Raw genomic sequence first — 281,557 nt, forward strand, 5'->3', positions numbered from 1 at the left:
TACCACATTTGTGATAGCCAAGCTCTCATGCACAAATTTCAACAAAGAACAGTTACATCACCTATGATTGCAAGTAAAGACCTTATTCTGTGTATGCATTATCAATGGTTCCAACACAGTGGTTGTGTATAAACTTACCTCAGAAAGTAAAAGTACATGACCCTGGAACAGGTTGCTTAACCTTTAGTCGTACATTAACTCTACATGCACTTTTGTTGCAGATTTCTCTTGCTATCCACATAATTGCACGTACAATCGCAGGCATTTGTGGCCTTTCCTGGTTCCCCAGACAAAGGGTTGGATTTGTTTAAAAGCTGTTTTGTAAATACTGCATAATGCACTACCTTCTGAAACCTTCCTGTACCCTTCGTTCTCATGTCTTGAGAAACACCAGTTTTAGTCAGAACTGCTGAATCTGCACTCTTCATATTAAACATGCTGTACATAGGAGTAAAGAGTAGAGGATATTTGGAAGTTAAATGTATGAGCGGTGGAGAGCAAAGTGCACATCTCCTGTACTTGAGATACCCCAGTTTAAATGTTACTCCATTACTTGTAGAAGTAAAAAATCCTATCCTAGCTCTAATGTTAACATTTTTTGTAATTAACAAATTTGTTAGTTCACATTATTCTGAGCAGTCAAGGGACACAAGGGAAACATGGGGGCTGTAAAATAGAAGGATCTGAGTTAGGTTTATTAAGATTTATGTTATACTTAAGATAGTACCTAATTAAAACCTAACAAAACACCATGTAGATGGTGAAATGACACACGTGTGTGTGCCAGTGTTTACAGGGCAGAGCTATTTGTGCATGGACACTACACTAGAAAAAGGACTGTTATATAAAGACAGGGTCTGTGGTTTGTAGATTTCCTACGTAAAGTGCTTAAAAATGAAAACATATACGTCACGTAAGAAGAAAATAGTAAGTACTATAGCAGAATAGTTTGACTTGGTAACTCATACAGAATAACTAATGTGTGCTGGACAGGCCTGTGTCCTGGGAATCTGGAGATTTAAACAAATGACAAGCACTGATCTAATCAGATTCACTGCAGTATTGTGCAGTAATCTTATCCTGCTTTACATAAAAAAACAACTGAAATGTACTTGGTGACTGGTCAAATATCAGCAATAAACGTTGAGTTATTGTGTTACTGGGCTGCTGTATAACATCAGTAACATTAATATAGACTATTGCTCAAGAGGTAGCTGATTACGTTAGCTTACTTAGCTAACTAAAGTGTAACTAATCATGCACAACATAATTAAGACAATGACAGATTTATTTACATACACAATAAAATCCTTCATTGTTGCAAGCCAACTTTAGATAACTATAGATAACTTCAAATTAAGGAAAACTGTCATTATGATTAACACAAGACGTGCTCATATCTACATGTTAGCTCAAATACGATTCTTGAAAGCCGAAATTGTATGTTACAGCGGCAGAGCAGGTCAGGTATCTGAATATAAAAGATATATATATATATATATTATATTTATATAGATAGATAGATAGATAGATAGATAGATAGATAGATAGATAGATCTCCTCTGAATATTAAAGTACAAAATTAGTCTAATTAGTATCATAATGCTGGTACTAAAAACGTAGATAACAAAGATGTTTTGTATCAGCAAAGTCTTTCTAATAAAAAGAGCACTAATTTTCTAATTTTCACTTAGAAATCTATCAGAAACTTGGCTCCTGGCTTGCTGGTTTATCAGTGAAGGAGCCTAAACATGTTTAGTGAACTTGTTCCAGAGATATTACATTCGAAGAGGGATGGATTTTGGCTTTCCTTTAGACAACTGGTACTCCTGTTGCTTGATGATTGTTAAACATTTCCCCAGCACCTAATAACAAAAACAGTCAAAATTTTAGTCTTAAATAAGAAAGCAATTATATACACTATATGGCCAAAGTTTGCTTACACCTGACCAGCACACTCTTATGTGCTTCTTCCCCAAACTGTCACAAAATATGGAAGCAATCAGCTGTACAGGATGTCATTGTATGCTGTAGCATTACAATTTCCCTTCACTGCAAATGTGGAGCCCAAATGTGTTCCAGCATGACAATGACCCTGTTTACAAAGCAAAGTCCATGAAGACATGGTTTTCCTGTTTTGGAGTGGAAGAACTTGAGTGTCCTACACAGAGCCCTGACCTCAACTCCATTGAAGACCTTTGGGATGAAATGGAATGCCGACTGCACCCCAGGCCTCCTCACATGACATCAGTGCCTGGCTTCACTAATATTCTTACAGCTGAATGAGCAAATTCTTATAGCCATGTTCGAAAATCTAGCGGAAGGCCTACCCAGAACACTGGAGGTTAATATAACAGCAAATGGAGAATACATCTGGAATGGGATGTTCATAAAGCATATGCATGTAATGTTCAGGTGTCTACAAACCTTTGGCCAAAAAGCAAATATGCCAGTTATACATGAACTGAACTAAAAGAAGTGGCTTTATTGGTTAAAAATCCTTGGAATTGATATGACCTGTAAATCCTTGGAATTGATATGACCTGTAAATACTTTGGAATTGATATGACCCGCATATGAAGTCATATAACATCTTACAAAAGAAAGTATGAAATATTAACAGATGATTAACAGATCCAATTACGAAAAACATGGAAGTGAATTTATAGTATATTTTACCTTCCTTGTGTCTTGTGGAAGAATCACACCATCGTCCCATAGTCTGCCTGATGAGAAGAATGCAGAGCTCTCTTCTTTCAGCCTTCACATTAGAGATGAAAAACAATAATCACTTATTAATATTTTTTTTTTATCTTATTACTATGCAACATATATAGCAACATTGTGAAAGTTCTACAACTCCTGTTTCGGTACCTTTGCAAAGTAAAACAGAGTTCACAATTAACATGCGTGTTACTTTCAATTAAATAAATAAATCTGGTTACTCCAAAAATCCCTTTTTGAAAAATAAACCAAGAGGGATGGATCATTACACAATATAACTATGGAGTGAGGAAGTTAAGTGCAGGAGTGTGTCTCACTGCTTATTAATGTGCATGGCCTCCTCTTCATCCTGCACCAAACCATCAGCGTGGCCTGGAGCTAAAATTGACACTCGAGCATTGGGCCAGAGAAACAGGAAGTTCGGGTCAAAAGCCCGTCCACACTGAAAACATTAAGGTAGAGAAATTAATATTTTTTCTGTGCATTTAAAAGGTTATATGTAGTGTTTTATATGAGTGCCGTCACACACATTATACACTAAAATCACTATTTTGTGTTACTGACCATGACATAGCTGTCACCACCATGGCAGCCTCCGATGACAACTGTGATCTTAGGAATAGATGCACAGGCCACAGCAGACATCATGGATCCATGAGCTTTGAGTATCTTCGTGTTGGACTCCGCCTGGGAGACAGAAACATAGAATCTGCACCTTATGGCCAAAATATGTGGACACCTGACTATCGTACCCATATGTAGGTCTATAAGCTGTAGAATTTAATTTCCTTTCATTGGAACTAACAGGACCAAACCTGTTCCAGCAGGACAATGACCCTGAACCCTAAACAAGGTTTATAGAGACATGGTTATGGTGATCTGGAATTTACATGGCCTGCACAGAGCACTGACCAAAACCTTATTGTTCAGTCATTTGGATGAACTGGAACAGTGATTGCATGCCAGGCCTTCTCCCCTGACATCAGTGTCCGACCCAATAATGCTGCTGCAGCTGAATGAGCACAAATCCCCACAGCCACATTCCAAAATCTAGTGGAAAGCCTTTCCAGAAAAGTAGAGGTTATTATAACAGTAAAGAGGGACTAAATCTGAAATGCAATTTACAACAAGAATTATGGGTGTGATGGTCAGGTGTCCACAAACCTTTGACCATATGGTGTACATGTTAAAATGTGACTTTGTGTTTTCAAATGTATTACATGCCAATCAGTACAGAATTTACTAAATGTTAGTGCTACAAAACAATTATTATAATACAGACCAATCCTGTCTGAGTATCTGAGTGGTCTTTTTATTTACAGTGTCAATAGTTTCATCACAAGAACTTAATGCTGAACAGGAATTTCTTTTATTGCTATTGCAACTGTACCTTGTCTTGGGAGAGAGTGTACAAAGGCTCTGGGGCTGTGTTCTGGAGGAAGATGAGAGGGATGTCTCTCTGATTACAGAGCTGAACAAAATGGCTTCCTTTCAGACAGGCTTCATATGTTAGCTTGCCATTATTGGCGACAATGCCAACCAAATGCCTAAAAAAACAGAAATAAAAAGCATGGTGTTCATAGAATTCACTGAAAAAGATTCCTCTACCACATCAGGACTTCAGTGGTAGGTTTATATAATGACTGCTATGATAAATAAGCCCATAATTACACAAATAGTTATTTTAGAAATCTATAATTCTTACCCTTCAATTTTGGCAAATCCAGTCACTAGAGTGGTACCGTAGCGAGACTTAAACTCCTGAAAACGACTGCCATCAGTCAGCCGACTCACAATCTAAAAATGTAAAAACAACAGAAAAACTAATTTTTGTGCCACACTTTTTTCCTGTAATGTTGATTTGTGTATATTTGAATATGTGAAAACCTCACCAGTTTAACATCCATGCTGAAATTGTAGCTTCTTGGTGCGAGGCCCATAAGGTCCTCAGGATTATACAGGGGCTGCTCAATCTCAGTACTGTCCTCCACTGGGAGCTTGAAGTTTAGAGTGGAGATGATGTTCCTGGCACACTCATATGCCTCACTCTCCATAGCAGCAAAATAATCCACGCAGCCACTCACCCTGGCACAAGAGTAAATTAATGAATGAGAAACTACAGCAGCCTTTTCATATCAAACAAGATTTAAGTCTTGCTTTTATTAAATCTAACAGTAATGACAAACACGGTATAAAATGACTGTTTTTGTATAGTGGTGATGAAAATAACGCAGTCATGTATCGAGGCGAATCCCAATACTTATAAATAGCTATTGTTTCAATGTTTTAGGGCAATAATTATCAAAATAAAGTAAAATAATATCACCCTGGCTCTAAGTTAAGTTGCCTTTATTTGTCACATATACATTACTGCACAATGAAACTCTTTCTTTGCATATCCCATCCTTAGCGGTTTTGGGGTCAGAGCACAGGGTCAGCCATTATACAGTGCCCCTGGAGCAGGGTGGTTTGGGGGCCTTGCTCAAGAGCCCAACAGCGGCAGATTGGCAGTGCTGGGGCTTGAACCCTGATCTTCCGGTCAGCAACCCAGGGCCTTAACTACCTCACCACGTGGGGCTCAAACCTGGATCTCCGTGGGAACCAAGTGCACCCGCACACCATGGAAAGTCAGACCCATGCTCTATGCTACACATTGGTCATTTAACTGGTATCACCTCCTATCCAAGTTGTTATAGATTATTACTGTAGTTATTATAGTTATACCTTGTTAAAACTCAATCACACACAAATATTATATAAAAGACATAAAAGAAAAAATAATAAGTTATTTTTTATATATTGCCAGAAAACATGTTTAAAGTTAACTACACAGATATTAAGGAGAGATGCATTAAATTAACGAAACCCACAGCTTTAGTAATTCACTCACTCTGAGTGTAACTTTGCCCCTCCAAGATCCTCAGGAGTCACTTCTTCACCTGTAGCAGCTTTAACAAGCGGAGGGCCACCTAAAAATATGGTACCTATCCTGTGCACAATGATCGCTTCCTCTGCCATAGTGGGGATGTAGGCACCACCAGCAGTGCATGACCCACAGACCACTGCCACCTGCAGGCACAAAAATAACACAATGACTGCACCCTATGACTTCATTTTGCCTTTGAGGATCACCAAGTTCTGAAAAAAGCTATTTAAAAGCCTTCATATTACATTTAATAATGTTGTGATGGCTATAAACCTGCATAAAAAACAATTTGAAAAAGGGTCATACCTGTGGAATCTTCATTGCTGACATTATAGCTTCGTTGTAAAAAGCACGTCCACCTTGATTCTTATCAGGAAATATATCTGACTGTTAAAAAAAAAAAGTTCAGAACTGTTATCACAACCACAGTGGCTTCATATTGACAGAAGAGCTTTGAATTTTTACAGTGCAGCTTACCTGAAGAGGTAAAAATGCACCCCCACTGTCAACCAAGTACACACAGGGGAGCCGATTCTGTATGGCCACTTCCTGGGCCCGAAGCTGTTTCTTTACTGTAATAGGGTAAGCTGTACCTCCTTTCACCGTGGCATCATTAGCGTTAAACACACACCACAGCCCATTTATTTTACCAATACCTGTCATACACAAAAACATTATGGTATAATGAGAGAAGGGGGGGGGCAAAGTACAGTAAATAGAAGGATGATCAAATCATGTGTATTTCTACATTTCCACTACTTGTAGTAACTTTTAGACTGGGCAAACTAAAGTTCAGATTTATTTTAAAACACAAATTGTTATAAAGTGAATATGCTAGAATAAAGATAGAAAAAGTGCTCCACAACAAAGCTAGTTATGTTTGGCAAAAATCTTCATGCTTGGTGGTTCACCTGGCAGAGGACTTCACCTGGTCACTCAACACCAGCCACATCACCAAGAAAGCCCAGCAGCGGCTCTACTTCCTGCGAAAGCTGAGGAAGGCTCATCTTCCACCTCCCATCCTGACCACCTTCTACAAAGGGACCATCGAGAGCATCCTGAGCAGTTGCATCACTGCCTCAGACCTCAAGACCCTTCAGCGTATAGTGAGGACAGCTGAGAAGATCATCAGAGTCTCCCTTCCCTCTATTATGTACATTTACTCCACACACTGTATCCACAAAGCTAACAGCGTTGTGGATGATCCCACACACCCCTCACACACACTCTTCACTCTTCTGCCATCTGGAAAGAAGTACCGAAGCATTCAGACCAACACAACCAGACTGTTAAACAGTTTCTTCCCTCAGGCAATCAGGCATCTCAACAGAGAACTGAGCTGAACTGGACACACACACACACACACGTACAACCAAGATGTGATCTCAGAGGAGAACTGAACTGTGCTGGACATAGTCAGACACACACACACACACACACACACACACACTAAATTGTCCTGTCGGCACACACATGCCACTTTACATTTATATATATTTATATTAATCCTGTTTACATGTGTCGCTTTAATATCTGCAATCACTGTATACACTGTTCTTTGCACATTGTCTTGTTCATTGCACAAAGTCAGCCTATATGTTGTTTGTCTGCACTGTCTTGTCGTCTTCCTGTGCCCTTCTGTTGTATGTCTAGTTCTTAAAGACTGCACCTTAAGTATAGTTTAATTTTAATTTTTAAATTATAGTTAAATTTTTTTTTATCTTTATGTCATAGATCTATGTTTGTCTGCATCACTGTACTTTGTCCTTTGTACCTCTGGTCTACGAGGAACGTTGTTTCACTTCACTGTGTACTGCATCTGCTGTATATGGTTGAAGTGACAATAAAGCTTCTTTGACTTTGGTGCAGTAAAGTACCTGTGAGACAGCCAGCAGATGGGATGTCCCCATAGGGTAAACCCAGTCCAGCAAAGGGAGATAGTTCTAGGAAATCATCATCATCCAGCAGCATGTGCAGCCTGTCTCTGACAAGAACCTTCTTGTTTCTTTGTGTATGTCGGGCAATGGCGTTTTCTCCACCTGCCTTTAACACTTTCTCCTTAAGCTCTAAATACCTAAACAAAAAAAATCTCACTTGAATCATGTGTTTATTCGCTCTTGAATTATTTATTCAAATGTGTAAAACTCTGAAATCCCTGAGCCTTAAAACATTTACTGTATAAGAACAATTTTATACATAGTTGTTATAAATTAGAGATGACACAATTAGTTAGAAATCTCTTACTATACTAATGACTATACAGCAGAAGTGTAATTAGGGTGAATTTTATTTCAAATTGCTTGACGATAAATCATACTTTTACTACCACCAAAAATGCATGAGTCTTTTACACTTATAATTGTATAGATCACATACTGACTTTATTTAGCACATTTCCTCATCCATCCTGACATTCATGGTTTTGTGACTGCTACATACTGACAGTGAGAAAACACTCACGTGGCTGTGCAGCTGGAACAGGGTGGTAGAAACAAAAATAAAAGGTAAATAAATAGGTTGTTTAGTGCAAATAACTTCATACCTTTGCTGACATGCCTGGCTGTTCTGTAAATTTGCTTCAAATACATGTCTGTGAATAAGCTGAAATGCACCATCTACTACTGGAAAGGCACATGGCAAACTTTTTCTGCGTACACTTGAGCTCATGCACCGGTGTAAGCCTGCCAGATGTGTGCAGATGGGCTGCAGACTGTGTCCCTGGTATTTCAGTGGCATGGCTGAGCTGAAATGAGTGCATTGATACACAAAGCAGTTATTTCCTATGGTCCATGACAGTCTTCTGGTCCATGATTGGTTTGTGAAGCATATCCTTCCATTTACTCGAAAGAAGCTGGCAAAAATAAAAAACACACAAAGTTATTTACATTACAGCAACTTCTGCAATATTTTCTGACTTTTCTTCTGAACTGTCATGTGGATTCATTGAAGGTTATTAACACCGGTAATCAAATAACACTAATAACACTAAGCTAAACCTCGGTTTATATTATGCAAGTGTCAAGGTCAACTTATCTTTTTTGCAAAAAAAAAAAAGAGAAAATAAATTTAGATTAAACGGTTCGTACACAAAACACATAATTTATCCGCCTTACCTTGATATGCAACGATTCATGGCTCTAAAAGTCCAGTTATTTTATATCTACACCGTGATACATTCAAACGTGTCCGGAGGGAAACAAAATATCACCCTGATCGTTCCGGATCAAGGTAGAATAAATGGATGTTTCTGGACATGACCAATAGAGAGCAGTGTATCATTGTTAAGGGAATCACAGCTCAACTAACATAAGAGTGGCATTTGGGTGTCGCTCCTACTCTAACTAACAACCACCGCTTCCCAGAACGTTTGTTTTTGCTTTCTGAAACATTCTCAGAATAGATGTTTTTGATTTTTCAGATATTTTTTTGTTTAATATTTGCATTACGCCCTAGAGAACCTTCTCCTAACGTTTCCATAACTTTTATATAATCCGCGATGGGTCAAAGAACAGTCCAGGTTTAATTATTTTTCAGCCGCTGGTGAGTATGTCCAGTTAATCTATGTCCAGTTATACTGTAAACGCATGACACACCTTTTACAGCGTGACGTAACACCTCTCGATTTTGCTCCTCCCACTCAACCTCTGGTTGGTTTAAGTGCAAAGATGGCGTCCATCATGGAGGGGCCGTTGAGCAAATGGACTAATCTTATGAAGGGCTGGCAGTATCGTTGGTTCGTTTTGGACTATAACGCTGGACTGCTGTCATACTACACTGTAAGTATGATCCCAGTAAACGCACTACATTAGTCGGGACGGTAATTTGGTCTTAGGGAGGGGTACAAATCGAGAACGGAAAGAACACTTGAGTTGGGAATCTCAGCTGGTTGGGGCGGGGTTTTTTGAGTGACAAGGACAAGGAGCCAATCCCAGATTTTACTACGGGACAAGTTAGCCAATAAGCAGTCAGAACGATAGATGTTCTGCCCTAGAATTTTAGCGAGGCTTACGACGCATTTAATATGTTATGGCTAGGTACTGTTAGTTGGAGGAATGTAAGGGTGGTGGTCTCGGCGTCATGTGACACTTTTTGTCTGCTATGGACGGCTAACAGATGACGAAACAAAATACATTTCCCAGCCTCCAAACATGACACAGTTACAATTTTTAATACATGTCAGTATCTGACGTTAATAAAATGCCTTAATGTTAAGTTGCTGGCTAATAGAGCAAGCTAGCTATAAAAGTGATGAAGTCTCGCTAGCTGGCTCCAGGCTCAGTGCTCTGTCTTTTGTTTCTTCATGTCTATCATGTTGTTATCACATCTGTGCGCATTGCTATTTCAGATAGGACACGATATACCTGAAACTCTTGGAAATGCTTGTAGAGTGAACTGTCACTTGTTTTCAGAACACGGGTCCTTAAATGATTTGTTTAAACTTTGTGAATAACAAAAGCACTGGGAGACTGAGCATCATGCTTAATAATGCCTGTGCTGGAATACCTGATTCACCTTTAATGGGAAAGTCATTCAGGGTTAGATAGATATAATAGTAGATGAAACGAGTATGGATGACTAAACAGAATCCAAATAAAAGCTGCTGTAAGGTTTAATACACAGATCTGTCAGTGGATAAGTCACACAGGTATGCCTTCTATGTATATATCTGTTGCTATGCCCAATTTTCTGTCCCTAGTATAATAGAAAGAGGCCATCTTAAGGCCTCTGCTCTCCATTTATTGTTTTTTTTTGTGGTTGATCTTTGTCAGCAGTGACTCTTAGGTGTTCGGTTAGTTTAATCAAGTTGTCTAGTTTGTTAATTAATCTTATAAGTGTACAGGTAGTGGCTACAGCTTGTTGTTTTTATGCACTGTTTGTAGTAATGATCCTTTAGCCCTTCATTCCTGTCAGTTTCTAAGCAGATCAGTGGACTTGGTGAATTCAGCAGTGATAATGAGATGATCAACACACTGCTGCTTCTGTAACAGCACAACACCCTGGTAGACGTATCTATCCTGTCTGTTTCATTGCTCATTGCTGTGGATGGGCCACAGTGCCTTCAGTAGGTCAGTTAGTAGAGGTGCTAAAGTGGCCATCCAAATCCACTCTTGGGTAGTGGTGACTCAGAGGTTTAGGCTCAAGGTTACTGCTCAGAGGGTCAAGGTTTCAAGGCCCACACCACCAAGCTGTCTCTTGAGCAAGGCTGTGTCATGGCTGACCCTGTACTGTCACCCCTACTTACAGTAAGCTGACGAGAAGAATTTCAGCGTACTGTAATATAAGTAATAGCTTTCTTCTTCTGGTCAGAAAGATAGCCCCTTTGCAGGAATGAACCGGGTGGTGCTAGTAGATAAAGCAGATATCAGAATTTACCAATGAATGTCATGGATGAAAAATGAAACAGAAAAACAGCCTTGAGTGCATTTTGCCGTCTAGCTGTCTCTGACACTGTACTTGGATTGAAGATGGTTCTGCCTCAGTTGGTGTTTTTGATGAAAATGGTGGACCATTTAAAACTTCACTCAAAAATGTCCCATAGGTGTTTGAATGGATTGAGATTTGGTGACTGAAAATATGATATACATAATTTTCCCACTCATCGAACTATTCAGTTAGCTTTCTGGCCCTTTGGATTTCATCTTGAAGCAAGCTGGAAATGTCTCATAATAAAGGGTGGGTGGTCAAAATATATTTATTTTGCAGTAACCTTCCCTCTGACTGGACCCAAATCAGACCACTAAAATGCCCCATAGCATAAAAGACAAAACAGTTTTGTAGAAGGAAGGAAGTGGCATTTTTTTTTTAGTTGCGCCATTCAGTTGCAAAGCAAAACTCTATCAGATCCAGAGGTCCTTATGAATAATGTGGTGGCTGTAATTTCAGGTTTAATCTTATTTTCAAGCTCTGTTCCAGTATGCAGTATGCACTTATAGTTCATTATTTTAGGACTCGCAAAATATTAGGATGGATAACCAAATATCCCTGGCAGTTTGCAGCCATTTTCCTTTCTGTGTCATCTGAGCTGTTTGAGGGATAATGATTATGACGGCCTAATGCCCATGTGCAAAGGAGTGCGGGGCTGATGAAATTAGACATGCATCCATCATTTGACTAGAATGTAATTAATTGATCTATATTTTCAAGCATATATAATTGGAGCTGACATGCCGCTCTTCATTTTGGAAATATAGGTTGTGTTACAAAGATCATTATGGATTTAACAGTGATTTTAATAACTTTTGCTCAAATGAGCATCAACTTAAATATAAAGATTGTGTTAATCACAGTGTTGCATTTGACTGATATGAAAAATAAATTCCCTAATGTTCTTTTGTCCTTGGTTTTTATTACATAGTCAAAAGACAAGATGATGCGTGGCTCCAGAAGAGGCTGTGTCAGACTCAGGGTAAGCAATCGGTTTTTATCATAATTTGCACTAAATCTGATTTTTAAAATATATATATTTTTGCGTTTTGAACCTGCATGTTTTTGCACTTTCGTGACATAATTATAGGGCTAATACTAGCACTTATTTTTTTGTTTTTCACCTAGATATGAGTTTGTTGTGTAGTTGATGATCAGCCTGAAAGATTTAAAATGCACCAGGTTTATTGAGAAGTGAACAAGTATTTTCTAGGCCGCTTATGGTGTAATGAATCTTGACCACTAGGTGGCATATTTGGGGTCAGTAATATAGTAAAACACTTTTACAGCCAACAAAGAGACGTTTTCTTTTATTTACAGAGCATATCTATCCTCACATCAGGTGTCAAACATCATGTTAACTGACTGGTTTTAGGTGGAATATGGAATACATGTGATAATTGACTTATAATTTCTTATCTAAAGTTTTTATCTTTGTAGATTTTTTAAAAGTGGTTTCAGGAAGGTGTTTTGTGTCTCTGATCCCCATCCCGTTAAAACTTGTTTTGACGATTGAGTAATTTCAAAATGTCAGCGTACACTGTTTGTCTCATAAGAGTGAGTGCAGCAGTTTCAGGTTTGAGCGTTCAGGTCTGGCCCTGTGGCCTCACCTGATGCAAAACAGCACAGATGAGTGCGTTTCCAAATGAAGTGGATTTTCAAATTAAGACCACAGGGAGGAGAGGCTTAGATCAGCGAGACGAAGGGTGATATCGAGGAACTTCTGCTTGTGTCGTGTATTTTGGCTCTGTGTTCTTTTTAAAGATACTTAACTTAAGGCTGTTGTGCTTTCCAGTCCAACATGTTCACTGCTACTATCTTCCTCTTTTAAACCTGATGAAACGTTGCTTTATGTTACTAAATACATTTGCAGCTTCGCAACTGGGTTTACATGTGTGTGTGTGTGTGTGTGTGTGTGTGCACACTCTCTAAAAGACCTTCTTTAAACAAACTTCCTCTTAGGAGAGATAAGTGTCACAATTTTTCCTGTTGTTTTCAGGCATGTTCCAGCATATCTTTTCCAGCTCATGTTTTTGCTGTCAGTAAACTGTTGGCACAGCGTCAGTTTCTTTAAATGTCTCATGCAGACCATTTTCTAATCATAATAATTCTGTATGATATGATCTTTGGTGTGCTAATGAAAGAGTTGCAAGTGTGTACAGTTCTGCATATTCCCAGCTTCCCCAGCCACTTTTCAGCCTTTCCTTTCCATCCTTTATGTACTTCCCCCTCCCTGTTCCTTGTCCCTACATCCCATGCTCCACCCATTCTCCCCCTCCTCTGTGTGTATGTGTGTGTGTGTGTGTGTGTGTGTGTGTGTGTGTATGTGTGTGTGTGTGTGTGTGTGTGTGCGCGTGTGTGTGGGTCTGTGAGGGAGCAGAGCAGAAAAAGCGAGAGAGAATGACGTGGCCCTCTGTCTGACAGTCTCTCCCTACGTTTTGCTTGGTCAGGGAGCGGTGATTGGAATCGATGACGAAGACGATAGCACTTTCACCATCACTGTAGACCAAAAGACTTTCCATTTTCAAGGTAAGCCCTCCTCTTGCCTTTTTTTCCCTCTTATATCTTTCTCGCAGTCTCTTCCTCCCTTTAAAGCTTCTTCCAGGCTGTTGGCTTCTGCTGTTTTTGTTGAAGCAATCACGTGCTCTCAAACGTCGTCTCCATTGCTCCCACTCTCTTTTTCACTCGGTTATGTGTTTAGAGCTGATCATGCCCTCAGCACATCTGCAGCCTGTACTCTCACGCTGTCACGCTCTCTCTCTCTCTCTCTCACTCTCACACACACACACACACACATTTGCATTGCTCTCGCACACATCCGACACATTGCGGCTGGTGCGATTAGTCAGCGTATTCCAGTGTTTTGGAAGTGCGGCTCTCTCGCAGCACTGGAGGAAAAATAGCACAGGCGTTACTTTCCTCCCCCTTACTGCAGCGTGCCTTTCACATTTGGTAATGGCAGCATCGTAAGACCACCCGATGCACATTCTAGGGCATAGCTGAGTAGTCTTTAGGCTTTGGTTTAGCAGATGAAGAAGCGTGCTTCTCGCCACTAGGCGCTCACATGCTCTACCTCTTTCATCTTCTTCAGACCTCCTCCTCTTTCCTATTACCCCTCCCTTCGTCCGGTGGCACTGGGCCGGGCAAGCTGGCAAGAAAAGGGCGCTAAGATCCAGGTCTTTAGCTTTTAGCCTCCACCCCCTATCTTTTTGTCCATTTTCACTCCACACCCTTCCCTCGGGGGCCCTCTCGCCCTCCCCATGCCCTCATCCATTGCCATGTTTCGGCACTGTCTGCTGTGGCTGTACAGTAGGAAGGGTAAGGTGATGCATGTCTGCATGCTTGACTGGAGCTGGTAAGAATGTTGCTTTTGCAGTCATAGTTTTGCGCTCACTGTTTGCACTACTGAGCAATAGCTGAGTCATTCATTTATCATTATTAATGAGACTCTGTATGTGTCTGTTGCTTGTGCTCGAGTCCAGAAATGTGCCTGATGTAATGTTTCAGTTCTCAGAATGCTGCTGCTTTTATTGATTGTTAGAAGCGCAGCAAGTAGAAGTATGGAGGTTGTTTTCGTTGCGTAAACATAGCACACGGACCATCCCAGCGTTAGAATACAAGTTATCTGCTTGTTTATCATGGCCAGTGTATAGAAAGCCTTTTTACAAACTCATAGATGGTTGTGGCTTTTTGTTTTTATGTCGTATCTGCTGATGTTTATGTAAGTCATTCAACTTCTTGAAGTCATTTGAAACCTTTGCTGTTCGTGCATGCATCCCTTATTTTACACGGATTTAAGGTCCTCCCTGTGAACTGGACCAAATGCAGACAATGATGATAAATCGCATACAAAAGTAATCCTTTGAAAGTGTGTAGCATCACCCGAGCCCCTCTCTCTGCATCTTTCAATTCCCCCGAGTCTGCAGCTGAGGTTTGGCTTTCAGCGAGCAGTCAAAGGGACTTGTTCTCTCGGTTTCTCTATAACTCCGGTTGTAAGCATGCCCCCCTCAGGGACCTGTCTCTCCTCCATCATTTCTTAAAAAGGTATTATTTGCTGCACCCAGAACTGCTGTCTCATTGATGTATATCAGTTTGGACACGGTGAGAGTAGGATGTTTGTGTAAGACCGAATGTGGGATCGTCAAGCTCAGCAGAGACATGTGTGTCTCTAATAGGGATTTCTAAGTGCTGAACAGCATTGAGCAGGTGTGGAACTGGTGTGATGACAGGATGCGAAGCTACCTGTAATTAGGTGAAGCAGCCATCCAGCACTAATAACTTCAGCTGAGAATGATTGAAGGGATGTGCAAAGTGGATGCAGTATACAGGACTTTGGTAATGACTGTGAATGCAATTTTTCTTATAATAATGAGGAAAAAAAGATTTCATACAGCTAGCTGACTGTGCCTCTCAAATGTGATTTTTTTTTCCCAGTAGTTGCAGCAAAGGCATCTCTAAAGAAGTGTGTTTGCTATTTACAGGACCATCTATAATTCATTAGGCTCTTACAGGCACTGATATTGGCCTGCCTGAAAGCTCCTTTATTTCAGCAGTCTGGGCTAAGCAGTAAGGCCTCCCTCATGCTACCGAGAAGCTGCTTGATTCATGGAAACCGGCTAGTGAGCTCAATGGGCTTGCCGCAAAGATCCTTTAATAATGCCCTTGTTATTGAGAAAATAGTTAACAAGGGAGACTCTCACTCTTCCCAAGAGGGTGTGAAATAGAGAGTGAATGAGAGAAGGAGAGAGATGAATGGATGGATGGACAAAGACGCATGGATATGGTGTAGAGGATAAAGCATAGACGTTCTGGGTTATTTATCAGTGACCTTTAATGCACAAGACCAAGGCATTTGGAAGACAAGGCTGGGATTGTCGCATACGCAGTCCCGAAATCCTGTCAGTCCTTTTATTCTAGAAAATACTGTTACAATATTAAAGTCAAGTTACTGCATAGAAAAAAAGAACTGCATTCAGGACACCCTTCAGTGTCATCATATTATTCTTAACATTTATTCAGGCACAATTCTACATTCTTAGCATAAATTAAAACATGTTAAATTTGGAAACAGGAAGTCCAGATTAACAGATGAACAGAATTACATCATTATTGAGCAACAAATTATGAGTTTATGATGGAGTTACGTTCTCAAAGTGGTTATGGTCAATGTTATAGATGTAAATATCTATGTCTATGCAGATTGATTAAATAAGTAGATATTATTATAAACTCATTTCAAAGTGGCGATGTGGGGATTTATTTCTCCATGATTCCATGAGCAACCATGTTGACATGATGTCATATTAGAGTCTGAGAAGCAGGAGGGGTTTTCTTTGAATTGAACCTTCTTCATAATAAACATCCACCACATACCAGCCTGAGTTATGAGCTAACCTGAAAATGTCTTTATTCTAAGAAGACAGAAGTAAGGCTTGGCGAAAATTGTTAGATACATGACCGAATGCCTGCCCAATAGTTTTCCTCCCCAGATGTTCCTGAAACTGTGTGCACCTTTTTTCCATTGAACACAATTATCTTTGCCCTTGTGGAGAATATATGCGATGATTGGCACAAATTTCAAATTTGTCCAAATCATTATTTTTCCCATCAGTTGTCATCATATTAATAGATGTATAGGACGGTGTGTTAAATACAAAATGCATATTGCGCTCTTCCTCATCCCTTTCATTATCCCTTATCATCAGTTGGGTACATTGTGCTCCATGCCCTTATTTATCCATTCCATTATCCTCTTTCTCTGTCTGTCTTTGTCCATTAGACATGCTGTGTTGTTGTGATAAGAAAAAGGAGAGGTCCAATTTTACCTTTTAGATATAGTTTATGAAACCGGCCTTACCTGCTGCTTACTTACAATATCAAAGGTGCAGCCTTTGTACTGTTGAGTCTTCGTCTAGAATTTTCCACCAGAATCTTGTATTGCGCTATTGTGGTCTCAGGTCAATGCTCCAGCTCAGATTTCATTTGCATTCATTCAGTGAAGCTGTGCTGTTATTGATTTATTACATATATGAGGATTATAGCATGTTCTTTTGTGCTGAGAGGCTTGCAAAATAATCTAAATCAGTTTTTTAAACATTGTAGTAGAGAAGCTGATCAGACAGCCTGTAAACAGTCGAGGCAGTTAATGCAGGAATGTGCGTGTTTGTTCTGGACTGTAAATACCACAGGGTTCTAGGAGATGTTGGTTATTGATAGGATACATAGGGAAGCTTAAATAAAGTGAAATGTAGCACTGTTTTCAAGCACTGGATAGAATAAAGCATTTATTTAATCAGTGCTTTGTCTTGTGACAGTAAATTCTTTCCATAATGACTCATTCTAGCGGATCGTCGTTCAATTTTTGTACCGATCATGTCTGGATGTAGTGTTATGAAAGATGCACAGGATGAAGCTGAGAGGCCGTTTCCTTTTAATGTAGAACCGGATCTATAGATTTTCCCCTGAGGAGCTGAACGTGTGTGTGTATGTGTGTGTGTGCGCATACGAGGGGGTTGTATTTGGCATGCGTGGATCTGGTTAATGCCTTTAAAAGCTTTGAGCTGTTTTTGCTGAGCTCAGTGTCAGCTATATTTCACATCTTATTTACTAGGTTTCTCTGCCTTCCTTGAGAAAATACTGTTGTGAACAGGGAGAAAAAAAAATAATGGCAACTTTCAAATTTATACTGTTCCAGTGGCTATTGTCTTTTTTTTTTTTTTTTTTTTTTACATAACTCATATCTCAGTCTGTCATTATTTAGTGTTTTTCTGATTAGCTGATGACTTCTGTTCTGCAGTTAAAACAAATACATCACACCTGAAGATGGATCATGAGGCAATATTGAATAGATAGTGTTATGATATTTACCAGCTAAATTCAGTACATCCAATTGCAGGTAAAAGGACAGTTTACTATACTGTCCTTTACCATCCTTTTCAAGGATGCTCGCCACCATGTTCCCTTAAGATACAGAGAAATACACTAATACTGCTGTACCAACTAACTCATTCTTCTAACTGTTCTGTAAATGAGTTTTAGCTTGATGGAACTTGAGTATATATTTCTGATGGAGACTAACAGAGAAATTCTATTAGTTGGTCTAGAAGGGGTGTCTGTCTAATGCTATAAATCTAAACATATAATAATACAGTGAGAAAAATAATACTTCTATTATATCCCTGTAACTTTTAGTATCATTCATTTATCCATCTTCATTAACTGCTATATCGTGCTTTCAAAGCTTATACCGGAAACTTATAAGGATATGAGGTGCAATTACACCCTGAGTGGGATGTAAATCCACCACAAACTATTATAATATTTATATATATATATATATATATATATATATATATATATATATATATATATATATATATATATATATATACATATATGCACACATTCTATAAAGGAATTTATAAATATGTAAATAAATAAATATTATATATATATATATATATATATATATATATATATATATATATATATATATATATATATATATATATATATATAATATTTATTTATTTACATATTTATAAATTCCTTTATAGAATACACAAATGAAGTGATGGGGAAAGAAAAGTTGAAAATGGCTGAAGATTTGAAAACATAAATATTAAATAGACACAAACTGTATATAGTGCAACATATGTGAGATCATAAGCGCACTTAAAGTATTTACTTCTTCTTTTCTATAGCAGTCAAACTATAAAAGGGCCCATCGTTTCACTGCATTACTGTACTTTTGAAAACTGGCAAGTTTTAAGAAAGGTGCTAGTTCTTGGGAAAGGGTTAGTCATTTTGTTTTCCTGTGTGTGTGTGTGGGGGGGGTTCAGCCCTCAGTTCTCTCACTGTGTTTTCTTGAAAGCAAACAGAGCACAGCCGATCCTTGGTCATCTATCACCTTTACAGCTATATTAAGCTGTGCTGCTGTTGGCCTCGTTCACTGCTGTCCCTTGTCCTACCTTCTACCCCTCCTTCTCTTATTTCCTGTGTGTGTTCTGTCTCTAATGGATCGTCTTTTGGATGTTCTGCCCCGGCAGCCCGAGACGCAGATGAGAGGGAGAAGTGGATCCACGCGTTAGAGGGGACGATTCTGCGCCACGCTCTCCAGCTACGGGTAAGAGTTCAGGCTGCTTTCTTTTTGTGTGGAACGTTTCTAAAGAATGCTTTTGAAGAAACAAAGTTACTCATCAGGCTTAACCATTAATGGAAGGTTTCTGATAATCCAGCCAAGAATTGCTGCATATTCCCATTTTGCTAGTGTTGGAGATAATTATATTACCCTTGCCGCTATATTTATCATATTTATCATATCTGTTAAATTTTAACATACTAAACACTTGTGATGTTTTTATTAGGCTGTAGCCTTGCCTTTTTTTAGGAACTCGTCCTTCAGTGGAAGGCCTGGTTAATACTGCTACATTAACATGTATTTGTTTTGTGACGCAAAGAGGAATTTTTATTTATTTAATGTTTTTTTAAAAAAGCTTTCAACACTTTACAGAATAGTAACAGACACACACACACACTGTCTGATATACAATGAAAGGGAATACAAAAGCAAAAATATACATAAGATGACACACAGAGCACCTTATCATAGATCAGACTGGACAACTGAATGAATAAAGACTGGGGAGAAGCAAAGAAGAAGATTATGGGATATACACTAGCTCTTGTCCCTCCATAGAGCTAGCTATACATTGCACATGTCTAGGCTTCTCTGCATCTTCCACTCTTGAGCTGAACAGTGATTGTTTGGTGGAAAGGGGTTTGTCTATTTACGTACACAGAAATTAAATTCAGTATATTATTGTTCAGTTCAGAGTAGAGTGGTTCCACATACATCTCAAATTTGAACAATAACATACAATACATTCTGTCTTCTGTAGACATGCTCGTGCTCCTCAGGCTTTTTCTGAAAGTGTAGTCCATTAAACAGTTTGCTACAGAAATGGTAGGAAATCTGTTTAAACATACCCTCTCTGAGTAATATTTTACTGAAAAAGTAATATATTAAACTGATATATCAGCTTCTCAAGGAGTGTCTTTAGTAATATTTGACCTCTATGATAAAACTCTCACAGAACAGCTAGTATTAATGCTTAGTTTTTATCTGTTCAAGATTTTCATGTTTATTGTAAACACAGTGATCGCAATGTTGCACAATGGCTTCATTTTCCGAAAAACTACAATCCTGATATTGTATTAAATGCAAATGCATATGCAAAGCATATGAAGCTAAAGCAAAACAACATAAAAGCAATAAAAACTGAAGCATTATCATTCTGTGATTGTCATTTGCTAGAATTGTGAACAGCTTTGATATAAGAACTGCTTGAGACGAGTGAAAACACTACAGAAATCTTTTCAGTGAGCATCGACTCGGTTTATAATAGATCATGCAAGGTTTCTTTTTTTTCTCTAGCATTTTACAAAGCAAAGTTATGCTTGCCTTATCTTCTGTTTCTTATTTATTCAGTGAAACACAGACCTTCAGATGTGCTGTTTCTTTATCTATTAATTTTGTAAATTTTAATGTGGTTTATGTGACTTCGCCCCCTAGTGGACATGTTCATAATGCATGCAAATATAAAGACTTCACCCTACACTAGTATACACACACAGGACGCTGTGATGTGCTTGTAGAAGCATGCTTAAATCAGCCTGAAAGAGTGATGGTGAGCGTATACTGAATGCATTGTGAGTGAGTGAATATAGAATATGTGCGTCATGGAATCCAGGAAAGCAGAGCTCCCACTTATATACCCCCACACAACATCTTGGTTCTTTTCACTCCTTTCTTAAAGTGATTTGAATTGATCTGATCGCTCTGCCTCTCCTCTCCTCCTTTCCTCTACTTGTCTTCTGTCCTCCATATGAATAATTCTGCTGACTGACTGATGCATGAATCTACTTGCCTGGCAGAATGAAGCCTTACAGTCACATGATCCTAAAACCTCTAATGAGCCAATCCCAGCTCTGCACACTTGGCCAGTCTCTCATTTGCAGCAGATGGCTATCCAATCAGAGCAGCTGTTCGTAGTTGTTTGACCCCCTTTGGGGAGTTTCTTTTCTTTTTCTTTTTTTTTTTCCTTCAAATTGCGGAAGTCTGTACTTCCTGTCATGAGTTTCTTGAAGCGCTGTGTTTTTCATGTAGTAGTTGAGTAAAAAAAAATTCTGTGACTGCATTTTAGCTGCTGTTGTCCTGGAGTTGGGTTTAGAGGTTTCCAGTGGTGGAAAATCTGACTCGGCCTGACAGCTAGGGAGTAATTTTTTTAGGTGGGACCAAGACGAGAAACTTCTGGCCTCTCTAATGTCCCAGTTCAGCAGAGGCAGGATTCATGTGAGTATCTGAGTTGTTGGAGATTCAGTGTAAATATGTCATATAGAATCGTGGGTTTGTGTGTTTTGGGTAGTGAAGTTCGGGATATTGTTCCTGACATGTGTTTAAAACTTCATGCGACACACTGTACTTTCTGTTTTGTTTGAGAATGGGTGTGTATATTTTTGTTCTTGTGTGTCCACGTGTGTTTATATATGTATGCCACTGCCCACACGTTGCATATTGATTAGATTCAGGTTAAGAGTGGGGTTTGGCTCAGGAAACATCTTGAAGTGAGCTCTTGTTTTAACATGCTAAGTAGACTAAATTCAACAAGCTTCATTGTTAGCACACGTCCATGTTTGATTTGTGATGTTGACTCAGGCTTGACTGTGACTCAGACTTCTTACGGTTAGGTGTCAAGGCCATTCCCTGTTTTGTCTTAAGTAACCCTTAAAATGCAGGTGTTTAAAATGGTTAGTCACTAACATCCTGTCAGCACGTGTTTTTTGTACTCTGGGTAAAGCATGTTTATTTTAAAAAAGGAAAAAAAAAAAAAGTATAATGAAGTTTAGACATGCCACAGACTGACTGTATTTGTGTTTGTGGAAAAGATTATGAATCATTTGATATTTTACTTTTACTATTATTTGGTCATGTTTAAATTGGTTGAAGTATTGTCTCTCTCGGATATAGTAATCAACTTAATTTTAGTGTTTTTTACAATTTCGTTAGTCTGTGTGTGTTTGAGAGACTTATGAAGCGGGGTGTGGTTATAACTGTTCAGGAAAAAACACATTAAACATTTCATGTATTCATTCATATTCAGTAGCTAATGTATCCTGGAGCCCATCCCAAGCCCACGCTGGGAGAATTTACTCTGGATGGGATCATGGACACACACATTCGCAGCAAGAAACAATTTTAGCATAGCCTGTCTATCTACCTGTATGTGGAAGAATACCAGGGAACCCACATAAACATGGGAGAATATGTGAAATTCCAGACAGACAGAAACCTGAGCTGTGAGGTGGGAAAACTAACCCTTGCACCACCATGCTGCCTGTTTTTACACTTTAAACTTTTTTTGGTTGGATGGACTGTGGGATGTCCATCACACTAACAAGGTTTAGTGTACAATATTCTCCAGAACTTGAGTAAGGATACAGAAGAGGCAGATGGTAAAAATTGTTATTAAAGCCTGCATTTATTGTCTTGTTTCTGAACAATTAGCAGTAGAAGTTGAGTAAATGTACTATACTCATATATAATGTGTGCATTTTGTTATTTTCAACTGCAATCCCATACCTGTTCTTGGATGTCAGGCAAATATGAAATGCATAGCAACTTTTCTGTGGTCACAAGCTCTTTTTTTTTTCCCCCACTGTTCAGTAAATCACACTTGCTTGACATTTTGCTGTGTTGAAATGATTTAAAACTGTTAACAACCCAAGCAGATGGATTAAAAAGATGTTGCCTGGACACAGTCTTCTTGTTGTTATGGTTGTTAATGTTGACACTAAACCACTCCACACATGCGCGTCAGTGTCTTGGTGAGCAAACAAAATAATCTTGTGTGTTTGCTGACGATCTTAGACAAATAAAAGTATACAGTTGGTCATCTACCATCTCGGTCAAATGCCTTATTTCTTACATTTAATGTCAAAAGTACCAGATGTCTGGCTCATTGCCCCTATGTTTTACAATAGAAATTTTTCCTGATCCTAACCCCAGCATTAGCTCAGCTCTCTTTTGCTCCTAGTGGAGACTCGTGTACTCATACAACAGAGAAGACTTTGACCCTTAATATACTGTTTTCAGCTTTTATTGGAAGTGCAGTAAAATGGCAGGAAGGTGTCAATGGCTTTCCTTCATGTCCCTGTGATGAGGTCCCATACGGCTAATTCCAGCTCTGGAGGTCAACGTAAAGTTGCTCGGGTCCCTCAGCGGAGGACAGAGTCCAGATTGGGGAGTACCTTATATTTTACTATTAATATTTAACCAAGTTGTTGCAACGACGCTATCTATTTATTATTTGCTAATATATTGGTCTATTTAGCTGAATCTCTGAAACTATGCATTCTGTAGTGTATTATTAGAGCAGACAATGACTTAATGACAGACATTTGACACACTTTGAACCTGGTTTTAATGCTTTTGAAAAGTCCACTGTTTATGGCTATACTGTAGTGAATGGGTTTGCTATACAGTGAGCTAGAATGTAAGTATGAAGAAGTTGTGTATAAACAGTCTGTTTGTACCTGAGCTCAAATAGAAATGAATACTGTTGGTGCACAATTTGAACATTGCCAGCTCCCACCAGGATAGAGGCTTTAAAATGGTTATAGAAAGTCTATACACCCCTGATAAAATACCAGGGGTTTCATGTAAATAAATGAAACCCAGATAAAATCATGTTAGAATCACCCACAATGTGAAATTACAGTGTAGAAAAATTAAGAGGAAAAAAGAATCAGAAATGTTTTAAGGAAAAGCACTTCTTGACTTGACAATATTTTCCCAAGGGCATTTTCTGTTTCAGTTCACTCCACAGATTTTTAGTTGGATTCAGGTCAGTGGGCTGGCTAGTTCATTCAAAAACATTGATCTTCTTTTGGTTAAGTCATTCCTTTGTTGATTTAATTGTGTACTTTGGGTCATTGTCATGCTGAAAGGCAAAATTCCTTTTCATGGTCAGCTTGCTAGCAGACATCTGAGGTTTTTGCAGTAAGATCAACTGCTATTTGAAGCTGTTCATGATTCCCTCCACCTTGAAAAAGACCCCAGTTGTAGCTGAAGAAAAGCAGCCCTAAGCATGATACTGCGACCACCATGTTGCACCATGGGAACATACCTTTTTAGAATTATGGAAATATTATACCTTTTTGACCAGTTAGCCTTTACAATGTTCCTAATCTAATGTTTTGGAATTTGGAAAGTAAGATAACATACAAGCTCTTTGCAGACACACCATACCATACTGTTATACAAAATAATGCACGCCTTAGGGGTGGGAGGTGACAGGAGATAGAAACTAAGTGCAGCTACCTCTCAAAGTGCATTATGTGCGTATAATAGGAGAGTCTGGAGTGTGTTCATCTGCAAATACCACAATTTGGCCGTGATTCCACTGTTTAATTCATTATTGAACCACACATTTAATGTTTTAACAGTTTAGATTTATTGTTTCGGAAAGTCCAAGGGACAAGTTCTCACACGTTAAGGCTTCCATAAACAGTGGCTCCCTCACCTCACTCTTTCTCTCACACTCACATACACACACACACAGACACACACACACATGTATACACACATACACAAACCACAGCCTGTCATTTTACTGAGAAAGCAATGGAAACCGTAAGCAGTACAGAGACTGAGAGTGCTTACACCCAAAGACACTTTCCATAAATGAGAAATGAACATCTAACGAAAAACCTGACCACGTTTATGATCATAAAACTTGCTTTGTTCACTATACATGTTTTGTACCTGTTAATACAGAAACAATAACCTTATCAGAATGAGTGCATTAAAGAGTACCTTCTTTTGACGGAATTGTATTTGTCATACTTGCTCCTACACGAAATGTGTAATGATCTAGAAAATACGTAATATAACTGAAGTAAACATCAATGGGTACTGTGGAAGCATAATATTGTCTAGAGATGATAAAATCAATCATTTACCTATTGTAAATGTACTCTCTTCCAATGATTCCATGAAGCTGTGAGGGAACGCTCAGTTTGGTTTCCTCTTGCCGAGTATCCAACCTCAATAGTCTACTGCTGTAATTATTTTAGCCCCATTCTACCTTTGACATCATTCGTCCTAAAAGTGAACCTATTTATTTATTTTGTTTAATGAATTACAGCGTTTTATTCTGTGTATAAGCCTCGGTTGTACAGTTTTGTACAGAAGCGGTGGCCTCTCCTCAGTTTGGATGCTATTCTCACTGTAATTAAGCTAATCTCATTAGAGTGTAAAACGCAACAGGTTAGGGTCAGTACTGCTGGCTCCACTGGCCTTTTCTTGAAAGTGGAAAGCAGAACATGGCAAAGGGAAGCACAGCATGGAGGTGTTTCACGCTAGTGCGGTGACTCAAAACAGTCTCTCTTCAATTCCAGGAGGCGGAGACAGCGTTTGTTCCCAGCGTTCAAGACTTTGACAAAAAGCTTGCTGAAGCAGATGCGTATTTACAGATTCTGATTGACCAGCTAAAGGTAAGCTAATTTCGAAGGAGGGTTGTAAAATTATTATTACACGTCATTATTATTATGACGTGTGTTTTATGAAAAAATACATTGGTAGCATACTGTTATTGGGTTTTCTTTTTCATCATTCAACTTGTGCTATTTTGTTTCTGCTCTCCATCCTGTAGCTCTTTGATGAGAAGATAAAAGACTGCAAAGATGACGAGTCACGCAGAGTAAGTCGTTATTATCTCTCCTGAGACATCGGTGACATGTTTATTTTGTACACAGAGTGTTTTTCTCTACAAACCTGTGTGTGAGTATAACTGATATCTCATAGAAGTGTGTGGCCAGTGTTTAGCTAAATACAGTTTAAGGGTGATCTTGTAACAGTATGCTGTCTTTTTATATTGCAAAACAGCTTTAACATTTAGAGGAGCAAGCAAAGTTTCAGTAATCTGGGAATCACACGACTTTCCGCTCTGTACCTTCACCTTTTCACTTCCCTTTTCATGTGTATTATACATGGTTCCTTTATAAGTAAAGGCGTTGGTATTGAAACAGATTTAGACTATTTGTCCTGACCCTGACCACCCCCCCCCTCCCTTTTTTTTTCTTTAAAGAAAATCGAGAACCTGAAAGAAACAACTTGTGTAAGTATGTTCTAGTGTATTCTCCCATGTATGTTCTTGAGCTTCTAGAGATTTAGTGACAAATTGTCTCATGTATTGTTTTCTTCGTATTTATGCTTTGTTTTTTAGAGTATGGTAGAATCTATCAAGCACTGTATAGTACTGCTTCAAATTGCCAAGGTAAAACTTTTATTTTCCTAGTTTTGTTATGAATGAGTAGCTCTGTGTGATAGTAAAAATGTCTGTGTAATTCTTTGTCAATTAGAGATGGCACAATACAACTTCATATATTTCAGACCACGAAACGAGTACCTGATGCCGATGTCGATCTGATTGGCTTCATGTTTAATGAATGAATCAGGGATTTCTATTTCTGAATTAAAGCGAATTAAAATCTTCCCTTACGTTTGGCCATCATATTACACTACTGGTTGAAAAATCTCAATATTAACTTAAACTGCACTTCTTTAATTAAAATAAGTGCTTTCAAACAAGCAAAAAAAGTGCAAATGTGTGCGAAATAAGACCAATTAACACTGCAGTTCCAATATACCGATTATTTAGGTCAAATATAATATTCGGTTCAGTTAGAAATGGAAATTGCACTATATGGCCCAAGGATGTGGACACTTGACCATAACACTGTGCTTTTATGAAAATCCCATTTCAGATTTAGTCCTCTTTTTGCTGTTTACATAACCTCCACTCTTTTGAGAAGGCTTTCCATTTGATTTTGGAGTGTGGGATTTTTGCCATTCAGCCACAAGAGCGTTAGTAATGTCAGTCAGTGTTAGAGGTCATGAGGTGTTCAGTGTGGTTGAGGTCATAGCTTTGTGCAGGCCACTAAATTTCTTCTACTCCAGACTTTGCAAACCATGTCTTCATGCTGGAACATGTTTGTGCCTCTTAGTACCTGTGAAGGGAAATTGTAATGCAAATGCAACACAAGACATCCTAAAGACATTTCCAACTTTGTTGCAAGAGTATGGGTGTGATGGCCAGGTGTCCACATACATTTGGCTGGGTAGTGTAAATGTCGAACATATATCTAGTCTATATATGACTTTAACATGAAAATATATAGCACATTATAAGAGCATATTAGCTTGTGACTAATTTGGACTGTATTTGTTCTATTCTTTCTCCGATATCCAGTTTGTTTCTATTATCAAGCCAACCCTGATACTAGATGTTTTATTGGTGCTATCTCTAATGACAGTAGTAGTTTTCCACTTGCCTGTGATCTCAAAGATTAGTTTGCTACATTCCTAGAGATTCCATTGTAATGGTTTGGAGAGGTGCTTCTCACAAACGCCAAGAGTCTAAAATATTTAGGCTTCACTGTTATTTTAAAAAAAATATTTCTATTGTTATATTGTAGCATGCTGGTATCACCGTAACAGAACCATCTTTATGATTATTTATTACTTGCATTTCAGGGGGTAGAGTTATGGAATAAGTTGTTGCACAATGCTTGAGTTGGTTCACCCCTGTGACTGAGCTGCACATTCCTCAATTCATGTTTTCTTTTCAAAATTTTAAGGATCAAAGTAATGAACAGCAACACGCAAACGGACTGATAGTAAGTTGTGACTTTCCTCAACCATGGATCAATCTAATTCGACCAATCTTCTGTCTCTTTGCTCTGGAAATTCTTTTTCATATTGGGAAAATTTTACTTGGCAACAGGTGCATGCTTTTCACTTTTGGAAATTGGCTCTGCCACATCTTTCTGTCGCTCTCACTTTCATCACTCTGTCAAAAGTGATAGCATTTTTTTTTTTTAAATATTCTGTGGAGTGAGATGTTGCAAGCATCTGTGATGATCTATGACTGAGCCAATTCTGTTCCAGACTGTCTCCACTGATTATATGACCTCTACATGCACATTAACAACACATAAAAATGGCTATCGATCCTTGCTTCACCCTATTTGCTTACTCAGCCATCTCAGGACTAATTGATCAGAGACTATTTAGTGGCTGTCCAACCTGAACCACAAATCATGTAACTGTTAATTTGGTCCTGGAGAGACCCTGCATTAAGATTTGATTTAACACCGATCAGGAATCTTTGGCATTGTACTCAGTTTTGGCTTTAATTAAAAAAAACAAGAAGCCATTGTCATTCAGGAATATATCTCTTGATTCCTTAAACCTATAGTTTATTCATTTATTCATTTTATGTAACTGCTTTATCCTGGTCAGGGTCTTGGGGGGGATTTAGAATTTTAGGTGAAGGACACCATGGATGGGATGCCAGTCCATTGCAGAGCACTACATACACTCCCTCTTACACACACACACTTTTATATTCACATCTAGGAGCAGTTTAGCATATCCATCTACCAGCATGGTTTTGGGAGGTTGGAGGAACCCAGAGAACATGGAGGAAACTTGCACAGACCCAAGGAGAACATGCAAAACTTCACACAGACCATAGCCCAAGCTCAGTATTGAACCAGGAAGCCATGGTTTATTCTGGTTATAGTAGTTCTCCCTGGTTCAAGTTATGTGCGAAATGCTATAGTGTAAAGATTATATTTGTAACGTTACACTGTTCTGACTAATGTAGTTAAAATCCTCTAGAACAAGCTACTGTATTAAACCAGTACATTTACACCATCCTTAAGCAGCCTCTCTCTGCCCTGCATGTCACCTCACCTGTTGATTTAATCCAATCTCACCTGTCTCCCAGCACCATGGGTCTAATTTTTCTAATTGGCTTGTCATTAAGCACAACAGGCTAGGGTTAGGTCATTCGCCATATGGGGAAGCAAGAGACTGTTCCAACTGCAAAGAAATAATCAGGATCGAATCCTTTGAACGTCCTAGAAGAGAAAAACCTCTCCAAATCTCATTCATGTTGATGGCTGCCATCATATCCCTGCGTCAGTAAATAGCCAGGTTTCACTCCATGCTAAATTCCCTTCCATTTTCCTGCTGTTGCATGTTTTCCCATTTTCCTTCATTTCTGGCTGGGGTCTGCTCAATGGATACAGCAGGAAGGTATTTACCTGCATGATATGTGCAGTCACAGTATTGAGGTCTGCGCTTGTCACCATGGAAGCTAAGCTTAACAGCCGTTATCCGAGTCTGCTTGTGTGTGTGTGCGAGTGTATTGGGGCGTTACAAATGTAGAGTTGTGCTGCAGTGATTGTTGTATAATTAGATTCAGTGTGTCTAGTGCCATGACCCTGCAAGGCCAAACTGCAGCTTTATAAATGACCATTGATGTGACACTCGGCAGAATGCAGAATAATTATTGCAGATGCATCTCTTGATTATCTCAGTGATAAGTCATTTGTGAAATGTGATGTTAATTTTATTTTTTCCCCCAAATGTAATAAACTCTTTAACTGTATAGAATAGAATACTATGCTAACATTCTTCTGAATAGAATCTGCCGCCTTACATATGCAAGCCAAAATCTTAACATAGAAACCTATCAGCCCCAGAGGAAGTGAAGTCCTCCCAAATGTGAAGTAACAAAGTAGCAGAGATGTCCTCTGAGTGTTTGTTTGTGTTTGTGTGTGTGTGTGTGTGTGTGTGTGTGGTATCTGTGCTAACCTGCAGAGCACCATAAACCCAGTGGATGGAGTTCACCAGCCCAGCCCCCTGGACGCCTCTGTAGTCAGTGCCGTTGCCATGCCAACACAGACCACCCTCCCCACAGGTATGCAAGGTTTCCTTATTCTTTCTCACTTTCCCTTTTTTTTGCACACTTTTACTTCCTTTCATTCTTTGCCTTGCTGTAAACAAGCAGTTTATACACTTTAATCCAAAACATGTACAAATGCCCAATTATTCTCCATTAAGTTATAGTCTTATAGTGTAACAAATAACAAATATGGTGTTTTGGCCACATTTATTTTCAATAAATTTATGACTTTTTGCTGCACTCTAGGAAGTCTTAGTGCTTTCAAGTTATAGGATTGTGTTTGATTATTACATGTTGTGTGTGTGCTTGACTGTATAGATGGGGCTCAGGTGTGTAAAGCAGAACAGAGGCCTTCTTCTCTTCCCATGGGTCCCGTCGTCACGGTGATGGGCAGCCTTCAGACGCCCACTCCCAACAGCACAGGTACAGATGGCAATTCCGAGATGTTATGTAAGGGAAAAGTGCAGACATGAGATGTGATTAGATTGCTCTCCTGGCAACATACTGTAAAAGAGAGTGTGAACTAAAGCCATTGCTTAGCTACCTGACTGAGGAAGGGGAAAAAATGTTTCAGAAAAATAAATGATTATAAGACTCATGTTTCCTGTTCTATTCACTGCTTAGCAATGGATGTCCCACAGCACATGACTTTAGTTCAGTGTAGGAAAACCTACTATATATATTTAGAACTCAATATATAGACAAAAATATCACCATGAACAGGGTGTCATGTATATTTGGGTAATGATTTTCAAACGAAGCACATAATGTTTCATGTTTCAAAACATTAATTTTTCTCCTTATTGTAAAAAATATATAAAATTAATTGTTCATTTAAACCCTAATGGACAATAATAACCAGGTATCATTTACAAACTCAGCCTGGCTGTCATTATATGACTAGCTGTTATGACTTGCATGAGTTTCTGAATTTTTAATAAATTTTAAAATTTCTATTTTTGTTTCTAGTTTACTTTTAAGTGTCAGTATTACTTTATTCGATCAGTACCTTGCTTTTGCACTTTCCGTGCCATACAAGTATTCGTTTTTGTATCAGGTGTAATATGAGTATGTAGCACCTCTCTGCAGTGAGTCTAGAAGTCAGTACTGCAGGCTGAGGCACATTCCCTGTACTTCTGCTGAGGTGGTGCAAGAAATGATGAGCTTGATAGAAAGTGCAGCTCAGCAGCTCTCAATGCAGCCTGAGAAACTGCAAAGTAAACAAGAGGAAGAGACGAGTGTTCCCTGGGTATGCATTAAGTAGATAGGTAGAATAGATAGATTGAAGTAGGTGTAGTCTGTATAGTAAGTAATAGATTATGATGGCTGGTTTTTATTTATGTTATTTATTTATTTATTTTGCCAGAATACACTTCATCTATGTGGCTGTTGTATGAAAAGAATGTGGGTAGTACCGCTGATAAGCCAAAGTGAACCTGTAATTAACACTGCAGTACTATACAATTATTAATGGCTCATCAGTTAAGGTTCTAAATAATTGTTGGACCGAGTGGGGATCTTAATTGCTCAGGGCATTACTAATTTGGATGAAAATGTTAAACATGATGCATTGAATGTAATATATTCCATTCCTTTTCATTTCTGCTGTATAGGGAGTGGTCCTTCTGCACCCAGTAGCAGTGTCACTTCCCCCAGTCACATGAATGTGCCGGCCCATGCTGTCCCAGATTTCTCCTACTCTAGCAGTGAGGACGAGTTTTACGACGCTGATGAATTTTACCAGAGCAGTGCCTCACCGAAGCACTGCATCGAGTGAGTTAATATGTGCGCATACACATCCACACATCCCCAGCTGTTACCAAAATAGTGCATGGAGATAATTACACATTAATCCCACACAAGATATTCCACAAATAATATGATGAATCCAATTACTAACCACAGACCTCCCTAATTATGCTATGATATTATGCACATTCTTGTTTCACACCATATGGCTTTGCAGACACACACTGCGTAGGCAGCAGAGTCTAGTATTGCTTTACATTTGTTGTTTTTGGCTACAGCCCCTCCAGAACCCCTGGTGTTAACAGTGAAGGAAATGCAGCTCTCAAAAGGCCCAACACCACCGACTCCCTCAATTCCTCTATGTCCAACGGCACAACTGATGCAGGTATTCAAACATTTACACACACACCCACAGCTAAAAGAAAATCAGTTTTCAGTACCACTAGTGATAGTAGGCACACAAAATACATGAAACAGTCCAGGGGGTGGAGCTGGATCAGATCTCGGCTATAAACTCTACCCCAGACAATGTTGTACAGCATGAAACACATTCTACACTCTTATCCAGCATCACGCACGCACGCACACACACACACACACCACCTCCTGGACTTTTTTGCCTTACTCTATCCCAACTCCTGGACTGACTCCACCCCATAGACTTTTTTGTTTTAAGGGTACTTGAAAACACCATACATGGATGCACACTTAAACACACACAATGACAATGAGTGCCCAATAAGCAATAAGATGGACATATTGAAAATGTTTGCATTCATACACTAGACATTCACACTCCTCTTCATGTCTAAGTACACATGGTCAGTGAATACAAAAAGTGCTGAAGACAATATATACATTTTACACTGATGTCATTTTTTAATCAATAGAAATTAACCCTCTGATTAATTAATCATACACATTCAAGCAGCATAAATCTGCACACAGCTGCTTCAGCACAGTATATTTACAAAAAAATCTGCTGGTTAGTTTAGATGATAAAAACAGGAAATGCATGGTTTCACGTGAGCTAAAGATCTGTTAAAAACCATTAACCAGAAATGGGTGTAACTGCAGATTAATAACTATTACAAATATGTATGATTGATGCAATATCCCACACTTTCAAGCTCCATGTTTAACCAAACTGCTGCACGAGCATTATTGTTAATGTGTAAAGTGTAATGCTGCATACAGTCAAATGTTCATGATAAATATGTTTGTTATGATTGACACACAGCTGTCAAATACCTCATCTACTCCCTCATGAATACTGACATGCATTTATCATAAGGTCAAATACGAGGAGAAATATTAAGGAGATTTGTAACGTTTGACGGCTGACAAAAATGCCATTGAGAATTGTAAAGTAATATAATAATTTCACCTTTGTTCTGTTCAGTAATAAAGAGTTAATTTTCAGGCTTAAAGTCTGTATAGTATCCAGTCCCTCAAGCATGTCTGAGACTTTTTTTGGCTTTATTTTTTAGCCACCATGCGTGCTTGTGAATACCTGAAAGCACTCGGGTTAGGGTTAGGGTTAGGGGTTTCACTTTCACATTTCACTTTCATTTATTGTGTAATCGGATCCCACATAATAGCATTTTCCATAGTATCATTTGACTTCCCTTGTATGTCATATGATACCATGGAAAATGTATGTGCGCACACACTTCTATTCCTGAATCGTCACAAATGACTTCTTTACCTGCTTTATATCCAGTAAGATCTCAAACACACACACACACACACCTACTTCTGAATCATCACAAATGACTTCATTAACTGCCTTATATCCCGTAACACACACATACATGAAACCTTCAATATGTAGCGCACATGTTTATGGGCTCAATGTTGTTTGCTCAGCAGTGTGCTTTGTCTTGATCAGATCAGTATGACAGTCATGATGAGAGGGATGACGATGGTGAGGGAGAGTCAGTGGAGGAACACAAGAGCGTCATTATGCATCTGCTTTCACAAGTCCGATTGGGAATGGACCTCACCAAGGTAACTCTTGACTCAACTTCCATCTTCTTACTGCTCTCTTTCCTTTTCTGTACTCTCTCTATAAAGATGTTACTTGTCTTTTCTAGGTGGTTTTACCTACGTTCATCTTGGAAAGAAGGTCGCTGTTGGAGATGTATGCAGACTTCTTTGCACATCCTGATTTGTTCGTCAGGTAAAGTGTTTTGCTGTGCATTACAGCAAATGTACACACCTGGAGATACAGACAATGTTGAAATAAATTTCTAAAATATGCTGGGAAAAAGATTAGATCTCTGATGTGGAGCAAAGATGTTGCTATATATATATTTACAGATATATAGCAATATCTTTGATCTACATGAGAGATCTCTTTTACCCAGAATATTTTAGATAAGGGGTTCTCAACTTTATTTCAGTACATTATTTAAATATGGTATAAGCAGTGATGTTGCTTTCAATTCCTATCCAGAGGCAATGCATTTAATTAAACTTGTTCCTTCGACTAGGAAAAAACAAATAAAACACCCCATCAACTCAAAACACACACACAATCACAGAGCCCTATGCTTAAATGAATCTTATGTTTTGTTCTATCTATGCTCAGCATTGCCGAGCAGGCAGAGCCTCGGGAACGCATGGTGCAGGTGGTGAGGTGGTATCTCTCAGCCTTTCACGCTGGCCGGAAAGGATCCGTGGCTAAGAAGCCGTACAACCCCATCTTGGGAGAGGTATTCTATTGCCACTGGGACCTTCCTTCAGAAACAGAGGAGCCTGCTTCTGGGGTATGTGTGAGATGATGTGAAAAACGTTTTTAAAAAGGCAGCATTTATGCTGGTTAATTCTATCTAGCAGACATTTTACGAAAGATTATTGTGCTATTACAAATGGAACTTGGTCAGAGATTGAATTTTCTCAACCTAAGAAAATTATTATTATATGTGTGTGTTTTTTTTTCTCTTCTGGAATTGAAACTCATGTGATTTTAGAGGATTTAGCATGCTTTGTTCTATACAGCAAATGCATAAAAGTTGCAGGAATATAACATTATAGACATGAAAGATGCACCTGTTTCCATTTGATTACCTTTGTGTTTCTGGGTAAATTAACACCCAAGGGTGTATATGCCTCCATGGGAATTCAGAGATCAGGATTATACAGTGTTGTACTGTAAATTAAAGCTATAGCCTGCCAAATCACCATAGCAACATTTATCGGTTCAGCTTAGCAGCAATAACCTGTTGCGCTACCTCTAACCAACATGTGAACGCAGCATGACACTTTAAATAGTGGCTTTTCTCAAACAGACATGTGTGGTTTTTGGACAGGAGCCTGTGTCAGAAGGGCCAGTGCCATATTGTAGCCGGGGCAGTGTGTCATTCGTAGCAGAGCAGGTTTCTCACCACCCACCAAGTAAGTGCTACATATTTACACCCACAAACCCACTTAATAAAAACAAACAAGCTAGGAAACCACTGAATTATAAACTGCTATGAGAATTAACTGGATGCAAAAAAAATGTTTTTAAATATGTGTATATTTTGTCCAATGTGTACAAAAATGTTACATTAAATATTGATATAATCCTTACCACACGAATGCATGTTTTATAATAATAATAATAATAAAAATAAAAACAAGAATAAAAGAATTGGTTAAGAGAAAGCATTAAGTATTAATGCCCTGCTCATTACATGACTTTAAGCATATTGATAATTGGGTGTTCAGTGTGTTGTGTGAATAAAACATTGATATTGAAATGGAAGGATCAGTTTTATGAGGATAGTCAGTCCTACACTAGGTTAATTGTGTTGTTTAGGTTTAGTGACTGTAAATCATTCGTATCAAAGTATATCACAAGATTAGGTGTTTTGTCTCTTGAATTTTTGTTTTATCCTCTAAAGTTATTTCTTGCTCAACTGTTACAGTATCTGCCTTCTACGCTGAGTGTATAAGCAAGAAAATCCAGTTCAATGCACACATTTGGACCAAATCTAAGTTCCTTGGAATGTCCATTGGTGTACACAATATTGGCCAAGGTAGGCAAAGACATACACAGTGTGTATCAGTGTTCAGGTATAACAGTGATGTGTCTTATACTGCTCTTTTCTTGTGTGCTGCAGGCTGTGTGTCTTGTCTAGAGCATGATGAACACTACATTCTGACTTTCCCCAATGGCTATGGCAGGTGAGGTTAATCCTTTTTGTCTTTTTCGTCCTCTCCTCACATGAAGCGATGTCCGGTGTTTTGTGTCTCAGTGGGATGTTGTCTTTCATTATCCTGCATGTGTCCTTGCAGGTCGATCCTGACCGTTCCATGGGTGGAATTAGGTGGAGAGTGCAATATTTCCTGCTCCAAAACTGGCTACAGTGCCAACATAGTGTTCCACACCAAACCCTTTTACGGGGGAAAAAAGCACAGGATAACCGCAGACATTTTGTGAGTCAATATTAGAGGATGCATTAATTGAAGAATGTGCTTAAAATGATTCTTTATCGTTGTGATCATGGTACAAAATGTATTTTATTTTTACTGTATGACATTCACTTCCTTGCAGTGGTCCCAATGATAAGAAATCATTCTGCTCCGTTGAAGGGGAATGGAATGGAGTGATGTATGCAAAATTAGCTTCTGGGGTAAGTCTGATGTCCGAGTAACACCACTGAGTAAATACAAGTAAAACTTCTGACTGTAAAATTGAAAGAATTTTTTGAATGTTTCAGAAACTGCTGGTCTCCTGGGATTTTCACACACAACAGGATATAGAATTTACATAAAAACAAAACTGTGTGTTAAGGGTTGCAGAGGGTGGTCTGCGGGCCGAAACATCTTGTTGATGAAGGAGATCAGAGGAGAATGAACTGAGGCTATCAGTGATACAGACTCACCCAAACTGGACAGTTAAATAATAAAAAACAAAAATCGGAATTTTTTTAACAGTTGTCCATTTTGGTGGTGTCTTTGCTCATGATAAATTCAGATTCTTGTTCTTGGCTTACAGGAGTGGAACCTGATGTGGTGTTTTGTTATTGTAGCCCATCCACCTCAAGGTTCCATGTTTTTTGTATGCTGAGATTCTTTTCAGCTCACCATGATTGTGAAGAATTTGAGTTCTTATATCCTTCCTGGCAGCTGGTATTATACTGGCCATTTTCCTCTGACCTCTCTTATCAATAAGGCATTTCCACCCACAGAACTGTGACTCACTCATTGTCTGACCAGTCTGTGTAAACTCTGGAACCTGTTGTATGTGTGAAAATCCCAGGTGCTCAGCAGTTTGTGAAATACTCAAACCAACCACCATCTCACAGATAAAGGTCCAGAGATCATGCTTTTTCCCCATTGTGATGTTTGATGTGATCATTACCAGAAGCTCTAGACCTGTATCTGCATGTTTTTATCCACTGTCCTGCTGCTCCATTAATGTATGATAAATGCATATTTGCTTTTTGTGTCTTAGGAAAACTCGGTGTTTATTGACACAAGGAAACTCAGCATTATTAAAAAGAAGGTGCGGAAGTTGGAGGATCAGTTAGAATATGAATCAAGGCAGTGAGTATCTTCCCTAAGGCACAGCGGCAGCATTATTATTTCTGCTGTAATATTCTCTGCCCAGTCCTATTTTATTTGTAGAGATGTTTATCTATTTGTACCAAACAAATCATTTGCCAATTCCCACCCACTAATTTGTGTATTGCATCACAGTACAGACACTCAGGGTATGTTCTGTTATTTGCATGTTCTGTGTACATGACTTCACAAAAGCCCATGCTTTGCTAGTGTCACTCTGACAGCAGAGAAAGTAACCCCATCTCTCTCACACAGAGACCACAGACAGTTATGCTCTCTAAGATCCTCCCCACAAGCCTATTTTGGACAATTTCACTTTTGTTTAAACTATTTGTACACTTCATGATATATACTGAGAAAATAAGCTGATAATATGCCTTCTTCTCTTCTGATTATCTGTAATGCCTGCCGTTTTTCTTTTGACCGGTCAGGCTGTGGAAGGACGTGACGTTGAACCTGAAACTCAAAGACATTGATGCCGCCACAGAGGCAAAGCACCGTCTGGAGGAGAAACAGCGGGCCGAGGCCAGGGAGAGGAAGGAGAAGGAGGTTCAGTGGGAGACTAGAGTGAGTTTGCTTTCGGTTTGCATTATGTTCTAGTTGTTTGTCCCGCATGTAATATCCCCTTTTAAGGGAGTGTTTCTGAAGAAAAACACTGTGTACTTGAAGTTCGTCTGATGTTAGATTGTTTTCCTCTGTTGTAGTTGTTTCATGAGGATGGCGAGTGCTGGGTTTATGATGAACCTCTTCTGAAGAGAATGGCCTCACTACGACACTAGTACAGCCTCTCTGAAGCAACCGAGTCTAAGAAAAGAACTCTTTTACAATTCACCTTTCATGTGAAGCCTTGGAATGACTGATGAATGAACAATTAAACAGCTTTGCATTTTGGAAATGAATGATAAGAACTAGACTCTATACAAGTAACTATCAAATAAAAAAATACTCCTTTCTCGCCAACTGCACCACTTCCACGCTCCACTGCTCCTTTAAGATGGAAAAATCCCACACCACAGAAATATACTGAGGTAGTTAATGGCTCCTTAACAAGCCAAATGAACGCTCTGGTTATGACAGGGTGGGTCATTCCCACAGGCATGTTGCCTCCCATTGCGGGGCAAAAGGGGTTGTAATCGAACAAACTGAAAGCAGCGTTCTGTATCTCAGGGAATCAGGTGACTGAGGAATGAAGGCTGTATCTCCTGATGTTTTAAAAGCCTTAGGTGGAACTACAACATGGAAGAACTTGACTCGCCTACAGCTAGCTACAGATATTTATATATACATATATAGAACTTACAATTATATATTATATAATGTCCTTTTTTGCCTTTTTGTTCATCTGCAATAGTAATGGTTTGAAAGTATGAACTTGAAAATGTCAGCATAACAACCATTCCATTTACTTCCTCTTTGTCAATCATTAAATAGAAGAAAACACCATGCTCTTCTTCTTTTGAAAGGTTTTGCGTTACATCATGTGTAGCTGCGAATCAGGACCATTTAAGGAAACAAAAAATGAGAAACAGGTTGCACCTGAAGGAACTCAGTTTGATAGACGATCATGCTGAAAGTCCATTTCAATTCAAGTACTCTTTGTTTTAAATGTATTAGTTAGTTGTTTTAAAATTAGCACTGTCTAATGGAAGTATGAACGCATAATTATGCAACATATGCAGGGTATGCCATGTAAGTCAAAAGTCATCTTTTAATGCCCTTTATGAACATCTTTAATTCTCTCTCTCTCACACACACACACACACACACACCTTCACCCTCCTCTAGATTTGCCTTTTTTTTAATTCTCTATATTATAATTAAAACAGATGTTATCAAATGGCTAAAATATATTGAATACCTAAAAAGGCCTAATAGTAATGTTATGGAAATGTTTGAAATTGAATTTATTGTCATCAGAAGGATTCCATGGGTGTAATGTGAGTCTAAAAGTAAAGCTATGCTGTAGTTAAAACTATTAGGATCCACATTTTTGACTGAGATTATTTAGAACTTTGCACTGTTGGTGATTTCATGGGCAGAATGGTGTTGAAGGATTCATCGTTTTCAACCAGTTTAGTGAATCAAGGTGGGCAAGAAATGGATTATTAAAAGAACATTTTCTTATGTTTGTAAATTTGAAATCGAGGCCTTGCCATATCCATACATTTCACTGTCATGCAGTGTTGCTTTGCAAAAGCAATCTAAACTGTTTTCCTCTCATTTGACATAGCCACTGATTGTACCAGATTTTCATGTTTAATGATGCAAAATATTAAATCTCAATGAGACCAGCTTGAGTCATGAATTTTTTTCCCCATGTATACGTTCAATCTAAAGCTGCTTAGAACATATAAAACCGACTTGTATGTTAGCTATAAAACTTAAAGGGCAGCAGCTTGATATTAACTGATAGAACTGCTCATGTTCTAATGTGGTTTCGTTGAAAGAATCGACTCATTGATTCGGCTCGCCTATCTGAACCGCCGTTATGTATGAATATATTCCAAGTTTGTGTGTGACTGAGTACAGCACACCATGAGGCAGTGAACATCAGGATAGTCTTCCAAAATGAATTTTATTTTGAATAAATAGCAGGCAAAGCAGCACAATATTATTGGTACAGAAATCCGTAGTGCATTTGGAAAAGCCTATGTATCACCTTAATGATTTTACACTGCTAGTATAAAACGCTAGTTTGTTGATTTTGTAATAGTGAATAAAATAAATTACAATAATTTTCATAAAAACTGGCAAACAGTCGTTGGCAGCTATAAGAATCGACTCATTGTTGAGTTGAATCACTTGGTCCGATTCACACTGAAAAGCTGAAAATGGTTCAGCACTGCTCTCTAGTGTCTGTAGCTTGTACTGCTAAAGCTAAAGCGCCATCTTGAAACTTCCCACAAATCATTGCGGCGTGTAGTATAAATGCTCGCGTGCCCTTTTTCTCGGCCTCATTCTCTCATGGTGTGTGATGGAAGGTGTGTATTATTTTTTGTCTAAATACACATGTCTACTAATGATCTTTTTGCTTTTCTTGAATTCTGTATTTAAGTATATATACAGTTGATTTTTTCTGAAATAGTGTTTTGTACAAATGCTTTTTTTTTTAATTATTATTATTATTATTTTGTTAAGCACTCGTGATTTTCCTAACCGGTTAGCTTAGCCTTTAGCTGCACGTGAGCTTAGCACTTAAATATTTTCTGTCGTTAAGTCATAAGAATGTGCTGTAATTATTACATTAGCATACATATATATATATATTTGTATGCATGTATGCTTATGCAGGTTTTTTTGCTTTTTGATTTTAAACTAACCCAGTGATTATACTTCTTGACTTTTTCAGATAGCTAGCTAGCACCCTCGATAGCTTACTTTGTGTGCCCCTATTAGGTTTAAAGCAAGCTGTGTCTTTGTTCTTTGTGTGCATATGATGAAAATTATGTTGGTAGGGACATCTGAGAAAATCTGATGAATGCCAACATTTCTGATACGTCTTTATTGGACTTTTCTCTGTTCACTTCCTGTATCCCACGTGGTAGCCATGCAGCTCTGATTAACCTTTTATGTCTTTCTTCTGCAGAGGTTGCTGCATCCAGCATTCCGTCTGGGCCGTGCCTGCTACTGGTAAGTAAATCCCTGAAAGGGTTAAAAGCAATGCACAATCACTCCCCAAGCCTGTGATGAAGAACAATGAGTAAGAGTAGTGGACAGAAGTGGTTTCTGAAAAATACATTTCTGAGGCTTATGTTTGATTTGCTTAGTGATGCTCTGCATGTTGCTACGATTAATCGGTGTATTTCCTTATTGTAGCATGCAGAAAGAATGGGCTGCTGTAAATTAAGGTATGTACTTTTTTAAAGATTCACTTCCACTTAGGCCATGTCTATGCTAATCTGGATAAATTTGAAAACTGCATTTTCATCTAAGAACGTTCTGCATCCACGTTATTGTTTTCAATCATTTGCCAAAAGTTGGTCATTCACACCGAGAGGTCTGAAAATGCTTTCGTCCCTGTACTGCACATGAGAAACGTTTTCATTGACTAAAAATGCCGCTTCAGTGTGGATGGACGCCCAGAACGGATAGAAAAATATGCGTCTTTAAATGAAACGTATTAGTGTGGACATGGCCTTATTGCCTGTGATGAGTAAATTGAATAAGAGTAGTGGACAGAAGTGATTTCTGAGAACTTGAATCTGAGGCAACTTTCTCATTTTTCTCTTTTGATAACATGGCCAGGGAAGATTAATCTGGTTCTTTTTTTTCTTGCAGTGGCAGATGGACGTTTGTACACTGTATTTGTGTCCAGGTATGTGTTGCGTCTTAATGCTTTACTTCTAATGTGTGCCCAATGATGACCCTATTTGCTACTCTTGATCCAAGACTGATGAAATTGCAACCACCAAATACTTAATCTGAGGCACTGTTTCTATACTGGAGTTTTCTTGATGTATTTCTTCAAGTAATTTTTTTTTTTTTTTTTCTTTTTTCTTTCCTAGACTTGACCATTTCCCTTAGGATGTTACCAGAAATGGACGAGGTAAGCTTTCGTGAATGTGATTAAAATGCTGCAACGGTGTCTACCATCTGCTGTTTATGATGATTGTTTAATACAATGGGAATCTCTCTGAATAAGAGTGAAAGACACATTTGTACTGAAACAGTAGCATGTCACAATATTGTCACTCATCTTTAGTAGGCACATTGTAATATGTGTTCTCTCTCAAGGGCTCCTACTGTATGCCAAGTCCATGATGTCAGCCAGTGAAGTTGGCATAATGGTAATTTTCTTTTAAGTTTCCTTTATTCTGGAATGTAATTTTGGTGCAAATGATGAATGCATAGTTCAGCAGAATCTCCATGTAGAACCATATGCAATGTCTTTCGCTCCTAGCTGATGCATCAGTTCTTTCTTAACAGTTTAATGTAATGGAACTGCGCTGTTTAACTCTTTCATTATTTTTGCAGTGATAAAGCTGCTAAGGAACCTATGATAAGGTGAGTTTAGATGTTTTAAAATTTCAGTTGCATAACATGATACAAATGATGACTGCATAGTTCAGCAGAATCTCCATGTAGAACCATATGCAATGTCTTTCGCTCCTAGCTGATGTATCGGGTAAAGACAGGGTGTGTGATCCACTGCCTTTACTTGCTGTTAACAAAAAAATCTCTATTTGCAGCCTCTAGATGGTGACCATGCTTTTTGAATGCCTCATGCCAGGTATGTGATCATTTAGTTGTATGATCTTTTAGCTGTGATCTGGAGAGGATGATCATGAATCAGGTCTCTGATCTTTTTGAGGACTTCAAATCTTTTAAATGACTGATCCAGATTTAAATGTCTCAGTATTCCACAGCTGCAGTGGTGTTGCTCTAATCATGTTTCATCCGTCTCCTAGGGTGGCTGTGACTACATGATGAATTGGTGAGTTTTAATACAGATTGGGTATTTATTAGCACACTTGACCAGTGGGATGATTTAATGTCCATTGACTTTCCCATGGAGATTGGATATTAGCTCTGTCTGATATGGTCCTTTTTAGGTAGCCTTTAGACCTCATGGTCATATTTTCTGTTCTAACAGGAGTCTACTCATTGACAGGTGAACATTTGCTTGCATCCTTAAGGACCCTTTTGAAGCATGCTTCTGTCTCACCAGGTTTGTATACTTATTTAATTACTAGCCCACAATTGGGGTTCAGTGATGTTTTACAAATGTCTGACCTGAACACAAATGTGGACAGTCTCTTGCTGATGAACCCATGTTTCTATTTCTCTGTAAGCTGTTCTAATTTACCCTGACTAACTGTAAACATCTATTACAGAATGACTTGGAGTCCACTGGATAAGTTGACAGACTGGCAGTGTTCAGGTGAGGAGTGCTGTGATGGCTTGTAAATTCTTAACCTGCAACCTGTGATGAAGAGATTCTGCCAAATGAATCTGCTGATTATACCCCTTACCGTTCCATTTATTTCTGAGGTTGCTGTGACTTACCTTGCTGTTTGTGCTAGTCCTACATTTTCTTGATTGCTTATTTTTTGCCCTCCCCCCAGCTGTTGGCCCTCAACCCAAGCTTCAGTGTGATTGCATGAACATCAAGACCTGGAGGACATGATGGCCAATACATGCAGACTCTTGAAGGGAGAAACAAAACATTAATAACTGTTAATGTGTGTAAATAAACTTTTGAAATGAAAGTGCTGTTTCCTTTTTTGGGGGGGGGGGGAATTGTTAAACATGTCAAGGGTCCCTTAAATATGGTTTATAAACCTGTTAATATGCAGTACTGGTCAATGGGTTCATTTTTGTGTGAATGCACACGGACTGTACTGATGTAATATGGCGCTATTTATAATTAATCAAGGTGGGAGTTGAACAAAAGTCTAATTTTGGTTAGAAACGGTGTTAAATTTAAGGCCTAAGTTTGGTATGTAGGATTTGCTTTGTAAATGCCTTGGATGGATGCCGTTTTTGTTCTTTCTGAGGACATTATTTTTCAATGTAAAACGTGAAAAGTGGTACTGGGTGATATTTGGCAAACGGGAGCTTTAACTTTTGACGTTGATGCAGTAAAAAAAAAATAGAGGGGAATAAATAATTTCTAATTATATGTAGATGATGAAATGAGACTTGGTTTGTTTAAACGAGGGGTGTCCAATCTTATCCGCAAAGGGCCGGTGTGGGGGCAGGTTTTCATTCCAACTGAGCAGAAGCCACACCTGAGTCCACTGAAAGCCAAGATCTGGCTTCTGCTTGGGTTGAATGAAAGCCTGCACCCACACCGGCCCTTTCTGGATAAGATTGGACACCCCTGGTCTATATGGTAGCAGCCTACGGGAAACCCGAGGCTTGTCATAGTTACCGGGACTACCGGAAATGACGTCACTGTTCCGCGGCAACCTGCCCTTTGGGTAAATATTGATGGTACGTTTTTACGTCCCTGGGTAGACTGTCAGGAGATCTGAATGGACACAAAACGGAGGGGTAATTCCAGTTCACTGTACAGACGGCATTCCTATCGGACCTGATGATCGTTTTAGCCTTTTTATCCGCGCTTGTGGCGGTGCCCGTTAAAGCGGATTTGTTTCACTTTGATAGCATCTCAAATGTCTCAACCTATTACTTCAACTACCTCTACTGCCATGTTTGGGAAGGGGAATGTCAACCGAACCAGGACGATGCGACCCAGCAAGGTATGGAAAGAGGGTCTCTGAAAGGCCGTGTTTTAGTCCGGGTTTTGTTGTTTTCAGTCTAAATGCGGATGTGCCGAATCCATTGGTTTCGTTTAAGGAGCGCACTGTGCTGTCGGAAGCTGGACGTTTTATTTGTAGAATAATCTGCTCATCAAAACTCATTCAGGCCTGAAATATGAGTTTGCCATGTTTTCTGCTCAGTGCCTACAGGAAGTATGTGGTCGTGGCTTTCTCAGGATTATAAAGGCATGCTGACCAATTGGTACTGCAGCATTGGGCAATGCTGTGATTCAGGAGACTGCCGAATTACCAACAACATCACAGGTATAATGTTCAACAGCACTTCATAGATTTTTTTTTTAGACATTGTATATGAAGGCTCATTAATTTTCAGTTAAATGTATGTGTTTCAGATATATATTGAAATATACGCTGATCAGGCATAACATTATGACCACCTGCCTAATATTTTGTTGGTCCCCCTTTCGCTGCCAAAACACAACAAACTGTGATGCACTGTGTATTCTGACACCTTTCTGTCACAACCAGCATTAACTTCTTCAGTAATCTGAGCAACAGTAGCTCATCTGATGGATCGGATGACATGAGCCAGCTTTCTCCCCCCATGTGCATCAATAAGCCTTGGCTGCCCACGATCCACTGTTACTACCTTGGACCACTTTTGATAGATACTGACCACTGCAGACCGGGAACACCCCACAAGAGCTGCAGTTTTGGAGATGCTCTGATCCAGTCGTCTAGTCATCACAATTTGGCCCTTGTCAAACTCGCTCAAATCCTTACACTTGCCCATTTTTCCTGCTTCTAACACATCAACTTTGAGGACAAAATGTTCACTTGCTGCCTAATATATCCCACCCACTAACAGGTGCCATGATGAGGAGATCATCAGTGTTATTCACTTCACCTGTCACTGCTTATAATGTTATGCCTGATAGTATATATATATATATATGTATGTATATGTATATATATATATATATATATATACCAATGTAAAATAATGCAAAACTAGGATAAATTATGATGTCCTGACCCTCAGTGTGAAACAAAACAATTTACAAAAATTAAGTGAAAAACAAGCAGAAGCATTTTAGGGGAATAGAGACATTAAAAATGTTTCCATAGCCTGATTGCATACATATGCACACCCCTAATCCAATACTTTCTTGAAGCACCTTTTGATTTTTTTTTTTACACTGCTCAGTTTTTTGGGGGGTAAGAGTTTATCATCATGACACATCTTGACTGGACAATATGTTCTTTCAAAAACATTCTAAATTGTAAGGGCATCTACTGTGTCAGCCAGCTTCAGGTTACCACTACAGATTTTTTGGATTCAGGTCTGGTGTCTGGTCAGGTTATACTTCAGGTTACTGTTATACTGAAAAATAAAGATGTGAAGAAAATCCCACAGAAACAGCTGATCTTTATTTGGGGTTTGGGGATAGTCAGAATAAAAATTCATGACAGCTCTATGATAATTACTTTTGTACATGAGATTGTAAGATTTGTTCATCCAGAACAGTTATAATGCTCTGGGATATTGATTGGAAGATCAGGGTTCAAGCCAGCACCACCAAGCTCCACTGTTGGGCAATTGAGCAAGGCCCTTAACCCTCTCTGCTCCAGGGGTGCTGTATTATAGCTGTGCCTGTGCTCTGACCCCAACGTCCACAGCTAAGAGATGCAAAGAAAAGAATTCCACTGTGCTGTAATGTGTGTGTGGTGATAATAAAGGCTTTGTGCCCTCACTTCTTCTTCTTATTGTAACTTTATCTTAAAATTTATCTTGGTTTTGTATTTTTACATTACAAAAACCTATCATTTAAACAGTTTTTTTTTCCTTCCTGTTAATCTGCAATTAGGTCTAGAGCGGGATCTACAGCTAAAACTTCATGGGCAGCACCTGGCCCAGTCGGTGGTCCTCAAGGCAATTCAAGGCTTCATTAATAACCCTGATTCCAACAAGCCCCTGACTCTGTCGTTCCACGGTTGGTCAGGCACAGGCAAAAACTTTGTGGCCCGGTTGGTGGCAGATAACCTGTACCGTGACGGAGTGAAGAGTGAGTGTGTGCGTCTATTCATCGCTCCATTCCACTTCCCACATGCGAGACTGGTGGATGTCTACAAGGTGAGCCATTCTCACAATGTCTTTATGCAAACTTTACAGTACTGTATACTTTTGGTTAATCTACCTTCCCAGACTGTGCGAACTGCATAGGTATTAGGGAGTTCTGTTCAGTAGCTGTAATATGTATGAGGAAGGCATGTAGTGTAAAACCCCATGTTCTGTACTGTAGGGTTTACACTTTTGATTGCACTTCTGTCAAAGATTGAAGCGATCATGCTAATGCAAGCAGTAACATGGCCCAGTGTTCTGCAGATGGGCTCCAGATCCCTTGTAAACCTGACTAGGATAATGAGATGAAATCATGAAAGAAAGAAGTACGTTAGTTGCAGATAATCACACATAAAGACATAATTAAAATTTATTTTGACTTGTAGCATTTCTGTTATGCTTCTAGTGTATATGGTTTTTGAAAAAATTTTTAAATATATATCTTGTGCATTATGTATTTTAACAACTGTGTTGCTACATTATAAAAACTGTTATTCATTTTAGTACATGTGATTTTAGGGCCAGCTGAGGGAGGCTATTAGAGACATGGTCCTCCGTTGTCCACAAACACTCTTCATTTTTGACGAGGCAGAGAAACTGCACCCTGGGCTTATTGATGCCATTAAGCCCTATATGGACCACTATGATAATGTGGATGGTGTTAGCTACAGAAGAGCTATATTCCTGTTCCTCAGGTTGGTGTGTCCTCATTAAGTTTCAACTTTATCAAGCTAATACAGCATATGATTTATATTAGAGTCTCCAGTGGGATATTTTATAGAGAGATTTCACTAGTGCTGCTTATATGCAATCAGTGTTGAGCAATATGTGTAAAGGCTGAAGCTGACATCAGTGTTTGAGAAAAATACTAGTCAAATAGGCTGAAAGTGCAAACTACTACCAAGCACTATCAGGGAATGTTTGCATCCTTCTTGGTTTATGGGTGAAAAAATGTAAATTACTTTTCTAAGGGTAGTGCTTAATTCTGCGAGCATCTATGGTCTAGTTCAGTGCTTCCCAAACTGTGGGCCGAGGGCCCCTGGTGGGCCGTAGAATATAAAAAGCTTCTTTTCCACACTTTGATTCAATATAATTGTAAATAGTATGCAGACAGTATGTAGTGTTAAGGATTTAAATATATTTGTAAAGAATGTTTACATCATCTTATTTTCACCAGCATATAAAAATATTACATTTTATGCTAGTTCTCATAATTCACATGAAATTCTTACAAACTGGTTAATAAATGTTGATAATTTTGTGCAAAGAGACAATCTGCTTAGATTAAATATATCTAATATACAAATATATGTATAAATATATCTTTATACTATTAATCAATATATTGTATTTTTTAAACAAAGAGGTTGGGAGGGGTGGTGGTGGAGCTTTTGCTATGTATTTGGGGGGCCTTACCCCTCTGAAGTTTGGGAAGCTCTGGTCTAGTTAATTCTCTGAGCAAGTTTGTTGTTTTAAAGCATATGATAAAGAAACGTTAACTTCTTCTAATGTGCCTCATTAAGGTGTATACTTACTAGTTTTATTAATTGCAAGGAAAGAGTTATAATCGTGTAAACCTAAAGAAGAGTATAAAAATAGTTAGTCCCACTAGATTACTATTATAGCCAAACAAACAATTCAGAACTGGAAGAAACAGATACCTAAAAACACAACCAAAAATTAAGGGTGTACATCTTTTTTTACATTCAATTCCATTAAAAATGTTTTATTCTGTTTCTTTAGTAATATTGGTGGCGCAGCTATTAATGATGTAGCATTGGACTTTTGGCATTCGGGGCAGAACCGGGAAGATATTGGTATGGAAGATCTGGAACATCGACTGCGAGCAGAATCTATGGAGGCTGAAGGCAAGTGCTCTTGCAAGTAATATATATAAATAGGTTTCTGGAAGCCTCAACTGAAATTATGAATTATTAGCATAAAATATAATGTGTTCTCTCTCTCTTTCTCTCTCTCTCTCTCTCTCTCTCTCTCCAGGAGGATTTGCCCAGAGTGAGCTAATGTCAGGGCACCTGATTGACTTCTTTGTGCCATTCTTGCCTCTTGAATATCGCCATGTTAAACTGTGCGCTCGGGACGCGTTCGTTATCCGTGGTGTGGAGCCTGATGAGGCAACTCTGGACGAGGTGGCTAAAGCCATGCTGTATGTACCCAAAGAAGAGAAACTCTTTTCTGCACAGGGTTGCAAATCCATCCCACAACGAATCAACTTCTTTTTACCTTAATATTAATACAATAACACAATCCCACTGAGCCTACATGAACTAGTTAATGCATACGTAACAGCAAAGCTAAAATATGACTGTTATCAGATTTTTACATGCCACTTCACAGGTCCAGGATTCCCAGGCTGATCCTGAGCTTGGGTTACTATCTATGTGGAGGTTCTCACATTCTCAGGATGTCCATGTAGATTTCTTCCCTCCATCTGAAGACCCGCTGGGAGTTTGATTGGCTATGATCAATTGCTTGTTAGCGTGGACCACTGGTGTCCCCATCCATGACATACAGTATTCCCTCCTCATGTCCAGTGTTCCCAGGATAGGCTCCAGATCCACCAAGACCCTGACCAAAATAAAGCTGTTACTGCAGGTGAAAGTTTCAGTGAACATGTAACATGAAGATATTTCAAACCAGAGCTTATGCTGAGTTAAAAAAATGGAGATCTGTTACTTGACCCCACCGAGACCATTTTTTTTTCGTATTTATATCAGTCTAATAGAGCTTTTCCACTGAACAGTGCTATATAGTTAATATTTGGAACTCTGGTCAGGTAGCTGTGCCCACACAAATTTGATCTTAAAATTGTTGCAAATAAAATAAAATAAATAAAAGCAAGAATGTCACATGAAAATGTTTACAATATGACATACTTATTTTTTCCTAGTGGCATGGCAGAAGTCTCCAGTAATTAGAGTGTGTGATTCGGAAGAAGTGTGAACTGTGATTTATTTATTTATTTATTTATTTATTTATTTATCTATCTATCTATCTATCTATCTATCTATCTATCTATCTATCTATCTATCTATCTATCTATCTATCTATCTATCTGTCTGTCTATCTATCTATCTATCTATCTATCGGTAGTAGGCGTAATGTTTTCATTGCCACAACAAATTGAAGGTTGTGAAAAAGCTATAAATAATTTAAATACAGTTGCTTTAAAAGTATGCCTAAACTATATATTTGTAAAGGTAAATTAAAGGATGGTAAGGTGAGTCAGTTATTATGAAATCAAAGTTTAAATCTCAGTAAAGTTCATTGTACTCAGTATCCGAACATTAAAATAGGACATTATTGGGGCTTATACCACTAATTACATTGTGCCTGATATTAAAGGTTAGACTCTGACTCAGGCAGACTTTGTCCTACCCCCAGTGGTTTGTATGTTGGTTCTGTTTGCAGCAATCAGAGTCCATCGATTACCCCAGCTTTACTGCCATGCAACATATTTTGTTTAGAATGTAACACTACTGCTAAAACGTCCAAAAAGAAATGTCTGCTCTTGAGTACACTTCTGTTCAAGAACAGCATTTTCATACTCACTAAAAATTCTTCTTCTTTGTTGCCTTATGAGTCGGTTTTATCTGTGTGAGCCTCACTTTTGAGAAAACCTGTTATGAAAATTGGTTCTTGTGTGGTCAGTTCAATGATATTGATTTATAAATGACCACACAGCATTGTGGCCATATATTCACCCAGGTTTTCCATTCAATCTTATATTTACAACCACTGATTTCTGTGATTCTATACAGTTTTTACAAGTGACATGACACCTGGAAGACTTTCCACCATGACAAAGGGGGTTACCAAATTTATTACAGCCACTTATGCACAGTAACTTAACAGGAAATGTTACATTTCAGATTCTGTTTTCATAACCTGACTTCCCTTAGAAAACTTCATAAATATATAGGTTAAGTGTGGCTTTTTTTTTTTTTAAAAAAACAAAACATTTTGTTATGTAATGATTTCATTTAAATGTGTTGTGTATGAATGCCTTAAATGGGATCATTTGGGGTTTTGTCACTTTACATGGATGTAGTATTTTAATGTTACGAGACGTTAACGAGAAAGTAAAGGAAAGCAGTTGAAATTGTAGGGCAAACCATCATTTGTTAGCATTACTGTTGTTTCTGTTGCAACAAAAGTCTATTTTTCTAGAGAAAATACCAGATTATGACAGCAATAAGATCAGTGAATAGTCTGGGGTTGGTGTGTACCCCTTGGACCTCTAACCTCTGAATTGTTTTTCGATTAACTTGGAATTGCACGGTAGTGTTTACATCATTGATGGGTTTAAGAGGAATATGCTGAAGTGGAAGAATCTAACTTTAATGTTGTAGATGATAGTGCATTACCATATTTATTCATTTTGTCTGAGATGAAGTTACCTTGTGTCAAAAATATTCCAAATATTGTAAACGTACATTTTTATTCTGGTTTGCTATAATAGTAAGCTTTCAACGCTTTATATTTAAGAACTTCGAAATTGTCATTATTACGTATATTTTGAACACTTTATAACACTGTATTTAGCTTTTGTGTCAGTACCATTTTCCCTTCAAAGTCACCAGCTTAAAGTTCTAAACCTTTTGTGAAAATTTTTAATTTTAGCTATTACACATAAAATGTTTGCGACTGGAACCAGTATTGTGTCCTTTCTTCTGACTATTCTATTGCTCCAAAACATTACATTTTCACATATATGAAATTAGAAAAGCATGAACCCTTTTCACCAGTACACTGGCATTCCATATACCTGACAGAATGGAAATCGTCTCATCAGATATTTTCAATCAGTATAAACAAATAAATTTTATCGTCGCAAATCAGATATAAAATTAGTCAGGACACTGTTGGTTTTCCTTGTGAGATGTTTTTACCGCTGTTGGGATAACTTTACACAGAATTTAAGTGGTTGAAGATAACCCCTTCAAATTGTAGATGCTTATAAACACTTGGGGCATCTCATAGAGCAGAAATGGGTTTGATATCACCTTTTTGAAGATGTAAACATTTATGTATTTTTACATTTTTGGAACTTTTCTCTAAATATACTGCTCAAAAGAAATTAAAGGGACACTTTTTAATCAGAGTATAGCATCAAGTCAATTAAACTCCGGGGATATTGATCTGGCCAGTTAAGTAGCAGAGGGGGTTGTTAATCAGTTTCAACTGCGGTTTTTCACTAGTTTTGTATTTGGCTAGGGTCAGTGTCACTACTGGTAGCATGAGGTGATACCTGGACCCTAGAGAGGTTGCACAGGCATCCTCCAGGATGGCACATCAATATATGCCATTGCCAGAAGGTTTGCTGTGTCTCCCAGCATGATCTCAAGACCATGGAGGATATTCAAGGAGACAGGCAGTAGGAGAGCTGGACAGGGCCGTAGAAGGTTCTTAGGTCAGCAGGACCGGTATCTGCTCCTTTGTACAAGGAGGAACAGGATGAGCACTGCCAGAGCCTGATCTGGCACCATTACATACAGGATATTTTTGACATATACTGACCACTGCAGACCGGGAACACCTCACAAGAGCTTCAGTTTTGGAGATTCTCTGATCCAGTCGTCTAGCCATCACAATTTGGTCCTTGTTAAATTCGCTCAAATCCTTACGCTTGCCCATTTTTCCTGCTTGTAAAACATCAACTTTGAGGACAAAATGTTCCCTTACTGCCTAATATATCCCACCCACTAACAGGTGCCATGATAAGGAGATAATCAGTGTTATTCACTTCATCTCTCACTGCTCATAATGTTATGCCTGATCGGTGTATTTTATACAATTTTCTATTTATTAGGTTCGTACTTTATTGCCTTACCCATAATTTAATGAAGTACTATAAATACTACAGGTAGTACTACAAGAAGTACTACAGCTTTTGTCAATTAACCACAATGTTGCCATTAACATTTAAAATAATATGTTAGAAGGAAAAAACGGGTATGAATGAAGTCATAGAAGAACTATTGGATAAATACAACTGACAGGAGCAAGTGGGAAATAATCTTTACATTCCCATCTGGAAAAGCACGAGCTTGTGTGGTTCTCCATCTCAAAATCATTAGCTCATGTCCTCCTCTTTGGATAGCTAGTTAACTACATGGGTCCACTGAATTGGCCAAAGTTTGCTGTCCATCATTGATGTACTCATGATCTGATTGGTTGAAATCTTTAACCCTGCCTGTCCCTGCTCTGGACCAATCAGAGCAGGCCATCTGTTCTGAGCCAAGAGGAGAGCCTGGCAAAGCGAAGAGGTGCTCATTGATTTAGAGAAGCACGCTGCTGTGGTATCGCCGGTATTAATGCGTGCTTGGGTGGCGTTATAACCGTTTTCAAGCTAATTTACATATTGTGTAGTAGTCTGTTGAGAGCTTTTTCGTTTTTGCAAAAATGACAACGCTTTGTTTGGTTTTCATAAGCTTATCCTTAGCCTTAATAACTGCAGAGCCGACCGTTTATTTCAGAGAGCAGTTTGAAGACGCGGGTAACGTGTTTATTCTTATATTTACACTATGTTAAACCGACTATATGCATAGGCGATGATTTGATAACCTTATGTGTTTCTTTCTTTCAAACAATTGATCTAAAGTTAAACGTCGTGTTTTTTATTAGAATGTACCGACATTTCTCTTAGCTGTTCATAATAAACATCTTCCCCAGTGGTTTATAGGTGTAGTCTTTCTCCTGTGTAAACATGCAGGCTGAAACACTGGACATCTCAATATGAAGGAAGATCTGCATTAAAGCTGTATTTTAATGTTAAAGAGGAAAAAAACGCAATTCCCATCAGTGAATGAACACGCCAGGGCGTCACACTTTCCTCCCCAGACATTAGGTAACCCTCGCAGATGCTTTTCATTAAGTAAACATTTTGTGTTTATTTTCTGTTTGTGTAGATGCTTGGAAAAGCCGATGGCTGGAATCCGCCCACAAATCCGACTATGGCAAGTTTGTGCTATCGGCCGGCACATTTTATGGCGATGCAGAGAAAGACAAGGGTGAGATTGTCCTTTTCTCTTGACTGCTGACATCCTCATGTTCTGGCTTTCATGCACTTTGTTTGTCAACAATCTCTAAATGATGCGTTTTGTACTGCAATAAGATGCGCCAATTCTAGTGGGGGAAAAAACGCATGATTTGGGTGCCATTCTCATTATATTTAGAAATGATTATGTAAAGGTGAAACACATTTGTTGTGTTCAGGGTAAAAAAAAAATAAGCCGTTAGTACTTTAATTTGACTTTTAGTGCTTGGGTCACTTTGGGTCATTTCTCTCTACCGAACGTACAAAACAACAAATTTACTTCTGGTGCATCTGCTTCACCCCTTTAGTTAATCAACATGCTTCTTATAAAAATGAATTCAATTCAGATTTTTATGTATACATACTCAAGCATACACAGACTTTCTGTGACAAAGTAGAATTTATATAAACTATTATTTCAACAATACCGTTACCTTCATGTCTGGTTTGCACTCACTCGTCATCTGCAGGTAGGAGTAATCCCCAGGAAGGCAAAGTGTTTGTGTCCATACTGTTGATTTTAACCATTGATTTATTCAAGGTTGATCAGTTCAACTTGTATTTTCTGTCTCAGGTGTTTGACCCGTTGCTAAGTAACCAAAAAACCCCGCAAAGCATAAACATACATCTAAAACATACAGAACCTGGAAAGTAGCATTTTTGCTATAATTTATCCTGAAATCATTAGAATACTTATTACTAGAACATGATCACTATTTATTAACATATTTGTTCTCATATTCAAGAGAAAGTCGCACTTCAGTTCTCTCCTTTGGTATTTGTTTGGTATTTATTTTTCAATATATTGGTATATTGATTGATGTGGCAATTAAAAAGTTGTCGCACAAATTATAACTTAAATGATTAAAAAAAAGTAATCTTGCTACTTTCTTATTAAGTAATAGTATTAGTTATTAAACAGAAAACCGCATATTGTTTAAAAAGATGGAAGGATTGCTGCCTGAAATGGGCTGACATTTTTATTGAATTGTAAGATCATTTTAAATTCACTGTGAAAAATGATTTTTAAGCATTAAAAGGACTAAATGCTACCACAATCATGGACCCTTATGTACATTGTAGAGTGTCAAACTCCATTTTATTTCGAGTGCATATAGTGTCTAGATTAACTGTTTTGAAGCAGTGAACCCAAGGCTTAAAGCAAAATGCAGGACTGCATAAACTATTTGGCCAAACTGGTGAAGTTAGAATAGTGATTTGTAAATTAAGTACTCCATTAAATATTGAAAATGTGCAATTTTTAAGATACTTTGGTGCTCTTTTTGTGCTGTTAGTAATAATCTTTCTTTCTCTATCCTTTTCTCTTTTTTTAGTATGGATAAACCAAATCAAGGAATGAGTTGTATTCAGGCTTTAGAGTTCATGTTGTAAAATGTGTTCAATGTGCATACACTTTGAAAACTTGGAACTGCTATCGAATATCACTGAGCTAGATATTTTCATGTCCCACAGGTCTTCAGACCAGCCAGGATGCTCACTTCTATGCCATCTCGTCACGGTTTGAGGACTTCAGCAATAAGGACCAGCCACTGGTTGTGCAGTTCACAGTGAAACATGAGCAGAGCATAGACTGTGGAGGAGGCTACATTAAGCTTTTCCCATCAAGCCTCAAGCAGGAGGAAATGCATGGAGAGTCCACATACAATATAATGTTTGGTGAGAAAATGTACTTTAAAAAAACAAAACAAAACTTGGTATCTAATACTTTAAACCAGGAATAAGGAATAGAGGATATTTAATAAAGATGTGCTCTCTTTAAGGTCCTGATATCTGTGGCCCTGGCACTAAAAAGGTTCATGTCATCTTCAATTATAAGGGCAAGAATCATTTGATCAATAAAGACATCAGGTGCAAGGTAAAATCAGTTCTACTTGGTATTCCCAGTGTTTTTTGATGAGCTGTTGGAAAAATGAACCTGCTAACCCTGTGATGTTAATAACTAGGATGATGAATACACCCACCTGTACACGCTCATTGTTAACCCAGACAACACCTATGAGGTGAAGCTCGACAATAAAAAGGTAGAGTCTGGATCTCTCGAGGACGATTGGGACTTTTTGCCCCCAAAGAAGATCAAGGATCCAGATGCAAAGAAGCCTGAAGACTGGGACGAGCGGGAGAAGATTGATGACCCTGACGATAAAAAACCTGAGGTGAAGAATAAAGAATAAGAATTAAGTTTTTAGAATTTAAGAATACGTTTTAGTTAAATGGCACATACAAAACCCACACCTTAGGAAGTAATTTGATTAAATTCCTCCTAAAGAATTGGTAATATTGTATATTAGCTCCTCTTGCATGGCTGATTCCGATGATGTACTGTAGTTTGGAGGAAATTTGTTAATGCACTTAACAATGCAGTGTTTCTCCTGTTTCTTCTCACACAAAGGAATAGATACCTGTCATGATGCTGGGTGGTTGTTGTTCTATGGCCCTGTCCAGTTCTCATTGTCTTCCAATATATCTGCCATGCTCTTGAACCTGTGGCAGGAGATGCAGTAAACCTCCATGCAATGGCATGTATGGATATGCCATCCTGATGGAGCTGGACAACTTTTGCAAGCATATTGGGTTGTAGCTAGTGTTTCATGCTACAAGTAGTGACAAAGATCATAACAAAATACAAAACTAGAGACAAATCATTCAGAAACTATAGGGAGTGGGCAAATGTCCGTAACCACCACCTGCAAAACCATTCCCTTTTCAGGGGTTGTCTTGCTGATTATCTTTTTGTTACCTGTAACTGTAAATCAGTTTCACAAATTAAAGTGACAACAATCACTTAGGCTTCCTAACTGGACAGATTGACACTCATTAAGTTTAATTTACTGGGTCTTATACTGTTATGATTAAGTGTTCCTTGCATATTTTTTTTTTTTTTGAGCAGTGTATTTTTAAAACCTCAACATACAATTAAATGATTTCCCATTAAATGATATCAGTCTTGGCTTTCTACAGGACTGGGACAAGCCTGAAACAATCCCTGATCCTGATGCCAAAAAGCCTGATGACTGGGATGAAGAGATGGATGGAGAATGGGAGCCTCCCATGGTTACCAACCCTGACTACAAGGTAGACAAAGCTCTCTTTAAGTGAAATATAGGCAATCACCTATTTTAATTTTCAAAGGGCATTGTACAGAAATGGAATATATAAACAAACATGAGGAAGGTATGTTAGTACAGTAGTTCTGGACTTCTGGTAGATATCTAAGTGTAAAAGTTTAATTAGAAAAAGTACAATCTGTGTTCAATTTTTGAACTGATCTTTTTTTTTTGTTACTGTATATAAAGATGACAGTGAATGAATCTGGAATTTCCATAAACAAATGTCATAAGTGCATGCTGCCTTCAGTGCATTATTGAGTGTAGCATTTCAGACAGTTAACAGATGTAGCAAAGAAAAATTATAATCTTTCCACTTTCAACAAATATGTGTTATCTGTAACAAATTAGAGTATGGTGTATCATTGCATTTTAACAAGGCTCTATCATTGTATAACAGCTGTTATTTGTATAACGTTTCATAAAATGGGGTTCCCTCTTTCTTAGGGTGAATGGAAGCCAAAACAGATCGACAATCCTGCCTACAAAGGTAAATGGGTTCACCCTGAAATCGACAACCCCGAATACACTCCCGATTCTGAGATCTACAAATACAGCAGCACTGGCGTGATTGGCCTGGACCTGTGGCAGGTATGAATCCTGTTACTGCTGGTTATCATATTTGTTTAATGCTTCAAAAGATGGATCAAGATGGTCATATTATATTATTGTTATACAATATACACTGCACAATGTCATATATCTCTTGAAGGAGAAGAGTTCCTTTGACATTTACTAATCCAAACGCTTTCTCTGTATTGGAACAGGTGAAGTCTGGAACAATTTTTGACAACTTTCTCATTACCAATGACCCAAAACTGGCTGAGAAGATTGGTGATGAGACTTGGGGTGCCACAAAGGTAAATTTATACATGGGTCCAACAATTTAAGCATATATTTAATTTGAAGTAAATACAGGAGTGGAGCATTCAAAATGACATGGTGACATGGTGCCTTTCGCACAACCTTGTTTGAATTTTATATGCACAGTAAAAGCCAGATTTTTGTTGCAAACATTGACCCCTTTAAAGCAGAATCTAAAACAGACATTGCTCTGGTGGCTGTAAGCGTTTAACATTTAATAAAGATATATAATCACTCCATTTAATGCCCTTTATCTCATATATATGAAGCATGACTCCTGAATACTAATAAATCTATTCTACACCTATTTTTCATTGTGATGTATAATTAGTAATTAGTGATAACATCATTATCTGGGTTGTGAAGTGTGTCAGGGTGTCTTCTTTTTTTTTTTTAATGAAAGATAACGCTATCTGTTCTCCTTAATAGGATGCTGAAAAAAAGATGAAAGACAGTCAAGAGGAGGAAGAGAGAAAGAAACGTGAGGAAGAGGACAAGAAAAGAAGTGAAGAGGCAAAGGATGAAGCTGACGAGGAAGACAAAGATGAGGAGGAGGAGGAGGAAGAGGAGGAGGAGGAAGAAGAAGAAGAAGATGATGAGGAAGGAACAGACTCTAAACTTAAGGATGAGTTGTAAACTTGAAATGAAACTTCTGCCATGTCTCCTATTCTGATCGGAGGAAAGTGGCAAAGACCTGGACTGTGTTGGACATTCCTTTGTTTTTCAGCTCAGACATTTTAACATTTTCAGTTCTGGTGCTGCAAACATATTTATAACTAAACCATTCTGCATTGAGCTTCTTCAGCATAACCAAGTGGTGTTCAGAGGAAATGAAATAAGAGGAATTGTCAACCTTTTGTAATGAATACAGTGATCATGATGGTTTGGGGAAATTATGCAACATAGTTAAAGGTCTGCAAAGAAAATGATGGTCCACAATATCTCTATGAACCACTACTGTCACTGTTTAGTTCTTCGTTTTTTTTCGTTACTCTATTATCTAAACATTTAGGAGCCTGGAATTCCAACAGATTGCTGTTCATTTTCCATCCATAGTGCAATATGTTCAAACTAAGTATGAGTGTGTGTGTGTGTGAGAGAGAGAGAGAATGAGAATCCTTGTAGTTTTTTTGTTTGTTTAATTCCAAATCTAACCTCAAACAGAAGATAAAATTGTATTGTTAATATTTGAAATAATTCCATGCCCCTGAAACTTGTGTGATTTTTCTTTTTTGTTTGTTTGTTCTTATGAAGAAACTTTATAGCTCATGTGGAAATGCAGTGCTTTTCTGCAGACCAGATGGAAATAAGTGATTTATTGGGTTCAGAAGATTTAAGAAAGAAAACTAGCCGTGGTTTTGATATGGTTCTTTGTATGATTTGTCTCAAACCTGCTTGAAATTTAAGATGGCTTAATTTGCAGTACTGATTTGGTTTCAATTATAACCTTTTCTTCCAGGAAACATGTTTGACCCATGAGCAAGCAATAGTTAAATTATAGATTTATACAAATGTAGTTAATCAGTGAAGACATCTGTGGCCTTTTTAGTGTTCACTAGAGCTGAAAGTGCTAAATAGATAAGGAAGCTTATAGCCTTCATTTTAACACCACAAACTTCTGCACAGTCATCTTGCATCACTTGAACTGCATCACATTGTTCCTTATTCACTCTTGCACCGATCAGGTTTCTGACACCTTACACTGTACTCTATAAAAATAGATTTAAGTATTATGATGTATTTCAATTTGGCTTGGATTTCATTTTATTTTATTTTTATGTTTGGAGCCTTGTAACACCAGTGCAAAACTGAAACGAACTTTTGTTCAAATGTACCTTGGCTGGTTGATTATATATAGGGTGAGGGAACAAATTGTTTTAGGGCAAATTGTCAATTTTTGATTATATATGCAATTTCTTTATTTTTGAACACTAGAAAATTCAGATATGAAAATGGGTCTAGTGTATACTAACACAAAACATTCAACTTCATCAGAAGTAATTTGAACAAATAAGCCAATCTAGTTAAGGGACCTTGCTATTACTACAGCATTTTAAGTACACCAAACTAGTATAATTCATTTGTATAATGATTCTTTGATTGGTAGAGGTTCTTAACTTCTTATCAAAAGTGTTCAATTTGCAGCCCTTGAATGGTCAACACCTGCATTGTTGGGTGCTACTTCCAGGGTGATAAATGCAAGAACGCTTCAGGGTTGTAGGTTTAATGCTACACATCATCAGTCATACCGCATTGGACTGTTAAATGATTTCAGATTTACAAAGTACACATTTTCCTACATTCAGTTAGTAAGGCTTCTATTTCCCCAGCAGGGGTCTCCCTGCTTTCATGTAGCCACATATTTAAATATGACATAAAGATAATCTATTAGATGAAATATAAAATTTAAATGCATTGTGCTTTCAGGCTATATGCTAGAATCCTGAATTGAATTTCCCCTAAATTATAATTCAAATAATAAACTCAAACTAATAATCTTTTTTTTTTTTTTATAACTTACTGATTTCTTTCTTTTTTGTGTGGGTTAGTGTCAATTCAAGTATTAAGAAAGTTTTAGCACCTTATTCAATAGTTACCATATTTTTCATATAGCATTGTTTTAACAACATTTCCTGGATGAACCTATGCCTCGCCAATTTTACAGTATTCTGGCCCTGGCAATGATCTATGGTAGCTTTTCATATGTAACATCTTGGACTTACTAACTGCTAGCTCCCAAAACACAGACTGAGCCTGTCAAACCTGTATTTTTGCCAGCTGGTAAGTGCTGGTAGACAGGAAACTTTCTGAAGTTAATGAATTAATGCAACTTATGCTACATCGTAGACGTGTTATTTAAGTAAGGTAAGGATAATTTGATAATTGTAGTCTAGTAATAAGTAAGCTCCCATTTCTGTGTGCATGGGCTCCTTCTGGGTTCTCCAGTTTCCTCCAACTTCACAAAAATCATGCCAGTAAGAGGATGGGCCATGATTGTGTGTGTGTGACATAGAGAGAGGAGAGAGTCATGGTCCAGTGGTAGATCATTTTATTCAATGGTGTGATGCTTCATTTTTACACATTAATGCATCTAAAGCAAAAGAGATGTTCATTGACTTCTGTAAGAAGAACTTTGTACCTGTGCTGCCTGAAGTGGTCAAGGAGTACAAATATTTAGGTATTCGATGATAAATAAAAAATTTGAGCCAAACACTGATATTAGAGGGAAAGCTCTTCAAACGTATGTATTTTCTGAGGAAACTTCGAACTTATATGGATGTTTATTTTATGAAGATGTTTTACATGTGTTTTATTGAATCTATCATATGTTTTTCCATTATTTGTTGGTATGGCAACTTGAATATATGGAATAGGGGTAAGTTGAACAGTATAGTTAAGATGTGCAGCAAGATAGTGGGGGCCCGATTTATGGACTATCACACAAATTTACGAACATAAGGTGAGTAAGAAGGGCCACCCTTTCTGATGCCACCCATTCATTGTGTACTGAATTTCAACTGCTTCCTTCTGACCAAATAGATATAAGAATTCCTTTGTACCTGCTGCAATCATGTTTTTAAATGACTTATTATAAATGTGTGTTGTGTTGCTGCTGTATGTATGTGTACTGCTGTCTGCCTAAAGAACTGCCTTTAAGGACAATGAAGGAAAGGAAAGTATAAGAGAGAGAAGGGTGCCCCTGATGGATAGGCGGCCAGTGTTTATTCTCATCTCGTGCCCAGGACAGATCCAATTACTGCAGATGAATGAATGAAAATAGCTTGTCAGTTGGCAAATATTATCTCTACCCCTTTGTCTAACTTGGCTTGTGTTTGGGCTAATGGTAATTAGAACAAGCTGCATTCTTCCACAAGTTTACAAATAGCAAAATCCGTCAGTGCCTGATAAATCGTAAAACGTTACGGTTTAATGCCTGCCTATAGCTGTTTCTCAAAGCAGCAAACCTGAATCCAGATCCCGGGCTAATCCAGTATAGTACAGAACTCCAGTTCCGGGTTTTCTGTGTACCTTCATTGGCCTCATCGCCTATCGCAGAGCGCAGGATGGACTAGTGGGAACAGAAACATTATGGCTGCCAGTCTTTCCTTGACTCAGGTAACCATGGTTTTGCTTTCAAATCTAACATTTCTCTTCCTATTTTTTTCTTTTTTTACTTAAATATGTCTTCACGCTGTTGGGCGCAAATAAGTTTTTAAGTTAAACGCTGTCATGCTTTGTGTGTTTTGAAGCTGTGTACAGCCAGGGCTTGGGGAAAAAGTTTCTAGCCTAGCCTTCTGTCTAATTTTAGGGACTACGAAAAGGGCGTAGCTAGTTTGTGTCACTTTTAAAATGGGTTACAAGTGTTCGCCTTGCCCTTCTTTATACGATCGTGTAGTATTACTTAATTTGTTATTTACGTGTAAAAGTCTTCATTCTAAAATATCGCGGATTGTGACGGAAAAGGACGTTGTTTCATCGTGGTTAAAAGTGTGTAACGTTAGCAGCAGCAGATTGGCTTTATGTCCACCAGAACTGCGAAGCAGCTGGCTAGCACAAGGGTTAAACCCAAATGAAATGTTTGCAAAGTGTGAATAATTAGGAAAAGGTTTAACCCTTTGCTTAAGAAGAGTATTAGTTGGTAAATAAGCAGTCAGTGCTGTCAACTCTGGTGGAAACGTCTCCTCAAGATGTCTTGATCACAGGATTTTAAATGTGGAGCCAAGAGGAAGTGCTGCTCTAAGCTGTGGCTTGCTTTCTAGCTAGTTCGCTTTCTAGTGTCGAAAAAATAATAATAAATCTTTCATGGGATATGGCAAAACTTGATTAAAATGTGTCCTTTTGTGTTCTGTTGACTGTTTGAGATCTTTTGATATCACTTAACAACTTTAACTGAGGTTTTCCCAGTTGTTCAACCGACTAGCAAGCTAGCGCTTTTACTGTAAGATGCTAGTCAACTCATGCTAACCTGTATCATCTAATTAGTATTTTTAAGATGGCTAACTAAACAAGTTAAGTGCAGATATCACAATTTTCTAGTAAATGGATAACTCTTACATATTTCTAATTTTAAGTTATGCAAAGTCATAACTTACTCACTTGAAGTTAGTATGCTAATTAGAAGTATAACTTGCCTTCAGGGAACTGAATACATAATTGAAGCGCATTCATTTCAATGGACTGATATACAGACAGGTGACACATTAAAGGGAAAACAGCTTAAAGTGTTTGGTAAGGGCCATCACAAGCCACTAGAACAACTTCAGTGCTTCATGGCAAGTGTTGTACAGGTCTATAAACACTATCCTTCCAAAAGATGTTCCCCTGATTAGTGTTTTGGTGGAGGTGGCAAAGAGTGCTGTCTAACACTTTACTCCATAATCTATCATAAGTGTTTAATTAAAAACCATGGCATATGATGTACATCTTTTTTTTTTGCTCAGTCATATCATGCTGTTTGAATCCTCTGCCGGATCATTTATTTATTCATGTTTTTCATTTAAAATGGCAACTGTGTATATATGTCATGCTTAGGCAAAGGTCAGGAATAGACTGGAAGAGATGTTGAAGTCAAAGGCTTTTTTTGTGTGCAAATATGTACGTTACATTATAGCTACATCTGAAGAGAATTGTGTCTGTGTTACATATACCGATCAGGCCATAACATTATGAGCACTGACAGGGGACACTGATTATCTCCTCATCATGGCATCTGTTAGTGTGTGGGATATATTAGGCATTGATGTGTTAGAAGCAGCAAAATTGGGCAGTCGTATGGATTTGAGCGAGTTTGACGAAGGGCCAAATTGTGATGGCTAGACAACTGGATCAAGTGGTCCAAGGAAGGAACAGTGGTGAACCGGCGACAGGGTCATGGGCGGCCAAGGCTCATTGATGAACGTGGGGAGTGAAGGCTGGCCCGTGTGTTCCGATCCAACAGACGAGCTACTGTTGCTCACATTGCTGAAGAAGTTAATGCTGGTTCTGATATTCTGTATTCACAAATTATGTATATAATATATGTGTTATATATAATCTTTATATGATATGAACAGTAGTAGCAGGTGCATCTGCACTGATCAGATCTGTAAAGTTTTCTTGAAAGTTCTGCTGTGTATTCAGCATGAAAAGGAAATTGGTAGTTCTCATTGCAAAATATTGGCTGCCAGAAACACTTAAGCATGCATCAGTAAACTCTTGAAGGGAGACAGAGCTTCCGGGCTGAAATCAACAGCTGGGAGTTTGTTGAGATGTCAGTCAGCGAGGCTTGCTGTAAGAAAGCGATGCAGTGCAGAATGTTCAGCTGTCACACTGTCTACTGTTTATGTGCAGACCTACCACATCCAACTGTGCAATTATTAGACTGTACTCACTAATAGTATGTGTGGTGGCCTGAGAAAACCTCTCACCTGCTCATGTTTTGGCATTTAATATTTACAGTTTTGACCTCTAATATTTACAGGGCTAGTTATAAACACGGCAGGCTTTTCTTAACTGAAATGGGTGTCTTATGTCTTAGCTCATCGATGATTGCTTACATTTGTTATTATAATAGTTAGTAATGACCCTAGTGAGTTTTGTTCCTCCATTTTCTTTGATTAGCATTCAGATAACAATTTCATCAGCTGCCATCTTTACTGTACGTCGATCATAGATGTTTTGACAGATTGTGTATGTTTCAATTACCAACTCGGTCTTATAAACTTACCCAGACATCACATCCTTTATTTGAAAAACACTCTTGAGTAGCAAGTTAGCAATTAAAACATCATCTTGGCAGGCTGAGTGTTTTTACAGCCGTATTTGTTAGACTGGCTCTTTATTTACCTCTGTAGTCAGTAAGCTTATACAAGATTGTGAAATAAACAAAACAGTTTAGCTGAAATCTAACTGTTGTCTTAATGTAGAAGTGTCTGTATATCTCAAAGGCTGTTTTCTGTCATTCAGACTCATTCAGAGTGTTATCCAGGAGGTTTTCCCCAGACCAACCCACCTGTTTCATGCTAATATATACTAAATGATGTATTAATAGTAAGCTGAAGTGCAGACAGGCTTTTGGAAAAAGAAATTCTTTCACTTTCATTAAAGGTTGTCGGTCAATTAAAGTGCTATTTAAGCTGAATTTGTTTTGCCTGAGAAGCTACAGTAATGTCATTTGTAATGGATTTGACTGGTAGATTTGTATAGGATAAAATACGTCATAGAGTAGATGTACCAGGTTTATTCAGGACTGCTGTTACTGATGGGGCTTTCAGTTCAACAAAATACAGAATACAGAATTGTGACAGTAATGTTACAGATATTGCTAATATTATAATTTGGAAATGATTGATCTTGTTGATAATCACTAATCATCACCCTTGATTAAACCCAGAAAGTAGTAAAAATGTCAGCAATCACAAATTATACACCGATCTGGCATAACATTATGAACAGTGACGGGTGAAGAGAATAACACTGAGTATCTCTTCATCATGGCACCCGTTAGTGGGTGGGATATATTAGGCAGCAAGTGAACATTTTTCCTCAAAATTGATGTTAGAAGCAGGAAAAATGGGCAAGCGTAAGGATTTGAGCGAGTTTGATAAGGGCCAAATTGTGATTGCTAGACGACTGGATCAGAGCATCTCCAAACTGCAGCTCTTGTGGGGTGTTCCCGGTCTGCAGTGGTCAGTATCTATCAAAAGTGGTCCAAGGAATGTGGTGAACCAGCGACAGGGTCATGGGCGTCCAAGGCTCATTGATGCACATGGGGAGAGAAGGCTGGCCCGTGTGATCCAATCCAGTAGAGGAGCTACTGTTGCTCAAATTTCTGAAGAAGTTAATGCTGGTTCTGATAGAAATGTGTCAGAATACACAGTACATGACGGGTCAGGGCTGTTTTGGCAGCAAAACGGGGAATATTAGTCGGGTGGTCATAATGTTATGCCTGGTCGGTGTATACTAATATAATTGTATGCTTAAGTTCAAGTAGGCTAAATTATTTTATTTTCTATTCCAAACTGTTGAATCATTTCATTTAAATGCAAATTTCTAATTAGTTTGTAATACATTAATATATTTTATTATTAGTCTGTGATGTTGACTTTCACTTTCTGCTTTTGAAGGTTCTACAGTGAGGCATTTGTCAGTGTGAGGCCTTTTCAAACGGCTTTAAACGTTCACACCCAAAAATTCTCATCTGGTGGCCAGATGGCCTTTCTGTTTTATCCTGTGTTTCCTGATAAAGTTGCGGTCCTTCTGACAGACACGCACATCAAAATGATGTAGTAAATGATCTGCATTACATCTCAGGATTATCCCTAAGAAGCCAAATTTTTATTGCCTTAGACTAATAACCTTTTTCTTTTCTTTTTTTTTTTTAAATACAGCTTTCGAGTGGGAACCCTTTGTACGACAAGTACTATCGACAAGTAAGCAGAGTCCTCTTTTTACTCACATTGGGCCACATTTATCATGCTGAATTTGAACAGATTTATGCGTAAATCTTTTGTAAGAGTGTTATAAAAGCAGTTTGGTATTTATGATAAATCCTGTAAATTCGGATAAACATTTGTGTCCTACTCCTGAGTGCATGTGAATTCACACATAAGAAGACTAATGAACATTTTATTTCAGCTTGCATAAGTGCTTTATCGTCTCAAACAAAAACACATTCTCATGCTAGTTCAGTTAGTCAGGGACTAAAAAAATACTGTCGAGAACGTTTTATGAACAAGTTGTTTTGTATTGTTGTTATGAATTAATAAATACCAAAAAATCGTATTTATTTATTTATTATTTACTCGCATTTATAAAAATGCTAATGCTGGCATATATAAGGACCATGGACCACTCTGTATAGACATAATATAATACATATATAATATATAATATAATACAGACATAATACATGCCTCAGGAAGATTTAGCACTCACTTTTCATTATGACAATCATACACTGTTAAATATTTTCGTTGGTATAGAAGCGAGTCAAATTAACTTCCGCTTGTGCTCACTTGAACTTTTATGACATTTTACAGGGATAACTGCATGCAAATTAGCTGAAGCAGGAACATGCCTTGCACTTTATAGCTGCTCAGTACACACACGCAAGAACAATGAAATTACGAAATCTGCCAGAAAATGTTCATTTGCACACAGCTTTATTCAAAGATTGATAAATGAGGCCTCATTTTTCTGTATCGTTTTGAAATGAACTATGTCGGGTGTGTTTGTACAATGTTTTACAACAAAGGAATAAGAGAGCTGTAGTAAGAGATCTGCGGATTCAGTCAACAGCTCTATGAACCTATCCTTTCTGTAACATAGTCTCTGTAATAAGAGGCCTCATCGAATTAATAATTCATTTGATAAATGATGACCTGTGGTCATGTTATGGTTCAGACTGCTGAGTGAGAATGAGACAGCAGTGAGCATGGCCTCTAAATCATCCTGGCAAAGAGTTCCCATAACGCATCTCTGCATCCCATCAGAACTGATTTGTTTTCACGCAAATGCTATTATCATCCTGCACACACAAAAAAAAAGATAGACAATCAGATAGATAAGACTATACCCTGACTCTGAATTGAATACTTGCGCACTTCACACACATGCCAGTCTCAACACACCCATTTTCACTGCTGAGGAAATTAGCTGTTAAATTGATTTGGGTGTGTTGAAGTATTTTACCAATGTAAAATGTGAAGCATGCATAGAGAGAGAGAGAGAGTGAGAGAGAGCTGAAATATTGTTCCATTTCTCTGTAAGAGTTTGACTAAATAACCTATGCTTGTAAACATGTTGTACACATACAGCAATGCTTAAGTCACTATTGAGGGTTTTTTGTCAATTATTTAAAGTTGCATAATGATGGAGGGTCATATACATCCATGTTTTATTATTTTCCTGCCTCTAACTTTGATAGCAATGTACTAAAGAATTAGCACAGTGAGTGTCTTATGTAATGTAGTTTTAAAAACCTTTTAAGCTGCGGTATTATCATTCGGTGCTTCTGCATAGTTTGTTTATTTCAGATTTGCTTTTCATTGTTCTAGACCAAAAAATAGCTTAATGGAACATAAACCTTTAGGACCATATATGTACTTTCAACTGAGGGTGTGAGGTTGATGAGGTTATCTCCTGAATGTTCTAGCACTGACTCACCACTATATGAGAGGAAAATACAGTATGAGAGGACATCTGTGTCAGTTCTGTGTCTGTTTGTGTGCAGGTCGATCCATCTGGCAGTGGGCGAGTAGCAGCAACTGACGCAGCCTTGTTCTTGAAAAGGTCTGGTCTTTCAGACCTGGTGCTTGGCAAGGTAATATCGGATATACTATACATATATAACCATTTCAAGCATTCAGTAAAGTCCTGTGGGATGTGAAGGTCGATATATTGACGCAAATGTGCCTAGATATAGCAGGACCTTTACTCTAAGGACACTTCATTGAGTTTACATGATTATTTTGTATTTATAGCTGGATGCATTTACAAAAGCAATAATGAACTCGTCAGCTTTTCTCTTTGTAATTTGTTTCCTATATAGTCATGGGGAGTAATAAAGTACACCCTCCATCGATTCTATGTGTTTTTTGGTTTGGTTTTGATTTTTGTTTTTTTGTTTTTTCAAATATGGGCCTAATTAACAATGGTGTGTTTCTCCCCAACTTCACCACATTCAGGTGGTGGAAAAAAAATAAGTACACCCTTCCTACTTTCAAAACCATTAAGAAAGCATTTCAGCAGCCAGGCGTTACTAATGAAATGCACAAGATTATTTAATCATTAAGAAGTGTGAGTACGCTCTATAAAAGCAGAACCTTTGGGCAGTTCTGGAGCACTCAGGTGTGTGTCTAGGTCATGCCAGGAAGGACATCAGCCATGACCTCAGAGAAGCACGTTTTTCTGCTCATCAAGTTGAAAGGAGTTATAAGACCATCTCCATTTCTCAATTTGAAATTCATCATTGTACATATGAGAAGGATTTTTTTTTTTACAAATGGAAGGCCTTCAAGACATTTTCTAGTCTTCCCAAAGACATTTAGACATGTAGACATGTAGATGTTTTTTTTCTACATCATTTCACTTTATCTATTTTATTTCACTTACATTCCAGTACATGTTTTTTTTACATTTCCTTTCAGCGCTAAGTGTCCTGTGTTCTTTTGTGTTGTCTTTATTGTATTTATTGTCTTTTTTGCACTGTCTTGTCTATGCTCTGTTTGCACCTAGCTGCACACTGTGCACTTTACGTGGCTAAGACAAACTTCTGTCCTAGCTCTGTGGTGTTTTGTATTGTACTAGTAGTTGTATGTTTATGTAGCACCAGGTCCTGGAGAAACGTTGTTTCATTTCACTATGTACTGCGCCAGCTGTATGTGGTTGAAATGACAATAAAAGCTTCTTGAATTGAATTGAATTGAATCTTGAGACAATTCAGTTCATGGTCATACATTCTAATGCTCAAAGACTTAAACGCTTAAACGAAAACCCAAGAGCTACATCATGTGACTTCTAGACCTCTGTAAGCACATTAAAGGTTTCTGTTTGACAGCACAATCAGAAAAAGACTAAACAAGTATGGCTTCTATGGAAGAGTGACGGAAAAAATCCCTTCTCTCCATGAGGAATATGGCTGCATGGATGATGTTTGGTCATCATACATAGCAACATATTTGGCAAAAACTGAACACCGTGTATCACCACAAACAAATCATCAACTGTCAAGCATGATGGCTGTTCTGCAGTCACAGATCCTGGGAAACTTGCAGTCACTGAGACAATGATAAACTTTATAGTAATTAAAACATGGAATTTGAAGGCGGGTGTACTTTCTTTTTCTTGTGACTGTATGTCTATTATATTACACTTTATATTGCTGTGGGCAGTGATATTTATTCTTGCATTGTTATCTGCATTATATTCATGAAATTATGGTCTTTTTGTCATTCTATCTTCATAAAAATAACAATAAAAAAAAAAAACCTGCAGACTGCATTCATGGATACATTAAAGCTTTTGGTTATCTCAGACACATGATTGTGTATTTTTTCTGTTTTAGATATGGGACTTGTCAGATTCGGAATGCAAAGGCTTTCTGAACAAACAGGTGTCTATTTTTGTTATATAGTTAAAATGCCGTTAAAGACTTTTAACAATGAGTAAACTAATGTATGTTGTCTTTCTAGCAATTTTTTGTTGCGTTACGATTGGTGGCCTGTGCACAGAATGGACTTGAGGTTGGCCACAAAAGCCTCAGCGTGGCTGTGCCTCCGCCAAAGTTTGTAAGTCAAAATTTTGTTTTGCCCTTTGAATCTGCGTCTAATTGTGTTGAAACCCTGATTAATGATGGGGGGAAAAAATGCTACAGGAACAATTTTGCTGACATTGCAGAAATTATATCCGTTTTAACAGGAATGCAGCATGTAATATGTGAGGTAATATTTCCTCCCTCTGTTTTCTTTGGCTAGCATGACACAACCAGTCCTCTCCTCCCGGCGGGCGTGCCCATTGACAGTCCATGGATGGTCAAGGTTAGAGACTTTTATATAATCAACTTTTTAGTTCTACTCCCTTTTTTCTTGTCTGGTGTGAGAATTAATTATGTCCCTGTGGGTATTTATGTGAATGTTTGCTTATAGCCAGAGGAGAAGGTGAAATTCGATGCCATCTTCGATAGTCTCTCGCCCGTGGGTGGTATGCTCACAGGCGACAAGGTCAAACCAGTGCTGCTGAACTCCAAGCTCCCTGTAGATGTGCTGGGCCGGGTAAGACACAATAGTTTACTGAATTCATGGTGGTGTTTTTGTTTTGGTAAAGCCCACACAAGCATACACTTTCCCCTCTGAATGTGAAACATATATGTGGAGCTTTAACCTCCAGGTGGCAGTATTCACCGCTCCTGATTTTTAAATATTACTTGAGCTTGCTTGGTTTATGTTTTAAATGCTCAGGGCTGAACTATGACGATGAACTAACTTAAACCTCTCTTACAGGTTTGGGAGCTTAGTGATATAGACAGAGATGGCATGCTGGATAAAGATGAGTTTGCAGTGGTGGGTCTTGTGTTAACTGATTCATTACACTCTTAAACACTCAAAACAAACTTCTTACTCGTAGTTGAACACAGTGAACATCCACAAAGTCTGTGGTGGTGTGGTTCATAGTCTAGTACAAGTATATGAGCTGTTTGAGAATTGCTTTCTATTTGATTTATATAACGGTTATGTTTAATGCTTTAATTGTGCTTTGTTTTGTAGGCAATGTATTTGGTGTATAGAGCTCTTGAAAACGAGCCTGTGCCTATGGTTCTGCCCCCTGCACTGATTCCACCATCGAAAAGGAAAAAAGTGAATTCTCCTCATGTCATGCCACTCCTCCCTTCACCACCATCACTCAGAGAAAGGAGTTCCTCCCAGTCTGGTTCTCAAACTTTGCCAGCTAAACCCACACCTCCACAGGTCAGCAGTCATTTAATAATTTACAGCTTAAACACTGAGAAACTAAACACTAATTAAAATAGGTCTAGGGTGTTGTGACAAGTCAGCAGATAGCATAAGTGCCAGATAAGATAGCATAGCTTTGTGTTATGGCCTGTGTGGGGATGTATTACTTGGATATTACAATTACGTAAAGAATTTTGATATCTGTTGTAAAACATTTTACCTTAGACTGCTTACAGTGTTGCTTGTTTTCAGCCCCCAATAAACCTGCACCAGATATTCAGTTTTCTTTAATGCTTGGACAGGCATATTGCAAGACACCTCAGGAAGACCAGTTTGGAAATATTTGCTCTTTATTTTTCTGTCTCACTGCCCTTTTTGTGTAATTCCAGTGGGTTGTGTCTCCTGGCGATAAAGCTAAGTATGATGAGTTGTTCACGAAGACTGACAGTGATATGGATGGATTGGTGTCTGGGCCGGAGGTGAGGGACATCTTCCTAAAGACAGGACTGCCCTCTGCTACACTTGCTCGCATATGGTGAGGCAACTGACACAAACAGCAATTATCTGTGCTATATTAAATAAGACTGGCATGTGGTTTATGAAATCTCAGCATATGGGCTGATCCAGACATGATTAGCACTTTTAGCAGAAGTGTACAGATTCATTGCTAATTATCTGATGGACATACAGAAAACATTGCTTATTGAAAAATTTCCAAGTTGAACCCTATATATATATATATATACACACATACATACATACATACAGTGAGGGGAAAAAAGTATTTGATATATATATATATATATATATATATATATATATATATATATATATACACACATACATACATACATACATACACACATACATACATACAGTGAGGGGAAAAAAGTATTTGATCCCCTGCTGATTTTGTACGTTTGCCCACTGACAAAGAAATGATCAGTCTGTAATTTTAATGGTAGGTTTATCTGAACAGTGAGAGACAGAATAACAACAAAAAAATCCAGAAAAACACATTTCAGAAAAGTTATACATTGATTTGCATTTTATTGAGTGAAATAAGTATTTGACCCCTTTGCAAAGATGACTTAGTACTTGGTGGCAAAACCTCACAGACGTCAGACATTTCTTGTAGTTGGCCACCAGGTTTGCACACATCTCAAGGAATTTGGGCCCACTCCTCTTTGCATCCACGACCCATTTTCAATGCCCTGGCTGAGGGAAGGAGGTTCTCACTCAAGATTTGATGGTACATGGCTCCGTCCATCGTCCCTTTGATGCGGTGCGGTTGTCCTGTCCCCTTAGCAGAAAAACACCCCCAAAGCATAATGTTTCCACCTCCATGTTTGACGGTGGGGATGGTCTTCTTGGAGTTATAGGCAGCATTCCTCCTCCTCCAAACAGGGCGAGTTGAGTTGATGCCAAAGAACTGGATTTTGCTCTCATTTGACCACATGACCTCTGAATCATTCAGATGTTAACTTCAGATGAGCCTGTACATGTGCTTTCTTTAGCAGGGGGACCTTGCACGCACTACTGGATTTCAGTCTTTCACAGCGTAGTGTGTTACCAATTGTTTTCTTGGTGACTATGGTCCCAGCTGCCTTGAGATCATTGACAAAATCCTCCAGTGTAATTCTGGGCTGATTCCTCGCCGTTCTCATGATCATTGAAAGTCCATGAGGTGAGATCTTGCATGGAGCCCCAGACCGAGGAAGATTGGCAGTCCTTTTGTGTTTCTTCCATTTGGGAATAATCGCACCAACTGTTGTCACCTTCTCACCAAGCTGCTAGGCGATGGTCTTGTAGCTCATTCTAGCCTTGTGTAGGTCTACAATCTTGTCCCTGACATCCATGGACAGCTCTTTGGTCTTGGCCATGATGGAGAGTTTGGAATCTGATTGATTGCTTCCTTCTGTGGACAGGTGTCTTTCATACAGTTAATGAGCTGAGATTAAGAGCACTCCCCGAGAGTGCTCCTACTGTAATCTCAGCTCCTTACCTGTATAAAAGACACCTGGGAGCCAGAAATCTTTCTGATTGATAGGGGATCAAATTTCAAATTCTCATTAAAATGCAAATCAATGTAGAACTTTTCTGAAATGCGTTTTTCTGGATTTTTTTGTTGTTATTCTGTCTCTCACTGTTCAAATACACCTACCATTAAAATTACAGACTGATCATTTCTTTATCAGTGGGCAAACGTACAAAATCAGCAGGGGATCAAATACTTTTTTCCCCTCACTGTATATATGTATATGTGGTGAGAAACATTTCTGAAGTGCATTATATGTATCAGTAAAGAACAGTTAATACAGTTCTGTCAAAAACAAGATGTCACCTTGAACACTTGCTGAGCAAAAATGTGTGAAACTGAATTAAACTTTCCTCATCAGAAAAATAAAAATATTGTGCAAATGTGGGTAATATTACATCACGATTCATATCCATTCCCATCTCCTATAGTTGTACAGATATACATTTACGTATTATAATTTTTCCTATAAACAGTTACAATGCTTGCTCTTTATGTTGAACAGGGAGCTTTGTGACATTGGAGACATTGGAAAACTGACCAGAGAGCAGTTTGCATTGGCTCTCTATTTAATCAATCAGAAGCTTTCCAGAGGTATTGACCCACCCCAAACACTCTCTCCGGAGATGATCCCTCCCTCTGATAGGCTATCACGGCAGGTAAGACACATCCCATTCATATACTTTAAATATTTAATTGTTTTTTATTATTTAATACTGTAAATAAATGATAAAGAATCAAGACAGGTTTGTAGGACTGTATAAAGAGACACGTAAAAATAATAAAAATGTAACGTTAAATCTTTCTTACTACTAATCATGCATTTCCTTTCTATGTGCGTTTTTTTTTTTCCCCTAGCTTTCTGCTGTCTCTCTGTTTGCCTGTCTGTGTGAGTCTGTTAACACTCACTCTCTCTCTCCGTCTATCATTAATCCTGTCTGTTGGACCATGTTTTGTTTTGCTTTCTCAAAAACCTTTACAGATTTGACTTATCATACGTTCCTATTTCATTAGATCGACCTTGTGTTAGATTGTTAGTGTTAGCCACATATACTTTTACATTTTTCCTGTCTCTTTCCTTCGTCTCCTTCTACTTTACACCTAGGGTGTGTATGTGAAACATTTTGCATTGCAAAGCTCTTGTTTTCTGGAAGATGTTCTTCTCTTTAGCTAACTGGCTTATAATAATGTGTTCAAAATGCTTACGCTATACTTGAAGTATATGTGAGCTTTATGAGCTTAAATGAGTCTTTTAGTCTCTTCTCTCCTTCTTTCGCTCACTACTTTTTTTTGTTTTTCTTTTTTTTTTTTTTTACCTGTGCAGAATAATGCCTTGTCATGTCAGGCTGCAGACTTTTCTGCCATTAAAGAGTTGGATTCGCTCAGTAATGAGATTATGGACCTACAGAGGTGAGGAATTCATGTTTTACTGATTGTTTATTGAAAGCTGGAATTGGGTTGTTATTGTAACTGTTTTTGAATCAGTTGATGGAGGATTTTATTTCACTCTTAGGGACAAGCCATTTTTGCTTAAGTGTGTGATAGATGGATCATTCTGGCTGTAACCAGTATTATCTTTATTTTTACTGCTTGATTTATTATTCAAATTGTTCCAACTACTAATTATTAAAGAAGCCGGTTTGTTGTTCAAGTTTTAAATTAGAAATGCATCCATGTGCCATTCATATAACTGCTTGGAGAAAAGAGAAAATGGCTCTTTGGCTGTTTTTTCCAAACCTCTTTAGGGTGGGGTTTATGAGTGTTGTCATCCTACTTTGAATAGACATTAGAATAACACAGACTCGTGTGAAATGCTGATCTCTGGCTGTGTGTGAAAGGAATAAACAGAGTTGAGATGGTATGTGTGTTGTGCTGAAGGTAAGATAGATTGTGAGGTCTGGAGCACAGAATTTCAGGGTGTTGACGCTGTGTTCTAGGGAGCAACAAGTCTCCTGAGGGTCACGTACCACATGAGGGCCAGCGTCGAAGAGGAACATAAGGGGAGGGACGCTCACAAACAAGCTCTCTCTTTGAGAAAGAGCAGGCCCTGACGCTGATTACTAAAGCTTCCACAGACTCACTGTGGTGGGGTGGGTCAGGTAAAGCAGGATTACTTTCTCCACTTCTCTTGTCCGAGACTGCAAGGAGTGAAAGAGCAAGGTACCAAGGGAATTGGAGAACAGAGTGAAAAGTACTTTTGTTAGGGCAGGTGAGAAAGACAGGTGAATAATTTGTGGAAGGAGAAGGGATTCAGGATTCTTGAGCATGGACCCAAGCAACTAAAATGATGCATGTTGTTTGGGATTGCCTCACTTGTTCACGGCAGCAGAGCACCCCCGGGGAAAGGTAAGCAGCTCCTCCTCCTTCTCCATGGATGAGGCCTCGCATGAAGGAGGTGGGAAACAAACATAGTCTGCCTTTGCGAATGTAACACTGCACTGTTTTAACAAAGTAGGTGGGTGGATGAGGGCTTATTTTATAACAAGATCATGACTATTTCTGACTTGTTTGTGTACCTCTTCATGCCTCTCTCTCTCCCTCTCTGTATCGTACACAGAGAAACGTACAAAGAGTCTGACCAACTCATCCTGTGTGTGTATGAAAGATAGAGAGGCTGACTTATATTAATAGAATTGTAAGCTTTTTAGTTTTACCTTTCTTTCAGGTGAGCTCCAGGAGTACAGTTGTTGAGATTTTTCTGACAAGATGTTTGGCTTTAATTTCTCATAAAAGTAATGGCCCAAGAGTAAACAAATAAAAGATATAAAACAAGCTATTCAAGCTATCTTGAGTAAATGTTTGTCACTGCATTTGGAAATGGAAGTCAGTCATGGAACTACTAAATCTCTACCCATGAGTCACCATCTCTCTCGCTCTCACACACTCTCTCACACTCTCTCACACACACACACACACACACACACACACGCTCTCTCACTCTGCACTGTTAGTGTGCAGTACCCCGTTATTGTTTAAATCCCTTGAGGAACTACCTGATTTCTAGTTATTTTTAAACAATAAGAGAATGCGAGAAGACAAAAGAGAGAGCACCCACTCCCCTCGCTCCCTCTCGCTCTCATTCTCTCCTTCTCTCTCCCCCTCTCCTCTCTCTCTCTTTCTTGTTCTCTCTCTCTCCCTCTCCCCATCCTCTCACTTTTCCTCTTACTCTGTCAGCCCCAGACAGCTATCTGCCCATGTGCAGTTCTGGCACCTCTCCCATCCAACCCTTATTATAAGCGCACTCGCACAGACTCTCTCATTGACTTTCGTCTGCAGATTCAGACATGGTGCTAGAGGAAGAGGCAGTCCAGACGGTGGCCACCTGGCTACCAGTACCATCTCTTGCTGCAGTACTGAAATACTCTTGCTTTTGTTGGTCTTTCAGGGAGAAAAGCTCTGTGGAACAGGAGATCAAGGAAAAGGAAGAAAGCGTTAGGCAGAGGACCAACGAGGTGCAGGTAAGTGGTGTGTTTTCTTAGATAGATGTAAGAAGATATAAGATGTAAATTCATCCGTAATTTTATTTTCTCTTTTGTGAAAACCTTGTTTGTAGATTTGTGTTCTTCTTGTTAACTGCAGAATGAGTACTGCTTCATTTCACTTTGTGTGTGTGTGTGTGTGTCTCCTCTTGTCTGAAAAGGTGTGGGTTTCAAATAACAGTCAAAGAATGTGTGAGGGTGTTCTGTTGTTCAATAGAGTATCAATGAGATTCTCTGTCCTGAGCTCCAGCAATTCCTTTCCCCTTCTTTTTTCCCTCTTATAGAAATTGCATTGTTTTAAGAAACACAATTTCTCAATGCATTTACTTGCGTTTTTATGAGGATTCTGAGATCTTCAATGCCATGCAGCCATGTTGGTGGAATATGGTTTCAGTAGAGCTCTGTGTGTGTGTGCAAAGAAAACAATACAATCGGTACAAAAAAAACACAACCAAATATGTGCTGGTTACAAAAACATAGATGTGGTTGTATGATTTGTAATGAGTGTAGAGATGTAGGATAATCCATGCAATCAAACATTTATCATCTTAAAATTTAAACTGATTCCTTGATCCTACCTCCTCCAGCTTTCAATCGAAAGTCTACCATCCTTTAGGAAATACCAATACATAACATCCACCCAGAGGAATCAACGAACAAGGAAAGTAGTGGGTTTTGGATCAGGCAAACACACACACACACACACACATGTTTTTGTGCTCATCTCTCCAACAAAACTCACTGTAATAAATGATACAATAATGATGAGTAGATTATTGTGTAAAATTTACATTTAAATGTGGCCATTCCTTACTTCCAGAGAGGGAGGGGATTGGAAACGAAGAAAGGAGCTAAGGCAGCGTAATTAGAGAAATTCCCATTGTATTAGTGGAGAAATAAATCTTTCCACTAAATGTAGTGAGATTGTGTTTCCATACTAGAGGCAAAGACACAATTCTGCATCATATTGTATATTACTTCTTGAAATAATGAGGTAGGCAGGAAGGCAACAATATAACTCTGTTCTGTGTAGCCATATTGATGCTACAGAAACTCTTTTTTAGGGTTCTCCTTAAAACAGATTTGGTATAGACAATCTAAACAGACTTATTTTGGAATTTGAAGAGGAATCAAATAAGAACTCGGTTGAAACCAAAACTGATCACTCTGACTTCCTGTTTCAGAAGAAAATACATCAACACACAGACAGGAACTAAAATGTAATTTCATGGGGATTTGGCTAAATACAGGAAGTATGCATGCAAGGGAGAAAAGTGAACTGCCTGCCTGCAGTGTTTTTTAATTAATCTGCCGATCTTGCTAGGTTTTGTACAAATGTTTCAATATATATATATATATATATAATGTATGTATCAATATATATATATAATGTATGTATCAAATATATATATATATATAATGTATGTATCAATATATATGTATGTATGTATCTAATATATATATATATATATATATATATATATATATATATATATATATATATATATATATATATATATATCTATATATATATATAAAACAGTTGCACCTTGGAAGAAATCTTAATACATGACATTCAAGCTCAAGGCTAATAGCCATTTTTAATTGCCCCATGTCACTGTGCTTATTCAGTCTTTGTAAGGAAGACAAGGACATTTTCTCTGGAAGAGTGTGAGATCATCTTTTTTTTTTTGTCAGTAACTTGTACACACTCACTGCGCTTTGCTCTTTGGATTCTCTTCTTTTTCTTTGGATGAAATTCTAGTTTCCTTGTGCATCAGTGACAAATCAAAATGAATATGTAAAATGTATAGTTTTCTTTTGCGTACCTCTCAGTCAGTAATGCAAAGTTATGTTTCATATGTATGTATGCATGTAGTTCATTGATTGATGATGATCTGGTTGTTTAGTTTAGCACTAGGTCTTTCCTATGATGCAAAATCGTAATGTAATTACTGATTAAATATAGGTAAATAAAGTAGAAAGAGCATACCAAGTAAGATGCTTTAATAAAAGCAATTAAAAGAAGCTTGATAAATTGCAGATATGCAAAATAATAATCATTATTGACCCAAAACTCACCATAGCTCTTGAATGTTAAATAGACTGATTTCCTTACAAGAATTTCTGTAACAGGCCGTGGCTGTCTTGAGGCACTGTAGCCATTACAGTCATCTGTGCTGTTGAATCATCCCGTTCTATTTGGCTTCAATTTCCTGGGATGGAGCTCAGGAAGAATTTAATTTGCTGCTGTCTTGACTCTCAAGGAAAAGGAAGACAAATTAAATATTTGCCTGGTATTAAGTATAGTAGGTTTGTGGGTCTGTATTATATTTTTGTTTGTTTCTTGTTGTCTCTAGGACCTGCAGGATGAAGTGCAGAAAGAAAGCGAGGAGCTGCGGAAGCTACAGGCAGAGCGACAGGAGGTGCAGGAAGCACTGGAGAGACTGGATGAGCAAAAGTTGTCCCTAGAGGAGCAGCTCATGCTCATACGCCAGCAGTGCAGTCAGGAGAACCAGCTGGTGGGTGTGAGAAAGCGAGAGCATGAATGAGTCAGTGCTCCCTGCTTTGACTGCCCTTCCTAGCTCATACATGCACAATTCAAATGATTCTCGGGTCTAAAAATCAGATACTTTACTTTTCTTCGAAGCTTGAGGTGGATCTTTTATTATTACAGCATGTTCTCTTGTTTATCATTTGTTCAAACTGTGTGTGTGTGTGTGTGTGTATGTGAACAGATCCAGTCTTTGCAAGCTGAGCACTCTGAGCAGGAGCAGAGGATAGGAGACTATGAGGATGAGTTGGTGAGGGCGCGAGAGGAGCTGCTTTCTCTTCAGGAACAGAGTCGTACGCTGGGGGAGAAAGTGCGCTCAGCCCGTGCTCAGCTCTCCCCTCTACAGGACGCTGTAACAGAGTCTCACACACAGATTGCACAGGTTTGCTAACTCTCCCAGTTTTCTGTGTGTCTGTTCTTAATCTTAGTAGCACTACTTTGTTGTATTTTAGTGCACACTCAATAGTTTTTTTAATCATGATTATTTGCTACTCAAACATGAACAAGTGCGACATAGACAAGCTTAGCTAAAATGAATTAGCGGATATGACTTGCGTGGTATATTAATTTGTCAGCTATTTTTTAACCACCTTTTGGCAAAGGTTATTTGTTTGTTTATTTTTCATTTATTTGTTTTATATGTAGCCTGAGAAACTTCAAGATGTACCTTTTTAATTAAAAACTAGAATAATGCTAGATCCTCTGTCATGAATGTCAAGTAAAATCAATAATCATTATTTTATCAATTGTTGTGCAGCCCTTTTTTTGGGCTTATATTATTACAATAAGCTCATACCACACTCCCCACTCTCTCTGTTCATCTTTCTCTGCTTCTTATCGTGGGTTTTGGCTTTATTTCCTCTCATTTGAACTGCTCTTTTTCCCTTTCCAATCACATTGTGTGTGTGGCTTGCTTTTCCTTTCTCTTTTCACTGTATGTGGGGTGTGCTGTAGATGCAGGAACGGCTGGCCGAGCTAAAGACGGAAGAACGAGAGGTCGAAGCTCAACTTACTTGGAAGGTCTTAGTAGAGGAGCCACCGCTTGTCAATGGTGCAGCACCCTCTACTGAACAGCCGAAGCCACTACAGTGGCCACAGCCCACAGAATTCCCTGCAAAGAAACTAGAAGAGGAGGAGGAGGAAGAGGAAGAGCTCACCCCCATAGATGAGCCACAGGAACTGAGAGTGCTTGATGTGCCTGAGACAGAATCAGCAGAACTGTCTTTCAATCCTAAGGAGCTTAAGATTGTGGAAGATCCCTTCAACATGATGTCCACAGCCAGCACTCTTGGTACAGCTTGGCCTCAGAACGATACAGTAAGGCATTATGGCATACTATAATGTGCTTATAGCACACGTGTTGTATCAACAAAAGGACTGGACAGAATGTGATGGGATGCATTGTGTTGCTTTAGTGTTTTCAGGAAGGTTCTTCACCTGCTGTAGAATGGGAGCTGAAGGGAGAGGAAAAGAAAGAACAGGCCAGCCCTGTAAAGGTCAGCATTAATAATGGACTGTTAATAGTTAATCAGTTGCCAGAGTAGTGTCTAAGCTAAACTGCAGATCATGTTTGAAGCAAATGTAAATGGTGTGTGAAAGATGCTAAGCAAGTGCAAGTCAAAATTACTGGAAATGTTGTGAATTTAATTACTTGTAACATATGTAGTTTAATATGTACATATAGCTTGTTAATGCTGATAATGATATGTGGTCAGAGATGGTCTTATGTTGGTCCATTAATAGATTTGGGAGTAATAGAGCTGCATTGTGCTTGAGCTTATAGTCAGTAACTGACAGTCCGATAAATTGGCAAGTGATTAAAATGCTTGGGAATTTTTCACCATTCTGTAGTAGTTCCTTTAGATAGCATTGCTATTGATTCATACTGAATGTTTGTTTGGCCAATGTGTAGGCGGAATCTCCAGTTCCAGAGCAGAAGGAGGAGACCTCCCAACCCATAAGTGCTCAAAGTGAGGGTTCAGCATCTGTCCCTGCCGTTGACTTCTTTCCATCTGATCCCTTCATCGACAGTAAGATATCTATATATATATATATATATATATATATATATATATATAATATTTTGATGCATACAGATTTTATCACATGATCAGTTTAAAAGCTTTAAAATTCTCTCCTGTTAATATCTAAAATTTATTGTATTCCCATGCAGGTGACATTTTCAAAAGCGATGACCCCTTTGCAAAAGACATTTCAGGTGAGCAGCATATACCCGACATTGACACTGTTTTTTTTTTTTTATTAAATGTGAAAGCACACAACAGTTAAATATTAGCTTTTCTGTTCAGATCCGTTCGGCGGTGACCCTTTCAAAGGCACAGACCCATTTGCCACTGACTCTTTCTTCAAGCAGTCTTCCTCAACCACATTCTCCTCAGAAGATCCATTTGCTTCTTCCGACCCGTTCAGCTCAAACACAGGCTCTGCAGAACCAGACCTTTTCTCCTCTCACGTTAACAACACGGCTGCATCTGATCCATTCTCTAAATCAAACACGGTGGCAGCAGATCCATTTAGTTCTAGCAGTGGTAGCATAGCATTCACTTCCAAACTGGATGACCTTGATGACTCTGATCCCTTCAGCTCAGCAGCCGGGGCAGGGAACGACCCGTTCGGTGGGTCAGAGCTGTCGTCAGTAAGTACTTATTATTTATACTGAATTGCAATATCGGTGTTAACAAACATGCCTACAGAAAACTAACCAGAAATCTGGTATTTCACAGAATAGCAATTGAGTTTTAAATTTTATTTTTAAATATGAGTTTACACTATGTGTTGTTTAGAAGGAAACATCAGGAGCTGCGAATGATCCATTTGCTCCTGGAGGAACAGTGGTAAAGGCTGACTCAGACCCTGGTAAGAGCAGACAGCCTTCTGCTTTTTATTAAGTACATTTGTTTGTAATGTAAAACAAAAATGTCATAATACGTATAGTTTCGTGTGTTTGTGTTTTAATTGTATGAGCTGTGTGTCTGTTTTGTCTTTTAGACCCCTTTGCTACAGCATTTGGTACTGGTACCGAGTCCTTTGTAGGAGGTTTTGCAGATTTTAGAAATTTGGAAAAGGTACATTTTCTTTTCAGAAGACTGAGGTTACTGGTTGATTGTCCTGATCATTATTTTTTCTAGATTATCATATGCCTAAATTGCCAGACTCTGCTTAAGAGGAATGCTCTGAAATCAATCTAAATAAATATTCACATGCATCATTGAGCATATAACTTGAATTTGAATTTAATGTGTTGGTTTGTGTCCCTCAGTCTAATGGTGCTGACCACTTTGCCTCAAGTACACATAATAAGAACATATTTAAGGAAGATAACCAGTCAGATGTGCCTCCTGCTTTACCACCCAAGACTGGCACACCAACCAGACCACCTCCTCCTCCACCAGGTGAGTCCAGAGAGAAGTACAAGAATAAGTGGTTGTTAATGTTGTCTCTCTCTCTATCTCTCTCTCGCTCTCTGAGTATAAGTACTAAAGTAATTAATAATACTCATATGAAAACATTCTGTAAATTCTCTTTGAGAACAGTGGCCCTAAAACACAATCATAGTGAACTCTTTGTTGGCACAGTGCTGCTTTTAACAGGTGCATATGCACATATGGTGTGTGTCTGTCTGTCTGTCTGTCTGTCTGTGTCTCGTGTGGTCTGTTCTACAGGTAAGCGGTCGAACATCTACCGGTCAGAATCATCAGATTCGGTTCAGAGGCGTGGAATGGGGGATTTTTCTTCCCTCCCTGCTAAAGACACTGTGCCAGACCCTTTTGCTCCCTCTGCCCCTTCCCAAGTCCCGCGCGAGCCTGACCGATTTGCCACCTTTGACAAAGTGAGCACCTCCCCTGCCCCCTCTCCACCTCCTGAAACGCAGTAGCGACATTAACCTTTCACCTTTAACCTCTGCCGAGTGGCAGCCTTTGCCTCTCAACCCTCTCAAATTTTAGGATTTATGTAAGAGATGCTGTTAATATTTTATTTTCTATGTCTGTAATATGAAAAGATATTAAACATGATGACATCTCAAACTTGTAAGAAATCGCAAATATACCAATTTTTAATTATGTTAAAGAGAGAGATAGAGTGAAAGAAATTATTTATGTTGATATATCAGTGTTACGTTATTTTGTGCATCTTGTTCAGCCTGACCCATACATACTCACTGGCTGTGGTTGGAGAGGTGGGGCTGCTTACTGGCTATTTTAATTTTATTCTAGTACTGTGTGTCCATTTCAACCATCGTTCAGGAGGCTTGAGCTCATGCTGCATGTACATTGTTCTGTCATTCCCCCTTACCTTGCACTGCATGCTCTAATCAATTCCACCTTCCTCCATCTTGATTGCTTTACTTCCTATAACATAAGCTTTTGTGAGCTGGGATTGGCTCGGGTACTTCCTGATTATGGAGTCAGACCCACTGCATCCCATGACTCTCAGCATGCACTTGGCAAACCTTCACCTCCACCCACTCTCTAAGGAAGCTCATGATTTTGCACTATAAACTACAGAGAGTATGTTCAATAAAATGTTTTATTAGGAGGTTAGTCATCATTATGGTTCCTTTTTGTTTTGTCTGTATTTTAGCTTTTTTCAGTTAGTTACCTTTAATTTATTTCATTTAAAACTTATTTCCATGTAAAACTAAGTTGGGTTGTATTTCATTTATATGACATGTTCCGAGTCATACTCCGCTATTTAGAATACATTAAGAATGCATGGTCCAATTTCCCTAACTTCATTAAAGCTGAACAATGTAACACTGTGCTCCTAGATATGGGGTTTGACTCACTGGTGAGTGGTCATGTATTGTAGCTGTCCTTGAGCTTGGAAGATCCTCTCTGATCAATTTAACTGCAAAAGCTGTTTTATATGTTGTAACACTCTGTGGTGAAGTCATTAGTGTGCTCCTTATAAACATTGTGCCTGAAGCTTATATGGTGTATGTGTCGTCCATCTTTGTACCTTTTAAACCTGTCTCTGTGTGCATGGACTGCATGTTCAGCATGGATAATGTATGTGTAGCCCTGAAGTGTAAACACCATTTAGTACATCTGATGTATTTCAAATCATCACACCTGTATTAGAGAATAATGCCACTGCAAAATACTAGGTTAATATCAGTACATGGGTGGAATTTGCAATGTAAAATGGATTTATTTGAATGGATATAAGCAGGGGTGTTCAATCCTGTCCACAAAGGGTCAGTGTGATTTTATTTCAACCAAGTAGAAGCCACACCCAAGTCTAATAAAAGCCAAGGTCAATTAATTGGCTGGTGGAATCAGATGTGTCTCCTACATGATTAGAATGAATTCCTGCACTCACACTGAACATACCAGGACATTATTATTATTATTATTTATTATTATTATTATTATTATTATTATTATTATTATTATTATTATTATTATTATTATTTTAAAGTAATTCTTAGCTTTAAAAAACATTTATACAACATATCCTCTAATGACTTGCCCGAAGGTTGTCATTATTAGCCACTCCACTTTTGCATCCGCAGTGGACCTACCACTAGAGTTCTTCTTAAAGATATTCACCTACTGCATTCAGGCTCTGTTTAACTGTGACCACTGTGAAATTAAATTCTATGTTTTTGCAAACAATTCACCTGAATCACTTTTTAACAAATAAAATCGTTTTGGTATTTATTTTTAATTAACCTTCGCTATTGGCCTTAAAATCTTTTTTTGACAGTTCATGGAACACTGGAATATTTTTCCTTCTGTTTTGACCAACTTTTTAATAGCGGTTTCCAAGTTTTGGATTCTGCAGCTTTGTTTCTCCTGAACTAAAACCTATACAATATATTTTTGCTTATTTATTTAGAAATATTGCTAGGCCTCCATAGGCTCTAATTATTTTAGCACAGGGGTTTCCAGTCTCATCCACAAAGGGCGGGTGTGGGTTCAGGTCTTCATTCCAGTCAGTCAGGAGCCACACCTGATTCCACCTGTTTAATTAGATCAGTTTAGCTTTCAAAACACTATGAGGTGTGGCTTTTACTTGGATGGAATGAAAACTTGCATGTGCACTGGCCCTTTCTGGATAAGATTGGACACCCCTGCTTTAGCACATGTTAGAACTCAAAATGTTATCCAAAAATGTTATATATCTTAATTTTGTCATTTGGTGGTTACAAATGATCTGATGTGTATTAATGACCTACATGTAGGTGTAGACCACCAATATTAATCGACATCCATTTGTTTGTTGGCAATATGTAACACTATTTCTGATGGACTATTGTGTGTGTGTGTCTTTGTGTGGAACAGTACCCCACAGAAGAGGACATGATAGAATGGGCAAAGAGGGAGAGTGAGCGGGAGGAGAGGGAGCGTGTGGCCCGACTAACCCAGCAGGAGCAGGAGGATCTGGAGCTGGCCATCGCGCTCAGCAAATCGGAATTCTCTTGACCCAAACCGGTCCTGAACCACACTGCCGAGGAAGAAGAGGAAAGGATGAAGAGCTAAACTTACGGGTGCTGGGATTTCACAATCCCACTAGTTTTAGTATAGTCCAAATCTCCCCTTCCCATCCAAGCTTCACATCCAGTACATGTCAGTACATCATCTCTCTGTTGCCAGTGACTCTTCTGAAAACAGTGTGGTTTTAGGGAAGAAGTGGTGAAAAGTTGAAGGACTAAAACACAACCCTTGGTGTGCTACTTTGTTGCACTGTGTTTTCTTGTGTTTAAAAAAAAAAAAAAATCAAAGATTTATATAACGAAATATTTCTAACTCGAACAAACACTTGGCGCTATGAAGTGTCACTGGCACATTAACACACTTTCCTTAATTGATACCGTTCATGCCATTGCATATATAGTGGACAAGTTTGACATTAATGAGAAGAAAAAGCCCAGCACTTTTAAACCTGCTGGGTTTATTTTGGGTGATTTGTTCATGATCGAATTAGTGTAAGGTTGTAGTTAGGAGTGAAGGTGGAGGCAAATATTGTCAGTGAAAGTGCTCTGTTCATAAATATAAAATAGCAAGGGGTATGCACATAGATATTTCTATATATAACAACACAGTTGTAATGTGATAGAAAGACAGGCGTCGCTTCATTTTTAGTACACGCTATTTGGTTATATGGTACACTCTGAACTTATTTGCTGCTTATAAATTGGTTTAGGTTAGGAAGTAACAGGAAAATCACTAGACACCTCTACATGTGCTTGTCCTTGACTGGAATAACTTATAAGAATTATAAGTGCCAGGGCACTTCACTGACATTATAGGATTCTGTTCAGTAGAACGCTCACTCAAACACCTGACTCTCAAAGTAAAAAAAAGTTCATTGTGCCAGAAATATGACATTCACAAATTAATTAGAATGTCTTCAGGATTGAAATAACCAGCGTTAGAGTGATTGTTGGTTTCCAAAAAATGTTTTAATAGTCCATTAGTCCTCCTTACATATGAGATTTTGAAAAAAATTACAGTATATAAATATCCGTTTATAAGTATGTATGATAATGTAATTGTACTATATATATACTATATGTGCATTCTCTAATCATATCCTTCATACATATTAGCAAAGTATCTTGGTGAGAATGCAGAAGACGACACTATTGTCTAAGGCAGTAGGACATGCAAGGAAGTCATTTGTTTCCAGTCTCGAAAAACCAAGAAAAACTTACTTGTTTGGAAATGCAATTTCTTTTAACTTCCCTATTTCTCAAACCGTAATAAACTTGCGTTGCTGAAGGCTAAGAGAAGGAATGATTGTGCAATATGTCTAAGACTGTCAAATTAAGGGGAGTTTTTCCTCTGATGACAGTGTGGCAATGAATAGATTATATTTTTTTTAAACCACTAAACATTTCAAAAAGAAATTATAGATTAATATTCACCCTATACAATTTAAGTGTTGTGGTCATTGATTTTTCAGATGTTTGTTCCTTTTCAATTGGACATTAAGGAATGATGAATGTCTTGTTCTGTATCAGTCATTTCTAAACAGGTTCCTGTTATCAGAACACAGAACTTTTTTGTAGCACTGGTTTGTCCTTTGGGTTTGACCTCAAGGCTTTTGTCTACATTCTAAAGTCTTAAGTGACCACGAGAACAATATCTTACCCTTTTGGACAATAGATGCACTTTGTCATTCAGGCTTTACATATGAAAGCATTGCGCATGATGACTTGTATCAGATAAAAGCCCTCTATTTTCTTTCTTTTTTTTTTGGACTTTTCAAATGTCACATGTTGAATCAAGAATGTCCTTTTGTAATATGTCCATTAGTGAGGATCTGCCAGTCGTTAAAAAAAAAAAGAAAAGAAAAGAAAAGGAAGGTATATTTAATCGAAGCACAAGTTACCCTGACACAGTTTTCCAGCCAATATGTGTCTCACAGTTGATCAATGTTTTTATGAGCATTATGAACACAGCATTATACCCTTTAAACCAGATCTAAGTATTGCGAATTGCTTTAGACATATTGCTTTAGCACTCTGTTGTAAGGAAAGGCTTCTGATTGTAACTGCTTCTCTGTGTCCTGTTAAAGTGATCTGTGCTTTTGTTCATTATGTATGTATGTATGTATAGTCCTTTAACTTTCCTCATCCTAAACCACTTGTGTATTTTTAAAAACTGGCTTAATGTATTTTATTTTTTTAACTTCACAGAATGTGTCCCGTTTTAATAAGGACAGATGTTTAAACATGTTAAATAACATGTCATTAACGCTAAAGAATAAATATGAACCTTTCAACATTTTGGATATTCCCTGAAGTTTAGTTTAATAAAATCCATGAAATTCACTTTTCTACAGTATTGTCAACATTCAGATACCCAGTTCTATTATATCTAAACCTTAAGCACTGTTTCTGTAGATATTCAGCTGAGAATTTGATACGCCACAGTTCGCCAAATTATTATGGTGTTTTGTCCTCATTTAAGACAGTAGCTACCGGTTTACATTTAACCCTTTGTATACATTAAGGGTTAATTGAAAGAGATAGATATAATACAGTAGAACAAGCAAAGAACAATGATGTCTATCCAAAGTGAAATATTCAGATGAGTGAAAAGCCGTTATATTATCAGTCTAGGACAGCTTAGAGATACGTGGGACTGCTGTGGACCACTTAGGAACCATAAAGATGGCGTTAGACTGCAATTGATATGAACAGTTTTGCACTTAAGTCTCCATTAGTGAACAGCTGATCATTTCAACAAGATAGACTTGCTAAAACTGGAATGAATTTCCTGGTTAGCGATTGCACTTTTTGACCATGTAGTACAGTTCTAGAAGGGAAATTATTTTATAATCGCCAAGATATAGACTCGTTCCCCTTTTAAGTGTGAAGGTTTCTTCCTCATTTCATCTCAGGGAGTTTTTCTTGCCACTGTCGCTTTCGGCTTTCTCATTTGGGATAAATTTAAAATTGATCATTTATATCATGAATTTATACATTTCTTTAAAGTTGCTCTGTAATAATGTCTATTGTTACAAGTTCTATACGAATAAAATTGTGAAGTGAAGTGCATAGTTATCTGATTCTATTTGTTTTATTCAGTTTTGGGTCAACTGAGAGGGAAGTATCATTGCAAATCAATACAAAGCTCTTCTGACTTATTGCCTTTATCCAGTGATTAAATTTTGTATATTGATAGAGTTGGTCACTTCCGGGATGAAAAAATCCCCATCCACAAGCCATGAGGCCTCACTGATGGTATACAGTATACAGATGGTATACTTATGAAAAAGATGTAAGACACATACTATGGCCTTCACAGTGACTAGATCTCAACCCAACTGAATCCAAAGGCTACAAAATGCCCCATAGCATAACAGAGCCATTAGACCTCCTCTCTGCAGGGGTCAAGCATTCAGGCCTCTTTATATATTCAGATTATAGTGAGGGATGACTCATCTTACCATGTTAGCTTTTAAGTGAAGTTGTCTTTGTCACATACACATTACTGCACAGTGAAATTCCTTCATATCCCATCCTTGGGGGTTGGGGTCAGAGCGCAGGGTCAACCATCATGCAGCACACCTCAAGCAGGGTGGGTTGGGGGCCTTGGTGAAGGGCCCACCCGTGGTAGCTCGTCAGTGCCGGGGGTTGAACCCTGATCTCCCAGTCAACGACCCAGAGGCTTAACCAACAGGGCTACCACTGCCTCAATTATCTCTCTAAACAATTACTAGTTATCCCAAATAGCTCTGTAAACAACTACTAGTGGTTTTAGTCTGAACTACTGAACTCTCACATGTTTATTTGTTTTGATAATTAGGAATTTCTGCACTACTGTAATTTCCCTCTCTGTGTCATTTTTGATAGCTTGTTATTGCTGACAGTCTGACCAGGTCCTCCATTTACATTCACAAGTACTTAAACTATGTTTAAATTCATATAACACTGCTGCACAAGCAAAACAGTAACTGCATGTGTGAATTCGGCCACAATTATATCCAAGACTATTTACTGATTTACTCAACCGCTGTCATAAATGAAGCCCTTGCAATCTGTGCCACTATTAATGACCCTGGTTATATATGTGGCCCGGTAGGTGAAGTGGTTGCTCTAAATCCCCCCAAGGTGAGAATAAGTTCCATGGATCTGGTTTTCCCATCCAAGCTGCATTCCCATCTTGTGTCTAGTGATAATATCTAAAGTATTTTCGTTGTTATTTACAGTACAGGCTATTTTATTGGCAGATATTTGCAGTACTCCTTCAAGTCTACATACTCTATACAGTTTCAACATTACATATCCTTCTCCTCAGGGGTAGAAACCCAGGTTAGTATTGCTATACATTCAATTTCAAGCAAATTGACAAAACATACTGAATAACATGTTTACTGCAAAGATTGGAATTTCCAGTGCAAGCCTTGCAACTTCCTGTTAATGAGCTCGTGGCATTATCAGTCACTACCTATCTTCAGTGATGAGTATCTTTGAGCAGTGTGTGGTGAAAGCCAGAAGCTTATAGAACAGGTAAATGGGAGGTCTTTAAGACCGGGGAAGAGACGCAGCGCTACATTCCAGAGCATTTAGTGAAGGAGCGCGTGCATTTCTACAACACACACTCACTTTTACTTCAGGAGAGAGCGAGAGAGTGTGTGTGTGTGTGCTCACTGATTGCTTGTGTTTATGTTTTTTCTGAATGTTCAGCAGCTGATCGTCTCCTGTCTCGCTCATATCGGATTTTTACCCCTTTTCCTTTGGAATGAGTTTTTGGAAACGCAAAAAGAATGACAGCAAAAAGTAAGTTTGGCTCTGTGTTCACGTGCGCGTGCATTTCTTCAATAGATGTAAACGGTGTATAAAACGATACCAGATCTTTAAAGAGTCGACTCATGAAGATGACTCAGGCAGGAAAACGATATGCGTTGTGAATGAATTAGCAATCTGAAACTTTCCATCTGATTTAAGTCATTTTGAACTCCAGCACTTGTAATAATTAATAGAAACTATTATCACTCTGTTAGCTGAGTGTTTTTGAGGTTTTGTTGTGATTTAACTGAGTTTCGTGCGCGTGCTAATTAATGTCTGCGTGATATTACAGGATATTTAAGATGCTTTGTAAGGCTACCACCATCACTCCGAGGCCATTACACTTTTATTAAGTATTAACTGCTGGAAACGGATATAATATGTCATGTATATAACTAATTAATTCCCATGTGAGATATCACCGTAACAGCTGATGTCTTACTGTGCTCTTCAATAAGGAAGTGCACGAGCACATGAAGGTTATAAAAGTTCATAGACAGTTCGCTTTCTGACAGTCTTCCTTCAATATCGGAGGAAAAGCAATTACCTAAGATCAGATTTCTAATTAAAAAACCGGATCGATTTTTATCTGTACAATTAAACTGAATCAATCTTGTGTAGTTTTTCGTCTTACATCTAAAGACTTTAAAATGCTAATCCTACCAGATTTACAGCACTATAGAAATGCTCAGTTTACGAAAAGGCATCTGTTATGCTGTGTTTGGGAAGTCCAGACTTCAGTGCTGATTAAGTAGAATTTACTGACCTTATTCATGTTGTCATTTTGGGTGATTTGTGTTAACGTGGTTTTTAGCTCCACCCCTTTTCTCCCCTTGATGAGAAAGTAACTCGATTTGTTGCATCCGAAGTAAAATTGAGCAAATATCATTATCAAAATAGATAAATAAATAAAACTCGGATAAATAAAATAAGACTTATTGTCAAGTAGGCTTTTCAGTTTAATCAAATGTGCAATAAAAAAGGTTGGGTAGAGATGTCTCCAAGAGTCCTGATTAGCAGGTTTAAGGAGACCAGAGGCAATTAATATTGTTTGTTATTCTGTCTGGAGACCCAAAGTCTTATTACTTCTCCTGGGTTTTTATATGACAATAAAAATATATGTTGTTTAAGCCAGAAATTATTTAAACATCCTTGATCATTTTGATATACACCGATCAGGCATAACATTATGACCACCTGCCTAATACTGTGTTGGTCCGTCTTTTGCTGCCAAATCAGCCCTGACCCATCATGTACTGTGTATTACGACACATTTCTATCAGAACCAGCATTAACTTCTTCAGCAATTAGAGCAACAGTAACTCGTCTGTTGGATCGGATCACACGGGCCAGCCTTCTCTCCCCACGTGCATCAATGAGCCTTGGCCGCCCATGACCCTGTCACTGGTTCACCACTGTTCCTTTCTTGGACCACTTTTGATAGATACTGACCACTGCAGACCGGGAACACCCCACATGAGCTGCAGTTTTGGAGATGCTCTGATCCAGTGGTCTAGCAATCACAATTTGGCCCTTGCCAAACTCGCTCAAATCCTTACGCTTGCCCATTTTCCCTGCTTCTAACACATCACTTTGAGGACAAAATGTTTACTTGCTGCCTAATATATCCCACCCACTAACAGGTGCCATGATGAGGAGATACTCAGTGTTATTCACTTCACCTGTCAGTGCTCATAATGTTATGCCTTATTGGTGTATATTTCTGTATGCAAAGTTTAATGATTGCATATACTTTGTAATAATAACATTGTAATGTCCATAAGATGCCTGTGCAAAGAAGCTTTACTGGGCTTCTTTTTTTCAAGGTTTAATGCTTGAAAAACCAGAAGGTACAGATGTAAGCAGAGTTAACACTGTCAGAACAATGATCAGAATATGAATAAGGCAGCCACTATAGCAAAAAGGAAAACAAATCCCAGAAAATATGCAGCCAGAATTTGCTTTCCAGTTAGAATGCAGACCTGCAATTTGAACAACCATCTACAGACTGTGTATGATAATATATGTGTGTTGCAAGATCAAGCCAAGCACCTCATGGATAGGAGACGTGTCATAGGACGTCTGTATGTACTATTCACATATAGAATTATTATATTTCTCAGCATGTTATATTCTGTCAATAATTGTGTTATTAATGGCTATGGATGTGCACTTTATCTTGGTAGGTAGTGGGTATTGAAATTCAACTTTTTTTAACAGATGTGTGTGTATAATTAACATCAGCAGAGAAACTTAGCTCAAGAATATGATCACTAATAATGAAATAAGAAATTTCTTATACTTGAGAAATAACCTATGCCATAGGTTTATAGTTTTTCACTGTGATGTAAGTTTCAAACCTATTTTAATGTGTTTTTAAGGAATACAGTTGAAAAGGACGAAGGACCGTTCTACCTGACCCCCAACCCAGAGTCAGTCTGCACATTAAATATATTATCTGATTATTTATTTACTTAATTTTAAAAAATTAAGTATTTTTTGGTTCTTAATGCTGACTGTTAAATGCGATTTTCAGGTCACCGATCATAGACACTAATGGACTGGATCCTGTCATTACAGACTTCAGGTAAGAGACATTTTCTACGTTATTTAATGAGATTACTTTAAAAAAAAAAAACAACATTCAAGGAGCTATTGTCCTGCCTACTGAATGTGGGTTATGCTTTATTCTGAGATTTCTCAGAGGGAAATGGGGATATTGCATTACTTACAACAATACTGTCCATTCAAGTGTTCCTTTAGTTCGTTGCTCTAGTCTTGGCTTTGCTATGTCATCTAAACCCTCTCCTCCCTAAACTAGGTTGGAGCTGCCAGACAATAAAGATGAACTCAAAGACACTGGAACATCTACATCGTAAGTCTTGTTTAGCTTGCACAGTTAATTTATTACCATCTTGATTACATCTATGTACAGTTTCTTTGCTTAATTATTTAACCCACTCATAACCCAATCTGTAATTTTGCATTTATTACAAATTAGTGTTGATAAGGGAATTGTGTCACTGTGTTTAGTCACATATTTCCTCAATAATATTTTGCCTGATCGAGCTAACCGCATGAGAACTGCTGATTCGAGCTGATGGGAGTGTATAGTGACACTGTCTCTTGATGTAGGCAGCATATTGATCACTCACCAGAAAAGGCTGCATCCTGCTGTTTGTTTTTCAGTAATTGGGCTATTTTCAGGCTGGCTTTCACATTGGTCTGTGAACCCATTCTGGTTTTCAGACACCCCTCCACCCACCCATACACACATACCGAAACTCTCGGTTTCTCAGTCTCTTTCAATCTTGCAGAATGGGAAAGAAGATATTCTTCTGTCCCTGGCATAATATATCTGTTGAGACCTAGATTGACCTGATTTGTGCTTTGGCACTTTTGAGACTCCTGAAAGAATATCACTTAATTAAGTACCGCTTGATAAAGTCTTTTTAGGATTCAGTTTTTTATTCTTCTCTGAAAGTATTGGAACAGCAAAGGCAATTACTTTGTTTTTGCTGTTCACTGAAGATATTTGGTTTTGAGACCAAAGATGGCAGATAGATAAGAATTTCAGCTTTCATTTCCTTTAGTTACACAGAGACATGTTAAAGATCTTGCTTTAGGTGGTTTCCCCCGTTCAGTCTTTTCTTCCGGAGATGACTTTAGGCGTGCTCATTTGGGCTAAGGTCTGGTGATTGACTTGGCCAATTTATATGCTTCCACTTTGGCCCCTGATGAAGTACTTTGTTGTGTTGGCAGTGTGTTTTGGGTCATTGTCTTGCTGCATGATGAAGCTCCTCCCAAAAGATTGGACGCATGTCTCTGTAAATTTGGAAATAAAATGTTTCTGTAGACTTAAAGATTAATAAACATCATGTTCAAGAAGCAGCAATGCCCAAGCTATGACTCTACCACCATCATTTTTGACCATTGAGCTTGTATATTATGGATCATGAGCAGATCCTTTCTTTCTCATGTTGGCCTTTCCATCACATTGGTAGAGGTTAATCTTGGATGCAGAACTTTTCTTTTCTTTATCATCTCTGTATTTCTTTCTGAATAAGTAGATTACATCTTGCTGTATGGCCTCTATATTTCTGCTCTTGAAGTGTTCTTTGAATTGGGGATTTTTATACCTTTACCCATGCCCTATTTCTTTCTTTCTCAGGATATTCACTTTTTTAATAGCTCTGTCCAATGCTTGAGCAGTTGATCTGATTGATTGTCCTTCTTTTCTCATCTTTTCTCAAAAATGCCTTGCTTTTCTTCCATAGACAGCTGTCTGGTCTTCATGTTGGTTTATCTTTTTTTTTAACAACAAATCCAGTCATCACAGTCTGGTACCCAGATCTATTAATTGTTTAAACAATCAAACTCACAGGACACACCTGGGTAAGAAGAAAAACCTGTCAGTCACATGTTTAACATTTTCGATCAGTTGACAAAATGCTGCCATGTTCTGAGCTGTGTAAGACGTCTAATGTACATATCAGGAAACAAATACTGAAATTCTTATCTATTGTCTTTAAAACAAAACAAAAGAACTGGCCTTGTCATTCTGAAACTAGTAGTATTGGTATAGAGTATCAGTGTATATAGAATTTGTATACAGATATAGAGTGTAAACATACATTATATAGTACATCATTTGTATATATATAATGTCCAAAAAGTCAGGTATCAATAAGGTTAAAAACAGATATACTTAATTCTCTGTGTATTATAGACAACATATGCTCTTATGCATTTGCATCATGCTTTTGAAGATTGTTCTTCAACATATATGGATTGAAATATTTGCTTAACATTTTCTCATTGATTCCTGACTTTTTGGAATGTATATTAAGATAAGATACGAAGATACAAAACCAGCGTCTATTACAATGTCAGAACCAGTACTGATAGCAGCATTATGCACTGACAACAACACTGAGAGTAAATATTGCATGTGACATTGCTATTGAGAGGTGATATTGAACATGACATGATATTATAGTGATATTGCACATATTGTGATACTGTGTAGTATAGCATAGGTACATAGTATAGTATTGGTGTACATTGTGTAGAATATAGTAGAATCTGTATACATTATATAGTACACCGAATTGGCATATAGTATGGTAGAATCAACAGATAATGTGTTATAGTACCAGTGTTATCTTATTGTAATATAAACATCAGGTCTCAACATACTTAGCCATCAAGGCATGATTCTGATTTTCTATGACAGCAGTTGAAGCGTATAATTTGATATAGAGTATTTAGTATTTGATATAGAGTCTTATATCTTAGTCTTATATCTCTAAATATATATCTTATATTTAGTATTTGATATAGAGTCTTAGTATTTGATACAGAGTATCTGATATAGAGTATTTAGAGTATTCTACCACTACTGTGAATTAGACTTATATAGTAATTGTAGTTAAACTGAGAGGGAAAGTATGTAATTACAAGAATGCGGAATGTCTGGAGTCACTAATGAGCCCTGAGAGTTTAATAGGTTAATAACACACCTACTTATTGTTAATATATTTGTATTTATATGTACATAATTTGATAGATACACTTATATAGCGTGAAATCCAGAAGTGTTTTGTTGTCTCCATAAAAAACAAATGTTAATGCTAATACACAAACAGTGCAAGCTATTTTAGGTGTTTGTTGAAGAGGTTGGCCTTCAGCCTTGGGTCAACAGACTAACAGAATGTTTGGACAGCCTGGGGATGTTCAATCTACCACCTTGATGCCAGAAAAGAGAAGATTCTTGATGCGTGCCCTTGTATCTTGAGCGATTTGGGTCATGATAAACCATGCTAGAGGCTTGAAGGGAGTGTGGGGTTTGATAAATATCTCTAGGTAGGTATGCGTCAGTGTTTTATATTTGATGTAAAATGCTACAGGAAGCCTGTGGAGGGAATGTGAGGTGTGGGAAAATTTTAAAACAAGTGCAGCATGCAGGGGTGGGAATAAAATTTATTACTGATTGTATATGTAAAAGTGTTTACTAGATATAAACACAGATAATGTATATCAAGTCATGATCACAGTGGTTCTTTATAGAGAAGTTTTCACCACAAAATCACCAGCAGTTTCACTCGTATGTCTCTGTAAAGGTGGATCAACTATTCTAATTACATCTTCCTCTCTTATAGAATCCTGCAATACAGTTTGATAACTGACACATTTGATTTCCTTTTCAAAAGCAGAGTGCAATATTGAGTTCCTGCTGTGCTTTATCAGTCACAGTATGAGTGTTGGACACAGACAGTGCCTATGGGGGGAAAAAAAAACTCAGCCATTTAGTCCACGTCAATAGCCATGGTTCACTCTTTGTGTATGTGTGTGAATAAACCTGTGCATTTTCTCTGCCGTGTGTGACGTTACTGAAAGGTGGGTCAACATAGAAACATGCACACAAACACACCCCTTAAAGTTAAAGGTCTCTGCCACACCAAGCCTTCTGTCAGTTGTCAACTAGAGCTGAATCTCTTGTGGTGTGTCTCACTGTTCTTGTCAGCACCGAGGTCGAGTATATGTACATGACATGTTAGTGCTGTAATGTATTGACTTACTATTAAGAACAGTGTTCCTGGGTGGCACAAACAGAAAATCTTTTGTCCTATCATTGACAAATCCATAGTCATCCATCGCTGGGAGTCCAAGAGTACATAGAGAGTGCTCTGTGGTAGGAGGGATGACATTATTCTCTCCCCTGTCAATCACAGCAACTAACCAATAATGGGTATCTGTGAATGTGGAGTGAGGAAGTTCTCTGCCATGTGATGCAGCATGAACAGCATAAGATGTGTTGGGCGGCTTCCTTTGTCTTGGAAGAAGCTCATGCCGGCCTTCACCCTCTCCAGCTGTTAGCTGAGTGATAAGGGAGAGCTAGCTATTGGTTACGAATTGACCAATGACCAAAAAAAAACAGTAGTGTATGGTTTGTGTTTCTGATATAGTATAAGTAACAAATACAGACTACTGCTCCCTCCTGATTTGGAGGACGTTGTGCATGTCGATCATCAGCTGTAGTTTTTATTGTACATGTGTAATGATAGAAGCTGATCGGCCCTGGTTAGCTCTAGCTCTTTTATTTTGGCCCAGAGGCACGTCACTTAAAGTTGAATTGATGTTATATTGAGAGCAGCCTTTAGTAATGTGTATTAGTAATGAATTAGATGAACATCTAATATTGTCTAGTAAACCTTTCACATACACTTGCTTTGCATTCTAAACTGTCTCTTCAATCGTGACTTTTCCTGTGCAGTATTATTTTTATTTTATTATTCTGAGATTTTGAAGCTTTACAAGATCAGCATCCTTTTTTTCAAAATACATGGAGGACAACTGAGACTGGCTGTGTGCCACGTCAGGCTGTTCTTCTGCAGTTACTGCTGTATCTACATCACTGCAGTAAAACAGCACAGTCTCCCTCTCTCTATCTCTATCTCTCTCTCTCTCTCTCTCTCTCTTTCTCTTAGTCTCTCTCACTCACTTTCTCTCTCTCTCTCTCGCTCGCTCGCTCGCTCTCACTCTTGCTGTCTCATCCATTCACTCTCGCTCTGTATACTTCATTGCTTTAGGCTACGTCATTGCTTTACACACTTACATTGTGCAGACTGCAGTTGAGACATTCTAGCCCTGAGTCCCATGATGAATGGCCCAAAATAAGCGTGGACCTTGTGAGCCGAACACAGTGGTCATATTGTCACCTGACTGGGTAATATCTATTAAATTAGCTAGGCTTATTATTTGGCCTGTGTCTTGAGGAAATAAGACTCCTCCTTCCCTGTTACATTGACCAATCAGAGAACAGACTGCAGTGTATGGCATGAGTGCTGTGCTGAGAGAAGGAACAGCCTAACCGATCTGATCTGTGTGTATATATGTGTGTGTATGTGTGTGTGTGTTAGGAAGAGGAGGAGATGTTGGGCAGAGAGAAAAGGGGCTGAGTGAATGTTTTGTTGCTCTATATGTGATAGTCATCCTGATCTTATTAAGGTCTGCATTCTCCCTGTACTTGTTCCGATTAGACAGAGAGAGAGTGTGTGTATGTGTATGTGTGTGTGTGAGAGAGAGAGCGATTGTGTGTGTTAGTTGAATCAAGTATGTGTGTGTGTGTCGAGGTGAGGGAAGCTGCTGTTGGGAGCTCCTGAAAGGGCCTGATTTCAAACACACTGTGAATTGTTCTTCTGCATTTGCCTTCTCGTACTTCCGTCTCCTATTTTTTGTCTTACTTCTTTACATCCTTTATTGTGCCAGATGAAAATGTCAAAGGGAGGAGAAACTCTGTCAAATGGGTAAGAAATGCGACACTGTGGATGGGACGTTGTGTATGTGTGTGTCCTGCATGAGTGTGAGATTGTCTGGGAGAGTTCACTCAGTGTTATGAATTGAGAACGCACTCTTTAGGAGCTGCCGTTTAAAATTTTGTTCATTAGATGTCCTATATGTACATAGGCTAATGTATGACCTAGAATCCATTCTTAAACCCTGACATGCAGATCCTAGCTTTTTTCTAACTACCTAGAGAATATATTGGACTATGTTTATGTGCGAATCCGTATATCATTGTATGTTTCTCCGTCAGCTTGTTTGTGTTAGTTGTTCCGGTAATCAGTGCTCAGATGGCCCCTCTGAGAGATCAGCATGTAAGAGGTGCTGACTTTAATCATTTGAGCTGTATACACAGCATCTAGCAGGCAGGGCAAATTTAGAAGTGTGTGTATCCTGTTGACTTTCTGTTCTTCCATTAAAATGATCAGTATAGTATGAAGCTAGCTCTCCGGAAAGGAAAACCCTATGTTTTGATTATTTTTTTTTCTGGGCCTAAGTAATTCATAATGAGAAACATTTTAATTTCCAATCTACACGTTCTATGTTGTTGGGCAGGGAAAGTAGTTTTTACCTACAAGAATTTAAAGGAAATCATCAGCCTGTGAGTCACTCGTTGCTAATTATGCACAGGAAGACTTAACAGCAATACAGAACTTCTTCTGTGGGTCTGAGGGCCACCTGAGACATTAAGTATGTTGCAATTGTGAGAGCAGAAGAGAGCACAAAGACAGGGTCTGTCTATCTGGAGTGGATAGACATAGCTGCTCTTCAGTTTCAGTCTCTTGCTTCTGCTTATCCACTTTTATTGTCCTGATACATTCTGAATTCCTGTGTACAGAGAGAAAAAAACCATAGACAATTATGCAGGGATATTCCATAGTGAATGTGCTAGCATGTCCAGGTCAGCTTATAGAAGACCTGGTGTGTTGCTGATCATTCAAACACTTTGAATGTATTTTTGTAATTTATTCCTCCATTATTATCCATTTTTTTTATTAGCAGGATTTATTTATTTTATTGAAAGCTAGTAGTTAACTCAGTTTGGGTCTTGTATATACATGGGATTTGCTTAGCTAAGTGTTTGCCTACATAATTAGCTACATTATGCTAGCACAAATAAGTCAAGATTTAAGAATGCCTTCAAGCCATTGAGTTAAAATGATTTGGTCCTGTAGCAATACAAGTTGGAAGTTTATTTTTTCTTTAGCTCCCCATATGCCCATATCTTACTAGAGAAGATTGAACAGTTTAGATACATAGGGCTTTTGATGTTGCTAGTTAGCTAGTTATTATAGCAAGCATCTGTTTACTAAAGTTAACTTGTGGTTACAGCATAAACACAGACAAAAATGAATCATTAAGTAACAAATAATTCTTTAGATTGTGCTGCCTTAAAGGTCAGCATTAACTTCCAGTCAGTTCAGAGTTGTTTTATTATTGCTGAGAGTCACTGAGTTCATCTGCAGCTTTGTAGCATGCAGATTAATGCTAGGTTAATGTGTTTTTGGGGAAGGTACCAGACCTGGTTTAAGACGTCATAATCAGTTTATTGAATGGATCATTTTGCTCCAAAACGGTCCAGCATTTCCATTTAACTTTTCCAAATTTGTATTAAATATAATTACACAAAGAATGCCTTTTCTAGTGATGTACTATAGAACCACTCTTAGAAAAATGTTACTGAAGTATATATTTGATTGTCCCCGTGGTGGTATCCTTAAAGGTGTGGCTTTTGTACCTTTAACATGCATCTTTCACCAAGTCAATACAATCAACCAAAATAAGCAAAATAAAAATAATTTAATGTACACAACAAATATCACAACATTTACTCTGTGTGACTAGATTGGCTAAAATGTTAACAAGGTTCAAAGGTTCATCCCTCGTTAGATTTTAGACGTCCTCTGGACGTCTTCGCTCTGTTCTCATAACTTCATACTCTACACAAAAGAAAACATTGGCTGTTTGCATTGTGAGTCATTTTGGCTCTTTATGTTAAAGTAGGAGGTTCTTGGTGACATGCACTCTAACAATAGAAATAGGTTTGGCAGTTTTTGACATCCATGTCCTCTAAGCATCACAAATTACAGTGCTCATATGCCACCACCCAGACACACTGCCTTTAAAAAAAAGCAATGACTTGCAACATTAATTAGTAGGTTTTTGGTCAATAATGGAGCAACCTGGAGCAGCCACTGATATATACAGCAGCCTACGTGGGGTGGAGGGTTTTTTTTTTTTAAATATATCATTGCATGTTGGACCTCGTCTTAACACAGTCAACACAGTCTTAACACCTGTCCTCATTTTGCACAAACTGTTGTACACTTACATCACAAAGTCACCTCTGCATGGGAGCACATCTCCACTCTAGTGTATATGAAGGCTATTTTGTTCTCTCTGCCCTAATACTAACAGAAGAAGCAGTGGAGTTTCTTAGTAGTGCATGTTAGACCACACACACAGACTTGACTAGAATCATACATGAGATAAATAATTTAGTCCATCTTCCTAAAATGCCGGTAAACAAAAGATGTTGTATTGACTCTGAGTGTCAGATCATTTGAAGTATTCAAGTTTTCCCCCTTGAACTTTTTTATATTCATCCAAAATTGAATGGTGCTGGTTACATCATGTTGAGTGTAACCCTTGGCCCTTGGATACAATTTAGACTAATGCCCTTCACATAGCCTCCTCTAGGCAAAGGCAATGTTTTATTATATGCTTTTCATTTTAATAAGGAATTGAATGGTGTGCTGTGTTTTGATGCTGCTTGCTGATATATATAATAAAATTGTGTTGGTACCCCTTTTGCTGGACTCCACTAGATCCCTGAAAGTGTGCTGTGGTAGCAGATTTTTTAAGTCCTATAAGTTTTGATAGATACTGACCACTGCAGACCGGGAACACCCCACAAGAGCAGTTTTGGAGATGCTCTGATCCAGTCGTCTAGTGATCACAATTTGGCCCTTGTCAAACTCGCTCAAACCCTTACACTTGCCCATTTTTCCTGCTTCTAACACATCAACTTTGAGGACAAAATGCACTCTGAGCACTCTGGGCATGCAACAGTCTGGGTGGTACGCTTCTTTGGGGCTTCTCCACACCGTAACTCTCCCGGATGTGGGAAAGACAGTGAAGGTGGACTCATCAGAGAACAATACATGTTTCACATTGTCCACAGCCCAAGATTTTCGCTGCTGGCACCATTGAAACCAACGTTTGGCATTGGCACGAGTGACCAAAGGTTTGGCTATAGCAGCCCGGCCATGTACATTGACCCTGCGGAGCTCCCGACGGACAGTTTTGGTGGAAACAGGAGAGTTGAGGTGCACATTTAATTCTGCAGTGAGTTGGGCAGCTGTGGTTTTTTGTTTTTTGGATACAATCCGGGTTAGCACCCAGACATCCCTTTCAGACAGCTTCCTCTTGCGTCCACCGTTACTCCTGTTGGATGTGGTTCGTCCTTCTTGGTGGTATGCTGACATTACCCTGGATACCGTGGCTCTTGATACATCACAAAGACTTGCTGTCTTAGTCACAGATGCGCCAGCGAGACGTGCACCAACAATTTGTCCTCTTTTGAACTCTGATATGTCACCCATAATGTTGTGTGCATTGCAATATTTTAAGCAAAACTGTGCTATTACTCTGCTAATTAAACCTTCACACTCTGCTCTTACTGGTGGAATGTGCAATCAATGAAGATTGGCCACCAGGCTGGTCAAATTTAGCCATGAAACCTCCAACACTAAATTGGCCTATATATATAGATATACACTATATTGCCAAAAGTATTCGCTCACCTGCCTTGACTCACATATGAACTTGAGTGACATCCCATTCCTAATCCATAGGGTTCAATATGACGTCGGTCCACCCTTTGCAGCTATAACAGCTTCAACTCTTCTGGGAAGGCTGTCCACAAGGTTTAGGAGTGTGTTTATGGGAATTTTTGACCATTCTTCCAGAAGCGCATTTGTGAGGTCACACACTGATGTTGGACGAGAAGGCCTGGATCTCAGTCTCCGCTCTAATTCATCCCAAAGGTGTTCTATCGGGTTGAGGTCAGGACTCAAGTCAAGTTCATCCACACCAGACTCTGTCATCCATGTCTTTATGGACCTTGCTTTGTGCACTGGTGCACAGTCATGTTGGAAGAGGAAGGGGCCAGCTCCAAACTGTTCCCACAAAGTTGGGAGCATGGAATTGTCCAAAATGTCTTGGTATGCTGAAGCATTCAGAGTTCCTTTCACTGGAACTAAGGGGCCAAGCCCAGCTCCTGAAAAACAACCCCACACCATAATCCCCCCTCCACCAAACTTTACACTTGGCACAATGCAGTCAGACAAGTACCGTTCTCCTGGCAACCGCCAAACCCAGACTCGTCCATCAGATTGCCAGATGGAGAAGCGCGATTCGTCACTCCAGAGAACGCGTCTCCACTGCTCTAGAGTCCAGTGGCGGCGTGCTTTACACCACTGCATCCGACGCTTTGCATTGCACTTGGTGATGTATGGCTTGGATGCAGCTGCTCGGCCATGGAAACCCATTCCATGAAGCTCTCTGCACACTGTTCTTGAGCTAATCTGAAGGCCACATGAAGTTTGGAGGTCTGTAGCGATTGACTCTGAAGAAAGTTGGCGACCTCTTTGCACTATGCGCCTCAGCATCCGCTGACCCCGCTCCGTCAGTTTACGTGGCCTACCACTTCGTGGCTGAGTTGCTGTCGTTCCCAAACACTTCCACATTCTTATAATACAGCTGACAGTTGACTGTGGAATATTTAGGAGCGAGGAAATTTCACGACTGGATTTGTTGCACAGGTGGCATCCTATCACAGTTCCACGCTGGAATTCACTGAGCTCCTGAGAGCGACCCATTCTTTCACAAATGTTTGTAAAAACAGTCTGCATGCCTAGGTGCTTGATTTTATACACCTGTGGCCATGGAAGTGATTGGAACACCTGATTCTGATTATTTGGATGGGTGAGCGAATACTTTTGGCAATATAGTGTATATTGAATGTGATATCTGCACACTGTTTGACTCCATTTAACTAATTATGGTACTTCTTATGCCATCTGGTTACACCAGAATGAATTTAGTTATTTAACAGCAAGGGGAGTGAATATTTATTATAATTATTTATTGTAATTCCAGTTTCTAACAAATGTTAAGGTAGTGAACACTTATGCAGGCCCCATTTATTGCTATCATGTAAACAAGGAGCATTGCACTGCATTGCAAAAGATTAAACTGTATTAGCTTCAAGCTGTTTATGTTTTCCTCAGCTCAAATCTAATAAAATCTAGTTTATAGTTTAATAATTCCCTACAGTGCAAGTGTGTGCTCTGGATATTATGGGACATTTTCTCTCATCTATGATACTCATGCTAATTGTGTATTATTATTTCACTCAGCATTCTGCATAGTTTCTATCCTCTGTAATCTGCCTTTTTTCTTTGTATCTCAGCTCAGAAAGGTCTGACCTGTCGGTGACTCTGGGGGACTGCATGGCGGCGCTGGATTTATTCCTGCACAATGAATTTGACGAGGCACTGTCTCGACTCAAGTGCAGGTGAGTGTGTGATCATTTTTTAGTAGACTAGGTAAATGTAAAGTGCTAATCCACCATGTGATAACTGCCATCATTATGGAATAACCTATGCATGTGAAATACAGATGCTTCTTATTCAGTAATATACCTTTAACCTGCAAGCCAGCTAAAGTGATGCGGTCCTGTCAACAGCTTCACACTGAAAGATTGTAGAGAATGCTGGGTATGACACCAGTATTGGCCTACATACACACACAGAAATTGGCTTACAAATGGAATTTATATAAGATGAAAGTTTTTTTTTATTGAAGGAGACTCCAGTGTCAGATGTTATTCTATTTCTTGGGTCTGTAAGAGATAGGAAAGCAGATGGGAGCTGAGGGATGGCTTGGTTACACTTTTTGGAGAGGATATCCCATATTTTAAATGTAACTTTTAAAAGATTATGTGTTATTTTGTTGACAAAGGGAATTGTGTAATCATTGGCAAGTTGCTGTGGTATCAATAATGTACTAACACCTCTTCCATGCAGTTATAGGAATATAATCCTAAATCAAGCTGTCATTGCTGTGATTATTTTCCTGTCTTTTTTTTCTATAACTGCACAGCCTGGAGTTCTACTTTCCTCACCGTGTGAAGACCTCAGGAAAACCACTTCCACGCCACTCTCACTCTGTCAATAAACCATTCCCAGCTATTTACAGATACTGTACAAGAGAAAAACATTTCATTAAAAACTGATACCGTGTCAGATAACTCTTATGATTAAGATTAAGGTACACCACTCTCTTAATTCATTGTCAGTTTCCATTCACTAAGTGGTTGCTTTCTATCACACAACAGAAAAATATCAGATACTAACACACGTCTGACTAAGACACATGAGGCTCTAACTGTCCGAGGTGCTCATAAGCGGCTGGTGTTGACCAACTGACCAAAAGCATATGGCCATTTATGGTGTATTTGGATGGCATCATCAGAATTAAAAAAGTTTGATCCCCTCAGATTCTCCTGAGAGCTACAATGACAGCAGTTATAATAATATTTGTGTAGAGATGCAAGTGTGTGTGTTGATTTATACCACGGCACCCGCACAGTCTCAATTTTGATTAATCAGAAGATGTTGATTCATTTTCTATAACAGCGCTGGCATTAAGCAAAATCACTGATGAGAACTTCCTTGGGGGACTAGAAACTAATAAAAAAAAGTATGACGTCAATGTTTCAATAATAAAAAAAATGTAATCACTTGTGTAAGAGGCATAAAACACTTCAGGATGTGCAGTTATTGGAAAATAATCAACTTCAGAACGATAACTGTAACTCTGATTCATATTGAGCAGCATCATACCACATGATTTTCATACCACACAACCATTCATTATTTTCCTATAAAAGCATGTGCTACAGGGTTTCATTATGTATGTTATGGAATGGTGGTGATTATTATTCTCCTCAGAAGAACAGCCTTGAATCTGTTTTATCAAGTGACACTTAATGGGGAAAGGAAAAGTGTACATCCCCTGTAAATAAAAAAAAAAATCCCACAGAGAAGTTATCAAGTGGCGTTTTAAATAAACAAATAAAGTGGGGTTTACCACTGTCTTGCAGTGTGGAATTTCTCTTTGGTTTTTGGTTTTCCCCAACACTAAAACCAGATCCAGATGTTATTGCTAAACTTGCACTTGGAACTTGTTGAGACGATCTGAGTGCTAATCGCTGTGTTGCAGCATTCAGTCTGGGCAGGAGCGAGGATTTTAAAAACATTTTAACTGCACTTGTACACGTGAGCCTGCATGCATAACAACAGTGAAGAGATCATCATGTCTCGACAGTAGGCAGATGAAAATAGATCACAAGTTGGAACAAGTCATGAAACGGGATGATGACCGCTAAACTCCGTAATGGGGATAAACCATGTAGCTAGTCGACCTTCTCAAAGCTTAATCGGTATTGATGCATTCTGGATAAAGATACATTAATGCTAATGCCCTTAGTGCTAATAGTTGTTAGTGTTGAGAGTGCATTATGTCTGCTTTTGGGTGTGAAAGAAGAGGGATTTTTTTCTGAGTACAGCATAAGACTGTGAAGTGACGTGTGTTGTTTTGGCTAGCTGTCCTAACTTGCTGAACCAGGAAAGGTGCAGTTCATGCAGGCACGAAATAGATTTTTTCCAGTCAGTCCTAAATAGGCTCCTCCCCATTCCAGTCAACAGTTTATGAGTGGTAAAGGTGTGCATTTGATAATTTTGGTGAATTTGTGCAGGTACAATTCCATTTAATGACTTAATGATAATATATTTATGAATAAATTATACATTTATACATGGGGACCTAAAAGTGAGGCAGAATACTATATTATATTTATATACAATACTATATTAAGTATATTATCCTCCTACAACCTGGCATCCACATACATGGACATTTTTGGTTGTGTGCACCATAATACTTAATTCTTTGTAACTGGAACCTATTGTACACAAAAGAAGTGGCTTCATGTTCAAAGATAATAGCTGGTTATTATATTTATTGGTTCCTCCTAACCCCAAATAGGTAGAAGAAATCTAAAATGCAAGCTCAGGACCTTAGGAGGTTAAAAATATATATTCTTTAAGATTTGTTCTAGAATTTTTGTCTATTGCTACTCACCTGTCTTAATATTAATGTAATAATTGTTTCTGATTTTGGCCTGAGGTCTGTCTAATAAAAATGTGTGAACATCTAGGGTTTGTTCATACAAAGATTTTTAATGAAAGTAAATGAATTGTTTGATAGTGCCATCATAGGTTTCTGTTCCTACAAAGAACAAGAATCTGAGGCTAGAAATAAGCACAGGATCTCTGAAACTGTACAGGTCAAAATTAGGGGGAAAAAAAAAACAAAAAACAGTTGATGTTTTTTCCGGTCTTCAATTGCACAGTTTCGGTGAACCTCTGGACACTGTAGCCTTAGACTCCTGTTTGTTTGTTTTTTTCCACTTCAGATTTTGAAACCAGGTCAGAGTAAATGATTATCAACATGACTGAACATGTTCAAAAGATTGAAATATGACAAAGTTAAACATTTAAACACAAGCAAAAGGACAGAGGACAGTGTATGGCAGATCTGCTGTGTGATCTGCTGTCACATTATAGTGTGTGTGTGTTGGGGGCTGGGGGGTTTTTGGTTATAGTCATGCCACCACTCAGCTCTCTTGTAGTCTGGGTGCTGTTTTGTAGGTCATATGATTTGAATTGAGCAAGATTAAGTGTCATGACACATTGGTCAGGAGTTCAGGCCCGCGCTTTTTCATATTTATGATGGGTAACAGTGCAACAGCAGTGAAACAAGAACAGTACTAATGTGGAATTTTGACTTAATTATGCAATTATAGAACTGGTAACTCCTGTAGTTTAGATAATAATTGACATGGATAAAACATCCACTATACAGTAAATGATAATTTTGTGCTAGTACTGTTAAAACTAACTGCATTTTCTTATTACTTTTTGTTTTCTGACAAAAGTTGATGATACAATAATAATACAACAGCACATCATCAAGCAAACCTATGGTCTTTTTTACAGACAGACAGACCGACAGACAGACAGACAGACAGACAGACAGACAGACAGACAGACAGACAGACAGATAGATAGATAGATAGATAGATAGATAGATAGATAGATAGAAATAGATCAGTTGTGCAAATGTACAAGTGCAGATAAATATGTAAATATGTACATCAGTAAATAAGGCTATGTCAGCATGTTCAAGTTGTATTTACAGCATATAATGTGTTAAGAAAGAGTAATTATATATTTGTGTTGTTATACTTTCTATGTTTATTTTAGATGTCACACTATTTTTCTATTTTTGCTTACACTTTTGCTTACGGTAATCTTTTGTACAGCCAGTTAAAGCAGCCATGCTGGTTTGTTTCCTGGTTGTTGCTTAAGTCCTACTGAGAGCATATTCTAAAGGCATCCTCTACAAGCTACATTAAGCTGTAACAGTGTGTGTATAAGGGTTTTAGTGAATAGGAGTGAAACGTGAACCATGCAGACATTCATCATTCCTTTGTGTGTTCACCCCACCAGCATTATTCCATGGTTGTTTCATTAAGAGAAACCGGGTTAAACTGGCTTAGCCAGTAATCCTGCTGCTGAGCATTCTGGACCTGCAGTGTCACATTCTCTCCAATTCACAGCGGCCTGTTTCCTAAAAATCTGAACCCAACACCTCGCTCAGTAATGATGGCGCAGTAGCTCTACCTTATGAATAGCCACATTTTTGTAATGCAAATGAGCAGATTCTAGCATGTCACATCATAATAATGTCCATGCTCCTTAAAGCATCATGTTATACTGCATGCTTTGTATTATTTGATACAGAATATATATTTTGAACAAATGTTCTATATTAGATTAAGACTTATTCTTCCTAAGTCTCTCTGTGTTCAGCAAGTGTGTTTATCTGTTCATTTGTTTCGTTTCAGGTGTATTTTCAGGCACTGAGTCATCTGTGATTGTTGTGCTATGAATAGATCACATATGTTTGTGTGTGTGTGTGTGTGTCTCTGACAGGACTAAAGACAGTATGTATCATGCGCTTACGTATGCCACCATTCTGGAAATGCAGGCAATGATGACCTTTGACCCTGAGGACATCTTGTCGGCAGGAAATACCATGAAAGATGCTCAGGCTATATGTCAGAGGTAAATACACTCTGTTTCTAGACGTTTTACAGTGAAATGAATAAATAAAGAGATTCTACATTTATGTGTGTGTGCATAAATCCTAAACAACATCAGAGCAGGAATTAGGAACAGCAGTTAGTGATATAATCCCAAAATGCTGCTTGCCATTGGATATAGACAGCTTTTCGTCAAATCAAGGGGGTTGATGGAATTTCTGAACCATCTGACACAGTAGCTGCTCGAGTGTGTGTGAAAATGCGTGGTATGTATGTATTTTAAGAGGCACATTTACTTAGGAATGTCCTTAAGACCATGGAGCAGTAAGTGATGTTGATAGTGGCTACACACACACACACATACACACACACACACACACACACACATCCAGTCAACAGTATGATGCATATCATTAATGCAAAAGTTTAATAACATAAATAAGAATCAGGGTGCTATAAGTTGAACCAAACATGTACAGGTAGACGTAAACAGCAGGATACACAGAACGATTACATTAATGCAGGTGTGCAAATAGCAATAATGGGTCTAAAATAAATAATAAAATGAAATTAAAGTCATATAATTGCAGTAAGGGGTAAGTACATGCAAATAAATGCAGATAATAAAATTACAGTACAGTATAGTATGGTGACTCATGCTGATGTTTAGATGTTGCGTGGAATTTCTTTAATTTCCCCGTCTTTATATCTCAAGGACTTTATGTCTCTGAACCAGTTTCATCTCTTTGATAATATCAAAGATAATCATCATCAAAATTCACCCAGAGGTTTTGCCATTATTGACATTGTTATATTTGATTCAATCAACTCAACATTTGCTAAAACTGCGAGGAAAAACTGCGAGCACTGTCTCAACTTCACTTTAGGCTTAAGAATCGTTTTACTTATCGCACACATTATTCACCTGGGAGATTGAAATCAAATGTGAGTTACGATATTATGCCTCAGGCAGCCTGGAAGACATTCTCCTTCCCAGAGTGATAACATGAGTGCTTCACTGTGCCTGTAAAACTGATAAAAGCCAAACTGAACTGAAATAGGCCATACATTAGTAAGCTCAAAGCCATTCCTTAAAGAAAATGCTCTTCGGCGTATTTCATGAGCAGGTCTCGGTGCCTGTCGATAAAGAAAATCTACTGCGTAATGCAAATTGTAAACTTTCTTTGAAAAAATAAAGGAAACTGATTACCTAAAAAATTCATTAGATTGAATTATTTAAAGCTTAATAAAACTTTCTATCAGCAATCTGTGTCATGGCAGTACCTAATCTTTCTAAAACAAATCAGAAATTAAACAATTGTTTTCAAATAGTCAATAATCATAGAACGGTCTCAGCATTTACTTTAATAAACAAATATCAGGACACGGCTTGCCAGGTAATCTAAATAGAAAATCTCTAATACGACATTAAGCACATAGTGATAGGTTTGTTTATTCATTTGATAAAAACGGGTCTCTTTAATGATCAGCCATCTCTAGTGCTTGTTTGCTCATATGTAAACCTTTTAGACTGCATGTATGCTGGTCTAGAAGCTGCAGAGGTACAATTTCATCTACATTTCAGTAGATTAAACATAATTTGCTATATTAGCTTAATTTATATATTCATATATGAAAAGATTATCTGCTAAACTATTGAATAAGAATTTAATCCAACCCCTCTGTTGAATATTTCACTCTGGTGTGATGAGGTTATCTCTGTTATTTCAGGTATCGTAAGAAGTCCTCCTTCAACAGTAAAAGCTATACAGAAGGTAAGTACAGTCTACACATGCATCCTGTACATTTATTTCAGAGGAGTACTTACAATGATGCCAGATATACAATATGCTGATATACAGCTTATATAAATAAATAATATATGTTGATTTTTCAGAGGAGCTGCATGCTGAAGTGTGTTATGCTGAGTGTCTCCTGCAGAGGGCAGCACTGACCTTCTTACAGGTTAGTCTCCGCATATAATGCTTAATGGAAAAATCCATTGATTTGTATAATCTTAATACATTATTAATATTTGTAATCTACAAGTTTCTCTACAGCTGTGCAAAATATCTATTTTATGATTAAATCTGAGCTCTTCAATCCTTTAAGCTGTCCATCTGAATGCTCAAACTGATCGACTCCAAAATCACAAATATTTCAGTATAAACATTTCAAATAAACAAGCTTTTTTAGATATAATTGTATAATAATCAGGATACCAACAACATTATCTATATTTAATCTGTGTGTGCAGGATGAAAATATGATCAGCTTCATCAAAGGAGGAATTAAAGTGAGGAACAGCTACCAAATATACAAGTATGCAGGGTTTATTCAGTCCATCAAGTGATTTTAATGATGGTTGTTTGTGTACACTTGAACATTAAGGATCTTTTATTTTATGTGAGTTTCTGTGTCCTCTGTGCTTTCAGGGAGCTTCATACAATCCTGAAATCCTCTGATTATGTTCATGGTCAAAGTCATGGCCACTTTGAGGGAGGAGTGAAACTTGGAGTGGGAGCATTTAATCTGGTGAGTGTAGTCTGAAAACTGCAAACAGTCTGAATATAGAAAAGATTAGATGTGCATTTGACGTATATTCGTTTTTTATTTTTAATGGCAGATGCTTTCTCTGTTGCCTACGAGGACCCTGAGGATGCTGGAGTTTGTGGGTTTCTCTGGTAATAAGGTGAACTCACCATTCTGTGGGACTTATCCTGTATCTGGTTCAGAGATGTGTGTATTGGGTGTTCACTGTGTTAACTGTGTATGTCTTGTGTGTGTTGTAGGAGTTTGGACTGCAGCAGCTCCAGGAGGGTTCTGCTGAGCACACGTTTAGGTCTTTCCTGTGTAACATGCTGCTGCTTTGCTATCACACATTCATGAGCTTCATACTGGGTGAGACAACCTCAAATATAACAAAGAAAGCACACAAAAAACACAGAATTCCACAATGACAAGCTAGCACTTTGAAGCTTTAAGTATGCTGAATCGGTATCTGTATCTATGTTTTAGAAATATAAAAGAGTTTTTATTTGTGTGGGTATAATTCAGGGACTGGAGAAGGTGACGTCGAGGATGCGGAAAAACTGCTGCAGCCGTACCTTAAAAAGTATCCTAAGGTATGGTGAATTAAGTGTCCAGAACAAAGACAATGCAAAGATTAAATTATATATGAAGTTTAAAATATACAACCATAAGCACATGCAAACTCCACATTTATTCTTCGATCTTATATACAATATAAATCTTTAGTCCAGAAGGTCAGTGTGCTCTTTCTTGAGTGTTTCTCCAAAAAGGTTCTTTGTATACTAAAGGGTCCAAGCTTTGAATATTTATACAGAACCTTTTCTGAAAAGGAAACCATTCCTTCAGCAGCACAAACCACTAAAAAATCACCTTACACAGGTAGTTACCATCCGCAGGTCAGAATATTTGTGTGGGTATTGAAGTAAGTTGCTCACGTTCAAAGCCATAAAAATATTAGATTATAAACAAAACTCTTGTTGAATGATGATTACATGGTTCATGTTCTCAGGTTTAGCTTTTAAGTCTTTGCAATATTTGTCCTTTATTCTTTTCCCCCAATCGCACAAACCTGATGTATGTAGGATAGGCACTGTAGATTGAATCATCCCTGTTATATAAAGTGTTAAAGCAAACGGAGAAATTCAGAACTCCTGAATGATTATATGAAAACATCTGCAGATCCATCTGAGGGAAAGAACAACACTTCAGTCATTACTCTTAACAGAAGGTTTCTTGAGAACACTGAGCAAAACTTTTCTTCTGAATACTACTTGTAAGGTCTGCTCGTTCTTGCTGGTCTGTTTTTGAGATTTTTTTAGAACAATGTGTGAAAATTGTAAAGCGAACCATTGTAACGTAACATTGCTTTTACATTCTTTTTTAATTATACCACTGCACTGTAATGCATCTCACAGGTCTATATAATATAATGTGCTTGTTTTTAAGAAGGAGTATTCAGAGCGAACAGTTTCGGTAAGAGTCAGAGGAAAGGCTGGTTAAACATGGAGGTGTTTTTGGGGGGTTACATTTTAAACTGCATTTTTTCTTGTCTTATTAAATTTAAGAGAGAGAACTAAATGGAGGCTGGTGAGGGGAATGACAGAGGAAATAATTTTTTATAGCTATATAACTTTACATACTTGCTGATAAATTTCAGTGATAAAAGAATGATGTATTATTAAATGAAACACTTTGGGACATGCAGTACAGCCAAAGCTTATTATATAGGTTTTATAGAGATATCTAATATGTTACTGAACATTATAATAACACTCTCTGCTGGGGCGATATTTAAAATCACACACTGTGAGTTTCATTTTGAAAAGCGTCCAGTTTTCAAAGCTGGTTTTGCCACCTACATAGATCTGTGCTCATGAAATTTAGTTCTGATTTTAATCAGCCTGCACACTTTGCCCTCCTCTGTTCATAGGGATCCATCTTCTTATTCTTCGCTGGCCGAATAGAAGAAATCAAAGGCAACCTAGATGCTGTGAGTTCCTCTAATTCATACTCCCTGCGCTTTATTCATGTGGGTGTACATGTTGTGACTGTGTGTCTGTATGTGTGTGTGTTTTTTTAAGGCTATTAAATACTTTGAGGAGTGCTGTGAGGCCCAGCAGGTCTGGAAGCAGTTTCATCACATGTGCTACTGGGAGCTGATGTGGTGTTTCACCTATAAGCGACACTGGAAGATGGCCTACGTCTACGCAGACCAGCTTAGCAAAGAGAATGCATGGTCTAAGGTCAAACCTCATAACACTAAACTGAGGAAGCTCTTTCACACAGGGCTTTAGTGCAGCAACATTGTATTTTTGCAACTCTTTGTGTATATGAGATTTCACTGTAGAATAAAAATACAAGGACGACTGGAGTAGTAGTTAGATATTGCTCTGGATAAGGGCGTCTGCTGAATACCATAAATGTAGATGTAGTAGTTGTCATCATGAAGATGACGTCATGATGAATCTCTGGTTGTGTTGAGTTTGCATTGCGCTAGGAATTTTTATCTAATTGCTGTTATACACAACCCTTTTTTTTTTTTTTTTTTGCAGGCCATGTATGCATATATGAAAGCTGCCTACCTCAGCATGCTGAGTATGGAGGAATGTGAGTCGCTTGGGATGAGCGATGTGGCATTATTCAGGTAATGGTAAATTAAAGAGTGTGTGTGGCTTGGGTGTGAACATGTACGGAATGGCTTCATGTTTGCTCAACATGAAATACAAAAGAGAGAGCATGAACATAACAGCCATCTGCTGTCATGGTGTTACAAAGAGCGTCTCGTTCTAATGGTTTTGTAAGTTCACACTGCTTTGTGAAAAATTGAAAGTACTCTATTGTCCTTGTGTTTCTGCAGGCAAGTGCCTGCTTTAAAGCAGAAAATAGCTGGAAAGTCTTTACCCACTGAGAAGTTCGCCATCCGCAAGGCTCGCCGCTATAATGCAGACAACCCCATTCCTCTGCCTGTACCTCCGCTGGTCAGTATCTGAGTCACTTCTTTATTGAAAGGGGAAATGGCGGACTAGGTAGCATTACAGCTTTACAACTCCAGCATCCCTGCTTCAATCCTGAGATCGGGTTACTGTCTGTGAACAGTATGTTCACATGTTTTGCATGTTCTTCCTGTAACCATATTGGTTTCCCCCAGTACTCCAGATTCCTCCCACCTCCCTAAAAGTTGTCTGTAGATGGATTCAGTCATCTATAGTGTGTTAGTGTGTGTGTTTGAGTGAGCGAGATGGTTAAACACAGTTCTTCCAAAAAATTCCTTCAGCTGATGTTTAGATGATGAGAACCATCAGTCCAGAATCTCCCATTAGTGTTCATTGGGCTGAGCTCTGGTCACTCTTCCCTCTAAAAAAAAAAAGGACCATTAAAATGCCCTCTAGAGCATAGCAGACCTAGCCTCTTCCCCTTTAATCCTTTAAACTCAGCACCCATTATCTTGCATTACTTACTCTTACCTTTCATGTCAGATTCATTTTGGTTAATAGACATGCTTTAACATGAATAAATAAATAATAAAGTTAGAATATATTATAGAATAATATCATACCTTCAGAGGTGTGTAATTGTAGTTATACTACTTCATGGGAAAACCCTTTAGGTACTAGGCCCTTTAGGTCTGTTGTCATGCAGGTATTAATAACACTGATAAGGAAACTCATGCTTTACAGGTTAAACAAACTTATTTTGCAGGACTGGCTATGATGTATGCTTCTGGGTATTTTTTCCTTTCATCACCAAGTGTTTTTCTTCCAGGAGATGATGTATATCTGGAACGGCTACACGGTGATCGGGAAGCATAAAGACTTGACAGAGGGCATGTTAAAGACGCTGAATGAAGCTCAGCAGAAACTTGAACAGACTCCGAGTAATGTCTTAGTTCAGCTAAGTGCATGACCAAATAACCAGCCACTTGACATTTGCTTATTTGTTGGCAAAACACACTGCTTTTCCATACCAAGTCCAGTACAGACTGCATTGCCTTTTGCTGGTGCTTATAGACAATAAATGAGATGTATGTCCATAAATGAGATGTATGTCCATTCTAATGGCCCAATAATATCACATATTATGGCACAGTATGTATAATTTTTGCAAGGAGGATCAGTTGATGATTGTATTCTATGGGTTCTCCTTCAGGGACAGAGTTCTCCATAGATGACCAGTGTGTGCTGAGTCTGCTGAAGGGTCTGTGTCTTAAGCACCTAGGCCATACAGAAGAAGCGGAGCACTATTTCACTCTCGTCCTCTGCAAGTGAGTCATTCTGTCCAATATGATCCATCTTTAAAAGACAGATCACAGCCAAAAAAAGAAAACGCTTTATCTTGGTTATATAAAGCAGGTAATTTAGCTTTGTTGGCATAAAAAGATTTAGTCTTGTTAACCAAACGGCTTATATAATGCAAATAGCATTTCCTTACTGTGAATATTATTCACTTACTTTCAAATATTGTCTGTGATATTTTCAGTCATCTTTGTGGACGTTGCGGGGGAAAAGCATTTCCTCTTGAATATTGGCCGAGTGCTTCTCATTCATTGTTAGAATTATTAGATACTTATGGGAAAGTGGTTAATGGAAGGTCAATTCGAAAATGTTGTTCAACTGGGGAAATAGCAGACTAGACAGCTTTGAGGCTTTATAACACCAGCTCCAATCCTGAGATCATGTTTCTGTCTGTGTGCAGTATTGCATGTTCTCCCCATGTCTGCATCGGTTTCCCCTGGGATCTAGATTCCTCCCACCTTCCTAAAATCGGACTGAAGATAGATGTGTGTGTGTGTGTGTGTGTTTGTGAGAGAAGCCCTGCATTCACTGCTGTCCTATCCAGTGTTCATCACTGCAGTGCACCTAGTGTTGAGATTAGCTCTGGATCCACCAGAACTCTGACAAAATTAAGCAGTTAATTCTTAAAATATTCTTAGTCGAGAAATACTCAAGGTTATTATCATAGCATTACTTAAAAATATATATTTTTGTGTGTCACATTCAATCTGTTAAATACTGCTGGCGTTAAGGCAAATACACACTTTTGAAATCAAATACCTGTCTAGAGTGACTGAGATGAGATGCCTAAGATAACTTTTTTGTTTTAATGATCATGAATGCGGAACTAAATCTTATTCTCTAGAAAGAGTGCTTGAGGGTAAAATGTGGTGGAATTCTCCTGCTATACTGGTTTCAAGCAAAAAACAATGTGCATGTTTTAAGGATGATAGCTAACGAGGACCTCCTGTGCTGTTACCACCGAACCTATTACTTAGAACATTGTGTTCTTTCTATCTTTTTTCCAGTGAGACACAGATCAAGTTTGACCACTACCTTGTACCGAATGCTCTGTTGGAACACGGCCTGCTGTGTCTGGAGCAGGGCAGGAGAGAGGAAGCCATCAAACTGCTGGAGATGGCCAAGTAAGTTATGAATCCACACTAGATGCCTGATAACACTGTGTCTCTTGATCCATGTTATCCTGTGTAGGACATGTTATGATATGAGATATGCTTACCTGTCATATAATTGAGAGCAAAAATTTGTGTCCCCTATATTGTTTGTATAACAAAGATGCCTAAATCTACAATTTACAAATCGAACGATGGAATCTTAATAAAAGTGTGTGGATATTCTACAAGACAAGCAACCAAAACAGAATCAAATACAGAAAAATAGATTCAAAAGTACCAAAAGCAAGAATTTTGAGATCACCCTCTCAGGGGGAGACTTTAATTGCTGTTTAGATCCATCACTTGACAGGTCATCTCCCAATCCTGTCTCACCCAGTAAATCTGCTATGTTACTTCAATCTTATCTTTGCAGCTATGGTATCTCTGAGATCATCCTCTCAGTATATCACATAACAATGTGCTATTGTGGATCTACAGGCTGCTCAGGAGGCAGTGATAAAGTGTGGGCATTTTTAGTGAATATTTTCAGTATGTCACATTTGATCATTTTGAACTGATATCATTTTCATTTTTTCAAGGAACATCTATGCAAACATGTGAAAACAAGTGTATATAGACTTTTGCACCCAGATGTACATGTTTAGTTAATGGATTACTTGATTTTAATTCAGTTTAATTGCATAACTGAATTAATCCATAGCAATTTATAATAGGTTTGATAAACTATTTAGAAACAGTGGAAAACACTGGAAAAACCTCATACACTATATTGCCAAAAGTATTCGCTCACCCATCCAAATAATCAGAATCAGGTGTTCCAATCACTTCCATGGCCACAGGTGTATAAAATCAAGCACCTAGGCATGCAGACTGTTTTTACAAACATTTGTGAAAGAATGGGTCGCTCTCAGGAGCTCAGTGAATTCCAGCGTGGAACTGTGATAGGATGCCACCTGTGCAACAAATCCAGTCGTGAAATTTCCTCGCTCCTAAATATTCCACAGTCAACTGTCAGCTGTATTATAAGAACGTGGAAGTGTTTGGGAACGACAGCAACTCAGCCACGAAGTGGTAGGCCACGTAAACTGACGGAGCGGGGTCAGCGGATGCTGAGGCGCATAGTGCGAAGAGGTCGCCAACTTTCTGCAGAGTCAATCGCTACAGACCTCCAAACTTCATGTGGCCTTCAGATTAGCTCAAGAACAGTGCGCAGAGAGCTTCATGGAATGGGTTTCCATGGCCGAGCAGCTGCATCCAAGCCATACATCACCAAGTGCAATGCAAAGCGTCGGATGCAGTGGTGTAAAGCACGCCGCCACCAGACTCTAGAGCAGTGGAGACGCGTTCTCTGGAGTGACGAATCGCGCTTCTCCATCTGGCAATCTGATGGACGAGTCTGGGTTTGGCGGTTGCCAGGAGAACGGTACTTGTCTGACTGCATTGTGCCAAGTGTAAAGTTTGGTGGAGGGGGGATTATGGTGTGGGGTTGTTTTTCAGGAGCTGGGATTGGCCCCTTAGTTCCAGTGAAAGGAACTCTGAATGCTTCAGCATACCAAGACATTTTGGACAATTCCATGCTCCCAACTTTGTGGGAACAGTTTGGAGCTGGCCCCTTCCTCTTCCAACATGACTGTGCACCAGTGCACAAAGCAAGGTCCATAAAGACATGGATGACAGAGTCTGGTGTGGAGGAACTTGACTGGCCTGCACAGAGTCCTGACCTCAACCCGATAGAACACCTTTGGGATGAATTAGAGTGGAGACTGAGAGCCAGACCTTCTCGTCCAACATCAGTGTGTGACCTCACAAATGCGCTTCTGGAAGAATGGTCAAAGATTCCCATAAACACACTCCTAAACCTTGTGGACAGCCTTCGCAGAAGAGTTGAAGCTGTTATAGCTGCAAAGGGTGGACCAACGTCATATTGAACCCTATGGATTAGGAATGGGATGTCACTTAAGTTCATATGCGAGTCAAGGCAGGTGAGCGAATACTTTTGGCAATATAGTGTATATGCCAGCAGTGCCAGTTTTTGATTTCTAGCTCTGTCCGTTTTTAATCATGTTTGCACAGATATCATTTTTTGATTAGTTTTTCATTTATATCTGTTGTAACTGCCAATAACATTTTCCAAGGAATTAAGGAGGTTCTCTGTCCCAAAATATCAACAAACCAGTAATCTAACTTAAACCACCATGACACTGACCAGGGAGTTACTAAGGAGTAATGAATGAAATAAAAGCTTCATGCTAGTGCAGGATGGACTTAACTTATTTTGTAAGCTTCATATCTGAACTCATGCTCACACACTCATAAGAAAGAAAAAACCCCCACAGTTTTTTGTGTTTTGATCCCAATCATTATGCACACCTTAAGTTTAAATCAGGTTCCATGTGAAAGCTTTGTATAAAAAATCCCAATGAATAGTGCACGTCCTATTCATACCTGTATTCATATATTTTTAGAATAAATCATCTGTTCATTCTGAAAAGGGTATTCACATTACATCCCTAATATGCAGCCAAGATACATGGCATATATACCTCTCAGTATATTCCTGACCTGAGCACTATTCTTTTTGTTTATAGGCAGAGCTATAAAAACTACTCGATGGAGTCACGGACTCATTTCCGGATTCAGGCTGCGCTGCAGAAAGCACAAGCCACAGAGGCCAACGGGGAACTCTGCTCGCCTTCAAGCCCTTAACAACCACAGTAACGAGAGAGTCAGAGAGGTCACAGGGTCAACAAATGCCATGCTCAGGCCTAACAAGGAGGCTGCACAAGTGCAGAAATACAAACAGCAGACAAGCAGGACTGAGCTTCTGATGAGAGAAACCTCAGTCTCTCTCACTCACACATAGGCATTAACAGTAACACAAAAAAAGCATTTCTATTTATCAGAGACAATCATACAATACATCCCAAATGCATGCAGTGCCGAGATACAGTCCAGCTCTGAATGAGGGGAAAAACATTGTGCTGAGGCGCATAACCCAAGGATATTTCTAATGCATTTGAGCAGCGTTTTGTTTTTACATTGATTTTGCCCTCTGAGGTGCTGACTGTCTACACTGTGGCCAGCTTGTGACCTCAACTAACAGACCATCAATCATAATTTATTTGGAATTAAGCCTTCATCTTTACGCACATCTTATTATATGAACAGCGATGTTAATAGGCACTTGTACACTTGCTAATTTAAGCAATTATCCAACCAGCCAATCATGTAGCAGCTGTGCAATGCATAAAAAATACAATCACATATAATACAAGTCATGTTCAAATATCTCTCAGTAATAAGCTGTTTTTTGCCCATAAAATTGATGTTTGCTGGATTTTTTTTGCACCATTGTGTGTAAACTCTATTTACTGTAATGCTTGAAAAACAACAAGAAAAGCAACCAATCCTAAAATACTGAAACCCCTCTGGCACCTGATTGGAGTGATTGGATATTTTCATGAATGAGCAGGTGTACAGGGGTTCCTAAGCAGTGGTTTGTGAGTGTACATGACTAATCTGTTTACTTTTGTTTTTCTGTGTGTGCATTACACACACGTAACCATAGAGAGAAACTTGCCATATGGATCAAAATAGACAGAGCTCAAAAACTGTTACATTTATTAGATTTTACTTACACAAAAACCTCACAAATAAATGTTAATCAGTTAAGCTATCCAAAACCTCAAATCACTCACCAACATGAAACACATAACACTAGAAATGATGAAAGGCATTGTTTATTAATGCCTCACAGCGACTCTGTCAATGAAATATTTATTTTGATAGCTACTTGATATAAATTATACTACCATGTATAGTCTACCATGTCACTACTAGAAACTGCAATTAAACTAGTAAGCTAGGTTTTTTTTTTGTGGAATGATTCATATAAACCTGGAATTTTGCCGTAATTAGTTTACTTTGGTCAAATTATTGCTGAAATCTGATTTTTTTAAAAAGTTATTTTATTATGTTGTGCATTGATATTGTTTCCTTGTTGGACCAGTGTACTAGTTTACCTTTCTGGCCTAGTGTACTAGTTTATCTTGTTGCACTAGTGTACTAGATTACCTTGTTGGCCTAGTGTACTAGTTTACCTTGCTGGCCTAGTGTACTAGTTTACCTTGCTGGCCTAGTGTACTAGTTTACCTTGCTGGACTAATGTACTAGTTTACCTTGTTGGACTAGTGTACTAGTTTACCTTGCTGGACTAGTGTACTAGTTTACCTTGTTGGACTAGTGTACTAGTTTACCTTGCTGGACTAGTGTACTAGTTTATCTTGCTGGCCTAGTGTACTAGTTTACCTTGCTGGACTAGTGTACTAGTTTACCTTGTTGGACTAGTGTATTAGTTTACCCTGCTGGTCGAGTGTACTAGTTAGTCTTGTTTGACCAGCGTTTACTTTAGCCCATTTTGATTAAACCTATATTTTTTGTGTATTCCCAAGAAGGGCATACACAAAAATTCCCTAGAACACATGCATAACAATAATTTTATTGTTAATACATCCCAGTAGTCTGAAAACACAGTATAAGTATATTAGTAGCCTCACGTCTGTCTTCTCATTGCATCACAAGTTACTATTCACAACTACATAAATGCAGAATTGGGAGTATGTGGGTTTCTTTAGTGTTATTTCTTTCTAATATTAGTTGTCTGTGACATTGACATTGTGAAATTGTCCCAGTTTAAGCGGACAGCTGAATGTGTCTTTTAGAAAGGCAGTCTCCTTCATGTGGACTGAATCAAGGCACAAACAAATGCCAAATTCTTTCATATTGGAGGCAGCAGAAGGGACTTTCTGCTTTAGTCATGGAGAGGGATGCATTGAAAACCACTATAGCCTTATACTAAAAACAAAGAGATTAACAAAAAAACTTGAAATAGGAGTTTTGTTAGGTTAACGAATGTTACTACATGTCCAAGAGCCTTGATCCTGTCAAATGAACACCATGACAATGCAGTCTGTATAAAGGTCTTTTAATTAGGAGTTATATTAATATATTAATAATATGGAATCTCAAAGAAAGGTATATTTTAATGTTTGTGTTTAGTTGCATTACAGATTAAATTATGCTTACTCATGCTTTATCTGCAAGAGCAGTGTCATTGTTTTGTCTTTTGTCTTGGCAATCATGTCAAAGCCAGGCCAAACTACACATTAATTCATACTTTTATAGTAGATCTACAGTGTTTCTGTTAATACTCAGTCTATTTAAACAAATTTGCCTCTCAGTTGCTGTACTCAGTGTCAGTATGGATGAACTTAATTTTTTATATGAAGGAATTTAATGGATGTACAGTCAAAATACTAAAATTTCCTTAAAGGTGGTGGGAAAAAAAGAAATTTGATTAAAATGTGTCTTGAGTTCTATTTTTCCTCGGTGTACACTGATTTTACAGATGATGGGTTGTACATATCAACATTCCTAAGAAAAGTGATGTCTGTGTATAATTTAAGATTAAATGATGACATTCTCTTCCACCAAATATTTATTCTTGAGTCAAAAGAAAATGTGATTTATTATTTAGTCTCCATTGTTTATCAGTATAGCAGTGCCTTGATTTAAACATAATGTAGTGGGGATGTAAACCTCAGGCTTCTATAGGATATTATTTTGCTTCATAAGGTAATAATTTGATATATATTTGACGATATCACTGAATCTGCAACAGTGTGGTATGATTTCAGTTTTTTAGACAATGTTTCATATTTAACTACTAGTGAATCTACAGTGACACGATATTTGCTATAATATGGATGGATGGGTTCGGAGGAACTTTACTGACCTGCAGAGAGTCCTGACCTTAACCCGATAGAACATCTCTGGGATGAATTAGAGAGGAGATTGAGAGCCAGGCCAAAACTGGGACATCTGCCTTTACATGCACATGAATTTAATATGGATGGAGTTGACCCGCCTTTTGCAGCTATAACAGCTTCAACCCTTCTGGGTTTAGGAGTGTGTTTATGTTCTATTCCTAGAAGCACATTTGTGAGGTCAGGCACTGATGTTGGATGTGAAGGCCTGGCTCACAGTCTCCGCTCTAATTTCTCCCAAAGGTGTTCTATCAGGTTGAGGTCAGGACTCTGTGAAGTTCCTCCACACCAAACTTGCTCATCCATGTCTTTATGGATCTTGCTTTGTGCACTGGTGTGCAGTCATGTTGGAACAGGAAGGGGTTATCCCAAACTGTTCCCAAAAAGTTGGGAGCATGAAATTGTCCAAAATGTCTTGGTATGCTGAAGCATCAAGAGTTCCTTTCACTGAAACTAAGGGGCCAAGCCCAATCCCTGAAAAACAACACCTGAATTCAGTGATTGGGAGGGGTGTCCCAAAACCTTTGGCAAAATAGTGTATGTTTTAAGAAACTCTGGGCCTCAGAGGAACAGATGTAGTTCTGTTGAGATCACGTGACACTTTATCACTTAATGATGTGTCTTCTAATAGAGACTAATTCAAAGGTCTCACGAGAACGTGGATACTACTTCACAAATACATTTGTACATACATTTGAAAACAACTGATTTTGCCCTTAATTCTATGATTATTATTTTTTCTACAATCCATTATACATAATGCCGATTAAATCCTTTTTAGTTCAGTTACATAATATCGAAAATTTTAAGGAGGTAAATACTTATACAAGGCAGTGTATAAAGTATTGTGTCGTTTCCAAAGTAGTAATAATAATAATAATAATAATAATAATAATAATAATAATACAGGAAAAGTAAAGTAAATGATATATATAAACTTTGTAAACCTTTAAAGTTGTTGGTTGATCTCAGGAACACGAAAAGATGACTTCCTGGTCGAAGAAGAAGTCATTTGATTGGTAGACGCTGGTGGGCGGAGTTTACTGTGACTGAAAGACCAGATGACCATTGAGAGAGACAACATTAGATATTATGGAATTTATCAAACACGGAAAAGGAGTATGTACAGTAACTAGATCGAACGAAGACGTTGAACTCGTTTAGCTGATTTTTTGGAAGGTAGATAGGTTTTCTTGACATCTTTTTTCATCTGTTTTCGCTTCACAAGGCTGCTGCTTATACCAGCTCTTTGTGTCGACATGGTTTGTTTTTGTTGAAGAGAGAGAGAGAGAGAGAGAGAGAGAGAGAGAGAGGTTCTCCTGGCTTTCACTATGACCTACGTTAAAGTGTCAGAAATCGACATTTAAGTGACTAAATCGTGTCAGGACGACAGAAAGCAGTGTCAGCTCAGTATATTATATCTGAACAGTGAGGTGTTGGAAGGAGTTGGAGAGAGGAAGGAGATGGGCAATTGTCTAAAATCTCCTACTTCGGATGACATCTCTTTGCTTCATGAGTCGCAGTCAGACAGAGCCAGTTTCGGCGACGGCACTGATCCGGACCAGGAGCCGCCACCGCCTTACCAGGTAAGAGGCCTTGGTGGGAACCAGCAGCAGGAGAGTCGATCCAGTGTGAAATGAAGGGTTTGTTTAAACACGCAGTGCAGAGCAGCTGCTCAAGTCGCCTCTTTGTTCCTTATAGAGCCTACGGTCGACAACTCCGATATAGTCGGAAGTAACGGAGATATGCTAGCAGCCGTGTTCAAGAAGAGAGCTTTTTGTGTGTAACATAATTTCACAATGTTGCCACGTATAAAGCACACCGTGTGAACATGAAGGGAACATTTTAGATACCGATATTAACGTTACATCTTAGCTATGTTTTCCCGGATTATTCGTGGCAGCTCAAATAGACTAGCTGACTAAATTCTCTTTGTCTGGACGGACAAGGTGTTTAAACTTGGCACCCTTTCCAGACCGGCCATTTCATTGCCACTGGTTCATTTTTAGTCGCTCACACGAAGGAGAGCTAATGCTACAGACTTCTGGGCTTTATGGGTTTTTTTTGGTTAACCCCCTGCTGTACTTCCTGCATTTATTATTATTTATTTATTTATTTTTACATCTGACCATAAAGTACAGAAACATGCATTGACTCACTGACCGAAATGTACTGTACAGGTGCCAGCAGTTTAAATACTCCTCCAAAGCACACAAACAGTGGTGTGTGTTGAGTTTTAAAGAAAAACTTTGACTGTGTTGAAATGTTTGAGGTTATGTTTAATGATGATTGTGGTGTTAAGGTGTTGGTTGGTGTTGTATTTGTGTTCTTGCTGTGAGGGTGTGTATCACACTGATGTCATAGGTACAGTGGTGTTTAATAGGAGGACATTCTTCAGTGATCTCAAGCTCGAGTCTTTAACAATCAGGTCAGCTCCTACAAACTAATTACTAACGTTAACAATATTCAGCGTCACATTACTGACTAATTTGACACAGAAGTAGCACAGACAGCAAAACGTTGGACTTGAAAAGCCAGAATTCAAAGCAACTGTGCGATTCAGTTGTGCTGACACTCTGCTTGGCTTGTTAGTGAACTAAATGTGTCACGTACAAGGCGTTGGTGGTGGTATTAGCATGAAAGTCTGAGCTTTAGAGTCTGACCTTTTTAGGAAAATATACACTACCAGTCAAAATTACTGGACACACCTTTTAATTCAGTGTTTTTTGTTTAGGGATTTATTGTCTACATTCTAGAACAATACTGGAGATTTCAAAACTATGAAATAACACACATGGACTTATGTAATCCATATGTAATGACAACAAAAAACAGTCAGTTGTTATTTTAAGACACGAAGGTCAGGTGTTCTGGAATAGTTCTTGCAAGAACAGTATTGTCAAGTGCATTTGCAAAACCCATTAAGCACCATGATGAAACTGGCTCACATGAAGACCATCCCAGTAAAGCAAGACCAAAATTTACCTCTGCTGCAGAGGAGAAGTTCATTTAGAGTTACCAGCCTCAGAAATCACCAATTAACAGCACCTCAGATTAGAGCCGTTATGAAGGCTTTACAGAGCATCAGTAGCAGACATCTCGATATCAACTGTTCAAACGAGATTATTGTGTATTTCAGCCGTCATCAGCATTGTTTTACAATGTAGAAAGAAATAAACATAAGGAAAGACCATGGAATTAGAAGATGTGTACAAACTTTTGACTGGTAGTGTATATGGTTCAGGAGGTCAGTGAGGGGAGACTGCACGCCAGGCCTTCTCATCTGACATCAGTGCCTGACCTGACAAATGCGCATCTAGCAGAATGGTCAAAAATTCCCATAAACACACTCCTGACCGTTGATAGAACCCAAATGTGTTCTATCGAGTTGAGGTCGGGACTATGTGCAGGCCAGTGAAGTTCCTCCACACCAAACTCGCTCATCCATGTCTTTATGGGCCTCGCTTTGTGCACTGGTGTACAGTCATGTTGGAACAGGAAGGGGTCATCCCTAAACTGTTCCCACTAAGTTAGGAGCATGAAATTGTCCAAAATGTCTTGGTATACTGAAGCATTAAGAGTTCCTTTCACTCGAACTAAGGGGCCAAGCCCGACCCCTGAAAAAAACACCTGTGATTCAGTGATCTGGAGGTGTGTCACAAAACTTTTGGCAATATAGTGAATTAATTTATTAGTGATTTGTCATTGGTAGATGTTAGCCATTGTTGGGACCAAGTTGAATCACTTGGTATCTCATTAAATGACTAAACTGACAGTGAGTTTTGGGTATTTTCTTCCTGTACACAGCATTTCATTAAGAACATTTGTGCTAACCATTATACAGATGCGTCATTGTCCAATATCTGCTTCAGAGAGACATTTCAGCCCATAATTGGTATGGCCAGTATATTTGGCTTGGGTCCTAAGAGCTTAATCACTTAATGCACTTGTTAATGCACTCATGTAGCCCCTCTAATTTAGTACCAGCATATTTGGTACCAGGTTTTCTAGCAAGAATATGAAAGGTATGAGAGAGACTGTAGGACAAATTTTCCAAACAGTGAAATTGTTTAAAACAAATTGTATATTTTCTTTCAAGTCTTTACTACCAATCATCATCGAGGACTACTATCTTACTTCTTGTCTGTTACAGAATGGTTAAACTTTGTTTAATCTGAATGTTTGCGTAGATGACACTGAGAGCTACAGTGTACACAAACCTCGGGCAATTTCAAGTGTCTACCTTCAAAAGTTAGAGGTCTTAATATTATTGTGTCCTGTGCATATAACGTCAAGAAGTTCACATTACAGCATGGTAGTTAAACCTCTCTGGACGTGGATGAAAAGTGGATCAAGGAAAAAGTCGAGAGTTTGCTGTGAAGGTGTGTTCAGATGGTGGGAAAGCACCCTGATCACTTTTCAAACAAATTTAGGTGTCAGCTCACCATATGCATCATCATCTGAATGAAAGGGGGAAAGAAGAGCCCCATGGCTGACACAGTGTCTTAAAAAAAGCCTGACTGGAATTTGACCATACTAACCTGAGGCCTCCAGTATCCTTATGGGAGTGTGTCCTGTATAGAAATGAAATTCATTTCATAGAAGAACAAGGTCCCTAAACTCTAATATGGATGAGGTTCACGGGTGATTTGGGGTAACTTAGCTGCTTTTGGCTCTGGGTGCCTTGAATTTACTCATAGCATCCTGAAAGCTGAAAACTACCAATGCAGTTTGAAGCACAATGTAGGGCCCAGTGTCAGAAAGCCGGCTCTCTGTTGGACGTCATGAGTCTTCCAATAGGACAATAATCCGAAGCATCCTCCAAAAAGCACCTATAATTGTTTTATAAAGACAAAGCTTTGGAGTGTTATGAGGCACGCAGTGAATCCAGAGCTAATTCTTATAGAACACCTGTGTAAAGGTTTCAAAACAGCAGTCGGGAATAGGCACCTTTCAAATCTGAGAGGCCTGGAGCGGATCACAAAAGAAGAGTGGGCCAAATTTCCAGCAAAGAGGTGCAAGAAATTAATTTATGACTATAGTAAGCACTCAATTTCACTTATTCTCTCAGAGTGTGCTACCAAATTGAATTAAGTTGAATATCAATAGTTATGTCCATACTATTTTGGTTTGAGTGGAAAAAGAAGTGACTATTAGTGAAATAAATAACTTCAGAAAGCTACTTTTGACTTTTCTTCTTCTTCTTCTTCTTCTTCTTCTTCTTCTTCTTCAGCGAATCGATATATTTTTAGAGCAGTTTTTCTTTTTTGGAAGAAAACGTGCAATAGTATCGATATTTCTGGCCATGACTGTAGTAACTTGAGCACTGACCTGAAAATAATTTTATTTTAGCTAGGTAAGCCTATGGGAAGTAGGATGTGTGATGTTAAAGTGTTGAGAGCTTTTCTTACAGTTTTATTTTTCATTTGATTTGATTAATGATCGTTGAAAATTTCTGGAATTTTTCAATGATTATATGCAGCTATAGTATGGTCACTTTTCAAATGGCCTGTCTGTAAGCTAGGTGTGTTTGATGGCTAATTGTAGGGTATGTTCCAGTGACTGATGAGTTGGTTGTTTTGTTTTATTTTTCCAGCCAAATCTAAAATGTAATTTAAGCTAAGTGGGATATTTAAAAGAAAAATACTGTTTTGGGCTTTCAGCATTGAGCAGTCCAAAGAAGGATCACGTCTAGGAACTGGAAATAAAAAAGTGCCACATTTCTGTTTTTAGAATTTAACATAACTAAAGATTAAAGTTTATGTCAGTGCTCTGAAAGGCATTACATTGTGTCTTGTAGAAGCATTTCTTTTCTCGAAGGAAACGGCTAAGCTAATGTGACCGTAGATTGAACTGAACTTCAGAAATTAAAATAAAGTGTGGTTTCAAGAGCAACACTTATTTTAGAGAAGGAAACTGTACGCAGTTTTGTGGTGTAGCACCAGATACCTGAGACTTGTACAGGTTTGATAGAGAAGATCTCCTAGATAAGATCTTCACGCTGCTGTTCCTTCACTCAGCTTTTACAATAACATGTATAGCTAATAAACTAATAACGGTAGCTGTGTGTTTTTGAGGCTTAGTATAACACTTACTCTTATAATTTGGTGATTTTACCTGCAATAGGTTCTCTTTTGCTTAGAATAAGCGAGAATAATGTAATTGTAAGCTAAAGGATGTGGATGTGACAGAGGGGTGAAGACACAGGGAAGTAGACGGCATAGAGACAGGACTACTGCTTTGTGCAGTATCCTGACAGCAGTGTTCAGCAGAAGCCTTTTCTTGGCTGAATGTTAGGAGGTCTGTTTGAACTGTGTGGCGCAGACAAAGAGGGAGCCCAGGCCAACTCTGCAACCCAAATCATTTTCAATCTCAGCGCATTCCTGTGCCGGCTGCCAAGAATGCTTGACGTATTTCTTTTTTTCTTTCCCGCCTTGTCTGGAACACTTAGAGCTTCAAGCAAGCTTTTTTAGCTTTGCTGATATAAATCTTGTATAGGAAAGGAACATTTTAGCATGTTAAGAGAAACATGAAAAAACATTTTTTTCCCCCTAGTCCCCTGTGTGTCGGCCAAGGCAAAGTCTGTGACCCCACCAGTGAAAGCCCAGACTGTTGTGACAGATGCTCGAAACCTATACACCTGTCAAAATGCAGTGAAATGTCAGTCAGATGAGCTTTCAGTTCTCTAAAGGTACACAGGGTCCCACAGTCCCATTCCCAAAAAACATTAAGCAGTGCAGCAGGAGGAAAGGAGTTTGTGTTTGTGGGCGATAGCTTACTGGACTCCTCAGGCTTCCTGAATCCTGCCGTGTTCAGCAGTGCAAATAGAGGCTCGTTCCAGCTCAGTACACACATCTCTAGCTTCACACCAACTTTCCCAAAGCCTCAAATTGCAAATAAAAGACAGACTTTGTTACTGGAGGAGTATTGTCTTGTCTGTGTTGATGTGACAAGGTTTTTGTGGGAGGGAAGATTTGTTAGGGAAGAAGTATTTGGAGAGCAGTTGGCTGGAAATGCTGACTCATCGCAGCAGACTGGGCATAGGAGGGTAAGTGTAATTGTGAGTCTGAGAGAGAACATGAATGTGTGTCAAAAGGATTGTTAGAACTGATGGAGCTTCCCTGTAGCCTTACAAATGGGTTCCCCCTCCTCTCCCCCCATCGTATTGATTGCATTCTCACTGGCCAGTCTCCAGCTGCCTGTTTGTTTTACGATTGGACCGCAGTGCACTTGTCTGCCTGTCCCTCCCTCACTCTTTCCTCTCTTTTACAGAGGACACACGCTGTGTGGGTGTGAGAGACAGCTCAGCTAAAGCGTGGCGCGCTGGATATAATTGAGCCAAAAACCCCTCTCTCGCTACAGGCTTGTTTATTTTTCCTCTCTCCTGCTCACTACCTTATGTCGTGGCCTCCTTTCATTTTCTTCACTCCTGGAGACTCCTATATACTCACATACCCTTATTTCCAAAAGAAGTTAAGCCCTGGTCAGATATTTGGAAAAAAAAAATGGACAGTCAAGACAGTCAGCAGCTCACACCTAGCATTTTCATGTCTTTCGAATGTGTCTCTCATGAGCACTGGATAAAAACAGTCCCTCATACAGATTTATAATGCTGCGGATCTCACAAGACTACAAACCTACAGTCTTTAGGTTACTCATTCATTACTACTGCTGCCTTTTTACATCTTAACACACTGACCCTTCTTTCTCAAATCTCAATTATTTTGCATCCCTTAGATATTTTCTTAAGATGTCTTACAGCATTCCAAGTGTTTTGGAAAGCGGTCGAAATAAGTGATAGGCCAGTGATAAACGACAAGCGTTCCTGTGGTGTAGCTATATATTTGGTTTTTCTGGAGCTTGTCCAACAGGCAGTTCTGTTTCAAGCTCATGTTTAGAGATTATTGATTTATTGCCTTCTAACCTATTCATTTACTTAACATCTCTTCCTTTAGTAATCTGGTCCAGCGGTTTGTTTCCTGTAACAGAGCTGTCAGGCGGTGGAATAAACACCGGCAAACTCAAGCATATGCAACAAAATCCTAATGCATCAGTTCAACATCAGGACTATCATTAACAATGTAGCTTGCGGCCTTTTTTTTTTTATTTTTTATTTTTTTTTTTATTTTTTTTTTTTTTTAAATAAAGCAATGCCCCACCTATAATGAAGCATTTTAAAAACATAAAGAATAAAAAAAGAATTAAAGTTGTCTTAATTCACCGACAAACTGATTTTTCTTATCATTACAAATGATAAAGATTGAATTTACCAGCCCACTGAAGCACATGATGATTATTGAGAATGGAGATGTGATGAAGATGTGTGTATGATTGAAAGCCAGCCCTTCTGGTCCTGTTGCATGTTAAAACATAAAACAATCAAAGCTTTACTTAATGTATGCAAAATGATAAATTCATGCACAAGAAAAATCATCTCAGGGAACTTACTCCAGGAAGTACTTTGAGGTGATCACATGACTTATTCCTCCTCGGTCACGCTGGTGCTGAGTAATATGATGATGTACTATATAGATATTGTGTGTGAGATATTCTGACATATCATGGTATTGGCATATCTTTTAATGTGTAACTCCAGTCAATTTGGACTGAACCTTTTTAAATGTACAATAAAAAAGGGGTGCATTTGGCATTCCAGTTCATCTTCAAGGTGTTCAGTGGGGTTGAGGTCAGGGTTCTGCGCAGGCCACTTCAGTTCTTCCACACCAACCTTGACAAGCTGTGTCTTCATTAAGCTTGCTCTGTGCCCAGGGGAATTGTCATGCAGCGACAAGAAATTACTACAGCATACATAGACACAATATACAACTGTGTATTCCAGCTTTGGGGCAACAGTTAGAAGAAGGCCCATATATGGATGTGATGGTCAGGTGCACAAAATTTTGACCATAGTGTTTAGGCTTAAAATTTCAGTGTTCACTTTTCCCTGTGTGTATAATCTGATAAGTAGCTAATAGCGTCATTTTCCCTTGGACCATTAATTGAATAAACAACCTTGAAGATGTCATGTAGTCAAATATTATTTCATGTATATACTTGCCTGGTGCAGAGATACGTTCCTGGAGTGTTAGAAGCATCTTCAGACTCATAGAATCTGAATTTCTTGAAGGTAAAAGTGTATGCCTCAAATAGTTTCATTTGATATAGGGAAAGTATGGCTTGGGAGACTCGGTTATGCCCATCATATTCATAAAGAGCACATGTCGGTCCCAAAAAGTCTTCTTCAAGTGTATTGAGCAGTCTGGTTCTGTGTGCTGATTGAACACAGGCATCCAGGAAATCAAAAGCTTCTCTACAACCCTCAAGTGACAGTAGGAAAAAAAATGTATAACTGCTTTGATATTTTAATCAAAATCTTCCTCCTGCTGTGAAATATATTCCCTTTACTGTCCTGGTGTCATTCCTGCTATCAGAAACAAACTGTATATATAATTATTTGATTCGAAATTAAAATACACATCATAATGAAAAATGAAGACCGGCAATATTTTTAACACACTGTTATTTTTTGGTGAGAGTGTGTGTGTGGGGGGGGAATGCCTGAAATACTGTTAGTGTAGTTGCGCATGAGTCTGAGTGGGCCTTTTTCTGTGGATTTTTTTAATATTTTTTTTAAGGAAGGAGGCATTTATAGAGAAGCATGCAGCCTCAACATGGTATCATTTACATGTGATAAAGTTAGATGGGCCATGTGGGAATAATCCACTCTGCTTAACCCATTTATCACCCATTGCCTGTTTTTGTTTTCAATGAATTAAACCTCCTTCAAAGATGGACAACTCATGAGCCGAGTGGGAAGGTTGGACTCAATTGTGCTTGGTAGGAAGTGGGGTGACTTTTTGTAGCATTTGTCTTCCTATTCTCTCCTCATGTCCCTGATGATGAAGCATTTTGCTTTTATTCTCATCATTTTAGCTAGTGTTCTCTTGTCAAAGTTAAAGATTTTATTTGCAGGTACCCTGAATTTTTTTTTTTTAACTTAGTGAAGTATTTAAAACAACTTAAAAAATTGTGTATTGATCCATACCCCTTCATACGATATATCGCCAAAGGTACACCTGAGGACACCTGACCATCATGCTCATATGTGGACTACCAATCTGTAGCCACAAAGTTAGACACACACTGGAACTAAGCCTGTTCCAGCATGACAATGCCCCTGTGTACAAAGTGCGGTCTATGAGACATGCTTTGCCAAGGTTTGGTGAGGAAAAACTCGAGTGGCCTACGAAGAGCCCTGACCTCAACCCCAATGAATAACTTTGGAATGAACTGGAACGCTGTGTGCACTACAGATTACTGATCTGTCCACCCCCGATCCTGTAGTTTTCATGCATGTCCCATTCTTTTTGGTACTTGTTGGTCTTCCACGGTTTGCCGTTTAATCATTTTCCCAGCTTCAGACTTTTTTAAAAAAAAACAAAAATGAATGAATGAATTCTCTCAGTGAGATCTCATTGCCTTGGTAGAGACGTTAGAGTTCAGTACAAACTGTACAAACTACTATCATGTTCACCAGGTATACAGGCTACAACTAGGCTTGTATTTCATGTCCAGGTAACATCATGTGTTACGAATGGTGTTTTTGTCAACTTGCTGATGTGCAGCTGAATTTGCTGCTGTTTATTTAACCCTCTCAGATAAAGACTCCCCCTGTTTCACTTCACTTCTGATGTGAATATGTGTGTCTGAGCATTTGAGGGGCACACTGTGAGTTTCTTGCTCGGCATAAGATGAGCATGTTTGCTTAGTGTGTAGTTATTAGACGTAAATAAATGGAAATGGTTTAAAGTGATCCTCCAATTCATTTAATGTAATCCTGTTATGAGTGTAGAACAAAGTAATAATTTTTCATTTCCACAGACATGTCCCGGCCAAAATACTGCGGATTTTTTTGATCTTTCGGCTGCTTCCTACGTGCATGAGGGGTCACCACAGCGGACCAACTTGTCCGCACAACAACTTGGCACAGGTTTTACGCCGGATGCCCTTCCTGACGCAACCCTCCCATTTTATCCGGGCTTGGGACCGGCACTGCATCCAGTGGGTGGGGTGGGGGCGCTGGCTGGGACTCGAACCCAGGCCTTCCGCATGGTAGGCGAGAAACCTACCACTGAGCCACCAGTGCCCTCGGCGGCCAAAATACTGCGAATAAATTGTGTAAACGTTTTCAGACCTGTTTCTTACTCGACAGTTACTCATCCGTAGTTTTTTTATATGCATGTGATGAACTATGGGCAAGATCTCAGTTCTGAGCACTTATGAGCAAATGTGAATTGCTCAGAAAAAGCCTGAGGCTTAATTTTCTCAGGTAACTCCACTTTCTGAGAAGCGCAGTTTTCCATGTGGGACTGTGTCATCTGGCTTGTATGACTAACCTGAATCATGCTGTGGCTTTGCTTTGGTCTGACACACACACACACCCACACACATGCACACACACACAGAAGAATGCAGCTGATGTCATGTTCATTGTCTTGCTGTAGTGCAAATGGAGGTGGGGGGATTCAAGACAGTACTCTGTCTACACCATGTCCGGCCCAGACAAGAAAGCATCCCCGCCTCTTGAGAGAGATGTGGACCCTGTCTCATGTCAGCCCCCCTTGTTATTCTCAAACACACTACCACCCATTGTCTTAGCAGGACAATCTGCCCAGTATTTTAAGTTCAGGAGGTGAGCTGAAATAAAAAACGATAGTGTTAGTCTCAGAACTAAATAAGTAAGAGCTTGTGTGTGATCCAGGAGGGTCTTGGTGCCTTTGAGCTCCATGATTAAGTAATAAGAAGGTGTCAGTTGTGAGAAGCCAGTAAGAGATCATGTTCTTATTCTAGCCCTTAAGTTTGTCCACTTATTCTCTCTCTCTCTCTCTCTTACACACATACACACACATACACCTGTGAGAAGAATGCTGATCATTGCTCTGTGTGTGTGTGTGTGCACCTGTCATACAGCTGTCAGTAATATTCAGCCTGCACTCTCCTGACTGTCTACAAAAAACACTGGGACCTTTCTTTTCTCTCCAGCTGCTTTTGGCTGTTTCAGCTAAACCCTGCCACGTGTTCCAAGGCCATGGGGTCTGCACTGGCATGTAGAGACTAATTTTACAGTGTCTGTTTCTACCCACCACTGTTGGGATGAAAAATGTTGAATTTCAAATGAAAGTATAGATCATGCAAATCATATTTAAGATATTTGTTATTTTTGTTGTTCAGTCATTTTGAGAATGTTGATTGGATATATGATTAGTGGCCAATATCATATAGATGATTATGCTTTGCATGGTGAATACTGGGTCAGTTTATTTGAGTGGACTGATTAATATCTGTATAAGGCTGTCAGTCCTGTTGCTTTAATTTTATTGTCCCCTCACTACTACAGTGATTTCATTTTTGAAGCCGCCTTTCCTTTCATGCAAAGCTTTATTCTTGTTACATTTAAGCTTGTGTAGATAAATATCCATCGGTCAATATGATGAGCGTAGCTCTAGCTAGGCCACATCAAGGTATTATTAATGCCTGTATTGTTGATGCATGATGACCTCAACATTAACATATGTTATATATTAACCAATATTTTGCATATGAGCCTTGGGCACATGTCTGTCAGTGTAATGAGGAATTATTCATAGTCATATATATGTCATATATTATGTCATATTTTCTTGATCATATATGTGGCAATTCATTTCAGCTCTTTATTACAATATTCAGATCATTCAGCTGTAACTATCGAATGTTTTTAATTCTTTAACTCGTGAATCACGTCATGATTCATTGTGATTATTTTTATTGTCCAACTTTCTTGTGTGACCAGTCCTCCCAAAGAAAATGCCAAATGGTTTACCTGGTTAGATAAGCCATGCCAATACAGTAACCCACAGGAATACAAAAGCTCATTTTAGCACCACACACAGTGTGTGTTTGGAGCAGGCAGACTAACTTGTTTGGCTTTGACGTGGCAGCATGTGATTTTGGGCTTGTGTAAGTATGAGGAACCTGATCTCCTGACTTTTGATCTCATCTCTGCTCTTTGGATAGCTGTACTTTACTCACAGTCCTCCTGCTACTGTAATGTCCAGCTCTGAGTCTGTTATTAGTGCTGCGATCATTGTGACAGGAGTTCGATTCTTCGGTGAAATGCCCATTAGATTATAGAATACTATTTCCCCCCATAACAAATAGAATGGTGTGTTTTTCATACATCTCGACGAGGAAAAATAAACTAGCTAGCAGAAACCAGTTTTCAGGGCAGGGGTCAAAACACGAACACAGCTTTACTTGTACAGACTAATTCTTATAGCCCAGATGCAGCTTTTGATTCATCATGTAAAATTTCATTCTTTTTATTTAAAATTTATGCTTGCAGGGCTATGGACAAACTGGTTATTATATATATTTAAAAAATAATAATGCATGGAGGAAGGACACATTCATTAAGTGGCTTGGGTTATTAGAAATGAGACGCATATTTCCAAAATCTGTCAGCTCCCAGCATTTATGTTCTTTGAGTTTGAAATCGACATCATGCAGAATTAAAATTGCAGCGTTAGCGAGGTATTTGGTTTCCCCCCACTGCGGACTGTAGAGAATGCTGAGTAGGCATCTGCTTGAAAGAAACCATTCTGTTCACTGCACTTTGTCTCTCTCTCACAGTTAGGCTGTTTCTCCGTCTGGCTCTTTTGCAATGCATTTTGATCTTTTCTGTATTTGGGATGAGGCTGAGCTTAAATGAAATATTGCCCCCTAGTGGAGGCAATATGAAGCCTCAATATGAAGATGCTTAGTAATAACCAAAGTCCATTTCATTACTGAAATGCGATTTCATGACAATTATTACTCACTTTTACATATTGGTTTCACTGAAAATTCATGGAGTGGTGTTTCAGTACTGTAAGTGTACTGACGTGAACCGTAGTGCTTATTGTTCGATACAATTTATAACATCTTGTGTGTGTTTTTAGGAGCAGATCCATGTACCTGTTTACCACCCCACTCCAAGTCAGACCCGGTTGGCGACGCAGCTGACCGAAGAAGAGCAAGTGCGCATCGCACAGAGGATTGGCCTCATTCAGCACCTGCCCAGGGGGGTGTTCGACCCCGGCAGTGATGGCACTGAAAAGAAGATACGAGAGTATGTAGTCAGTAGCTGCTGCTGCTGTGTTCTATTTTCCGTACGTTTTACACACAAAAAGGAATGGTGCGATATGAGACACGCCAACTTTGACAAAGATTTAAAAATATTATTGCATAAAATGTGACCATTAGGTTCTTATTTGTTTGATGCAAAAATGACGTTGTAAGGTATATGAGATAAGCAGGCTGCAACATAAACTTTGCATAAACACAAGGCTTCAGTTGATGACACTGAGTTTACTTTTTTTCCTGCTTTCTGTATAGGTGTGTGATCTGCATGCTGGATTTTGTGTATGGGGATCCGATCCGGTTCCTGCCTTGCATGCACATCTACCACATGGATTGCATCGATGACTGGCTGATGCGCTCCTTCACCTGCCCCTCCTGTATGGAGCCTGTGGATGCTGCACTTCTGTCCTCCTATGAAACCAACTGAACTTAATCACTTTAATCACACACATACACACATACACACACACATACACACACACTGCCCTTGCGATTTTTGGAATTATCCCTCCAAAAGGCAGGGGACAGGTCAGAATGATCTCTCCTAGCACTAGGGGACAGTACAGGAGCGCTCTCCTGGGTTGTCCTGCTGGACAGGGAAACCTGCAGGAGCCGCACGAGTGAGACTATTTACATCATCCTGACAACCCGGACCATTCTGCTGTGCCACCCCTTTACACTGGAAAGCAGAAAACAGTTAAAAAAAAAATTACACAAACAGATGGAAGGGGAAAATGCAATTAGTGTTTTCACCCACTTTCTCTCTGTGTGTAATGCATTGGGGTGTGACACTCTCTTTTTTCTTTTTTCTCTTCTTTTTCCAGTAAGGGCTTGTCAGAATTTCAGCTGAGAAGAAAAAAAAAATGAAACGTGCTTGCACCTAAATTACAAATAGTGAAATTTGCACTTGTCAGAGACATCTTTCCCCACAGAGCACCTTGTTCTACATGTAGGGGCGTGTACAACTCATTGAACTCATTCCATTTAGCTGCCGGCCTCTAGGTTTACTGTTAAGCGTACTATCCGTATCCAGTTGCTGCGGGACATGCTTTGGTGGAAGCTGGGAAGTAGAGCCCTTGGGCTGAGAATTTTTTTTTGTTGTTGTTTTAGGAGATAACAGACTGTGCAGTCCAACTAACTTGACTGTGACTTTATTTTTTGTTTTGGCACATGGATTTAAACTGAAATTTACTATGAATTTGTGCAGACTGCCAGCTGTAGTTTGAGGGGGTGTATATATACACGGCATCCATACTGGGTCAACCTTGTAGGAATTATAGCCCTCTTTATAGCTAGTTGTTTATGTGAAACAGGTTACCGATTACTTTAAAGTTTATAAACATGTCAGTAGGGCAGGGGTCTGCAGTCAATTTTCACCATGACGCAGTTTTATTTGCATTGGAAATGTCCAGCATTTGTCCAGGTATTTGTAGGTGTTTCAGATCTGCAGCATATCTTATATATCTTAAATATCTTTTTACAGGATTTAAATACAGTGGGTGATTCCAAACAATAACTATTTAGACAAACTAGTTACTGTTTTACCAGTACATTACACATGTGCTAAATGTGTCCTGTAGTGAACATTGCATTAAGGTGGGCCTACCAGTGATGCAGAGTGGGAATTGATTAAATGGGTTGGGGCTCAGATTATGAGCTGTGTATAGTCATTGCCTCATCATTTCCTTTCATTGCGTCTTAGCTCCTCCCTTTGAGGAACTGCTGCAAGTAAGGACACGAGGCTTGGAGAAACATGAAACAAACCCAGTGAGACTAGTTTGCTCACAGAAATCTAGAGAATCCACTGATTTCATCTGTTGATGGCACGTTGCTCAGTTGTATTCGTTTTATATTCGAATTATAGACAACAGGGATCCCATTCAGATCATTTAAGCTTCGTTAAGACATTATTGCATGTGTACATCATGCACTTAAATGTTGTTATAATGGGCAAATAATTCCCATTATTAAATATCAATTTGCATGTGAAATTTAAAGCTTCATTCCTCCATACACCTGAGCAATGTGATCCAATGGAGATGTGGCATTCTTTTGGTTGTTCAGTACAAAACCACTGCTTCTTTTTTTTTTTTTTGTGCACACATTTCTGGTGTTGCCAGAATAGACTCAATAGATTTGTTACAATGTGATCCTGGAACCATTTTATTTGGCTGCAGCTTCTGTGGAAACCCTATAAAGATGTAAACATTTCCTGTTTCGCTGGCAAGGCCAAACAGCTGCTATTTGCTCACCTTTAGAATTTGGAGTTGGTGACAAATTAGATCCTGTACTATATAAAAGTCTATATAAATCCAACACTTCAATATGTACCTTACCGTCACACAGTGTCCTGACATATGGCGATTAAAACGCTTTTAAAACTTGTTTCAGAGCTGAATGGTAGAGTGTTCTTGACTGGTCAAATGAATCACTCGCCTGAGTGTGACTGAGCGTCTTATTTACTAAAGAATGAAGGCAAAAGCATGTCAAAATCTGTGAATGACTGTGATAGAATTCTGTAAGAACTTTTAGACGAAAGAACTCTAGTATATAGTGATCACTATGAATCGCACACTTCATTTGTAAGATTCTTTTGGTCTCTTGAAAGACCGAACGACTTGATATAACAGGGCTGTGAATCCTGTACCTTCAATCCAATATCGCTGTCTGTCACTGTCCAGTTACTTACAAGCTTCACTATAAGAGCTCTTTTTTTGCTTTTATAATACAATAAAGACTCTGAAGCACTGCCTTAGTGCTGTTAGATTAGCTCAGCTTTTTTTTTTTCCTTTTGAGTGTATACGTTTTCTTATAATTATCCTACAGCTTGTCTATTACCAGAACCAAATAATTTATTTAAATGTAAGAGCAGTGGAGTAATTAAGTTGTGGGGCTGGGCTGTAGCCTTGTCTTTGCTTAATGCGCATTAATAATCCTTCAAGAATGAGTTGTTTTTTACTAGGAATAATTCTAACTATTGGGTAATAGTGTATGAAGTTTGTTGTTTGCTAGTCAGCGATTACTAGGTGCAATAATACACTATGATGTGCATTAAAAAAATAAACTTCTGGGGCCCTGTTTTTTTGTGTAATCCAAACCATGTTATTCAAAACTGCTTAACTCTACACCATAATGACTCAGAAACCAGAAATGATTGCAGTTATCACATGACAAATGTGTCACTTTTATTTGCAGAGTGCTTGTGTGAAGTTGTTTTTTTTCCTTCTTTTTTCTTCTGTGTGCATTTGACTTCATGTTAAATTACATACATTACAGTTTTGTTATTGTCTTATTGTACATATAGATTATTTTATGACAGTCATTTCTATTTTAATCACATGTTTGACATTAGAAGTTCATGAAGCGTTACCATAAGGAGTGCACATCTATAAGACTCGAGAAAGGAGTGAGTTTGGCTCTGCCAGCAGAAGAAAGCATTACTTCCTTTGGACTCTATACCCTTGTCTCCATTTGACTTTGTCTTGTTAAGAAAAGATGAATAAAGAGATAAAAATGTGAAATGAAAATGGAGTCATATGGATATGCAATGACATGAGAATCAATTCATCATTTTAATCTGAAATGACATTCTTGTTTGTCCTTTTTCTCTCTTATATTTGATGGTGAAGCACAAAAAAAAAACCAAAAAAAAAAAAACCCCACAGTGTTCTATTTTTCTAAGCTCGGTGTTGTCAGTTCTGTAAAAGATGGTCATTGTCATGCTGAAAGGAAGTGGAACTTGATTTTACGTGCTGTTTCTCTGCTCTTGAGATAGGGGTGTTCTTTGTCCTGTTACTAAATGCCATCCCTAAATTTCCCCGAACGTGTAAACAAAACCGAAACACAGATGTGGCTGCTATTAAAGTTTAGTTTTTCCATTTTTGTCCTTTTCTTGAACAAATGCTTGTGTTTGTGCATGGTGTGTATGTGTGTTTGATGTCTTCATTCCTTCATTAATAAGCAGCTAAATGTAGAATGCCGGGGGTTTCATGTTTCTATGAAATAATCCTTCTTCTACTCCAATCATTTACCTGAACACATTTCCTAGGTCAGCCTCTTCATGCCCACTTCACGTTTGTTCATCTGGGTCACTTATGAAAAATTAAGTCTATTTTCTTTTAAAACTAAATTTTGTTTTGTTTCTCCACACAGCTTGAAACATGTTGCCATAGACTAGTTGAGCAATGTGGTTTTTCCTGGAGCTCAGAGATTGGCATCAGGAGGGCAAAGGAGCAAAAGTGAGACCAACAAACACTGCCACACAGACCTCGCCTTGCTTTCACAATGCACATGAACATCGCTAGCACTGTTTTAGAATGAATAAAATACAGAGTAATCAGTTTTTCCTACAGTGATACAAGTAAAAATATATGTGGATGTGTTAACTATTATTAAGCATGCAAATGTTACATTATAAGAATATAAGTGACAGATTTTTAAATATATTTAAGCAGTCCGTTTTTTATTAGCTTAATATTGTAGTTATGTATATTTCCTGTAATAGCTATGTAAACATCTCTTGCTAACAGCATTGGTCAGTTTCTGTTATGATTTAAACCATGACCCGTTCCTGACTTCATCTTTAATAGCGTTTATCATCCACTAGATGGAGATGGTTGTGCTGTTCTATTAATTTCTTCGGAAATGTTTTTGATGTTTTGATCCATTTCCTGTCTTTTATCTTCCTCCATTTCAGTCATTTTGAAAGTACAGCTCTAAACAAGTCTTATTTCTAATTTGCATGTAGTTATTTATAAAAATCAAATATTCTGGTGGTAGAAATCTGACCTGGGATCTGTCTGCCATGTTACTAGACTGACTGTCTTCATTAGGCCTCCAGTCCTGGATCAGAGCCATCAGATTTGATCTTTTTGGCTCACAGAAGTAACACCGTAATATTATTATTTGTCAGACCTGTGATTTATAACAGGGATGGTGGCAGAGAATTTTAATATTCCCTGCAAGGGCATTTTCTTCACACAGTGACCTTATCATAATATTATGTTATTAGTTAGAATGATATTATGCCTTTCTAGGGATAATATTAGTCTCAGCCTAAGCAAAAATCTTCTACCATGCATGAATTCCATGCTGCATTATGTGGGTGGCATCCATTCACAATAATATCTCTTTGCAGCTATATGTTTTATCTGGATTTGCTCATTCAGGTACAAGAGTATTATTGAGGTCATGGGACCGGTGTTGGGTGAGATGGCCTGGGGTTCCTGTTCATCCCAAAGGTGTTCAGTGGGATTGAATTCATGGTTCTGTGGAAGCCCCTGGAGTTCTTCAACACCAGCTTTCACAAAACACGGAGCTTACTTTGTGCACAGCATAGGGCATTGTCATGCTGGAGCAGGTTTGTCATACATAATGCAATATCCGAAGACACCCTATACAATTGTATTCTTCTAATTTTGTTACAACATTTTAAAGAAGACCATCATGGGCATGATGGTCAGTTGTCCACATATTTTTGGCCATATTGTCTACCTAGCTATCAAATGATATATTTTGTATTTATTAATTTCTTGTACATGATAGATAGATAGATAGATAGATAGATAGATAGATAGATAGATAGATAGATAGATAGATAGATAGATAGATAGATAGATAGATAGATAATTTTTATAAGCATGATAAACTTACCAACAGTGCAGCCACGTTGACTCTACAGTCTTCTCTCGTTGTCGCACATACCCTGTATGCAAGAGAGGAAGCACGGTACTTGAACTACTTGGTGTCCTGTCAATCATCTGACCACAATTGACTTACAAATGGGAAATAGCAGGCACATGTGTGGTCGCTGCAGTCTTTAGAGAATATAAACTATGTTGATTGTGCAATGCTTCACCACCTCATGGGTACTTGACTGGCATATCACATTCTCCGAAACAAAGAACGTTTTCAAGTGACTGCATATCTCTTAGCTGTCGGGGATGTCTTGAATCTTAAGCCTTAACAAGTAAGGCATTAATCAGAAGACTTCTAAGGTCCTTAAATCAATTTAACTGTCTTACTGTAAGTTGCACTGAGGCTTTATTTGAAGCTAAATCAGGATGTAGGCCTATTGTTGTTCTATACACAAACCTGCATGGATGAGAACTGCTGTCACTTATTACAGATTTAAATATTTTCCCCTGTCACTGTATAATAATCTTAAATTTTATTATTATTTTTAAACTGGCACCTTTATGATTTTCCTTTTTTCTTGATACTTCAATTATGTGTAAATATTTTTAAAATGGAGTAAATATTAGGACAAGGCATAACAACATAGTTGAGCAATTATGCAGAAATAGCTAAAAGTACACCATCTTCCCCGTGTACAGGCCATGCAAGGCCTGCACAATATCAGTGGAAGCACTGCTGCATTAAAATAAGCTCAGAATAATTTGGTGTAGTTAAATGAACTGTTATCCTTACCCTGAAATCTAGCTGAGCTCAGAAAAAAAGAGAGAAAGACTGTGAGGAGAAAGCTAGCTATAGAATCTAAAGTTAACATAATGTATATTGTATATATACACACACTGTATATATATACAGCGTGTGTATGATATATATTATTATTTATATAATATATATATCAGTTCATGTTTCCATTGTGATATTCTATTTTTGAAAATATGCAAAATACCATACGCCCACAGACAAAAAAAAGGTAGTAAACTGTGACTGTGAACATTTCCTTGTTTCTTGGGTGGGTCCTTATTTTTTGTACCCTCAATATATATCTTTCCCTGGAAATGTATACATAGTGTAATGTTAAAAAAGAAGAATTAAGGCACATCATTAGACTGTACTTAGGGTGAAGATGTAAAGACACTCTATTTGCATTTTCTGTTAAAAATAAAGATAGTCTAATGCCTCTGCTTTCTGAGAATGGACACAAAAATCAACATAAAATGCCAAATGTGCCCCAAAATAAAAATGAGACATGACTAGATTCCTAGGTTTGATGGCGTAGTAATCTGATTCATATGAAATTTTCACAATTATGAAAAATTAAGGCTGGGACTGTGAACATACTAAAGAAAACACAAGTGTAAAATATATAAAGCATATATGAAATACGTATATGCCTTGTTTATGAATGAGATACATTCACATGACAGAGAAAGAGTTAAACAAATCCACACAGGTGTTTGTGACTACAGAATAGTTAGCAAAAAGAAAAAAGAAAAAGCTAATGTTTATTAAAGGTAGCCAGGTATGGTGTTTGTAACATGGGCTGCACACCGCTTAGGTTATTATAGGATATTTAGTCAGCCCAGGCTTCGAAATATTTCATTAATATGGCAATAATATTTATATACGTCTAAAATAATAGGCTTTATAATTTGCCGCGTTGTTAGTAGTGCGTGTTTTAATGGGTGATGGAGCACGTGGGAGGAACGGACTTACCGCCGCTGCATCGCAGCCCCGCAACCAGGAAGATAATCACCTCATCTTCTCACTCTCATCTTCAGTCTTTTTTTGTTTCCGAAAAGCCAAAATTCGATGTACTGTCCTTATGAATTTTCTCAATTTCCCAGAATAACACGGAAGGTATTATTTACTCGACGGCCCCAGAAATGTCTTGGCACAGAACGGCAAGGCTCTAGCCTGATGCTAAGGCTATTTCCTCAGTCCGATTCTAACGGGTTTCTTCTTTTGTTTTACTTCCTCACACACAAGCCCTCGGGGATTTTTTTTTTGATTATATATATATAATCACCCCGTTTTTATTTTGTTGGTGCTTTTACTCTGTAAAATATACATGAACAGTCTGAACTTATATCAAGAACAAGTCAGTTTATTGAGGCACGTAAAATAAAGATAGAGCATTTTCAGATCAAATGGGGAAGTTAACATCAGCTGCAGGGTGAACAAAGCTGTCCCCCTTTAGTGATGTATTTATTTTTTTAGCTTTCATAAAAGAAATAAACTCCACACAAATTCATTCAGAGCTGTTTTCGTTTCAGGAAAGCAAAGGAAAAAATGCGTTGACCATAAATAAGCGTGATGTGTAAAAACAAAACCGTGACGTCTTAGTTCAGTCCTATAGGTACTTGTGATCTGATTCATTAGATAGTCAAAGCTAAACAGACGCATAGTACTTCAGTCATACAGATATCATGACACAACAAATACTGATTTAATTTAACACGCTTTATTAGTTACGGTCTATAGATGATCAGGGTTAAATCCGTGTTAAGCCATCTGTAGCACACATAAGCTGTACTAAATCATCACCAACCGGGTGTATTAATGATACTGATGGAAATAATCACAACACACATTTAAAAGGACCATTTTATTTCTTCATATAATTAAAGGATACAACGATTAGTAACGTTCAAGTAGGCTTAATCCAATTTAATACATGGCATTTTGACTTAGTACTATGTTGGAGATCAGATCTGTTAAATAAAGCAAACTGAATCACAATGAGCCTAAACACAAGCTAAGTCACGGATGCTCTTTTTTTTGGAAATCGTGTATCCTGGTCTTTGGTTTATTTTAAGCAAATACAATGTCTTGTTAACGACAAACACACATTCGTTCACAGTTACAGCTTTACAAATATCAAAATGATTTATTTTATCTACAGGCATAAGTGCAATTTTTTTTGACAAACATAAGCAAATAAAAAAACAAAACAAACAAACAAACAAAAAAAGACAAAGCAATGGAAAAAAAATGCTTCTGGGTTTCAGAGACCTAGAGTGCAATCATATATTTTTTTAAGTAAAAATAAGGAAGAGAAATATCTCAAAGGAGGTCTGTTCTGATCTGATCTTTAAAATAAATTATGATATTTTCGGTCATCAAATATATACACTCGATGAAAAGCCACTTCATGTGGGTTCCTGTGAGTTCACAACGGGCTTGGAGATAAACACAATTTGCAGGTATTTTGACAGATGTAGAGTAGTGGAAATGCATTAAAGGTACCAAACTGTACTTTCTATGAGCTGGTAAAGTGGTAATGTCAAGTGCTTATTACCTTTTTTTATTGTATTTTTTATTTTAAATGACCAAAAAAAAGCCTTAAAAATATTTTGGGTAAAACATTAATTGGTCCTTACTAATCTAAGCCTATATTTAGCAAAATAGTACTATACTGTACCTTTCTTAGGCGCTGGGGTGATATCCTCAAATTTACATTTTTTGCAAAGTTTTGCATGTTTACCTAGAAACTTGCATATAATGAAAAGTAAATTTTACTCTAAAAACTAATCATTTTTATTTTCCTTAAATCATTTTATTTATAAGATACATTGTATTCAGGTTTCCACGTCAAAGGATACATATTAAATGAACCCTTAATGGGATCACCCCAGTGACAAAACATCTGAAAGATGCAGTTTAGTACTATTTTATTGTACTATACTATTATATTATAGTATATTTTTCCTATATTACTTCCCAACAGAGTTTTAAACTGATTATATTCTTAGTAAACCATGTAGCTATTCATTAATAGAGATTTCAAAAGCACTTCTGTAAGTCGCTCTGGATAAGGGTATCTGCCAAAAATGTAAAAGCTAATTAAATGTATATTATAAGAACATTCCGGGGTAAAATATACATACTAATAGTACCTTTTATGGTACCAACCACCAACGAGGAAAAGTACAGTTTGATACCTTTAGTTCAGTGAGGGTAGAGCACTCTGAATGAAGCAACTGTAGTCTAATGACATATGTGACACCTTCAAAAAATCAAAATCAAAAAATGGGTTAATTTGAATGTTCCTTGAAATCAAACCAATTGAAACACTCTGATGAATGATTATCATATGTAACATAACATTAAGAGAAAGCAGCCTAGGCCTTGTAAAAACGTTTGGCCATGTATGTGCTTTAAAATGACCTTCGTTCAGGCTCTTTTCTTATAGCTTCAAAGCCAAAGAGGTAGTTAGCTGAATATTAATCGAATACTATACCAAAAAGGCGCATTCAGCATGTATTTCTACACTACCTCTGTAACAACACAAAGCAGGCGTTCCTCTGCCTATTCCAATTGTGAAGGCCGGTAGTTCTCTAGCCAGCGTGCTGTATCGTCTCTATGATGTTGTGATGCCAGCTCCATGGGCGTGAAACCATTATGGTTCTTCTGAAACGGGTGTGCGGTGCGCGGCGCCAGGAGCTCCACGGCGCTCTGATAACCCTCGCGCGCCGCCAGATGTAGCGGAAGATTACCATCGTCGTCTTGGAGATTGACATCCGCTTTATACCTCAGAAGCACCTGAAGTGTGTCCGTGTGGCCGTCGCGCGCAGCGTCGTGCGTTATCCTCAAACCCTTGCTGGGGTCAGGCAAGTTTGGATCAGCGCCCGCGCGTAGCAGGGCTTCCGCTACAGAAGGACAGCCAAGTTTCACCACCTGTAAAAAACGCAAAACTAATGCAACATCATAACGCTTAAGACGCACTGCAATTAAAAATAATTGAAACGAATTAAGGCCTAAGTACACTACATTAACAGAAAAAAAAATGTAAACTGTACTGTCTTAGTCACTGGGGCGCTCCCCATTTAGAGTACCTTTTGTACCTGTAGAAGTCTATACGCATGTTATACATGGTCAAGTGATTGTAGCGTACCTTTAAAAATATCTAAGCATATAATTGCACCTTGAGGACCCACTGGTGTACTTTTAATTAGTTTTTTTATAGTAATAAATTAAAGTTACACCTCATGCACATGTATACACTAATGGTACAAAAAAATGACCAATGCAATGACATTTTTTTCCGAGAATACGGAAACAACAACATTGCTCGGTTTAAACATATTACTAACATTTTTAACTTTTTTAACAAACTATCTATTTTTGCACGTGCTTTTTTTTATTTGTAAAAGAAAGATGCTGGTTAAAAATCTCAACATGCAATTTTTTTTTTACTTACCGAAACGAATACGCATTTATACGTTTATTTTTAATATCAATAACATCTATTGATATAGGCTATTATTTGTAATTATGACATAACGGCCTAAATGTTGACCATGACATGAAGGTTGCAACCGACTTCATCAGGAAATAAATAAGTCTGCTTTTAAAGTATATTCTTAATATCTGATGGTCCTGACTTGTTTAAAAAATAAAAATAAAAGTCACTTCTTACAATATGTAGGCCTTTCTGGGTAACTGGTAGGCCTATCTCAATCTTATTAAATTAGCCTACCGGATTTTCCGGTAAAATTAATTTTAATCAAAGGCTTGGAAACTTTGTTCCAAAAAAATCACGTATACAGTGCAGTAATTAAAATCACTATTGCAGTTAGTATTCATGTGAATATATTAAAAACTACACCACACATTCGGATTTGTGCTTTAAGAAAGCTGATCTGGTTTTCCCCAAATGCTCAGAAATATCCCCAGTAAAAAAACAACAACAAAAAAACACGCCTTTGCTTGAGAAATGTAAAAAAACAAACAATATAACCTAACCAGTAAATAATCAACTTATAAATCTAAAGGAAACTATTAGACTTAGACCATACAAGCTGTTAGCAGTGTTAGCTTAGCCTACATAAGCTGCATATTCGTATCCTCGACATGCGGGATTCCCCTAAATATATGTGATTTCACATCTACTAATTTTGAAGCTGAAACAATAAGTTTGTGTAAATACAGCATATAAGTATGAGTAAGCAACCACTGTACTTCATATTGACCAGTGCTTATCAACAGAATATAGAGTGTGGGGCACGTGCGACCTTTCATGATGATACTGACACTAACACATGTGACTGTGATACTAACACATGGAAATGATCCTATGTTATATGAACTTTTACAGAAAAATGATATTATAAATCGATGTAAATGTACATATATATTTTTATATATATAATAAATTATGAGTAGGCAATCACAATACCAAGGACTGTGGTGTTGAAAGAGATTATCAGGAGATTCTTTTACATCATTTTAATCTAGGCCACAGTCAAACTATGCAAAAAATATGGAATACAAACATAACCCTGTTTTATATTGCTATTTCATATTTTTTACAGTTGGAAAAAACTATTTTTATTTGAGGATACTATTAACTATAAATATTTGAGGATAGTGCTAAAACATGCGGCCTTGAGCCGATAATGCTGCAGTGTACCGGAAGCCTTAAAAAAATTCTCAAAAATTAAAAATAAATATATTCTCAAACATATGCATTCTATTAGCCTATATGTCGATATATACTAGTGTTTGGCAGCTTTTATAACTGCAGTAAAACCTGACAAGTAAATATCTGGTCATAACAAAAGCAATAAGCAAATAATTTAGCAGTCTGAAAATTCTCAAAAATCATAAATGAACATATACTAAAAAATATGCATTTCATTAATCTATACGTTCATATTTAGCATTTTTCCAGTCTTTAGAACTGCAGTAAAGCGTCATTAAAAAGTCAAAATCTGGTCATAACCAAGCAATAGCCTAATAATTTACCAGATTTTCAAAAAATAAAAAAATATATATAAAATGCACATGTACTCATGCGCATGCATTTCATTAACCTATACGTTAATAATTAGTAGTTTTCAGTTTTCAGAACTGCAATAAAACGTCATTAAAAAGTAAATATATGGTCATAACCAATGCAATAGCTAAATAATTTAGCAGTGTACTGAGAGCTCGTAGTGATCTGTGCTTAAGGTTCAGCTTTATAGAGGTCTGTTTATTCAGTTAAAGTAGTAAAGCTTCGGGCGAATTAAGACTGTTCCTTAAATAAACCTCACCAGGATACTAAACGTTTGACAGCCTAGATCAAATTAAAAAAAAAAGGAAGAAAGAAAAGCATGATGAAAGCATTCGCGTTTAAAAGTGAGTGTAAATAGTTTGTGATGTTCCAACCTGCAGTGCTGTCCTGTTGAATTCGTTCCTCGCATTCACGTTAATGTTGCTCTGCAGTATCTGCTCAGTTTCTCTCAAGTCTCCTCTTGCAGCAGCACTGGTCAACCTGTTTACATCTGAGGCTGCGGCCATGATCTTCACAAGATGTTGAGCGAGTGAAGGGGGGAAATTTTTTTTTTTTTTTGTAACAGATTCAATTAGAAAGAACTCTGTGATGTTTCTTTTTAAGACCAGTCCTAGTTGTAACGCAAATCAGCACGGATCTGTAGTAAATAGTCTCTTCTTCCAGCCCCCCCACAAAAAAATGGTGCTATGCCAAGGTCCGCCCACCTCAGTCTTAATATCGTCCCACTGTAGCGATCGCTCTCAGCGCGGAAAAACAGGGATATCACGCCATCTCTATCCAAGGAGGAGGCTTTTAGTCACCACCGGCCGAAAACGTGCTGTAACAATCACACACAAGTCAAATTCAGCATGACGATTTGTCTTGCCTCCCTGTCTCTGCTTAGCGCGGTGTACACACAGGCAAGCAGCCTGGCTCTTGTTAGACTACAGTCGTGCTGGTCTTGCATCCACTTGATGAGCTCTGGTACAAAAAAAAAATACAAAAAATCCTGGAAAGCCACTAGAAAGCAAATCACTCCAGATGAAACCCAAATGTCATGACGCAGCTGCAGATGAAGTATTGGCGCCCCTCATGCAGCACTGAGACATCTAAAGCTTATCTGCAGCTCGCAAACACACTTCAAATAGTCCTGATACGCAGGTGCACGCTGTTAGAAAAAACCCTGACATCCAAGTTGCTGTCATCTAGAGTTCACAGGAGCTCCTCGATGCCTCCAATCGCACGGATGAAAGAACAAATGAAGCTACGAGCGCCGCCGAGCTGCAGCCGTCCAATGACTTTCAGAAGGGACGTGCTCTGAGAGCTCGTGCAGCTTCCCGCCCATTTCAAAATGCGCCGGAGTCGGTTAAGCAGCGGTGCACCTCGCTGACGTTTAGACGTTTAGCGTTACGATGCGTTTTCACCAATGCAGCCGAGCAGGTAAGCTGTCTCGAGACAATAATTTATTCGGATGACGAGCTGGCTCTGGGTGAAAACGGTCCTGACTCATTCTGTGAGGCACAGTAATGCTCCCTGTCTCACTACGTTACGCAGCCCGGAGAATACTGCACTACTGTCCCGTGCCGAGTCATCTGAAATATTACATTGTCTCGAGCACCTGAACGAGCAGAACCATCACATAACCTACATCGAATCGGCGTGGAGACCTAACATTTTCTTTGTCGACAAGCTGTTTTGTACGCAGTTGACGTTGAGAGAGAGAGAGAGAGAGAGACAGAGAGAGACAGAGAGAGTCCGCTCTTGTTGTTTGACATCACTCATTTTTTGAAATAAAGGACTCAAACTTCCGCCCACTAACAGACGAGGGAGAGGCGGGACTGTGCTGTGCTAACGTCAAGGAGACGTTGAGATGCACTTCACCGCTGCCTTTCAAAGTCTCATGAAGATAAAGTGTCAAACATGAATTCACACGAAGCTCATTTACGCCCGAGAAGCAGCAAATCACTCATCCATTGTGACTTGGGCAAAATGATTTGCTTTTAAAACAGCAGTGCTTTAGGAACAAACTATTCGATTTACACAGTAGACTAGTGTTAGGGGTAAATATGTAGCCTTATGAGCAGAGTACAATGCTGCACCAGACCAGACTAAAGCTATTGTAGTATAATTAAATACATAATAATCAGTCTCATATTACATCAGACTAAAAGGTAAAGTAGAATAATTAAAATACACAATAAGCACAGTACCATAAGGACACCATGGTGTGTACCAATATACCCCAGATCTACTGTACTGTAGGTTTCATAGTTAAAAATCTAATATGTAGGCATAACCTTCGTAATGTAGGCGTTTACCAGCGTAAAAAAAGTGTAGTATACTTAGGCAGAGTACTATAGTGCAACAAAGTAAAACTTTTGTAGTACATGTAAATATACACTGATCGGGCATAACATTATGACCACCTGCCTAATATTGTGTTGGTCCCCCTTTTACTGCCAAACCAGCCCTGACCCGTCGTGCACTGTGTATTATGACACATTTCTATCAGAACCAGCATTAACTTCTTCAGCAATTAGAGCAACAGTAACTCGTCTTTTGGATCTGACCACACGGGCCAGCTTTCGCTCCCCACGTGCATCAATGAGCCTTGGACGCACATGACCCTGTCGCCGGTTCACCACTGTTCCTTTCTTGGAACACTTTTGATAGATACTGACCACTGCAGACTGGGAACACGCTACAAGAGCTGCAGTTTTGGAGATCCAGTCGTCTAGCCATCATAATTTGGCCTTAAACTCACTCAAATCCTTACGCTTGCCCATTTTTCCTGCTTCTAACACATTGACTTTGAGGACCAAATGTTCACTTGCTGCCTAACATATCCCACCTACACACTGGTGCCATGATGAGGAGATAATCAGTGTTATTCACTTCAGCTGTCAGTGCTCATAATGTTATGCCTGATAGGTGTATAGTGAGTGAGTGTATCGGTGCAGAGTGCCCTACTACGTCAGAGTAAAACGACTATAGTGTACTTAAATATGTATTAGACAGACTACCATACTACACCAGGCTAAAGCTATCGTAATATATTTAAATATATAAAAAGCAGTGTACCATTGTACACCATAACTGTTGTATCATTTTAGCATAGTTAAATGTATAATGAACAATGTTACCATAGTGTACCATATAAAAAAACAACAACAACACAGTATCAATAGTTAAATATAGTATAAATGTACACTAGTTATGTTTATTACTCAGACTGTTTGACCATAGTAATACAGTGTAGATTACACTGTAGTAAATGCTTGAAAGTACCATGGTTAAATATATAATAAACATAGTGCACCACAGTGACACTATTGTAGTACTCTGTTTAAATATATAATACATTCACGGAAGCTGTATTTATTACATATTTAATCATGATAGTAAATTGTATATTGCACTATTGTGAAAAATGTTATAATGATTATGGTCAAATAAGTAAGCTATATATAAAACTACTGTAATATCTCTCATGGTTATATATGTAGCAAACAGTACTTGATAATTACCACAATGTGCTGTAGTAAGATAAGGGTAGTGTTATAGTAACATGTAATAACATAGATAAATGTGTAATGAACTGTCACACATGGTTAAAAAAAAACACCATACACCATTTATAAAACGCACCATGTCGCAGTAATTACATATGCAACAATGATAGGAATATGTATATTGCATTGTAGAAGAGCATTTGTAGTATCAGGGTTAAGAAAGTATTAAACATAGTTATCATAATGCAGCAGAATAACCCTATTTTAGTGTCACGGTTAGATATGTAATAAATGTAGTTAATAACGTACTGTTATAAAATCATAGTAGTGGTTTAACATTTACTAATAATCATTGCTATTTAGCACTTCAGGACAACCATTATAGTATTATAGTTAAATATGGAATAAAGACAGTTACGATAATCCACAATAAAATTATATTTGATAGCTACTATCAAGTTTAGATTTAATAACCATTCGTATTATGTTCCATAAAATGATAAGGTCATTGATTAACATAGTGTATTATTTAAGAGAAGAAAGGATGATCATTCTAGCTGTATAGCTGAATAGGTAGATAGTTCTTGACCACTGTAGAGTCAATCTACAATGGAGTCCATACACTGAATAGAAGGCTATGTATATATTACTAAAGTAATCCCATAACTAGTCAGTGTCTTCTTAATAGACAGGTTAAGGCCTACCTTAAATAAAAAGTGATTGACCTATCTTAAAAATGCAAGTACAGCAAGCAAATATGCAACGTGTATGTTATAAATAGAAATATGGGCAAATTGTTAATAGGATGTAAGGGAATTAGGGATAATTATTTTAAGAACCGTCATCATTTATATGTGATCTCTGGATTAATCGGACATCTCTGCCTTGGGCCTTGGTTCATTTTGCGACAGTTCTTCGCGACTGCCGTATGTTGTTTCCGTTGCTTGGATTAAAAAAGTGACTGTAACAGAAAATCTGTTTTAAAAACTACAGATTAGGAAGTGGGGCCTAAAGTGCGGGTTTTGCTCCCGAGTTCTCTGTTGTACTAAAACTCAGTCTCGGGGTCATATGCGGTTTAAAATTTCAAGCCGACATTGTTTGTAGTCCCCGTACACCCTTTGCGTCTCAGACCGTTTGTAGCTAAAGGGACCAAAGAGAGCGAGCAGAGCTGAGCACAGCTGTAGCGGCACTATAGAACAGCTAGCTAGTGTTAGCCAGTCACTGCAATGGCCTCCGACAGTGGTAGCAACATGGACAGAGAGATGATTCTGGCTGACTTTCAGGTAGGTTTTCTCTCCTGACTGGAAACCTTCATTAAGCTTGCTTGCTGACTTTGAGCAAGAACTTTATTAGACCTTAAACTGTCCGCATAGTGCGCGAACACTGACAGATAGACAGCTAACTAGGTGCTATGTCACTGACAGTTCATTTGTTAGCAGCTACCAAGCTAACGTCTCCTGACATACCGTCTATAGGCTTTTTCGGCTATTGGAAACGGTGTCAGTCATAAAACTACGAGATAACGCATCACAGAACAAGCCAGGGGCTAATTCGGACAGTCAGATACTTAGAGTATGGACTCGCAAAAAGCTCCCTGTACCTAGCGCTGATGGCTAACTGTTTCATTGTTGGTCTTTGACAGCAACCGGCGAACCTACTAACGCTGCTCATCTATTTTAGTTCGCATTAAAGACTGTCCAGCAGCGTTTAAGGAGAATACAGTATTATCAGTGTTGTTGTTTTTTTATTCAGTCAGTCTGTCGAGAACGTGTAGTAAATTTATGAGAGAGACCGTAACGACTCTACCTAGCCCTGTAGTGACTGGACATTTTAGCTAGCGTAGCTTTAACACTACTTCAAGATAAGACAGCTATGTTTACTCGTCCAGAGCCGTTCGTTAAACGGGACAATTAAGACGAACTTGTTCCTTGGATGGAACAATAGCTCTTTAATAATTTCCACTGACAGGGTGAGATTGTGTGTAGGAGGCTGAAATAAATGGGCAGGTTGTTATATTTGGACAAGGTTTCAGTTGTATTGAAAATGCGACACCCGGTCACGTGACCACACAAAAACAACTGTGTAAAGGCTGAAAAAGGCAGGATGCAGGTTTTCATATCCCAATGAACTCTAAATACACGGTTCTATATAAAGGAGCAGTTATAACTGGGCATTGCTCATATAAAGCTCTTAGATGCAATGAAACATTTTATTTAGAAGTTCCACTTAGGGTTTTGTATTGTCATTTTTAAATGTAGATCATTATTGTGTGTTAGACAGTGTGCCAAGACTGATAAAATATTGACCTCTGCTGTACTCTGGGTAGTCATGTCTGCTTGTTTTTTTTCCAGGCATGCACTGGGATCGACAATATTGCAGAGGCAATCACTCTCTTAGAACTGAACAATTGGGACTTGGTGGTAAGTTTCACCCACACGAACTGTAATACATTAGGATTCGATGCTGCCGTTGTGGCCAGTATAATTTCAGCAAGACAAATGTTTCCCGTAAAGAGAATGTATGATCACAGGCCCTGGGGGATTGGATCACAAGCAGACAAGCCTAAGTACAGTGCAATTTTCATGCGGAATTGAGTTTCCTTTGTCAAGTCATGCTTGTTGATACAAAACTTAGGCATTTTGCTTCAATTCTGTTAATTAAATTTCAACGAACTGATTTGCTTTTCAAATCATTTTGGTTTGATGGTTTTTAACATGTATGGAGTCTGGAAAAGGAAGATTTTGAATTTGGTGGTATATTTTAAGCTGAAGGACAGCACTGTTACAGGAAATGTTATAAGTTTAGATACAATATATGTCCAAAAGTATATGGACACCTGACCGTCACTTCCATATGTGGGTCTTCTGCAAAAACTGTTGCCACAAACTTGAAAACGGACAACTGCATAGGTTGCCTTTGTATGCTGTAGCATTACAGGTTTTTTTTTTTAACTGGATCTAAGGAGCCCAAACCTGTTCCAGCATGACTATGCTCCTGTGCACCAAACCAGCTCTGTGATGACATGGTTTGATAAGGTTGGAGTGGTAGAAGTTGAATATCCTGCACAGAGCTTTGATCTCAAGCCCAGTGAAGAATGCCGACTGCAACCCCAGACCTTCTCACGTGACATCAGTGCTAGTAATGCTCTTCTGGCTAAATGACCAAAAATGCCCACAGCCATGCCCCAAAATATAAGCAGGGACTAAATCTGGAATGGGATGTTCAACAAGCACAAACGGGTGTGGTGGTCCGGTGTCCACATACTTTTGGCCATTGCCAAAAGCTGTCGAGGGCTTGAAGGTTCATAAAATATAGAAAACTCCATATATTAGCTTGAATCTGCTGTTAGGTTAGCATGTTTTAGAAACACAAATACTGGAACATTATTAACATATATTTGATAACTGATATTGATATTTGATAACTGTAACTGTGGTCAGGTTTAGTCGAGTTGCATGGTGCAGGACTGATATTTTTGTTGTGTTCAGTAAATCCCCCAAACTCAAAATCCTAATCCTCAAACTTTAACCCATGGTTTTAATATTTTATCGATTAAACCGAGCCCCTGTTGATTTAATCAGGCTACAATGAATTATAAACACAATATGAACATTTGCTTTTGGCTAGAGTGTTTTTGGATCCTGTTCAGGTCAGCAGATTCGGCAGCCCAGTGAAAAAGGGATCACAGACAGTTTGTAGAGATGTTCTCGAAACACAGGTGTGAATAGTTGTTGGTCTCTGCTGTGATTGGAACTATCGAGAACGATGTTAATACCAGGTCTGAACAGGGCCACAGCACAACAAAGCCTCAGTGTTCACTGGGTTGGATCTTTTTTGTGTAAGAGCTCAGAACATTCTAGCACAGTTTTGAACATCCAGCGGTGATGTGTTGATGTATGCAAAAACACAGCTCCGTGTTTTAATAGCAAACAATTTGGTTATATTATACTATCATGCCTACTTTTGGAATATTTTTTATTTTTTGTATGTGATCTTTCAAATTGGACACACAAACATACACACTGCTATTTGGTGCTATGCACAATTTATCCCCCTCCCAGAAAGATCCCAGGGGGCCACCATAGTACCAACCCTGGGCTTGATATTATTTGGGTCGTGGGCCATTCCACACAGCAGTGATAGTGACAGGGCATGGTGCTGTGTGTGCTGCCTGAGTGAGTCACAGCAGGGGTGTTTTAAAAGACATTAGTCACTGCTTGGTTGAAAAACACTCCAACCAATATATAATTTAATTATAACAATATATTTTGGTGGAAGGATATCATAATATTTCATAATATTGCTGGTGGAAGGATAACATGTACCTAATTCATATATATATATATAAAAAAATATACTGATCAAGCATAACATTACGAACACTGACAGGTTAGGTCAATAACACTGATGATCTCCTCATCATGGCACCTGTTAGTGGGTGGGATATATTAGGCAGCAGGTGAACATTTTGTCCTCAAAGTTGATGTGTTAGAAGCAGGAAAAATGGGCAAGCGTAAGGATTTGAGCGAGTATGACAAGGACCAAATTGTGATAGCTAGACGACTGGATCAGAGCATCTCCAAAACTGCAGCTCTTGTGGGGTGTTCCCGGTCTGCAGTGGTCAGTATCTATCAAAAGTGGTCCAAGAAAGGAACAGTGGTGAACTGGCGACAGGGTCATGGGCGGCCAAGGCTCATTGATGCATGTGGGGAGTGAAGGCTGACCCGTGTGATCCGATCAAACAGACGAGCTACTGTTGCTCAAATTGCTGAAGAATTTAATGCTGGTTCTGATGGAAATGTGTCAGAATACACAGTGCATGACGGGTCAGGGCTGTTTTGGCAGCAAAAGGGGGACCAACACAATATTAGGCTTATGCCTGGTCAGTGTATATATAAAATACTAAAATGTCCAGCTTCAGACAATTGCCAAAAATCTTGTGTTATTGCTGCTGAAATATTTTCACTTGGATTCGTCCAAGATCTAGAAATACATAAGCATACACACGACATTACAACAGTAGTGCTGCTTCAGTAGTCCTCTGTGTGATGTTTAACTTTCTTCAACTGAGCCCCATTAAATAGCACCAAACCTCTCGTAACTTTGTCTGAGTTTTTTGGATTTATATATGGGAGGCATGGTGGCTTAGTGGTTAGCACTTTTGCCTTTCACCTCTGAGGTTGGGGTTATATTCCCAGCATCCACCCTGTGTGTGTGGAGTTTGCATGTTCTCCCTGTGCTTCAGGGTTTTCCTCTGGGTACTCCTGTTCCTGGTCCCAGTCCAAAACCCCATGTTGTAGGTTGACTGATTTCTTTAAAGTGTCTGAAGTGTAGGTGTGTGCTCGCGATTGTGCCCTGTAATGGGATAGGATAAGCACGACCCTGTAGAGGGTCATGGGTGGATTGGTCAATGTAGTCATGTTGGTTGGTCTAGGCCGGGGGTATTCAAAACCAAAATTGCGTTATCTTTTAATACTTAACCCTTAGTGGTTAGTTTGCGGCTTCATGTTACCACTTAAGATTAACACCCAGAACTCTGAGATGCATCTATTTTCAATTTGATGCATTGAGAATTATAAAGATTGCATCCTTCAAAACTTTTTTTTTTTAAAACAAGCATAATCAGACCAGAGAGGGTATGTAAAATGAAAAATATGTGAATACTATTTGTGAAAAAACTCCAATAAAGCTAGTCTCGGGTGCAATGACCTGCTCTCAGCTGAACGATTTGCATAAATCCATGTGACTGGACAAACTGCAAAACAGGATTAGCTAAAGAGGCTGCTTTTAGAAAACTGGAGTTGCTGAACTAAGGACAGTTGTAAAAAAAGGTTTATTAGCTCTACTAGACTCTTTTTGAGTACTTGGTTCAGTTAACTGAAATGTCTGTGTCTGAATTTGCTTTCATGGCATTGTTGACATCTTGATTATCATATCAAAAAAATCAACTTGTAACTGAGGTTATCAACACGATGTTTTTATATGGTCGAAAGTCTGTTTATTGGAAACGTCACTGATAACAGATGCAGCACGTTATTGTTGACTGATATGAAGAAAAATATCGACTCTGGTACGAAGTGACTCAGCAGCCTGCACTCAACCTGAAACGTTACTACTGCTGCTTGTTCCACCCAACCTATATTTATGCGCACTGTTACAGAAGATCTAAAGAGTCAGCGCTAAGGGGAGACAAAAAAAAAATGGTCGCTTTCTCCCCACAAAATAGCTGTTCTCGTAATCTGGGGTGGCGTTTCACTATATTTAGCAACAAGCCGGCAGTATTCTTGGCAGCTGTTCAAACAGCCATAGCTGTGCCCTTGCAGTGGTTAGTTGCACCTGTAAATGTGATGACTTCCTGTGTGTGGAACTGGAAGCTTCATGGAGCATACAAAAGAGCCCCTGTATACAGGAATAGGACAAGTACTGCAACTTTTAGCCAGGAAAACACACATAGGCACACGGTACCAGAGCAAATACTTTTTTTTGGGGGATGTTTAAAATGCCTCAAGTGCAAGGATATGTTTAAAGATGGGCTGATGTCAGTGCTGTCTGCTCTTTATTAGCCGAACATTAGGATGATGGATGTGCGCTGTGCACAGGAGGAATTATTTAAAAGAAAAAAAAAAAACTATTATTAAAAAGAGGTGGCATTATTTTTTTTCTTGCTTTTTACCATTCACCAAGCTGTGTTACTGATTTTTATTCACTTCTAATAATATTACCGAACCAAAAAGAGAACACACTTATATCAGAGTATAAAATAAAAAGTTAAAAGTAGTGTCTATGTTAAATCAGCCTCTTAGCCTTTGCTACCTTCATTATCATGAACAATAAAGGTAGTCTTAGCTAGTGAGCAAGCGTTTTCAGCTGGAAAAGAAACTTAGCCAGCATACCCACACCTTTTTATTCAGGTGTGAAGGTTATCAGCATTTTCAGCTTGTCGTTGCGTACTCGTTGACAGCAGGCTAACGGCAATGTATTTACATTATTTAGGTTTAGGGTTAGTAATTAGTATTAGGAATCTCTGTATAAATGAAACAGATAGGATTGTCTTTATAGTGAATACATGCATGCACTTATTTATTTATTTAGGGTTTTACAAAACGGTTGCCAACACCACATTAGTAAAAAAAAAAACAATAAGAGTTATAGATTTTATGTAAGATAAAGTAAAGGAAGAAAAAAATAGTAAAATATACAAAAAAAACAAACAAATAAATAAATAAAATGTCAAGTCACATTCAAGTGTGTGTCCAATAGATAAATTAATGACCAGACCATCTCCACCACTACACCAAACATGATAACATGACCAAGTTAGTCTTTAAGAAGGGTGAAAAGTCTTATCCTCTTAGCCAACTGGAAAAAAGGGCCCCATATTTTCCCAAATGCATTAGGAGAACTCCTTAATGAAAGTCTAATCTTTTCTAATTTGTCAAAAAATATTATAGCTCTAATCCATTGAGAAAGCCAGGGAGGGTTTCACACATACATATTTAATACAAGCATTTTGGATTGACCTTTTATTATGCACACTTGTTGTAGGGCTTGTGGCCACACAGGCCACACACAATTGTGCTTAATCATTAGTTGTCAGATTTGCTGCTAATGTCTGCTTAAAATTTTTTAGTCAATCTTCAAAAATGTAAAATATTTTTTTCTTGTTTTTTTTGTTTGAAATATTGTTTAAATATTAAAACAAACTTTTAAAAAATAAAAATATTTTAATTTTTTATATATACACAATACAATACAATTCAATACCCAGGGTGTCTGAAAAGTCTGGATACACCGATCCGGCATAACATTATAAGCAGTGACAGGTGAAGTGAATAAGACTGATTATCTCCTCATCATGGCACCTGTTAGTGGGTGGGATATATTAGGCAACAAGTGAACATTTTGTCCTCAAAGTTGATGTGTTAGAAGCAGGAAAAATGGGCAAGCGTAAGGATTTGAGAGAGTTTGACAAGGACCAAATTGTGATGACTAGACCACTGGATCAGAGCATCTCCAAAACTGCAGGTCACGGCTGTTTTGGCAGCAAAAGGAGTACCAACACAATATTAGGCAGGTGATCATAATGTTATGCCTGATCAGTGTAAATAGGGGACATTTATACTTTTTTATTAGAATGTAATGCTAAGTCATAAAACAGCCTCTACATGGTTGCCATTTCTTTGTGAAGACATAAGGAGATATCTCTGCCAGTCATGATGAACTGGTGAAAACATGCAAGTAATTGCCATTGTTAAAGAATCTCTGGGTAAAAGATTACAGCTCATTTAACTAAAACTAAGCATGGTGACTTGGGACACGTTGTGTGTATGTACCTGCACTATATTGCCAAAGGTTTTGGGACACCCCTTCAAATAATTGAATTCAGGTGTTGTGTTTCAGTGGTTGGGCTCCATTCTAATTCATCCCTAAGGTGTTCTCTCAGGTTGAGGTCAGGACCGAAGGTCCTCCACACCAAACTCGCTCATCCATGTCTTTATGGACCTTGCTTTGTGCCCTAGTGTGCAGTCATGTTGGAACAGGAAGGGGTTATTCCCAAACCTTTCCCACTAAGTTGGGAGCATGAAATTGTCCAAAATGTCCTGGTATACTGAAGCATTAAGAGTTCCTTTCACTGGAACTAAGGGGCCAAAAACAACACCTAAATTCAATGATATTGAGGGGTGTCCCAAAACTTTTGGCAATATAGTGTAAGTACGCACGAACACAACGTGTCCCAAAAGTTCTTTCTTTTACCCAGAGAGTCTTTAACAATGGCAATTACATGCATGTTATCACCAGTTCATCAAGACTGGGAGAGATATCTCTTTTGCCAATATAGTGTATGTGTACATAGTTTTTGAACTGTCTAGAATAGTATGTGTGATGAATATCTTACATTTTATTGTAGAAAGTCCTCAAGAATCCAAAAGATTATTTCTTATATAATTATGACGGGTTTTTTTTTACATGACCATGACGATTATATTGTCTGGTTCGGTCAGCAGCTTACAGAAAAAAATCAATCAATTTAATTGTTCTGCTTTTTAGTCCCAGGGTCTAATTCTGAATAATAACAACAGATACGACAGGATCTTAACCACATTATTTGGCCTATATATGTAATATACTACCTACCCACTGGTAAATGGCAGTAGGGCTTAAGAGCTCTTTCATGTACTGTAGCTGGTGTGAAACCATATCAGTGCTGATTAAACTGGCAAGCCTTTTAACTACACCTGACTCATATCAGTCAGATGTTTTGATGAGGTTTTGCTTAGATTGCATTACCCAGGTGTTCTTTGAAAGTCTAATGAAAGACTATGCCATTGTTACTTATCTTAAAGGTATAGTCAGACAGATTATAGTGCATCATAATGCCTGTAAGGAGGGGTTTTGTTTATCAAACATGCCTTTGATGTCCTCTGTCTAAAAGAAGTTTTAGACTTCCTGTTGTGGGTTTAGTCCGATTTAAGCATCTTTTAAATGCAGCTATTTTTGTGGAAAATCTTTATCAGGATATGCTTTTGATATTTAAGATGCATTGATCCAAGTATAAACGTATTTACAGACCGTATGTAATGCAGATTATGTTCTCTGATGACACAAATTATTCACTCCAGATGAATTAGCCTATAATGCGTTTAAAAATGCAAGCAATCATATGACCGTTATCTTCCTATTATGTACCTGATTATATCTTTGATGTTAATGAGTATTATTCCATACATTTATAAGGTAGTGAGTCTGATCGTAGTAGCTTCGACCTCAGCTGAGATAACACAGGGTTTTCTGTTCTTCACATTTCCGTTGTCTTTTCTGCGTTAGCCTCTCTGTGCCATTGTTTGCCTTTATGATTCTAATTAGGAAGTCTTTTCTATCCATAGATCAAATAAAAGTGATAATAGTAGGGGTTAGAACAGCCGTGGGAGCCTGCGTTCGCTAAGCGTGAAAAAGCTAAGATTGCACAAATGCATAACAGTTCTCAAGGAAAAGGAAACAAGGCCGCCGTGAGCAGATGAACAGCTTCTGATAGTAAATAAAAAACAAATAGTCCAGAGTTATTCACACTCTGAAACAAACACCTTTTAAGTGATCTATTACTAAATCCTTAAAATCTAGCTTCTTACGGCCATTAAATGTGTCGTACTGGTCAGTTCACCAGCCACCCACATGTACACACACACCCACCCACAGACACACACTTGCAGAAGTCCATCATTCCGGTTCAGAGGGGGAAGGAAATGTGAAGCAAATGTCTCTGTATTCATATTTAATCTGTGAGTTGAAAGGTCTTGTGACAGAGTACTGATTTTTGGTTTATTAATTCAGTCACTTTGTACTGAATAGCAGGCTGTTGTTTTTAGCCATATATTTACTGAAATTCACCGAAAGCTATCCTTTAATTGCAAAAAGCTCCTGCTTTATTTGTTTTTTCTACTACTTTTTTTTTTGTTGTGGAATAAGTATTAAAATGTAATAATAATTTGTTAATATTTGTGTTGTCACAGTGTGTAAGACTGACCTGCATTAACCATTTTTAAATCAATTTACTTTTTAAAAAGTAACACTCACTATAGAAATTGGGAACCTCTGAGGATTAGTCAGAATAATCACACAGGAAGTGCTCTGCATGACTGATATCAGTATTTTGATGGCCATTATGTTGACGAATAACCGAAAGAAATATTGTGTGTCCACAGTTAACAGTAAAGCTCGTCTCATCATGGCAGCTTAATTGACTCAAATAACCCATGGTCTTTGTATGTGAGAAAAGCAGAGCCTCTTTATACTGTTACCCAAAAATAAAGTTCCCGGTATATTTGGCTTCATGGGGTTTAATGACAGTATTTTACCCTTTGGACTTATAAGGACAGATGTTCCCCATTAAAATTCCAGTTATTATCTGTGATGTTTTATTTGTATGCTGCTGTGTGTAAATAATTGTTGTTAAACCAAAAATTTTCTTTCTTTCTTCCTTTCTTTCTTTTTTTACAGGCAGCCATTAACGGTGTGATACCACAAGAAAATGGCATCTTGCAAAGGTATCTGTGACAACCATTATTCTGCCGAGTTCAATCCCGATGCACGTGTCATTGATTTTCTTCTAATACACCAGTCTGTATGATCTCAAAACACAGGGAGAGTAGGAGAATGAAGTTTAAAGCCTATTTATGAAGGCAGTGTATGAGCATGTATGTGCAAGAAATAACATTTAATTTAATATAAGAAGATAGGGTGACTCTCTTTCCAAATAGGTGGTTACAGTAATCCCCCGTTTATTGCAAGGGTTATGTTCCAAAACCGTCCGCGATACATGGACGCCACCGCCTAAGACATTACCCCCCCCAGTCTTTAAACACACACACACAAAACATTTGCAAGCATATAGCGAGATGAATTTTGGGTAAATTCGTAGCTGTATGTATGTATGTATGTATGTATGTATGTATGTATGTATGTATGTATGTTCGTATGTATGTATGTTCGTATGTTCGTATGTTCGTATGTATGTTCGTTCCTTGCCAGAAGCCTTAGAAGGTGCAGAGCGTTTGGGCAATGTAATAGGGCTTGCAGAAAAAAACGTAAAAATGCAGCGTACACAGAACAAAACAAAACACTTGTGACAGTGACACACGAAGAACTGGGATAATAGCCAGCAGCCAATCAGAGCCGTGATTAAATGAGTGGGGCATTCTGATTGGCCAGACTCGTTCCTCCAGCCGTACTGTATTTTGATTTTCAGCATCCCTGCACCGTGCTTTTTTAAACAACGCTACACTGTACAGTATTTGATATATTATTAACATTTTACTTTATTTTAATTAATGTTCAAATTTTTAATTAATAATTATATTTTTATTAATAAATTACCTCATTTCAACATAAAAACAATTCACTCTAAAGCTTGCGGATACCGCGATGTACCGGAAAAATCTGCGGTATGCCGGGACCCCGATATAGAGGGGGATTACTGTACTATTTTGCATGCATGAGAAATGAAATTGTCCTCCTTATAAAAAATGGCAGCCGTTATTTCTTTCTTTCTTTTATTTTTTTACTCTAACTGTAATAACGTCCAGCTGCACGCTTTGATTGAAAGTTAAGGAGTCAGTTCATGGTGTTCTCTAATCAGTGTACACTCTGTACATTTCTCCAGTGACTGGAGTAGACACTCTGTGCTGTTATCGTTAATGATGATCTAAAGTTGGAGTGCTGTTTAAGCTCCACATTAGTCTCTTTGTTGGGTCGTTGAAAACATGAATCATGTGTAGGAGTACACGAGTACAGCAGATATAAAGTACATGGATAAACATTCAGGCAATATTATAGAGAAAATAAAAGAAACATGAGAGTATAGAGATGACAGGAAAGTGTTAGCCTTGAGCCACAGAATTCGTCAACACTTTCTCTTTCAGAAGTCTGCTGTTGATTAATTGCCCTCATCTTCAACATGTCAGCACCAAAATAAATGGAAATTGCCATGGCAGATTTGCTGAAGGTGTTCGTTTGATGGTTAGTTGATACTCGGGTTAATGGTGCGGAACGATCTACAAAGTGGTGAGACTTTTATCAGACTTTGACCGGATGTTCAACTGAGGGCTTGACGGAGCAAGTCACATTGCACTGCACCGCTATGCCTCGAATACGTCCTATATAACAGCATTTAACTCATAGTTGCATTTAAATATGTGCTCCATACTGCTTCCTTCTTTTTTTTATGATGACCGTTGGGGTTGAACCACAAGTTTTTCAGGGCATCGTCAGTGGAAACGTTAAGCTTGGCTCTGTCAGCTGCTCGACCAGATGATTGTATACTCGCGCCTGTGCTCTGAAAGGGTTACGTGAGCACCCACATTGGCACCGTCATGAGCAACATAACCGATGACACCTGAAATTAGAAATGCAACAAGCTCTTTTTTTAGCCGTTTTGACAGTTTGTTTTGCATTTCTTATGAAGCTGAATGAGCATTCCACTACAGTTTTGTTTTAGAAGAGAAAAGGACAATGGCAGTAACAAACAGGAATTGAAACTATTGGCGACAAAAGCAGCCTGTGTGAGGGCCTTGTGTCCTCAGTCTGTGTCTCTCTCCAACGGCCACTGCTCATGAATGCAGCCGAGTCTTAAGAACAGATATATTCAAGCACTACACACTCTGCCTGACGGTTTAATTTGTGTGTGTGTGTGTTGCATGTGTGTGTGAGAGTGCGCGCAAAGGCTCTGGGCACAGGAACATGTTTTTTTCTTTAAGGCCCATAATTATGAATGGAGTCTGGCAGCACGACGTCCAGCCATCTCCTTTAGTTGGAGGCTGGCACAGTGCTGCAGGCTGGAGGGTGGCATGGCTTGCTGAAGTGACCCCATTGAGGCGCATGCTGCCAGCTGGCTCCAGACTCCGAGCTCTGAGGCCTACGCTTCCCGCTGCCAAGCATTGGGTGGGTGGAGGCTGCCATCTAGGTGCTCACAATGGAACAACCGTTTCTGGATTTTTCTCCCAAAAAAAAAAAAAAAGAAGCAAAAAGTTTACACAGAATCTTTGATAAGCCAAGAGTGGGCAGTTGAGCAGAGGGCAGTTGGAGATCAGTTACACATCACAATGCTGTTTAATCTCACTTCTGTGTATGGGGTTGACATTTGTACTTGTCGTTTTATTCAACGATGAGTCTAAGTGACTGACCATTAATATGGATGAAGCAATAACTAAAAAGATTCCTTACTAAAGAATTGCTGAAGATATAGGGTTACTGTAATCATGCATGTTGTGCTGTTTGCTTTAATTTTTAATATTTAAGGTTAATAATACATAACTAATTCTATAAATATTATATATAGATCATTTATAGGAGAATAGGAGGAGAATAAATTATGGATGCTTATGCTCTCAGATCTTAAATTCAAGATAATGGAGTCTTTATTTAATGGATATCGGTTCCCTTTTATTAAAAAGGTGTTGTCTAGTTCTGTTTTCTGATTCGAAGGCATGATTATCATTATTACTACATCCACCTCATGCTTACTTCATTGTTACCTTAGTGTTATTGCGGTATTTTTTAATAAACAAAGGGGATTTCTGTGTACTAAAAGGAGCCATGGGACCAGCATCCACATTTCAGCTTGGTACTTGAGAATGTATATGCTTATTGTTTAGTGCACAAATGTGTTTAATAAGCATGCTTGATGTAGGGCTGGGCAGTCTAATAATGTCATTACCATAGATGTTAAGAATTACACCATGTTCTGTTTTTCACTCTCAGAAAAGCTTCACTTCGTCATGCCGAGTATTCCACTTTGAGTTTTGAGATTTGAGATTGAAATTGATGGTATCAAATACAATTGCTGCAGATTTGTCTGCTACACAGTCGTGCTGTGAATCTTCTGTTCTTCCACATTTCACATGCACTCATGTTCATGGAACCAGTTTGACACGACATGACTACTTTAGGAAATGGTGCATTATAATGCTGGAAGATGCCATTATAAAAATGAGGCAGTTGCACCCATAAAAAGGTGCAGTCAACAACAATGCTTGGCATTCAAACAGTGATGGAGGCACAAACTGTCTCAGGAAAACACCACATCTTGACACCACCACCACTCTAAACTGACATGTGGCAGGTCGTGTCCATGGATTAATACTGCTGGTGCTAAATTATGACCCTAACATCATCCGTGTCCCAGCAGAAATCTTCGGACTAGGTGGTGTTTTTTTTTTTTTTCTTTTTTTTTTTTTCCTTTTCTTTTTTTCTTCAATCTTCAACTTCCAGGTCGGGCGAACCGTTCCGTACTCCAGACTCAGATTCCTGTTCTTGGCTGAAAGGAGTAGAACCTCTTCCTTTCAGATTGAACCACTTTGGCTCCCTCACAGAACTTCTGCAAACTGGATGGTTTTTTTTTTGTTTGTCACACCATACTGAGTAAACTCTAGAGACCAGCAAACTTGCCAGTCACCGAGTTCACATTTTTCCCCCCAGTCTGATGTTTGATGTGAACATTAACTGAAACCCATGACCTGCCTCTGATCTTATGTATTATGTCAGTGCTTTGAGCTCCACTGATATTACTATAACCAGTTACTAATTGTATATAGAATTAACGATTAGAGTTAGCTGTATAGTGTGTGGTGAAAAGTGCTGTTAAAACAACTTCTGTTTAAAAAAGGTGCTTTAACATTTATTTAATACTATAATCATGAAAATTGGTTGAACAATTAATGGTATAGACTGCTAATGGTATGGTGCACAAATTATTGATAATAATACAGCTGTTAACTGAGCTGCTGGCAATGGTATTAATATAATGTGACATGTAGAATGTGCGTCAGTTGTTTAAAAAGTTGGCCATGGCATGTAAATGCTGATGTGCGCTTGGCCAAGTGTGGAGGAAATGGGATAGTGCGCTGGGCTTCCTCCCTCTTAGACTGTTTAATAGCTGATAAACGTGTGGTGTTCTGCAGCCACCAGCAGCTGAGTTAGGAAAATGATAGTAAATAGGAAGATATGGATCAGGTTTTATGGATCAGAATTTCTAATTGTGTTCATAAGAGTATGTTACAAAAAAATGTCAAGACCGTTATTAATTTAGCGGAAAACACAGTTGTTGTGGGTTTATATTTTTGTGCCCTGGCTGCCCCGGGACCCTAACGTCTTTAACCTTTGGTATTATAATAAGGTGGAATAAATCCATGCTTTGTGAGCAGCTCCTGGCACCCTGCTCCTTTTCTCAGTGCGATATGTGCTGACCCTAGAAGAGAAGAGAAGAGCTTTTGTCCTACCCGCTGCCACAGAAAAGACATTATTTACTGCTACAGGGGGATGGGGGCTTGGGGGAATTCTACCATCAGCCACCGAGAGAGCAAGAGAGAGGCAGAAAAAGCTGTTTTGTGCCTCCAGACACAAGCAGTATGAATAGAAAGGAGTTAAAAAAAAAAAAAAAAGGCAGAGAAAGAGATTTCCTCTATGCTCAACAATTGAGCTTCTGTTGAGCCCCGCACATATTATCGTTGCAGTAAAGGTTGTTTACATTGACTTTGGATACTGTTTGGATAGTTGCACTGCTGCCATTGTGAAGTTGGGGGCAGAGGCTGCGTGGTTTTCTCGTCTTGTACTGTTCAAATACCTCTTCGCTCATTTCTGGGGAAACACCCAGAAGAATAGTTTTTGCTGTATATTTTAGATGTAGGGAAATATTCATTTTATTAAGAGCAAGTACATTTAAAACATTATATTTTTTCATGTAATGAATTTTTTAAAATCTGTATTAAGTGTGTTTCTTAGCTTTTTTTCATGTCTCTATTTATCTGCATCTTCCTGATTGAAATAATCTGTGTGAATTTTGTGCTCTGCAGCAATTTCAGCAGTGAGGGATCTCAGACGAGCCCGCTAGGAGCTGACAGCCAGTCAGCAGCAACGGAACCACCAGCCATGTCGTCACCATCCTCACCGCCATCGTCTTCTTCCTCTGCCTTCTGCCCTGTCCTGCCCTCCCGGCAAATTTTAGAGCGGCAGCCACGCATGCTCAACTTCCGAGTAGAGTACCGCACACGCTCAGTAGATGTGGTACTAGAGGATACTAGCACAGTGGGTGAGTATGGGAATGTTGGTGCACACACACACACAGACAAACTGGTTTAAATAGGAATCTCTTTATCTAGAGATAGATAGAGATCTATAAATGAAAACTATAAATGATTTTGTCAATTCTACAATATTATTAAAATGTAAGATAGAAATAAGAGAGTATGTTTGGGAATTGACATGCAGAACAAGTGTTCAAACTTCTGTCAACTTATCCTCATTTGCTGAACCTCAAGTCAAAAAGCAGTAATGGAAATGTAAGGATAAATCAAAGAAAGTCCAAATGTCGTTGGATGATTGAAAAATGATGGCCTTTTATGTAGCATTTTCCTACCAAATATTTATTAATATCTTTATTTCGAAATCTTTCTGTTGATCTCTAATCAAAATATTCCTTTGTAAACATCACTGCACATTTTTATATAAACCTTTTTTTTTTTTAATTCTAGGAATTGTTTTATTCATTTTGTAAAAAAAAAAAAAAAAAAATTCTTGCCCTCTGTTAGCTCTTTCTCATAATATAACAACCCATGTTTTGTTTTTGTTGCCCATTGCACTCTGTTAAAACTTTCAGGTTTCTTTCTAGAGCTTCCTGCACTTGCAATGAAGTTTACTTCTCAGAAAGCACACAAATACCATGTGGTTTTTCTGAGTAGTCTCAGCTCTAGGGTCCTATTGATCCTAGAAAGCAATTCCGCCTTTGAAATAAATGGGGCTTTATAGACTTATCTGTCGAGTATATTATGGATTACTGTTATTTTATACACTGATTAATGTTAATGATTGTCATAATGATTAGAAATGCTGCCTATAAATGGCTGTTTATTGGAACTAACTCCTTTCACAGACTTTCCGTAGCTTTAAAACATAGCTAAACTGATAGCTAAACCAACACACTGATATTTAGGTGACGTGCTTATATAGGATGTTGTGTGTTTACTCTGGGGTGGTAAAGCTTTATGACAGGTTATATAGAGAAGCTTATAGGTTTAAACTGAGGGAGTATTAGATAGACTGATTGTGTGCAGTATTAGTAATTGTCCACACCAGATACAAATGATTGAATTATTCAGTATTAGTTACAGTTTCGTCTGCTTAGCAACCAGGCAGATGTGAGACTTCTGGCCCATTCAGACCAAAATGGTCATACTAATGTAAGCACGGTGGCCACATTCAAGTCCAGTGCTTTCATGATGTCCACTTTACCCAAGTTTTCATTTGAGTTCGTAAGCAGTACAGTAACATAAGGCACAATGGAATTTGGCCAGTGTAGCTTATTTGGCAAGACAAGCATAGTGGCATGTATTGTGAAAATTCTTAGTGATGCATTAGTTTGTTTGTGTGTGTGTGTGTGTGTGTGTGTGTGTCTGTGTATTTCTCTGAATTAGAGCAGCTACAGCAGGGTGCTGCTGCTGCTACTGATTTGAGTCAGAGAGCCGCTGAGTTTCTGTTTGTTTCAGGCAAATGCAATCAAGATGTAATCAGTCGAATCCAGCCACTTATTCCGATATCTTTGAATTTACTTATAAAACTGTAAGTTAAACATCAGTCCAAAAATGTGCACTTGGTATTCATGGCTTTAATGTGTGCCTCATTTTGGTATGCAATATATTCACTAAACTACAGACTGCTGAGTTTACAAGACTCCACCCTGAAATAGGTCAAATAAGATTATATTGAACATGTTTAGCAGTTCTGGTTCTAGTTTGTTGGGTATTTTTTTTAGTATTTTAGTTGTTTGTGTGAGAAGGTTCAGGTTGTGTGGCACACTGATGTCACAGAGGGATATTGCTTGTGCAGTTACAATGGCCTTTAAATGGAGAAGAAATGTTTCACCCATCTCAGACATAAGGGACAACAGTCAGGTTTTGCTAAGAGTTTATTTTCTTGCTGACATATTTTTTTTTTTGGATAAAACAATGTGAAAAAATTAGAAACAGCAAACACTGGACTCAAAATTCCAAAATGCAGCACAGTTTAACAACATAGCTGTTCCAGAGATTTGGACAGTTAGCAATCTGTAAAATGACAAACATGATGGTTTGAAGTAGTGAGAGAGTTGATACTAAAGAACTAAAGCAGTATTGCGTTGGGGGTGGTGGTAGCTCAAATGGTTAAGGCTCTGGGTCGTAGATCTGGTTTCAAGCCCCAGCACCGCCAAGCTGCCACCGTCGGGCCCTTGGGCAAGGCCCTCAACCCACCCTGCTCCAGAGGCGCTGCACCTTGGCTGACCCTGCGTTCTGATCCCAACTCCCAAGGATGTGATATGCGAAGAAAGAATTTCACTGTGCACTATAGTATATGTGACAAATAAAGACAACTTAGGGCTAAGGCTATATTTGACTTGAAGTGAGAAATCACAAGTTGTAATGAGGAACTAATTGTGACAAGTCATGTATATATTCCTCTAAAAACACTGAACCCACAGGCGATTGCTTTAAGGAAGCACCAGAAATCTGGTTTCCACTAAAATGTCATTAAAATGCATTGACACTAGTATCACTTGTATTCATAAATCTTGGTGGAATTTAATATTTTAGTGAATCAAATGATCAGATATCTCACAGCAATATCAGTTGCTCATTTCAAGTTGCTCATTAATTTTTTTACAAACAGCTCTTTTAGAAATATCTCCTTTGAAGCATCTAAAATTAGCTATTACACTGTTATTTAAGCCTGTGTGTCTCTTGGTGTTTGTTACATGCTAATGTTGAATGATCTTTAAGCAAATACTTGCATATACAAACAGCATGACTTATTTAAGTGCTAGAAGCCATACTTTATTTATTTCTGATGCTGATTTGACCTCACTCCTTATAAAATGGCAAGGAACTCCTAGTTAAGAAGATTCCTTCAGTTGGATGAGAATGCGTTACAGGTTGAGGGGGCGTTTTCTTTAGTGTTTCCTAATTGGTGTTTGGGGAGCTATAAGTTGCAACCTTGAGTCCAGTGGAGCCTAATTCCCACTGACATACTGGCATCATTAATGTAAACTGTTAATAAACATGAAAATACAAAGTTGAAACCCAAAAAGGCAACACCATATTTAAGAAAATGGGGATTTGGTAGAGTAGTGGTTAAGGTGTTGGATTACTGATCAGAAGGTTGTGAGATTGAATCCCACGTCTAAGCTGCCACTGCTGGGCCCCTGAGCAAGGCCCTTAACCCTCAATTGCACAGTTGTATAAAAAAAAATGAGGTGAATTGTAAGTTGCCCTGGATAAAGGCGTCTGTCAAATGCCAGTAAGGAATAAAGTAAATATTTAGTACAATATGAAAATCATATATTGATTATAAATAAAGGTGAGCTGTGTGAGAACCTTTAAAAGGATCATATTATATTTAATTATTATAATTATATTATCTAATATTAACTTTTATTCGTAATACATTTAAAACTATTGTACTTTGGACATCTAGAACTTGAGTCTGCTCTCCAGGGGTAGTCAGTTTTTGTTGTATTAAACTCAGACATGAAGGTTTATTCTGCCCTCTTCTGGTTGTCCCGTGTAATTCATTTTGAATGTGAACACATTTTTCCTTTTTTTTGCAGGAGATATCAAAACATTTCTGGAGACAGAGCTTCAGGTTCCCGTGTCTAAAATGCAGTTAAAAGGCTGGAAGAGTGCAGATGTGTCTGACAGTGTAAGTCATACAACCATATAACAGTCACAACCCTTTATACTCATAACAATCCTGTTTGTCAGACAAAAATTAAGACCATTAATTCAGCTGAGCTAAGGATTATTTTAATCCTGATTTATTTAAAACCTTAGATGCATTACCACCCCACTCTTTATGCTTTACAGCACTGTTTCCCTCTGTTTACATTCTTGTATGTTTTTAGTGAGTTTCAGTTTACTTTTTGCCCTTTCAGACGGTACTGAGGAGTTTACACCTGCCCAAGAACAACAGCCTGTATGTACTGACCCCTGACATCGCTCCCTCTGCCAGCAGCAGCCAGAGCAGGTATGTATATGTGTGACTGGATCTCCAAACCACACAGGAGCAAGTCTTTACAGTTTCTGACATGTGGCAAAAGGTTTAGAAAAACCCAGCAGCTTAATTTAAATATAAATTAAAAGCGTGATAAAATTTATGTAAAAGCATTGTGCTGAAATATGAACAAATGGCTTTTTGCAATTAAAAAGATTATTTATGTGAGAAAATAATTTACTATTTTAATAATGTATATTTTTTAATGTGTTTGTGCTACAATTGGTCATCTACAGCCCCAGTTTTAGCAAGTTTTAGTATCTCTGTTCCATGACAACACCCAGTTTCAAAAATGTCAGAGCTCAAAGCCAGTATGGTGTAAGTGCAGTATGGTGGAGTAACTAATACATTAAGAAAATATGCTTTGGCTTCAGAGTACACTACAAACACAAGACTCTTTGTGAATACTGAATCATGCACTGTGTGTTCATCATGCATTGTTTTTCGTTGATAAAAACCTCACTAAACAGAGTTAAATAAAACTGTATTGTTGTTTTAGTTACTGTGAGATTGACTTTCGGCAGACCAAGATTGGGTCTCCTAGGTCCAACCCAAAAATCCCCCCCAAAAAATGATGTCTCACCCTTATATACTCTCCGGTGTATGATGGAATTTATTTACAAGTGCACCAGAAAAGCCCGAGATCCAGCATAATGTCCATACTCACACAAATAAAGAGGAAAAATAACAAATCAGCAGTAAGCAAAGAAAGCAAAAGAAAACATTTGTACAAAAATATACCCACATATCTTCAGCATACACGTTAGGACCCCCCCCCCCTTTAATGCTTGTTTACTAATATTACTCACTGTACCAATATCTACAGCCAGCCTTTATATAGTGTTTAGACTTATATTTGGGACTATAGATTTTATTTACACTTTGTTTAAGTATACACAGTATGCCATGTCTTTCCACAAGCGTCCTCTGCTGGATTTCTTGACCCACTCACTCTGGTGGCAGCACTATATCTATTTACATATTTGCTGTGAGGGTGTTATTTACCCTAAAGCTTTTAAACATCAGGTCATCACCACCAAGGAGACATCAGTTCTCCTGAGGACTTCACTATAGCACCAGTTTCCTTAATACTGGAATATAATATGCAATATTCTGCATCAATACAATTCATACAGACAGATTATATTATTGTATTCTTTTGCTTAGTTTAGGGCTAAGGAAAAGTATTTCAGTGAATGCTAGTCATGGTAACTTGAATTGAATTTTTAAGCCATGAAATGGATTCTTAGATGCTTATCCTGTTTTTTTGAAAGCAAGGAATTTTATGCAGTTGAAACTTCACAAATTTCATTTTAATTACCCCCGCTGGGGTTTGTTAGAAGGCGTCAAGTTATTGGTGTGCTTTTCTCATCACCGGATGGTGAATGGGACTTTATGTAACACTAGATGGCACTGTGTGCTCAGTTTAAAGGAACTGAACCCTTACAAGCAGTAACTTATCCTCTAATCCTGTTTTTTTATTTATTTATTTTTTTATTTAATCAAGTGTAGCACACATGAGCTGAAATCTTACTGGTTTCATAAAAGAGATGAGAATAGAAGAGAAAATACCACGGCTGGTACCGTACTGGAAAATGTTTGCAGTCACATCATTCTCTCACACAATTCTCAGTCACATAGTGTGTGTGCTGTACCGACACATCCTGCAAAACCTCTGTGCATGCCCATGCAAGAGACAGACAGTGTTGCATCAGTGAATAGTTTCTGCAGCAGGACACAGAACAGAAACAGCAGTTATGCATAATCATGTTTGTTTTGAACTAAACTGTCTGGGACAAAAGCCAAAGAAAAAATCGCTGTCACATCTTTCAGCTATGTAGATATTTATGGTCATTGGACTGTCCTTTATCGAAAGCAAGGGCGCAAGGAGTCATTAATGCCCAGCAAATAAAATAAGAATGCATCTGTGTGGCATTCTTTTTTCAGTTTAGAGCAAATGTTTTCATTACAAATTTATATCATCAGCAATACATTGTGAAATGTAGAATTTTAGAAATATTGACATGAATTTCAGAGTTTCTTAATATTTGGTTTGTTCTCTTTTTGCATTAATGACAGTGTGCAGTCCACAAATTTGTGTAAAAACTGATGATCCATGTTAGATCAAATCTGTTAGCCTGATGTGTGAACACATGCTTCAGTAAAAGAGATAACGCTCCTTAGAAGAGCGGAGAACTTTTCTACAAAGGATTTGACATGGTCAGTATCTTTAATTTGCTTAGTGACCTAGAACTTGTGCAACAACTTAAATACCGAATCCTTCTATCTCCTAACTGAAATATAGAGTTTAGATTTAATTTTGATATGGTTAGACTATAAAACATGCATACATGTGATATCCTTCTGAGTCATGTCAGGTTTCTCTGTTACAGTGATAAACACATACAAGGATTACTTGTGTGTTAATAGCGTCTCCTTGTGGAGAATATTATTGCTAAATGTGCTAAAAATGTTGATCATTTATGTGGGGCTTTCATACCAAGCAAAATAAAAAGAGTTTAAATGCACAGTGTTATAGATATGTAATATATGTGTAATAATAATAAGTGGAATCATTTTCATATTGATAATACAACCATGTAAGGGCATGCAGTTATAACAACAGGGCAGTGCGATACAAAAGAGGATTTTCTTTTTTTTAATCATCTTTCCCAGAGCACTTTGCTAATGAATGTACATGTTTATTTTATTTATTATGGAAGGCACACCGAACATAACAGTTAGTTAGATTTAAAGTTGTGAACGTCTAGTTACATATAGTTAGATATAAAGTTGTCACATCTCTGTGAAAAAGCTCCTATTATTACTTAGAGACAAAAGGGCTTTTTAGCATGACACCAAAATCTCCTGAAGATTTTCCCGTGGTAGAAACGTAAAAGAACAGCTTTACCTTCGAGTGTTGCTCTGACACTGGAGCCTCCACGAGAAATGTTAAATCAACATTTCCTTACGCAAAGCTCCACATTATCAGTGTTTATACGTTTTTCTTTGTTAAACAACAAAATCGGTTTGTTATAAGGCTCAGATTATGTGGAAGGTCTCTGTGAATTAGCTGTTACTATAGAAACGGTGACGTATAAGAAAGAGCGCATAAACGTAGACCTGTGATTTGACTCAAACCCGCCGCTACAGTCTGAGCTGAATCAATACCTTCTGCCCAGTCTGAATCAAAAATTCAACAGCATTGTGCTATATACTATATTATATACTGTACTTAAATATTTATATTTATATCAAATGAATATTTATCCAGCATTCAGATTTGAATGGTCACATATTCAATTCTAAATAATTGATTCTGTTTAGAAGTAAACCGTTTATCAATCCTGCATATCTATCAGCTATAGCAGATCTTCCTTTGTTATTCTGTACTCTAAGGTCAGTCTCGGTTTCCGATAAATCACAGGCGTGTATATGGCCTAATAAATTCCAATTCTAGTTGTGGATTTGAAAATCTTAATGGAATTCATCACAGTTATTATTTGTTAGAAACGTGTTTGCGGTTATTAAACACAATATTTGCAAACTGAAAATAGCTTGCAGTGTCATTAACCCTCCAGCCGCTTAAAGGAGCACAAGCAGTGGTGTGAGAAGGACATCAGATTTGTGTGTGTGTTTTTTGTGTATGCGTGTGTCTGTTTAATTATCTATGTTGATTAGAGATGCTGTTAGTCCCAGCGGGAGAGGCCGGCGATGTAGCGACATGTGGCTGTGTGTAAACTGGCATCTCTGTCGACTTGTGTGGACACTGTACTCTGACGTGTGAACAGACACGAGAGGAAAAGTTAATAATGCGCTCTAGAATCATGCTTCGATAATCATGCTCTGTTCAAAACATGTCAACGAGTCGCATTCACATATTTTCCCGCTTCTGTCAGGTGTTAAACATTTGATTAGATCCTGATGCTGTTGGAACTTGAGCTATCAGGAGCAGGATTTCTGAGTGTTGCTGTACTGTAATTGCAGTCTGGATTGGTGGTCGGTTGTTAGCCGGTTGTTAAATCTCATCATTTGGACGTTTAGATTTACACATGGGAACGTGGTCAACTTCAGTTTAATCCAATTAAAGTAAAGCCTGACCTCATCGTGGATTGCCAAATTCATTTTAGAAACTTGGAATGCATGGAATATTAGTATGCATTCTCCATAAAATGTTTAACTATTATAATATAGTAAGTCTGCAGTCACTTAATGCTTAGAGGTCTAGCCCTGTCTCCCCTGAGTCATTTCAAATAGATGTGTAATGTTTCAAAGAAATTTTATTTAACCTATTTGGATTGATTGTACACAGATGCGACATATTAGTATAGAAACTGAATAACAAAGTACATGATTGGACAGAAGCTTTGGTTTGAAAGCTGTTGGACTGCTACTAACATACTTTAAAAATCTAACAACAAATAAACCTAAATTCTCAGAATGCTCTTTTACAGTCTGAACCAAGTAACAAAAAAGCATTTTTGGTGATGTATTTTAAAATAAACCCCAAAGTATTTAACACAGTTTTTGTTCCTGGGTAGTGGGTGTTATTTTCTAATTGTTTATATCTCAGGAGTAGAGAAAATGGTTATTATGGACCAGGACATAGGAAGTTCATCTATTTTTATTGAGAAGCTAGGAGAATCTGAAGTCTCTTCATTCAGAAAAGTTAGGGGAAATAAACAACATGAATGAAAAATTTACATGTATTTATATTGCAATCATACAGAATTTAGGAGTGCGTAGTTTTAGGAGTGAGATTTTTGTTGATATGAAATTGTAAGTCTTTCTTTATGTTCCCATTAAATTGTCCAACTACAGTGTATTTTAAAATCTATCTTTTTTCTGTCTTTGTCATTAGAAATATATGTAAATATGTAAATTCACCCGTTTAGACAATGAAAATAAGGTAATTTAAATAATTAAATCAAAATACCTTTAGTCTTGGTAACAAAGCAAAGTTTCAGAGTAGTAATGGCCATTTTATATATTTTTGTGCTATAAGCATTCATACAATCCAGGAACAACAAAAAGTTGTTACATGGTGTAATTCCTAATAATTATTCTCTTATAGAGAGGGTGCAATCAAAACATATTTAAGGTTAAAAAGTGCAGTGTTCCATAGCTATGGCTTGTTAAAATAAAGTGTATTAATGTAAAATGTTATTAATTGAAGGTTTTAATGATTCCCAGTTAGCCAGAGCACTTATCCCATAGTGTTTTATTCTTGGCCAACTGATTGGGAACATAATCCTCATATCCTTCAGTAATCTCACTTTAAATGGCACACTTTCCACTGACCACAACCTTGTAGATCTCCAGCCTCAGCGCTTCATTATCTCCTAGACGCTATTTTTGTGGAGTCAGGGTGGGATCTCGGATACATGGAGAGAAGAAGTTTGTGTGTATGTGTGCACACGGGAGTTGGATGTGTAAGTGGCCCTGTTGTTACCAGTAAGCGTGTTGCCTTGCGGCGCAGTGAAGAGAGGACCTCCAGCCGAGTGAGCAGGCAAGCTGTTAGCTGCCATTATAAATAACTGTCACACCCGGATAGAGAGGCCGCGAGATGTTCCTCTGGGGCTGTGAAAGAGCTTCGCCCCTGCTGCTTCACCGGACCAGTACCTGCAGCTTTGCGCAGTAACCGGTTAAGGCCGGAGCATCTGTGATGAGTCAATGGTGTTATGATGTGCTGGGCTGTAATGCTCATGCAGCTGCAAGATTAATCATATAGTTATTGCTGTCGTGGTATCAGCTTTATAACGGCACTGCAGTAAAACAGTGTATGTAGGAGTGTGTATGTGTGATCTGCCAAACACACAGTTATCTGTAAGTCTGACAAATGATCACTACTGTAGTAAGCAGGAGCTGCAATGTAGATAAGGAAATCCTGATACAGAACCGTGGAGGCATGGTAGTAATTTATTTTATTCAAGATAACCTCAGTCACAAGTTTTGCGGTGCAAAGTTCTAGCTATGTTGCATTTACTTAAGGTTTTTGAATAGATAATTATTTTTAAGAATAGATTAAATAGGGAGTACGTTTTACTTAAAAAAAACTATAAGTAGCAATTTGCACAAAACCACCAACCCAATGTAGGAAGCAAAAAAATCCTGCATAATAAAGTTGAGCCAAAGTTTATACATTACCATTAAAAAGTACATTTTTTTTTTCCTTTTTAAATGTCACAAAAATTAGAACTAAACTGCGATTTGGGGAGCTTTTAGAAAATGTTAAAATCAATTTCATAGCAAGAGAGTTTTTAGTTTTTACCATGTTTTGGCTAAGTATATTTGAGAAAATTAAAAGTAAATAGGTTATATTTTAAAAACTGCTCTTAGTTCATTTTATGATGAAATATTTTGAGTGTGTCTCAAATATAAAACAATACAAAAATATGTTGAGAACCATCAGATTAAAAAAAAAAAAAAAAAAAAAAACCCAAGGGGGAATTTCAGACCTACGGTCTAAGGTCGGATGCATAAAAACAAAAAAACCCAAGCCAGAGGAAAGCATATACTCCTTGCTGTCTTTATTAATCCAGTATATAAATATTTCCAAGCCTCAATAGACACAGGTTTAGCCTTTTTATGTTTTTGTACTTTCGGAATACTTTTACTTCCTTATCTGATGCCCTGCCATACATTCTAACTACTCTATCGATCTCGTGCAATAAGAGATATGAATACTAAGACAATATTCCTGCATTGAGAGTAGCATTGTGTGTGTCATAAATATTTATGTAAACACACATCAGTCCTTCCTTGTCTTCCTGGGTGTCTGGCCATGGGCAGCAGATGGCGCAGCTGGAGCTTAAACCCAAAAATCTGGCTGTTGACTGCCTTTCTTCACTACCTGGCAGTGTTTCAGATAATACCTTGTAGACAAGAGCCCATTGAAAAGTCACATCCTTAAGAAATGTTGATAAGATTGAATATGTTTTGTAAATATGAAATTCCAGCACGCTCTGCATGAAGTGTTTTGCATCAATTGCATCCATTCCACAATTGCATCCACAGTAACGGCATGCAGCATTAGCCGTTACTCTTTCAGCTTGTTTAGAGTTCATCATCACAAGCGGCGTCTCGCTGTTATAATTGGGTGCAGGCTGTGAAAATGGGACATTACTTAACAAATAAAAGCCACTGTAGGCAATTACCGCAAAGCACATCTCGGTTCGCCGTCACCAAACAGATTAATCAAACATATCCGCGCATCTCTGAGCCTGCTCATTTCTCTCCTCTGTTTGAATGCAAATAAAGCACCGGCTGCGAGACTTTCAGGAGAGACTCCGTCCAAGGTAGTTACAGAAATCCAGTGAAGAGCCAAGCATAATGAACACACCCGCCCATGCTAACATGCACCTCCCTTTCTCATATCAAAAAATGGAGCATTATCCACGGCGTTAATCTCCAGCATAAATAATCGAGCTTGCTGAATAATTTAAAGCAAATCATCTATTTCTGTTGCTTCCAGATGATGTGTGTGTCTAAGGTTATTTTAATTTGAACTCCAGATTTTTCTTATACAAATGGGTCAATGAACATTTGGTATTTATCTCAATTTTTTTTTAACTCTGCTGAGATACGGAGGCCTAGAGCAAGCTGGTGGTCTGGCACAAGATAAACTGTTTAACACCAGTTCGTATTTGGACTCGTCTTATTACAACACGGGAAGCCATAGACATATTTTAGGAGGTAATTTCATGTGAAACGCGATGCAGTATATAATTGCGTCTTTTACGTAAAAGAGTTAGAGTGTGTTTTGTGTGTGTGTTGATTAAAGATGAGAAATGAGAGGCAGAGGCTTTACTCAGATCTTTTCCTGTGTGGTAGTCTAAGCACTGATGGTGGCTCTGCTCTTAATCTGTAAATCAAATCTGTTAAGACTGCTCCTCATTTACACAATGGTTTGTTTTTCTGTCTATAACAGCCAGTGACATTTTATTTCCAGCATGCTCTATAAGGAGCATTGCCTTTGGCAGTAAGGGCTAAGAGTTCATCAAGCAAGCGGTAGTGGGGGGGTTTCAGGACCAGGTGCTGATGGGAGCTGTGAGAGCTGAACTTTGTTAAGCCTGAACCGATTAACCTGCTGCTTGAGCTTTTGGGAGGAGACAACTTAACATTTTTTCCTCTATAACAAATTACACCATCGCTATGGAAAATAGTTCTGACAGATCAACAGGTATCTGTGGTTTTCTTTCTTTTATATTAAGACACCTGTAATGTAGACTCATGGCTCATATATTACTTATAAAACATACTGCAATATTGCAATTCACCTCATTCATTAAAAATATAGAAACAGAAATATAGAAGCAGAAGCATGTTGATGAAAGGTCAGACCAGTTTGAGCTGACAGGAAGGCTATGGTAACTTAACTAACTATGCTTTAAAACCATGGTGAGCTCAAAAGCATCACAGGATGCGCAGCCTTGATGCAGACCAGCTTTAACAGAACCAGAAAGCAGAAGCCTGTGCCCAATGTAGCCTCAGATTCTTATTCTTGCCTTGTTTTCCCAAAGTTTGTTGTGTTACAGCTTGAAACTAAATAGGGACTTGTGTATATATAGAATATGGAGTTGGTTTTCTATCCAATGTAATATGTAATCTAATTGGGTTATATGTCATGAATCTAAACAAAATATCTCATAACAGAAAAGTTCTGATTTTGTGAATGAATAGGTTTTTCTGATGAGACATGGTTATAGCATCAACTTTAAGATTGCTGATATAAATGACAATCATTTATCGATAGTTTCACATTATTCATATATCATCAGATTATCATTAGCACATTTCGATAGTTGATAAGTTTATAACTTAATTACTATAACATTTAGCCCCTGATAGAATATCAGATGCTTTTTTTGAAGTAGAATCATTTAATTTACAGTAATTGCAATCTCCAAGATGATTTTAATTTAGAACCTATACTATACTGCAGTTCAATACTTAATGAATTAAAATCTTTGCACATAAAATATATGGAAAGTTGGAATGTAATTAGAATATTGGCTGTAACTTAGGCAAAGGCTATATGTATAACCAATTCTATTCCTACAATAATAAAATAATAGTACCAGCATTAAATTATTATTATTTTTCTTTCTTTCTTTTATTGTGTGCAGTGATTTTAGGGTTTATCAGCCATTAAACCCTTTATACTTCATCATAAGATAGCACATCCTGAAAATAAGCCAGTTAAAATCCTCCATTCAGGTATTATTATGTTTTCCACCTTTGTCTGGAAAAGCTCTCGCTGGGCTCTTACTTACACAGCCCGCGCATCATCACATATGCATTTGCTCCTCCGAATGTGCCAATTTCCAATCTTCCCTGCTAGCTACAACAAACATTACATTTACATATTGATTCCACAGTTTTAGTCAATGTAAATATGCTGTCATTACAGTAAATGTGAGCCTCTGTTAACATAAGCGTGTCCAAAGCTCCTCAGATTAAGGCAGTGGTTGCATAATTAATGTGCGTGCCACACATTAATTCCCGACTCTCCTCTTGCTTGCTGCCTGCATTTGAACCGTGATTAGCTGGCCACCACGTCTCTAAGATGTTGATTCATATTCATGCGCACAAGCAGGGCGTTTGCTCCAAATGCTACTTGACCTCCACCGTTTGTGATTAGCCATGTGTCCCTCTATCCTGCTTACCTCTCTCAGAGCTTACTAGCAGTCCCTCATGAATCTATGGCTCACTTTCTGGCCCTCTGGCACTTTGTGAGGTGTTTAGGCCCCTTAACTAAGATCAATATAATGGTGTGGCACTCCAGATGGCCCTGATGGTGGAGGTGTGTTAGGGGCATAGCATTGCCCCCTAGCTCTTTACCCCCCTGCTGAGCTGGAGCTGACAGGCAGCAGGTATCCGTGGTTGCGGTGGCGAGGTTGCGAGAGCTGCAGGGTACCTGGGGCGTGTCTGAGCACACAGGCTCTTGGGAAATGGAAGGAAGCTCTCCTCGCTGCAGGGAGAAGAAGTATGCGAGCCCTGACTCGTCCCTCTGCTTGACTCTAACTCACTTTCACTTTTTTCTCTTGTCTTCCACTGCTGTGCAGCGTCCAGCAGGAGTCATTAAATCAAAACTACCTGCTGATTGTCCTCCACCGGGAAGCGCAGAAAGAGTACAACCTCAATTTCCCTGGCAGCAGAACCATCCAGGAGGTGAGAGAACAACACACACCTCTCTGATCTTTACATCTGTTTGACACTGGATCTTGCTCACACACACACACACACACACACACACACGTGTGTGTATATATAAAACAAACTAGTCTTAATTCATTTGTTTTTAATAATAACAAATTTATTCAAATTTTTTAGTGGGAACTCTCCCCATCTGATTAAATCCCAAAAGTCACTACATGATTCTCGTTTGGTTTGGCAGTTCCAAACAGTATGTCTGCCTGCCATGTGGATAAGACTGAGCAGATTCTCTCCTGGTCAGCTTTTTCTCTCCAGTCTGTCCACACAGCCACGGTCTGCCTAAATGGCCCAAAGCTGTTTGATCACAGGACAAATTGGCCTATAGGGGAGACATTTGGGGGGAATGTGTTTGTGGAGTAGGGCTGCAAGGGAGATGCTTAATTTCTCGATGTGAAATTAAACAGTGGATTTGGAAGCAGATGAAATATTCATCAATAGGTTGGAGCACTCCAGTTCTGTGTTTGCCTTTCACTCATCACTGTGGCTGCTATTGCCAGAGCTGCTACTTAGAGGAGGGAGAAGGTGGATTCGCACCATAAAACCCCCATTCCCAATGGCTAATCAACTCCCTTCCCTCTCACATTGGATCTGTATGGACAACAGTCTTTCATACTCTTCATTTAACAGACTGCAGTGAAGTATTTAAAGTTGGTGTGTGAGGAGCACAAAACCTGACTGCCTCCATTCCAAATACACAACCCCACCCTCGGCTCCCTCACATTCTCCCCAGCCTGCCCCAGTAACCTGCATGCCGCGCTTAGCCAGTACCTCCATTAATTATTCACAGCAGGTAGCACGCTCTACGTCAAGTGTAACAAGCTCCCCACAGATTGACTGGCCTGCTTTAGCCCCCTTCTGTGCAGGGGGAGTCACGTTGGGCCTACACATTGCCGCCAGAAAGAAACACACATTTGTGATGTTCATTTGTTTTCTTAAACTTCATTCGAGACAGGTTTGGGCTTTGGTTTTATGTGACGAGAAGATATTGACTAATAAAGTGTCTGTTTTTGTCTACAAAGTCTTGTGGTAATGTATAATGCTTTTGTAGATTAAGAAATGTCAAATATGCATGTACAGAATTTTACAGTAATTGGATAGATAGATAGATAGATAGATAGATAGATAGATAGATAGATAGATAGATAGATAGATAGATAGATAGATAGATAGCATTGTCTAAATCCAAGATGTCCTGTTGTTTATTACTGTGATATTTGACTCAAAATATTAAATGACTTGCATTATGTATAAAATAATTAAGCAGAACACCACTGATGACACTATTGGTCAATACAGATTCAGCTTCTCAAGCCCTTACTTGTTGCAATGGTTTGTCCCATTATAAGATTTAAAACAAACTCTGTGTACTCATAGCATATCTCACTCGCCTTGATGGTACTGGTCACCATTACAGTAATCAGACTATTTGACAGGTTTGTAATGGTGCTAATTGAAGAGATTAAAGTGTGAGCGACGAGCGCTCCCCTTCCCCCAGCAGATGGTTTTGATGAGCACCCACTGTGAACCTTAAGTGTTGCTGCCGGGATTACAACAACTGAGGAGGGCAGCCTGCCGCGAAAGGAGGACCAGGCTTTGCTGGACAAAGCCGAATCAAATGGGCTGCTCCAGCCTTGTGCAGTAGTCTTCAGGCTTTCCAGCTTGAAACCCCTTGAAAGAAGGATCAGGGCTGGGGGGTGTGGGTGTGTGTGGGAGAGGACATGTATGTACAGAACTTACGTGTGATAATGATGCCTTTTTTTGTCATGTAACTGCAACCATGAATTATGGTCACATTAGGAAAGTGTATACCGCCTTGTGATGTTTTGATGGTGGTTGCCTGGGTTTTACACACATTATGTTTCACTTCTAATGTTAATGATTAAAGAGTCTGAAACTTTGTTTGTATGCTAATAAAAATAGAGTAACACAAAAAAAGTCTGGGAAAGGGAAAAAAAGAGAAAAGCTCAGCAGGGTGTCATAATGTTCCTCTTAAGCATTTTGTTGATGTTAAAAAGTTACTCTTGAGAGAAGGATTTTTTTTTTACAGTCACTGTCCATAAAGACCTGTGTGAAAAAGCAACAAAACAGCAACACAGAGCTCTCTCAATCCTAGCTTTGCCCTCATGCCTATTCACCACAACACGGCTACATATGGAGGCTCCCGTGAGCCATCTTTTCTCTCTCTGTTGGTCTTTTGTTTTTTTGCTGAAGACTAGCCGATGCTTTTCTACTTGTGCATATCAATAGCAGGAGAGAGAGTCTCAGAGTGTCCTGTTGTTTGTCTTTGCCAAAGGCTCTTGCTTTGCCTTGTGGCTCCCAGGGAACGCATCCTTTCCCTGCCTCCATTTGTCCCCGGGCCCCTCTCTCTCTCCCTCTGATTGGCATTCCCAAACCCTAAGTGCCGGCCCGAGCTAAGCCTCAGAGCAAATGTTTGCCAGAAAAGTGGTGGCGAGAATAGGGCCGGCCGATCGGGCTTCACAGTCCGTGACCAGACGAGCTATCCCAGGGATTTCTCCGTCACTGCTGTTTTTTTTTGCCTCCCGCAGCTGGAGAGACAAGCTGAGAGGAAGAAAAGAAAGATGGAGAGTAAAAGAGTGTGAATAAAAGGCATCTGGTGGTGAAGAGCTTGTGACTGTTTAACGGCAACCTTTTCTTCTCTTTGATTCCTCTCCAGCCAGGGATTACCAGTACTTGGCATTTAGAGAGATTGGATCATTAATGTGTGTGTGTGTGTGTGTGTATGTGCATGGATGCATGTATTTGCCCGTGAGTGGAAAATGTATGCTAATTTAGGCTCATTATTATTATTATTATTATTATTATTATTATTATTATTATTATTATTCTCCTCTTTCACTTTTTTTAAAGCTTTCCTCTTTGTATTAATACATTGTATAGTACATTCCTATAATGTTTTATGTTCCTAGTAGAAAAAAATCATAGCATGGTTTATAACCTCAAGTTTTAGATTCTATGTTCCTTTATATAGATATATGGATATGCAATAGGACATTGAGTCTGCTTGTTTAATTTTTATGACACACACACACACACACACACACACACACACACACACACACACACACACACACACACACACACTGGAATAAAGAAAAGCGAATGAACCAATGATGTGCAACAAGATTTACAAAATAATGTAGTTTTGCTTCTGTCAGTTAGGGGGCAGTAAAAGACAGAGGCTATGCCATTTAAACCTGTATTTTCATACACAACTCTATTATCAAACATTTACACACATCTGAAAAGAGAGTTTCAAAATTTCCTGATTGAATACACAGTGTATTTTGGATAATTATCCGCTATAGTGCAGATTTTTTTCCTGGAGTTTTAAAAATGCTAGAAGTGTGTACATGAACAACACAAATCCCTGGTGTTGCATGCAGTATTAGGAGAGGGAATTTCTTGATGGCAGCTGAAATGTCTTTATCTAAGAGATCACACAGTATTTATGAGATAATGTCAGCCTTTTTGTTTTTTTTTTCCCCCTCAATTTCCCCCTCCCAATGCATGGCAGTTTCCCCCTATTGCTGAAGAGTCTATTTTGACATTTAAAATGAAATGTCAGTGCAGCTAGAATTTAATAGGTCTGGCTCTTTCCTGCTTTATTTTAATCAAACCTCATTGTGGCCTGCAGGAGAAAAAAAAGGCTTTAGGACATGATACAAATGTCAGCTGCTCAGAATATCTCATTCAGATATCTCTTTAATTTCAGAATTGGTGGTAAATAAATATCGTCGATTTGTTTGTTTATCTTTCCTTGTATATGTAGATAGAGAAGAGAGTGGAAAGAGATTTTCCCATTTAGTTTTGTAATGTGTGTTTTATATCGAAAGCTCCCGTCTAGTAGAAGAGGTGGAATTCTTTGCTCATGAATAGCTAATGATATTGCAGTTTGTGAATATACTAGCAGCAATGGGCAAATGACTTTCACGTTCTATTTAATTTTAATTCACCCAGCCTTTGGAAAATTTCTCCCGGTCAGCCCGTATGCCATCGACTCCGTTCCGCACGTGAACATATTTTGAGTTTGCTTTTTCATAGTGTTCCTGCAATCTGATACACCTGCGTCCATGTTAAAACCCTAAATCAAACACTAATAAACATCTTTTATTTGGATCTTTGTCGTGATAGGACAGGCTATGCTAGAAGAAGTAGAGGCAATATTGACAGTGGGCTAGTGCTCATAACGAGAGGTCTAGATAAGTGAGCAGTAAAATGGCAGAGCTCCATAGAGAATTCTTGTTCTTGAACGGCTAAACTCCTCTCACCCAAGACCTCTGCTTTGGCATTAGTTTCTTCTTTCTCCTGGGCTGAGCTGCCCTCTGACCCCAAACGCTTCATTACAGCCGAGCACGGGTGTTCACTGCTGCCTGCCGGTCAGGCCTGGGCAGCCAAATCCCTGTAGCCCTCTGGTCAAACACAGATATTACACTCTGTAATAACACTGGCCAACCTGGCTGACCTCTGCTCACTTCATAAAGCATTGCTCACAGCCTAGTGTGTGGGCTGCTGGTTGTTTAAGTGTCTGTACTGGGTCTAGCATTAACTTGAGATGCTTCACACAATTTTAGAACTTCTTGTCTATGTAACTGACTTCAGTGCTGTTGGGAACACAATGTATATTATGAATTGGCATAAAAAGGCAGTCTGCCTTCGCTCAGCTGTGTTGACACCTATATATTTTTTCAAAATCTCTGTTAGCATTGAGATATTGCTTTACTAAAATGTATTCCAGGCAGCCGCACCTCGGATTCTGGTTCATATATTTTATTTTTCCAGCCATGATGTGATCATAGTTTTCTGCCTCCATTGACACAAGTATGTGTCCTGGCTAATGTTCCATGTCCACTCTATGTGCCTGCATTGGGATTTGGTCATGTTCAGCATGGGATTTTCAGCACAATGGCCAGTTTGCTCTGCTTCTACAGTGGGATCTCTGGGGGAATGCAGTCAAATTTGCACTAGTCCATATCCAAGCGACACACGCTTTGATCACCTTCACCCGCTGCTCATCAGACTGGCATCGGGTTTTAAACCAACAGTGGCATTTGGGGCGAGAGCAGACACGAACTGTTTAAAAGCACGCAATGTTATTAAGTGCAGATACACACCAAAGAGCAATACTGTCAATTTTAAATTGAGATGTTGGCATCAGGTATTTGGCAAGATATCCACGGAATGCTGGTTTCACATTTATTCCCTCACTTTTTTCAAACTATGCCTTGCTTCCCTGTGGGGTGCGACCTACTTTTTGCCGCTTATGCAGTACTTTGCCTAGAAATGTGATGCGATCCAGGCGGAATATTTTTTTGGTTAACCATTTTTCACATGATTTGTTTGTCCCCACTGTTTTCAGGTTAAAAGGAACATCTCTGATTTGACAAACATCCCAGTACGACATCAGCAGTGGGACGGCTGGCCTGCTTCAGCCTTGGATGACTCGGTAAGACTTTTATTTTTTTTCTAATCGTGTGATTAATGTGTGTCAACTTTGTGATCGTAACTAGCATCAGACAGATTGGTTTTAGTTTTAATGCCTTACGACTGTAAAAAAAAAAAAAAATCTAAAATAAAATGAAATTTCTGGTATTTTTTTTATCTGTTTTGCTTTGGCATCTTCCAAAAGCAGAGACTAATTAAGATGTCACAGATCTTCTCCCCTCTTGTTGTCCTCTGCTTGTGGACATTTAAGCTCATGTAGTAGAGTGTCACTGACCTTTCCCACCCCGGGCACTGCTCCCTGCCTTTCATTTCACACAATCCCACTGATCAGAAGATGCCTTACCACTAAATTTGGAGAAACCACGACAATCAGCCATATAACGCCATGGGAAGATTTCCCTCATCAATTGTTTCAATTGACATTAACTCTTAGGAGGAGTTAAGTATAGAGAGTGTGTAACAGTGAAATAAATACTTGCTTTTACCAGCAAAAATAAAATAAATACATACTTCATATAAGTCAAATAAATAGTTTATCCATTTAGCAGATCCTAATCCATTAGTATTTTAGTTTTTAGTTTAAAAGGAAATGGACATTTTCCTGAACAGTTTGTTTAGGGTGTGATTTTCCCAACAACCCTAAACCTGACATTCATGTATTAGCTTGAACTTTCTGAAATCAGTATAGCAATACCAAACACACCCTTCTTACTGAGGTTTTATTCAGAATTTTCTTTTATTCGACATTCCAATAATGATCATGAATGAATGGTTTGTTATTTTTGTATCCCCTTTCTTTAGGCTAACATACATTACCTGTTTCATTTTTTGTGTGTAAAAGTGTGTCTGAAGTGGTCATCGAGTGGTAAAAAGCACAGCAGAAATTAGGTCATTTAGTATACACCCTCTTACCACAGAAACTGCCCACTTCAACCTGGCCACTTCAGGGGACTGAAGTGTGCTCAGTCAAGGCCTGAAGCCACAAGCTTGGCTTGAGTGAAGAGGCCTGCCACTCATGAATACTCTTTAGGCCACGTTAAACCATTAATGCCGGCTCTGTTTGGTAAGTGGTTATGTGTGGCAGGCTCGTGCTTGGCCACATCTCAGGTTCACCTTGCGCCACACACTGACTAGGAGAAGATATTAAAAACACTGGCCCTTAATAACGGCCAAGGCTCATATTGAAATAACCTGCCGTGTATTAAAGTGAAAAGCTCCTGTGTGGCAGACAGGCTGTTTCTGTGCATATCTCATTAACCCAGTCTCATCTCCCAGGATTTGTACCAATACACAGCACAGCCAAGGCTTAGAATTACATTTACTTGAAGCCTGAATCAATGGATGCTTGCTTTCATTGTTCAGTGCCCAGTCTCTAGCTTTCTTGCTTTATTTTTTTACATTAATCATGCTTATATGGAAGAACTTGTTTTTCCCCCCTCCTTAAAAGTCTTTAGCAGCATTTCCTTTGTGTATATATATAATTTATTATTTCATTATTATTTTTTATTTTATTGTTATTTAAACTTTGTCATTTTCTACTTTATTAGCTAAATATAGTTAAAATTAAATCTAAGTTTTCTGATAAGTTTTGCTGGGAGTAAGAAAAATCTGCACTCACACCATTTAGCGCCTGTTTATCTTCTCAACAAATATTTACTTGCCTGAAGAAGCTTTGACTGAACTCATTTGGTCTGCTTATTCAGTTACATTAATTGAATGAATTTTGAGTTGCAGCTGATACTTAGAAAAATAGAATAGAATGGAAAGATAGATTAGAAAAATAGATTTATCAAGATGACAAACTTACACATGGTAATATATGATACAGGCCTTTTGCTCCTCCAGGAATCCAGTCCATTAGCTTATTGGCAGTAAAGATTCATTTTTTGGATTCTTGGAAATGTATCAACAGATTATTATTTTAAGTATGTGAAAGAAGAGAGTGATATTACAAACATTTTTGTTGGCAGGGCTGTTACCTGTGGCATCAGTTCACCTACCCACTATGTTCATGTAAAAGATAACTTGTTACTGCAGCTCTGTTTGAGCGGAGAAAAACAGAGTATATCATGTGTTTACTTTCAGTCCTGCATTATTGAACATTGAGCCATATTGATTATTGCTGTTCTCAAGATAAATTATTTCCAAACAAGTGGATTTTTTTTCCCAAAGAAAAGGTTTGTGGGTTAAACCTCTGGCTTTTTTTTTTCTTCTAACCTTTTCTGGACCGCTACCAATGATTACCATTTTTAACAGACTTTTAGCTGTCATTTTTAAGTCAAAGTGTAATGTCATCCAAGGTTATGTCTCTGTCTGAGTCGCACTGCAGCTTAACTCCGTCTTCCTGACTGATCACTTCTGACCGATAGCCTTATGAAACACCTGAGGGAATGATTGACAGTCTCTGGTACATCCATATTAGAGTACTTTCCACCATAATTGCTGACATTTATCCAGTGTTTCATGGTGTTTGCTAATGTATTACTGCGGCTGCTCTCAGAGGGGTTATGTGCCTCTCTCCTCTTATGGGATCTTCACCTTGTGGACTCGAGTAGGAGGCTTATTGGGCCTGTTGGTTGCCTTAGTGACAGGGCTCAGCGCTAATCTGCCCAGAGCTCTGAGTTGAGATTGCTGTCTGCAGGGTGATAGACACTTCCTCATACACGTTCTTTTCATCATATCAGCCACTTCTGACTTTTTTGCCTGTGCCATGTGACTTTGAACAGGCATTACATGTCCGTTTGCATGTTGTGATGGTGTCTGAGGCCAAGCTTCAAGCTGGAGTTTGGATGTGGTCTACCACAGCTGCTTTGACATTTAGCCCATATTACAGTTCTGGTTACCTAATAGCCAATGAGTTGAGTTTGGGTGTGATAAAGCTTCCAGTCATGATGCAGGGCTTAATGTAGTTTGATTAGTTCACAGCTAAATCAAAGAAAACCACTTCCACAACTGGCAACCTGAAAGGCCTCAACAGGTGTTTGGGGTGGGGCATCACCCTTTCTTTCTTTCTTTCTTTCTTTCTTTCTTTCTTTCTTTCTTTCTTTCTCTCTCTCTCTCTCTCTCTCTCTCTCTCTTTCTCTCTCTCTCTCTCTCTCTCTCTTTCTTTCTTTCTTTCTTTCTCTCTCTCTCTCTCTCTCTCTCTCTCTCTACCTCTCTCTACCTCTCTCTACCTCTCTACCTCTCTCTCTCATTTGGCTGTCCACAGAATTTTGTGGCCTTCCTTTGAAAGAACACAGGGGTGAGGTGTTGGTGGGGCTCAAGATCAGACAAGTGCAGCTGTCTACAGCAATTATCTCATCCTTACTGCCAGATAGAGAGACTCAAAGAGAAGAATGGAAAAGTAAAAAAAAAAAAAAAAAGTAAAAGAATTAGGTAGTTTGCAAGGTTTGTTTGGAGAGAGGGAAAGACATCTTCTTCTGCATGCACCCCAGTGCATGAGCTTTTGATGCACGTGGTAATTAAGAGAATCCAAGAGAAGGCGAGTTTATTGTGTGCGGCTGGAGCGGGGGTTTAGGAAAAGGGGCGGGAGGGTGACCTCTCTCTGTAGCCTGCGGCTGCTGAGCACACAACAAGGCAGCAGTGCTTGTCTCACAGCATCTCAAGAGGAAGAAAAGGACCACTAAGTATGGAACAGGGCGCTACTTCATATGTTCTGTCTCCAATATACCCAGCTCCTTTTGCCCTTTCTTTCAATCCCTATTGTGTGGTGAAGTGATGAAACTTGATTTAAACTCTTATGAAGGCAGGAGGGGAAGCCTGCTATTGAGAAGCCAGAACCAGTGTTCATGTGTTTTTGATTGCTTAGGGAGAAGAGTAATTATTGAGCAGTCATCCATTTGGAGCTCTTCAAAGGTCTGTTCCATTTTAATATGTAAATGGAAACACCCCCGTAACTGTTTTACTTAAGCGTAATCATTGTATCTTCCAGGGATACACTGATCTACTTACAATAACACTCCTGCAAAATTATTATTATAATTTTATTTATTTATTTTTTTTTGGTGCTAAGCATTTTTGCTGACATGTATTTCACCCAATTTCACCCCAGATTGTTGCACTGTCTATGACCTCTTTCTACAGTAAGCGCGTTTTAGTTTTCTTGTAAAGCATGAAACATGAATCATTCCCCCTAAATGCCAGAATCCTTCTGGTTATACACATACATATATTAGAACAAGAGCAGCAACATATTATACAGAGCATTTGTGTACAGTGTTGGATGCCTTTTGGTCATAACAGTGTTAAATCACAATGTTGATTTCATATATTTTGTGTTTAAACCCAGCAATTAATTTGCTCTTGCTGCAATTACCTCCTGATTTAGCAGTACCCAGCTGGCCCATGTTAGCTGAATCACCTTACAAAAGGACTGATTACGACCCCATGCTGTCTGCTGTCCATCCCTTCTTTTCTCAATTTGCACCATTGGATCTGACCTCTCCCTATGGGAATCAGTCAACCTTTAAGCTAGCTTTTACCTAGTTAAACCCACAAGCATGGAATAGGAACAAGAGTTTTTACTCTCATATATGTCGGTTGATGGACGTGTCTGTACAGGTAGGTCATTAGATGACAGCCCGATGGCATAGGTGATCTCAGAGTCAATATAATTAATTAGCCCTGCTCTGTAGTTACGATACACAGACACATAAGTGTTGAGAAAGCTGACACGAGACCCGAAAACGAGCAGGTGAGTGTCGCTAAAGCCGATAAACCATAATGGCAGGTAAGTGTTGATAAAGCTGATGTGAGCTGAGAGGATGAAGCGTTCTGTTTCGCAGTGTTGGGGAGGTGTCAGGGGCAGACAGGTCTTAATGAGTCCCTATAGTGCGCAGGCCTGCTGACATTTCCACTGCAGATGGGGAGTTAATGAGACAACCAGACTTCCACCCCACCCCTTCATCTTCTAGCTGCAGGCAGACCAGCTGATAGAAATATTGCTCTTTAAATCATCAGAGATATCATTCCTGTTTAGATCCATAGAGAACAGTGATAAATGAAAGTTTCTAATACAAGCAGTTCAATCAAAACCAAGCCTGTAAACAAGTGTTTAAGCAACATTCACTTAAAGGGTATGGTTCTGGTTACTTGACCCTGGCCACCTGTTGTCAGCTCCCTGTCATCTAACACATCGATTGGTTACCCCCAGTGTTTCCAATCTCTAAACCCAAGGCTCGTACATGGGCTATGATTGCTTGTTCATGCGTCTTGGTCTTTCTGTGTAGCTAATGACTATGATGTTGTGTTTGTGTGTAGATGACGTTGGCCTCCTCTGGGATCAGCTACCCATGTCATCGGCTGACTGTGTGCAGGAGATCCTCCCCAGCAACTACTCTGGAACCAGCTGAGGAGGTGTGATGCAAAAACACTCACTCAGCAGCACCTCTTTGATTTAATTTGAGTTTTAAGTTTATTGTTGAACTATTTATGGTTTATTCTACACCTAGAACTTCCAGGTGTTTGGTAGTCCTAGTTTACAACTGGCCATTTGATCAGGTGCGAAATATACTGTATAATTAGTTCAAGAATTATTGGCATGATTGGTAATTTTCTCACCCTGCAAGGTGAGTCTCACCCTTGAGGTTTTTAATGGGGTTTGTGTCATGAGACTGGAATGGCTGTGTCACAATCTAGATTCTGTGAGCATAGATCCATTTTTGTATGGGCAAATGTTTTGGATCCTTATCCTTACAGAAGATCTAATCATGACTATATCTTCTTGGAATACACAGGCAAATTTCCTGCTACTCAGGGTAGTTTGTTGGCTTAATGTGTTAAGTGCAGCATCATTTTGGCATTTTATATTCTGACCATCAGGCTGTCTGACTAGATATTTTTAGACAGTGGACTGGCAACCCAGCAGTGATAATGATGTGTTTACACTGATGCACCTGATATAGTCCTACCTTTGCAACCCCTACTACCATGTTAATGCTGTGCTGAGAATTGGCCATCAAATAATACCTGTTTAGCTGTGGTCCCTTTTCACTGATGGACAGGGTAGAGGTCCAGGTAGAGGAACCTCTACATATATACTTATATAGTATATGACACAGTAAATGTACGTAAAGCATAAGACACCATAAATGTAACTAAACACTGAAACTGAGTGTATATTTTTATGACGAAAAATGGGTATTAAATAATATGAAATAAATATTTGTTGAATAAAATAGATTAATTTATATGTTTGTACATTACAGAATCATTTCATAACAAAAAAGTTATCATTACTATGTTTACTAGTCAAAACCATTCAGAAAGTATCGTAACATTAATATAATGATTATTCATTTACATTGCTAGCAGAAGACAACATTGGCTGTTATAATAGCAACATCTAGCACAATGGCTTTATTTACAAGGCAAGGCAAAAATATATAGCCTCTTCATAATTAAAATATTTATAAAATCTGACTGTATTTGTGTTTCAGTGACAACATGCTAATTGGCAGCTTTGGTTTCTATGAGTTTTGTATTCTTTGTGGTATGCTTATTAAGTGTGTATAAGTTTGTGACTACATCATGTGTGTTGCGCTATTAACACTGACTAACACTGATTTAGTGCGTCTCTGGTTGCTAGGTAACATGACGATTGGTTTATTAGTGTAGGATTTTGTAATCTGAGATAACGTACATTTTTACAGAGATTGTGCTCATCAGATCTGAACTTATTGCTTACACCATTCTTGAGTTACAAATGTTTTTCTTGTCTCACTTAAAATATTAATGTTATAAATAATTTTTTATAATGGTTAAAATTAGTTAAAAAGCACTGACTAGCAGCCGATACTGTTGACTCCAGTCACTTCTTTCTGAAGTAAGTTTAATATCATCCATCTAGTTTTATTTTTGGAATTATTCACTCCTTCCAAAATATTCCTACAGGAAAACACAGGTATTGCCCCTACCAGCTGTTTATTTTTGCACCTTCTTCACACTGTGTTCATTTCCAGATGGTAAGAAAATGATTATTTGAACATCTAAATTAGTCTGTGACAAGAGGCCTCCCACAATTATTTGGGCCTGTTCACAACTTGTCCTGTTTTTAGTACAGGGTGGACCAAGACTGCCTCACGATTCTGATGGTGGGAACACGAGTGTGTTTACGGCATGTATGGGTAGCATAACACACATGATGTCACAGTTGAGTTTCACTGTGTTCACGCATAATCCCCATGAGTTTTAAAGCTTGTGGATTTTTTTTCCTCTGTGGCCTGTTGGATGTCAAGGAAGTACAACTATAGCTTGTTTTTTTTTTGTAATGGCTTTAAATAGATTAGAGCATACATGATACAACAGCAAAAAAATATTAGGAATGTGAACACAGATATAATGCTGTCAATAAACATATGCCTGTTTATGTTTCAGTGCACAGATGTTCACATGGTCAGTGACAGCGAAGGAGACGACTTTGAGGACGCCCCTGAATTTGGAGTAGATGAGTCTGAAATCTTTGGCATGGGAAGCTCGAGTTGTCGAAAGTCACCAATGAGTAAATTATACTTCCCAGTTCCTCTTCTTGATTAACATCCGTGGCTTTCAGAGTAAGATGAATTGTTCTTTTTCTGTTTTGTCAGTGCCGGAGAACAGTGAAAATGAGGGCGATGCTTTACTGCACTTTACCTCGGAGTTCTCTTCAAGGTGAGTCTGCAGGAGACAAAGCGTTCAACAGTAGGTTGTTTGGCAGTGATCTTAAACACAGGACATCTGCTACAGTATTGAGCGGCAGTTCTTAAGTACTTCAATGTGAATCAGTATATGTTGGATCTAATCTGATGGCAGGATGCCATTATTAGAGGATGTGAATTCATAATATTATGCTTTATTTTTAAAATGTTTAAAACGCTTGTATTAAAGAAGAAACCGATTGGGTGTAGGGGAGTATTCCTATTTCGATCTCTTTTTTTTTTTTACTTTTCTTTTTAATCATCTAGATTTTGATGCTCTTAAATATCTATTAAAATTATGATTTTGAAAATTATGATTATGATTATGATTATGATTATGATAAAATTATAATCATTTTCTGTAATGCACTCTTTATTGTTTATTGTTTGCATTATTGTTTTAATATTGTTTATTTAATATTAGCAAAAGTATTCAGGTAATTACTTTAGAATTATGTGCAGTTACACTTGATAAAAAAAATATAATAAACTTGCGTATTGTGTATAATATTTGTAGAAAAATATCTATAGCTATAAAATGCAAATTTAAGTATGCAAGCAGTAGTTTTCAATTAGATCTTGTCTATTATTTATTTATTTATTTATTTGATATACTTTATAATTATAATTTTTATTCCACACTCTTTACTGTGTAAAAAAAATGTATAATATTATTATAATTATTATTATTATTATTATATACAAATAATGACTTTTGACATAAATGTGTCAAATTAATAACCTCGTGAATCTGACACATTTCTGTCATGAGTCAGTGTTTGTATTGCTATTGTTGAATCTTCACTAACCATTTTTACTCTAAAAGCTCATGGGTCTCACCTGTGTGTGTGTGTGTGTGTTAGATATGGAGAATGCCATCCAGTGTTCTTCATTGGTTCCTTGGAGGCAGCATCTCAAGAGGCCTTTTATGGCAAAGCCAGAGATGTGAGTACATCATGATAGCTTCAGTATGTAGCTGAGAAATTGAGTAAGAGGGAGCATTCACTTTGTTAAATCTTGCAGTGAAGTGGTGTTTATCTATCTATCTATCTATCTATCTATCTATCTATCTATCTATCTATCTATCTATCTATCTATCTATGCATGCATGTATGTGTGGGTATAAACCTTTTAATTTATATTTCTACTGAATAACTGAAGGGTCAGTTATTCAGTATCATGTGGATCTCTCACTCTTTTCAGCAACAGTATTTACGGGGTGAGTTGTGCTATTGTGACATGAAGAAAACTATGCAAGCAATGATAGGAGTTTATTCAAAAAAACTGACTCACATGCTGTGTTTCACAAACTTCAGTGAAAAAATATAAAATCTTTTTAAATCCCTACACCTCACACATATGGAGTTCTCTAACCTTTTAAGGTTTATAAACGTCGCTGATAGTTTGATTGACGGCGAGTCCCTCTCGTCGCTATAATTCCCTATTAAAACTTGCCTGTTTCCCTTTTGAACAGATGAAGCTTTATTTATAGCGGCTCAGTGCTGCTTCTCTGGCTGCGGTCTCAAAAGGAGGCTTGTATCAACTGACAGCTTGTGTGGATTACAGTTTTATTAGACAGGGAGGAAGCAGCAAGATGTTAGGAGGGTTTTGGAGCACAAGGGGGAAGGCTAGACTGGCGCTTTGCCTGCTACCCAGCTGAACTCTTGCAGTGCCCTCAATATGGCCGCTGCTTTCTCGGAGGAAACTGTTCACAGTGTGAACGAAAATAAACCAGACAAGGGAAAAAATACTGTTCTGACCCTTTATATCATTTTTCATTTCACTATCTATCACAATTTTTTTCCTTTTCTCTCCTTGTCTGTCAGTCTTTCATCCTTAAATTTCTTCTCTCTCATTCCTCTCTAGTCTTTTGCCTTCCCTCGACAACTAGTAATAACTTTCACCCCCCCCAACCCCAATAAAAGACCATGTCCTCCTCCGATTGCTCATTAAACGGATATATTGTGCGTGTGGGTGTCCTTATCTTGCTCTCAAAGGCTGGCGAAGCTAATCACTAAGTAAAACACTACATTTGATGAAGTGTTTCTGAAGAGGCAGAGATGCTCCCAATCCGCCCTTAATGAAAATGCTGAGGGCCCTTGAGTTCAGCCCTGGGGATCAGCAGTAAGGCTCTCCTATCAGGCCACCCATCAGCAGGCAGGCTTCTTCCCAAATCCCCTTAATGTCCAGCTAATCACAGTAACCCCACTCTCGCTTACACAAAGGCGCGCATCAAAATTCATTGCTCCTCCAGCGCCTCAGTTATACATGAGACACTATTCTGCATTCACAGCGCTATAAGGGCAGATGAAGGGAAAAAAAATTCCTCTGGACGTGTTTTTTCCCCCCAATCTTGTTTGATGGCTCTATTAATAGAATGTATGAACAGTGTCTTTGCGTTTGTGTTTTGATGTGCTTGAGGTGTATCTGCATCTGTAGTGATAAAATGTCTATGCTGTTGTTTTTTCCTTCTCTGCTTCAAGTGGCATCTGTTAGTGTGATCGATCAGGAAGAGTACTCATGAGGTCATGAGATGGCAGTAATACGAACTCCTCAGTTTCTACTGTTTGCTTTTCTCCAGGCTGCAGAGGCTGATCGTCCCCCCCCGTGTCCTTCTCCCTCTGCACTGTGCTGACTAATTAACAATGTCCTCGACTCAACTGTGTGCAGTGCGTTAAAATGGATATCAGATAAAGGAAACGCAGATCTGTGTGCGTGTATTGTGTGCAGGTTCTGTGAAAACGAGTCTTTAATATAGTGTTTATTTTCCCTTTGTTGTTTCTAGTGATAAGGCTGAATTGATACTGTGTTTGGGATACTCTGGCTTTGTGCTAAAATGACAATAAAGACAGTTTAAAGGATTTTCTGTGCTATTTAGTGTACATTTGGAATGCCTTTGCATGTAAACACTTTTTTTTTTTTTGTAAATTAACTGGCTCAGTTGGTGTGTCTGGCCGTAGTGCCGTTACGGGACAATTCACTCTCATGTTGCAGATAATAATAAGCTGTGTTCGAGGTGCAAAGTCTCCTGGCATTGAGTTTTTGTTTTTAGGTTTAATCCTTAGAGCAGCCTAACTGCCGCTGGCAGTTTTAATGTGCCCGCCATTAAGGGGCCTTGGGAAGTGAACACTATCGGACGGCAGCTGTGTGTGAAAACGAGTGTTCGCCCGCTCACAAGACAGATCAGTTTACTTCCTCTTTTCCTCTCCTCCCTTTTTCCTTCCCTCTTCCCTCCTTTATCTCGTTCAGCCCCTCTACCTGCGCCGTCATGAGCAGGTGCGGGAAGTCAGGCTTTGGACGAGAGCTTTTGGGTCAGTTTCTAGCCTTGCACACACCTAGTAATTTTCACAGAGCCCTGATTTCTGCAGGTTAAGAAAAGCCCCACAAAAGATGAGCTCGGAGATTGCGGCACAACAATGTGATGAAAGTGGTGAGGAGGGGCCGGTCCTAATAGAGGGTTGTGAAATGTAGGAGCTAGCTAAAGACTGTTATTAGAGAGAATACCTTTTCTCACTCCGCTCAGGAAATCTTAGAAGTCTCAATAGGTCAAAACGTCTTCACAGCTCAAGGCGAACACATTCTCTCACACTCTGTACCTACTTCTTTTTGGTTTGGAGGATAAGGTTGGAGGCAACGAGTGTGAGAGTAGAGGCAAAGTGTGTGTGTGTAATTTTTTTTTGTGTGTGTGTAAAAACTTCTTCTCCATCCACACCGCTATTGCTTGTCTGCCCAGCATGAGTGTTTAATCTTTTCAGGGTGATGAATTGAAGAAGTGAAAGAGGCCCAAGTTCTCTCCCACTAGGAGCCATGCTGCTTATTCTAAAGCACTAATCGCTGTGCAAACACAGCAGCACTCTCTAGCCCTCGCTTCATACACACCACTGTATACCCCAACTTTCTCTTCTCCTTTCACGCTCCCTCGTGTCTCGGCTAGACCTGCTTTCCACACCGCGCCGCTCGGAAATCCCTCAGCGGTGACTGAGAGAAAACGTCAGGGGGTCAGAGAGAGAAAACCGTCCAGTGTTTTGTAATTTGGCGGTTTTTATTCCCCTGCATCGTCCCGGGAAACCTTTCATGTTTGAGACGGTGTTTGTTTTTTAATTAGTTGCTCAGTCTGTCGCATGATGGTGTAAACATGTGCGGATTCCAGTGTCCGTCAATATTGTGTGCAGCACTCTCCGCTAACCTGTGCAGAGGAAGGGCATTGGCATTTGATGCAAAACAAATAAAGTGATTTGTTCGCTTTTTGTTTTGTCGCCGGCACCTTTGAAGAAAGTTTTATTTACCTCGTGTTGATTTGATTTGGTTTGGGTATTAGCTTGACTCTTTCTTTGGCCTCTGTGGGTGCTGGGGGGTTGTCTGTCTGCATATGGATGCTAGTGCGCCATGTTCTGAGCAACGCTGTTTAAAACCTTCCTTCAATAAGAGGAACGCTGAGCTGAGCTTAGAGAAAGCAATGTCTTTATAGGCCCATTGCGACTTTGGGTTTCATTGGTTGGCACTTTCTGCTGGGTTTTAGTGAAATGAAAGTCCTTCACCTTGACTGTTATAAATGAGAAATCTTTATTCTTGTGTTTTTTTTTCTGTTCCTCAGAGAAAGCTGCTGGCCATCTACCTCCACAACGATGATAGTGTTCTCAGCAATGTCTTCTGCTCCCAAATGATGTGTGCAGAGTCCATAGTGTCATATCTGAGCCAGAATTTCATCACATGGGCCTGGGATGTGACTAAAGAAGCTAACAAAGCCAGGTAACACATGCGCTGACACTCGCATTCTTCCTCAGAAGCGACGACCCATTCAAAAATTGAGATCGGAAGCATTTTCACACCTAAAATGGATGATCTCTTAATGAGAGACTTTTCCCTTCCCCCATCCTCTCGTCTCTCTCCCTTCTTTTTCGCTTCTTTGACAAAAGCAGTTGTGTTTACTCTCTGAGGCCCCAACAGGGCAATCCGCACTAATCTGCCCCAGTAAAGGGTCAGTTATACTCCTAGGTCTTATTCAGTGCACTGCTGTGAATCTCTTCATTGTGGCAAAGGTGGAGGAGGGTGACATGGTTTGGTATCTTTAATGATTGATTTTTTTTTTTTTGTTCTGTTCTTTTGCCACACATTTGAAACTGTAATTGTATTGTGGTAGTTGATTAAGAACCTCATTATTTTGGCTGAATTGTAATTGTGGCTATGTTTACAGTCACTGCCCATATTTTATTATGCAAATATGGCCTTAAATTTTTGGAAATCATCAACATTAGCACCCAGGAATTAGCAGTAGGAACTAGCTTGTGTACAGTAAAAAATATGGCCAGGCCTCTTATAATCTTTGCAAGTAAAGGTTTGCAGATATGGGAAGGGAATGTTAACACGCAGAAGAAAAACTCAATGTGAAAAAAAACCCTCTAAATGAATCTATATTCATTAGTGTGCAGCAAACAATTCAGACCAGTGGACTATAAGAGAGATCTGAAATAATTATTGGCACATCCACCAAAAATGTACTATTCTTCCAGCTTGTCACCTGGAAATATTTCTATAGATGAAAGAGTTTTATCATTTAAAAATAAATAAATAAATAGATATCATGCTACAAATAAAATCTTGTTTCTTACTATGAGGCTGAGTCTAATGAATTGGCCGTAACTACTAAAAACCCTCGTCTTTACAGTGTGTTCTCTTTAAATTGTAGATTAAATGTCTAACAGCGAGCTACTGGCAGTACTACCTTGTAGTAGGATTTGCATTTTAATTTCGGAATTTTGCTCTCCTATGACTAAGGAGAAGGAAGGTGAGAGAGGTAAAGGGAGGGGAGGGCCTGGTCAGGCAGCAGATGGAGTCTTGATTGGCCCCAGCAGGCTTTGCTGCGGGGCAGGCCCAAGCTTTTCCTTCCACTAGGCTTCACCCCAAAGGCCTCCTCCTGGAGCAGGTTGTCTTCGAAAGGCAGCGAGTGACCCTTCTCCTGCAGGAGCTCCTTCAGCAGGGCCCCTACCTTCATTCCTCTCACTCTCCCCTAGTGCTTTTTGCCCCAGCTGAGCCTTTCTACCGCAGATTAAAGGCGGACAACATCTGGGGCTATTCATGAAGAGAACGGTGACACACACAACCGTGTGTTTTTGTGTGCATACACAAAGTCATGTCTTGAGACACACACTTGTACATTCTCACGCTCCTGAGTTGAGGCTAAGTGAGTGATGATTGGCAGTGTTGTTGGCGATTTGTGTGTACACATACAAGAAGCAGTCTGATGCCAAGTGTTTCATCTCAGTAAGAACGGCTGCTGTGCTTCTCTACCTGCTGCCTTTAACACAGATTAATTATGCATAAATGTGCTGAGTATATGCCTGTGTAATTAACACTCCTGAGACAGAATGCTTGTTATGATATATTAGTAAGTTGTTTTTATATTTGTATCACTTAAATATTTTTGAACAGTTGATTTATCCCATTAGTAGGCTTTTTTTCATAATGCAACTGGCTTCTGCCTGTCATGCAGCATGTTCATGACACAGTTGTCAGTCAAATATAAAACTGAGAAATTGGAATATGAGAAAGAGAACAAAGATGTCATTTCCATTATGAAGTCATGCATGATGAGACTTCTAAAATGCCAGGTGTTGCCAGTGCTGGAAAAAAAAAAATAGAAGAACCACCCTGAGGAACTATGAAAACTCTTTATGTTCTCACATATTTCTTCAGCTGTCATGAAAATGAAACGTCTGCGATGGATGGCATGCCTACAAACATTGCAAGTGTATTTGTGTAATGACGTGTTGTTTAGCTATGTGAAAACAATCTGTGAGACAAACTGTATCCAATAAATACAATGCCTGTTTGAGTTCCAGTAGGTCACAGGAATGATACTCCATATTTCTCAAAGATAATGATGGACTAAATGCTTCTTTATGATACTTTTTCACTATTACTCTCAGACACCTTATGTGGCTTTTTTTCCCCCACTTTTTAATTCCATTTCAGTGCAATGCTGAATAATTTCATCCGACTTTCTATTCGTTCTCTTAATAAAGTACTCTCTGCTTGTTCTCTCACTCTTTTCCCTGACCCCTCATACTCCTCTGTTCCATCAGTCTATTTTATCAGCTTGTTATTAAGGCTGCACTTATTAAAGGAAGAAGAGAGAATCTAATCTATATTTGCATTCAGTCTATAGCAATTCATTAATATTATGACATTTACTGTGAGCTCTGCGAGCCGGCACGCTACCCTTTTCCTTCAGTGAAATGTTAATTTAAAGTTCTGTCTTTGTAATGGAATAAGAAATCCTCCTTGGCCTATCAAATTCAACAAGGCAGGAGTGGAATACTAATTTGGCTCTGTGGTATATTTAGAGCGAGAGAGATGTCACTCAAGAGAAAAGCCAGAATAGTTTTATTTAATACAATGAGCCCTCTTCTCGAGATGTGTGATTTTTTTTTATTTATTTAGTTTTTTTTTTTTTTTTTTTTTAAACTTATTCCTCTTGCTATATAGCTGCTGATCGTTATTCCACCTATCCAAGAGTGATTCTAAAGTATATCCTTTCTCATGTTCCCTTACAGACTACTCACCATGTGCACGCGACATTTCGGAAGTGTCGTCGCACAGACCATTAGGACATACAAAACTGACCAGTTCCCTCTGCTACTGATAGTCATGGGCAAAAGGACATCCAATGAAGTTTTAAATGTTATTCAAGGTAACTGTGCACTGTGGAGGCTGCAGAAAGCCTTCAAATGCAAGCAAATAATTTCCTACTTTTATCCATTTGATATAAAACTGGACTATTAAAAAAGTGTATTTATGCATTTCCATGAAAACAGAGCAGTACAATAACAAGTGAGCTTTACTAAGGGGTCTAGCTGTCAATATTACAAAAATAAATACTTAAATTTTTGTGATACATAACATGCATCACTATAGATTTAAGTATTGGTTTCTTAACAAACTACCAGCAAACATCATCTTGCAAAGAAATAAAACCTTTTCAATGGAACAGAAAACCTTTTTAACACTTAACATTTTAAAATGATTCAGTTTGAACATCAGACCAGCTGTTTCCAAACTAGTTGTCATTAAAATGTATCATGGTACTGAAGATATCTAAGAGACTGTGCTATCTTGTCAGAGTAAACGTTACTATGTTATATTGTCCTATACTCACTGTCCGCATTAATAGCTGCAACTGCACACCTATTTATTAAATTACCTGGTCAATAATTCATGTAGCAGCAGTGCAAAGATGCAGGTACATTTCAAAAGCTTCATCTAATGTTCACACCAAACTGGATTGGGGAAAAATGTGATGTCAGTGGATTAGGTTTTGACATTGTTGTTGGTACCAGACAGACAGAACAGACAGACTGGTTTGAGCAGATGGGATTGCTACAATAATTCCTCTATTATAATTACTCTTTTGCCATGGTAGGGAGAAAAGAGTCTCAGAATGAACAACACATTGAACTTTGAGTTTTGATGGCTTACAACAACTGAAGACCAGAAAGGTCACCTTCTATTAGCCATGAACTACATGAACTTCATCCAGGATTCTGAGGCTGTAGTGGGACAAGGCTTAAACAGGACAGTTGTAAATTGGAATAAAACCACGACACATTTTCAGTCTTCAATTTAATCATCCTGTTTGATGTGAACGTTAACTTGATCGGTATCTGCATGATTGTATCTTTTGCTCTGCTGCTGAAGGACTGGCTGATTGGATAATTGTATGAATGGGGTACAGGTTTTCTTAGCTAGAACTCCAGAGTCAGAGTTAGGGTTAGAGCCACCTTTCTAATTAATAGCACAGTTTAGAAATATTTAGTAGGAAAGTTTTATATGATGTCTTTAATCAACCATGTTATGTCTACTTCCATATTTACTTAATTCTAAATTTACTACATTTGAAATATTTATTAAATTCCAAGTAAAAGGTGAAGCAGATCTTAAACTGAAGTGTGATGGGAAGCTGTTACCCAAACTCAACCAGGGCACAGAGCTAGGTTCTGACTAGTTGATGTCCTTTTTTCCCCCCAGCAGGATGATGAGTTATTACACCGTCCTGTTGGAAAGTACAATTTGATCAATTCTGTAATGGTACTGCTGCATATTTTTGCTATATTAAACATGTGCATGTGCCTTTCTCATTATAGGTAACACTACAGTGGATGACCTGATGATGAGACTGATGGGAGCAATGGAAATCTTCACAGCCCAGCAGCAGGAGGACATCCGAGATGAGGTGAGAGACACAGCAGTGATCATGTCCTTCCAGAAGAATCCTATTGACCATTGAATATAAGAGTGTTGTAATATATCCTAATATACTGTATATATAAAGTTAGTGTAACTGAGGCAGACGAAGGCAGACACTTTTTGTACTGCACTTTTATACAAGTGTATAGTAAAAGAAAGCTTTATAGGCATGTTGTAACAAAGAGCAACCGTTTTGAAGCATTTGAATTGTTCCAGTCCTACAGTGGGATAGAATACAAAGTCTGAAAACGTATGTGTGTGTTTCATCTGAGTATTAAGAAGCACAATGCATTAGCTACTTTGGTATCATGTTGAGGTCTGTAGTGTTAACAGAATGAACAGGATGTCAGTTCTATATGCATTTGCTGCATATGGTCAACGCTTGCTTTAAATCAATGGGACTGTTCAAACAAACTCGCACAAAAAGATAAGACGTGCATGTGTGGGATGTCCATTCAAAAAACTGTGTTAAGGGCTTTTAAAGGACCGGTTTTGCCCTTTGTAGTACTCCTCTCATGTGCAATAGACACAAAGAGAAACTGACCCTTCTCTCTACATGTCATATTAACTAGAATTCAGCTTTCATTACCAGATTTTGCTGTCATCTGAAATACAGCTAGGACAATATTACTAGGAAACAGAAGTCAGTGCTAATCATAATTTCCTGCAGTTGGAACTGGGCATTGTGGGTTGAAAACTTCTTGTTCATTTAAGTGCTTCCACCCACAAGCACACAGGTGTTTTCATTCAGTCTGCATACCATGTGGCTGACTGGAGCTGTCTGTGGTTTACTGGGAAATGTTCAGATGACAAGCCTGGGTTAGTCTTGCCCTCTGGCTGTTTGGTTGATTTGATTTGTGATGACAATCTCAAACCCCTCAGTAGTGGTTGAGTCATTAAATATGAAAAGTAGCAGAAGCTATGTTTGCTTTGCGGCTCTAATGCTGTACAACTGAAGTTTAGGAGTGTTCTGGTTTGAAATGTTCATGTTATGATAATCTACATAGCCTTACAGTATTGTAATATAAATCATCCATTTAAAAGACACACAAGCCAGTGGTAAAAAATGAAGGAAATATTATCCGTCACTCACTCACTTTATGTAACTGCATGTCCTGCATGCTTTTGGAGATAAAGGGCTGGTGTCCAGCCCGGGAACACTTGGCAGAAGGTAAGAATATATTCTCTGGATGGGACTCCAGTTCATCGGAGAGGAAAATAAATTTTACAACAAGTTATGACAGATTGTTTAGCAAAATATATTTTTGAGAAGGATACTTCCATAAAATCTCTTACATTGTCAGTATTTATCACGTTGTCATTAAAAGATGAAATAAAAATGCCTGTCAGCAAATCCAGTGTGCTGTGCCAAAAAAAAAGTAGAAATGCATTTTAACGCGTGTTTTGAAAGTCAGCTGTAACCATCTGATCATTCATCATGTCTGATCTTGGCGGTATGATTGCATTTGGTTTTGTTTTTATAGTTTTACGTTCACTAGGACTTTCTTTATGTCACAGCTCCAGGAAAAGTTTTAAAATACTGCTTAGCTAAATTGTGATGTCCAGTACATGCTATAAAAATAGTATTACAGCATGAATTAGTTATTCATTAACATTAAAGCCATTAACACCAATGCCAATGAAAGCTCCCATCCCATAACTTTCCTCAGAGTGCAGTTAGATTTTGACACACATTGATACATGGATGGTTTGTGATGGAAACACCCAGCTCCACTTGCCCAGGCTCAGCACAGTCTCTCCGGGTGTAATTAATGGCTTCAGTTGGCTGGGAAGGGAATGTGAAGTGATGGAGAGGGTGCTGGAGTGTTATCTGGGTAATGGAGCAGAGGTAATTACTGCAGAGTCCTCCAGCACATCCTATAGCTGCCACATTCAGTCCACCATCAGGTGGGAGTTGAAGTCTGAAGTGCCCTGGGTATGAACTCATGACATTTGTGGTTTGACAGTTTTGAGCTTTCAGTGAAAAATGTATACATATGTATTGATAGATAGCTTTTACCAGTAGGTAAAATAAACAAAACATTGATCTACATATACTTGGAAATGGAAATTGTAGTTACTGATATAAGACAGCTATTTTTATAGGTGTTTATGAGTATCAGGTGCTTAGCTGACTCAGGATGTCTAGATTACATCTTGCGTATATTCTCACACACAGTCTTTTTCAAACAGGCCCAGCTAAACATGACCTGACAGCATCCATTTTCCTGACAAAATCACAAATGCATTCCTGTGTTTAAATGTGTGTGAACGAGTGAGGCATGCCCATATCTGTGTGATTAAAAGAGTTAACATAGAGATATATTTTGAGATTTACTTAAAACCAATACAGTTCAATCAAGCTAAAATTGTTTTCTTAACCTTAAGAGAAACTGAAACCTCCACATTAGGTTAAATGTAAACATGTGAACAATAATGACAGCCAAAAGACACACACTTCCCAAGAAGTGTTCTAGTGGTGAGTGGATGTTGTATCTTGAAGTTGAAGGATGACAACTGGAAAATGAATAGAAGGAGATATGATCACACACATATGCATGCACACACACACACACACACACAAAAGACAGTTACAGGTGTAATACAGTATATATGTAACACAATGGCTATTACACCCATTTTTAGAGCTTATTATGAGATAAAAGGTCACATACCCTTTTCACTTGTTGCCACCGAAGGCTGTTTGATTTTCGCTTGCTTTGCGTCATAGGTTTTGACACGTGATTGAAAGGGAAAGAAGTAGAAACGGACTTTACTAAAAGAGGCTGGGCTGTGCACCTTCTTTTTAAAGACTGTTCATGGCACCATAGGCATTTTAAACAGTGATGATTATTAAATTTACTTTAACGTGCCATTCCCCTGCTATTCCTAATTGACCAAGAAAAAAAAAATGACCCACACATGCCATGGTCCCCTCTCTCAGTAAAACGTCAGGATGTATTGGCCCTGTCTTTGATCACACAGCATGCTCCCATCCTCCTTCTCAATCCTCTGTAGCCACACTCTTTCACATATCACCACAAGGTCGGGCCTGAAGAACAGATCTGCCAGCTTTTCATGAGCCCAGAAACAATGGCAGGGGCTTGACCGCATGAAGGCAACAGTAGAGTTTCCACTTCTTTACAACTCAGCAGGCCGACGCACAGCTGGGTGGCCCCTAACAAACAGGAATCTTTCCAATAGACACACACACACAATAGAATAAAAGGGCCCTCTAGTGTATGTCGTGGAACCCATATGATACTCTTTCAGTCTTCCTCAGTTTTTCAGTTTGTCACTCAGATGTTTTCTCTATTGTGAGCAGTACAACCACACAATGCTGCTTCATACATCAAAGGCTCCCATTGAATCCTGTCTTGTACCTCGGTTATAATTTATGGCTTGGATGTATTCTGCCATCACGGATGGTTTTGTTTGTGATGTGTTGACATAAACAATTATGATTTCCTGTAATTTGTCTAGGTTGTAGGAATAATAGGCCCTCTTTCTCAACACAGGATGAGCGTGAAGCTAGAGAAATGGTGAAGCGAGAGCAGGACGAAGCGTATCGCTTGTCATTAGAGGCTGATCGCAAAAAGGTTTGTGAATGCAGTTGTTAAGCTTATTTTATCTGACTCTGGTTATATGATGGTGTAAGTTATATGACTCTACAATTAAATCCTACCTTTTCACAGAGAGAAGCACAGGAGCGAGAAGAGGCGGAACAAGTACGTCAAGAACGAATCAGGAAAGAGCAGGAAGAGGAACGGGAGGTGAGGCCTGGCTTCAGTTTCACAGTTACCATTCTTAGAGACATCTTAGCTCTCGATTATAATGCTATAGAATAAAGTAAACCATGCAGTAAGCATTGTTTAATTGTTGATTCACCCAAGAATACATTGAGAAACTTAAAAGGTTCTTCTAAGAGGGTTGAATTTAGTTCTGAGGCCATGGTTTCAAGACCTTTTTTGTTTAGGTACTTTTCTGTGGACCAGGAGCTGTTGGGGAGGAATGCACTTCTGTTAGCAGTGTTAACTGTGTATTGTGATGAGTTCACCACCTAGGTGAACTTTAACCTTCTAAATGAATGACCTTCAGAAGGTTCAAGCTGACAGGATACAAGAGGGACAGGATACTAATTAGCAAGCCTGCTTCTTTTTTGGAGGAGGAGTGAAGGAATTCTATTATAAAGAAAGAACAGTACCAAGATAGATAGTTAAGAGAGATTAATTTCTGCCTGCTAATGTCACACCCTTCTCCATTGGGTCCAGCAAGATGCCAGTCCAGATGCACATGTCTAGCACTACAGAAGAAATAGCCCCCACACACAGTTAGGTTTAATTTTGGCTTGCTCAGGATAAATGTTACTTCTGTGTGTCAATAACTGATTTAGTTATTGACGCACAGAAGTAAGATTAGATAAAGATTTATGATTCAGGTTTTTGCCATTATTTAAATGTCAGATTCCCTATTTGAAGTGTAATGAAACAGAATTATTAGTTAACAGTATAACTAAGCTTTTTGGCCATCACAAGCTGCCAAAACAACATGAGTGCACCTTGGCATAAATTCTCTGGAACCATTCTGGAGGAATGAACATCATTCTTCCAAAGTGTGTTCCCTGAGCTGGTTTCATGGTGACAGTGGTAGAGAGTGATGTCTTACATGCCGCTTCAGAATCGCTCATATGTGTACAATTGGATGGAGATGCGGTGCCTCTGAAGGCTCTAGTATATGATTTACGTAATTTCTGCCCGCATCAAATCATTTGGTGAACCCGCATGTCCTTTGGATGGTGGCATCGTTATCCTAGAAGAGAGCATGCTCCATCAGTATAGAAATCTTTCATATAGAATAAAAGTCAGAATAAGTTTCAATTCATTTTCATTGCATTTATCTCTAAAGCAGTAGTGTTAAAATTCGTTCCAGACATATTTTTAAAAAAATGTAAGAACAGTTCACACAGGCTTATTTTTGCTAAGAATGTACGTTAATCTCCCATCTCTCTTATCTTTCTGCGCCATCAAATGTTCTTTTCTTTCCAACATGTTCACAGGTCTTTATGCTCAGTGATATGTTTTGAGATTTGGTAGCACAGAATCACACTATAGCCCTATACCCAATGTGTTTCAGAAGCAGGTCTGAATCTAATGCAACAGATTATAACAATTATATTAGATCTATTATAACCTGTGTTTTAGGGTTTTTTTTTTTAAGCCATTTACAGCATTACATTTTTTTCCCTCTGTCACCCGTTTGTATATGGTAATACACAGCAACACATGAAATAAAATAGATATGATCCATTTTTTTAAGAATTCTTGGATTTGACACACATACTGTACTATTTTCTGAACTAGGTTGTGTCTGGACGCATGTCAACTCAGTGACACATTTGGATAATTGAAATATTTGGCAAATGCACAGGCCTGGATATACTGTGACAGCATATTCTCTGTATGCATACATGTATATGATTCTCCAGTTGTGTACATTCCTTTTAAAGACTGTAGCACTAAAAAGTACATATTAAAGCAGGGACTTTAAAAAGGATTTTCAGGCAATCGCTTGTGGCCGGAAAAGCGGCTCTTATAGACCAAGAAAGCCACCATTCTACTGTTTGTGGCACACACAAATGTTATTGTCCCTTTAATGAATTGAAATGCACAACACACAGGTTCATATTAAATCCCTGCTGCACAATGGCAGCACAACACAACACTCACACACACACAAAGCAGACTTGAGTTTAAAGGGAAAGCTGATAACCCAGACTTCCTGGCCCTCCCCATGGTCTGCTTATTGTCTGTTTACTCAGTAATATAAAGCGTGTTGTCTGCTGATGTGAACCTGCTATATGAGATGATTTGTCACATTAGTTAAACAGGCTTTCACAAAGACTTATAATTAGCTTAGTCCAGTTCAGTCTCCCTTTTTCTTTTACATTCAGTGCTCCCTCTATTGCCATGGTGTATTCAACCCCTTGTAAGCAACAGTGTATTTTCAGATATATGATACCTCACAATGGCTTGCATTAGATAGATTTATGCCCTCTTTCGATTAAGCTTTTAATGTATAAAGCGTGTAGACAAAGATGGTACTGGAGTAATTGTGGCAGGTCATTTTTCGTTTGTGTGTGTATGTGTGCATGCGCTTTAATGAGAGAGAGGCTTTTTGAGGCTGCTCACCTGCTGTCTGTAATGAACCCTAAGGGACTCACTACAGTGCACACCACAGAGGAAACACACACGCGGACGCACACAGATAAAATCACCTGCACCCGGCACCTGCAGTAGTTATTTATTCTCTGCCGGTTCTGTGAAATATTATGTTGTCACGCATGTATGACATCAGTTTGATGCCTTTTAATGTGAATCACTCGACTGTGCAATGGGTGAAATCTCATGTATTCTTTTTCTGCTCTTCACTGTTCTGGGTCTTGTTCACGTGACATAATAATCCTGCTTGTGAACTCGGATATGCTCCGAAGCTACTCCTTGAAGTGCACATTTAACCTGCTTCACTCTAAATGGAAATACACCAGCCGTGTTAGAATCTGTTTCTCTGCCGCTCAGTTTAACTCTTGCGAAGGGATAAAGATGGGAGATATTAAAGGGAGTCTGCGTAGCGTGTAGTGGGCAGCAGCTGCTTATAAGCACTGTGTTTTTGTGTGTGTGCGCATTCTGGCTACCCTAATGCTTCATTTTTTTTTTTTTTGACATTGTGCATGAATAAACAAAAGCAGCATGATGCTCTCCACCTGGAGTCTCTCCAAACTTTCCGGTACACACACACAAACGCTCACAGACTCTCGCTCACGGCAGCCCCCTCGCTGCATATGCGCAGTGACAATGGATTCAGGCAAACAGTGTAGTGCTGGAGAGAGGGGAAATGCTGTCTGTGATTCGGACTCTTTTGTGTCCGATGCGGATGAAAGAAGGAAAAAGAAGAGGGGAGTGGTGATGTCGTTATTCTGCCTTATGTCAGGTGCTACACAAACACACAGATACGCTCTGTTTGTTTTGTGCATTGAAAGAGATGCTCTGAAGCGCTCTTTGTGTGCAAGGTTGGGTGGACAACACGCGCGCGCACACACACACACACACACACACGCAGAGGGTTAGGTCCAGGGAGAGATGCTGCTCGTCCCCCAAAGAGCCCTTGCCATGCGGGCCTCTACCTGAGGGAGTGGGGCCGGCACGCGCACAACACAAAGCCTGCAGCTGCTAATGAGCTACTGTTGTACACTTTGATGAAATATAATTGCATTACGGTGGGTAAATAAAGGCGGCGCTTGTTGTCACAGCATATGCTACCCAGTGTCACAACAGGAACAACAAGCTGGAGGTGAAAATCCCCAGGGAGCAGAAGGTCTTGCTCTGAGCCACAGGAGACCCAACTATACTCCTCTTCCGTTATCTCTATCTCACTCACCATCACGTTTCCTCTCATCTTTACCCATCTATTTAGTTTTGTCCATTTCAAAGACTACTTTCTGACTTAACTTGCTCCTTTCAAGCTGAGTATATTGCACACAGCTTAAGCGTGTGCTGCAAACAACCATGTTCATATCACAATACTGTATTTAATACAGGCTAAACACCTATGAGAGTGTATTTTATATTACATTTTTCTTTAATTATTTTGCGGTATTTGAGTATATAGTAACAGAGATTTGTCTTGATTCCTATCTCCAGGCGATCCGTCTTTCACTGGAGCAGACCTTACCGCCAGAGCCCAAGGAGGAAGCAGGAGAACCAATCAGTAAACTGCGTATCCGGACGCCCAGCGGAGAGTTCCTGGAGAGGCGTTTCCTGGGCAGTTGCAAGCTCCAGGTCCTTTTCGACTTTGTGGCCTCCAAAGGCTATCCATCGGATGAGTTCAAACTGCTCACCACTTTTCCCCGTAGAAACGTGAGTTAGCATATACCCACTTAAACAACATTATATCCATGATTTTGATATTTGAAGGTCTAATTTTAATTCTAAATCACTTTTAATTATTGTCCACCTGTGGGGCAGTAATTAAAGTACAGACACTAGATTTTTGTGTGTGTGTATGTGGGTCATTGTGTGTGAGTGTTACAGCTCAGCAGGAAAAACAGAGTGTATAATTGGCTAGTTAATTCCACCATGTGGCTAGAGTTTGTTGCTCGACTTTAATCCCTTAGTGTGTGTGTGTGTGTGTGTGTGTGTGTGTGTGTGTGTGTGTGTGCGCGCGCGCGCGCGCTCGGGCATGTGTTTCTCTACTGTAGGACTCTACAAATACTCAAACACCTGCACGTTAATTAAAATCCGTGCGTCACTAATTAGTATTTTTCATGTTTTTTTTAAAACGTCTATCCACAAGTGCATACATAATTTTCTGAATATTAATTAGGGTCTTTGATGCAGGAAAGCACACTGGCTACTTAGGATACAGTCAGCACATTTCTCCTGTGTGAGTGGGTTTTTTTCTACCACACGGTCATTAGAGAGCTGGGTGTGCTTGCTCTGCGGCAGGTAGATAACAAGCACTGCCCTTAACGACCTGACTAATTAACAGCATGGAAACAGAAATGGGCTTTCCATTAATCAAGAGAAGTGTGCAGGCCTGCCCAGACAGCATGCCATCCGAGCCCATGGGGACCTGGAGGACGGTCCCCATGAAAAAGAAAAAAAAAAACACATGCATAAATGGAAAGAAAGAAAAAAGTAAACACTCTCATTAGGCACATGCGTAATCATATAGCAAAACATGAACACACTTACAAATATTTACATTAATATACATATACCATAAGCGAATATTGATGTAAAAACAGGTGAACCACCACTGAATGCATCATGTGAGCTTTTTGTTTAGGAACCAGAGGAGAGCTGTGTGTCGTGAAAAGTGTATCTAGCATTGGAGTGAGTTTACAGAGTTGAGCGCGGAAAGACTGGCAGTGTTTTTCACTGTGAACACAGTGCCCAAGTTTAATCCTCCTCTTCTCTCTCCCTCTCTCTAGTTCTCCTTGCTGTAATTAAAATCATCTCTTTCACAGACTCCCCATCCTTCCCTCAGGATTAGAGCTTGCAGCACTATTGCATTTGTAATTCAGCACAAATGTTTAAACTTCATCTCACCCTCTTTCTCTTCCTCGGCTCCACACCCAAAAAAACCAAGCTAATTGCCAGCAATAAGTGAGTGAACAAACATGGATGGGGTCTGTGAGGTGGGGGAAGAACCTAGTAGCCGAACGCTGTTGTTTCTCTATCCGTCCTTGCTGCATTGGAGCTCGTCTTTTGTCAGGTCCTGTTTGTTCTCTCCTTCTCTTTGAGCACCTGCCTTCGTTGGGGGAGAGCTAGAGGAGGGATTAGCACTAGCTTCTGCATTCTGCATCTATTCATATGCTCTTTAATGCAATGCCAGAGTTCCATAGGCCGTCACACCCTATTCATACTGTCTTCAATACCATGGCACAGCAATCTAGGCTGATGTTGGGAATCAGTATAAGTTCTAATTTTTGACATTCAAGGTGACTTCTTTAATGGCTTTTGAAAGGTTCTCCCCAGTCCCCGTTTGTCTTTAGCAGCTACGGTCACTGTCTGAAACTGAAGTCATCCCAGCACGATTCAATGTGTGTTTTAAGTTTGGCGTCTCTGATGTTGGCGTGCGGTTCTGTTTGTGTGTTTAGATTGGCCCTTCGCCTGTGATGTGTAGAGCTTCTCTCGCAGCCGTGCTAAAGGCTAGCCAGGAGGCAGGGCTGTGCACTCTGCCAGGGAACAAGTTCTCTTGCCTGTGACCCCCGCTTTAGCCGTGCACCAACTTCAGCTAACGCTAACACCCTTGCTACCCTCCTGCAGCCTGATAATGATCCCCCACTGCTTTCCTAATTGGCCAAATAAACACTTCACAACACGGTGCTAAGTCAGACCTGGCTATTGGATTTTAATTAATGGTGAAGGGCCCTAAATGGCTTCATTACAAACGCGTTGTTTCAGCTGCACGTTTTGCCCCGTTTCGAAGCCAGTATATTGCCCATGCGCTGTTTATTTTCCCCTGACTCCTTCCAGTGTATGGGCCAATTCTTTTGATTCAGACTAATGAACTGCAATATTTATCTGACTGCCTTTTGAAGTGGTGCTGCAGAGCTGAACAAAACCAGAATTACATCACTGAGAGTTCAGCTGCTGAGTTCATTGTTAATTTAGTTTAAATGTTTTGTGCACTTCAACTGTGCCATTCTAATTTAGTTTGTTTTTTGCTCAGTCTGCCTTGTGTAGGTTTGCTCTGCAGACTCGTCTTCATAACATCCACCTGCTTTATTGTGAAAGAGCTGTATTGTGATTTTAATTAGTTTGTTCCACGGTAATCCTTAAACATTCTTTTACTGAAATTAATTTTGCCACTTTGGCAGCTGCAGATGACGGTAGTAAATCCAGTTTCTGCCTCGTGTAAGCTACATCACTGGCTGAAAATAAAAGTGTATTGTTTGCCTTTCTCCATAAAGCAAACATTCACACTCATTTATTCTTTGATGTTTTTTAACACTGGTGTTTAGATTCTAGATACAGCCTTCATTAAACCTCACAGCCTACACGGTGAAATTAGCAGGACTGAATTAGCTCCAGCAGGGCTGAACCTAATTAAACTCTGTGGATGTAAATTGAACTCTGTAGGAGTCAGTGTATGTGCACTTAACCCAATCTTATACTTCTGATTTAACCCGTCACTGGTCAAGTTCTCTTAGTTTTCTTATTTTTATTTCTCTCTTTAGTTCTGCCTTGCTGTTTCTCTCAGCCTCTTGGGTCACCAGGGTGGCTGTCTGTCTTGTTTTTGTTGGCCTGTGTGGGGCCGTTCAGGATGAGTTTGTTAAGGGTTTAGGCGGATTACCTGCCATCAACATCATCAGAGCCTAAAGAAAACAGCCAGCCGCCGTGCAAGACTCTCTTCACTCACACAGCCACTTCTTTCCTTTTAATAAACCTTCCTAGGATTACCGAGAGATGAATCAGCCCATCCTGAAATGAGCTCACTTCATATGTTTGCTCTCTCTGTGTGTGTGTGTGTGTGTTACCCTGCTATGATCATTGTTACCTAGAATAGTCTAATATAATTGGTGAAGGGCAAGCAGAAGGTTCTGGAGAAACAAACAAGTGATGAGAAGAGGAGAGAGGGAGACGAAGAGAGCGAGACACATAGAGGGGAGGAAAGCAACAGCTTTGTTTGTTGACAGATGCTTCTACTCTTATGGTCTGTTAATTGGATACCAATGTAAACAATCACCCATGGCATCTGTCTCCTGCCACAGAGTGACACCTTGTTTCTCTCTTTTTTTCCCCCTCTCTTAAAGAGAACAGTCATGAAAACACAGCCACACCTGTGCCACCCTGTACCCTCATTTGCTTCTACCTGATGCTGGGGTGTTATAGCAGCATTTCAGGTTCATTTACATAGGCAGTATTTGTGAAGTGGTACGCAGGAGGAGGGAGAGAAAGTGTGGAGTGGTGTTTTTTTTTTTCATTTATTTATTTTTTTTGCAGTGCCATCTTGCCCGTCTCTCTCTCTTGAATATCCTTCTCTCCCCCTTTGCCAGCCTGTGCTGGTGTTGTCTCACCCTTCTCCTGCTGTCAAGTGCCACCTCCTCCCCGTGTCGCACTGAGCCCTCAGGTCATGCTCAGAAACAAAGGGCAGCTATCACACACTCAGATGACTTTTGGGGCAACAAAGCAAATGTGCTGTTATTGGTGTACCTTCACTTATGTCCCCTGAGAGATGCAAGCTGCTATGGGGGCCTCTCTGATCTTTCCGACATTCAGGGCTGTGCAGAACAGCAGCTCGGTCAGAGGGCTTGCAACCCTGTCCTAATGAGACACCTTGATATGAACATGAATGACTCTTTTTATTGCTGTACAGAAAACAATCAGAGGACTAATGAGTCAGTGTGTGCGTGTGGAGCTTATCATAATGCCAGAAATATTGACAAATATCCCTGCAATGAGAAAACAATTATTGGGGCAGTCAGCAAACATATATTTAAAATATAGATTTTTGTAGAATCCTGTAGTGCAAGACTCTGTGAGTGTACACTCTGAGTGGCAAGTGTTTCATTTATTTTTCTGTGTAAATATCTACAAAACCACCACACAGGGTTTCCCTTTATTAGCTACTCATTCTACCACATCCCAAAGCTCTGTTAAATTCAGGTCTGGTGATTGGAATGGTCACTGATGTACACTGAACTCGTTGTCATGTTCAGGAAACCAGTTTGATGTACTTTGTGATATGGAACTTTATTATGCTTTATAAGTTGGGTAAATTGTAGCCATAAAGATATTCACATTATTCAGGTAGGCTGTGGCATTCAAATGATGTTTGATCAGATGGTCAAATATGTGCCAAGAAAACATTTTTCACTTCATTACACTACACCATCTCTGACTTCTGACTCTGCCATCTGCATGTAGCAGCTCACATTGAGATTCTTCAGACAAGGCGACATTTTCCAGTCTACAGCTTCCAGTTTTGGAGAGTCTGTGCTCACTGTAGCCTCAGATTCCTGTTCTTGGCTGACAGGAGCGGAACACAGTGTTGTAGCTCGTCCACTTTTCTGGTTGCAAAGAGTTTGGTCTGTCAGCTCAGATCATTCTAGCTATTTTCTTTTGACCCCTCTCATCACCAAGCTGAATCTCACTGGATCAGCAGCTGCCCATCGGCTTACATTATAACCCTTCATTTACACTTCATTCATTCGTTTTCAACTAGAACTGGCAAAATTGGCAGATTGAGAGCGATTTTTTTTCTTTTTAGAACTTTTAGCAATAATACATTTCTAATTTGTGGTTACAGTGTACAAGACCGTCCATTTTTAGCAGGATTTTTCAGACATATTTTATGGCTAGCATCTAATGTATGGTGAAAAATCGCTGCCAGTGTCAACAGTGAAAAAACACTGAAATTCCGGCCCTTAGTAAACAGACATACAGTTGCAGATTAAAGCAACACTGAAGTATTTCTTTAAAGTCTCTGGTTACAATCAGTACAGTGGTGAGTCTGTGGTGAGACTATTGCTGTAGACTGTTGCTAATGTAGCCTAATGTAGTATTGAAAGTAAACAGAAAGTGTTTTATATGCTTCAGGGTTTCCTTCATGGTTCTGCTTGATGCTTATAACTGAACTGTAACACTGAAAGTACAGTTCAGGCTTCAGCTTTCTCACTTTGCTCTCTGCACATTCTTGCCACTCCAAGGTCGCTGTGTTAATTACCAGTGAGGGGTAAGACTAGGAGTTCTGGTGAGCTTGGAATAGAGGTCTTAATCAGGCTGCAGTTAATGCCCTGTGATGAGCTGTCAGTGACGGCACAGTTTGGGACACACAGGTGTGAACACCAGCCCTATGTAATAGGAGAACCTCACGCTATTAGCTCACTACAATAAACTCATGTCTCTCTCTCTCTCTCTCTCAGATCTGGTTCTGAGAACTTTTCACTCTTCTTCAGACTCTTTTGCCCATGGCACCCCATAGTAGTGTTGCTGTCATGTAGGTTAGCACAGGCTAAACCGTTATAGGTCCACCACATGCCCCCCCATCTGGCTGTGTGTTTGTTTTGGATTGGTGCATGTGTAATAACAAACAGGGTCTATCTCAGAGGGAAACGGGACACTCGGTGCGCATGGTGATGTGATCAGATTACCGCAACTCTAGTTCATGGTTTCAGAGCCACAGACCCCACACAGTGCACAGCGTAGCCCACACACAATCATGCAATCACATACACGGATCTTTGACATTTAAGAGGGAAGTTTAGTTCCCTGCTAAAGTAAGAAGTTGACCACACCAAAATTAATGGATATTCACTTTATTTGTACATAGTTGACCATTTACAATGCTGTTAAAAAACTGTCTTTATTGGTTTTTTTTGTTGTTGTTGTTTTTTAAAAATACATTAGATTATATATGTTTTCTTTCTTTCTCACCCAGATAACTCAGTTAGATCCGGCATGGACGTTGTTGGAAGCCAAACTCTTCCCTCAAGAGACTCTCTTTCTGGAGGCCAAAGAGTAGGACTGACTGCACTTGACAAATCACACAAACAATGAAGAACTTTTAGCATGGTGTCCACAGAGAACAGCCACACGCAAACACACTCATAGTACGTTGTACATGAATAATGAGTGTTCGTTATGATTCACACTGAAGCTTTCACAAGCACAGAGATACTGACACTCACTCACACACAGAACTGTCATGTTTTTCTCCACCCACTGAAAAGGTAACCAAAAAAGAAAAAGAAAATATTACAGTTGTGGAGACTCAGAACAGCATCACAGGTGAGGATGATCCACTATGGCTGACCTGATTTGTACAAGTAATCAAATAAGTTAATAAATAAATACCCAAATATGGTGGTATGTGACAAGCAAAGAGATGTTTCATGAAGAACTTTGGACTATTTCTTTCCTCCCCCAACTTCATTGGTTTCCTTGCTCTTTGGCCAAGTCCTTGGACAGTCAGCTATGTGCATTTCCTTTTTACCGATGATCAGAAATGGCTTTGTTCTCAACTCCTGAAAAGAAAAAAAAAAGAAGAAAAAAACAGAAAAAAAAAAAAAATAACAAGATCCCTCATGGTCATTTTTCCTCCCCTTTTTAGGTTTGATGCTGTATTAGTTTTAGTTGGATACATTATAAAATGTACATATGAACATGTGTCAATTTCATGGTGCTTATTTTTTTTAATGGCACTGTGGGATTTGGTAACAATAAAAGAGTCTAGACATCGCTGTTAATTTGGATTTCAGAAATGCAGGAAAAAAAGGTTGTTTCCTTACAATCAAATTAACAAGGTATGCACTGAGGGGCCATCTCTGGCTGAACTTGTGCAAAGAATTTGGGACGTTTATTGTGCCTTAAGCTTAGTCATTTGTGTAACTTGATTCCAATCATAAGTTATGCAGTGACCTTTGGATCTAATAGTGTCACTTGGGAAATGAGCAAAGTGAAATCTTTGAAGTTCATTTGTTGTATTTTGAACAGGCATGTGATTTGCTAGCCGGAAATAATAATACGTTTCTATTTGCACTGACCTCTATCTTCACAGGTGCAAGTTTTCTGGTTCATCAAGTATTGGCAACAGTATTTTTCGTTTGAAAAATAAGTCTGTTTTCAAAGCTGGTGAAAAAAGAGGTATTAGGTTCTCATATAAAGCAGAACCTGGAGTGAAGGCTTTGTTTTATTTATGACCTGTAATTGCAGTGACTGCACTGATCTGTCATCGGGAATAACTAAAATGAGTTCTGCTTATATATATATATATTTTTTGCAATAATGCTGGAGGGTTTAGACAGATATGCCCATATGAAAGTCAAACAAATGGTTGGATAAAATTGATTCATTGTCTTGTTTTTCAGCTGTGTTTTTCCAGACTTCTGTCTATTATCTGCCACAAAGGCTAATTTTCCCTGTTCAGCTCTGAGATTAAAAGCTTACTGCACCATCTGCAGCGCCGTTCATCACACAACCAAATAGAAGAAGTTTGAGTGAGAGAAATGAAGTGCGAGTCCTCAGCCAGTCTCAACGACCTTGTGTGGAGCTTAGAGAGGTCTGGGAAACATGTTTGGGCATTCTGCACATTAGCTTGTGTGCGGTGATGCTTCTATTTAGCATGCAACACACGTTTCAGTAAATGTTCTAAAATGTAATGTATCCTGCGTGCTCCTCCTTACACACTGGAGCTATTTGACGAGAAACGAGGGCCATAATTAGTGACACTCTTGATAAAGATGAACAAAAATGGCGTGTCAGATTAAGCTACACTTCATAATATGAGGAAAATACGTATATTGAAATGTATTTAATGTAAATCAATTGTTTTGTGTACCAGTGTGATATTTTTTTTTTTAATGCCGTTACGTTTTGATGTTATTTTACAACCTTTCAGCCAAAGTCCCAGTGGCATTTAGGCAATCAAGGTACTTTAGTTTATTTGTAACTGTCAATAAAGGCTTTCTTCAGGCAACTCTTCCTAACGGTCTGTTGAAGTGGATGTGACCATGTAGCTCTGTTGATATTTAATATGTGACCAGATATACATTTTCCAAGTCTTTCTGTGTATTGTTCAAATTAGATTCCTCTACAGGTAAGGCAACATGCTCCTGGGCTCTTGCTTGGTAATTTAACCAGCAGTTCAACAAATTATTATTTATATATTTCTGCAGGATAAAAAAATATTTGGGATCAAACACATTCACACAGAAACCTGAACCTCAGGAACTGCTACAAAGCTTCTTTTTTTTTTATTTATCTTGAAATACATTTAAATTTTATTCCAAATCCCATTTAAAAAAAAAAAAAAATTCATTTCCTTATTTTCATTTTTAAGTAGAACATTTCTCTCAGAGATTATTTTTTATTATTATTAAAAACCGAATTTAGTGTCAGTGCACTGTATTTTAAAGACCTTTTGTTCATCTTCATCAAGGGTGACAGTACTTTTGCATGACTTATGAGAATGTATTCACAGAGGAATATAACACAAGTCTAGTGGCAAAATGTTTTATTAATTAGTGTAGAGCAGCTGAGATGAATAATTAAGTAATAATTATTATAAAATAACCTAAATACTTTTTAGTTAGATTAGCGCCCCCCCCCATGACCATTTTACAGTATCTTTATTTAGAAGACATTTTGAAACCTTTCTTTCTCTCATACCAAAGCTGCCTCAACTCCACTCTTAGTTCTTATGCAAAGAATATCAGTATTTGTTTACTGAATCAGGCTTCTATCTTGCATTTTACATGACTTACCCCAAGTCTCAGTTTTTCCTACACTCCATTAACCAAAATTCCTTTAACCACTTGCATGACTCAAACCTGGGGTACTTTTCTCAACACTTATTTTATATTTGGTGAGCAAGACAAACTTAAAAATTGCATTATATTTACAGTTGTAAATGGTCTATGAATGTGATGTGAACATATTAGACCATACTCTCTCTCTATTTAAGACCAAAGCTCTCCAGTCAGGAGCTGAAAAGTGGTCCAGATACTAGACTCAAATGATGCTTTTTGGGATTAAAAAGCTTGAGGACCATTGTAAATAAACATTTCCTCTTTACTGCAAAATGGTTATTGAGGTTTTTGGCATGCATTATGAGTTTTGCTTGATCAAATATCCTGGAAATAATGACAAGCTAAGCTTTAACTCATTTGTCCTGCTGTTGCTTGGCTAGTCCTGCGTGCTGGTTCACAGGGAGTCCGAAGTATGTGTCCAAGTATCATGTCTGCGTGCAGAGTGAAAGGCGTTGGCATGCAAGCCACACGGCATGTCAAGATGAAGTTTCACTGATGTTTACTGGTGCAGAAATGACAGGTAACTCCTTTAACCTGAGGCACTATTGCCGATTGTGCAGTCCCTATGTGATATTACTGTTTCAATCACTGAGTGTTTCACTAATGTGCACAGACGTGGGCTTTGTACAGACACTAGCCTTAATGGGTTGGTTGGAAGTACTGATAATGGGATAGAGTGATGATGTTACTTTCAACTTGATCCAACTTGTCTTTTTATTCGCAGTGGGAAGGAAGGAGGGAGGGAGGATGCGTTTTGAGCAAAGTGAATAGAGACCAGAGATTTCCACACCTCTAATAATAAGTTTGATATTTAAAAGTCACATCTACTTTTTAATGATGTGTTAAAAACCATTAAAGCAGAATTAAACATAAATTTGTTCAAATACTTTAATTATGTTAAATCCCATATCACAGAGTATTGACTGAACATATAGGAACATCATGACTGAATGAAAACAGAATCCAGCCATTTTCAGTAAACAGATTTTAATGATTGCCTTGACTGATGTGTAATTAATAGCAAGGAACTGATCACAATTTAGGTTAAAAAGCATTGTGGTATAAAAACAATCATTTAGACTACTTTTGGCAAAGCCAAACAAGTTTAATTGAGAGAGTTTGATAATAAAACTGCTGCAAAATGCATCTCACGCCTCTTCTATTTATAGCTTAATGCTAAGGCATAGATAGCTACAAGCCAACTAACACAATAAGATAAAGAACCCGCTCTAGTTTCACATTTTAGCAATCAATATCAAGTAAAACTTGTTTACACTTTGTGAACTATTTGCTTTTTTAAACACAATGGCGGAACATCAAGCCCCTTCAAGCTTTAGCAAAGCAGTCTTTGAACTCTGGTGACCTTTAGTCTTCTCTTCCATATTAGAAGTGATCAGCAGTCAAACTCTTCGACATCTCAATCAGCGTCAAAGAATGGGCGACTGTCAATCATATGTAGGCCCCGCCCATTACCTGGACCATGTGTTGTCTCTCACTACAGCTTCCTTCAGCACGGACTGAGCACTGCTAAATCTCGGGTGGCGGCGCGATGCTCCGACGACAAAGGGGAAGCGTTCAATAATGTTTAACCAGTCTTTAAGGGTCAAGAATGCTGGCCCTCGGTGCGAGAACACAATTCCTAACGCAGGCGCTCTCCCCCCCTTTGAAGCGGCTTCCTGATCCCACAGCATCGCGCCTTTCACATCCACGCAGGCCGCCATGCTAAAATCCCAGACTAAACTAACCTGGCGGGTCACTCAAAGTTTACTTTCTCAGACGTTCTGGCTCTCAGAAACCCTCAAAGAAACTGAATCTATGCGGCTTAAACAGCCCAACACAAAGCAGTTCATATCCCTGCGACTGTCTCTGTCTCTGTCGTTGCGCCGTTAAAAAAAATCTTGATTTAAAACAAATCTAAATGCTTAACAATTAAACTGAAATGGAGTACTTCATGTCTAATACAAATGTCTCAGTCTGCATACCCTATGCGTCAGGGTTTTTTTTTGGACATCAGGTTTGTTTGTTTCAATTTGCCATAACCGATATTTTTTTATTTTTGCCACCTCAGGTCAACACCATGCAGGTATGAAAAACACACAACTTTTAATATTCATTATTATTATTATTATTATTATTATTATTATTATTATTATTATTATTATTATTATTATTATTATTATTGTTGTTGTTGTTGTTGTTGTTGTTGTTGTAAAACAATGACCATTACAAAAGGACAATGATGGTTCATCTTAAAATACAAAAGTAAACATAATGCACTTTCCTTTAATAATAAAATATGCAGAGAAGCGATGATATGATGGATTCACAAACTCAAATTAAACTGATTGTTTAGTCAAATTAAACCTATGAACATCACTGCATACATTACATATGCCTAGTGACCTGTATAATGTCGCCCCAGGGTAATACAGAGAAGTATATAATTATTGTATACAATGAAACAATTGGTAAAACATAAAAAATATATTGCTGGACATTCCAGCAGTAAACATTTTTATTACTTTATTATACGGACATTTAACTTACCCATAGTCTAGACTATGCAGCACTTCTCCCCTCTTCCTAAAAAAACCCCTTCCCCCAAATTACACATCCTTTTACATATTTCACCTTACTGAATTTGTAATCAACCAAACTCGTCTTAAAAATAACAAAATCCAAAAAAAACCCAACAAAATAGATATTGGGACATCAATCATAATATACTGCATCAGAGAAACGGTGGATTAGAGATTCATTATAGCTCACCTAACCCTGTCCTGAATACTAAGATTCACATTATGTGGTATACGGTATTAACTCACTAATATTTCGGTCTTTATTGGAAAAATTCGCCTAATTCCGCGTTTATTAGGCAGCGATTTCATAGCACTTGTTCGCCCATAGAGCAATCTGTAGCTACTTTAGAAATCTTTTACTAAATTAATTGTCAATAATTCAAATGCAGTATTTTTTCTATGTCAGAAAACGCAAACACAGTGATTGGCTGTTATTACGGATTATTATTTTTAAATTATCAATAAATAAAATGCATGTATAACAAGTCCATTTGCCATTACTTTGGCCAATGGATAATATTGAAATAATTTCTTATTGTCCTATAAAAATGTCTTATGTCTTATTAACATATCATTAATAACATTAACGTTAAATTGAATTTAGCACACCTGATTTAGTTATATCAGCCAGACCGAGATCTCCTAAAAAAATGCTATTGTAGAAAACGAATCTAGTAACATTAACGTTTTGTTGAGTCCACAAGAAACCAGAAAAACCCCCGAAGAGAATTAATTAATTATTAGTTCATTATATATACTACACAATACTGAGATAAATGAATAACAAATAACGTAGTGTAAATCTAATAGACTGTGACGTCATTATTATTATTATTATTATTATTATTATTATTATTATTATTATTATTATTATTATTATTATTATTATGCCCTCTGGGTAGTTTACTGACAGTTTGTGTTTTTACCTTTCGATGGCGTTTGTCTTTATATAATCTACTAAACATATGCGTGGAAATAATAGCTGTTGAAACTTTAGTTCTTGCACTTTCTCGCAGTTCCCTTTCCCAATCTCATCTCAGGAGAAAATTCTGCGGAAGGAAAAGGGGAAAAAATCAAGCTGTGGTATTCGGATTATGGCGGCGTGGATAAAGCATTAAATGGGGCTAAAGAGGTTTGAATGGACGCAGTGGCGTGCGAACTGAAGCAGAGTAATTATTGCTTCATAATTGTGTTCTTTTCCTTTTTTTGAGCGAATCGCGCAGCGGAGCCCCACTCGGAGCGGTTGTGACATTTAGGAGGCCAGTCTTTGTGCTGAACACTTCAAGTTTAAAAAACAAGGGCAATTGAGTCGGCAGAGCTCAAAGCAGCAGCCATTGTGCAGGAACACATTGAGTTTGGATTTAAGGACAATGGTGTTTCTCAAATTTCTAGCAAAAACCTATACTCCATCTGTGATCTCAATGAGCGTTCTTTCACCGGGCTCCTTCTTTTCTGTTCGGTTCGCTTTGTAAAGGGAGGCAGATGTGGAGGACTGGACAGTTTTAATTGGCTGGTACCTGAAACGCGCGCACGCAGGCGCGCAGCTTTCTTGCTGCTAATTTAGTAAACTTTCCAAACGACCGCACTTTTACTTTATCATCCCATCGTGGAATAACTTTAATAATCTATAACTGTACAGACCATTGAGATGTACATTACTGCGTTTAAACAGGTCAGTGTGTATTTAAAGTAAAGCTTTTAGACTGTGTTGTTTGCGTCACGCAGACCCGATCATTGTAATGAAAAACCAAAGATTACAAAGATCTGCTCGCTGTTTGAATGTATTTTTAAAACTTTGAATAAATTTTAAAAAGAGAACTTGCACGCTCTTTAACTTCGTAGTCATTGTAAAGGCTTATTTTGCGCAAGTTTAATGGCTGTGTGCTGTGCCTCGAGGGGGATGCCTGAGCTCGGGTGAGAGGCCTGCGCGGAGCGGCAGCTTTTTTCTTGTGAACAAGAGGTTAACAACCTAATGAGGACTTGGTGATGAGATGAAGCGTGTAAATGCGCACCGGTTTTTCGTGTACCCCCTGGATCTGCTACTCTAACCTCTGCTGCGCTTCGCACACTCTCACCGTTTCAGCAGGAGTTCCCGGGAGGCAATGCATCTCCAGGCGCGCTCGGGCCGGCCAGCGGCGGTGAGAAAGGTCGCCACAAAAGCTCGCCGGGGTACTAGAGGAACAGAGACATGCTGTTACATATGTTGGGTCAAGCATCCCTTTTGTGCCTCTTTCAAAAAGGTGTAAAACTCAGTCATCTGTGGAGTTTATAAAAGGGGATGAAAGGCCTGTATGGGTTTTTGATGCACAGGTCTGATGAACTGTTTGAAAGAATGTTGAATTTCTTAAGTGCTCACAGTCACTTTTAATTGCCCCGGGGGCATTTAATTGGAATTCAAAGATACCCATTCAGTTAAGAGTTTTGAAGTAGATCCGTGTAAGTTGGACTCATATACACATACACACACTCTAGAAGAAAATGTACAACTCTTAAGGGTTGTTTGGTCCCTCTGGGAAAATTCTTAAAGGTTCTGTGTAGAACCCTACGACAGTGTTTCCTTGCCTGTTGAAAAAAAATAAATGATCCAAATAATATTTCCCTTCTTTGATCACACTTTTTAGGTGTTGATTAACTAAAGAGACTTAAATGATATGCTTATTTGAGTTTGCAGATCCTTGTACATTTTTAGATGTATTCGGTACAATACAGTTATCAGTTATAGTTATCTGGAAGGAAATTGCAGTGGTGGTCTGAATTAAATGCAATTTAATTCAAATTAACAAATTTGAAGAAATAAAAATGTTGTATAACTATATAGTAGATTAAAATGTAGTATATATTTTTAAGGTTATGTTAACTTTTTTTTTTTTTTTAGAATGTTCTCATTTCCCAGTTTTTGGAAACAAGTAAATACATACGTACATACATACCTACTCTTGTTTAAATAAGTGTTTGTAAACAGATCTGCCCTCAGTTTGCCAATGAGGCAGACTCAATTTAACAGTCAGCACCTACGTGTGGTTTTTGTAATGAGCACCGAATTGCTTCTTCGGATGGCTATTTTCAGCCTTGCGAGAGAGCTGCCGAGATAATTACTTTGAATGTCAAAAAGATTTAGTTTAATATCGTCTCTATTAGTGGTGCTGGTTCAGTAATTAAAGGTGTGGATGAGAGTGGCGGTGGGACAGATGGCATTTGCTTACTGTGATTCCGTATGTAAACACAGAGAAGCGAGTGGAGGCGCAGGGGAGCGCAGAAACTGAGGAGTACTGTGCAGAATACTGCTCAAGCTTTAAAACATACACAAGTGGAAAGGATGCTAGGAAACGGGATTAATAAATTCAGACCACAATTCCCACTGTATTTCTGGAAATTAAAGAGAAGGCAATAAGTAAATAAGTACGTTTTAAAAATCATGGGGAATTGTTTGGAGAACTTTTGGAAATTAAGCATCGCTAAGTGTGACTTTTCCTTTCTGTATCATCAGTCTGTTAAAGGGAGCAGTGCTGCATATCAGATGCTTTAAAAAAACAAAAGCACAACCTAACCTATGTCCGGCTTACAGATAAATATTTTAAATTGCACGTTAGTGAAAATGACTCTCGCGTATATATATATATATATATATATATATATATATATATAACACACACACACACACACATATATATATATATAATTATTATTATTATTATTTATTTATTTATTTATTTATTTTTTTAATGCTTGTGTAATTTCAGTAAAATCTTAAATACTGACTGCTACTTGGTTCTTCTATTCTTCTGTTTATTTTCCAGTTTTTTTACGTAATAAAATTTATTACGTTATTTCCCAGGTTAAGAATGTATTCGTTTTACTACACGAATGTTTTAAATAAATAAGCCATAATTAGAAAAAAATAAATCATATCTATAATAATTATTATTTAGGTGAATTTCCCTTGAAGAAAATGGTATCATATAAGGTAGATAATTTATAATACAGCCTGATCTTTAATTTCTTGGTTAAAAAAAGGCTGACAGTAACAACTGATTTCTGTTTAATCGTATTTGTCATTTATAAATCTACTTTGTTTATATTTTGTTGTATTTTTTATATTTTATTATTATTTATTGTAACAGGGAATTTTATGAAACAGTAACAAAAACAACAACAACAGTAATCATAAAATAATAATAATAATAATAATAATAAGTATAATAATAATACATTATTATTATTATTATTATTATTATTATTATTATTATTATTATTATAAAGAAGGGTGAAGTAGTGAAAGCCGTTGGTGGATGTGTAAAAAAAGCTGTGCCTGAGGCATTAGTGTTGGTGTGACAACACGAATATTTGTCACAATAAACCACAAATTACGCGTATGGTATCACTGTCATGTCCAAAACCCAATAACCGAAAATAAAAGCTACAGCTGTTATTATTCATAGTCTTATAAAATGAAATGAAACGCTAAATTGCTGTTGAATTAAGGCAGCCTATATCTGTATTTAATATATATACATATGTATATATGTAATATAAACAATGCTTTTAAAAATAGTATAGTTAACTGTACCAGCTAAAGATAAAATTGGGCAAATTGTAAGTGCAACATGATTTAATTTGAACGTGAAATTTACAAAATCTACGGAGTCAAACAAAATATGAGATAGCAAATTTTAAACTTTAAAATAATGATATCAACTTACCTTATTCTCTGACTCTGACGTCATTAGCTGTAGGGTCATCGGGTATTTTTTTTAATTGTCTTTGTTCAATGAAAGTAAAATTTGGGTAAAGCTCTAAAAATTAGAAGTTAGGATTTTACTTCGTTTCTATAAAAAAAACAGTAGTGTACGAAAAGTTATAAATTGTGATATTTATTGATGCTAAATAAAAAAAAATTCTGACTGGCTTTTCTGTCCTGTTTATTGGTATTGGCATTTCTGTGATAAAAGTTTTATATCTTTGCTCTGCGTGATGCTTGTTATTTGAGAAAAGGACGCAGGTGGACACAGTTGAAAAACAGACAAGCCAATCAGATTGCTCCGTCCTCCTTTAGCCAATGACAGGCGCCACATTGTTGTCAAATTTGTCTAATGAAAACGTAGGAGAGCAACAATAGAGAGAGAGGGGGATCTGTATCCACTGGCGATCTCTCGAGGAAGTTAGTGTCTCACGCTGGAGCAGGGAGAACAAGCTCAGCTCACATTTACTCCACTTCCTCGGCTTGTTAATGATCGATCTTTTGAGGTATTTCTTTAGCTGGAAACTTTTGTTTTGGTGAAAATCGTTTTCAATAACTCTGGACAATTCTTTATTAAGCTAGACTTGCAGAAAAGTTATTTATTAACTTATAAACTAATGGACTGATTAAGATAAAAATATATATCTAATTATCGAAACTCTTTTGCGACGTGCTTTAAAAATCTGATCACGTATTGCAAAAAAAATTTTTTAAGCGCCATTAATTTCACACTTTTCTGCTCTCTTGTCGGATGCTTGCGCAATTCATTTCTTTTAAGTGCGACTTGATCGAATTTAAGAAATCGGTTGCTGCTGTTTAACTTCGACCAACAATCACAAGTCCATAAGGGACAGATCATGGATCTTCGTCCGGAGCTTCCTGGCGCTCAAGCGGGCACACAAGTTCACCCCGGAGCCGCTGCAGCCGCCTCCATCCCCGTGTCCATGGCCAGCAGTCTGCTGAGAGGCCCGCCGCTGCTGCTGCGCCCTACAGAGAAATATCCTCGCACACCCAAGTGCGCGCGCTGCCGTAACCACGGCGTTGTGTCGGCGCTTAAAGGACACAAGCGCTATTGTCGCTGGAAGGACTGCATGTGCGCAAAGTGCACCCTCATAGCCGAGAGGCAGAGAGTGATGGCCGCGCAAGTGGCGCTGCGCAGACAGCAGGCGCAGGAAGAAAACGAAGCCCGAGAGCTTCAGCTCCTCTACGGAACAGCAGAAGGGCTCGCACTGGCTGCAGCAAACGGCATCATCCCTCCCCGGCAGAACTACGAAGTGTTTAGCCAAGTTAGCAGCGACAACAACTCTGGTAAGTAAAACTGCATCTTATCTTAATCAACTTAGTTATCTTCATAACACAACATTATATTTAACTTTTATTATGAAGATTTTTTTAATGGTTGATCAAATTAAGTATCAATAATTTAACCAGTATTTGTTTCCTCTCTTTCCTTATTTTTTTGTACTCCAGAATCTAACATGCAGAAGTTTGAATTATTCCCCAAGACTCCACTGTCAGGATCTGTGACCCCACAGCCTACAGCTGGAAAGTCTACATCTGCCGAGACTGAATCAGTACCTGGGATCTCATCCCCAGACATACACCATGGCTCTGGTTCCGAAAATGGTGATGGAGAGTCATACATCAGCTCTCCAGCTCCCAAACCCATGAAAGACGGCGAGGAGACACCACCATCGATAAGTCCACTTGGCTCAGACTCAGACACAGACAAAGATGAACAAGAGCCTTCACCCTCCTCTGCTTCATCTCGCCACATGAATGCTATTGACATCCTGACCAGAGTGTTCCCAACTCACAAGCGCAGTGTCCTAGAGCTTGTCCTCCAGGGATGTGGGAAGGATGTTGTCCAAGCCATCGAGCAAATCCTCAACAACAGTGGACAAGCCAAACCTCCAGAGGAAACCTGGTCAGCAGAGAGGGTTCTTCAGAGTGCCCAGCAGCCCTTGTCCTCTGCTCCAAGGCCTGTGCTACCTGGAACCATGACGCTCAGCAACCGGTCAGCCTTCTCTCCTCTGCAGCCCAATGGTCCACACTTTGGTGCCGACCCTGGCACGTACCCTCTTGGCACGCCTCTGGGCCTGAACCCACTTCGCCTGGCCTACTCGGCACATGGCCGAGGGCTCACCTTCATGACCCCTTACTCCACAACAGGCCTGATGCCCACTCTGGGATTTAGGCCACCAATGGACTATGCTTTCAGTGACCTGATCAGAGACAGGACTCTCCTACATAAGGACCAGAGCTACACAAATGGACTTTATGGTCCCCTGATTAACAACACTCCAGAAAAACAGTGAGCGGCTATTTCACTGAATAAAAACAGGACTTGAAAAAAGGTGAAAAGGCTAAAGTAGCCCATTTTAAGAGAAGTGTTCTGTGTCTAAAAAAGACTTAAACCCCTTATATACTTATCCTAATGACGTTCTCTGTACATAGAGATTTCTGATTTACTCACGTGACAGAATTATTCGACTGGCATAAAGTAACACATATCTAGTGTTGGGATTTATGTTGACGTTTGTGCTGATAATGGTTACCAAAAAGCTCTCATTTAAACAGATCTCGCTTGCGGGTCCTGGCTCAAACTAATCACATGGAGTTCAATTGAAAGAGTAACCAGTATTTTCATGTAAATTGCGTATTTTGAATTCTTGACATATCTGTTACAATTCTATTAGTTTATTTACTGAACGGATCAAGTCTCAGTGCGATAATGGTGCAATTAAAAGAATCATTTTCTCCGTCGTTAAAAAAAAGAGAGACTATACTAATATTATTATACAATCTTCAAACGTCATTATTTTAGCTGACGCTTTGTAAAATTGTGCCATGTTAAATGACCAAGACAAACAGTTCTGTTAAGATTATTGTTAAAGATCTTGACTAAAGTAGATTCTCTGACTCTTTTTGTGCTATGTTGATATGTTGTGTTCACACTAAAATGTTACATTCCGAAACAATATCACATCAAATTCAACGTCATATGCGCAAAATACCGTGAAAAAAATACACGTTCGTGGTGAATGAAATCTTGTTTCATTGTTACTGCTGTACATTTATCTATGTGAATTTTGATAGAAATAAATGTTATTTTATACTTAGATTCTGAACTTGTGTTTTTATTTATATATGAAATTATTATCTAAATATAAATATTAGTATATAAATTTAAATACTGTCTTTACATCATCATTTATTATCATTATTATCATTATCATTATTATTATTATTATTAACCAACACGGCGTAAATTCGAGCACAATTAACCGTACAATTTATAGCCAGTTATATATATATATATATATATATATATATATATATATATATATATATATATATATATATATATATATATTTACCCCCATCAGATACGAGATATTTAGTAATTAATTTTTTGTACATTTCGTAATTTACTATATAACTTACCATATATTTTTTCCTTATCAGTGCTGATTGAGTACTAGGAATACTGTAGGTGGTTATCATGGAATATTATGGGAACGGAATCTATGTCAGCCTCCTCACTCCACAGCTGAAGTGCTTTAAACATCACAGTGAAGCTGACAGTGTGTGTTCATTTCAGCGTAGATGAGAGAGAAAACTTATACTTACTTACTTAACTATATACAGTTCTGCCATGTCCATCAGAGGTCCTGCAATCTACACTCGATCAAGTGCAACTGAAGTAGTAAAAATAGGCACAATCTATTCATTTGACATTAGATAGACTTAATTGTTTTCCCCAGATTTTTTTTGTCAGGAAATGTTTAACAACAGAGTATTACAAACGGATAAGAAAAAAAGTCTGGGAGATAAATAGTATTTGGTTATGCAACCCATGTCATGGCTTTAATAATGAAAATGAAACTCTCTTCATTTATAACTGACCACGGGGTTTATGGTTAATCTGTGCACGGACATACAAATATGCCTGGAAGAAATCAAGAATTGTTAATCGTCTGAGGAAAATGCAAAACAGTTTCAGAAATTAAATCTAACGCATGTTATTAATCATTTAAAACAGATAAATGTACTTCGGGTTTCAAATACTATATATATATATATATATATATATATATATATATATATACATACATACATATATATATATATATATAGATATATATATATATATATATACATACATACATATATATATATATATATATATATATATATATATATATATATATATATATATATATATATATACACACACACAAAAGTACATAAAGTTATATTTATAATATATATATATTGTAATTCAATATATATAGTCATTAGTCATGTTTATATATCTATCTATCTATCTATATCTATCTATCTATCTATCTATCTATCTATCTATCTATCTATCTATCTATCTATCTATCTATCTATATATATATATAAACATTGAATTACAATTCATTTGCATTTGTATTCATGGAATTACATATTTATTCACTAACCCAAATTGTGTATGACAATTGGTTAATTTTGTTCAATACATATTGACTATTAAATTGTAATTATACTATTAAAAAAAGCAACAAAAAACCCTAAACCACTTAGGTTTTCTATAGATATTATATGAAATAATGTCACAAAAGAATTGTTTTATCTTCTGGGGGAAAGAAAACATTAGCTCTTCTAGGTAAATCATTATAATTTTCAAATAAACTCATTTGCTTTCCTTTTTACTCTATAACCTTAATTATTAAATTAGATAAACCCTGGTAATTATAGAACGATACTTCCACTGGCAAATAAACCTACCTGAATATTTAGGTCAGACATGAGCCGCGTGTTTCTGCGTGGATTTTGTGATTCTTGTATGATTTCTTTGATAGTACTGCCACCTTGTGTTGAAAGATAGGTATTACTCACACCTAAAGTGTGTTGCTGACCATATGCACGTACGCGCAGTGATTACTGTATGTGACTGATACAGGAGGACACAGGAACATGGCAAAATTTAAAAATATCCCATAAGAACTTGAAGAAAACTGCTACCCTTTTGCACTCTCAGTTAAGGTCAACTTTAATGAATCCATCAATTTGGCATTGTTGAAGCATGAATTCTTGTTTTACTTAAGGCCAGTAAACTTTCAAGTTTACAACTTACAAGGAATTACAAGCAATCTTTAAGCATTTTACCTCTTGTCTGGGGCTTGTTTTTACTTTTCTCTCTACAATCCTTGAACTTCTCCACTGTTTTTTTAATAAGTGTGAGTCAAATGGAGTTCTTATAAATAAATATATTTTAAATTTAGCATAGTTGTCAAAAGTATATAATTTTCCTACATCTCCATTTTGTTCAAAGCAAGTGTTCCAGCACTAATTGAGTGTCTGGATTCCTCTAAAACTCATCTAAAATAAATGATGTTGCACTTATAAAGTTTTCATTTGACTCATACTACCACAAGCTAACATTTTGACATTTTCATTAGAAAAAAAATGAGTGAAAATGAGTAAGAGAGTGACTTTATAATTTCATATAAGCCATGCTCTTTGTCTGTGTTTTTCTTGTCATTATTGACAAGTCTTTAAAAAATGATTAAAGGATGTACTGCAATCAGTATCTACTCCTTAGACCTTTTAATTTTCTCATCTGGCCACAATAACACAACTGTTGCTCCCTAGCTAAAGATAATGCACAAAATAAGGATTTGAATGAATCATAACCATATATCCATATAAACATTCACCTAAAAGTTTAGGATGATTTGTGGCGTATGCTTTGTTTCAGTTACAGATTGAGGGGGAAGTATGTGGAGAACGTTTGTGGACAGTTTCCTGCTTCAGTGCTGCTACTGTCAACTATTACAATTTAGAATGATAGAAATTTAAGTGAACTGGAGAAAACTGGCAGAACATTTTAAGTGTGCTGAGGTGAATGGTGGGCTTAAATAGAGGCCTAGACACACCAACAGTGTCTGATCACTTTGCTCTTTACATCAATTTAATTATATACAAGAATCCTGAAATAGTGATTTGAAATGTTTATGGGTTTATTCAGGTACAATTTGTCTAATATCATATTTTTTCTGAAGATTTGGATTGAAGAACTCTGTTAAATAGGTAATAATGGTCAATATTCAGGCCCTGTTAATCTTCCTGCTTTCAGAAAACGTGCAAAACATTAAGAAGGTGTATTCTAATATGATATAAAAGAATACATCCGCTAATAGAACTGAAGCACAACCTATCCTGACCTCCAAGCCTTTTTGCCTACAGAATCATTTTGCTCTTTTTAGGAATTTTTGAAAGGAAATAGTTTCCTAATAAGCTGGTTGTTAGTAGCAGCACCACCTGCTGGACAACTTGTATACTGTATAGAAAATAGCAGCAAAATGAAAATCTGTAATGTGGATAAATTTGTAAATGAATTATTAGTGAATTTTAACTGGGTGAATATGCATGGATTCATGGATTTGGAAATTTTTTTTTTTTTAGCTACTGAACCTTTGTCCTTTCACTTTCATCTCTCCACTTTTTGGCTTTGGCTTGAGAATTGTGGCTTTACATGCATCTGAGATTATGAATAGACTTAATACAATCATATGTCATTTATTTAGGACAGAGGGCCAACCCCAAGCTTAAAGCTGTACACTGTGTCTGATATTTGTGAGCTACTCAACATGTAAACCCAGGTGAATGTTTGGTGTCAGAATTTACTAATAGAGAAATGTTCATGTTATTTCAGTCATGATCGCTTCACAGCTCTTTTGCTATTCAAAATGGACTGGTGCAATGTTTTTTTTAATTAATGAATCATATACCACGTTGTATGAACCCTGTTAATTTACAAGTAGGTCTAAAAGAATTTGGACACAATTATTTAATTTGCCAATTGTACATCACTACAATGGATTTAAAATGAAGCAGTAAAGCAAGATGTAATTAAAGTGTAACTTTAACCTTTAATTCTATATTTTTAGCCATTTAGGAATTCAGCCTGTCAACTGCTACATACACCGATCAGGCATAACATTATGGGCACCTGCCTAATATTGTGTTGGTCTCCGTTTTGCTGCCAAAACACAACAAACTGTGATGCACTGTGTATTCTGGCACCTTTCTATCCGAACCAGCATTAACTTCTACAGCAATTTGAGCAACAGTAGTTCATCTGTTGGATCGGGCCACATGGGCTAGCCTTCACTCCCCACGTCCATCAATGTGCCTTGGCCGTCCATGATTCTGTCACCGGTTCACCACTGTTCCTTCCTTGGACCTCTTTTGATAAATACTGACCACTACAAACCGGGAACACCCCACAAGAGCTGCAGTTTTGGAGATGCTCTGATCCAGTCTTCTAGCCATCACAATTCGGTCCTTGTCAAACTCGCTCAAATCCTTACACTTGTCCATTTTTCCTGCTTCTAACACATCAACTTTGAGGACAAAATGTTCACTTGCTGCCTAATATATCCCACCCACTAACAGGTGCCATGATGAGGAGATCATCAGTGTTATTCACTTCACCTCTCAGTGCTCATAATGTTATGCCTGATCGGTGTATAGACTTTTCAAACCTACTGTAATCCTATGATATGATTAGGCTAAAAGAAGAAAGGAAAAAGAAATTAAGAAAAGGAGATAAAGTGTCTTTAATTCTCCCTCTTTAGGAAAACCCATGAAGGTGTCATGTAGAACCTTAAAACTCAGTTACCTTATGACAAAGGGGTTCCATGTAGAACCCATTTAAGCAGTTGAGTAGCCTAAACCATCTAAATAACCCTTTTTTCCAAGCGTGTAATAGAGTTATCATGTAAGAGAGTTGTTATGATGTCATACTGGTGAACAGGATAATGTGATTAATGTGGTTAAATATCTCTCAGCTGTAAAACCAACCATTACTAGTCAGTAGCAAGCTCGTATTATGCAACAAGACTCATAATATTACACAACATAGCATTAATGAGCTAATGATAATAATGTAGAAAACCCTTTACTCTCTGTATTGCTCTTCTATTTTTATTTTATTATTTTTTTAAATAGCATATTTATTCCTGTTTTGCTGTCAAATTGTGTTTTGTCTTTGGTTTATTGATGTGTTTCTATTTGAATTTTTTATTATTATTATTATTTTTGCTTTTTCTATTATTGTTAGACTTCCTTCCTTCCCTCCCTCCCTCCCTCCCTCCCTCCTTTTTTCTAAACCAAATACTTAGTGGCTATACGAAAAACTTTGTGGCTACCACAGTTTAAGAAAAATTGTTAAGAGGTTTAAAATCAAGCTCATGCTGCAGCTTTTATTTTTGAGGCATGACATTTTTACACGAATTATCGATGATGACATAAGACGTCAACCAGGTTATGTGAGACTAAAGGTGATGTTGCAGCTTACATGAGCGAAGCATGATAGTGTCATTACTATGACAAACCAAAGCTTCTGGTGTGAAAAGACTTTAGTGAGTCTTTCAATAAATAAAACAATAACCCAAAGGCTGAGGTCATATTTTATTGCAAAGAAGTTATAGTCAGACTACTCCTGTTTTGTTGCATATTGCATGTTCCAAAATGGTCAAAAGGATGTGGACAAGTGAGCATCTCACCACACTCATATGTGGGTCTTCCTCAAACTTTTATCACCAAATTGGTAGCACACAATTGTCTGTAGTGTCTTCATATGCTGTAGCATTACAGTTTCCCTTCACTGTAGCTAAGGCACTTAATCCAAAGCTGTTCTAGCATGGCAATGCCCCTGTGTACAAAGCGAACATGGTTTTCTAATGTTGGAGTGGAAGAACTTGAGTGTCCTGCACTTAGCCTTGACCTCAGGCCAACTAAACCCCTTTGGAATGAACTGAAACACCAAGCATCCTCACCTGACATTAGTGCATGAGCTCGTTCATGCTTTTTTGGCTTATTGAGCAAATCTCCACAACCACGTTCCAAAAAACTAGTGCTTGGCCTAGTGCTGCCATAGTGTTAGAAAGTGATTTTTACCACAAACATGGGTGCAATGATCAGGTGTCCATATAATTTTGGCAAAATAGCACACTTGCTAATGGCTCTGTTACATTCGGCAGACGCTCTTATCCAGAGCAACTTACAATTTATCTCATTTTATAAAACTGAGCAATTGAGGGTTAAGGGCCTTGCTCAGGGGCCCAGCAGTGACAGCTTCTGATCAGTAATCACATCCTACACATGCAACATCTCTGTTCTATTGTAAAGTGTTTTATTTTAAACTACACATTCACTTAAGACATATTAGCATACCAGCTCCGTCTGTACTAACTCTAATATGGCTGCTTCTAATTTGTAATGGTTTTACACAATATGTTAGTACTGATGCATGAAAAATATAGTATAGAACAAGGTGTTGGTGAGCTTTTTGTACTGCATATCAAACATGAGCAAAAAAAAAAAAAAACCAAAAATGAATATAAAGCATTTTAGCATTTTATTAGTATTTAAAATACCTTGTGGAAATGCCTTTGGGGTTGTTCTTTTATTGACAAACAAAACAGAACATGCATATTTCAGTTTGTCTCACTGTCTCATTATTATTTTGTGACAGAGAATAATGACTATAGTGTCAGTGACTTTCCTGTCAAATCCTATATGTTATTGTAGCAGTGAGATGTATTTTCCCACTTCACCTAACAACGCAGGATCCTTACATTAAAAACATGGCCTACAAACACCCAGTAACACCTCTCTCATGGTCAACTCTCACCACATTACTGATTACACACCTGGACATACATTCACTGCACATGCTCACAATTTCAAAGGACTTTTGGTTTGTTAATGCATTATTATGTATACACTCTGTGTTAGTTAGGACCATGTGATCCCAAACCTTTTCATTATTGTTTGTCTGTCTGCTTGATCTAGTTCTGGTTTTCTCATTTTGTAATCCTGCCTTGTCCATTTTCTGTTGTTTGCTCAGCGTCTGACCCTTGTCTGTTTGTTGACATTGTTTTGGATTACATCTCAGTCTTTTTACTACCTGAACTCGACTACCTGCTCTTGCATCCTCATCTGGTCCTTCATATCATGTATTATTCACAAATGACAAATTAGTTAAATTTTGTTGACTTTGTTGCTACATTGATAAATTAGTAGTTATCCTGCCAAAAGAAAAAACACAACTGAGTAAAACATCATGTGAAAGACATTTTACTAGCACCATTCCATTATTTAGATAGTATTTAGCTTCCCACTGGTTGCATTCAGACTAAAAGAGAATGTTTTAAAACCACTTTTTATCTTAAAAAAAAATTTCACTTGGGTGTTTTTGCTTATCTGGGTATTGTGCTTATCTGTCTGTTTTGGTGGTCACACATAAAGTGGCTCTGCTCTCTGTTTCTATCTGTCTGTGTCAAACCACCAGATAACCAGACTCCTGTATTTCCTAGCAACATCAGCTACACAGTAAGGACAATTACAGGTGATACTGCATGTTCAGTACTAGTTCATGGAATGAACAGAAATAAGAATATTTGTTTACACAAAAAACAGCCTAAGGTGGATGATTTTAAACTAGTCAGTGAGGAAAAACGCAATAAAGTTTTCCAGAGAACTGGATTCAGCATTGTATATGTTATTGCTGGCATACTCCATCTCTCCAACATCTCCAATATTCCTGTCAATCAGAATGACTCTAGCAAATCATGGGTGGCCTGTTATTGCATGAATGTGGAAAAGGGTAGATAACACTTCCCCATGATTGTGTTATGCTGCCCTGTGACATAGCATTAGTAGCAGTTTGAAAAGATGGCTGGCTTCAAGTGTCTTGGAGGAAGCACTTGAAAAGCACTTGGAGGAGCCCTCAGTCTGCTCACTTGGTAGCTGAGAGCTGGCTGGTTGTTGGGAATTGGCAGGTAACCAAATTGGGGAGAAAACTGGCACCCATTGCTACACAGAAACAAAGATCCACTCTAGAATCCTTATGGACACTTTGGGGTTTCCTCTGACGGAAAACCCAAACAGAAACGTTTCACCATCAGAAATGGTTCTCTATAAACTTCTTATTGCAAAATAAAACGACAGTTCTCAATTTAGAATTTTAATATTCACATAACAATTTGTATAAAGGTTTAGGGTGCGATTGTGTTCTTGCCTTTTCATAATATGCACTTTATATATATCAAATCCAACAAATTCCTGCTTTCTCATTCCACTATGTTTGATTTTCTCATGAAATCATCGTTATGTCTTTGTAATAATCATAATAAAGTAGTCTTCTGCGGTATTGATGTGCTGCTTAATAATAACTATATCTAACAATCAGTTTAACTATACAAACATTCCAATGCACACTATTGTGTCTATTATATCTTACTTTTGGATATGTGTTTGTTCTGTACACAATTTGTATAGCGGTGCTGAGGGGGATATAGGATTTAAGTGTTCAATTTCTCGGTGAATAGGGTTCCTACAGATACACCGAATCACAAACTCTGACAGATTCCTGGTGTCCTAGTGCTACATGATGAATGAAGCTGTTGGTAATTGACATAGTTGTGACGGTTCTCGGTCTCCTCCTCCAAAGCCAGTGAGGTGCTTGACAGTTCTGTCTGCCTCTACAAAAATGTGGAGGCAGACATCATACGCTTATACGCAGAGCCTGTCATTCTCAGATCAGCATTGCTGTTACTTCATGTAGTAGTGCACAGATCGGCGACATAACTGAGGGAGCAGAATGGAAATTAATATTTAACTTGAATGAAAATGTTGCTTTTTCTCTTAGATACAGATCAAACAAATGCGTGGTCTTGAAGGATATACGTTTAACAGAACTGCTTGGGCTGGATATGGTGTATTCAGGAGGCTGTATAATCAAGCCAGAGTGGGTTTGGTGCATTTGGTGCATACCATTTGTGTGTAGACTCTCAATTTAAAGCTGACATTTTGCACATTAACTTCCTAGTTATTGTTTCATTCAGAATACAATGTGCTGGAGTATAGAACACAACTAAAATTGTGCCACTGTGCAATTACTGCCTGCACCATATACCTTCAGAAGCATGTGTCTAGGCCTTGTGGCTTTCCTAAATTAAACTGTAATCCAAATGTACACTATTGAGTTCTGTGCAGGGAGAGCCGTAGTGCCTTCCTAATGAAATCCAGTGTTGTTGTGCAGGATTGCAATGAATACAGTAATGAATAAATAACAGTGTTGCCATCACGGACTGCAATAGTGTAGGCCAGCTGTAAGCTAGGAGGAAGAAGAATAAAACTTAAGTATCAGCTAATGTATGAAATGGAAATATGAGGCTGGCTCTGAGTTTTAAAATAGATTTTTTTAACACAGTGTGCCATGACACAAACAATGGCTATGGGACAATATTGTCTCGTGCTTGTTTAACCTCATGCCTAGTAAGAGCAGCATATAACATAGTGTTTTAAATTTTTAATTCAAAGGATGCATTTTGCTCATAGAATAGATTACACCAGGGGCTCAGGGCAGGTCGTGTTGAACGGAATCAAACCCCTTATGTAATTCTGTGCACATAACTCTTAATTCCTCTAAAGTCTAAAGCGTTCTCTGAATAGAAGAGTTCGATTAGCTGTTGCTGTTGCATAATCCTGGACAGGCTTATGTCCAGGACAGGCTTATGTGTATAACAATCTTTTTGATATCCATCTCAGTATTTTAAGCTACAATTTTTGGAATTTTGCCATCTTTGGGTTTCCACACATAAAATTTTAATACTTTCTTTTAACTGATTTTTTCTGAACATTTGAAGCCATTCATACATTTAGAAAAGATTTCATTTCATTTCATTTTCTGTACAGCTTATCCGATCTATACTCTGCCTGTGCCTATCTCAGGCGTCATTGGGCATCAAGGCCATTTAAAAAAGATTTCATGTACAATTACAGTTTCAGCAAAAAATTTAAATATACCCTCACCTTGCATTTTAGAAACTTATGTATACCATATTTATACTGTTTATGCTTAAATAAGTGAATCATATAGCAGCAGCACAGCACAAAACATCAGACAGATACAGGTCAAGAAATCAAACATCAGAATTAAGGAAAAAGTGATGTCTGTGACTTTAAATATGGCATAGATGTTGATGCCAAATCTACTTTGAGTATTTCAGAAGCTACTGATGTCCTGGGATTTTTGCGCACAACAGTCTCTAGAGTTTGTGTATGACATGGTTGAATGGTATGAAAAAAAACAAAAAACATCCCATGAGCAGAGGCTCTGTAGGCTTAAACAACTCAGTGATTAGAAAGATCACTAATTTTGGTGAGTCGATACACATATTCTCATATTCTGGTCAGGATCCTGTCCAGTCCTGTCAAATAACAAAAAGGCTGAGGCTCAGACTCAGACATGTCATGGGCACCGACTCACCCAAACTGGACAGTTGAATACTGGAAAAAAGGCAAGTTGATTTTTTTTCTCTTGTCTTTGACTGTTCCACTTCAGACACATTTCAGGCACACTTTTAGTTGTGGACACTTGCTTTTTGAACATCACAATCCAGATTTAATCCTCTTTTCCTGTTATACTGTCTTAACCTCCACTCTACGGGGAAGGCTTTTAACTAGAATTGGAAGACATTCATTATTTTACGTTAATCATTATTCCAGTGTATTTGAAATGGCCTTAAAAAGTCAGAAAAGACTATTAGTCATTTTTTTTTTCACTCTTCCTGTTGTTAAGGCTTGAAATGAATTTTTAAGCCGTACCAAAAAATTTGGGCCTTGTCCTTGGGACTGCACTTCTGTCAAGGTGCTTTAACAAAGCATTTTAAATTTACTGCCAGTTTGAACCTGACTGAATTTCTTTAAGGTTCATATTGTAGGATTGCCTGGGAGACTCACTGCAGCTTAGGAATTATATACGCTGTATCTTTGAAAAAAAGATACGAGAACACCAAGATGCTTTAAACTTAACTACTGCCTCCAAATATATGTGTTCCTTTTGTCCGCACAGGGAATTGTATAGAAATGGTATGTGGGAATTCTTGAAAACATTCTCTTCACAAAAGGCTTTTAGTGATTTGGAGCAGAAAGAATAATATATTTCCAAATGTACTTCTGTTATGAGTTTTGAGTGAGTAATTCAAAGATATCGATCACGTTTAATGTGTCTTGATGCAACTGGCTGTGATTGCAGGTCAGTTGTTAAACACTGGATGGCAATCTTGCTACATGGGAGCAGTCTGTAGGCTCGGCATCCACTACAGAGCTGCACTCATGCTGGTTGAGGAGGTTTGAGACAAGGTCAAACCCAACCTTGTTTTCAGCGAACATACCTGCGGTTCACTGCTTCATGGACTTTGATCAAGCACTCAGACTGTCAGAAGCTTCTCCTTGTTCTTGGTGTCAGTTCTCTCAGAGTTAAACTCGCAGCTTGTTTAGACTTCTTTAAAATGTTACATAATTCAGCTTAATATTTGAGGATGCAATCATTCACTTTGTGTTTGATAAGCGGGAGCCAGCCCAGGCACCAATATTGCTGTTTAAATAAATAAATAAATAAATAAATAAATAAATAAATAAATAAATAAATAAATAAATAAATAAGATCTTCTGTTTGACGTGCATGTCAGTAAATGTTTATGATCTGGTACGTTCTCCACATACAGTTGATTCAATCTACCATACATGTATACTATAACATAAATGCCAAATCATACGGCACATCTCTATAAAGTAGACTCATTAGACTAGAGCTATGACCTACGGCTGAGTCTCAGTCCTTAATGTCTATTTGTCACCCTGACAACACTGCAGCACTGTGCTGGTTGGTGTTTCTGGTACAGCAGGACTTTTGTGTGTTTCGGGGAAAGGTTAGATAAGGGTCAGAGGACACAAGCAGACATAAGTGTTAGAGCAGTGACATGCTGGCCCAGTAGGTGAAGGTTAATCATTATGTTGGAGCAAGTCAACACACTGAAAGCAGAGCTGCAGCCCCACCCTCTGGTTGGAGATTGATAGCACACTGTCAATGTCTTCAGGCTACACTGTAGGCTGATGCTAGAACACAGTTAAACAAATCATCTCTTTGCTTGATGGCAATTAGCATGTGCGCATTTCACATTAAGCCTACTGGTAACGATCATGAATAGCACTGTGTCTCTCCCCCTATGCGTCTGCGTGATAAATGCAAATCTGTTTCTCTCAGCGTAGAGAAAAGAAGTTAGAGTTATCAACTGTGGGCGTTCCTCGAGAAAGCTCTTCTGGAACGAAAGGCGCTGAAGTGCGCGAATCTTTTTAAGAGGCAAAAGCAGAAAGTAATTTTTGCAAGCTGTTCGTGCCGTTATCTGGCTGTGGGTTTTTGCCTGTTTTCCTCCGGCAGAGCTGTAATGAATAATTAGTGTAGGGGGGAGATAAATAGCCAAAGGCCTTGCTGGTGCTGAGGAAATCCATTTAGGTTATTACTCCTTACATAAAACCCATTTTCACTCTAAGAGCTGCCTTTACTGTCCACACTGAATAACAAACAGATAACACAGAAACAAACAAAAAGAATACAATTACTTTTCACCCTCCTTGATGGGGAATAGTGGAAAAGTGGACCGTGTCCTCAGGGGCAGGGTGGCTGTGTGCAGGCCTGAGGCTTTGCAGTTTCCACTGGGAGCAGGGCTTTAGGTCTTAGCTGAGTTTTGTCAGTGTCTATTACCATCGTTTCTGCTAGGGGTAGAGAGAAGCTATGGAGAGAGGCTCTGTGAATGGCCTTGGTGAGAGCAGATCAGAGAGTAGGAGTGAACAGAGGTCAGCACCCTGAGTCTTTTTATAGGAACACCTTGACATATATTGATTGAAGAGTGTAATTTGATAGATTGGATTAAGGGAGTTATTCAGTGCAGCCTCTGGGAAAGTGTTCCTCGGATCTCTCTTTCTCTTTCTTGTTTGCTATCAGATTGTTTCTGGCTATACATTGTATCATCCCTGACCAGTGCTTAGAGTCATGTCTCCTGTAGGTCCAGTAGGGCCAACATTGCATCAGTGCATCTGTTGTTTGCATGCCTGTATGCCTTAGGCTGTTGATTTCACCCACACTATATGGCTTGCTTAATCGAAGCCTTCAGCAAAGCAACATAAACAATTGTCATGTTGGTCTTTTGGCTGATATACAGTGCAGTCACGTCCTAATGCATGGTGCAATTCATTGTGTGTCGTTGCACTTCATTCATATAAACCTTTGATGCACATGATATGTTTAAGGAAGTAGTGCTGTCTGGTTAGTATCTTGAGATAGGGGGCTAAAATTAATTTTACTACCCAATGGGAACTTGTAGGTGCTACTATAAAACTTAGGGTTGAGCCTTATAACACAGAGCATTATCAAATAGCAAGCACAGTAAACAAAAAAAGCTGCGTTCACCATTAGCCAGCTCTATCATTCAGAATAAGCAAAACAGAACTTACCTTTCTTTCATCTAGCCCTTTATGTAATTTGTATAATGATTAGACAATATGTGCTTAGTATACTTCTGTTATCTCCTCCTAAAGCAAAAAAAAGTGTGTGCATGACAGATTATGTATATAGCACAAATGTGTCCTAAAAAATATTAGTCCCAAAGGAGGCTCAATCTGTCTATCTGAGCTAGAAAGAATCAGCCCCATGTGTGTCCATCTTTTTCTTACAACTGCGGGCTGTGTGGTGTGTGTTTCTACAAAATGAAAATATATCCCCCACAAGCCATTTTTTTAACAACAAATAAGATGATGTGAATGGCAAAAATGTAACCTTATTTTTATTCATTTTTTATCCATGGAAAAGAGGGAGAGCCTGAGCCCCTCAAGCCCATTTATAGCAGGTAGCCCTGCAGTGCAGTGACAAATTTACAAACTACTATCTGATGAAAATCAATAGAAGTACATGGGTTAGAATATTAAACTGTACTGCACTGCTATTTGTTGAAAATAAAAATGGTTTTTAGTCTTGTCCTCAGAGAACCAGTGGTGGAATTTTAATTCTTTGGTCTTGTAGACTGTCAGAAGTAGGAGGGCAGAGATCCATCTTTTTGTCTCCCACTCAGTCTTACATGAATGAATCACGGTCTCATAGTCAGAGTCTTTTCACAAGTCCTGTCTGCTTCTCCCTGTCACTTCCCAGCGTGGGGGCTTTTGGAGCTGCTTGCATTGTCACTGTGCTTTTGCATAAACATAAACACAGTGCAGATAAGAATGCCAAAAGAAAGAGACAATTAATAGAAATCTGTGTGATTCACAGCGAAACATACTAACATTTTATGGTCATGTGAGTTTTGGCTGGAACCAGAGTCAGTCACATGCAAGAGTAGTTTTATACCTTAGCACCTAAGGCACAGTGCAAAATCTGAAGCTATTTCATTGCTATGTTTCATCATATTTTTTGCAGGATTTATATGCCTACTTTACTGGAGTATTTTTTTTTTTTTGAAACCTTGTGAATCCAGACCCCATCTAAATGTCATAAAATCAGCATTGGGTTGGATAAGGAGGGCTGTAGGCATGAGCAACGAGGCTGCTTGGAGTTTTGGGATTAAATGGACGACATGCTGTGACTGTGCTGCATGAGGTTATTAATTCACTCCAAGAGTGAGACCACTGTCAACTGTGTGGGTGCCGATAAGGAGACGTGTGTCGTGTGTGTGTATGTGTGTGTGATTGTTTGTGTGTGTGTGTATGAATGCTTGCTCAAAGGGATGAAGGTCCTACTAGTGAGATACATGAGAATGTAGTGTGTTCTTACATCTCTTCCTGATATTCTCATTCATCTGTGCTCTTTCTCTATCACACTGTACACACCATTATGTGCTTCCAGTATGCACAGAGAGGTAGAGAGCAACTGAACACATGCCTTCAGCCTGAGTTGAGAGTTGAGATTCCCGAAAGCATTGCAGCACAATGATCACTGTTAAATGGTAGAGTGAGCATTACATTCATTTTATCTCCTAGTTAAGATGAATTTAAATTTATGATCATTTGGGGAAACTCAAGCGAGAGTGTTCGGAGGCTACAGAAAGCCCTACAGAAAAGGCTGAGATGCAAAATCTCTCTATCACAAATACACATGACCACTGTCCAACATCCATCTCTATACTAGAGGTGTATAGCAATGACACACTTATCAGTATGTGTTTAGAGCTCCAAAATAAGCCACCACTTAATCTGCACAAATCAAGCAGCCTGACCAGGCAGTTACTAAGAATGAACTAGGGAACAATGTGAATGGGTTGTGCAGTCCTGAACACTCGTGAGGTCTTTCTTTGTCCCACAAGTTTCATATCTGACTGCCCTGTAGTGACCACATGAAAATAAAAACCTTCTCTCTGTACATCAGCCCTGATGTACACCTCTGGTCTTGATCAGTCCTCTGTGAAACTTTCAGGCAAAAAAAAGAAAGAAAGATTGTGAATAATTATTCTGAATAATGTGTTCATATTTAGTTACATCCCACCTCCATATAATAAGTGGTATAGACAATTTCATGCCTCTTTCAGAATTAACCTTTCCTTTCCACACTGAGTGTGAGAAGCAGGAGGGGCATGACTGACAGAAGTAGGTCTGTCTGAAACACTGCATCTTCCCTGGTTATAGCCACCTCTCTGTCTTTCCCTCACTCTTTTTCACACATATACACAAATGCACTACCCGCCACCCTGCTAACACCCGCATCCCCCCCAACCGCTCTCTTGTGTTAAATTATAGCATGAATATGAGTGAAAGTCATCAAATGAAGATTAAAGACAGCCCTGTTTCACTAGCAGCTTCGTCTCCAGGCTTGTCCCTATGCCTCTGGGGAACAGAGACAATTACATTTAGAATGGGATTCGTTCAAAGCGTTCAACAACTCATTAATTGCATATTGCAAACAGTACATTTCAGCAGAATGCACTGATGAGTAACAGCAAGAAGCTTTGAAAAAATGAATAAATGAAGCGCCTGCCATTTTGTTACATGCATGAATTCATAATTTGAATATAAAGCTGATGATTGAAAGTAGAACTTTATTCGACTAGGCCTTTTTCATTGTACCTGCTCTGTGACAGGATTAAATTAAGTTGAATATCAATGGTTTTGTCAATAGGTGATCCAATAAACAGTAAATTAACAGGATTTTATTCACAGATCAGCCATAATATTAAAACCAATGACAGGTGAAGTGAATAACATTGATTCTTGTTACAGTGGCACCTGTCAAGGGGTGGGAGAGATTAGGCAGCAAGTGAACAGTCAGTTCTTGATATTGATGTGTTGAAAGCAGGAAAAACGGACAAACATAAGAATTTGAGTGACTTTGACTAGGGCCAAATTGCGTTGGCTGGATGACTGGGTCAAAGCAATTGGCAATATGGCAGGTCTTCTGAGGTTTTCCCAGTATGTAGTGGTTAGTACCCACAAAAATGGTCAAAGGAAGGACAAATGGTGAACTTGCAAGATCATGGGCACCAAAGTTCACTGATGTGCATCGAACAGAAGGGCTACAGTAGCACAAATTGCTGAAAAAGTTAATGGGCATTGTGAGCATCAGAACTGGGCTGATTTCTGTTACATGATATGAATAGTCAGGTGTGTGTACTGGGACACCAGGATGCACTATGAGAGGAAGGCAAGCTTGTGAAGACAGTGTGATGCTCTGGGCAGTGTTCTGCTGGGAAATCTTGGTTCCTGGCATTTATGTGGATGTTACTTTGACTCGTACCACCTACCTAATCATTGTTGCAGACTGAGTACACTTCTTTATGGCAATAGTACTCCCCAGTGGCAGTGGCCTTTTTCAGTGTGCTCCCTGCCAAGCTGCAAACAGTAGTTCAGGAATAGTTTGAGGATCTGGACAAAGAGCTGGCTTGGCCTACAAATTCTCCAGAACTTAATCTGATCAAGCATCTGTGGGATGTTTTGGACAAACAAGTCCAATCCATGGAGAGCCCACCTCACAACGTACAGGACTTAAAGGATCTGTTGATAAAAGCCTTGGTGCCAAATATCACAACACATCTTCAGAGGTCTTGTGAAGTCCGACTGGTCAGAGATGTATTTTTTCAGCACAAAGGAGAGCTCCATAATATTAGACAGGTGGCTTTAATGGTATGGCTGATTGGTGTAGTTAAAAAAAAAGAGTTGAAAAGGGACAAATATGTTTTTTGTATTAAAACAAAAATATGTATTTTTGAGAATATTGGATTCACCTTGAAATCATATCAAATAAAATAGGAATGTTTGAATGTTCTTAGTATGGTGATATCCTTTCAGCCTAAAAGTCTACAATGCTGCATATGGGGCTTGCTACATAGCGTACTTAGTGCACTGACATGGCATATGTTACCTTGCTGTTTTTTTAGCAGCCAGTACTGGGTCTGCTATGACTCACTGGGCTCCCAAGCTGTGCACAGAACAAGCGAGAGACAGCGAGAAAGAGAGTGGGAGAGTTGGAGAGAAAGAAAAAAGAGCTAAAAAGCGGGTGGGAGTTGGATGGCAGTGGCTTTTGGAGTGGGTGCTTTTCCAAAGTTGTTAAGGGCATTAATATTTCAAGAGCCCTTTGTTTTCCTTGGGGGGCCTCTTTTAGTAGCAGCCAATTAGCTGTAAAGGAATTGTGAAGGCCAGGGTTTCTCCTACTCATTGGTGGTAAATTAGTGGCTGCGTTGCTTGGAAGCTGTACATGTGTAGACACATTGTGAGATGTCCATGGTTGTATGACCAGAGCCAACAGGGAATATATACATTTATACAACATTATATTAAAAGTAAATGTAAAAAGTAAAAGCAGTTAAAAATGAAGACATATGAATCACCATCTAGCTTCTGGCCTTTAAAGCCTGAAGATGTGATAACACATCCTGCATTGGTGCTTGTATAGCTGCACGTTTGCCTGGGCAACAGCAGTGAGAAAGCACAGTGCTGGGATGCTGTTTTCTCCAAGTAAATTAATTAACAGCACATCACTCTACTGAAGCACTGGTTGTGGCTGAATGCTTCACTTCTTCAGGAAAGAACACACTGATTTTGTTTCCCCTGGTGGCACAGCGGAGAAAAAATGATTCTCTGAGGAAACCATTCTGAAGTCCCACCAGCAGACCATTCAACACAGGCTTAGTGCCAGAATCTCACAGTTTGCAATGCAGAAATATTTATATTGGAACAAATCTAGTTACAAAATGTGCATTTTAACTAATTATACTACAGTGTAGACGAACAGTTGAATTTGTGAATCTATTTGGTGTGCAAATAGTTTCAGGCTGTAACATGAACAATAAAGATGACTTGTTCTAGTATGTTTTTGTTAATATGGTAACAGCTAATATAAATGGACTTGAATGGTGGATGCATCCCATAATCTAAGACTAATAATACAAAGATTTAAACAATTGTTTAGGACAGAAAAACTTGTAATTGTTGATATGGTGAAGTTATTTGTTCGGAGACATTTATGGAAGGAGTCTTGGCTGTCAATGCTTTGTAATGGTCACCATGCTATATGAAGTTTCTGAGCATGGGAAAATCTCCAGGAAATTATACTGTCCAGTATCACTGTAAAATGACAAGCTGCATTCTTTGGGACAGACAAAGAAAAGGTGATGGGTGAGGAAACATTTGTTTATAGTTGCTATAATTACATAACAGGACCTAAATTCTACACAGAAGAACTAAATACAGAAATGTACTACATTGTTATTACATTGTAATTACAACTGAAAAGCTAGGTGTGTATTATGGCAGGCTTCACACCATTAGCATTTTGGTTTTTATTTTACATTCATTTAATATTATTACACTTATGTTCCTAGGGAAATAATGCCTACCCGGCACAGAGACTGCTCTTTTTCAGACTTTCTCTTATGCTTTAGCAGTTTTTTTGGAGAGCCAGAATGAGTAAAAAAATGGCATGAAAACATGAAGTATGTCAGAGACAGAGAAATAAAGATGGAAAGATGGAGAGGTAAAAAGAGAGGAGATTAGAGGAGCATTGGCCCGTGTTGACCTTAATGGCCTCCCCCGTATCTGACTAGCAATTACAGCCCTCCAAATTATGATCCATCCAGACAGAGAGAAGCACACTGGCCAATGGAGATGGATGGACTGAGAGCAGAGGAGCCCACTGCAGATTGATTATTGATTTGCTGGACAATGATGAATCGGGATTTAGAGTGGAGTATGTGGACAGAGAGAGAGAGAGAGAGAGGGTGAGAGAGAGAGAGAGAGAGAGAGATAGTAGGTGGGAGATGGAGTTAAGCTTAAAGGAATGTGTTAAGCTGGAGTAAGGTGATAGATGGGGGGTTGAAGGTCTTATTTGAGCAAAATGCCCACAGAAAGTTTGGTTTTAGATTGTTGTTGATATCCAACACAGATGGCATGGTCAGATGCTGAGAGAAGATGGTATACATCTAAATGTGTGGATGGATTTGTAAGATTCTTAAGAAAGATTTGAAATGTACATTATGATTAGTTGTTTTTTCATGCATAACCAGTAAGCCAGCCATAATATTTAAGCAGCAAGTGGAATACATACTATGTGGAGTGATTATGTTCAGGTGTGAGTGATCAGAAAGCCAGTAACTGTGAACGGGGCATGGTTCATGGGTGTTGGGAAGTGTTGTACAGGCATGTTTTAGGCTGCGGTGTGTTCTGTGAAGTGTCTGATGACTGTAGAATTCCATTGTCCTGCTGTTGTAGATGGTCTTACATGGACACCCTAAAGACTGAAATTTCCCTAAAACTCTGCAACTCTTACCAACTGTTTTTGTTAAACATGGAAACCCCTGTTGGGTGAACAATAAGACAAAAAGAACAATGATAACTGACAGTAAACATCGTCTGGGACACCTTTTCAACACTGTTTGCCTCGTTATAATTATTCCAGAGGTTCTGAGATGTTTCCTCTGTGCGACGAGAACAACATGCTGTTCAACATGCAACATGTTGTTATGTGTATGATCACATTTCAGTCATTATATCCATGCAATGTAGATATCTTTGCAAACAACTAATGCTTCCTTCATCTTGAAGGAAGCATTATACAAGTGTGTCTTATTTATCGTTGGGAAAAGGCTTCCCTTGAGCAGCTCTCAGGCCTGCACAGGCTAGTGTGTATGTGTGTATAGGCCTATTGTCAGCTCTTTGATGTTCCATGTGTGTGAGTAGATTTATTCTGCACATTCTCTTGTCACTATCTTTCATTTTGAGCTTCCTGCAAGAGAAAATGGAAACCCACAGTGTCTAAAGCAGTGCCGTATATGAGGAGAGGTGTCTGTGATGAATAGGCTTCAGTGTATCTCAGTATGAATGTATGTGCATGGTGTCATTAATTCAGATTTCTTACCAGTTCAGGTTTTAAAGGTCAACGTGAAGCAGCAATGAAACCAGCCAATCATACTGACAGGAAGTGCACTATATAGAACAAATTCACAAATAACAATCAAACACAATTAAAAAAAATGTATGGACTTCTTTAACACATTTAAACCAATACAATACTTTTGTTTTTTTTGTTCCTTTGTTTGCAATAGATAATAATATAATGCGAAAGTTTACCTGTATTAAAAGACAGAATTCAACATTAATAAATTAGAAACTGACGTGAAACCAAATACGCTGTTGAAAAATTAGAGTATTTGGATAAATGATTTTCTATGAGAACAGCATACAGAACATCTCCTCCGCTTTACACTAATCACTGGCAAAAGACTGATGAGGGCTAAATTAATGCCCGTAATGAAACCATTAGTGTAATTAGAACTGTGGTAATCAGTCCCTGTTTTGACCTATTTTTCTAATCTCGTAAATAGCGGAATACACATAGACCTTAGTGCTGCAAACAAGTATACCTAAATCTGTCAGGGCCTCTTTTGTCCTCTTCACACACACACACACACACACACACACACACATGCACACATGCACACAATCCAGGCAGATAGATAGATAGATAGATAGATAGATAGATAGATAGATAGATAGATAGATAGATAGATAGATAGATAGATAGATAGATAGATAGATAGATAGATAGATAGAGCAAAATAAAAACATAAATTCATATGAATTTGATGTTATTTTAATTTTTTGTTATTTCATAAGAATGAAGCTTTAAGGAAAGGCTGCTATCCACACTTCTAACCCTAACTGTAACTTTGCAGTGAATCAAATTGTTTCTGAGACCATGCTAAGACTCACCATGGTTTTAATAACTGGTTTCCTTCTTTGTCTCAGAATTTGTGACTTTACATGAAGCCTCTTAAAAGAGCAACTCCTACAGCCCATCTTTCTTTTGTCACAAATCCATTCATCAAACTGTTATTGTGTTCTCAACCGCTGGATGCTAAGATGTGATTAAAGGCAGGTCAGCCTTATAAAGATGCTCTCCAGTAGATTGCTTACCTTTTGGTAGAAAATAACCAACTAATAAGCAAGCAATAGCAACTGAGTCATTGTTTTATCTATTGCTGTTTTTGACACTCAGTGTTGGAGGGATATTTCTTCCATGTGCTGCACAGCACATTCAGGAACACAAAAGTCAAAGCTACTTGAAAAACAATCGGAATGAAATAAAACCCCAACTCTAAAGGAGAACATCACTTTCTGTAACCTGACGGCCATAGCAGTTTTGCAGCAAATTATTTTTTAAGGCAAAAATACATCAATTGCTATTGTAGTTTTTCTGCAGAGGAAATGATATTTGAAAACCTCTTTCAGTTTATACCAATAAACCTCCTTCCACAACCTGCAATCCTCAAATAAACACATTTATAAGGACTGTTTTTGTAACTTTCTCATAATAGTAAAAATATTATGACGCACTTTGGACTCTTGTCAATCAAAGAAGCCACACCCCTTTCTCAAAGTGAGGAAAATGCCCAGGACTCTCGTCTAAAACCAGCTCAAACTTTGGTTTCGTGTTATATGCTTGTGAAAACATTTTTTTCCTAAATCCAAAGAAGAGATAACATTTCAGATTTTTTATTAATGTCATTCATTTTACATCAATTCTTTAGTCTCTCTCTCTCTCTCTCTCTGTCTCTCTCTCTCACTCTCTGCTTCTCTGGATGCGATTGGTTTTGTTTGACCTTGCCCACATGCTGAGTGGATTTAGAGTGGTGGGAAATTTATGTTTTAATGTGCCGCTGTAGCAACATTTTGCCCCACGTATGTGATGAGTCTCTAGGTCATCTCCTCTAAGTGCTCTAGAGGAAACAGCATTACATGTTTTTACACAGGTGAAAACATGCAAAAACATTAAAAAACATAGTCAGATCAGCTCTTGGGGCGTATACAGTTGGGTTGTGAGGCATAAAAACCACCATTGTGAGATTAACATTTTGAGATCAGAATTAACTCTAGACCCCAAAACAGAGAAATGTTAGTTATCCAGTATTCAGTCTCTGAAGTAAAGTCCTTTGTCATGAAGGATCTCCATGCCAGTAGGGAGCTGTGGGATGTGCAATGCCATAATATCACATCAGTTTGACAATTTGTTGTAAATATCAATTTTTACCTTCATTAAAATGAAATGCAAAACTCCTGCTCTGAGACATCTATTCAGAACATCCTGTTCATTCAGGACTCAGTAATAATTAACTCTAGGCTTTTTGGGTATGACATTTTTTTGAGACCATTCAAGTATAAATTTACAGTATTAGTAGTTAGTTATAAGAGATTATTTAGGTAGTATTTAAATAAATTCATACAACTGAGGGGAATTATGGGACCTTCAATAATTAGTCTATACATGAATGAATGAATATAAATTGTATATGTATTATCAGAATTTGAGCATAGTAGAGAAATCCTTCATCAGCTGTGCGAGCAAAGTGCTTCTGACGCTGCAGGAAGCGAAACTAGTGGATGTTTGAAATGGTTGATGATGTAATAGCTGTTGTCAAAACATGACATTAATTCCATGGGGGTCCAAAGAGTAGAGGAGCTCTTATTCCTTGCGTTTCCTCTCTATATTTAATCCAATGCAAGACTCACAGGGCACATTGTTTCTCTGGAATCGTTCAGTACAATCTTAATTCTTTCACCTCTCCCAATAAAACAGCAATACTATTATAATTACTACTATTACAACTACTATTATTACTACTACTAATAATTCATCTGCAGGATTATGTGTTTGTTCACATTTAGTAACGTGTACAGAGCAGACTGTGTGGACAGGAGCAACTCTTTAGGAGTGAGCTGGTGTGTATGATGTGGCAGGCTGTTTACAGTCCTACTAATTAGCCTGTGTTTACAGCTTTAAAAAGCTCTTTTAAGCCACATTAAACATGCACATTTCACCAAATGACTGGATGTCTGTAGGGTTAATGAATTTTCTCTTCAGTAAGGCAGCAGAAATTAACAAGTGGATCTTGAGATGGCAGCCTGAGAGCAGTTTTTCACATAAACAAATTCCGCCTTAATTCCCCTGTCACCCCACACACACACACACACACAAACAAAACAAAACAAAACAAAAAAAAACAATGATGTTATATATATGAAAACTTTCCTCAGATCACAGTTGGGGGTTTATCTGGGGCTCTTACTCAAATCAATAAAAGAAGAACTTCACACACAGGAGCCACAAACAGTGACCTGAGCAAAATCTTGTATTCTAAATGCATAAAGCACATTAAGGGCAGACTGCTGCTTCCTCCATCCTGCATGTCGCATCCTGAATATAAAAAATAGGGGAAAAAAACAAAAAAAGCAACTGGTGTGTTAGAAAGAAGTCAGAGACTAAACATTAGCCCTCTGGATGCACAACAGTCTTCTAGTGAAAGTGCAACTCTACTCTATATAAAGTAACCACTTTCCATTGCAATGAACAGTGCACATTGTATTGTACTAGTTTGTCAGGAATATGTGTGTGTGTGTGTGTGTGTGTGCATGCAGATAGCATTAGTACAAGGAAATGTGTTACACTGAGCAGATACAATAGTAAAGGGACACAGAGATAATTGGTAAATAGAAGTGTCTCAATCTTACTGTACATACTGTCTCTCTCTCTCTCTCTCTCTCTCTCTCTCTCTAGATAGATAGATAGATAGATAGATAGATAGATAGATAGATAGATAGATAGATAGATAGATAGATAGATAGATAGATATTCATATTTTTGTCATATTTGTCATATTTTTATGTGTGTGTGTGTCTGTGTGTGTGTGTGTGTGTGTGTGTGTGTCTTTCCCTGAACCTATTCCAGACTTGTGGCTTTGAGCTCTGATTTGATATTTATGACTTGAGGCAGCATTTCACCTTTGTGTGGAACAGAGAAATCCTTTTTTTACAACTCTCACACTCAGAATAAAAGAAGCAGGCAAATTTCATATGTGATTAACCAAATATCTTTGCTAATTAGTGAGCTAATTAATTCTTGTTTATATAAGTGCATACTCCCTTTACATTATATTCTTTATACATCTATTTCAACATGCCTACCTATAGCTACAGAATTCTAGCAAATAATGGATTGTTTTTGTGATTATTTGCAGGACAACATTAACTTCAAACCATCAGTCAAGTGGAGCTAATATATATATATATATATATATATATATATATATATATATATATATATATATATATATATAAACCAAAAAAAACAAAAGAATTTCTTCTCAAAAGAGAGTGGTGGTTGTTTGCTTTTACAGCAATTAGGTACTAATATAAAAATATGCAGTAAAAAACATGGGGGCGGATTAGTGATGCTTTGGAGCTGGTCTTTCAGGGAATCTTGTGAAGACTGATGACATCCTGAATTCTGCTGCCAGCTTTTCAGCCCAAAACATGGTCATTTCTGCCAAGAGGTTCAGAGCGTTCAACAAGATGAGTGAAATTTCTGCATTTGAAAATGTTCTGCATGTTCGTTTTAATAATGGGTCCCAGTAAGCCTTAATCCCAGTGTTACATCTTCTACAGTGGTTTTTCAGCCATGTTCTAGCGATACAGTCAACATTATTTGTTTGATCTGTGAGATTTCAGGGCAAATGTGGTCTTCCCATTCTCATTACTAAAGCATGGACTAAGTAGTGTTATTGAAAAAATGATTCATAAGATTCATTCACAGTTTAAAGTACAGGGAGAAAGACCAGAGAAGAAAGACATAGAACAAAGGGATAATAATCCTGAATAATGTATGACTGGTTTGCAATTCCTTCAGTTTAAACCCCTTAACTTTGCAGAACAAAAAACTTCAACAATTTCACACCCTGGTAATTTTCAGATTTAATAAACTTAAGCTTTACTCATTCTATAAATCTAGCTTCCAACCACCCCCTTCCCTTTTCTTTTTTTTCTCCTCCTCCTGCCACTGCGCTGCTCCTCTCCTCTCTGCGCACCTGTGCTGCATTTTATCTTGGTAATAACACAAAGCCGCCTTCGCTACTGCCCGTCAGGCTGATAACAGAAATTCCTGCCCATATTTTAATAGCTTCTCGCTGCTATCTCTGGCTCTCAACTTCTGACGCGCAAGCACACTCACCTTGGAAGCGCAGCCTGGAGGAGATTCCCCAAGAAACCTGTGGCTCGTATTGTGGCACTTAGAACATCAGCTGAATCCTAATGCTGGGCTGTGCTGTTGCCATAGAGCTGCTGCCTCTACCCTGCAAAGCACATACACAGACCTGGGGCCTATACACACATATATAAGTGTTAACACACATAAATTTTTTATATGTTTATATGTTACACTTACACATTATGTGCTCATCTGTTTGCTTGGATTTTTGGGAGTAAAGCATGCAAACTAACTACACACAATTGATGCAATATTATCTCTGCTACTTCCTCTGTAGTATCTCTATACACATAAGATAAAACCATGGTTATATGTTGTTCTTCAATATTCACCCTTGAAGCATTAAATAGGAGCTAATAGCATGGAGATGTGCGAACTTAGTGGTTAAGGTGTTGGACTGCTGATTGGAAGATTGTGAGTTCAAATCCCAGGTCCCCCAAGATGCTACTGCTGGGCCCTTTAGCAAGGCTCTTAACCCTTAATTGCTCATGCTAAAATGATATCAAATGTCTAAAATGCTCTGAATAAGGGTGTTTGCCAAATGGCATTAATGCAAGTAGGAACTAAAGTTTGGATTTATCCAACTACAGAATCATTTGATCAGTTATTTTGTGTGTTATGTAGAATTGATAAGATTTCCGTTCAAATATCACTTGTCGCTTGCAGCTGTCACTGAAATCCCTGTTGCACATGTACACAAACGGTCGTATTTCACTTTGTTGCTTGCTAGGCTAATAGAGAGGGTAGAGTACAACTGACAGATTGTTCATAGCAACAGATGGGCATAGGAGTTTAACAAATCTGCAAAGTGCACCTGTATACATGATTCAACGATTAAAAGAGGTTTTTTTTTTTTTTTTTTTACAACAATTAAAATTACACAGCCTTTCAGTGTGAGAAAACACTTGTGTTTCAGTGTTTTTTTTGCTGTTACAAAACTTATTTCTAATTACGCATTTTGTTGATTTATCTGTTAGCTTCATGTCTGTACCATCTGGCTAGAGTGTTTGTTTTTTTTTAAACCCAAATTATATGGTGAAACTGACAGAAATATTCCACAAACATTTGCCTCTGATAACTAATCGTTCCACATGGTGAGATGCTGAGCTGAATACGGTGTGAAATAACTGACATGGAGTTTCTAATTGTTGAGTTGACACATACATGTGATGACATGAAGCTTTGTATGAATCCTTTCACTCTTTCACAGCACAAGCTTGGGAGATTTCCCCAAGCATTCCAACAACAGACTTTTTTTCTTTTTTTTTTTTTTACGGAAAAGGGACTTAGTCAGTGGAGAACTCATCACTTTAGAAATCTCAGTGTAATTTTTTTGGATATCTCAGTGGAATTTTAGGGGGGGTTTTTTTGGAGCATAAACGTGTTTGTTCTGATGACTTTTAATCCATTTGGGTCAATGGAGATGTTGCAACATTCTGCTGGAAATTTTTAATGGGATTTTTGTATTCATCTGTATGTGGAGGGGAAAAAAAAATGAGGGAAGGCGTTAAGTTTTAGCACACCAGGAAGGAAGCTGTTGTGGTCTGATAGGATAGATGCCAGCTTTAGAAAAACTCAGTCTTTCTCTCTCTCTCTCTCTACACACACACACACACACACACACATGCACACACACCTAGTTGCCAAGGCAGCAGAGAAAAGAGAAGTTAGTGACAGGAGGCGGGTGTCAGCTGGTTGTGTGTGTTCAGAGTTTCCCTGAAAAGGAAGGAGCAATTCCTTCAACAAAACTCTAATACCCTGAGCACACATCTTCCACATAAACCCAGGGAAAGACGCCGCTGATACCCTTCAAATCGGAGCTGACGCAATTTAAGCTTCTTTCATTACAGAGAGGCATACCTATCCTTCATTAGCCAGTCAGAGCTGGAAAAGGAGACAACATTTCAGCAGATGGAAAAATGAGTCCTCTACTGTTACACTGTACTGGAGTTATTTGAAGTGTTAGTTATCTAGCTCTGTGGTTTAATCTTGACTGGAGAGTGTTGGTATGGATGATGGAAGGCAGTGTGGGACAGAGTTGGGGATCTGCAAGGGAGCAGGGGCAGCAGTGTAGGATTAGACACTGTAAATCAACGGCTCTCATATCCTCCCCAAAATACAGCACTGCTGCAGGGGGAGCCGCAGGTCTCTCTCTCCCTCTCCATGTCTCTCTCTCACTCTCTCTCTCTCTCGCAATACACACACACTTCCTCTAGTAGATTTGCAGTAAGTCACTAGGCTTTGTGTACTAGTCTCCCATATGCTGGGTTCTGGGCAGGCATCTAAGGCACAGAGAAGCTGTTTCGTCTCTCCCATGGCAGCGGTGGAGTTGTCAGGGATGGGGGTCCTGTCTTCATCTGTCTCGGAGAAATTTAGCATAAGTGTGTGAATGTCACTACATGCCAGAAAAGCAGGGCAGTTTCAGCCCTGTAGCAAGCAAAGATCCTCTTTAACTCTGTACAAATTCTCACGGCGCATTGGATGTGTTCTGCTGAAGGAGACCAATTCAAGCAGAGAGCTACAGAGCCTCAGCATTACAGCACACAGAAAATCCCCTCACTTCAGAGCGACCTATCTGTATTAGGGACTCAAGTGGAACTCCTCTGTGATATCGATGCATTAAACACTTGGCACATCTTAAAGTTCATATCAAGTGGACGGTGTAACAGCAAAATCTGAAGTGTCTCTCGAACGACTGAGGCCTCTTGAAACCATTCAAAGGCATCACAATTTTAATGATTGCTTCAAAGACTATTAGCGATATCATCCAAGCATATAGGAGCTAAAATGTTGTGCTCCAAAAAGTTCAGGGTGTACTAAATCCAAAGATTTAACCACTGCTCTCTGGATTTAAAAAAAAAAAAAAGCCTAATACCTTGATCGAGTGCCTTCACCTTGTCGTGTGGTGATTGAGTGAAGCTGTGCTCAGCTGTGATAATGGACGTTTCTTATTGAGGACATGGTGGCAGGAGCTGGGCCTCTGAAATCTATAAGACAGATAACCTTCAGGTATCAACCATCCATCCTGTGAAGCACGACCATGATGAATGGGTTTGAATAAAAGGAAAAGTAATAGATATCAAAGTTTAGCACGCACACATGACCCCATTAAGTCCTTTCCTATTGCCTTTATGGCAGCCTTAATCCTTTTGAATATGGCAGAAAATCAATGGTCTCATATTGCTTGCCCAGTTTTCAAAAATACTCAATCAAATCCACTGAGGATTTGTCAATAGACCTTGAGCCAGTCAGCGAAGTTTGTTTATACCATGATCACAGACAGAAAGTTAGATGAACATAAGCGACGTTGAAGGGCTGTAGACAAATCACTTCGATAGAAAGTAATCGTTCAGTAATGTCAAGTTATTTGTTTATTTATATCTATGCTTCATTTTTTGTTAGGATGACACAGTTTGAGGATGAAATGTTAACATTTGTTTCTGGTTTCCTTTTTCCAAACTGTGCCTATGACTTTCAAGAAAAAGGACATTATTCACAACTCCACTCGACTTCCTTCTACTGAGCTACTATAAAATTTACAGAGGAATGTGTTTTACAATTTGTAATCTCTGCAAGTCTGTAAGGATCTCATCTCATGCTGATAATAAGGGAGACGGTGAGAATTTCCTCCAATGTTGAGAGTAATGAAAATGGCTATTTTTTTCCTCCAGTTTTTTCTCTCTCTTGCCCTCAGTCTGTCTCTTACTTTCTCAAGCACTCTTTTATGCTTTGTGACTCTCTCTCTCTCTCTCTCTCTCTCTCTCTCTCTCTCTCTCTCTCTCGCTCTTTCTTCCCTCACTGTCTCTTTTCTCCCAAAATCCACACAGAGACACTGATTATCTGTATGCAGGAGAATGAAAAAAGTCTGTAACTCCAGTGCTAAAAGAGCTAATTTTACAGAACAAGCCAGACTATAAAAAATATTTATGTAATCATCTGCAGGATTTAACTTTGCACTGAAAATACCTGGAATAAAGTGGGTTTAGGCCTGCTGCCTCCCGTGCAGTGGCAAGATTATTATTGTGGCCAGGAGTGCAGCTGACAGATAAATTGTGCATTAAGATGTTTCAATGCATTGAAATGTGTCATTTTTATTCCACACACTGAGGCAATGCCATTAAAATGGTAAGCCACTTATTTGTCTCGACATTTTTTCTGCCACTTTGAAATAAAAAGCTGTATCGCATTAAGCATTTTTTACCCTGCAAGGCCATTTTCTCCTTGAGCTCCCAGGAAAGGGAAGTGCCTGATTAGGCAGAGAGAGAATGTTATTTGCTTATGCAGTGAGGCTGAAAGTACAAGGGCCGTAGCATTTAAGACTGTTCACTCTCATACCTTCATTTCATTGAGTAATTATCTCCATCATGGCCGCCATGATGCACACTTCGAACCTCCTACATGTGATGCTGAGGGCTCTAGCAGCAGGATGTCATGAGTGCATGTGCTGTCACAAGTGGCCATTAAGTCCAGGACAGCCTAAGCACAAGATCAGCTCACTGACCTCTCTTTCACCTTCCCACCAAAACACCGTTAACCACAGTACAGGATGATTAAACTCAGGAAGGAAAGGCTTGGACTGGACTATTTCACTCAGCATCACCCAACATTATCTGTTGATTTTCTGGCACCAGCCTGTGTTCAGCCAACTTTTAGCTAGCATTTAATGAGACATCCTTTTTCAATTGTTTTCTCTTTCAATCCTGCTCCATAAACCGTTTCTTTTCTGACAAACATTCACTAAAAGTTGTAACACTGAAACTTGCATGGTCTATTCCTTAGCTTTTACCTTATTAGTGAGAAACAAACAGCCATTGTGAAAGTTACTTAAACTGGATCAGCAATGCAATGTTAATTATTATATAGAATAGAAAAATGTAAAAACATTCATTAACGTAATTGACTTTCATTCACTATGCAGCAAAATGTTTCTCTAAGTTTAGTCTCCGTAAATCAAAAGTCTAGTTTAGTAAATCAAAAGTGTATGTAAGTGTCTTTTTTAATTCAGATAATTAATATGAAAAATATGTGTAGTGTTCATACACTATTTTGCTAAAAGTTTTGGGATACTGGACTCTGTGCAGGCCAGTCAAGTCCACACCAAACTCATTCATCCATGTCTTTATGGACCTTGCTTTGTGCACTGGTGTACAGTCATGTTGGAACAGGAAGGGGTCATCCCTAAACTGTTCCCACAAAGTTGGGAGCATGAAATTGTCCAAAATGTCTTGGTATGCTGAAGCATTAAAAGTTCCTTTCACTGGAACTAAGGAGCCCCTGAAAAACAACTCCTGAATTCAATGATTTGGAGGGGTGTCCCAAAACTTTTGGCAATATAGTGTACTTTCTGCATAACCGAAACAGTTTAATACACAGTTTTATTTTGGACAACTTAAGTGTGCATATATTATAATTAAGCTGTGTTTAAGATGTTTTTGAAGCATATGATACAAGTACATATATTTGATTTTCACTAAATACTGAATACCTGCATACGTTCAATACATTTTCAATACATTTCTAAAATGGCATTTGAGTGTACATTTATAAAACATGAAAACTTGAGTATACAATTAAATAGAAACACATGGGAAACAGTACTTGTGTAAATGTAATACCACTGATTAGATTAGATTACACCAGGACATATTATTACTCATATTTGAAACACTAACTTGCATTAATTTTAACAAGTAGTACTTGTTAAAAGTGCAAATTAATACAGTATTTACTTAAAAAATACTTTTAGGTAATGTAATATTTACTTTTACATGTTAATAATGGTTTTACTGAAGTATATTTCTCAAATGTATACAAAAGTATATGTGCAAAAATCTTTTGCTCCTTTCAGTAATTGTTGAATTATGTTTATTGACATTTTCAGACCTGAATTTCTGCACAATTTTGGGTTTTCCCAGTAGCACTTTATAAAAATTCAGTTCACTTCCTCAGTATTTTACTGTCTTTGGCCTAATAGAAGCAACAGCTTTTCAAAACTTTACATTTATTTATTACCTACTTATTATCTGTATCATTTCTATCCAAAATCATCCAAAATCATCCAAATCTTATTGATTCTTTTTTCTTTTTCATTTTCATTTTCTTCTTTTATAATTTAAATGATTAGAACTTGGGTAAGGAAGTTTTATGGTCAGAATCAAAGGGAAACCTGTATGGGTATCACTTAGGTGTATTAAAGGCATCAGCACATGAGGCCATTAGTGTGAAGTGTGCACGCTTTAAAGCATACTGTAAGCTCCATTCCTGCTCCTGCACTGCTCTCATCTCGCCTTGCCTCGACTTTATGCTAATGGAATCATGGGAGAAAACCAATTGTCCTTAAGGAATGGTTGAATGAAATGCGCTGTAAATGCCAGTGGATGACAGATCGAAGAGATTGTAGGAAGAAAAGAGAGACAGAGGGAGGGAGAGGGTGAGGAAAGGAAGCTGCTGGAGCTGCTCCTTTTTTTTTTATCCTTTACTGTGCTGTATGTTCTCATTTTCTGACTAGATATAAGCTCCAGTTTTACAACCTAATAGTGGCCAAAATATAAAAACGTCTAGCGATGTAAGCTGGTGAAGGATGTCTGCAGTGGGCTACATTTTCTTTAATTAAAAATAAGATCTAGAGACAGAAAAGACTGAGAAAACCTCAGGACATTCTCTCACCATTTATAGCCACCCACATAGTATTTTATCCCAAAGCAATGACATGTTCCAATGCGTTTACTGCACAGCAGTAAAGAAAGGCTCCTAGAAGAGGTTACTAAGGCCAGGATTTTTACTAGCTAATGAATTATTACAGCTCAAGAGTGTGAGATCATGGTGTGGTCTAAGTGTCTCTGCTGTGAATTCAACAGTTATGTACTACAGCAATACAATTTTATTCCTGTGACTAATTTTAATGCTGTATTGCAGAGCAGGAGTAAATCAAGGGGGAAACAGGACCAATAAAGCTTACAAACAGTAATGTATCTTTTGGGTTGTAGTCATAATTAGTATGTTTTTATATCTACAAATAAATTTGTATGGAAGCTGATTTGTATTCTATTCACTACATTTAAGGAAAGAAAACCTAGGCCTACCATAAAGCAGTTGCAGATCAGGTCCATTCCATGCACAAATAATACTACATTACTACAAAATCTGTCTGACCCAACAAGAATAAAAATAACACCATGAATATGAACCTCTGCTGTGAGCGCCATCATATTAAATCATAAGCAGTCCAAAAATAAATGTGTTTGTAAACCATGTTGACTGAACCCTGCATGTTTATCTAGTCTGTACAGCTATGTCTCTCCCATATGTTCTTGGGGTCTTGCATTATTTTAGCTTTTAAAAATCAAAATACGAAATCCCTAACAGATGTTGAACGAGTGTGTAATGCATGATCAGCCTAATTAGCTCATTATTCATGCAGTAGTTTTGGAACTAGAGCTGATGCATAGTGATGAGGCCCCTTGATTGTTGTTTTCAGTGTACTGTAACTGAATGTCATTCTCATCAGCATGTAGTCACACAACAGGATAAAGAAATGTAGAGATTTTGCTTCATATAAAATCTGTTAACCTGCTGTAACTCTTGGGTCTGTTTATAAGAATGGCACATGTTCTTTTGTTTTGCTTTCATAAAGCACAGATTGATCAGTTTTGGGGGCAGCACTGGTGAGACTTACAGTGAGCAAAATTGTTATTTTGTAATATTAAAATGGGCAGGATTTGTGACTTTTCCTTTCATAGAGGGTTATTGACAGATGAAGCCAGTGCTTTTCTATACCTCAGCATGTATTTAAGGCTGATAATTAAGTCTAAATGCACTAACGTACAAAATAATAGACGTACACCAATTTTTCATTGTTTTTCATTACTAAGAATGGCACAGTATGTCATATTACTTCATATTCATCTGTACCACTGTATACCAGGACAGATTCATATTATTTTAAGTAGGCAATTTGTGTTTAATGTGTGGGATGTTGATGCAGAAGGTAGCACTGCCATCTCATAACTGTAGGATTTGGGGCTCAATCCTACATACCAGTTACTGTCTATTTGAAGCTTGGCATCTTCTCCCCATGCTTCCTCAAAGTTTTGTGGCTTTACAGTCATTTCCCAAAAAACAGTGGACTGGTGATTCTAAATTGCCCCTAAGTGTAAATGTGCATGCAAATGTGTGCATCTGTGTGTGTTTGGTGCCCTGTGATGGACTGGTGTACGTTTAAGGGTGTATTCCTGTCTTGTACCGAGCATTTCTGAAAGTGGCTCCAAATATAGCCGTGAAGAGGACAATTTTTTGTACACAAAATGCATCTTTAAGTACATAACATATCCTGTTGTCTTAGCCAGAAAATAACAGTGCTGCCTTGCTGTAACTTGCTTATTTAAAATCGTCACGTTCATATTCACCACATTAAACAACATTGGTTGAGGCCATGTTATTTACACTACTAATATGATGTATTTTTCAGAACTTTGACAAGAAGAAGTGTGAACCATCATTTCATATCCATAACAAATAGAAATCAGAACACTTTTGGTCTTATAATTTAAACATTTGTTCGTCTAAACTGTTCCTGTAAACTGTTGCCAACCCACCAGGTTTGACCCTGTTAGAATAAACCTCAGTGAAGGACAAAGTGAAGCTAAGACATCAAGAGTGAGCAGTAAAATTAAGGAGCTCTCCATATGGCAGGGCAGCCAGATGTGTTCCTTTCCACTCCTCAGTGCAGAACGCAGTGCCTGACTCTAGTATGGTCCATTTGGCACTGCAATCCATCCATAACTCATATCAGGACAACTCTAAGAACAAGGGCATCTAGGGGATAGAAGAGTTTTACTAAGGTAGGGATTTTTTTTTTTTACATTACTACCCAGGCTGAAATGGATAATGCATGCTATTGTTGGGAAATGATCCACATCTGGTTCAGGAGGACATTAGAGATGGATTCAAGGATTTCTGCTCTTGGGATTTCTTTAATAGTTAAAGTGTTAGTTTCAATCCATTAAAGCTACAAAGTAGATGTTAAAGGATGCTTATGCTGTGTAACTATAGTATGAAAATATCTAGCAGTAAAATCACCAGATAACAAATGAACAAATATTTTATTATCATTATTTGTTATATTACAATATTATTACCATAATGTCAGCATAATATATAGTTATCACAGGTGAGTCAATTTTGGCCCAAAAGTGAATTATTATTATTATTACTATTATTATTATTATTATTATTATTATTATTATTATTATTATTATTATTATTATTATTATTATTATTATTACTGAAATATTGGTGTTGATTTTAGACCTCCCTTTTCATTGCCATTCTGACTAAAAGAATATGACAAAAAAACAAAAGTAATCTCACTCATAGTAAAAGATTTAATTATGCTTGAATTACTTTTTTATCAGTTCCACCGATATTAGCTCTAACCAATACACACTTCTACTTATGATCCACCCACCCATTTTTCCCCCCAACACGTTCATGCCACCCACTAGCTAACTCTGCTCTAACAACTAGTGGAGCAATCCTTTGCTTCCTCCAAAACACGTAAAACCAACCTCCACATCTTTTCGAACTGCACCATCACAGGACAGTGTATCCCTCTCTGAAGATAGTGCTGTCCGGCCTATTCTGCATTAATTAACGATTGAATAACGTCATTCTGATTGACAGAACAGTGAGAGTATACTGCCCCTCACATTCCATGGCCAATACTGACTCACTGCCACAAATGGTTGTTAGGATTTGAACATTTCCGGAGAGGGGGCAAACACTTTTCAGGAGAGAGGGCAAACATTTCAGAGGTTCACTATCCCTATACTTCATTACATACTGGGACTTTCCCAAATTTTTATTAGCCACTACTGTGTGTGTGTGTTAAGGATTCCCCCTTTGTGTCATGGTTACTATGGTGACAAGCGCCATGTGCTTATGTTTTGGTTTTGTTAGTGTCCTCTCTCCACCCCATCCTATCATTAGTACTTAATATTTAGTTTTCATGTATTCTGCATTACTCCTTGATTAGTTTGTCTATGAGTACACCACTGTTTTTTTTTGTTTCACTGTTAAAACTTGCTTTCAGTACATTAAGTCATGTTATGACTTTTCCCCATATTATAATTCTGATTGTGGACCACCATAATAAAGCAGATGCCAGCTTTACACAGTAAAATATACACATCCAATTTTATTTAAAACACAGTAACATTACTCTTACACATCCAGTTTAATGGTATGCAGGTCATTTACTATCTTAGACCACAAATTTGTTGAGGACTGATCATTCCCTCTTTAAAAGCTAAGATATGTTATTATCTCATCGGTGTGTGTGTGTGGTTAGATGCATGTTGGACACAGGTTAACTGTTAATAAATAATTATTATTCTGTAAAAAAAAAAAGAAAGTCAAAAGACAGGAAATAGGAGTGCTAGTAGCAAAATATTAAATTGCATACTGTGTGAAAATAAATCAACATAGATAAATGGTAATTAACCTTTCGTAAATACAGGCAATTGCTAATCTTTTACAGTAATTTACCAGGTGGCAAATAATCACAGATAACAGATCATAGATACAATAAAATATTATGGTAATTACCCTTTCAGGAAAACAGGAGACAAAATATTTTTTCAGGAATTTACCTTTTTAGTAAAGTTATGTGCCACCATTTAGTGAATTTTATTTTGCAGCAGTTATTTTCTATAAATTGATAAAACATTAATTTTATCAATGATTATTTTGTAATTATACAGCATTATACAAAAAAAAACAATAAAAAATAATTAAAGAGCAGGTTTGAGAAAGAAAATGTTTTATTTAGTTGTACTGTGTAATCAAATGCATTAGCCATAAATAAGCTATATTCCATTTAGGTTCTAGCACTAGGCCCATTGACTCCTATAAAGATACTAACTAAAAATCAGTTGAACTAAAGCTGCATTAGGCTTAATATGAACTGTACCTGAGTGTTCTGACTGAGCTATTTCTGATTTTGTCACTCATGAAAGTCATTTTTTCCCCTGCAGCTGGATATAAAGGAAGGCACTGAGAAGTGTGAAAAGCTGTGAAATAAGTCTCCTGAAGCTAATTTGTTCAGTAAGGCAGAGGATAAAAAGTTTCGCTCGGCCTGCTTGCATGTTTCTTCATAAGGTGAGATGAGAGCAGTCTCCCCATTTAGAGCCAATGGCTCCTCCATATTTCCTTACAAAGCATTTTCATCCTCTGATTAATAGACCAGAGAGGAAAAATCAGTTTTAATTAGAGAAGAAAATCTATTATCAGCTCTTCAGGATAATTTGCTCCAACTGTGAAAGCTATTATGAGTAACAGGGGTGTGAGGGTGCAACTGTGGTTACCTATGATGCAAGGCTGTATTTTAATTAGTTGTTGTTTTACCATTTGCAAAGTGGGACCTGTCTTTTTTTCACAGTCAGTAATTGCAAATGCCTTATGAGGAAGACTGTCTTCTGAAATAACTGCGCAAATCACAAGATAAGCATGTTAAAGATGCAGTGCAGTTATACTGTGTTGTTCAGGGGGAACTGGGATGTAATTAAAGTGGGTTCCTAACAGTTTAACTCTCTTCTGTCAGAATATGCATACATTCCAGATAATAAATGGGTAATGACCCACTGTCTGCCCACATTTACTACTTTCCTCTGGCTTATATACCCCTGTGGAAAGATTGCAATAAACTGATACAAAGGCGGCTAGCCACAACTCTCAATGTCATGATGAGGTAATTTATTGTGCATGATCCATAAATAAGGATTTACAGCAATTTTTAGCTGCAAAGTTAGCATCATACACTATATATATATATATATATATATATATATATATATATATATATATATATATATATATATATAAAATGCATTAGACCATTTTCCCCCCAGAATACAGTTGCTTACATTTGGCTCACTTTTGGCCCACACTACACTTGCCATTGCCATAAATGGTCCTTATGCACCCTAACTCAGCCATATTTGGCCTTGAATCATCTGCTATCTGGGATGTCTGTGCATGTGTGAACTGCATTCTGGAGTTTGTGTGTAATGAAGACAATTTTCCCAGGAACAGATGGCGGCTGTTGATGCTCTTGTTGACAGGTAGCATGTTGTCAGCACTTGGTGCTGTTATCATACAGAGAACAGCAGCTTTGAGTCTTAATTGGGACCCAGAAGGATTTTGCCTCAAAGCCGGGAGTTGGGAAAGAAGAAGAAGAAGAAGAAGAAGAGAGAGAGACTGATGGAGAGAGGAAGTAAAAAAGAGATAGACAGAGACAAGCAAAGAAAGAGAGAAAAAAGAGAGAGTGAATAAGATGGTGGTGACAGAGAGGGAAGGAAAGCAAAAGAGAGAAAAGTTCAAACAGAAGATAAACCAAAGACTTTATTAAAGCAAAATTCACAAGTTTACCCAGTGCATTCCTGAAAAGAAGAGAGGACAGAAATTAAGGGAGTTTCCTCCCTCTTCTTCTTTGGTGGTGTGTGAACACATGAGGTGCCAGCAATGTGCTGATAAAAATAGATGGCATTTTGTTATTTCTATATTTATTTACTTTGCAGTAGCACTGCATGACTAATACCACATCAAAGTTCTTCTTAACTAAAACCCAAAACCTCTCAATTTGTGTGAGAATATTGAGAACCCTTCTTGGCTGGTACTCCTCTTTTACATGGGGATACCTCAGGAAGGTTGTGGTTGTAATGGAGATAGAGAGAGGAGGTGGGGCACTCCCACAAAGCATGTAGAGAGCACTCCAATGTCTCTCCATTATAGAATGGCATCATGGCTCATTCCTCCTGCTTGTTACACTAACCATATGAAGAGAGGCATTTGTAATCTAAAATTATTTACATTGTCAAATCTAGATTAAATGAACAAGACCTCTGGCACAGTCACATAACCTGAAGTGACAAAACCTGTTTTGACTGCCTCAATTGGCATTTATTATTTTATGTTTAGATTTCAACTATAGCTTGCAGATCATGATTAGAGCTGGATATCATATTATCATTTCCTAGCCAAAAAGATGAATAATTGCTAGTTTAGGTCCTAGCTGCTAAATTCAAACATAAATCCAAACCTCATGATACTAGCTAATGTCAAAAAGCTAATCCAACAGCTAATATGTTCTGTATTATACTATGTTCTGCTGATGTTCAGTACTATACTATGTTCTGCTGATATGATCTAAACTATATTTCTATGTTTGGTTGTGGTGCGTTTTGCTAATTTTCTAATCTCCAGCACCAAGCACCACTGCTCTTAATGTAGCTGAATACTCTAGCTGAAAAAGTTGTCTTTTCTTCCCTGTCTGATGTTCTCCCTATTTTAGTTTTGGCCAATTCCCACCCACTAGTCATGTCTCCACCATCATATGACAGTTGCCATCTATCACATGGTTCCAAGACACATGAAGCCAGTCAACTGTTTCTTTTCAAACAGCTGCTAAAGCTGCATCATATTAGCGGTGGTATAACAAACTTCAGTGGAAAACCCTATCCACCCCCTTCTGCATGCAGAAAATCAGAGACACCCATGACTAGCTATTGTCATTGTGATTAGAAGAGGAGAGAGCGTATGCCAGTCCTTCCACTTGGCCAATTTTATTTTTTGGACTCTCAGCCATGGATGGCTGTGGCATCATCAGAATTTGACTACAGGAGATAGAGCTACTGAGCATTTCAGTAACTAATACAGTAGGAACTCCTATTTTTAAGGTCAACCGTTCCTGTCCATATACCCCATACATATTTTCTAACAGAATTGACCACATTCAGATTTATTTAGATCAACATGATGTCTGACCTAATCATCCAAAATGTCAAATCGTCCATACTTCCTAACCTGTCTTACTGAAGAGAAGTAGAATTAAAATTCATGTTATCACAATTCAAATTCAAAATAGTGTGACAATACTGAGCCTACGTCCAGCTAGTGCACGAAGGAAATTGAAAAAGAGATTGCACAGCTCTCTTGAGTGAGAAAAAGAAAGTTATTGACTGCAGCAAAGTGTTCAAAAGAGAGCATATCCTTTCATTTGAAATGCAGCTGTCCAAGCCTGAGCAGTCAGCCAAGTAGCAATAATAATGTTATCAATAAAGCTGGGGGGGATCGTGCTGCTAATAATGGCTCGACACAGCCAACTAGCCAACTAGGATCAAAAGCCTTAAAGTCCAGAGAGAAACAGACTCTTAGGACGAGGTCACAGCCATCATGCATTGTGTAAGCACTGGGCACTCTGCAGCCGCTTTGTCCAATTTAAAGGCAGCATTGCTTTTATGTTACAGTTTATGTAGACTTAGGGTTTGAATGTCTGCATTGTGGGCAAGTATTGCTTTCTGTTTATAATGTCTAGCTTTCTGTGAGTACTTTGCCAGACAGAGAGTCTCCTGATGGTCTTATTGATTTTTTTTTTTTAAAGAAAATTGCGACATAAGTCAGCTAAGCATCGGTGCTTACAGAAAAAGTTGGGAGCACAATGAGTTTGCATGGGTGTTTGGAGCATGATTTGGGAAATGAGACTGGTGTGCACATGAAATGGCATCTGGCTCTGCTTAAGGTCAGTGCATGGTAACTCACCACATTCCTGTGCAAGTCACACAGCACTACTCAGACCTTCTAACAGAGAACACCCAGTGAGATTTTTTTGGTTCTCAGCACAAACCCAATCTAATAAATACAATTTAGCAACCTAAGGAAAGAAAATATATATAAGTATAGACTATTTAGAATTACTGTGGGGATTGTCAGGAAAATGAGATAACTCTGCTTTTGCTCTGGACCTCTGATCATTTTTTTATCTAGTTTTCTGATCCTTTGTTTCCAAAGCTAAAGCAAGCCTCCAATCATATTTAAGGATAAGGTCTTTATTAAGGTATTCAAACAGACTAAACTTACAGTATAGTCACATTAAAACACCAATAGCTGTTAGTTTATAAAAGATTTAAAAGGTGGGAACCTTTACATTTGTTTGCAGTGTATGGAACAGCCTTATGGTAACACTTCTAATGTATACTCTGTCCATAATGCTATATAACTGCTTTAACAATGTGTTGAATAACATAACATATCCTATATATAACGCCTAGCATAAACCTATATAAGTGTTAGAGTGCGTTATAACAAAGTGGCTACAAATTTCCTATGGACACATTGTGTAGCATTGTGTTAGGCAAGAATTTATACTTGTATACCGAATTTATAATGCATTATAAGCACATTTATAACATATATGTGTTACACAACTACTTGTAGGCATTTATACAATTGTCTATGCAATGCATTATATATGCCGTATGACATTACTGAATTTATAATACATCATGGATACTGGATTCAAAGGAGGTATTTCCACCAATGTAAGATTCCAGTTCTTTATGAATCTTCATAAGTGCTTTACTCAAAGGCTGCCTTATGAGGTTTGCATCCTAAATGCCTAAATTCTCCAATTTACAAGCTATCATGACCGTACTGCTCTGCTGAGCCATTCTCCCCACAGTGATTGCACTGCAATCTGCAGCTGTCCTCCCTACTCCCAACCACTTTGCACAACTTAACGTTTGCCTTTGCCGAGGGCGCAGCCCACTAAATAAATCCATTTACTAACGCAAGACACCATGCTGAAATGGCCGCGTGTTTCTAGCAATTTCCCGCTGGTCTCAATCCAAATAAGCAAAGGCATTGCATGACCTTATTATAAAGGGGGAAAAGGCTGTTTTTGTTTGTTTTTGCAGGCCATATGGCTCCATTAGTGGTGTAATGACCCCGAGTCTCCCGAAGCGCTCTGCGCTGCCCCCAGTGGCCACTCATCCTCACAAGCTACTGATGCTCTTTTCCACGCTCCAATTAGTGGCTGCAAAAGGCTCATTCACTCTTTATAAGATCATTTGTGTCAGTGTGTTTCTCTGTGTCCATCTGTGCATATACCTGTTGACTTCCATTTGACTCGCTTTTGGTGTAGTCTTTTCAGCCGCACCATGCTACGCTTGTTAAGCACCCTAGAAACTTTTCTGATGGATTAGGGTGGGTTTAAATGATTTTGTTCTGCAATGCTGAATAAGTGTGATTCACCTGTAGGATGGCTTTATGCAGATGAGCCAAGACTCTGGCACTCAAGTGTCAAATGCTGGTTAATACGTGGAAAGCCATAACAATCAAGAGGATCTTAATGCTTGCTATTAAAAAAGATCTTTCCACTAACTCATAGAAAGTCAAACAAAACTTCTCATTACCAACTCCACTAAACTGTCAATCTCTCCGGCTACTATTGTTAGGTGAACTTCAAAAGCACAAAGGAATTTATAATATAAAAAGAAGAGCTTTTCTTTGCACAGCACAATTGCGTTTTTGCTATCTGGTATTTTAATTAATTTCACCATTGAATTGTAAACCGTACGTGGCATTAATTCTTCATTGTTTTTACTAGGAGAAGGGAAAAGTATAAAAACAAGTTAATATTTCAGGCAGTGAATGAGTTATCGGTGATTTAAATGAAGTAATATGTGCTAAATGCAAGACGGCATAATTAAATCTGATATGATTTGAATATCATCTAAAGGGTTCCTTTTCTAATGAAGGCATAGGCAAAATTGTCAAACACTTGTAATTGCTGTAAATTAAGGACTTTGATCAGGAATATATTACAGAAATTCTGGCAGTTAAAGACCAAGAAAAATGATTCAAATCTGAAACTTAAGTATATACCTCTGGAACCCCTTCCTTTTCACCCTGTCTAGCCAATAATATTAGCATGCTTCCTAATAGAAAAGGTATTTACCCCTTACACTGCCATGGCAGCCACAAATCGTACAATAATCTGTTATTTACAGAAGGCAATTTTCTGGTATCTGACATATATATGTATAAATACAAAGAAAATGATAGTTTTAACATTGGTCAAGTACAGGTGGGCATGTTGCTTATACACGCAATTTACAAAGCTGGCATTCAACTGCAGTACACAAAGCTCTGTCACTGACAAAAGCTAAGAGGCTAGCATATCAACATAAAGCTGTAATAGACAAAGGATTGTCTGCTGAGACTGATATAATGGATATCTCTTTTATATTCTAATTCTAATGTGATGATGTTGATCTGCTAATCCCCATGTAGGATCTGGTTCTCTCTGGTTCTGTCATGGTTGCACTGAATATGGTGCAGGACTCCTTCAGCTAGTTTTTGTCTTTTGTTGTTGTCTGTTAGTGTTGTGGCATAATTCATGCCATGTTCATATTATTACTTTGCTTCACGTCTCATTTTTTTAATCATGCTTTGTTTTGTGTGTTTTCACTTGTCATAATCTATATCTGCACTTGCGCCTGTCACTCTGTCACTTACCACCCTGTCATTTAACTGCACCTATTACACTCAAGATTTGTATGAACCTTATTGAATTTTTTTTTTTTCTGGTTTAAATCCATGTTAAATATAATGTTCTTGTGCTAACCCATAGCCATTAACTACACATTGTACCCCTTGGTGTGCTGGTCCTTAAAACTCCTGCTAGTACTGTAATTACTGCATATGTGAAGTTGAGTTGATAAGGCACAGAGAGGCAATGTAATGCAGCTACAGTGGGCGCTTAATCTAAGTAATGGGTAGTTGATTGGGGTGCTTTGTTAGGCCGTGGTGAGTGTGTTTGATGACCTGTGATTATACGGGCAGTGTGTTGACTGGAAGGAGACCCCCCACTAGTAGCAGCAGGGAGGGAAGCCCACCACATCATTACAGTGAGTTGTTTTGTCATGGAGGTAAAGCTAGGCTCTCATTAGAGCCAGTCGTTGTTCACACAGCTCTCTTATGGTGTGCAGTTTCTCTCTCTTTCTCTCTCACTCTCTTTCTCTTGCTCTCCCTTGCACTTGCCCACTCCATTAACTGCTGAACTGTGTGTGCTGTAAAGCTCAGAGTTCAACCACCTCAGCTGTCCAGTATCACATGTTGGACAATATCTGTATCATTTGCAATCTGCCCTACAGCCTGCATCACTCAGTTTTGATTTGATGCAGTTTGTCCTTGACTTAACCTCTTGCAGTCACTCACATTCATGTCTCTGTCTTCTCTCCGGCCTATGCAGATCCCCCCCCTTCCACCTGACTACCCAGCAGAGTCTGTCTGGGTAGCAGACACCAGTCTGCCAGACAGATGCCTTTAGCATCATTAAGGCTCTCACTACGTCAATCATCAGTCAGAATCATCGGGCACCGCTGTGCTCTCCACTGCTAGGCCGCACAAACCTAGACCCGAACTTGACTGCACTCCACTGGTCTGCCAGCGTCCGTTTCCCATCGACACACACAGAAATGTGGAGCTGTCACTCACACAACTTACTGCCATGGGAACTTCCATCATCCAGTCAGGAAAAATGGCCAGATGTGTGGAGTGGCCCATCTGACCATTTTTCACAGCTGGATAGCCCCACTTGTAAATTTTAGTTTGATGTAATGGATACTGCAGACATACAGTAGTGTGGAATCTATTGTGTGAAATCCAGGTGAAGAACAGAGGCCCAGTAGGGCTCCTGATCAGGTGCTCCTACAGGGCCGCTAGCATGCTGGAGATGCAGGGAGGGCTGAAGCCCTCAGCAGACTCCCAGTCCTGGCCAGTGATGGAGAATGGCTGGCCAGCTGCTGTTTCATGCTAGATTAGCCCTCCTGTGGTCAATTTGCTTTTCCTAATGTCAGTTCCCCTCTGCTGTCGCCTAGCAACTACCACTGCAGCCAAGAGGCCCAGCCATGCATACAGAATTTCACCTGCTGGTTGTGAGGGATGGTGTGTGTGTGTGTGTGTGTTTGTGTAAAACAGGGCATGCTGTGCTTGTGTGAACTGCCTCCAAATGATCCAAATGCCTGCCTTCTACAGGAATACCAAAGTAGCCTGTTCCCTACTTTCCTCCTCTCAGAAAAAGTAGAAGAGAGATAAAGAAGAAAAGGGAGTCACCCTCCTCTACTCCCATGGATTGCATGGTTCTCTGTGGCTGCGTGCTTGCTCCCTGCACTCTCTCTGTCTCTGAGAATCTTCTGAAGTGGTCCGCTGTATATGTTAGAGGTTGAGGTGATAAATCTTCCCTAGATGCATGTGCGAGCCCCTCGCCTCTGCGCAGTGCTGTGAGTGTGAAGAAGGGTTAGAAAGGAGCACCACTTGATTACATTTGCAAGGCATGAGCGGAAGTGAAGGTCAGTGAATTTGATAGCAGCTCGATACAGAGCTCTTGCAGCCGACCTGGCTGCCGTCTTGCTGAATGCAAAGGAAGCATTTCCTTTGGCGGCTTTGCTGAGAGACATCAGGGTGCTGATGCAGACACAGCAACTATGTCACTCTGGCTGTAGTTTCCAGTGATTCAAAAGCAGAGTTATTTTGTTGCTAAGCAAATCATGGCAACATGGAGTGCAAAAGACCTGCGGAATGGAAATGAAAGTAAATATTAGAGATATGAGAGGATGGCTTTGTCTCTATGCTAATTATGTGCAGTGGTAGTAAAAATGTAAATACAGCTGCATAATATAACACAAACTATAATACTTACCAAAAAAACTGCTTTAAAGTCTGGGTATTTTGTTCAGTGTGATCAGACGGGTCAAGAGCTGAAGTCTCTCATAATCTGCTTATTCAATTTGATTATAATTGACCTACACTGCAAGACTGAGAAGGGCTGCACTTCTGCAGTAGTAACAAGGCCTGATTGTAAATATTGCAGCAGTAAAGCAGTTCATGTTGGCCCTCTTCACCCAGCCTTTTCCAGAAGTGCTTTAAAAGCACTGGAGCCTTATGCATTGGCCCATGGAGCGGGACCGGAGAGCTGTTGAAGGGCCTGACCGTTGCCTTGCGCCACTACTAGCGCTCTAGCTTTAACAGCATGAGTGGCTCATTCACACCACACCTCTGGTCTGATCACTTAAAATGGCCTCCACTTTAAATACTACCCACAGCTGCAATTACAGTACATCCATCCTGAGAGAATGCACTACATCACCTGGGAACTGAAATTAGCTCAAGCATTAGCCAATAAATCTGATGTTAATTCTCTGATGATGTTAAATACTATATACTGAAGTTTGTGTACATTTAGTTTTGGGTATTAAGGGTCCTGTATGTCCATATTGTATAACAAAAACCACAGCGGAATGATGTGTTTAAATCCCACCACTACCCCTGGGCCCTTGAGCAACCCTCAACTGCTCAGTTGTAGAAGAGAAAAAGAAATGTTCTTCCTGCTACATTTTTTTGACTAAATTCTATATGCTAACTTTTTTTGACTATATATATATATATATATATATATATATATATATATAACTTTTTTGAGAAAAAAAACAACAATCAGCCATAACATTATGAAGTGAATAACTCTGATTATCTCCTCATCATGGCACCTGTTAGTGGGTGGGATATATTAGGCAGCAAGTGAACATTTTGTCCTCAAAGTTGATGTGTTAAAAGCAGGAAAAATGGACAAGTGTAAGGATTTGAGCGAGTTTGACAAGGGCCAAATTGTGATGGCTAGACCACTGGATCAGAGCATCTCCAAAACTGCAGCTCTTGTGGGGTGTTCCCGGTCTGCAGTGGTCAGTATCTATCAAAAATGGTCCAAGGAAGGAACAGTGTGTGTTATATAAATGTGATATATGAAAAAAAAAACAATATATGTCAAAATATATTTTAGATTAAATGCAAAAAATATGAATTTCACCAATTTCTTGATGCATTTTTAACTATTGTTCCACATTTGTAATATCAATAATTTATTTGTGTAAGATATACCCTTCCAAGTAAAATATATATCAGTATAAGTGAAATACACTATAACCAAGTACATTTTATATTGCATATTCTTGAAAATATATATTCTTCAAATTGGGCCAAATGTTTGCTAAGGCTATATTGAAAAAAAAAAATTCAGTCATTTGAACTCACAAATCAGAAGTCCAACACCTTAACCAAATGAAATGAATGAATGTGAAAGATGGCAGATTGCTGTGTTGCGAGAAAAATAAGATGTGCTTTTAGAAGATGTGCTATTATTATTGTCCTATAACAGCACACTTTCCTATAACATCAGTGTTTAATGTGAAATTAGTATTATTAGCAGTTTTTAACATGAAAGCTTTAAGTTGAGTTTTTATGCTATGGATGAATTGCTGTTGTATGCATCAGCTAGTCAAAGTGCTGAGACACTGGAAAATATCTTTCTGAAAGAAGGAGCCTAGGTGAAAAAATGTGCCTTTGCATTCAGTAGGGGTCCATGAGTGTGTGCCTTTGATAAGAGGTGAACGTGAGGTGAGCTGATGTTGACACAGAAAGGAAGTTACGTATATAGGACAAGCATTCATGACAGCAGAGAAAACAGAATTCTCGCTAGGCACCAGCTGAGACAGAATATGCTCTCTCTGTGTGTGTGTGTGTGTGTGTGTTTGTGTGTGTGCGCATGTGTGTGGGTCCATTTGTAGTCTGCTTAAATGGTGGTAGTGTATGTGTATATGGAATAATATATAATATTTGTATATATTTGTGTTTTATATATATATATATATATATATATATATATATATATATATATATATATATATATATATATATAAAAGTGTGAAGTCATTTTGTAATATATGTGAAATATAGATAGTAAAAAAGCCCACATGTCTTAGTAATGTGTTGGGCCAACACAAACCACCAGAACAGCATTAATATGTCTTGCCACAGATGTGTCACTTTGTGTATGCATTCCTGTCCAGTAGTTCTAAACCAGAAAAATTAAGCATCTGGGATAAATTGTGCTTCTGATTGCGACTGCAGTGTGCTTAATGGCTTTCTGTTGTTTCTTTCTAGAGTTACCAGATTTGGGTAAAGACGGGCTGTAATTTGAGAACCATTATCTGAATTAGATGATGATGCATCATTAGTGATAGGGAACAGAGAGAAGAGAGAGGAAATAGAGTAAGAACCACTTTCTTTTCTTCCCAGTGGTATCATGGCCACCGGTTTTAGACTGCTTGTGGCAGAGCTCAGATTCAAGGTTAATGCTTTATTTAATCGCCACCCCTAGGTTGCACTTGAATGTTTTTTTGTCTGCAGACGAATTGCTGATGCCATATTGGATTTTTAGCAACAGGCTGCCCATTTATAGTGTTTTCATCGGAGTGCAAGAATCTGAACAGGTCTTACAGTGTTGACAGGTGTGAAAAATCCATGAGAGCATAGAACATAAAAATGTGTGTGTTTGTGTGGGCTTACATGTATGAAATGTTTTGACATCAAAAAGTACCTGAAAAACCACTGTGCAACATCTGCCACAATGCAAGAATTGTATGCTTGATATATATATATATATATATATATATATATATATATATATATACACTATATTGCCAAAAGTATTCGCTCACCTTCCTTGACTCGCATATGAACTTAAGTGACATCCCATTCCTAATCCATAGGGTTCAATATGACGTCGGTCCACCCTTTGCAGCTATAACAGCTTCAACTCTTCTGGGAAGGCTGTCCACAAGGTTTAGGAGTGTGTTTATGGGAATTTTTGACCATTCTTCCAGAAGCGCATTTGTGAGGTCACACACTGATGTTGGACGAGAAGGCCTGGCTCTCAGTCTCCGCTCTAATTCATCCCAAAGGTGTTCTATCGGGTTGAGGTCAGGACTCTGTGCAGGCCAGTCAAGTTCCTCCACACCAGACTCTGTCATCCATGTCTTTATGGACCTTGCTTTGTGCACTGGTGCACAGTCATGTTGGAAGAGGAAGGGGCCAGCTCCAAACTGTTCCCACAAAGTTGGGAGCATGGAATTGTCCAAAATGTCTTGGTATGCTGAAGCATTCAGAGTTCCTTTCACTGGAACTAAGGGGCCAAGCCCAGCTCCTGAAAAACAACCCCACACCATAATCCCCCCTCCACCAAACTTTACACTTGGCACAATGCAGTCAGACAAGTACCGTTCTCCTGGCAACCGCCAAACACAGACTCGTCCATCAGATCGCCAGATGGAGAAGCGTGATT

General features: G+C 38.4%; 10 protein-coding genes, 2 long non-coding RNA genes and 8 other non-coding genes across 28 annotated transcripts; 17 read left to right on the forward strand and 3 right to left on the reverse strand.

Annotated features, from left to right (window-relative positions):
• Nucleotides 1-1,340: 1,340 nt before the first annotated feature.
• si:ch211-198n5.11 (methylcrotonoyl-coenzyme A carboxylase 2) lies at nt 1,341-8,937 on the reverse strand. Its single transcript, XM_058389185.1, has 13 exons — nt 8,764-8,937; nt 8,193-8,501; nt 7,528-7,724; nt 6,128-6,306; nt 5,957-6,037; nt 5,615-5,793; nt 4,617-4,809; nt 4,430-4,521; nt 4,115-4,271; nt 3,289-3,411; nt 3,042-3,166; nt 2,680-2,761; nt 1,341-1,865 (listed from the first exon to the last, which is right to left on the reverse strand). Exons 1-13 carry the CDS (start codon nt 8,781-8,783, stop codon nt 1,779-1,781), a joined length of 1,824 nt encoding a protein of 607 aa, XP_058245168.1. The 5' UTR covers nt 8,784-8,937; the 3' UTR covers nt 1,341-1,778.
• Nucleotides 8,938-9,052: 115 nt separating this feature from the next.
• osbpl9 (oxysterol binding protein-like 9) lies at nt 9,053-39,488 on the forward strand. Of its 4 annotated transcripts, XM_058389181.1 has the most exons (25): nt 9,053-9,190; nt 9,309-9,426; nt 12,006-12,056; nt 13,525-13,603; nt 19,123-19,199; nt 25,535-25,630; nt 25,789-25,836; nt 26,224-26,253; nt 26,362-26,412; nt 27,776-27,814; nt 29,808-29,907; nt 30,211-30,315; nt 31,506-31,665; nt 31,920-32,026; nt 33,533-33,651; nt 33,738-33,823; nt 34,235-34,412; nt 34,956-35,040; nt 35,556-35,666; nt 35,751-35,814; nt 35,926-36,066; nt 36,185-36,263; nt 37,088-37,179; nt 37,629-37,764; nt 37,902-39,488. In XM_058389181.1, exons 2-25 carry the CDS (start codon nt 9,316-9,318, stop codon nt 37,974-37,976), a joined length of 2,220 nt encoding a protein of 739 aa, XP_058245164.1. In that variant the 5' UTR covers nt 9,053-9,190; nt 9,309-9,315; the 3' UTR covers nt 37,977-39,488. The 4 variants fall into 4 exon arrangements, with proteins under 4 accessions (XP_058245164.1, XP_058245165.1, XP_058245166.1 ...); XM_058389182.1 differs by lacking the exon at nt 27,776-27,814; XM_058389183.1 differs by lacking the exons at nt 9,053-9,190; nt 9,309-9,426; nt 12,006-12,056; nt 13,525-13,603; nt 19,123-19,199 and adding exons at nt 21,186-21,428; nt 23,229-23,374 and having other exon boundaries at nt 25,534-25,630.
• A 653-nt stretch (nt 39,489-40,141) lies between these two features.
• On the forward strand, nt 40,142-43,406 carry LOC131352620 (uncharacterized). Of its 2 annotated transcripts, none has more exons than XR_009204536.1 (12): nt 40,142-40,178; nt 40,784-40,827; nt 41,014-41,045; nt 41,476-41,512; nt 41,703-41,743; nt 41,932-41,984; nt 42,172-42,201; nt 42,387-42,427; nt 42,606-42,631; nt 42,809-42,865; nt 43,032-43,078; nt 43,263-43,406. It is a non-coding gene; the product is annotated as an uncharacterized LOC131352620 (long non-coding RNA). The 2 variants fall into 2 exon arrangements; XR_009204535.1 differs by having other exon boundaries at nt 40,143-40,178; nt 42,791-42,865.
• Nucleotides 40,620-40,700, forward strand: LOC131353627 (small nucleolar RNA SNORD74). Its single transcript, XR_009204648.1, has one exon. It is a non-coding gene; the product is annotated as a small nucleolar RNA SNORD74 (small nucleolar RNA).
• Nucleotides 40,876-40,946, forward strand: LOC131353632 (small nucleolar RNA SNORD75). The gene has a single exon (XR_009204653.1). It is a non-coding gene; the product is annotated as a small nucleolar RNA SNORD75 (small nucleolar RNA).
• On the forward strand, nt 41,339-41,407 carry LOC131353631 (small nucleolar RNA SNORD75). Its single transcript, XR_009204652.1, has one exon. It is a non-coding gene; the product is annotated as a small nucleolar RNA SNORD75 (small nucleolar RNA).
• On the forward strand, nt 41,792-41,869 carry LOC131353624 (small nucleolar RNA SNORD79). The gene has a single exon (XR_009204645.1). It is a non-coding gene; the product is annotated as a small nucleolar RNA SNORD79 (small nucleolar RNA).
• On the forward strand, nt 42,025-42,109 carry LOC131353628 (small nucleolar RNA snR60/Z15/Z230/Z193/J17). The gene has a single exon (XR_009204649.1). It is a non-coding gene; the product is annotated as a small nucleolar RNA snR60/Z15/Z230/Z193/J17 (small nucleolar RNA).
• LOC131353629 (small nucleolar RNA snR60/Z15/Z230/Z193/J17) lies at nt 42,238-42,322 on the forward strand. The gene has a single exon (XR_009204650.1). It is a non-coding gene; the product is annotated as a small nucleolar RNA snR60/Z15/Z230/Z193/J17 (small nucleolar RNA).
• On the forward strand, nt 42,903-42,965 carry LOC131353630 (small nucleolar RNA SNORD78). The gene has a single exon (XR_009204651.1). It is a non-coding gene; the product is annotated as a small nucleolar RNA SNORD78 (small nucleolar RNA).
• LOC131353626 (small nucleolar RNA SNORD47) lies at nt 43,118-43,191 on the forward strand. Its single transcript, XR_009204647.1, has one exon. It is a non-coding gene; the product is annotated as a small nucleolar RNA SNORD47 (small nucleolar RNA).
• A 661-nt stretch (nt 43,407-44,067) lies between the features above and the next one.
• Nucleotides 44,068-50,522, forward strand: tor3a (torsin family 3, member A). Of its 2 annotated transcripts, XM_058389892.1 has the most exons (7): nt 44,068-44,402; nt 44,604-44,726; nt 46,292-46,557; nt 47,065-47,240; nt 48,289-48,413; nt 48,544-48,709; nt 48,901-50,522. In XM_058389892.1, the coding sequence occupies exons 1-7, from the start codon at nt 44,237-44,239 to the stop codon at nt 48,977-48,979; spliced, it is 1,101 nt and encodes a 366-aa protein (XP_058245875.1). In that variant the 5' UTR covers nt 44,068-44,236; the 3' UTR covers nt 48,980-50,522. The 2 variants fall into 2 exon arrangements, with proteins under 2 accessions (XP_058245875.1, XP_058245874.1); XM_058389891.1 differs by having other exon boundaries at nt 44,071-44,402; nt 48,544-50,522.
• Nucleotides 50,523-52,819: 2,297 nt separating this feature from the next.
• On the forward strand, nt 52,820-58,804 carry calr (calreticulin). Its single transcript, XM_058389890.1, has 9 exons — nt 52,820-53,062; nt 53,475-53,576; nt 55,076-55,279; nt 55,384-55,478; nt 55,567-55,776; nt 56,582-56,695; nt 57,175-57,318; nt 57,495-57,587; nt 58,021-58,804. The coding sequence occupies exons 1-9, from the start codon at nt 52,969-52,971 to the stop codon at nt 58,225-58,227; spliced, it is 1,263 nt and encodes a 420-aa protein (XP_058245873.1). The 5' UTR covers nt 52,820-52,968; the 3' UTR covers nt 58,228-58,804.
• Nucleotides 58,805-61,614: 2,810 nt separating this feature from the next.
• On the forward strand, nt 61,615-88,624 carry eps15 (epidermal growth factor receptor pathway substrate 15). Of its 3 annotated transcripts, none has more exons than XM_058389328.1 (25): nt 61,616-61,707; nt 65,961-66,002; nt 67,805-67,894; nt 69,638-69,685; nt 69,765-69,860; nt 70,047-70,109; nt 70,218-70,343; nt 70,572-70,631; nt 70,836-71,036; nt 71,411-71,556; nt 73,565-73,718; nt 74,384-74,469; nt 76,445-76,517; nt 78,899-79,060; nt 79,277-79,474; nt 80,047-80,409; nt 80,508-80,588; nt 81,005-81,122; nt 81,266-81,310; nt 81,402-81,748; nt 81,897-81,969; nt 82,102-82,178; nt 82,373-82,505; nt 82,776-82,942; nt 85,401-88,624. In XM_058389328.1, exons 1-25 carry the CDS (start codon nt 61,681-61,683, stop codon nt 85,539-85,541), a joined length of 3,117 nt encoding a protein of 1,038 aa, XP_058245311.1. In that variant the 5' UTR covers nt 61,616-61,680; the 3' UTR covers nt 85,542-88,624. The 3 variants fall into 3 exon arrangements, with proteins under 3 accessions (XP_058245314.1, XP_058245311.1, XP_058245312.1); XM_058389329.1 differs by having other exon boundaries at nt 80,053-80,409; XM_058389331.1 differs by lacking the exon at nt 82,776-82,942 and having other exon boundaries at nt 61,615-61,707.
• Nucleotides 88,625-90,115: 1,491 nt separating this feature from the next.
• ttc39a (tetratricopeptide repeat domain 39A) lies at nt 90,116-119,991 on the forward strand. Of its 2 annotated transcripts, XM_058388870.1 has the most exons (21): nt 90,116-90,349; nt 92,740-92,790; nt 92,895-92,945; nt 93,180-93,233; nt 104,181-104,285; nt 108,832-108,963; nt 110,673-110,716; nt 110,839-110,906; nt 111,199-111,263; nt 111,377-111,476; nt 111,568-111,633; nt 111,734-111,842; nt 111,999-112,066; nt 113,404-113,463; nt 113,555-113,716; nt 114,026-114,117; nt 114,331-114,451; nt 115,236-115,347; nt 115,620-115,734; nt 116,773-116,889; nt 119,469-119,991. In XM_058388870.1, the coding sequence occupies exons 1-21, from the start codon at nt 90,312-90,314 to the stop codon at nt 119,584-119,586; spliced, it is 1,848 nt and encodes a 615-aa protein (XP_058244853.1). In that variant the 5' UTR covers nt 90,116-90,311; the 3' UTR covers nt 119,587-119,991. The 2 variants fall into 2 exon arrangements, with proteins under 2 accessions (XP_058244853.1, XP_058244854.1); XM_058388871.1 differs by lacking the exons at nt 90,116-90,349; nt 92,740-92,790; nt 92,895-92,945; nt 93,180-93,233 and adding an exon at nt 98,301-98,667.
• A 3,825-nt stretch (nt 119,992-123,816) lies between these two features.
• On the forward strand, nt 123,817-140,743 carry rnf11b (ring finger protein 11b). Its single transcript, XM_058388872.1, has 3 exons — nt 123,817-124,291; nt 136,685-136,854; nt 137,121-140,743. Exons 1-3 carry the CDS (start codon nt 124,169-124,171, stop codon nt 137,290-137,292), a joined length of 465 nt encoding a protein of 154 aa, XP_058244855.1. The 5' UTR covers nt 123,817-124,168; the 3' UTR covers nt 137,293-140,743.
• A 3,979-nt stretch (nt 140,744-144,722) lies between these two features.
• cdkn2c (cyclin-dependent kinase inhibitor 2C (p18, inhibits CDK4)) lies at nt 144,723-151,084 on the reverse strand. Its single transcript, XM_058388900.1, has 2 exons — nt 149,712-151,084; nt 144,723-147,236 (listed from the first exon to the last, which is right to left on the reverse strand). Exons 1-2 carry the CDS (start codon nt 149,841-149,843, stop codon nt 146,868-146,870), a joined length of 501 nt encoding a protein of 166 aa, XP_058244883.1. The 5' UTR covers nt 149,844-151,084; the 3' UTR covers nt 144,723-146,867.
• Nucleotides 151,085-153,759: 2,675 nt separating this feature from the next.
• faf1 (Fas (TNFRSF6) associated factor 1) lies at nt 153,760-220,572 on the forward strand. Its single transcript, XM_058389388.1, has 19 exons — nt 153,760-154,111; nt 155,180-155,248; nt 163,824-163,870; nt 169,172-169,407; nt 172,954-173,045; nt 173,278-173,369; nt 183,464-183,569; nt 188,992-189,078; nt 194,337-194,432; nt 196,452-196,575; nt 196,661-196,724; nt 197,614-197,695; nt 201,345-201,499; nt 204,304-204,440; nt 205,891-205,979; nt 209,512-209,592; nt 209,689-209,766; nt 213,691-213,906; nt 219,938-220,572. Exons 1-19 carry the CDS (start codon nt 154,055-154,057, stop codon nt 220,019-220,021), a joined length of 1,992 nt encoding a protein of 663 aa, XP_058245371.1. The 5' UTR covers nt 153,760-154,054; the 3' UTR covers nt 220,022-220,572.
• Nucleotides 219,800-230,227, reverse strand: LOC131352870 (uncharacterized). Its single transcript, XR_009204560.1, has 3 exons — nt 230,086-230,227; nt 227,461-227,557; nt 219,800-226,434 (listed from the first exon to the last, which is right to left on the reverse strand). It is a non-coding gene; the product is annotated as an uncharacterized LOC131352870 (long non-coding RNA).
• Nucleotides 230,228-230,980: 753 nt separating this feature from the next.
• Nucleotides 230,981-233,247, forward strand: dmrta2 (DMRT-like family A2). The gene is made up of 2 exons (XM_058389389.1): nt 230,981-231,431; nt 231,594-233,247. The coding sequence occupies exons 1-2, from the start codon at nt 230,981-230,983 to the stop codon at nt 232,439-232,441; spliced, it is 1,299 nt and encodes a 432-aa protein (XP_058245372.1). The 3' UTR covers nt 232,442-233,247.
• Nucleotides 233,248-281,557: the final 48,310 nt, after the last annotated feature.

This window comes from Hemibagrus wyckioides, linkage group LG05 (assembly GCF_019097595.1).
Source record: "Hemibagrus wyckioides isolate EC202008001 linkage group LG05, SWU_Hwy_1.0, whole genome shotgun sequence".
In the NCBI taxonomy this organism is placed as follows: Eukaryota; Metazoa; Chordata; class Actinopteri; order Siluriformes; family Bagridae; genus Hemibagrus; species Hemibagrus wyckioides.

Excerpts from the sequence above, each read along its gene's own strand:
- osbpl9 (XM_058389181.1), top strand. The coding sequence starts at position 9,316 with ATGGCGTCCATCATGGAGGGGCCGTTGAGCAAATGGACTAATCTTATG. Across the intron at positions 35,815-35,925 it reads TTCCCCAATGGCTATGGCAG|GTCGATCCTGACCGTTCCAT; the intron begins GTGAGGTTAATC and ends GTGTCCTTGCAG. Across the intron at positions 37,180-37,628 it reads TTAGAATATGAATCAAGGCA|GCTGTGGAAGGACGTGACGT; the intron begins GTGAGTATCTTC and ends TTGACCGGTCAG.
- cdkn2c (XM_058388900.1), bottom strand. The coding sequence starts at position 149,843 with ATGGCCGCAGCCTCAGATGTAAACAGGTTGACCAGTGCTGCTGCAAGA. Across the intron at positions 147,237-149,711 it reads TCAACAGGACAGCACTGCAG|GTGGTGAAACTTGGCTGTCC; the intron begins GTTGGAACATCA and ends CGTTTTTTACAG.
- rnf11b (XM_058388872.1), top strand. The coding sequence starts at position 124,169 with ATGGGCAATTGTCTAAAATCTCCTACTTCGGATGACATCTCTTTGCTT. Across the intron at positions 124,292-136,684 it reads AGCCGCCACCGCCTTACCAG|GAGCAGATCCATGTACCTGT; the intron begins GTAAGAGGCCTT and ends GTGTGTTTTTAG. Across the intron at positions 136,855-137,120 it reads ACTGAAAAGAAGATACGAGA|GTGTGTGATCTGCATGCTGG; the intron begins GTATGTAGTCAG and ends CTTTCTGTATAG.
- tor3a (XM_058389891.1), top strand. The coding sequence starts at position 44,237 with ATGATCGTTTTAGCCTTTTTATCCGCGCTTGTGGCGGTGCCCGTTAAA. Across the intron at positions 44,403-44,603 it reads GGACGATGCGACCCAGCAAG|TGCCTACAGGAAGTATGTGG; the intron begins GTATGGAAAGAG and ends TTTTCTGCTCAG. Across the intron at positions 46,558-47,064 it reads GACTGGTGGATGTCTACAAG|GGCCAGCTGAGGGAGGCTAT; the intron begins GTGAGCCATTCT and ends ATGTGATTTTAG.
- faf1 (XM_058389388.1), top strand. The coding sequence starts at position 154,055 with ATGGCCTCCGACAGTGGTAGCAACATGGACAGAGAGATGATTCTGGCT. Across the intron at positions 194,433-196,451 it reads CTCTGGAACCAGCTGAGGAG|TGCACAGATGTTCACATGGT; the intron begins GTGTGATGCAAA and ends TTTATGTTTCAG. Across the intron at positions 209,593-209,688 it reads TAGAGGCTGATCGCAAAAAG|AGAGAAGCACAGGAGCGAGA; the intron begins GTTTGTGAATGC and ends ACCTTTTCACAG.
- calr (XM_058389890.1), top strand. The coding sequence starts at position 52,969 with ATGACAACGCTTTGTTTGGTTTTCATAAGCTTATCCTTAGCCTTAATA. Across the intron at positions 55,479-55,566 it reads ATAAAGACATCAGGTGCAAG|GATGATGAATACACCCACCT; the intron begins GTAAAATCAGTT and ends GTTAATAACTAG. Across the intron at positions 55,777-56,581 it reads CTGACGATAAAAAACCTGAG|GACTGGGACAAGCCTGAAAC; the intron begins GTGAAGAATAAA and ends GGCTTTCTACAG.
- ttc39a (XM_058388870.1), top strand. The coding sequence starts at position 90,312 with ATGAGTTTTTGGAAACGCAAAAAGAATGACAGCAAAAA. Across the intron at positions 111,843-111,998 it reads ATTCATGAGCTTCATACTGG|GGACTGGAGAAGGTGACGTC; the intron begins GTGAGACAACCT and ends GGTATAATTCAG. Across the intron at positions 115,735-116,772 it reads TTCACTCTCGTCCTCTGCAA|TGAGACACAGATCAAGTTTG; the intron begins GTGAGTCATTCT and ends TCTTTTTTCCAG.
- si:ch211-198n5.11 (XM_058389185.1), bottom strand. The coding sequence starts at position 8,783 with ATGAATCGTTGCATATCAAG. Across the intron at positions 8,502-8,763 it reads ATGAATCGTTGCATATCAAG|CTTCTTTCGAGTAAATGGAA; the intron begins GTAAGGCGGATA and ends TATTTTTGCCAG. Across the intron at positions 7,725-8,192 it reads AGCCAGGCATGTCAGCAAAG|GTATTTAGAGCTTAAGGAGA; the intron begins GTATGAAGTTAT and ends TTTTTTGTTTAG.
- eps15 (XM_058389328.1), top strand. The coding sequence starts at position 61,681 with ATGGCTGCCAGTCTTTCCTTGACTCAG. Across the intron at positions 70,110-70,217 it reads ACAGTCCATGGATGGTCAAG|CCAGAGGAGAAGGTGAAATT; the intron begins GTTAGAGACTTT and ends GTTTGCTTATAG. Across the intron at positions 81,311-81,401 it reads CTTTGCAAAAGACATTTCAG|ATCCGTTCGGCGGTGACCCT; the intron begins GTGAGCAGCATA and ends TTTTCTGTTCAG.
- dmrta2 (XM_058389389.1), top strand. The coding sequence starts at position 230,981 with ATGGATCTTCGTCCGGAGCTTCCTGGCGCTCAAGCGGGCACACAAGTT. Across the intron at positions 231,432-231,593 it reads TAGCAGCGACAACAACTCTG|AATCTAACATGCAGAAGTTT; the intron begins GTAAGTAAAACT and ends TTTGTACTCCAG.